The 276,970-nt window shown below is 46.9% G+C and overlaps 6 protein-coding genes across 20 annotated transcripts; 3 read left to right on the top strand and 3 right to left on the bottom strand.

Moving 5' to 3' along the window:
• The first annotated feature begins 6,536 nt into the window (after nucleotides 1-6,536).
• On the top strand, nucleotides 6,537-17,482 carry LOC117060526 (selenide, water dikinase 2-like). The gene is made up of 8 exons (XM_033172815.1): nucleotides 6,537-6,846; nucleotides 8,012-8,115; nucleotides 8,248-8,355; nucleotides 9,167-9,321; nucleotides 10,354-10,444; nucleotides 12,013-12,112; nucleotides 16,418-16,630; nucleotides 16,722-17,482. Exons 1-8 carry the CDS (start codon nucleotides 6,552-6,554, stop codon nucleotides 16,949-16,951), a joined length of 1,296 nt encoding a protein of 431 aa, XP_033028706.1. The 5' UTR covers nucleotides 6,537-6,551; the 3' UTR covers nucleotides 16,952-17,482.
• Nucleotides 17,483-17,838: 356 nt separating this feature from the next.
• Nucleotides 17,839-34,221, bottom strand: IKBKG (inhibitor of nuclear factor kappa B kinase regulatory subunit gamma). 5 transcript variants are annotated; one of them, XM_033172806.1, is made up of 15 exons: nucleotides 34,163-34,221; nucleotides 33,119-33,313; nucleotides 31,892-32,100; nucleotides 31,597-31,695; nucleotides 31,215-31,388; nucleotides 27,677-27,738; nucleotides 23,341-23,403; nucleotides 21,996-22,107; nucleotides 21,764-21,882; nucleotides 20,755-20,907; nucleotides 20,567-20,663; nucleotides 19,261-19,410; nucleotides 18,981-19,123; nucleotides 18,702-18,760; nucleotides 17,839-18,322 (listed from the first exon to the last, which is right to left on the bottom strand). In XM_033172806.1, exons 2-15 carry the CDS (start codon nucleotides 33,300-33,302, stop codon nucleotides 18,171-18,173), a joined length of 1,776 nt encoding a protein of 591 aa, XP_033028697.1. In that variant the 5' UTR covers nucleotides 33,303-33,313; nucleotides 34,163-34,221; the 3' UTR covers nucleotides 17,839-18,170. The 5 variants fall into 5 exon arrangements, with proteins under 5 accessions (XP_033028697.1, XP_033028699.1, XP_033028696.1 ...); XM_033172808.1 differs by lacking the exon at nucleotides 34,163-34,221 and having other exon boundaries at nucleotides 31,892-32,097; nucleotides 33,119-33,366; XM_033172805.1 differs by lacking the exon at nucleotides 34,163-34,221 and having other exon boundaries at nucleotides 33,119-33,365.
• A 2,174-nt stretch (nucleotides 34,222-36,395) lies between these two features.
• On the top strand, nucleotides 36,396-61,019 carry G6PD (glucose-6-phosphate dehydrogenase). 2 transcript variants are annotated; one of them, XM_033172814.1, is made up of 13 exons: nucleotides 36,396-36,453; nucleotides 37,484-37,629; nucleotides 50,500-50,537; nucleotides 50,838-50,946; nucleotides 51,187-51,404; nucleotides 54,356-54,514; nucleotides 54,834-54,959; nucleotides 55,712-55,805; nucleotides 56,665-56,851; nucleotides 56,956-57,191; nucleotides 57,777-57,853; nucleotides 58,377-58,469; nucleotides 60,468-60,558. In XM_033172814.1, the coding sequence occupies exons 2-13, from the start codon at nucleotides 37,501-37,503 to the stop codon at nucleotides 60,556-60,558; spliced, it is 1,557 nt and encodes a 518-aa protein (XP_033028705.1). In that variant the 5' UTR covers nucleotides 36,396-36,453; nucleotides 37,484-37,500. The 2 variants fall into 2 exon arrangements, with proteins under 2 accessions (XP_033028705.1, XP_033028704.1); XM_033172813.1 differs by lacking the exon at nucleotides 36,396-36,453 and adding an exon at nucleotides 36,574-36,648 and having other exon boundaries at nucleotides 60,468-61,019.
• Nucleotides 61,020-61,372: 353 nt separating this feature from the next.
• On the bottom strand, nucleotides 61,373-79,490 carry LOC117060524 (ceramide kinase-like). Of its 2 annotated transcripts, none has more exons than XM_033172811.1 (13): nucleotides 79,338-79,490; nucleotides 72,534-72,635; nucleotides 71,522-71,647; nucleotides 70,844-70,972; nucleotides 70,675-70,738; nucleotides 68,773-68,918; nucleotides 67,993-68,067; nucleotides 67,465-67,617; nucleotides 66,429-66,534; nucleotides 66,268-66,350; nucleotides 63,681-63,880; nucleotides 61,937-62,130; nucleotides 61,373-61,600 (listed from the first exon to the last, which is right to left on the bottom strand). In XM_033172811.1, exons 1-13 carry the CDS (start codon nucleotides 79,453-79,455, stop codon nucleotides 61,456-61,458), a joined length of 1,641 nt encoding a protein of 546 aa, XP_033028702.1. In that variant the 5' UTR covers nucleotides 79,456-79,490; the 3' UTR covers nucleotides 61,373-61,455. The 2 variants fall into 2 exon arrangements, with proteins under 2 accessions (XP_033028702.1, XP_033028703.1); XM_033172812.1 differs by lacking the exon at nucleotides 79,338-79,490 and adding an exon at nucleotides 77,775-77,970 and having other exon boundaries at nucleotides 61,374-61,600.
• A 7,488-nt stretch (nucleotides 79,491-86,978) lies between these two features.
• Nucleotides 86,979-105,304, top strand: LOC117060472 (dynamin-1-like protein). Of its 2 annotated transcripts, XM_033172712.1 has the most exons (17): nucleotides 86,979-87,134; nucleotides 88,867-89,017; nucleotides 90,071-90,117; nucleotides 93,176-93,247; nucleotides 93,350-93,436; nucleotides 95,877-96,039; nucleotides 96,318-96,438; nucleotides 96,654-96,785; nucleotides 97,086-97,292; nucleotides 97,404-97,524; nucleotides 99,424-99,579; nucleotides 102,266-102,355; nucleotides 102,439-102,537; nucleotides 102,630-102,773; nucleotides 103,275-103,384; nucleotides 103,933-104,092; nucleotides 104,402-105,304. In XM_033172712.1, the coding sequence occupies exons 1-17, from the start codon at nucleotides 87,033-87,035 to the stop codon at nucleotides 104,456-104,458; spliced, it is 2,019 nt and encodes a 672-aa protein (XP_033028603.1). In that variant the 5' UTR covers nucleotides 86,979-87,032; the 3' UTR covers nucleotides 104,459-105,304. The 2 variants fall into 2 exon arrangements, 1 of the variants encoding a protein (XP_033028603.1); XR_004428002.1 differs by lacking the exon at nucleotides 104,402-105,304 and having other exon boundaries at nucleotides 102,630-102,820; nucleotides 103,933-104,068.
• A 3,828-nt stretch (nucleotides 105,305-109,132) lies between these two features.
• IQSEC2 (IQ motif and Sec7 domain ArfGEF 2) lies at nucleotides 109,133-267,351 on the bottom strand. Of its 8 annotated transcripts, none has more exons than XM_033172704.1 (16): nucleotides 266,633-267,351; nucleotides 240,622-240,651; nucleotides 138,075-138,369; nucleotides 137,062-137,460; nucleotides 135,043-135,917; nucleotides 129,973-130,134; nucleotides 129,550-129,672; nucleotides 121,777-121,943; nucleotides 118,105-118,244; nucleotides 117,872-117,997; nucleotides 117,120-117,219; nucleotides 116,601-116,762; nucleotides 112,868-113,041; nucleotides 111,245-111,294; nucleotides 109,705-110,802; nucleotides 109,133-109,556 (listed from the first exon to the last, which is right to left on the bottom strand). In XM_033172704.1, the coding sequence occupies exons 1-15, from the start codon at nucleotides 267,313-267,315 to the stop codon at nucleotides 109,732-109,734; spliced, it is 4,557 nt and encodes a 1,518-aa protein (XP_033028595.1). In that variant the 5' UTR covers nucleotides 267,316-267,351; the 3' UTR covers nucleotides 109,133-109,556; nucleotides 109,705-109,731. The 8 variants fall into 8 exon arrangements, with proteins under 8 accessions (XP_033028595.1, XP_033028597.1, XP_033028594.1 ...); XM_033172706.1 differs by having other exon boundaries at nucleotides 109,134-110,802; nucleotides 266,633-266,964; nucleotides 267,034-267,350; XM_033172703.1 differs by having other exon boundaries at nucleotides 109,134-110,802; nucleotides 266,633-267,350.
• Nucleotides 267,352-276,970: the final 9,619 nt, after the last annotated feature.

Here is a 276,970-nt window from a genome sequence, read left to right as displayed (position 1 = left end):
AGGTTTGATCTTCTTGCAGTCCACGGGACTCTCAAGAGTCTCCTCCAGCACCATAATTCAAAAGCATCAATTCTACGGCGATCAGCCTTCTTTATGGTCCAGCTCTCACTTCCGTACATTACTACTGGGAAAACCATAGCTTTAACTATACGGACCTTTGTCGGCAAGGTGATGTCTTTGCTTTTTAAGATGCTGTCTAGGTTTGTCATTGCTTTTCTTCCAAGAAGCAGGCGTCTTCTGATTTCGTGACTGCTGTCACCATCTGCAGTGATCATGGAACCCAAGAAAGTGAAATCTCTCACTGCCTCCATTTCTTCCCCTTCTATTTGCCAGGAGGTGATGGGACCAGTGGCCATGATCTTAGTTTTTTTGATGTTGAGCTTCAGACCATATTTTGCGCTCTCTTCTTTCACCCTCATTAAAAGGTTCTTCAATTCTTCCTCACTTTCTGCCATCAAGGTAGTATCATCAGCATATCTGAGGTTGTTGATATTTTTTCCGGCAATCTTAATTCCGGTTGGGGATTCATCCAGTCCAGCCTTTCGCATGATGTATTCTGCATATAAGTTAAATAAGCAGGGAGACAATATACAGCCTTGTCGTACTCCTTTCCCAATTTTGAACCAATCAGTTGTTCCATATCCAGTTCTAACTGTAGCTTCTTGTCCCACATAGAGATTTCTCAGGAGGCAAATGAGGTGATCCGGCACTCCCATTTCTTTAAGAGCTTGCCATAGTTTGCTGTGGTCGACACAGTCAAATGCTTTTGCATAATCAATGAAGCAGAAGTAAATGTTTTTCTGGAACTCTCTGGCTTTCTCCATAATCCAGCACATGTTTGCAATTTGGTCTCTGGTTCCTCTGCCCCTTCGAAATCCAGCTTGCACTTCTGGGAGTTCTCGGTCCACATACTGCTTAAGCCTGCCTTGTAGAATTTTAAGCATAACCTTGCTAGCGTGTGAAATGAGTGCAATTGTGCGGTAGTTGGAGCATTCTTTGGCACTGCCCTTCTTTGGGATTGGGATGTAGACTGATCTTCTCCAATCCTCTGGCCACTGCTGAGTTTTCCAAACTTGCTGGCATATTGAGTGCAGCACCTTAACAGCATCCTCTTTTAAAATTTTAAATAGTTCAGCTGGAATATCATCACTTCAACTGGCCTTGTTGTTAGCAAGGCTTTCTAAGGCCCATTTGACTTCACTCTCCAGGATGTCTGGCTCAAGGTCAGCAACCACATTTCCTGGGGTGTATGAGACCTCCATATCTTTCTGGTATAATTCCTCTGTGTATTCTTGCCACCTCTTCTTGATGTCTTCTGCTTCTGTTAGGTCCTTTCCACTTTTGTCCTTAATTGTGGTAATCTTTGTACGAAATGTTCCTTTCATATCTCCAATTTTCTTGAATAAATCTCTGGTTTTTCCCATTCTGTTATTTTCCTCTATTTCTTTGCATTGCTCGTTTAGAAAGGCCCTCTTGTCTCTCCTTGCAATTCTTTTTGAGGCAGGTAGGCTAGGCTAAGAAACAGCGGTCACTGAGTTTCATGAAGGCTCCAACAGAATTTGAACTTGGGTCTCTCTGGTCCTAACACAACATGCTGTTCACAACAGCATCCTGGGTCTTTACCCTACGCAAAACAAAAGATTAATTGCAATTCAGTCAAAATTCCAAGTTTTATCACACACACAGGAAAAGGAGGAGGTTTAGTCATCCTTCTATTTATTTTTCATTGCCTATTAGAATGCAATCATGCATATCTACTCAAAAGTAAGTCACATTGGTTTCAGTGGACCTTACTCCCATGAAAATGTGTCTAGGATTGCAGTAGGCATTTAAAAACTGATTGGGTGTTTTATCTCGCATTTTGCCTGTTTTTAACTGGCTTATTTTGTTATAGTGTACATGATGCATTGTATATTGTTAGCTGCCTTGGAGAGGCAAGGTAGAATTTTACTAAAACTTTGAAAATAATTTTTATTAGTTTTCAATTACAACAATGCCAAATTATAATATAATTAATAATACCAATCATTGAGATGCCAAATTATACAATTTAGGTGCCCCCTGCCCCCGCGTACTAGAATTAATGGTTTGATGACATTTCTGAGTTCCAAACTCTTATAAATTTCAATTATGCTCCAGTCCAAATACCAATCCTTTGTATGCCAGCTGCAGTTTTCATGACTTCCATTCATATTGACACGTTGAATAATTTCTGCACCTACAGATAAAGCATTCAAACTCTCCTGTGTGTGGCAGTTATAGAATCATAGAATCATAGAGTTGGAAGAGACCACAAGGGCCATCCAGTCCATCCCCTGCCAAGCAGGAAACACCATCAAAGCATTCCTGACAGATGGCTGTCAAGCCTCTGCTTAAAGACCTCCAAAGAAGGAGACTCCACCACACTCCTTGGCAGCAAATTCCACTGTCCAACAGCTCTTACTGTCAGGAAGTTCTTCCTAATGTTTAGGTGGATCTGTTTTATTCCATCCATAGTGTTTCTTCCTGTCTTTATAATATACAGTGGCACCTTGATTCTCAAACTTAATCCGTTCTGGAAGTCCATTCCAAAACCAAAGTGTTCCAAAACCAATGTGTGCTTTCCCATAGAAAGTGATGCAAAATGGATTAATCCGTTCCAGACTTTTAAAAACAACCCCTAAAACAGCAATTTAACATTCATTTTACTATCTAATGAGACCATTGGTCCATAAAATGAAAGCAATAATCAATGTAATGCACTATTACATTGGAGCGCCAGTGTTGTGTAGTGCTTAAGAGCGGTAGACTCGTAATCTGGGGAACCGGGTTCGTGTCTCCGCTCCTCCACATGCAGCTGCTGGGTGACCTTGGGCTAGTAGTCACACTTCTTTGAAGTCTCTCAGCCCCACTCACCTCACAGAGTGTTTGTTGTGGGGGAGGAAGGGAAAGGAGAATGTTAGCCACTTTGAGACTCCTTCGGGTAGTGAAAAGCGGAATATCAAATCCAAACTCTTCTTCTTCTACTATAAATTAAATAAGACAGTATTGTAGATGATAAAAATTAAAAATAGGGTTGTTTTTTTACCTACAGTGGTGATATTCATTGTTTGGATGGGGGACTTTTATCCATTTCCGCAGTCACACGATCGATCAATCAATCAATCAATCAATCAGTAGCTGAACTGGGTTGCACCCAGTCACAAAAACAAATTAATGGAAAAAGCCTCAAAAAGAAAAACGCAAAATAAATAGCAAAAACAAGTGCCAAACTTAATCCATTCCGGAAGTCCACTTGACTTCTGAAATGTTTGAAAATAATAATAATAATAATAATAATAATAATAATAATAATAATAATAATAATAATAATTTATTTGTACCCTGCCCATCTGGCTGGGTTTCCCCAGCCACTCTGGGCAGCTTCCAACAAAGATTAAAATACATTTAAAGGTGATGGAAGTGAGTCCTGGGCAACTTACAATCATCAGGAGTAACACCTCAATGCCTTCTGCATGCACTATGTCAGAAGATTTGGGGTATCTCATGGAAGGACAGAGTTTCAAACAAAGATGTGCTCTCCCAAATCCAGATTCCCAGCCTGTTCACTCCCCCATCTCAGCAACATCTACACTGACTTGGTCATGTTCACAAAATGGAAGATGGCTGGACCCATAGGAGCAAACTCCTAGGGCCGAGGTCCCTTCGCTCCCCCCAATAAAATGTTTAAGAGTGTGCCATGTCGTGTGATCAGTTATGTGGGGTTGGCACCGCTGGCAGACCCCCAAGGACATGCTCCCCAGGGAAAGGTGGCTTCAGGCATCAGGCCCATTGACAGACCAACTCTGTGTTACAAAAATGTCTGCAAACGTGACATGAAGGCTGACAACATCAACCCCGCCTTGTGGGAATCCCTTGCAGATGACCGCAGTGCTTGGAGACAGATGGTCAGGTTGTGTATCTCTAGCAGTGACCAGAGGAAGAATGACCGCTGGGAGGAGTGTAGGGCTGGGCTATAACTGCTTTTGAACATTGTAATATACCACCCTCTTCATGGATCACTGCCTTGTCGTGGTGAAGGGGCTTGAATAACTCAGGGGAGCTATGGACAGGTCAAGATGGACAGGTCATAGTGGAGAGTTTTGACCAAACGTGATCAAAAGATCAGTCTACATCCCAATCCCAAAGAAGGGCAGTGCCAAAGAATGCTCCAACTACCACACAATTGTGCTCATTTCACAGGCTAGCAAGGTTATGCTTAAAATTCTACAAGGCAGGCTTAACCAGTATGTGGACCAAGAACTCCCAGAAGTGCAAGCTGGATTTCGAAGGGGCAGAGGAACCAGAGACCAAATTGCAAACATGCACTGGATTATGGAGAAAGCTAGAGAGTTCCAGAAAAACATTTACTTCTGCTTCATTGACTATGCAAAAGCTTTTGACTGTGTTGACCACAGCAAACTATGGCAAGTTCTTAAAGAAATGGGAGTGCCGGATTACCACATCTGTCTCCTGAGAAATCTCTATGTGGGACAAGAAGCTACAGTTAGAACTGGATATGGAATAACTGATTGGTTCAAAATTGGGAAAGGAGTACAACAAGGCTGTATATTGTCTCCCTGTTTATTTAACTTATATGCAGAATTCATCATGCAAAAGGCTGGACTGGATGGATCCCAAGCCGGAATTAAGATTGCCGGAAGAAATATCAACAACCTCAGATATGCTGATGACACAACCTTGATAGCAGAAAGTGAGGAGGAATTAAAGAACCTTTTAATGAGGGTGAAAGAGAGCGCAAAATATGGTCTGAAGTTCAACATCAAAAAAATAATAATAAGATCATGGCCACTGGTCCCATCATCTCCTGGCAAATAGAAGAGGAAGAAATGGAGGCAGTGAGAGATTTTACTTTCTTGGGTTCCATGATCACTGCAGGTGGTGACAGCAGTCACAAAATTAGAAGACGCCTGCTTCTTGGGAGAAAAGCAATGACAAACCTAGTCAACATCTTAAAAAGCAGAGACATCGCCTTGCCGACAAAGGTCCGTATAGTTAAAGCTATGGTTTTCCGAGTAGTAATGTATGAAAGTGAGAGCTAGACTATAAAGAAGGCTGATCGCCAAAGAATTGATGCTTTTGAATTATGGTGCTGGAGGAGACTCTTGAGAGTCCCATGGACTGCAAAAAGATCAAACCTATCCATTCTTATGGAAATCAGCCCTGAGTGCTCACTGAAAGGACAGATCCTGAAGCTAAGGCTCCAATACTTTGGCCACCTCATGAGAAGAAAAGACTCCCTGGAAAAGACCCTGGTGTTGGGAAAGATGGAGGACACAAGGAGAAGGGGGCGACAGAGGACGAGATGGTTGGAGTGTTCTCGAAGCTACTAACATGAGTTTGGCCAAACTGCGGGAGGCAGTGGAAGACAGGAGTGCCTGGCGTGCTCTGGTCCATGGGGTCACGAAGAGTCAGACACGACTAAACAACAACAGATGCCAATTACTATTATCCTAAAACCCTTCACCTATTCATGCAAAGCAGATGCTCTGCCACTGAGGTATAACTTACCCTTATTTATGTGCTACTCAGTGGCTATGCAATTTATGTACAAAGAAGAGCCGTGTTGGAACAGACCAAAGGCCTTTCACATCCAGCATCCAGTTTCCTATTGTAGCCAACTAAACGTGTTACAGGAGGCCACAAGCAGGACATGAGAACAGTAGCTATCTCCCCACCTAGTGCTTATGGTGAAGTTAGTTGTTGAGCTTTTTTGTAGGGGGGGGCTTTTTTTTTTAGAAAATTCCCCCCAAAAAACAAACCACTACTTCCGATATGTGCTGCTATTTTGACCAATTATAGCAAATTCCGCCCGGACGTATTCCGAATAATAATAATAATAATAATAATAATAATAATAATAATAATAATAATAATAATAATAATAATAATAATTTATTATTTATACCCCGCCCATCTGGCCGAATATGTCCGTGTCTTAATTTTCGGGCACTGGTCGTGAACACCCTCTCCAATACGGGGGGGGGAGGGGCTCTGCTGGATGTCAGGTGAGGCGGCTGGGCTTCAGCTCGGTGCCATCTGTGCAGGTGTGTCTCCCGCTTCCGAGGCATGTGTTGTGTGCCTGAGAGGGGGTTTTAAAAGATGGGTCCCCCCCCCCAAGGGCGGAGCTAGCCGAGTGACACCATTTCAGAATAGGCAGCAACATTATAGAGCAGCAGGTAACGGCAGCACAGGCACGCCATGGAATCCGACAGTCCGATTCAGGCGCCACAGGGTCCGGGGCGGCGCAGCAGAACCCAGCAGCTCCAGCCCTGGATGGCAACTTCCTGCGCTCACCTCGGAAGAGACGCTCCTACGTCACACGCCGCCCGCCCCGCCCCTTATTCGAACGGAGCCGGAAGCACCCAGCAGAGCGCGAGGGGGCGCCTGCGCGTGAGTGCGGCCCTCGCGAGAGCTCCGAGAGGCAGCCCGGCGTTCCCGCCCTTTCTCCTCAGTCCGCCCAACGGCCGCCCCTCTCCCTCCGCTGACTTCGCCCGGCTCTGGAAGGCGTCATGGCGGCGCTCGCAGGCTCCCCCTCGGCCGGCCTTCCTTCTTTGGCCGCGGCGGCGGCGGCGGCGGCCGCCCCAACCCCCCCCGGCCCGCCGGGCTACCGGCCCTTCGAGCCCGAGGCGTTGGGGCTCAGCCCGGACTGGCGGCTCACCAGCTACGGGGAGCTGCGCGGCTGAGGCTGCAAAGTCCCCCAGGAGACGCTGCTCAGGCTCCTGGAGGGACTCGGCGGGGCCCGCGCGGGAGAGGCAGGGGCCGGGGAGGCGGCTGCTGGTGTCGGCGGAGCCTCCCGGACGCTCGGTGAGACTCGAAGCGAGAGGGAGGCTGAGGGAACCCGAGGGGGGGGGGCGCTCTGAAGGCCGCGGAAGGAGGCGGGCGAGCCCCGAAGGGGGAGGCCTACGATGCGCTGCCACCGCCAGGCGGGGGTGGGAGGCGTTTTTCGGATTTTCTCCGTTAAATAAACGCCCCGTATCCTGCAGCGGGGTAGCTTGCTGATCCCGGAGAAAGGCTCTGGCGCTCCGTAGACCTCTCCCTGCTGTTCTGTTTTTCAACTCGAATATGTCGTTTTCTTAACGACATATTAACCTTCACCAGAAGCTCTAGGCTGAATTTGCCTCCCTCACTCCAAAAAAATTACATTAATTATTTCAAAGATTTCAAGAATATAATGTGGAGACGGTGTTAAACACTTAAGACCACTTAATTACAAGTACTGTACTATATCATTCCTTCCTTACTAAAGTCCATTCTAGAGTGGTACCTTGGTTCTCAAAACAGCCTAGTTGACGAACAACTTAGAACCCGAACGTCGCAAACCTGGAAGTGAGTGTTCCGGTTCCGGAAATTTTTTTGGATGTCAGACGTGTCCTGAGATTATGTTTTTAGTGTTGCGCTTCCATTTTTAGAGAGATCGCACTGATTGGGGCAGTGGGGAGAAGCCTCCCAGCAGCGCTCTGAAGCCCAGCTGCTTTGACCTGAGAGAGAGAGAGATCTTGAAAGATCATGCTGATTGGGGCAGTGGGGAGAAGCGTTTTAGGGGTAGTTTTTCAACAGCCTGGAATGGATTAATCTGTCTTGCATTACTTTCTGTTGGGAAGCGTGCCTTGGTTTTGGAATGGACTTCCGGAACAGATTAAGTTCGAGAACCAAGGTACCACTGTACAGTATAATCTTTGGACTCTGGGACATTATTCCTCATTTGGCTGCATTTGTGGACCTGGGCTGAAGATAGGACTGTTCTGACTACCTAAAACAGTGATGGGCAAACTTGGACCTCCAGCTGTTTTGGGACTACAACTCCCATCATCACTAGCTAACAGGACCAGCGGTCAAGGATGATGGGAATTGTAGTCCCAAAACAGCTGGAGGGCCAAAGTTTGGCCATCACTGACATAAAACAAGTAGGTGTTTGGGGTGGGAATACTTCTAAAGGTGCTGATGTGCTTGGGGTCCCTTCTCTCCACAGGCATTGGAATGGACTCCTGTGTGATCCCATTGAGGCATGGGGGTCTCTCCCTTGTACAGACCACAGACTTCTTTTATCCATTAGTGGAGGACCCATATATGATGGTGAGCAGGCTAGACTGGATGAAAAAGAATTAAGCATGTTTGTAATGGAACATGGTAATTTGTGAGGTGAGACAGTTGCCTTGTGTGTCATCTTCCTCATTCTATATATTTTGCTGCATGTGTCTGATCCAGGGCCGCATTGCCTGTGCCAACGTGCTGAGTGACATCTACGCCATGGGCATCACAGAGTGTGACAACATGCTTATGCTCCTGAGTGTAAGCCAGAAAATGACTGAGGAGGTGAGAAGTATAATGGATAATTTTGTCTCTAGAAATACATTTTACTTAAATAGGAAAAATGAATATTTTAATGTACAGTTTTTTGACATAATTATGGTAGGTAATTATGGCACAAGTGGATTTCAGAAAAAGGAACTTGTTTCTCTGGCTTCACCTGCAGAGCTATAGTTTGTTTCAGCCTGGCTACGGCCTGGAAGGAATGATACCTATGAACATTTTGAAGTGAATAATTTATAGAGCACATGCCTCACTTGTCAGAGGTTTATGGTCAATCCCTGGCAGCCCCAGTTAAATAATTGGGTAATAGGTGGTGTGTATTATCCCTGCCTGATACTTAGGAGAGCCACTGCCAGTTAAAGTAAACCCACTAGGATTTAAGTGAATGATTATTTGCAAGGAATAAGATCAGAAACTTAGTTCAGACATGTCAAACTAGTTTGTGTTGACCATAATTCTGGCATCCAGACTAAAAGGCCAAACCATGGTTTAGGTTTTCCATTGGCAGTCTTGTTTCTGTGATGCTCACCAGAGATGGTGATGTGTCGGCTCATTTATCACACCGAACAATGGCTGGCCAGTTGCAAATATTTGCTTGTCAACTTGGGAATCAAAAAAACATATAGTTTAGCTTCCTTAACAATGGCTTGGTTTGATGCTTGAAATGTGATTGCATGACACTTCACAGAGTAAGTGCTTTATAGACCCCGCCTTTCTGTGAAACATACAGGTAGGAAACAGTCTTTAATATCCCTGACACAGCTTTCCACAACAGTCTTGATTTTCTGAATCCTTTATTTTATCCTTCACCCAGGAGCGGGAGAAAATAATGCCACTGATAATCAAGGGCTTTCGGGATGCAGCAGAAGATGGTGGCACCTCAGTAACTGGTGGGCAGACTGTCCTGAATCCTTGGATCATTGTTGGAGGGGTTGCAACAGTTGTATGCCAGCCCAATGAGTTCATCATGTGAGTAAATGCATCTCATTAGAAGACACCTGATTTGAAAATGCATGCCATAGAGGTATTTACAAGAGAGGTAATTGTGTTGCAGTCTTAACAGCTGAAAGGTTTAGAGGATGCTTGCTAGACATTGGGATCACTGAATCACATAATGAAATGGTAGAGTTGGGCTAGGGATTGCCCATGCCACTTTAGAGCAAAAAACAGTAGGGTTGGGTGCTGGCAAATCCTCTTATCTATTCCAGGACTAACAATATTGCTGCTTGTGCTGTCACAGTGATCATAAAGTCATGGGGAAGATGAGACTATAGTAATGTAAATAATGCTCTGAAAACAAATGATCCAGTCTGTGATTCAGATAACCAGGACTGGCTTTGTAATCTGCCTGTATGCGAGTTTATTTTGGGACCATATTAATGCTTCCTCATCCATGATTTGATGGTTGAGGCAGCAGCTGACCTGGCCTTGTATTACTGAGACTTGCTGGAAGAGCTGGGTGGTGTTGTCTCTTTCAGCTGTGTTCAGCAGCATCATAGACTTAACAGGGTTGGAGGTTGCCATGGTCTGCAGCAAGGATGGGGAACCAGAGGTCATATTTGGTCTCCCAGCCCATTTCCCCCCAACTATGGCCACTTGCTGCACACTTGATGTCACATTTGTCATTGTGTTGTTGCAGGAAGAGATGCAGCTATATCCTGTGACAAAAAACAGAATTGAACTCCTGAGTATCAGTTCAATTCAATTCTGCTTAGTCACTGTCTCCTCCCATCCCCGCAGGCTAACTTTGACAGGTTGGCTGGACCATACACCATTCAAAGTTGGCCTGCAAGGCAAAGGGAACTAAAGATTTTGCCTGCTAGGACAAGAAGGTTCCCCACCCCCAATCTACAGGAATGCTGTCTCTTGTTACTGACTTGGGAAGATAAACTTTGGACCCAGGTTTAGACACCACACTAAGAACTCTGTTATGGACAGGCTATAACTACTAAACATAAATAAGTAGGTCTGAATATGAGCTTCTGTTTCTTATGATTTTAGGCCAGACAGTGCTGTTCCAGGGGATGTTCTTGTGCTGACTAAACCACTGGGGACTCAAGTGGCTGTAAATGCTCATCAATGGCTAGATAACGTAAGTGCTCATCTGTGGGGAAACTTGTGCATCCATTTGTATTCCTCTATCTATCTATCTGCAGGGGATCCTCTTGTATGTATAGTTTTAATAAGCTAGGAGCAACAAGGGGCACGTGGTTGGATGCATTTATTGCCCCAGCACCTTGTCCAGATGAGCTGCTTGTGTAAGGTGAAACTGATCCCACAAAACATCCTCAATAGTGGCACTGGGTACTTCCAACAAATGGAGAGTGGAGATCACTCCAAAGTTGAATGACTTCATCCTCAAAGTGCATAGCCAGTTGGTCACAGGGGGTCTTTGGATGCTTCAAAGGTCCCTTCTCCACATTGGAAGTCAATAACCTCCAGACCAGGGATCAGCAAACTTACCATGCCTGGGGCTGGGGTCTCCAGCGCTGATCGCAAGGAAGGCGGGGGAGTGCGCGCCCATACACGTGCGCACACGCTATTTCTGGCATACTTCCAGGTCGGAGGAGCACTGGAAATAGCTTATGTACATGGGCCTCCTCCGACCTGGAAGAGGGCAGCAGCGCAGTGCCGGTAAGAGCAGGCGGCAGGGGTTGCCGCAGGCCAGATAAACAAGTCCTTCGGGCCTTATCCAGCCTGCGGACCTTAGTTTGGGGACCCCTGCTCCAGACCATCTGAAATAACTCCACTGGCTACCTAGAGGAGACAATACGAGCTGCAAAGAGAGCCTTTTTTGCAGCTCACACTGCCACATAGGCACAATTGTGTGTTCTTACCAGTGTTTGGTCAGCTTCAGAGTGAGACGTGCACCACTTGCACTCTAGTCTTTGTCCAGCTTGTTTCATAGTCCGGAGCTCCTCAAGAGTACCAAGGAGCTGATTGGGCTACAAAATGCCAGAGTGGATGTTCAAAAACCACCTGTTTCAAAAGCGAGACCAGGAATTGGACAGGATCACCGGCTTTGTCCACAGAAAATCACAGAGCATTCAGGAATCTGATTTCATCAATCTTTGAGGACAGGCTACCTGAATTGGCCTACCACCCTTGGGGGGGGGGATGCCACTGTGAGTCTAAACTTAACCTGATAATCGTCTGACCATGACATGGGAATGCATTGTACTCCCTCTACCTTCAGTCCATCCCTCATATCACTTGGGGGCAAAGATCACATCGGGTGTGCCTTGCCTGGTGTGTTGGACCGATAACTATCTGAGAGGGATCCATGGTTGTCATGGAGGCCACAAAGTTTCAAGCTCTCCTGATAGTAGCCTCCGTGTGGATCTTGAAGTCACTCAAAATTACCATTTTAGGGTCCTGCAACAGTATCCCCAAGACTACATCCGCCAGCTAGATCAGGGATGCTGCTGGGCAACAGAGCGGCCCTAATCAGCACCCTGAATCTGCCTGTCTCTGGCCCAATATGAAGAGCAGATCCCCTAAGCACACCCCAAGGTCAAGAAGCTTCCTGGTCAAGGAGATGGTGTTAGTATAGACATGTTGCATTGTACTAACTTGATTTAGGAGCTAGAGACCCCTGAATTTGCTAGTGAGAAATACAGCCACAAAACCATTTCTTAACATACTACTTTTCCATTTCAGCCAGAACGGTGGAATAAAATTAAGCTGGTGGTCTCCAGAGAAGATGTTGAACTGGCATATCAGGAAGCCATGTTCAGTATGGCCATGTTGAATAGGACAGGTATGGGGGGATTGTTCTTCATTTACAAGACAAAGGATTGACACCACTGTGGCAGCAAATGCAATTATTATTATTATTATTATTATTATTATTATTATTATTAAAAACCAGGATGCTATACCTATGGTTTTACTGGAGACCTCCTACATGTCATCTAGAACACAAAGGTTTTTGATTGTATTGGAAAACGCATGGTCCACCTAGAGTTCCTCATATTGAGGCAGAAAGTGGGATAGAAATATTCGAAATAAATCTTGACAGTCTGCACATGTATTTCTCACGTTTTTGGGGCATTCGAGTCCCAGGACCTTCTGAATTCTTCTAATCTTCATCTTTTAACCTTCATCTTTAAAGGAGAAAATGTGTTGAAATATGGAATGTTTTGTTTTATGTACAAGCAGAGCCGTCTCATCCATAGAGGCCGGTGGCGCGGCGCGCCAGGGCGCAGGGCACCCCAGGGGCGCCCCCGCGAGCCCACCGGCATACCGGGCTCCCCCTCCCCAACCCGCCCCCGCCCACACGGGCAGGCAGGCACTCGCGCGCCGGCGGGCGGGCGGGCTGTAAGCCGCCCGCCCTCGCCTCCCGGAGCCCCAGCTGGAGCGCTGAAGCGGCGCGGGGCTTTGCGCGACCTTCCAGCCCTCCAGCTGGGGCTCTGGGAGGCAAGGGCGGCCAGCTTGCAGCCCGCCCGCCCTCCCGCCGGTGCACGAGCGCCCGCCTGCCCGCCCGCCCCTCATCCTCCGCCCGCCGGCGCGCGGGCGCCCGCTCCAACGCCACGCCTCTCATCCCTGCTCGCCCACCCCCTCTCCCGAGGGGCGGCCAGCGCGGGAGGGAGGCGGGCGGAGAGGCGGCAGGCTGGGGGCGCCGAGGGATCGCTGCGCCACGGCGGCCGATCCCTCTAAGACGGGCCTGTGTACAAGAATAGTTTTTATTTTTACAGACAGCAGTTGATCAGTATTTCTCATCACAAAAAGCTATCATTGAGATGAAAGTAATAAAGCTCAGGTGATTTAAGGTTCCATCTGCCGATATGTGTGCAGATTAGACCTGAGTGATTTTTCAATATATAGTTCAAAATCGATTAGGAAATCCACATCATGATAACTTTCATAAAATGTTATCTGGCAAACATCATGAATTTGAGAAAACCGTGTGCTTCTTAGTGCTTCTGGTGCCTCCTACAGAAGCAGCAAGTGACTCACAAGAGCAGGAGTAGCAGCTATCACTATGTTTTGATTCTGTAGCGAGCCCCAGCTTGGCTCCACTGCCTCTGCAGGTGACGATTATGAAAGTAGCTGGGAAACCAGCAGCAACTTATAAGACTAGGTTCTGCTTGCTTAAAGTAGACTAGTAGCCGGCATGGCAGGCTGGTAGGTGTGGTTTGCAGAGAAGGCTCGGGGGTTCTTGCTGAAAGAACAAACGGTTGTTTTCTTCAGAGTAAGAACAAAAAAGTTGCCTGTTATTTGAGTCTTTTTCTTGACTCCCGCGTGTGTGCATGAAGCGGCTCTCCCTTCCCTGATGCCTTTACTACCCATCTGAGGCTGGGAGCAGTACCTTTCCCGTGTAAAAGAAAGAACAAAAAAACAAGTTACCCTGTTAAGGCTCTCTTTATTCCCATCTCCCCATCTGCCACTCTGCTTGTGTGCCTGCACATGCCTTTCTCTTCCCTCCTTTTACTACTGTCTGAGGCTTTGATGCAGCCCCTTCTCCCCCGCCCCCATAAAAGAACAAAAATAAAGTTGCTGTGTAAGACATAGTTGGTTCACCCTAAATAGCCTTCCTCAAATAAAAAGGAGGCTTTTTAATTTAAAGGATACTATATCATTGCTTCTTGCCCTTCCTCCTTCCCTTTGATAAAAAGGGAGAGAATGATGGGATGGGGGTTTGGGGGGGGCCTTCTGTGTCACAATAAGAGGTAATGAAGAGGGAGAAGATTTAACAGTTGCTGCCTCGTGCTGAAATGGGTGATTGAGTGTTGTGAGGCAAGAATGATGGGGAAGGTGGGTGCTTGTTGGTAAGCAGTACAAGCAAATGTGTGTCTACTCAGAAGTAAGCCCTACTAAATTCAATGGGGCTTACTCACAGGAAAGTAGAAGTAAAATTAGCTGAACTGGGGGGGGGGCTTACTCATATATAGAATTTCAGTTGACCCTCTTGAGTTGGGAAGGAGTTGCAATTTGACACTCTAAATTACATAAATTACTCTTAAATTAGTAGAAAACAGATTAAATTGTTAATCATATGCAAGTTTAATTTTGTAAATTTTTAATTTGCCCCTAAAACTGCATAGAACATTAATATATTCTCCAGAAATCTTTGTATGAAAATTAACTCAATGATAGCATGCTTCAACTAAACCATTAATTATATGCATCAAATTTCCATTATTATTTTGTTGTTCAATATTTTCCCAGATTATTTGTATTCACTCTGATTCACCACTGTATTTTGGATTGTCCTGGGCCTGAATATCCAAGCCCAAAACCAAAGTCCTGTTTGGATGGATTTTGGCTTGCCTGCTGATGAAAGTGATGATTTAATCAGTGTGTGGTGATTTAGACCCATAAGTTAGCTCAATCTTATTTCAGATATTGTGATGTATCGGTATATTGCAATGTTTAGCTGGGTGATATATCATTATATTGAAAACGAGATATCGCCCAGCCCTAGTGCAGATCACCTTCAAAATTTGATACTTTTAAACAAGGGGAAATTGAGTCCATAACTTTTGCTGGCAGAACTATATACACTAGTGGCCCAAATTGTGGAAACATTTTGGGGAAAGTGTATTTCCAAGGTTTGATGGCTCATAACACTTTTTTTTTAGTAATACCATAAAATTATATATCAATGAAAAGATAATTTAATGAAGAATGTAATGCAACAAAGTTTGTAATACCATAATTTTCTGAGATTGTGAATTTGGGGTTTTCATCAGCTGTACGCCATAATCATCACCATTATAACAAATAATGACAAATCTCTTGACAAATCTCGCTTTGCATGTCATGAGTCTAATATATATATTAGTTTCACCTTTTAAGTTGAATTACTGAAATAAATGAACTTTTCCACGGTATTCTAATTTTTCGAGTTTCACCTGTATGGTCTAAATGCTAGAATTCCAAGGAAAAAGACATTGTTATATCAAACAAAGGTTGAAAAGATCAAACTGGGCTAAAACCCATGTTAACTGGATAGTGGAACAATGGGACAGTGCTATTTGGAGGGATGAGACCCAAATCTCCTTGCTTTTGGTAGTGATGGCATGAAATATGTGAGAAGAATCGGAGAAGATTTCCATTCTACTTGCATTACAAGTATTGTGAAACACCCAGTTAGTGTTATGATCTGGGGCTGTATGACAGCAAAAGGTGTGGACATAATTTGTGTTACTAATGGGAATGTAAATGCCCAATAATACATAGCCCAGACCTTAACCCAGTCAAAAATCTATGGAGCCAACTAAAGAAACTTGTTAGTCAGAAGCAACCCAGCATGAAAACCCAATTAATGGAGGCAATAATTCAATCTTGGTTTCACATTATTACAGCTGCAGAACTAAAAAAACTTGGTTAACTCCACAGGAAAGTGTTGTAAGGCCGTAATTAAAGCTAAAGGTTACCTAACTATTAATTGACGTGATAATTTTTGTATATCTCGTTTTTTCTATTTTTTCACGCTTCTTCTTTATGACTGCTGTTATTGCATTACATTCTTCATTAAATTATCTTTCCACTGATTTATAATGTTATGGTATTACTCCCAAAAAAGTGTTATGAGCCATCAAACCTCGGAAATACACTTTTTCCAAAAGGTTTCCACAATTTTGGCCACTAATGCAACTTGCAGGCATGTGCACCCCTTCTGAAGGAATGTGAGGACCTTCCATGAATTCAGGGTACACATACAGCCAGTGTGCATCCCTAGTATCCATTACTCTGCCTGTGTCTTAACACTGACCTGGAAAGTGGCTTGCAAGGGAGTGCAGCCCTTGGGCTGAAAAGATTTCCATCCTTTTAGACATGAGGCTGTAGGATCTGAGTGGACCCAATTTCCCAATACCATGATGGGCAGGTATTAATGAAGAATTAATGTACATCGTATATATAAAGCCAAAGGTTACTGCATCCCTGCTGAACACATAATGTTGCTACTACTCTCCAGAAGCTGCCTCCTGGTGAAGTAGTGATTGGTTCTTGCTGTATTAGGTTGCTAGACTGGTTGTTTGGAGATTGCTAGCAGCGATTGTGACTGCTACTTTGCCATTACTTCTGCTTTTAAATGTTCATGCTTTTGGTCTTTCAGCTGCCAGCTTGATGCATACTTTCAATGCCCATGCTGCTACAGATATTACAGGCTTTGGTATTCTGGGTCATGCACAGAATTTGGCCAAACAGCAGCGCAGTGAGGTGTCATTTGTCATCCACAATCTGCCTATCCTTGCCAAAATGGCCGCTATTAGCAAAGCGTGTGGCAACCGGTCACGGCTACTACAAGGAACATCCCCCGAGACATCTGGTAAGATGGATAGCCTGCGCTACAGGAGGTGAAGGTTGGGTTGAAGGGAATTTAAATCTGTAAGTGACCTTAACTTGCTCTTACATGGCAGGTGGGCTGCTGATCTGTTTACCCCGAGAGCAGGCTGCTCGCTTCTGTGCAGAGATCAAATCTCCCAAATATGGAGAAGGACACCAAGCCTGGATCATTGGCATTGTGGAGAAGGGCAACCAGACCGCTCGCATCATTGACAAACCACGTATCATTGAAGTGACACCCCGTGGGGCCAATGCGTCCCCTCAGGATAATAATTCCAGTGCCAGCCCTGAAGCTGCATCATGAGGTGGCAAAATAGTTTTCATTTATCCATTGTAGGTTCTGGGATTGAAAAGGGCAGCACCTGAGCCTTTGTATCAGTGTGCTGTTATCTTCTACAGCAAAATGATCCTCGGAATGCTCCTTATCAGTTGGTAATCTAGTACAATATATGCAACACGGTGGCTGGATCCTTCCTGCCATCTGATGGGATTAATTTTGAAGTACTTTCCTGCAAGCAGGTAAATTGCGGACACTTGATTTTGGAGAAGATGGTAACTTGAATTATTTATTGGAATAGTTCTGCTTGTTATTGAGCTCTCCCAGCTTTTGGTCAGACTGAGCAGCTGGTCCAAAAGGAGGGTGGGCGACTTAAAAAGCCATTTGGTTGGGCCAGAGGTCTCTCCTCTCATTATGAAGCACCTCCGTTAAAACCCAATCATGGGCTTGGAGGAGCAGAGGAAACCTGGAGGAGCAGCACCAAGCTCAGCTTCATGGATTGTTCCTTGGGTTGTAAATTATTGGTGATTGAGTTAATAAAGTTGATTTCTACAACTATTGTATTTGGAAGGGTGAAGTACTTACACACTGTTAACAGAGGAGGGAATATGCCTGGTAGAAGTAGAAAAGTCATTGCTGATCTTGAACTTTAATTGACTTTAAAGAAAGTAGGAGTCATATAGTGACTCTTCATACTGTAGGAATACTGGTAACTAACCCCAATAAGCAGTTTCAACCGGGCATGCCTCTTTGAAAACAAAAGAAATAACCTATTCTCTTTTTCTGTTGCATGGTCTTACCTCACCACAGCTTGGCTGAGGAATGTGTAAGGCACAGTTAGGGTATGTAGCTTGCAGGATTCTTCCTGTATCTTGGTAGGCACATAGAGGAAGCAAGAACTAGCAGTCTTCATGGAGAAGCACCCTTAAAAGAGCTACTGGGATATGTATTGTTTGTTATATTAAAGGGGTGGCTGAATCCTCTTGACATACAGTAGATCAAACACATTATTTCACACAAACCTAAAACAGTGAAACCCCCATGGCTATGGTAGCCAGGCTCTGAAGGAGGACAGCAGCAGGTTTAACCATTTTCATAGAAGGAAAAAAGTTAATGACATACAGGTAGGGAGGAAACAGTCAATGATCTTTGCTCCAAGGTAAACTCTTAGCTGTACTGCTGGTTTGGCTTAAGGCAACAAAATGATAGCACAAAATGGAATACTCATTCCCTTCCTCAATCAGTGTCACTGGATACAGTCCATGACATGGATTTGTAGAGTGTCCATGTCTGGAGCCCTGTACTGGCACTTGGGACAAGAGAATTCAATCGGTTCTTCAGCAAGGCTTTGTCTTCTCGGAAGCTGGGGGTGGAATGGGGCAGGACCCCTCAGGAAACCTGGAAGGACAAGAAAAGTACAGTTAATCTGCACGCAATGGTATATTTACTCCCTCATGCTAGCAGTGACAACAACACTTCACATTTGCTCTGATAGCTGTAAGTTCCTTCAAGAAAGCAGAAGAGGGAATCAAGAGGGATGCTTGGAGTATATTTAAAAACCACAATACTAGATGCTTAGGAGGAATATATGCCACACTTGTGGAAATATGACAGCAGGTTCAAGATGCCAGAATGGTTAACCAGCAATAAATAAAGGCAGGCATTTTTTTTTAGGAATTCTTAAAACAAGCCAAATAGAATAGAAATTTTAAAAAAATCAGTTCACACACAAGCACATGCTGCTTATATTAAGGGTAAGCAACACTAAAACACACACCTGACTGAGGTTGTGGGCGCATTTCTGAATGGCGATTCCTCATCTCTTCCATCAGAGAACTGTTTCGGGAGAGATAACCACAATTCAGTTTATTTGTAATACTAACCCTTTCCCAGGAAAAGTGAAAGACGTATAAGGTTCGTTGCCTTTGGCTACAGACCACTTTCACACCTTACCCAAAATGAAAAGAAGCTCAACACAAGATACCAACACCACAGCTGATGTGGACAAACTGCTACATTCTAGGTGTGTCACTGCTTGCATCCATCCCCTACTCACCGTCTGACTCCCTCAGATTCCGCTTGCAGCTTCTCATAATCTCTCTGCAGTTGTGCAACTTGCTCCAGGAGGGCCTCTCGCTGTTCATGTAGTTTTTCACGAGCGTGACGCTCTGCCAAGAAGTCTGTCTTGTAGATATCAGCCTGAATAAAAAGAGTAGGGTGACAACTACTTTACCTCTTACACTGCACTACTCACATTCCCCAGGTTGCCACAAACACACACCGATCCCTTTTCCAGCATGGCTACTTCCCCATGGCAAACTTGATTCCCTACTCACCTGTGCCTTGAGCACAGGCACAGTCTCCATGATAGCCTTGTGCTGTTCAGCCTCCTCCTTCAGCTTGTCAATCAGTTCCTGCTTGGCCACCAGAGCCTCTTCAGCTTGCTGTAATTGCTCAGACAATTCAGCAGCCCGCACATCCAAACCCTGAGGATGGGACAGAGTTCAATAATGCTACAGCGCTGTAGGCAACTTTTTCTTTTGGGCATGCCAGTGGTTCTAAATTAATTAAATCAGAATAAGAAGACTGCCCTTTTTTCATTTTTAACATGGCTAAAGTCCATTAAGAGTTTGTTGGGATTGCTCTTAAAAAAGGTATACAAAGGGTATGCATTTATATTTAGCACAACAGACCACTATAATTACTTTGCAAATAAATTTCTTTCTGACCTTAGTGTGACTGATATATAAACACGATATATACACACGTACCTTTTTGTTTTTGTAACAGGAGAACCCACTCCGCCACAAGCCATACAACTAGGAAATTATTACTATTTTATCAAATAAAATACTGCTCCTTTCAAACATTTTGAAACTATATAGAACAAGGGTGGCTAAAGTTTTTCAGGCACACAATGACCAACCCTCTAGGAGCCGAGGCTGAAGTGCAAAGTTGTCGCAAAAGAAGGTAAGCCTTCCAAAAGGCACCTCAATAAACAACACCCATTTTAAACCATTTTTGTCACTCATTATTACTAAATTTAATAAGTACAGGCGATGATCATTTGACATGGGGCTTGCCACCTGTTTTCTTTTTCAAGTTTAAGAAAGCAATTGGGGCACTTTTGTCATCAGAGCATAGGAATTGTCAGTATTTTTTAAGAAATAAAACCTTTTAAGCCAACTTTGGGCACAAATTTCTTTATTGCAAATGATAAACAGGAATTATTAGTATAGTATTATTTTTTAATGGACAGATTTGGGGGGCTGGAGGCCATAAAGCAACTTTTGGCATCGTGGGACACATGGGAACAGTCACTTTATTATAATAATAATAAAATAACAACAATAACAACTTATTTTAAGGGACTAGATATGGTCTGTGGTCATGTATTAGCCACCCCAACACACGAATGGGGGGCAAAAGCTTTACAAATGCCAGGAAAAATGAGAAAACCGGAACTCTGATGGGTTGGAAGAAATGGGGCAGCTCTAAATAGTATCAGGTGCTGCATGTTGCTAGAGGAAAAATGAAGCATGACATCTCAATCTACCTCCCCGCCCCCACCAAGACAAATAAAGTGGAAAAGGGACCCTTTATAGAATTAAGGTTTTCATTACAAATCATCATTTCTCCCACCTGGCTCCACTTCTCATTTTCTAGACTGGCTTTGATATGAGAGTCATATTCCTGGAAGAGTTGGTGATAGGCCACCTGCAGCTGAGCTAATTTTCTCCTATAGAGGAGAGAGGGAATAGATCAGTTTATAGGTATTTGCCACATGGTTAAATCCCCCAGGCTCTTGGCTCTCCCATCCTCTCACTCACTTTTCCTCTGTGGCGCTCTGCCGCTCCACTCGCAAGGCACTTTCTAGATTTTGCACCTGCAGGCGCAACTGATCCACTTGCACACTGTGCTGTTTGGTGCGGGCTTCAGCCTCCTTTTCAAGATGTTGGAGTCTTTCGCCTGCTGCACGGACCCTGCAGAAAAGACAAATCTAGCTCTCTACCTGCTAGCCAAGATTTCCTAGGTAGACCGAATTACCCTTGCCTTTTCACCCCAGAAAATATGTACCATGACAGCACTAGATCCAGCATTGTTTGATTCAATAGGTTTTCTACGCAACTCCTTGAATCTTCTTCATCGTAACACTCGGTGCTGTCATCCTCTTCTGTGGCTTCACATGGAAAGTGAGCTACTGTTGAGGATGTACATGAAACTGGGGGTGGGGGTCTCTCTGACCTTTCCATCATAGCTGCTTGCATTCCTGAAGAAGCAACCTGCCGACCTCTTCACCAAGGCAAGTGACAGAGGTGAAAATATCAAAGAAGCATCCCCAGCTCTTCAACATTTTTTGTCATTATTTTTGTGATCGCACACACTGTGAGAAAGCACATGGAAGGCCAGCAGCAGTTCCCAACTCGCTTTTTGGTTTGACACCTAACCACTGGAAGAAAAAAAAAAGCCTTGCCCTCCGTTACAGCTGCCAGTTCTAATGGATCAAAGCAGTCTCCTATATTTTTCTAAGATTTTGGTATTCAAAACACCTAGCGTTTTTCACAAAGCCATAAGCTAATCAGGCAAATGTGGCTGTTCCAGATTTAGGGCGCCAGGTACAGGACACATCCAGACCCCTGCCGTGCAAAGGACATCACATGATCTCTTCCAGTTTGAGGTAAGTATGCTTGGAGGGGTAAGACAGTGGAGCCAATTTCCCTGCCCCACAGAGCAGGCCCAGCTCATTGTTTCATAATGTCTGCATCACTGCAGGCAAAAAGGCCTCCAGCCAGTTGCCAACCACACTGCCTGGCCACACAAGTCTCCTGCGTGACTCACCTCTCCTCCAGCTCTTTCTTTTCCTGTGTGCAGGTTTCCAGGCGACTTTGGCTCTCCTGCAACTCCCCCAACAAGGAGGTCACCTGAGCCTTTACTGAGGCCTTGTCCTCCCCAGCCTGCTGTAATGAGAGAGGGAGACAGATCACAGGTCAGTCAGTACCTGTGAAGTGCGACGGACAGGAACCTCTCAAGCTTGTGGGAACAAGATTTTCATACTAGAGTGACAATTCACCTCCAACTGCTTGCTCAGTGTTTGTAGCTGCTGCTGGGTCTCACGCTCCCATGCTGCCAGATGCACAAGCTCCTCTCTGGCTGATGCCAGCTGTTGACGAAGGGCTGAACTCCTGGGGGTTGGAATGATAAAACGTGTGGCTGTTGAACTTCACAAGATACTCTAATTCAGTGCTAGCCACTACAGGTTCCATCACTCAGTAGCAAACCCTTGAAGTCCTGTCCAAAATATACTAGTTATGATCTACCAAAGCTACACTGGGGGAGGAGGGGTTGTTTGTGGGTAGGACATTCATCCTGGGATTTACCCAATAACGCTCATTATTCTGAGGGATAATAGCATCCACCTCAACACTCCATACTCCAAAACTTTCCATTGCTTTGGGTGTTGCAAATTTGCCACCCTTTCGCCTGGCATTCTTCAGCCCCCAAGGTTTAAATTGCTATTGTCCTTCACGCTTCCACTGACAGTCCTTACACAAGGTTGGGGAGGAGGGGGAAAGTATGGTTCTGTTAATGCACACACACTCTGAAGCACGGATGGGAAACCTTTATCCCTCGAGAGTATTGTTTGACTCCCCACAGCTCCAGCCAGCAAAGCCAATGACCAGGGATGATGGGAACTGTAATCCAACAATCCCTGGAAGGCCAGAAATTCCAGCAGCCCTGCTCTAAAATATTTTCCTCGCTGAGGTAACAATCCTAGGTCTCGGTTGCACCACCTCACACTATAGGTGGGGGCTCAAGAATGCACACTCCTCCATAAATGAACAGCACATAGAAAATCATGTATCACAAAGAGAAATTCTAGCCAAGTCCTCTTCCTGGCGGTAGGTTTAAAAAACAACTGAATGAGCATTTCATTCTATGAAATCCATACAGGCAGTGTGAGCCGGTGGAGCTCAAATGCAGGTTTACCACCTCTATGCATTTCTTTGCAGTGGCTTCTGGCTCAGAAGTGACCATTTTGCCATCCCATCCTCAATTTCCTGGCCACATGAATTGTGGCCATTCTCCTTAAATGGCAGGGATTAACCAATATTGAGTTACTCCTCCCACCTGCTTCAGGGACCAGGCCATATAAATGGCTGGTGCTTGGCCTCATTTAGTGGAAGGAGGCTTCCCTGGATCAAATCCTGCCAAATGATTTTTGCAAAGCCCCAGCTGTGACTTCCTCTCATTGTACTAACAGCTGGATTCATGGACATCTCCTTTATGGGCTCTCGCCTCCTCAAGACACACTACCTGCCAACATCTGTAAGTTTCACTCCCCAGATGTCTTCCAACATTCTGCCTGCCTGGCTGGACATACCTGAGAAAGTATAAGCATATTATCATGAACTTACTCATCCTCTACCTCCTTCAGCCTCTTGCATAGCTCTTCAGCCTGGTCCTGCCCAGAACTATTTCTGTAAAGAAACAAAGGTGATGCACTGTGAGTTGGGGGGGGGGGGAACCAACCCACACAACCTAATTTGCAGCATCAACTCTCAGCCAGTTGCAAACACTCCCAAATCAGTCTCCAGCCACAGAATACCAGCCCACAAAGTCTTGCCAAGCTGGGCTTTGGTAATTCCAGAATTTTTTCCAGAATGAGATTTCTGAGACAGACTGGCAATCACATTTGGCTGTGATCACTGTCGGCTGCAGTTGAGTGTCACACAAACATTCCCCATGCTCCTCCCGGGGCTGGAAAGGGGTTAGTTCTTTCTGTTCCAAGATGGCGGCGTGTTCATACACTGCGGCTTTGAGCTCCCAATACTTCACCTACTCATGCACAGAACTGGTAAACATCGGGCTCACAAGGAAAATAGAGATAACTAGAGAGTTTCAAAGGTCCCACTGTATACCAAACTGCATAGTAAGACCTCCAGGATCTCTATGGATTGTCACCGGGAGGGGGAAATGGCAAAAGAAGTGAAAAAGAAAAGAGCGAAAGGAAAAGCGTGGTTGCAGAGCTGGTCTGTTAACCCGGCTTCGGAAAAGACCCATCAGACCAGCACTGCCAAGCGTCTTCCTGACCAACATCAGATCTCTCATCCATAAAATTGACGAATTACAGTTGCTGATGGCGGCAAGCAAGCTTCTTCATGAGAGCTGTGTGGTAATTATTACAGAAACTTGGCTACATTCAGCAGTACTGGATGCGGCAGTAGAGCTGATAAATCAAGTAATTTATTACTCTGATAGGAACAGTGATTCTGGTAAAGCTGGGGCGGCGGAGTCTGTATTTACATACACAATGGTTGGTGCGTTAACAGCCAAGTAGCTGATGCGTATTGCTCCCCAGGTGTAGAACTGATGGCAGTTACATGTCGGCCATTTTATCTGCCTGGAGAACTAACTGTCATAATCATTATAGCCGTTTATATTCCACCTGATGCTAATGTCAGTGCAACAATTCCTAAGTTATATGGCGTCATCTCTAGGCAACAGCAAATCCACCCAGAGGGTGCCCTTGTTGTGTGGCAGGGGACTTCAATCAAGCCTGCCTGAAGAAAGTATTTCCTAAATTTGAACAGTTTGTAAAATTTTCCACTAGAGAACAGAATATTCTAGATCGTGCATATTCCAATTTGAAACAGGCATACAGGGCAATCCCCTCCCCCCACTTAGGCTCATCAGACCATTCTTCTGTTTTTCTATGTCCCTCTCAGGAGAAGAATTCAGCCAGTTATAAAAACAGTTAGAATCTGGCCAGAGGGTGCTCTTAGTCAGCTCCAGGATTGTTTTGAGAGCACTGATTGGAGTGTGTTGGAACATCAAGATCTGCATAAATACACAGACGCTGTACTTTCCTATAATAAAGTGTGTGCCGATAATGTAACGTGGAAAAGATGCATTAGAGTCTATGGGAACTGTAAACCTTGGGTGACTGATGAGATAAGGACACTTCTGAAAGCACGGGATTCTGCCTTTAAGACAGGGAATATAGACACATACAGAGAGGCAAGAACAAATCTCAAAAATGGCATTAAGACAGCAAAACAACAATATAAGGTGGAAAATTACTTAGCCGAAAACAACACGAAACAAGTGTGGCAAGGAGTGCAGCACCTAACCAACTACAAGGGCAATACAAGGAATATGGTTAAGGCTGATGATTCATTGGCAGAGGAGCTGAACAACTTCTTTGCTCACTACGAGGTTAAAAGATTGAACCCTTTAGCTCCTGCCTGCCAGCCCTCAAACTCTCAGCCACTCATTCTATATGACCATCAAGTAAAAGCTGCATTGAGGGCAGTGAATCCCAGTAAAGCGGCTGGCCCAGATGGGGTGCTCGGAATAGAGGTAAAAAAATTGCACTGATCAATTAGCAGGGGTCTTGACAAGGATTTTTAGCATCTCTCTGCAAACCGCTTGTGTTCCATCATGTTTGAAAGCAGCCACCATTATTCCAGTCCCAAAGAAAACAGCAATTAACTGCCTAAATGACTATAGACCCATTGCATTAACATCTGTAGTGATGAAGTGCTTCGAGTGATTGGTCCTTCAACACCTTAGAACATGTTTTCCACCAGACTTTGATAAACATCAGTTTGCCTACAGGAGAAATAGGTCAACAGATGATGCCATTGCTACAGCTTTTCACCTTGCAGCGAGTCATCTGGAGAGACCAGGGAATTATGTCAGGATGCTGTTTATTGATTATAGCTCAGCTTTCAATACCATCCTTCCAGATATTCTCATTGGAAAGTTAAGAGACGTGGACCTTTCTTCTAACATCTGTGATTGGATTAAAGACTTTCTGAGAGACCGGAAACAAACAGTGAGGATCGGGCCTGTTGCATCTACCTCGCTGAAGCTCAGCACTGGCACTCCACAGGGATGCGTGCTAAGTCCATACCTGTATTCATTGTACACATATGATTGCATTTCATCTGACCCATCTACTGCAATTATTAAGTTTGCTGATGACACCACCATAATGGGTTTAATTACAGGTGGAGACGAATCTGCGTATGGGGGGAGGTTCAAAAGGTAACCACATGGTGCTCAGAGAACAATCTGCACCTAAACATTGGCAAGACAAAGGAGATGGTGTTGGACTTTCGGAGGAAGAGAGGGGAGCTAGCCCCATTGTATATCGGGGGGGGGGGGCTGTGTGGAGAGAGTCTCTTCTTTTAAATTCCTGGGAGTCCATCTTAGTGAAGGCCGTCATTTGGAAGGTCAATACAGCCCAGGTGGTCAGGAAGGCCCAACAGAGACTTCATTTCCTTAGGGTCTTGTGAAAGAACAATGTTAGACAACAACTAACGATTTCCTTCTATCGGTCCACAATAGAAAGTGTCCTTTCATACTGTATCATGGTGTGGTACGCTGGTTTGACAGCCATGGACAGAAAGTCCTTACAGAGGGTGGTGAAGACAGCACAAGACATTATGGGCTGTCCCCTGAGTCCGCTAGATATTATCGCAGAAGACCGTTGCCTCAGAAGAGCGAGGAACATTCTCAGGGATGACTCACACCCTGGCCAGCACCTTTTTAATCTCCTCGGGCAGGGGATATAGCAGCATGATAAGCCGAACCAACAGGTTAAAGAACAGTTTCTACCTGTGGGCCGTGAGGCTGCTGAATGGAAGACAGCAACATTGCAGCTGGCGTTCGGAGTCTGTGGTTGTACGACAGCACATAGAGTGTAACAAGGACTGAGAGATTGGGGGGGAGGGGCGCGTTTAATCTCACTGTAAACATGTGGTACATTAACAATAAAGTATTCTAGTTTAACTAGTAAAACTCTAGTTTGCTAGTAAAACTGAATTACTGCATGTCTAAAAAGTGTGTCACCAGCATGAAAAGTTTGGAAAGCTCTGCAATAGGTTATTGGTAGAAGAGTGCAACTATGCTGGGATTCAGTCTGAACTGCCTAGGTGACTTAATTCTATGGTGGAACCTCGGTTGCCGAATGCTTCGGAAGCTGAACAATTCGGAACTCGAACACCGACAACCTGGAAGTGAATGCTTCGCTTTCGACCGTTTTTCTCCATTTTTAAAAACGAATTTGCTGACCAGTAATTGCGCCTCGGTTGTTGAAAATTTCGGAAGTCAAACAATCTTTCAGAATGGATTACGTTCGACAACTGAGGTTCCACTGCACCTGTTGAAAAGCTGAGCTTGCTTCTTTCATTTTTTCTTATTTAACAGTCAGTAATGGGTACTGTGTACCACTAGACAAAAGCCTGCAACCTGGAAGCATCCTGAAATGAACTCCAGGCATATAAACAGGAGCATCCTTTGAGATCACCAGATGCCCCTCTCCAGGTTCCCCCAACCACCTAAGACATTACAGATGTTTACTGGGGGAAAGACCCTGGGCTGGCAGCCTGCTTTGGAGGCGCTATCCCAAGAAAGGCTTGCCTGGCAGGCATTATCTTGATGTCTTAGCCTAGTGCCAGAAACACCTTTTTATTTTCCCAGACTTTTAAATGTTTGTTGATCTGTTTTATTCAGGTTCATATGAGATTATGCTGCTTTTACAAATGTGCTCCTTTAGCTTATTTTCCGGTATTAGTTATTTTGTAATGTTTTTAATATTTTATTGTAACTACCTGGGCCACTTGACTAAAAGGCAGTGTATAAGTCTGTTATTATAAATCTGATAACATAAAATAAATAGGAGCACATATGGTCTGGCTTCCCAAGGACCATTCTCTTGGTTTCTCCATGCTAGGGGGCTCTTACCTGGCCCCTGAGCCCTGCAAGGATTCCAACTCCACAGGTTGTTCTTCTGCAACTCCATTCTCCTGGAAAGGTAACCAGATGAGTTAAACTTTACCATATTCAGTATGTTACGAAACACCCCCAAAATCCAGATTTTGCTATAAGAATGATAGCCTGTATCTGAGAAGGAATTTTTTGTTTTGGCTGGGAGAGACAAGAACAGAGATTCCTTTATTGTAACTCACACAAGGCATATTTAAGCAAGCAGGGCTGCAATGTGTCCTGCTACTGCACTGATTGCCACCCCCTTCACTGTAAATCCTTGCCTTCCTCCCTTATCAGTTGTACTTTTCACCAGACTCCTGTTAGTGTTAAGCCAAGAAATGATCACCTAAAATGCCAATTCTTCCTTTTCTCTCACCCCACAAATAGCTAATCAAACTGAAGCTCAATCCAGATAAGACTGCAACACTGTTAGTGGGCATTTCCCTAGACCAGATGGGTGGGAGGTGCCTGCTCCTGATGGGGTTACACTTCTTCTGAAGGAGCAGGTATGCAGCTTGGGGGTACTTCTGGATCCTTTGCTGTCGCCTGAGGCTCAGGTGGGCTTAGTGGTGCAGAGTGCTTTCCATCAGCCTCAGCTCAGTGCTGGTGGAAGGAGAGGGTGTGCCTAACTGACATCTGTTTGATTGCTAACAGGCTGCCCCCGAGTTCTTACACTGTGGGTGGTCCTGGAGCTTCTCTGCTGCTGTATCCATTGTGCCAGGACGTTCCTATACCTCACGTGGACTTACGATCATGGGTAGGCAAACTAAGGCCTGGGGGCTGGATCAGTCCAGGAATCAGTGTGTTTTTACATGAGTAGAATGTGTACTTTTATTTAAAATGCATCTCTGCATTATTTGTGGGGCCTGCCTGGTGTTTTTACATGAGTAGAATGTGTGCTTTTATTTAAAATGTATCTTGGGGGCATAGGAATTAGTTCATTTCCCCCCTAAAAGTACAGTCCGCCCCCCCACAAGCTTCGAGGGACAGTGGACTGGCCCCCTGCTGAAAAAGTTTGCTGACCCCCGACTTAGAGCTTGGTTATTGTCAATTCCCACTGGGGCACCAGATGTTTCTGCCACAATTGGACTTACTGTTTGGCAGCAAACACTGATTCTTATGACTGCTGGATCTGCATGCAGATGTGAGTGCAGGGACATGGATGTTTTCCAGTATATTTCCCTCCATCAAATCACTCACTCAGACCCTCATTTGGGCCTGTGTTTCAGGTCACTCGGCTGTGTCCTATCCTAAGTTTGGTTGTCTATGCTCTAGTAAACTAGATTATTAGAGTTTATAATAATCTGCAGACAATTTGGAAACTTCAAGTGGTATAGAATTCAGCAGCCAGGTTGCCCACTGGGGCAAGATGGTTTGAGTATATACCGTATTGGCCCGAATATAAGCCACACTTTATTTTCAAATTCCAACCAAGTTAAAGTGCGGTTTAAATTCGCGACCTTACGAAAATTGGCTTTTATAATATGGCTGCTGAAAAAGACATACGGTAAAACGGAATGGATGTGAGCGCCTGCAGAATTTTAAGAGGGCGGCTTATATTTGGGTATTGTCTTTTCCCACTTTTTCCCTTGAATTTTAAAGGTGCGGCTTATTTGCGGGTGCAGCTTATATTTGTGCCAATACAGTAACACCAATCATGCCCCAACTGCACTGGCTGCCAATTAGTTTCCAGGCGCAATTCAAACTGCTGTTTTTGACCTATAGAGCCTTAAATGGCTTAGGACCCCAATACCCCAAGGACTGACTCTCCCCATATGAACTTACCCAGACCCTGAGGCCCTTCTTCGTGTGCCTCCTCCACGAGGGGTCCTGAGGGTAGCTACACAAGAATGGGCCTTTTCTGTGGTGGCTCCTGCTTGTGGGATGCTCTCGCTAGGGAGGCTCACCTGACACTTGTTACTTATCTTTAGGCACCAGGCAAAAACATTTGCCTTCTCCTTTTGGAAAATTAAAAATCTATGGTCTTTTAACCTGGGGGGGGGGCGGTTATTTGTTACTATTGTAGGAATTTCTGTGTTCTTATATTGCAAACTGCCCAGTGATAGTCAGATGAAGGGTGGTATGGAAAATTAATTAATATTTAAAATCAAGAGGTCTCAATAGCCCGAGGCTTCTGCCAGAAGAGCCCAAGAGCTATGCTACCCATCTCTCCTTCCCTTGGCACAGCAGAAGAACAATGCATGTTTGGAAGCCAATTCTCAAAAATTTAAGAAGACTGCTTCCTGGTTAGCAGCATTTAAAAACTCTTCACTCCCAATCACTGCCACTCTACATTTTTTTAAAGGCCAACTTGAGTTTTAAAAGGCAATGCATTTCACATTAGCAACAAGGAATCTTTTGGATCCCAGGAACTCTCCTGTCGACTTTCCTTTGCCCTTCTCCTTCCTCAACTCCAATACATCAAGCAGCCACCTCACAGAACTAAGGACAAATACTATCCCCATTCCTCTCAGAAAGCCCATCAGCTGACCAAACCTTTACTCTTTACTCTTCTCCTATTTCCTGCTTTTGAGCCCAATCAGATCCCTGTTTCTTGGAGAGATCTACAGTGGTACCTCGGTTTAAGAACAGTCCAGTTTAAGAACGCTTTGGTTTACAAACTCCGCAAAACCGGAAATAGTGTCTTGGTTTGAGAACTTTACCTCGGTCTAAGAATGAAAGGCGAACGGTGGAAGGGCACTGGTGGCGGGAGGTCTCATTAGGGAAACTGATTAAGTTCGTAAACCGAGGTACCACTGTACTTTCCTTCATCCCCTTGCGCTGCTCTTTTCTTCTTCTGTTGCTGTTTCTCCTCAGAATTTCATATTCTCCTTCCCATAGCCACCCACTGCAAGAATGGAATCTTTACTCTCAACCATTGCCCCAAAGTCCCCCCACCCACTTTCAATTCATACTTTAAAAACTTTCCCAGAGCGTCACTTAATCACGGTCCAAACTCATTTCCTCCTCTTGACAACCTCCCCTTCCCTTTCTAAAAGCTCTCACCAGTATCCATTTTCCTTCTGCTATCACCTTCACCCCTTGAGCCAGATCGTCCCCTTCCCTTCATTCAGCCAAACATCTTTCTCCCTCCACTGGTAGGCTGACCAGCTGCGCTGCATTCTGGTTTATAATGTGTTCCAAGGCATGCTTTTTGAACACAAATAGTTCTTACTATTTGTAGTGGCTTTAAACTTACCCTACCATCAATATATTGTTTATTGATTCTGTTCACCAATATTAATGAGCCAATTTTCTTTTTATACAATAAAATTTATTTTTGACTTGTCTTTGTTAAGCCTCAACGGCCCAAATTCTGGAGTGCATTCAGTTCTCAATGTCGAAAGACCCTAAGAAGGGGGTGCCAGGGTTGCAGGTGAGATCAGAAGGATTGCAGGCAAACTGCACGCTTCATAACAGTTACACTCCTTTTCTAAACTCCAATGGAGCTTTGTCTCCATTGCCTACCCTTGACCCTTTCACATGTTCTGTTGTTTCCCCCACCAACTCTCACCTTAATCTTTACTGCAGGCTTTTCTGTGGGTGAGGTGCCCTTCACTGCTTGCTGCAGTGCACAGATCTCAGCCTGCAGTGCCAGCTTGTCTTTCTGCAAGACCTGGTTGGCTTCCTGGAGCTCCTTCAAATCCTCCTCCAGCCTCTCCTTTTTCTGCTGTGGCATCTCAGGGACCTGGAAAAGGGAGAGGAAAGTGCATAATCATGACTGAAAATTTACAACACATCAACCATTGTGATCCTATGTCCAACCCTCCTCACACAATCTACAAGATAAGAACATGTGTGTGTGTGTAGCTTTGATAGCTGTGACTTGTATTATTTCTTCGGGGCAAGCTCAGACTTTACACCCACTCACCTAGCTACACAATGCTTCTCCTTACCAGAGCAAGTAGAGCTTCTCCTTGAGTAAGGGTTACAGTGTCTGGCTCCTCTTGTGCTCCAGAGGTCTCTTTCTCTATGGGAAATGGCTGAGATGCTGTCTGTGAGCAGGAAAGCAAAAAATCTGATACACATAAAATGACTGAAATTGTTTCACTGCTTTTCCCCGATTCTCCTCTGTCCATGATGTCAACACACACAGCTTCTTTGTCAGAGGAGCTGCCCTTAAACAGAAGCAAGGGATAGAGGAGTTGAAGGGAGCCTGCCCCCACCTCAACACTTCAGGCCCCCCCTTACCAGTTGCTCCTTCAGTTGCTCCAGTTCCTGGACAGCCTGCTCCAACTGCTTTTTCAGCCCTGTGCGTTCTAAGTGCAGCTTTTCCACCACAAGTCGAGCTTCCTGGAACTTGAGCATGAGGAACTCCTTCTCCTCCTTGTGGGAAGCCTGGAATTGCAGGAACTCCTTGTAGCGCTCCCGCAGCATGTGGTTACTTTGTCGGATAGCTTCTACCAGCAGAACAGAGACAAGGGATGTTTGTGGGATCAATGTGCCTGCTTCTCCACGAGGAAAGGATTCATTACATTCCATCTGCTTATGGGACTGAATGAAGATGAATAAGGAAGGGTGGGCCTTTCTGTCAAAGCCCTTGTTCACGTGTAACGCTGAGCCACACCATGGCTTTGTGCTGGGGGCACTGTTATATAGTGGTTCCGCTCCTTCCTCCTGGGCCGTGTTCAGAAAGAGTTGGTGGGGGATGAGCGTTCAGACCCCTAGGCTCTCACTTGTGGGGTGCCTCAGGGTTCCGTCCTCTCCCCCATGCTTTTTAATATCTATATGAAGCCGCTGGGAGAGATCATCGGGGTTTTGGGCTGGGTGTTCTTCAGTATGCGGATGATACCCAGCTCTACCTCTCTTTCAAATCAGAACCAGTGAAGGCAGTGAAGGTCCTGTGTGAGTGCCTGGAGGCGGTTGGAGGAGACCCTTGAGAAGTTGGATTACAACTCCCATTAGCCCTTGCTAGCATGGCCAATGGTTAAGAATGATGGGTGTTCGGGTCCAAAGCATCTGGAGGACACTAAGTTGCAGAATTCTGATTTAAATCTAGTGAGCCACCCACATTCTAGTGAGCCACCCACTCTGACACCAACCAGTCACAGAAACCCTCATGGTGGAAATCATGTACAGTGGTGCCCCGCTAGACGAATGCCTCGCTAGACTAAAAACTCGCTAGACGAATGGCATTCATCTAGCGGAAGCTGCCCCGCAAGACGAAAAAGTCAATGGGGCTGCTTCGCAAGACGTTTTTTTTTTTTAGCGCGAAAACCTCCGCGCTCCATTGCCGCTTCGCTAGACGAATAATTCGCTCTACGAAAAAACTCGTAGAACGAATTATTTTCGTCTAGCAGGGCACCACTGTACTGAGTTCAAACTGAGTGCTGGAATTAAAAAGTGAACATTTCAACAATCCAATTGATTATTTTCTATGCAGAGCTGCATGCCAAACTCAGTTCACCAGGTCCTCACCTTTGAGATCTCTGTTCTCAGCCAGAAAGTGCTGCACAACCTCATGTCCTGCCAGCTCAGCTGGAAGGTGAATGGTGGCAGCTTTGCCCAGAGAGGAATCATCGCCCATCATGCCGCAGTCATTACCCGGGCATCCGCCTGGTTGTACCATGTCACAACTCCAGCCCCCTTGGGCTGTACTCATTCAGATAGGTTCTGGGGAGTGCAGAGAATGGTCAAGACTGAAACCTTTAAAAAAGCAAATACAGAAATCTATTGAGCTACAGGTTATCAACTGGAGATAAAAGAACTGATGGGATAAGCTGCCTATACCTGGGCTGTACCACTTTACATTGTAGGTGGAGGCACATACAACTGAATGCTTCTCCATATATACAAACAAACAAAAGCATTCCCTGCACGCAGAAAATCAGTATGCCAGGGAAAAGGCTAAGACAGAACACTTCTTTCTTGACATCATGGCATTCTATATGGAAAGATTTGTTTTATTTTCATTTTGCAATGGAGCAGCATTTAATCAAACAAACCCACTTATTGCGGGGAAAATGTTGCTGCCCAGGCACGGGCTTACCATAGTTAGAAATAGGGCAAAATCTCCTGTCGTAGAGAGAAGCAGCCCTTCAGTGCCTAACCAAGAGGCGGAGAGCGGGGGCGAGGAGGTGGGGGGGAGAGAAAATCGGATTCCTGAGTTTCAAAGAGAGTAAGCTCGAATGTTTCAAGCCCAGCTTCCTGGAAAGTTCTGCTGAGTGTGGTGGGCTTGGATGCAGGAGACCTGGGTTCAAATCTCCACCTCCTCCCCAAAATCCTTCCTGGCAGATCAGCCAGCCTAGTCTACGGGGGCGGGACAGGAGAGACAGGCGCCGCGAGGGGCTCTGCGGGCGAGCCGTCTGCTCCAGGGGCCACCGGACGCCTCGGGCCACTTACTGGGGGGCCGGATTTACCCTCCAGGGCGGATGGAGGCGGCAAGGAGCCGCTTGAGCAGCGGAGCGGCGGAGGAAGGGACCACGGGGGGGGGGCGCCCCGCGCGGCGGAGAAGAGCCGCACCTCAGTTTCGGACCCCGGATTATTCCGCCTCCTGCGCCGCTTCCTCCTTCCGGGTTTGCCGTTCGCTTTGCTTATTCGAAAGTGATGTCGGGAGAAGAGGGGCGGGGCGGAAGTGACGTTGGAGGAGCGGCCTCAGAGACGGGAAGTGCCGCCCACGTGACGGCGAGACTACCTTGCCGGGGTGTTGGGCTCTCGTCGGTCGCGAGTGTGGTGCGCGGGGCCAAAGCAAGAATGTGAAAAGGCAGAGCGTGAAATATGTTCATAAGTTGTTGTTTCTCCCTGGAAAAGACCCTGATGTTGGGAAAGATGGAGGGCACAAGGAGAAGGTGACGACAGAGGAAGAGATGGTTGGAAGTGTTCTCGAAGCGACTAGCATGAGTTTGGCCAAACTGCAGGAGGCAGTGGAAGACAGGAGTGCCTGGCGTGCTCTGGTCCATGGGGTCACGAAGTCGGACACGACTGAACGACTGAACAACAAAAGTAGAACAGAGCTTTCCAAACTGTGTTGTGACACGTTAGTGTGTCTTCTGCAGTGTGTATCTGTGTCCCATGAATGCTCCCTGTTCTCCTTGGACTGTAAACCTCCAGTAAAACTGAATCACTGTGCCACAAAATGATGCATGTCTAAAAAGTGTATCACCAACATTAAAAGCTTGGAAAGCTCTGTACAGTATTAGGTGATTAACAAAGCAGTTACTCTGAGCTTTACAGCAGAGGATTGGGAGCCCCTCCTCCCATGAGGGGATAGTGATAGAACAAAGGCAAAGGGTACAGGTAGCTTGGAGGAAATGGTTTTCACTGGAGAGAAATGAAACTGAAAGTGTTTATGTCTCTCTCCATTTTTTCTTGTTACACAATCTTTTTTATGCAAACTTTTCTACACTACAGTGAGGGGGGAAAGTATTTGATCCCCTGCTAAATTTGCCTGTTTGCCCTCTGACGAAGAAATGACCAGTCCATAATTTTAATAGTAGGTTTATTGTAGCTGTGAGAGACAAAATAACAACAGGAAAACCCCCAGAAACCCAGAAGACAAAAGTCAGAGATGGATGTGCATTATAATGAGTGAAATAAGTATTTGCTCCCCTATCAACCTGCCAGATGTCAGGCTACCTGGTATCTTCACTGTATGTGAAGAGCTGAGATTAGAAGCACCTGCTGTAAGGGAGAGGTCTTACCTGTAATCGCAGCTCGTTACAGTACCTGTACGAAAGACACATGTCGACAGAAGCAATCAATCCAGCAGATTCCAAACTAGCCACCATGACCAAGACCAAAGAGCTGTCCAAGGGTATCGGGGGTGTCAGGGTCAAGACTGCACGTTATTTAGGTGCCAGGGCCATGCATGGCACCCATGGCCCCAGGCACCCACAGTCACAGGTGAAGTTGGCACTCCTGATCTCTCAACCTAATGTACCTCACGGCGTTGTTGGAGGAGGGAAAGCCATGTGTGCCACCTTGAACTCTATGGCGAAAAGGTGGGACATAAAAGAGAACAATAAATTAACAAGCAGCTGTACTATGGGTGCCATGTGCATTTCAACTCATAGGTACATATCAGCAGGAAGTATGTCAAAATACCAGCCTGTACCTCCCGGAAAGAGGCCAGGGTGCTTTCAAAAGATAAGGCTGCACCGTTTCCTTCTGTCCCAGCTCCTATGCTTTGAATTGTGGCAGGTTTTTTTTCCAGGGGAAACTTGCTAGAACTCACTTCTGGCACTTCTCAGGTGGCTTCTGGAATCTCTCAGGTGGGTTCCATTGCTATTCTAAGAGAAAGAGGGAGGCGATCCTGGTATGTTCCAGCATCTCTTTTTCTACAAAAATAGCACTGATTAGTGCTATCACAGATAGGTGCAACTCTTGCTGCAAGGGTGAAATAAAACCTGTAGAATTTCTGCCTGCTGCAAAACAACTTGTAGGGTTAGGGAATTTCTGGCTGCGAAGCAACCGGTATAGAGATGCATGGGCGTAGCAGGTGGGGGCGAGGGCAGCTGCTCCCCATAATCAATAAAAACCAATACAGATCTGAGGTTCTGTCCCCCCCTCCCCCCCATCCTGGCTACGCCCATGTAGAGATGCAGCGTTTCCGACGGGAGCTTGGCCCGATCTCCGATCTCCCCTTTCTCGCCAGCGGCGGCGGATTCTACCTTCCGGAGAGGCGGCCGCGCTGTTTGCATGCGCCCTGCTGCGTAGCTGTGATCCAGAAAGCCCGCCGCCGCCTGGGCGGAGGGCGCGAGGAGGAGAGCCAGCCGGACGCGGGGTCCGCGGAAGGTCGTCTCCGGCCAAGCAAGGCGAGGGAGGGCAGGGGGCGGCGGCGGCGGCTCGGGGCTCCTCCTGCAGCGGCGCTCGCGGGCAGGGCAGCGCCGGGAGGAGCGAGGGCGGGCCGGCCGGCCGGCCGGGTGTGGGCTCGCTGGGCGGGCGGGCCATGGGAAGCCGCGCGAGCGTGAGCAAGGAGCGCCTCGGGGGTTCGCCGGCACTGCGAGCAGGTAGCGGGCGCGGGGGTGTCGCGGGGAGGGGGCGCCGGCTGGGCCGCGATGGAGGAGCGTGGAGGTGGCGGGTGGGAAGCGGAGCGAGGGAAGAAGGGCAGCATCCCGGGTGCGGGGAGGAGGCCGCGGGGCGCGGAGGAACAAGGCAAGGGGCAGGCAGCCCCCGGGGACGCTGCGGGAAGGCAGGCAGGCAGCCCCCTCTTCCCCGACCTTCGAGGGGACTCCCGCCCGACCACGGCGCGGCTCCCCCGGGCAGCCTCGGTCTTGTAGCCCCTTCGCCCCCTTCGCTCGCTTTCTCGGGGGAAGCACTGCGCGCTGTAATCGAAACACCCTCGTCCCCGCCCGTGTGAATGTGTTTGGCCTCTTATTCCCGGGTTCAAGGCGTTGACAGACCGTGAGATCCAACGCACGTGTTTTCCTTGCAAAACTTTTTGGGTCTTCTTCCCTTTGGCCCCACTTATTTTTCTCTCCCGAGTCCCGCCCGCTGCTCTGGTCTTCAGCTCATCGTTTTGGACCTGAGTAGCAGGAGAGAATCCGAGTTGATATTCAGGAAGTACATTGTCAGTACAGTATTTGTATTTGAATTCATCCTGGGGAAGCAAAGAACGCTTGAAGACAGTGCCCCAGAGCCACCTATGCAAAGCAGCCCTGCTTGGCTCAAGTTGAGACTAGTGCTTTGGCAAGCCACCCAGCATGTAGGCTGCTGGCATAACTTGTGCCAGGAAGGAAGGAAAGAGGTGGAAAGACTGCTCACCTGAGCAACACCTGCCGGGAGGGGAGGGGATCAGGAAGAAGGTGGGAGGAGCCGCATTTGACGGACACCTTTTCTCCTCAGGAGACAACGCTGCCACCATGAGCCATCATCAGCCACTGGAGAAGCTGTCTCGGACAGACATCTGTGGGATGCTTCGGGAAGAGCTGTGCAAAGGGAATGACTTCCAAGAGTCAGACACCCACATCTTCATCATCTTGGGGGCTTCGGTGAGTTTTTTCCCTTTGGACCACTGCGGACCTGATATATACTGTAGGCATCTTTATATTTTGTGGTCTTTTCTTGTCATCTAGCAGTATATGTTTTATGAAATAAATGAAACCAAAACTGGGACAAAAATTTCCAGCATGGCCAGCCTGATCTCCAGGGAGGGAGAATCTAGATGGCTATATGGCTGTGCAATGGGCATGGGAAATGGCAAAGGTACACACAGGTATGGAACAGGTGAGTGGTGCTGGCCCTCCATTTCCGTTGGCCATATGCCCAGGGCAAGTGGGTGGGTTTCCCAAATCTGTCATGTGACTGGTATTAATAAGGGGAGGGGGGAGCCATGTGCACTACCTTGCACTTCTTGGAGGAAAGGTGGGATACCAACATAATGATAAAGAAACAATGTATTGTTATAATTGTATTTGAGAGGCTTTTTTGTTTATAGCACTCTAAGCTATTCATTCATTCATTAAATTTGTATCTCACCTTTCCTTCTAAAGGAGCCTGAGGTAGCTCAATATAACTTTGAGGTTAAACAATAGGAATAAATCAGTAGAACAGTAAAAACAACAGGGATGGGGGGTACTCAAGTGCTGAGAAAAAGTTGCCACAGAATGTAACCGAGCTTTTATTCTAACTAGTGTTTAAAAGCAGGATGCAAGTGTTTGTGCCACAATAAACTACACACAGGCATCTGTTTCTTCATCCCCTCTTCTTCTTTCTTCCTTCTTCCTCAAAACTTTCAGGTTGGGGAGAAATTTTGTGTGACCTAAAAATGTCTTCTGTTCTGACATCATAATGTTGCATATTTTCTTGCTGGCACCACCCAATTGTTGTTGTTGTTGTTGTTCAGTCGTTCAGTCGTGTCCGACTCTTCGTGACCCCATGGACCAGAGCACGCCGGGCACGCCTATCCTTCACTGCCTCCCGCAGTTTGGCCAAATTCATGTTAGTAGCTTCGAGAACACTGTCCAACCATCTCATCCTCTGTCGTCCCCTTCTCCTTGTGCCCTCCATCTTTCCCAACACCAGGGTCTTTTCTAGGGAGTCTTCTCTTCTCATGAGGTGGCCAAAGTACTGGAGCCTCAACTTCAGGATCTGTCCTTCCAGTGAGCACTCAGGGCTGATTACTTTGAGAATGGATAGGTTTGATCTTCTTGCAGTCCATGGGACTCTCAAGAGTCTCCTCCAGCGCCATAATTCAAAAGCATCAATTCTTCGGCGATCAGCCTTCTTGATGGTCCACCCAATTAAATAGGTAATTGATCCCACATATTATGGGGGCAGAATTTGACACAGATGGTTTTTTTCAGTGGGTGGGAATCCCATATCCCATGCCGTGTGTTACTATGCCTCAGTAGAAGCTTTCTGTTAACTGAAAAGGGAACTGGATTTTGTTAGGAACATTCTCTTTTCCTTTTCATAGTCTGTTGGATCAGCCTGGAACTCCGGAGGGTCATCTCTTGCATTTTTCATTACTCCACCACTGAGCTCCCAGCTGTTTTCCATCACGGCAGTAGCTCTGCTGTGACCCCACTTTGCTCTGCTCCCACATCCCCTTTTGACCCAGTCTAGCATCTTCCCTTCCAGAGCTGTGACTCACAGCCACACAAGGTTTGTGCCTGGTGACAGGATGCTGGTGTGGCCCAAATACCAAAAACAGGTGCTTCAGTCACGCTGCCCTGAAGCAGCCACTGGCTTCTCTTCCTGCCCCTTGTATAAGTGCCTTCTTGCGCTGGGAAGCGGTTGTATAACTCTGCACAGCAATTACCGCGTGGTGTGTAATCAGCATCCCTTCTGGTGTTTGTGAGCATGCTTGAAGGGGTAGGTGGCTAATCCTGGCATTGCATGGATTTAGCAATGTGTTGGCAATCCACTGCTTGGAAATATCGGCCTAAAGTGGCTTGCCTCCTCACCATTGGCTTGTTCACCATTCTGCCCCCTTGCTATAATTGCAAAATATTCCCTGCCTATGCAGTTGATTGTTTGGCTGGGGAGCAATTTCAGTGAGAATCCAACCTACTGCACTCACAAAACCTAATCCTTGTAAATACACTTGGTAGTGTGACCACATTTGAAATACTGTGTATTGTTCTGGTTGCTTCAGCAAAAAAGGGATATAGTGGAGCTGGAAAAGGTTCAGAAAAGAGCAATCAAAATGATCAAAGAGCTGGAGCAACTCCTCTATGAGGAAAGGTTACAACAGTTCGCCTGATTCTTCAGATGGTTCTTATGTTGTTACTCCTGAGTCATATCCTACCTTGTATCTTTGTTTCCTTTCATGCTCAAGATGACACACACACACTATGCGGTAAACCACTTTGACATTTTTCTTAAAAATATAAAGCGGTATAGAAATAAAATAAATAAATATTAAAAAGAGTGGGTGCAGCAAGATAATGGGGTGCTGTCATAAGGGTACTGTCAACAGTGTTTCAGGAATACCAACATAAGCTATACTTGTTAGTTGTTAAAGGTCTTTTGTTCTGGGAATAGTGGCAAGGGAGATGTTGACCCCTTCAATTTAAAAAGAGAGACACAGAGGTTTAAAGGAGCCCTCTGTCTACCCTGGAGCTCACCCCGTCATGGGAAATTGAACCGCCAACCTTCTGATCGGCAAGCTCTGTGGTTGAGACCCCAGCACCACCCGCATTAAATGCCCATGGTTAAGGGCATTTAATTCACAAAGGTGTTATATCATATCTGTTTGATGAAGAGGACTGTCCACAGATGAGAGGGAGTGATGCTAAATGGGAATGGTTCGAGGATGAGAGATGCCATTGTAAGACCCACAGTAGCTGCCATATCTCTTTTGTATTTCTTCCTCTGGTCAAAATAAAGGTGCATGCCTGTGCTTTTTCTGGCCTTAGGCACATTCATGGCATTTTGGAGCCTTCCTCCTTAAATACAAATCCTGCCAGTAGTTTGGTGAACTTCATGGTGCTGCCAAAATGATTTCCTTCTGCTTTTTTCTCTGATCTCTGTTCTTTGTGTCTCTTTCCTGTTTTCCTTTCTGGGGTGGGTTGGCCTAAGACTGCTTGGGCCGCCTTCTGCATGGTTGCAGTTCATCGCACAGGAGAGAGAACAGGGAGCACAGCTTTAGCAAAAGGAGAAGCACCAGCTTTTGCTGAGTCACTGGGGAAGAAGGTGTGGTGCTCTCTGTAGGTAAAAGAGGGAAGTGAGCCTTCTGGTATGTGGGGAAGTACCAGTCTTCCTTTGTTGCTTATTCTCAGTGAATGAAAACGCTACCAGTTTGGAGCCATAATATATAATTGAAAGGACAGACAGCGTCCTTGGGAAAAACAGAAAGTTTCTACCAGGATACCTCTGTTGTTAGCCTTGTGGATTGTAGACACAACGTGGCCAGTCTAGCCTGTTCCTGTCAGACGTGGTTGAGCAGCGAGCCGATGTTTGGTCTGAAAGCACAGAATTGTCACACTCACTCCCCAAGACTGAACCATCTGGATGCACCTGAGTGTGTTTTAGGGTAGTTCCAGATGCCAGCTTTTCCCCAGTGGTGTTAAGGCTATTGCGGGCAACTAGCTAGCTGATTCAAAGGAATGATTGCCAACAAACAACAGATGTTTTGGAGAAATGAGGCCTTGTCTTTTAGTCACTACCAATTTGTAAGGACTAGCAGGATTGGGAGGTTAGAATTGCATCTAAACGGCAACTGCCGCTCAGAATCTTAGTCACAGAAAATGACAGTGTGATAAAGCACTTTGTGTTTTTAAGGGCTCTTGTCCTGCTGCTGCCATTCATAACAAGGATTTTGGCTTAGTTCCCATTGAGGTAGTAAACATACAGCTGGTTGAGGGGGTGGCATATACTCTGCAAACTGTACACACATACTCACGTACAGTCCCTACATAGAGAAAATTAGTGCTTCCGGGAGAAGACAAGACTATGATGTTTTCCCCTGACATAGTTTTCTAAATGCCGGTTTGTGGAGCTCAGTTCTTCCTGGTGTTCTGCCGCCTGAAGCGCTACTTGAGTCAAAGTGGGGTGTCCTGCCCCACAATGCTCCTTATCTCCGTTGCCCAGTGGTGGTGGCCATGGGTTCTGACAAGGGCTTGTGAGACTTCAGCGAGACTGCCTTGGCTGTAAGTCTGGGACAGGGGTCTGCAACCTTTAAGACAAAAAGAGCCACTTGGACCCGTTTCCGAAGAGAGAAAAAAACTGGGAGCCGCAAAACCATTGCGGCCCACAAAAATATAAACACCCAGAAGCGCATAGCACAATTAGACAGGTAATGAAGAGCAGGTAATGAAGGCAAAATGGCAAAATGTAGGGGGCAGCGCCCCCTACATTTTGGCGCTAAATGCACCGGCCCTGCCTGGAGCCGCAGCAAAGGTGCAAAAGAGCCGCATGCGGCTCTGGAGCCGCGGGTTGCAGACCCCCGGTCTGGGAAGACCTGCCCTCTGCCTCGCAGGCCTTTTCCCATGTGGCCCAGACGGACTTCGCCACAAAAGAGGCCAGAGACCATATTGGCTGCCTCTTAGAGCAGACCCAGGGCATCCAGCCTGAGCTTCCACAGCTGACAAGATGGGCAGCGACAGCAGCAGATATGTTCTGTGCTTAATATACTATTTTATTTTCTTGATAATTATGCTGTTTTAAATGTGCACTTTGTATTTGACTTCCTTTAGTAATGTTTTGTTTTGAAATCTTACAATAATATTTTAGTTTTCTGTTAATTGCTGTGCTTTTAATGTGTTCCGGACTTTCTTCAGTGATGTTTTATTATGGATTGTTTTATTTGATGCTTTAATGTAGGTTGTAAACCACTTGGATATCCCCCCCCCCAAAAAAAAAACACAAAAGTGCTGTAGAAATGAAAGATAACAATGATCTCATAGGATCTCACTGGAAATCAGTGCCAATGGCAGTAGCAGAGGCGGCAGGGGGCGTGGGTGGGGTCACCTGCAGGGGTCCCGTGTCAGGGCTTCTGCCTCCTGAGGTGGCTGCTTCACCTTGCCTCATGAAGTGGTGTACTGTAGACACAGGTATATATCACCTCAAGAAGAACTAGATCATTGGGAGCTGCTGTGAATGACTGAGATCTTTTAGGCAATCCATTGTGCAAGGCAGTGCCCATGAAATTAAACGAGGGAGATTACCAGGCAAATAGGAGGCTGCCCTGTCTGAATCACATCATTGGTTCATTCTGACTCATCATTGTCTATCTCAACACTAACTCGCAGCAACTCTGCAGGGTTGAAGGTAGGGGCCTCTGCCAACCTTGCCTGGAGATGCCAGGGCTTGAACTGGACCTTCCAATGCAGAGCAGAAGCCCTGAACTGTCATAGCTGTCAACCTTTTCCTTTTTTTGCGGGAAATTCCCTTATTATAGCATTGGGGAAAAGCAGGGAGGGTTGACAGCTATGCAACTGTGGGTCTTCCCTGCCAGGGAAGAATAAAATGTACAAGGAAGTATTGCTTTTTACTACCTTTCCTCATTGGAATTGCTGTGTTCTGGTAGCTTACACTTCCTGCGTCTGTTCAAAAGCAAAAGCTCAACATCAAAAAAACTAAGATCATGGCCACTGGTCCCATCACCTCCTGGCAAATAGAAGGGGAAGAAATGGAGGCAGTGAGAAATTTTACTTTCTTGGGCTCCATGATCACTGCAGATGGTGACAGCAGCCACGAAATTAAAAGACTCCTTCTTGGGAGGAAAGCAGTGACAAACCTAGACAGCATCTTAAAAAGCAGAGACATCACCTTGCCGACAAAGGTCTGTATAGTTAAAGCTGTGGTTTTCCCAGTAGTGATGTATGGAAGTGAGAGCTGAACCATAAAGAAGGCTGATCGCCGAAGAATTGATGCTTTTGAATTATGGTGCTGGAGGAGACTCTTGAGAGTCCCATGGACTGCAAGAAGATCAAACCAATCCATTCTCAAGGAAATCAGCCCTGAGTGCTCACTGGAAGGACAGATCCTGAAGCTGAGGCTCCAATACTTTGGCCACCTCATGAGAAGAGAAGACTCCCTGGAAAAGACCCTGATGTTGGGAAAGATGGGGGGCACAAGGAGAAGGGGACGACAGAGGATGAGATGGTTGGACAGTGTTCTCGAAGCGACTAGCATGAGTTTGGCCAAACTACGGGAGTCAGTGGAGGATGGGCGTGCCTGGCGTGCTCTGGTCCATTGGGTCACGAAGAGTCGGAAATGACTGAACAACAACAAATTGAATTAAATGGGGGTTGCTCTGTGGAAAGTGTGGTTAGGATTGCAGCCAAAGTTAAACTGTGTATTCGTTTGAATACCAAGCCAATTCTAAATGCATGTGACAGGATCAGGTTTTGTGGCACAAAAGTGAGGGTTTCACACCATGCACAACCTCTACAGTAAGTAGCTTGTCTAAATACTCACCAAGATTAGTGCTTATTCTTTCCCTGTAGACCAGGCATCCCCAAACTGCGGCCCTCCAGATGTTTTGGCCTACAACACCCATGATCCCTAGCTAACAGGACCAGTGGTCAGGGATGATGGGAATTGTAGTCCAAAACATCTGGAGGGCCCAAGGTTTGGGGATGCCTGCTCTAGACTTTAAAGCAGAGATGGGTCCCCGACTCCCACTAGTCTCTGCCAGCACAGCTGAAAGCCAAGGAAATGAGTATTGCAGTCCAGCAACACTGGTGGAGGAGGGGTGTCAAACGGTAGCTACCCTTTGCTTTAAGGTTAAGGACAGGGAAAGAATGGTGAACAAGGTTTTTATAAGTGCTTCAGGTGAGAAAGCTGAGGCCTGGAAACGGAATTAGATGAGAATTGCAGATTTGATGTCTGTAACTTGTAACCACTAAGCCTGTTAGCAGCTTTAACAAAATATTAGTTGATCAAGTGTCTCTTTGTTTAGTCAATTAAATAATAATTAGATTTGCATATTACCTAAAGCATAACATAGCTGTCTATTAAGAAATATTGATGTATGAGACAGGCACTTACAATCTAATCATCCAAAGCTAAGACCCATTGTTAGAGGGAGAAATCCTTCTGTGTTGATTTCTTGTACTATTTCTTTATTAAATTTTTATATTGCCCTTCATGAGGCAATCACAGGACTGTTTACAACATAAAATACTGAACACACTGCATAACAACAACTACGTAAACAAAAAGCCCAATAACCCCCCTCCCCAAAAAATCATTTAAGAGGCCTTAGATTAGCCAAAGGTCTGGGAGAAGAGGAATGTTTTCGCCTTGGCGCCTAAAGATACGCAACAAAGGTGGGCCTCCTTAGGGAGAGCATCCCACAAGTGGGGAGCCACCGCAGAAAAGGCCTGTTCTCACGTTGCCACCCCCCAGACTTTTCATGGAGGAGCCGCACAAAGAAGGGCCTCAATTGACGATTGCTGGGTCTGGGTCAGATCATAGGGGGAGAGGCAGTTCTTGAGGTACTGTGGTCCTGAGCTGTTGAAGGGTTTTTAATGGTCAAAACCAGCACTTTGAAATAGTCCCAGAAACTAATGGGCAGCCAGTGCAGTTGGGCCAGGATTGGTGTCATATGCTTGAACTGCCTTGCAATTCTGCACCAGCTGAAGTTTCTGGACTGTCTTCAGAGGAAGCCCCATGTATAACAAATTGCAGTAATCTAACCTAGAGTTTACCAGAGCATAGACAACACAACACAAGCTATCCCTGTCCAGAAAGGTGTGCATCTGGGCCACTAGCCAAAGCTGATGGCAGAATATTAGGGTATTCTCAACCCTGGTAAGAAATGAGAACCAGATAGTAAATAAATAATGAAATAAGCAAGTGTGCATTCAATTTGCAGAGCTGCACATTAGAATCAGCTCCACCTCTTAGTTAGAAATTAAGCTGATTAGAGCTTGCAGCCCTAGTAGCTAGCTGCTGAACTCCTCTCGCAAGGGAGAAACAGGAAGACTTGCAGGCTAAGCTGCTGGCGCCTGCTCAGGAGGTTCTTAGCGAAGGTAATAAAAGGATCACCTGACCTGTGTAGGCAACAAATACACCTGGAAAGAAAGTTGTGTGCCCACACTCCATCCAGCTGCAAACCTCATGTGTCCTGGATGTTTCACACCTTTTTGGCCCAGGTCACAGCAGGTAGTTGACTTAGTAGTGTTTGCATTAGATAAGGAGCTTCTAGCCCTGGATGGACACAAGAGGGCTTCTGTAGGTCACTGGCACTTGTAGCAGCAGCGGTAGGGCATTGTACTTTGTGGCCAAAAAAGAAGAAGAAGCCATGTGAATCTGAAATGCCTTGCGGCTCAAGAAGGGTCTGGGGATAGATGTTTGGAGATTTACAGCAGGGGAGGGGGGAGAGGAGTCTATATTGTACCATTGATGGGGCAGTCTGTTACTTACTATTCACTGCTAAGCACTGCTAACCTACATCAGTGGTTTCTAACCAGTGCACCATGGCACCCAGGGGAGACTTGAATGGTGGTCAGGTGTGTTGTGGCAGCACAGCCTCTGTCCCCCCCCCCACCTCTGATGCCCCCCTCTCATGTCCACAGTGTTACAAACTGAGGTATAAAAGCTAGGAGCCAAATTGCTCCTGGAGCCTGGCTAATTGCCATCCCCCCCTCCCCAATGCAGCAGCGCTTTCTTTCTTCTTTTTCAAAAAGCATGAACAGTTAGTTGGGCTGCTGCAGGGAACCACGGCGCACCCTCCACCACTGTGGGGAGGTGCAGCGGTTCCCTCTGCCGTCACGGGTAGGCGCAGCAAGGCCCTCCGCTGCCACAGATATATATTGTGATCTATTGAGATATATTTAGCTGGTGATATATCATGTTGTTGAAAACCAGATATTGCCCAGCCCTAACTGCAAAACCAGGACGTGAGTGGCGCTGTGGGTTAAACCACAGAGCCTAGGGCTTGCTGATCAGAAGGTCGGTGGTTCGAATCCCCGCAATGGGGTGAGCTCCTGTTGTTCGGTCCTAGCTCCTGCCCACCTAGCAGTTCGAAAGCACGTCAAAGTGCAAGTAGATAAATAGGTACCGCTCCAGCGGGAAGATAAACAGCGTTTCCATGAGCTGCTCTGGTTTGCCAGAAGCAGCTTTGTCATGCTGGCCACATACTGTACGCCGGCTCCCTTGGCCAATAAAGCGAGATGAGCATCGCAACCCCAGAGTCGTCCATGACTGGACCTAACAGTCAGGCGTCTCTTTACCTATCTGCAAAACCAAACAGGAAGGGACTGTTGCTGTTGGCTTCTGTGCGTGCTCTCTCTCTCTCTCTCACCCCCCCCCCCCAAGCAAAGCAGACGCACAGTTGCTGCTCATGCTGCTTATTTCTAATCTTCTTCTCCCCTCCTTTCAGGGTCTCCCCCTTCCCTACAAAATCTGCTCCAGCAGCAAAGCCCATTGGGAAAAGGTGGTGGCATTCCTGGTCCTGCATGGCAGCGGGGCTTGCTCTTCCTGGCCACCTCCTCTTGCCTGCCCTAATAACCATAAGCACACAGCTCCTCTTTGCTCCCACCAGGCAGCTCACCAAGAGGCTGGCCAGGCAGGGAGGAGGCAGCTCCCTCAGAGTTTCACACCCACCTCCTTTGCTTGTCATCCAACACCCAAGCAGCCAATCTGTCTTTCTGAAGCAAGCTCTGCAGGGCTCAGGCCAGGAAAAGAGAGAAGTTTCTTCACTTCTCACAGACCAGCTCAGGCACAAAGCTTGGCTTGGTCATGTTTGAGCAGTTCCCAGGTGTGGAACGTGCCTGGTGAATGGTGAATTTTGAAGACCGCTTCTCCATCTCCAGAGGCTTGCACAGCTGTTTGTTGCAGCAGCCCTGGCTACAAGTTCTTCAGGCAAATGGTCCTCTGGAGTTGGCCAGGGGGTGCTGGCTGCCAGGAGCTGAGGTGGCCTCAGACTAAGTAAGCAAGCGGGCACAAGGTCATCCGGTTCTTTATTCTAAACCATTCTCCTGGGCCTGGTGATATGGCAGGCGTTGCCCAGTGCTGCAGAGCTTTCTACATCCAGATCTTTGTAAGCTGCTTTCACCTCTGGGATTGGAAACCCTTTTGGGTTGAGCAGAGATGTGCCTTATTCTGTGCCACCTGGCAATTTCATTGAGGAACCTTTCTTTTCTCACATACTTCTGCTTGTGCTTATTGAGCTGAAGAACAGAGAAGCCAGGAATGCTGCTTTTATGCCTGGAGGCAGGGCTGGGTGCCCAGACCTTTGCTGACATGTCCAACATGCCCAGGGCTCCTCACAAAGGTTTTGTGTTTTGCAACAGGCAAACCTCTTCTCAGTATAGCAATACTGTACTGGGGAGGGCAGGAGAAAGCCATAGTCCTCTTGCTGAAAGATTAGGGCGGGCTTGAACTCCTGCATAGTGAGAGATTAAATGTTGTGCACACAAATGAACAAAAAGAGCTTGGGGGGGCGGCTGGCCCTGCCTTGCAGCTTGTTGAAACAACATTTCAACATTCCCCTCACCTCTGAATAAGGACATCTGGGTTTAGGAGGGGAGTTTCCAGGTCAGAAGGCACCTGGATTTATAAAAATCAATCTCAGGAGAACCCTTGAAAATCTCTTAGGAGGGCAAATAATGGGCAACAGACCTATTTGATTGTTTTTATTCGGTATATATTCATTCCTAATGCTTATCAGGCTAATACCAATCTCTCAAAGTGATTCACATTTAAAAAATCAATAAAAGCATTAATAAAATATTAGCAGGGTTTTTTTTAAAAAAAAAAAGCCTAGCATTTATGTTAGCCACCAGCAAAATCAAATAGTACAGCAGCAGAAATTCGAACCATCTTGGAGGACAAAAGCCTTCCTGAGTGCGAATTCTTAGCAGTCAGGTAAGTTTTACTCAGAGTAGGCCCATTGAAATTAATAAATTTTACTAAGTTAGGGTCATTAATTTTAATAGATCAACTCTGAGTAAAACTTAGTTGAATACCACCGAGTTTTTAAAATTTGATCTTTAAAGGCCGCCGCCGCCACCAAGAATTCCCTAAATCTTCACACCCCAGACAGTGGCCCACCTCAGAGATCCTCCTGGGCAGATTGGAGGAGGAGCCAGGGAAAGATGTTCCCTCCTTAGGCCACGTGCAGGCCACAGTCTCTGACGCTCAACACCAGGTTTTATTTCTTTCTCTTTCTCAGAAACATTATGATCCTGGTAATCTGAGGTTACATTTTGGTTTGTTCCAGGGGATTTTGTTTTGTGGGGGGGGGGGGGCTTTGCTGGGATATGTCACAGAACCTTTCACTATTTTCTGACCTGGAAAACAGAATTGCTTCCTCCTTCTAGCACATTGGGATAAATATTCTGAAGGGTGGCATATAAAACCCCTGAAACAAATAAATCATCTGTGATATTTTAACAGTAGAATGAAGAAAAGGGGGGAGGGGAGGAGTTGCAAGATTCACAGTGGATGAATGTGAGCAAGTGTTAGTCTCTTGTAGCAGGAAAAAAACCAAGTTTCTCTTGTGGCCCCTTAAAGACTGACAAATTTACTCTGGCATAGCCTTTGATGGACTACAGTTCCCTTCATTGGACACGTTTTACCTGATTGATGTACAGGGTGAGTCTTTTGAAAGAGGCCCCGTGGAACATGTCTTCTCTGTATCCACGGGGCCTCTGAAAGGACTCGCCCTGTATAAATGTTACAGTTACAGGTAGGTAGCTGTGTTGGTCTGCCATAGTCAAAACAAAATAAAAAATTAAAAAAAAATCCCTTCCAGTAGCCCCTTAGAGACCAACTAAGTTTGTTCTTGGTATGAGCTTTCGTGTGCATGCACACTTCTTCAGATACTGTATAAATGTGTTAGTCTTTGAGGTGGCGCACAGGGTGTTCTGCTGCTTAGCAACCAGATAACTGATTGGCTGCTGACTCAAACATGAGGGGCTGCACCGATCGCCCACAGGTGTGGGCACCAGTTGGGCTAACGCTGCATGACTAGGCATGTTTGCAGCCGGGCTTTCTGCCAGTGGTAACAAAGCTCGCTGGCTGCCCTGGGATGAAAGGACAAAGGCGACTGCCAGGGGTGTTTCATGCAGCGTGGCACTGCCAGGCACAGGGAGGAGCTCAGGCTGGAGGGAGGAAGCACCCGTGTCAGGGAGGGGATTTGCAGTAGAATGCCAAGCTGTAGCTTTTGGGTGCAAACTTCCTATACTTCCTGAATGTCCCCCAAATCTGGTTCTATAAAGTATGGCCGGGTCTTCAGAAAAGATGTGAGGGCAGAGGTGGGCTGCCTTTTGTCCTTCCCCTTAGCAACCCCAGTGCCGATGCTTTGGGAGCAGGGAACTATGGGAGATTGCAGTGTGGAAGGGGCAGTGCAAGACTGGAGTCGTCTCCTTCCTGTGATTTATTTAGGAAAGGCAGGAGGAACCTCCATCTTACGCCTGGTCAACTCTTCTTTCCTCAGTTATTGACTGATGACCACAGATATACCAGCAGGAATTAATTGGTGATTATTATCAGTGTGTTTACATCAGTGTTTTTCAACCTTTTTTGGGCAAAGGCACACTTGTTTCATGAAAAAAATCACGAGGCACACCACCATTAGAAAATGTTAAAAAAAATTAACTCTGTGCCTATATTGACTATATATAAAGTAATTTTTCAATTTTTCCCACGGCACACCAGGCAACATCTCGCGGCACACTAGTGTGCCGTGGAACAGTGGTTGAAAAACACTGGTTTACATGACCATATGCTTCAGTTAGGCCAGTGGGGATTTAGAAGGAAGGCTGTTACTCTCTCAGCCCAGCTGAAAAGACTAGGCTGGCTCTTTGGAAGCAGGGATTTAGACAGGGACTTTTCTGTTCTGGGTCACTTGAGTTCTAGCCCCATACATGCCACCCCTCAGCCTTTGCCTCAGCACACATTCTTCATCTTATGCTTTCTGTGATAATGATGACCCCCCCCCCCCCGTTTCATAATTGCAGGGTGATCTAGCTAAGAAGAAGATCTATCCAACCGTCTGGTAAGTTAACTGCCCCTGAGGCTTTGCCTTCCTTGTGCCATGGGGCTGCCCATTTGAATTCGCTGGCGGAGGAAGAGGAGTGGGGGGGGGAGTGCACCGCCCCCAACAGCGCAATCCCGGTGGGGTGCCATCGCGGCTGCCCCCCACCCACCCGCGCTGGGTGCCACGCCCCCAGGACGCCTTGCCCCTGGGACACGCTCCAGCCCCGCCCTGCCCCGCCCCGCCTGCTCTCCGCCCCCCAGTGCTGAGCATGAAGCTCCGCCACTGTTTGAATTGGGCCTGTTCTGATTTCCTACGCAGGTGGCTGTACCGCGATGGGCTGCTTCCGGATGACACTTACGTGGTGGGTTACGCTCGGTCCCAGCTCACTGTTGCCGACATCCGCAAACAGAGCCAGCCATACCTCAAGGTGAGACTTTCCTCCTCACCTGCTGCCTCCTCAGCCCACAGGGCTTCGTTTACATGCTTAAGTTTGTTGCATTTGCCACTAGGAGTGATTGCTAATAAGCTGATCTCTTCTGCCTGGCTGGCTGGCTGGTGGCAAACGGCTCCTGCCCTAGGCAGTTGGATACATTATTAGGATGTAAAGATTGGGGAAGTACAGGCAGCCCTCCTCTTTGCAGCATAACAGATCTATATATCATTCCAGGCCACCCCTGAAGAAGAACAGAAATTAAACGACTTCTTTGCCCGCAACTCCTATGTCTCAGGAAAGTATGACGACCGGGCCTCTTTCCAAGGCCTGAATGCTCACCTGAATAGCCTTCACAATGGCCAGAAGGCAAACCGCCTCTTCTACCTGGCCCTACCACCAAGTGTCTATGCAGACGTCACTGGCAACATCCGGGAGAGCTGCATGAGCACTGTGTAAGACTTGGGGCCTGGCAGGGGAATCAGGTTGGGGGCAGGGTTAGCAGGAGGGCACTGTGGCAGGTTTGCTCAGGCAGAGGAGTTCTCCCTCCCTTGGTGGCAGTCGGAGGAGCTGCAGGTGGCCCCTTCCAGTAATGTGGGAAAAGCGTCTGCAGGCTCTCCTGATCCTGTTATATGGGGTGGCAGGTGGGCAGGTAGGGAGAGCAGAGTGACATGCCACCAGGTTATGCAGATGGAAAAACCCAGAATGGAGGTGTCAAAGAAAAACGTTGGACAGTTTGAGTAGGGTCATTTCCTTAGTGGACAGGTATAATGCAGTTACAGGTAGGTAGCCGTGTTGGTCTGCCATAGTCAAAACAAAATAAAAAATAAAAAAAAAATCCTTCCAGTAGCACCTTAGAGACCAACTAAGTTTGTTCTTGGTATGAGCTTTTGTGTGCATGCACACTTCTTCAGATATGATGCAGTTCCTCAGCTTAGCAGTTACATACACTTGTAGCGTAAAGTAATCCGACTATGCTGTTAATTCCCAACAGACAGCCTATGGCAAAAGTAAAAAAAGGTATTTCCAGCAACACTTGCTCCCTGCAGCAATCCAACATGCATTAGGTTCTAGCCAAAGGGTGGGGGCTAACTTTCTAGAAACACAAGGGTGTTTTTACTTCATTTTCTGCTTGATCACTCTCTGACTCACTCACACAAGTTTGCTCACACAGGACCAGCTGAAGATGCAGAACAAACACACCTAAATTAACCCTTTTTTGTCCTTTTTCTTTGCATGCATAAACTCACATACACTAATAGCAAGAACAGATAATTAAAAGAGCAGGGAGTGAGCACAGCAGTGATCTTTCTCCATGGCACAGGTGGTGGCAGTGGGATGAAGAGAGTGCTTCAGGAACCTGCTACCTCTGCCACTGGTTTACTAGCACAGGTAGTCCCCAGGAAACAGCAACTGGCTGTGGTTTGTTCCCTCTTGATCACACAGTCAGTGGCGAGTTCCAAGTTTGCTATCACGTGAGGCATGTAAAAATAGCCCTAAATGTCAGTCCAGCTTTGATGAAGACGAGGCAAGAGTTGCTGTCATGGAAGGTGTGAGCCATTCCTGGCCTCAGTAGGTACATCCAGGGCAGGAGATAACACCCAAGCCTGCCACCTCCATCCCTTCGTTCAGTGTAGTGTAGAGAGTGCTAGTCCCCTGCCTCTGATTCATTGGCATCCCTGCCCGAAGGATGCCATTGTCTTCTATGACTCTTTCTTCTTTTGATATGCTTGGCTTACTCCCTTGAGCAAGAGCCACAACTTCCAGCCTGTCCTTTGTTTTGAACCAGTTCATTCTTCTTCTTTTTAAAAAAAAACAACAAATAAAAATAGTTTTCTTTATTTCCATTATATAACAATTACAGAAGGGGAGAAATGGCTACAAAGCAAAACCCCAACTCACTCCTCTCCCTTCCAGGATGGATCAGTTTGTCAAAGTCCAGTCTGTGATTTCAGTAGTTGCCATTCTTCAGGGTTATCAGTAAAGTATTTTATAAAAGGGTGTCATATTTCAACAAAACGTCTATATCATTTCTTTATTATTCCATGCATGTAATATCTTTGTTAAGTTTTCTCATACAGCAACAATCAATCATAAAACTTGACTTAAAGCTAATTAGAAGATTAGCCCTATATCCATTCTCACTGCCTTCTACACTGTATCTAAAACAAGAGTTCAAATATAATTAATTGCTTTAAAATCCCCTATGGAGATTCACAGTCTTCTTTTGAGGAGTAAGATGACTTTGAAGCCATTCTAGAAGCTTGTTTCTCTTCCTCTGTAGGTAGATTTATAGCTCTGTCTTTCACTTCAAAGTAGTAGCTTATCAGCATTTTCTTTTGCTCTTATGCTTTTAATTATTGGGGTAATTAATTGCTCATGAGTGGCTTAAAGTTGCTAAAATGGGGAGGAAGGAGGTCAGAGCCATCTTAGCTGGAGCTGGAGCTGGAGCTGGAGCCCCCAAACCAGTTCATTCTCGAGCAGGTGGTTCATTCTCTTCCGGACGGAGGGCAGCTCAGAGCTGATTTTTACCTGATCTGTGTGGATGCAGATCCCTCCCATGCAGTGAGCAGCTTGTGTAACGTGGAGGAAGTGCACTCTGGAAAGAAACAGAGGGGCACGTCTTGGAGCTGCAGAAATCCCAGCTTATGGTACTGGCCAGCATACTTTCCAGAAGTCGGCTTCTGTGCACGGCTCACACAAGGAGGCCACTCCTGGGAGCTGATATTCACGTGCCTCAAAACCAATTTGTAAAACATCTCAAAGTGGCAGTTTGAGAATTGGTGGTGGAAGGAAGGCACCTGCTAAAGGCAGAACAGTTGAACACATCACTGACACAGGGGCTGAGATATCTGGAGATTCTGTGCTTTTAACGTTTATTTTTAAATAAACTGGAGGGGTACTGTAAAATGTACATACATTCCTTACCCATTGGTTATACAAGTTGTGTTGGTTGAATCTGTATTTTGCTATATTGAAAACTAATGAAAACATTTGGCAGGAGGAAATAAGCTGGTGGGGGGAAATGGATTGAAAATGTATGGCTGAAAATGCACCAGCTGTGACTGGTGACCTTGGAAACTGGAGAAGAGCTGAGCAAGACTTGTGGTTATCCTAGTGTAGGATTTCAGAGCTCTGCAAAACACCTTGAACCTCATGAAGGCCAGTAAAAATGGAATAAATATTGCAAAGGAAAATAAAGCACACCTACGAAAATCTGCTTGATTCACATAGCTTTTCAGGGGTGGGTATGTGTGTGTGAACGTGCAGTATGAGGAGAGGGCTCTAGGACTCACTTAGATATTCTCTCTCTCTCTCTCTCTCACACACACACACACACACACACGCTTGTAACACCCCACACTTAAAACTGGCCTTTGCCATCTCCTGCTTCCCAATTTTCCAGGGGCTGGAATCGTGTCATTGTGGAGAAGCCTTTTGGCAAGGACTTGGAAAGCTCTGACAAGTTGTCGAATCACATCTCCACACTTTTCAGTGAAGACCAGATCTACCGCATTGACCACTACCTGGGCAAGGAGATGGTGCAAAACCTGATGGTGCTCAGGTAAAACAAGGGGTTGGGGGGCAGCATCCAGAGGCTGTGGTAGTGGGTGTACATGGGACCTCGGCAGCAACTGCCTGGGCTCAAGCATTGTTCAGTCCTCTGACAAATGCCTTCAGGCTTGGTTCTACCTATGTGCTTCAAAGGTCTTTTCAAATTTGTTCTCAACTGGATTAGGGGCAGGGTATGGTCTCCATTGGAGTGTTGTTTGGTGGGGCTCAACCAGTAAAAATAGGAGCCCTTCTGTTCTGCTGCTCAGCTGGGGCATCTCTGCCCTGTAGCCTCAGCCTGAGTCTCAGGTCATTTCCCCCTTCATTTGCAGATTTGGAAACCGGATCTTCAGCCCCATCTGGAACCGTGACAACATTGCCTGTGTCATTCTGACCTTCAAAGAGCCATTTGGCACTGAGGGACGGGGTGGCTACTTTGATGAGTTTGGTATTATCCGGTGAGAGAGTGGGGGGGGCAGGGCGAGGGAGCGTGTGGAATCATTTTCTTGGTGTGTTGGAGGTGTGCAAACCACTACAGTGATCAACAGACGTAGCATTAAAATTCCACAGAGTTGTAATTCACTCAGATGACAGATGAAGCAGAAACCCCATATCTGCCCAGATCAAACATAGTTTGGCTTCGAAATTCTCCACCTAACCCGATTTTCTGTGGTTTTTGTGCTGCCTGTCAAATTTATTGTGCACAGACTGCCTTGCAGCAGGGGACAGCCACACGGGTTTTCCTGCTGATCCTCATGCTGGTCAGGGCCCCAGTTCGTCACCCCATTTGCTTTCAAGACGCTGCTTGTGTGCAGATCTGCAAGGAAACCTCGCAGTTAGGCTGCATCAGGCCACCAGAAACAGAAGTAGGAAGCACATCTGGATGGTGATGATTGAAAGAGGGGCGTGACTGGTGATTGAAGTACTGTTCCTGTGTTGTTGTTGTTCAGTCGTTCAGTCGTGTCCGACTCTTTGTGGACCAGAGCACGCCAGGCACGCCTATCTTTCACTGCCTCCCGCAGTTTGGCCAGACTCATGCCAGTCGCTTCAAGAACACTGTCCAACCATCTCATCCTCTGTCTTCCCCTTCTCCTTGTGCCCTCCGTGTTTCCCCACATCAGGGTCTTTTCCAGGGAGTCTTCTCTTCTCATGAGGTGGCCAAAAGTACTGTTCCTGTAGCTAATACTGATTCCTTCTGCCACCTCTGCAGGGATGTAATGCAGAATCATTTGCTCCAGATGCTTTGCCTGGTTGCCATGGAGAAACCAACCTCTACCAACTCCAATGATGTGCGTGATGAGAAGGTAGGAGCATGTCTAGGACTGAGTATCAGATGGTAACTAGAATTTGGACCCAGCACTTCTGATCTGAATGTCCTTAAGCAAGTTACTGTTTCTGTGTGTGTCTGCCTTCCTTCGCTTCAAGTTGGAAATGAATTGCCTGCTTTCCTTGGGAAGGTCCACTCTCTTCAAAATTAACATTAGGCAGGCATTTTGGTTGTACTGTTTGTGACACCTACTATAAACTACTCTGCTTAGGCAAGCCTACTCAGACATGTATACTGTATTGGTTTTTAAACTGTTTATTTTATCTCTGCTTTGGGTCATTGATGATGATGAAGTGGAATATAAATCCTCTGAGATCACAAGAAGAAAATAAAAATAGAAAAGGTGTTGCTCACAAGCCCCGAGTGGAGACGCTGGTGCCCCATAGTGGCTGAGCACCCTTGGCTGTCAGAACTAGGCTCGTTATTTTGGGGCACAGGGTTTCTATCCTTTCCTAGTACTCTTAAGAGCGTTTTCAGCCAAGATTAATTTTCTGTGTGGTTGTCACTTCTAGGTGGGAAATGGTGCTCAGGCAGGGGACTCAGTCATGAATGGTTGGTGCACGTGTGTCTTGCCATGTGCACATGCCACAGGAACCCAGCACCCACTGGAGAAATGTGTGTGGCACATATTTCCTTAACAGCTGCCATTTCCACATAGGAGATTAATTCTGAAACTTGCAATCTTGAAATTGCCCAGAAGTAAGCAGTTTATGTTAATACTGAGTTCTTAGCTTTGAGACCCCACAGCCACACACAGCCACACACACACACACCTTTTTCAGATCACTTTTGCTAGTTTGTGAGGATCTCAGACGGTGTTCTTGTCTTTCTTCCAGGTGAAGGTTTTAAAGTGTATCTCAGAGGTGAAGCCTGAGAACGTGGTGCTTGGTCAATATGTGGGAGATCCCTCTGGCAAAGGGGAGGCTCAGAAGGGCTACCTGGATGACCCCACAGTCCCAGCTGGCTCCACCACCCCTACCTTTGCTGCCGCTGTGCTCTACGTGGACAACGAAAGGTGGGATGGTAAGTACAGTAGGAGGGAGGGAAAGAGGGAGGGGTAAAAGACCAACGCCTAGAATCCCAACTAGAGTCTCTGTCTCTTTCCCTCTTGAACCTGCTTCTCCCAGGAGTACCATTTGTCTTGCGCTGCGGCAAGGCACTGAATGAGCGCAAGGCTGAGGTGCGGCTGCAATTCCGGGAGGTGCCGGGCGACATCTTCCAACGCCAGTGCAAGCGCAATGAATTGGTGATTCGTGTTCAGCCCAACGAGGCCGTCTATACCAAGATGATGACCAAGAAGCCAGGCATGTTCTTCAGCCCAGAAGAATCTGAGCTGGACCTCACCTATGGCAACCGCTACAAGGTACCATTACCAAGCGTTTCTCTCTTTATAGGCTAAGGAGACTCCCAAATTCTGTGCTTGAGTAATAACAACTTTGCATAGGTAAAAGAGGCTTCCTCTCCACATGGTTGTTAAAGGTGCATGGCAGACCTATTGGAGACCTTGCAGAATTTTTGTTTCTTTATTTTGAGTAGAAGCATGACAGTGTGCGGATTGGTAGCAGGAGGAGATGAGCAGTAGTGGCGGTGGAGGGGTAGAAATGCTCAGCTTGACCGGGCCCACAAGGGTCTGGAGGCTTGAGGGGTGCGGTTGTCATTCACCCTCTCCACCTTCTGGAAAGTGAAACTATTGCTGGCACATTTTCAGACATGCAAGTGTATTGCTTTGTGTGGCAGCCACTATGTTGAGACAGACACATGGGATCAGCACTTTAGATTCCCAGGCTTCTTAGCACTGCAGTGTTCTGCTCAGAAGGTGTCCTGCCTGCTTCTCAAATTCTTTCCTTCCAGTGACAGTTACAAGGAATAGAAGGCACCCTCTCAAAAAATGGAGGTACATCGTGGTACACAGCACATTCAACCTCTTACTCCTGTCTCCTTTCTACAGGATGTGAAGCTCCCAGATGCTTATGAGCGCCTCATCTTGGATGTTTTCTGTGGGAGTCAGATGCATTTTGTGCGCAGGTACATGCTGGCACCCAGGGGTACCAACTTGAATAAAATATTGGGGGGATCCAGGTGACCTCTGCTTTGTCTGCTGGCAGGCACGGTTTGCATTCGATCCACACGAGCAAACGGGCATTTCCTCTCTTTGTTGTCCATTTGTAGGCACAGTTTGAATTCAATTGTGCCTGCAAACAGGCAAAGTGGGGCTTGCTGTCAGCACCAGTGATTGGTGCTGTCTGCAGGCGCAAGTGGCTAAGGAATCAGCAGGAGTCCACTGAGCTCTGTTTCCAGCTGCGCTTTTATCTGCCTCACAGCTGACATTACATATGTGGGACAAGTGAGTATGGTTTGAGTAAGAGGACCTCATGTGCCAAATGAGGACCCCTGTCAGATCTAATGAGGCCTATGGACCAGGTTTCCCATCTCTGGCATAAGACATGATGACTAAAAAATATTTGAACTACTTCTGCACTTTAAGGTACCGGTAGATAACTTCTTCAGAGTTCAGTAACCCAACCCAGCACTTTCCTCCTCCCCACAGTGATGAGCTGCGTGAGGCCTGGCGAATTTTCACTCCGCTGCTCCATAAGACCGAGGCAGAGAAAACCAAACCAATTCCCTATTGCTACGGCAGGTGAGTTTGGAAGAGATAGTGGGGTGAGCTCAAATACGTATGGCAGTCGTTTCTTTTAAAAGCAGGCTCTATGGTTGGCCCATCTCTCTGAGGTTTCAAGGGGAGATTTTGGCGATGGCTGTCAACATGTGAAGAAGGGCAGTGTTAGAAACGGAGACATGAAGGCTAGGAGCTAAATGGCACCGTAAACCTCCGTAAGGGGCGCAACAACTGAATGTCTAGGCACATTTCCTTTTTTATAACAAGAATTCAAAGCTGAAAATGAATAAACTGCAGTTAAAATACTGTGTTCATGTTTCACATGGTCTAGTCCTTCCCCTGTCCCCCCCCCCCGATATTCTTAAGAGGGTCTCTTCTCTAGTCTTCAGAGAGTAGCTGGAAGTGGGGAGCAGAAAAAGGTCCTCCTTTCCTTCCACTCTGCAGTTTTTATCTGTAATCTGTACTGTTTATCTGTACTGTGCCCAGAGCTTAGAAACTGCTCACGCTAATGAAATTCCCTGTTGCAAAATGTGCCTAGAACAGTGGGTCTTTCAAACACTGCATATGGGCCCCCTAAACCCCTTTCCTGCCCTCTCCTCCTTAATGGGCTTGGCCATGGCCCTCAGTCTTTCTCTCTTTAAAAAAAAAACAAAAAACCTTTGTCATATATATATATATATATAAAAACAGACAGAACAATTGTAACAACATGTGAAAATTAAAACATGGAAAACAAAACTATATAATAAGAAGAATGAGGACAGTTGCACATTCTGGGTTAAGATAGTCTAAGTGGAAACTATTAGTGTTATCAATCTAGTTCCAGATTTGCCAGGTTTATGACGAGGGTCATCCTGCATTAAGGGTCTCAGAGCTTGTGTTTTTAATCTGCTCTTTTATTATATATGAACTTGATTAAAATTAATCCCAGTTTGTGTTAAGATTGGACCAAATTAATTTTATTTGGTTAATAGAAACAGTGGGCCTGCAACTTACATTCGCTTTACTTACACTACCACAACTTTACACGTTGCTTTCTTTGCTTACTGGGCTTTGGGTAGCGGGGTGGGGGCTCTGGGAATGGCCTTGTGGTACTGCCCACCCTACAAATTGAGCAGAACTGAGCGGAAAATACTGTATATTCTCCAATGTGATTATTGTAGCGTAGGGTGAACTTTCTTGGATCCGCAGCGATACCCAGATGGTGGGAACTGCACAGTGGCTGGGGAGGAGAGCTGGTCCAGTGGTAGAGACAATGGCAGAATTCCAGGCAACCTGGCTCAGTTAATTAGTACATTGGGAAAGGGCGCTGCCATCTGCACTTCCACACTTACCTGTTTTTTGAGTGCATGTTTATAGTTGATGTGGGGTGCTAATCTAAGTTAGTATGATACCCAGAAATCAGCAAAGGGGGATAGTATTTAGTACTTATATACAATACATAAATGGCTGAAAATGGAAAACAAACAATCAGGATTCTGGTCAACTTTTGATCATAATCAATGCTGCTGCTATGCTGTTTCAGGGATGGAGACAATTGCATTTGGCCTTGAGTAGGAAACAACTGCATCCAGCATTACTTTTTTTAAAACCAACTTTATTGAAAATTGTAAAAACAATTAGCAAACACAAAAGTGTCTTCCAAGACAAATACCTGTATACAGTCGTACCTCCGCTTATGTATCCCTCCAGTTATGTAAACTTTGGGAAACGTAAGTGGCAAACCCGGAAGTATATTTCTGGGTTTTTCCCCACGCGCAGAAGCGGTCTCTCCAGGTGCGAAAAACCTCAGGATCCGGCCAGACCTCTGGAACGGATCCCGTCCGCAACCGGAGGTACCACTGTATATGTTAAGTCTTGTATGCATTCATCCACACGGCATCAAAAACCAACTTAGAAAAACCTTTACATTACCAATTCAGCTCATACCCAGAGAGTATACTTCAATCTAAAGCATTAAGATGGTTTTGCTATTGGCTGCAACCAGAATTACTAATGGGGAGCCTTTTTCCTTTCTAGCCGTGGCCCTGCAGAGGCAGATGAGCTGATGAAGAAGGTGGGGTTCCAGTACGAAGGCACCTACCGCTGGGTCAATCCTCACAAGCTGTGACCACCAACTGGGTAGCTTGTATGAAGGGGTGACAGCTGCTCTTCACTGCAGAAGCCAAGCTGGGCAAAGGGATCTCTGCCCCAACTCCTGCCTGCACCTGAAAAACAGTGGTTTTTGTCCTAGGACCACCTGCTGGCCCTGGGCACCAGTGCACTCCTCCAGCACCCACTGCGCTTGGGTGTGGGCCTAGTCATCTTCTCTACTGTGGGCCCTGCCTCTTTAGTTTCGCTCCTTCTTGGACTGCTGGCTGCAGCTGGGCCAGATGCCCCATTTCAGCTTCCTTTCTGTGGGGGGAAGTCTCTTGGGGGCCTTCTTAAACCCTTGCCCTCTTTTCCATCTACACAAGCTGCTCTTTCAATTGCACTAGCTCTGCTTTGCTGCATTACTTGTTACATTCCTGTTCGGTGTGCATCTCAGTTTTATATATGATGCTGGTATGTAAATGGAAGTTGTTACAAGGAGACCCGTGGTCCTTGCATTTATTTCAAGCAGCTTTAGTCTTGAGGGGGAGTCAAAAACTACTTCTGTCTATGAACAAATGGGCAGGGAGGGGTGGTTTGGGGGAAGTGGCCTGGCAGACTAAATTTGGCCCACAAGTCAGAGGTTCTGCACTGCCGAGGTAGATATTCATTTATTCTGCCTACTGATTTCCAGTGCATATGGGATGAGGACCAGGAGGACACTGGGGTTTGGTATCTGCACAGTAGGCAGAGCACCATGTGCTGTTCCTCTCTAGGGCCAGCACCCTAAAATGGTAGGTGTGAGGTGGCACTTCAGCAAATCTGAATGTGGAGCAGCAGCATCTAGTGACAGTTTCTCTGGAGCTGCCCTATTACTCATAGGTTCTGAGACACCAGTCTGGAATTTATTCCCCAACAATGGTTAGGCAGTGGCTCCTCAGTGTTCATGGCCTTGTAGATTCTTAGCAGCAGTCACAGGCTGTGCTGTCATTGAGCTTTGACCCTCTCTTGGGTCAGCAGGAAGCCTACAGGGTGCCTGTTCGATGCCCCGGGCAAAGAGATGGATGAGCCTCCCATGGACTCTGTGGAGAGAAAGGCAGAGAGGGTCGTTAGCAGCACTACCTGATAGAAGGAAGACTGCTGTATAACAGCTGTCCAGCTCACTTAGCAATGTAACACTCTCTAAGCATCTTTGGCAGCTTCCATGCCTGTGCTTGCCCTGGGCTACACTTTGTGGAAGGGCCGCAGTAAGCTTTTTACTGGTTCTGATCACATGCTGTTGCTCTGATACTTCTGGCTGTGTCTGTGTGGCATTGAAGTCTCTTTCACAAGAGATTTCACTGTAGATTGCTCCACCAACACCTGTGCCCCTGAAGTACAGCAGAAGAATATTTGCCACAACTATCCAGACAACCTACCTGACACTGATGTCGGTATGTTGCAGGGTCTCACCGTCGCAGGTCCAGCAGCTGCTGGGTGGTTCTTCCTGACACAGCCCCACACACAGCCCCTTGCGTTGTCGTACAACTGGTTCTCCATCCGTGTGGTCTTCCACTTTTGAGGTGAAACGAATAGCCCGGACCCGGTACACACTCACAAAAGGCAGGTCAAACTGAAAAGCACATTCAAGGGTTGTTGTTGTTTTTTAACCCTCTGATCTCTGAAGCTCTTGGCATTACCAGAAGTCGTCTTAACCGCTCCAGCTCTAACTCAAGCGGTTGCAGGTTTAAGCAAGAGCTCTGTATGAAGCTGCTTTCTACTGTCAGAGCAGTGGCCCATTTAGCTGTCTGGACAGACTAGCAGTAGGAGCCTCTCCAAGAACTTAGGCAGGTGGCATTTTGCAACTCTGAATACCCAATAGGCTTTTTGCATTTCCTCCGCTGCTCTTCATGCAAAAGCACATGCTCTGAAGGAGAACTGTGGCTCTTCCCCTTATTTAAAATACTGCCTTTTGACCTGGGAGCCCCCAAAGTTACATGAAGAATATGTAAGAAAACACAATAGTGTCAATTCAAGTCGCTGCAGTGGAATAAAATACCTATAGAAGGAACACCGGTATCATGACTGGAACAATTCAGCCACTTTTAGAAGCCCAGAAGAAAACTGGCTTTCACCAACCCCCTAGCAAAAGATGTAAAGGGGCCAAGCATACCTTTTGGATGAAGATGATCCAAAGCCTTTGTGCCACTATGGAAAAGGCCCGATTCTGTGTGTTTACCAACCTAACTTGGGCAGTGGTGCCACTAGAGCACAGCCTTTATGGCCTCACCATTTAAATGCAGGGAGGGTGCTCTTTGTTCACTAAAGAGAGTGGGGCCCAGGGGCCCAAGATGAAAGAAGTCGTCGGAGGGGCTGTTAATGAAAGGTGTCCCCTGCATCTGATGGCATAAAGGTAAAGGTACCCCTGACTGTTAGGTCCAATCGCGGACGACCCTGGGGTTGCACACTCATCTTGCTCTACAGGCCGAGGCAGCTGGCGTTTGCAGACAGCTTCTGGGTCATGTGGCCAGCATTACTAAGCCGCTTCTGGTGAACCAGAGCAGTGCACGGAAACGCCATTTACCTTCCCACCAGAGCAGTACCGATTGATCTACTTGCACTTTGACGTGCTAGGTTGGCAGGAGCAGGGACTGAGCAATGGGAGCTCACCCCATTGCAGGGATTCGAACTGCCGACCTTCCGACCTGCAAGCCCTAGGCTCAGTGGTTTAGACCACAGCACCACCCGCATCCCTATCTGATGGCATAGTTCTACTCATTTTGCTTAAGACAGGACAATGTAGTTGCCTAGAAAAGTCTCCTGTGTTCAGGTTATATTCCGAAAGGATTTTGAACTGCTCGTCTAATGTCTTCAAGCCCCTTTCTGTACTCCCCTAACACTTCAACCCTCCACCAGGGGCTTCAAACTTTGCCTCAAAAGATGTTCAAATTCTAAAATAAGAGTTGACCACCAGTGTCAAATAGCAGGCCTTAGTTCTGGAGCAGGAATGAATATATGCCTGTTGTACAGGGTGCTCAGTTTCACACATATCTGAGTTTTCATAGTTGTAACTGCAGATGCATGGGCAGAATTGCAGTTGTCAGAAAGAGGCTTGGCCTTTTAGGTTTTGCCCCCCGCTCTGTGGGGAGACAAGTGCAGGGAAGGCAGAGGCTTTCTCCATACCTGGTCTGAGCAATTGGTGTGCCGAGTCAAGTGTCGCAAGAAGGAGAGCGTCGAGCATTCATGTACCAGGATGAGGTCTGCCGTACCGTCGGCCAGATGAGCACAGGGTGAGAGTCCCTCAGGGCTCTTGGGGCAGGCACTGCTCATGCAGGTCAAGTTGACGGCTAGGAAACGACCCTGAACCTGCTGCCATTCGCCATCTGGTGGGGGGGGGTGGAAGAAGAGAGAGCTTTTATCCTGGGCAGCTTTAACTGGGACAAAGCAGCTGCTTAGACAGCCTATTTGAAAAAAATGTTTTTTCTAGGGTGCAAGACTCCTGACAGCCCCGTGGCAGCAGCAGGTTGTTATGTGGAAGTGAAGGTGAGGGACTCCCTCCTTCAACGCAGCTTCCCATGTGCTGCAGCCAAGCACTGGCATTTAAAAGCTATTTCCAGGGCTAAGCCCTGGCTCAGTAAACCCTGATGGTGGGAGATTAAAGACAATGCCCATTAGCCTAGAGCAGGCAATTAATTCCTGTTTGAGGTTGCAAACTTTGCTCAGACCTAGGGATTCCTGTCAGTGTTTCTCTACCACATTCTGCCCCAAACAAAGGCGAGCATCTCAAACCAGTTTAATTCACTGCCACTGCATTTGCAGGAACAGGGAGGTGACAGTCTGGGTGGGAGACAGTCTGGTTTGCTTTTGAGGTTTCCCAATGAAATGGAACACATGTTTTTGGTTTCATAAAGTTTATATACTGCTTGATTGTAGAGAAAACCTCTAAGTGGTTGTTGCAAGCAAGGTGGCCAGTGCTGGGTCTATATAGTCGATCCTGATGTTAGGGACTGGCTGGATTCTGATGAGTGCACACCAGAGAAGGGGGTGTTGGAGACTGACTTGGAAGAAGGGATCTGAGTGAGGCAGAGGCAGAGGCAGCAGGAGCTGCAGGAACGGAGAACGTAGAACAGTTGCAAGAGGAGGGGGAGAACAGGCTAGTGTAGAGTCCAGGCAGGACTTCCACACCTCCTCCTCCTGCTGCTCCACTGACTCCCAGAGAGAGGAGCAGAAACAGGTTGCCTGCAAGTGGAGTCTTCACCTGCCTATGTGCAGCTCAGGTGGGGAAGATCCATAAACCTGAGGTTGGGGGCGGAGCTTCTCTGTTATGCCAACTGCCTCATTGGGTGCACACCTAGGAATAGCTGAGAGACGCAGGACTGATAGACTTGCCTTTTCCTAAATTGTAAGTGTACTTTTGACAATAAATAGTTAATTCCTCACTCTGGCCATTCCTTGCCTCACAGTGCTGTGACACCTGAGCCTGGAAATTAACAGGGTGGCTGCACAGCCCTAGAAGGCTATTCTGTGTGCAATAATAACACCTATATAGTACTTTAGGATCCACAGTGCTTTAAACATTCATTAGCTTAGTAATTTTTACAATCTTGTAAAGTAGGCCAGAACTAGTCTTCTCAGCTGTAAGTAGGATGCCTGAATGCAAGAGATGGCATCTTACTTAAGGCCACCCAACAAATTTGTGGTTGAGAATGAGATATGAATCAGGGATAGAATGCCATAGGCATTTTGCCATGACATTCCTTTTATGAGAAAAATGCTTTGGGTTTTTAACAGTGGCATGGCAGACAGTTCCTGGGCATGCACAGCTTCTGGCTTAGAAGTGGGAAATGTAGCTCAGATAAATGCAAAGAGCTGGCATAGCTTAGTGTATCGTTCTTTATTTATCTGGATGCTGAGAACTAGGAACCTTTCCGGATAAAAAGTAGGTATAGATATTTTGCATATGTGCACCTGCAACTGATATACTGGCAGCCCCTGAATACACTGTTCGTAGGCCATCCCTGGCACCTGCAGGGTCTCTCTCCCCCCCCCCCCCCGCCAAAAAATAGGTATCCAATAGAATAGTTTGCTGTGTGTGCTTATTAGTGGTGTGTGTGTGGTTTCTCTATTTTCAAATGTGCCCACAAGCCCAAAAGGGCTGGCAACACATTTAAAAGCACTATGTAAATTATTTTATATACTTTGCAGTTATAAGGAGAAGAAACCTGTTTTTAAAAAATCTTTTTAAAAGATAAGTGGATATTCTCAGGAAAATTCCAAAGCCGGCTCCAGCTGCATACAACGAGCGGCAGCCATGGATGTGTCTCGAGATGCACAGAGCCAGTTCCAATAGAGGCAACATATACATTCACACATGGAAGCGTGCTGGATCAGGGCAAATGTCTCTCTTGTTTCTGAGGCCTCTGTAGATGCTGTTCATACATTTAAAATGGGGGACGGTGACACAAAGGAAGGACAGAATTCTGCTTAAAAATATGTGACAGTAAAGTTAGAATTTCTAATCTGTTCAATCATATGGAATTCATGCATATAATCAGATCATTGTCTGACATTTGCATGTCATACCCATATATGGTTCTGATACAAGAGGGGTGCAGCTGAATTTTAAAAATAAAGTAGGATCCAGGGCACCTGGCTTCTATGCCCAGACCATAGAGCAGCTTCAGCTTACAGGAAAGCATATGAAGGAACTGAACCATATCTAGCCCCAGCCAGTCAGCTGAGTATCAGTCTCAATGTCTAGTTCTCTCACCTATGTGCTGCTCCAGTTCTGAAAGGTTTTCTTCCTCTGTCCCATCCGGTAGCTGTTTGCTAGACTCTGAACAGACCACACACCTGAAAGAGAGGGGTGGTGTCACTTCTGATCCCAGCCTTTGTCTTTATTGTAAATCCAACTGTCAAACTTCCACCTACCCAGAGCGGCAGCGTGTTTGGTCCCTTGGGTTTGCCTCCTCTGTTCTGGCCACTTGGAATTCCACTGTGCCTTCATAGCTGCAGTTCCTCAGCAGTGCCTTGGCTCCTGGAGAGAACAGGGAGAGAGTTGTTTTCAACTGGCTGGCAGCCTGCAGCACTTCAGAGTAGATTTTAATAACTGATACATAATCCTAACAATGTCAGCTTTTATTTAAATACCAAGGACTCGGCTCTGGCTTGCTTTGCTTCCCAACCCTGCCTTCCCCCACCTCCTTGGTTGTCACCAATCCTCCCACCCTCACTCCCCCTAGACCTTGCCAAACCCCACATCCTCCTCCCCAAACGAACCCCTTACCTTCCCACTTCATGCTGCCACCGCAGCTGAGTGGGAGGAAGAGTTGGTCTGGCAGGAGGAGGAGGAGGAGGAGGAGGAGCACAGGAAGGAGGCCGGAAGTGCTGGCTGGCCAGCCTGAGATCTTCTGGTGCTGACACCACTGCCTTATCTGGACCAGGGGCAGATTACCAGGTTAGCTGGCTGCCACTTCTGGCTGCCTTCCTCCTTCCCACGCTGCTCCTCTGGCTAGGCCAGTTCTTCACTGTAAATTATGAGGCTGCCGCTTCTGGGCAGCTTCCTTGTCCCAGCAATGGTTATCCTGCCACTCTTCATGCCAACTGGAGGCTGTGCAAACTACTATGGGAAAACCAGTAAGTATAACTATAAAGAGAAAATGTACCTCAAAAAAGGGGCCAAACTTATATCATGCAAATTATCCATCAAGTTTACAGTTAACACTATTTCATGAACGGAGACACTCACTCGTAATTCAAAGGTACCACATTCCCTGGTTATAAGGCAATAAGGTTCATCTTACTGCTGGCCAGTCCTATCCTTGTCCCCTGCCCCAAGCCAGAGAGCCCTGTCAAGCCCAGGAAAGAAGATTTCAGTGAGCTGGTCCAGATATTCAGTGTACATGCTCCCTCTGTCAGTTGGGCATCGTTGTCCAACTTATCACAGTGGATTCCTTCCCCTGCCTACCGGCATAGGTGTAGCGCAGCGGGCCCATCCAGCGGTACTTCTCACTGGTGCTCACTACATCCCCATAGAAGCCATAGCCAACCAGTGAGACTGAATAACGGAGAAGCTTTCCATTGTGCCAAATGCTGCAGACATCCATAGGTTGGCTGTCCCCTAGAAAACAGAAAAAGGCCACTAAGGTTCCAGGTATGTATATTTTTTAAAAGTTCCATTACCCAGTACTGTGTTCTGCTACACATTTCCCATCAGAAAAGAGGTAGCATCTGTATTTAACAAGGTACTGAGCTCTGTTTGCATTCCTTAGCAATTACTGGAACACAGTAGCCAAGATCTATCATTTGCAAAGGATAAGGACCTCCAAAAGGATGTCCTTGTCTTCTGTGCTAACCCTGCTCATCTATCAGAGAGGATTGCTTCCCCAACCCAGCTTTGCAAAGTTCCCAGCCAAGATATGTCAATACTCCATTCTCGCAAGAGTTGAATGCCATGAGCCATGGAATAAATGGGTAGGAAAGGGAAAATCAGTACCTATAACAATGTGCAGAGCAGAGGTGATGGGGTCATTTGTTCCCACAGTTGCAAAACAGATGCAGTCTGTAGAACCTGGCGTAGAAATGAAGAGCAACAGATTACCACTCATACTGGCTGGGGCAACCCAGTCAGATGGGCGGGGTACAAATAATAAATTATTATTATTTAAATAAAAATTATGACATTAAAGATAAAGGGACCCCTGACCATTAGGTCCAGTCGTGTCCAACTCTGAGGTTGCGGTGCTCATCTCGCTTTATTGGCCGAGGGAGCCGGCGTACAGCTTCCGGCTCATGTGGCCAGCATGACAAAGCTGCTTCTGGTGAACCAGAGCAGTGCACAGAAACGCCATTTACCTTCCCGCCAGCACTTTTGACATGCTTTCGAACTGCTAGGTGGGCAGGAGCTGAGACCGAGCAACGGGAGCTCACCCCATCGCGGGGATTCGAACCGCCGACCTTCTGATCAGCAAGCCCTAGGCTCTGTGGTTTAACCGACAGCGCCACCAGCGTCCCTATGACATTACCTGGCTGGAAAATACCCCTGGAAATGCACCTTACGTTTTCCTGCATCTTCAGATGGGCAGGGCTAAATCTCAAGAACATAAGAGGCCTGCTGGATCAGACCCAAGGCCTGTTGTATTAAAGTATCCTGTTCTCACAGTGGCCTGGCAGGCACTAAGAGGACCACCTGAAAGCACTGGGTGCCCACAGGTGCTTGCTACCTTGCAGGCCCTCAACACACTCTCTCTCAAGCGCCCAGGGCCCATATACTCACCTGCGGGTATGATGCCAATACGAAGCCTTGGGGACAAGAGTTCTGTGTCAATGTCATTCTCTGATCCTCCTGCTTTTTGCTGTGTCCGGTCAATCAAGGCGTGCATGAGCTCATTAAAGGTTCCATCGCCCCCCACGCTCACCAGTCTGTGGAGAAATGAGGTAGATTACATCAGGCACTGAGACAACCTTCCTTGTGGTTCCCAAGTGGAAAAGGTCCAGGATGGGATTAAATATGAGAAAAAATTGGAAAGGGTGGTATCAAGTTTTTGTTTTTGTTTTTTTAAAGATTATATCCGGGAATGGGTATTTGGCTGTTTTAAATATTACCAAGTGAACGAACTACTTGTAAAGGACTTGGTGAATGGGTTTTCTTACTGTAGATCAGAGTTTGAAAGGAATTTGTTAGACAAAGATGAGAAGTTAATTTTGAAAATGTATAGAATACTTCTGGAATGGAAAACAAAGGATGAAATGGTTAAAGCAGTTATGATACAATAGGCAAGAGACCAGGGCTATAATATGGAGAATTTGCCACTTGGGAGAAGCTCTGGAAAGTTAATTTAAAATTTACAGTCTGTTATACATTTTTTTTAAAAAAGGACCCAGGTGGCACTGTGGGTTAAACCACAGAGCCTAGGGCTTGCTGATCAGAAGGTCAGCGGTTCAAATCCCTGCCACGGGGTAAGCTCCCGTTGCTCGGTCCCAGCTCCTGCCCACCTAGCAGTTCGAAAGCACGTCAAAGTGCAAGTAGATAAATAGGGACCGCTCCAGCGGGAAGGTAAACGGCGTTTCCGTGCGCTGCTCTGGTTCGCCAGAAGCGGCTTTGTCATGCTGGCCACATGACCCGGAAGCTGTCTGCGCACAAACACCAGCTCCCTCGGCCTATAGAGCGAGATGAGCGCCGCAACCCCAGAGTCGGACACGACTGGACCTGATGGTCAGGGGTCCCTTTACCTTTACCTTTATACATTAAAAAAGAATTATATGAAGATGATGTATAGATGGTACTTAGCACTGTATAAGATTGCAAAAATGTATAAAGTGCCAGCAGACTGGAGGAGGGCAAATGTTGTCCCTATTTTCAAAAAGGGGGAAAGAGAGGACCCAAACAATTACCGCCCAGGCAGCCTGACAAACTGCGGGAGGCAGTGAAGGATAGGCGTGCCTGGCGTGCTCTGGTCCATGGGGTCACGAAGAGTCGGACACGACTGAACGACTGAACAACAACAACAACAACAACAGCCTGACATCAATACCAGGAAAGATTCTAGAGCAGATCATTAAGCAAACGGTCTGTGAGCACCTAGAAAGGAATGCTGTGATAACTAAAAGTCAGCATGGGTTTCTGAAAAATAAGTCATGTCAGACTAACCTGATCTCATTTTTTGACAGAATTACAAGCCTGGTAGATGAAGGGAATGCTGTGGATGTAGCCTATCTTGATTTCAGCAAGGCCTTTGACAAGGTGCCCCATGATATTCTTGTAAAGAAGCTGGTAAAATGCGGGCTAGACAATGCTACCATTCAATGCTGAACCCAAAGGGTGCTCATTAACGGCTCCTCTTCATCCTGGAGAGAAGTGACTAGTGGGGTGCCACAGGGTTCTGTCTTGGGCCCAGTCTTATTCAACATCTTTATCAATGACTTGGATGATGGGCTTGAGGGCATCCTGATCAAGTTTGCAGATGGCACCAAACGCTAATGGGGGGGGGGCATTTAGTATGTAGACAGCAGATTGAACAGGCAAACAGATCACCAGGTCACAGTCTTCCCTATTTGATATTTCTATTTAAGCTATAAGTATTTCTAAATAAATATGTATAAATTAACACATATTTTCTCTTTTGTCCTCTTTTTTGGTGATGCAAAAGTGGCCATCCTAGATGCTGGCCGTCCTTACCCATCAAAGTCACTGAGGTCTTGCTGCAGGATGTAGTCACGAGCCTCGTTGGCATGGCAGGTCTCTGGGAAGGTGCAGAGAAGGTCAGAGGTCATATCACTGGGAATGGGGAAGAGGCCCGTGTCACAGAGAAAGCAGGAGAGTGATGGTCAAGGGAAATGGGACTTACCCAGAACTTGAACATGGATCCCAGCAAGGGTGAAGAGTGGAGCCACCTGACCCTGGTAGATTTCCACTGCTCGCCCGCGTCCCCCAACCGGGTTGATGAAGACAAGGAGGCTCTTGGGTCGTGTAACTCCTGAAGCAGAGGGAGGGAAAACATCAGAACTTTCTTGGATGAGGCCAAAGGCCCATCTAGCCAAGCCTCAATCAGCTTCCTCTGTGAAGCACACATTCAAGACATGAAAAATTGTCCTCCCCAATGTTGCCTCCAACCCCCCCAAAAAGTGGTATTCAGAGGTACATCGCTTCTGAGCATGGGGTCCCATTTAGCTATCATTTTGCTCAGTGCCCATACATGGGAGGGGTGGAGACTTGATTTAAAGCCACTGTCAAAACTCCAAAACTTGATAATCCAAACCAGGGCTCAGCCTTGAACTAGCTGAAATAGCAATCATGAGTGCCTTCAAGCTCATGAAGAAAGCCCACCTTCCCTTACTACTTACTTACCACAGTCCCCACCAAACACACACACTGGGAGGGCCTTGCTGTCCCCCTCCCTCCTCTTGAAAACTAAGCCCTGCTCTCAGGGCTTTGTCATGGCAACCGTGGCCTGTCTCTGAAGGCTTCCGTCCAAAAGGAAAGCGCCATCTTTACCAGCCCTTTCCACTGCCACCTGAGAACTGACCGTGGTGATGTATCCAGCTCTGTAGGGCACTGACCCAGCGTCCTGCCAGCTGAGAGTTGGGAGGGGCAGTGAACTCCAGCACCCCCAGGCTCCAACACTCTTGCTTCTCCCGTTGAACAAAGAAAACTGGAAGAGGGGGAAAGAGGAAGTGAGAAAGGCTGGTGGACAAGAGGGCTGGTGTGGGATCTTGAGAAGTCTACTGTGGCCCAACCCTTAAAAGGTGTGGAGCATACAGGAGATTGCCTGGGGCATTAATTACACATTTTTCATTGGAAATAGTATATACATTTACTTCCATATGTATACTGTTATGAGAAAAAACAACTGCTCCTTTTCCCAATACACAGTTGTATAACTCCTGCTCACAGCCTGAAGAGGGTGGATATTGAGATTACCTCTCAAACCTCCTCCCTGACAGGATTGAGAGTCAAGGACTGGAAACAGTAGAACCAGGAAGATGCCTAGAGGAAAGAAGTTCTATTTCTATGGTTAATCAAGGCTCCACCCTCTTGTATGTGGCAGAAATATAACTTTTTCTTTTCTTTACTACCGTAAAGACTAGAAACTTAAATTTAAATCAATGATCAGGTGGTCAGGAGTTCATAATAATAATAATTTAATAATAATTTATTATTTATACCCCGCTCATCTGTACCATGTACCATGGAACTAGGAAGAGAGCAACGGGGCATTTAGCAAGGAACTAAGCACAGTGCTGAAAACCCAGTGAGCTAATTTGGGGAGCACACAGGGGGAGGAAAGGTGGCAAAAGGCCCACCTTAGTCCAAAGCTCTTCACCAGAAATAGCATGTCCCTGACTGATGTCCAACCAACCTTATTCCAAATGCCACCAAAGGTATTGTACCCCCAGAAGTGAGCTCTACTGTTTGGACCTTCCGCCCAAGATTTAACTTTCATATTTGACTTTTGAGGCTGCATGCCATGTTCTGTAGCATAATAGCTGCCCATACAGGTTCCTATGAAGCTTCCTGCTTTGCTCTATCCTGCTCACCTGTGAAACAGCTTTCAGCCTCTGGAGGGTCCTTCTCTCCATCCCTGGTAGCACCAAGCCTTACAGCAACCATTTCCTTGACTGGAATGCAGAATCCCTGACCTGGGGGAGAGGGGAGATCCATTATTCAGAGGGCACAAGTTGAGCTGAGCAAGTGCCAGACCACAAGCAAAGGGCTCTTGACTGCAGACATGCTGTATAACTCAACTGCCCACTTACTCTCCTGGGTCTTGGCTGGCCATTGCAAGTCACTTCACAGGAATCCCTTGTTGTCCTCCTTCACACTGGGGGAGAGGTGGTTAGAACACCCTTGTCAGGAGGAATGCCAGGACTGTGTGCTGGCTCCTGTATGCTGGGGTCAATGGGCAAGATGGGCTCCCCTGCTCACCATCTCTGCTCATTTATTTGCCCTTTCCCTCTGAGAGTCCAATCCACACACCATGCGGAGGGAGAGGAGAGGAGGAAGATGCTGCTTCTTGTTGCTCTTGGCAGCTGCGTCAGGCAGAAGGAGCTGCACAACTGAGTGTGCCCTGCACCCACTAGGCCAATCTAGGCAGACAGTGGGGAATTAGCTCAGCATTTATTGATAGCTGACAGAAACATTCTATGTTCTACTGGTAATTCAGGCTTCCTCAACCTCAGCCCTCCAGATGTTTTTGGCCTATAACTCCCATGATCCCTAGCTAGCAGGACCTAGCTAGCCATCAGGGATGATGGGAATTGTAGTTTCAAAACATCTGGAGGGCCAAGGCTGAGGAAGCATGTTCTAATTGGAAGAAAATGACTGAGAATGGATAATTAACATCTGGGATATTGTTCCAGAGAAGCGGACACTGAGCAATGGATTCAAACTACAAGAAAGAAGATTCCACCTAAACATTAGGAAGAACTTCCTGACAGTAAGAGCTGTTGGACAGTGGAATTTGCTGCCAAGGAGTGTGGTGGAGTCTCCTTCTTTGGAGGTCTTTAAGCAGAGGCTTGACAGCCATCTGTCAGGAATGCTTTCATGGTATTTCCTGCTTGGCAGGGGGTTGGACTGGATGGCCCTTGGGGTCTCTTCCAACTCTAGGATTCTATGTGAATGGTGAGAAGGCAGTTGGCCAGCTAACATTTTGTGTGTAAAAAATGGAGTGTGTTTATAATTTATTGGAGCAAAAACATTCAAGATAATGTAACCCAGTTGTGTTACTTGAAACTTTATGACTTCAATTTGTTCTGTTTTAAATATGTTCTTGTTTTTAGGCCTGTTTTGTAGCTTTATCTATTTTGTATTACTCCTTTTTTCTTCTATATATGAAACTGAACATAAAATAAATTAGTAGTAGTAGTAGTAGTAGTGGTAGTAATGCCAGTCTGTTGCCCTAATGAGGATGCTGTCCCTGCTAGGGGCCAAGGTGAGGTCCCTCCCCCCCAATAAAATATTTGAAGCCCCCCAGTTGATGGGCATTGCTATTCAAATGGTGCGTGTGTGCTGCGTCTTGTGATTGATTATGCGGGGCAGGGCTTACCTGGCCTCCCCAATATTTTATTCAAGTGACACCCCTGAAATAACCTTGAACCCTCAGTCCAATCTGCTTCTGTACTTGGAATATTAGAGGCCATCCTGTCCTTCACTTCAGGCCAGCCTTGACACTTGAAGGCAGGTAAAAAATCAGCAACAGCGGGAGGGAGAGCAGCCAAGCCACAGGGCCACAAGTGTCTGTTTTTTTCTGGCTTTTAATAACTTCCAGTTCAGCTGGCCAGGAAATTTAAAACCCTGGTCAGGCCTGTAAAATTCTGGTCAAAGACCCACGAAGCACTGAACAAACCGGACCTTTTCAGACCATATACAGTCACTAGGGGGTCAACTAGAATAACCAGTTTTGGCACTGATGACGTCTTTGCTGCAGAGGAAGCTGGTGTGACAGAGACAGCCACATATATATGAACTGTCAGGGCACACATCCTCTGAGCACCAATTCTCACCCATAATGCCAAACATCCAAACCCAGCCCCTCAGTTTCCTACACTTCTGCACCAGGGCATGTGCACCAGCCTCAAGGGAAGGGAAGTGCATGCACAAACAACATGCTTTCAGGTCAACCCAGGTCCACACTTACCTTAAGTGCCCACAGCAGCACTTTCCCCATAGTAGTAGAAAGAAGGCCTGCCTCTTCCTAGCATCAGCTTAGTGCACTCCTTCTTCTGATAAAAGGAACAGAAGAGAGCTGAATGCTAAGAAGAGGCCCAGACAGCCAAAACAGCTGGCAGGCAGAAGCCCTGCAGCTAAGGCAAGGGCAGATGGGCAAACAATGGGCCACCTCTTAGGAACACCCCTGAGGCCAGGGGTAGTTAGCAGACATGAGAATAGACAACCATAGCAGACAGTTGACCCAACACCTGATCCGCATCGTCTGCTCAACTTTTAAAGGAGCAAGGCACAGCCTGTCACTCACATGGTTCTTGTGCCAAATGAAAAGAAGATTGACTCTGCAACTTAGCACTTCTAAGGGACTGGTGGGAGGGAAGCTGGCTATAGGACTCACGTCCATCCCTCTGACTCCTCCTCCACCCCAGACCGAGATTGCTCCACTGATTAGCTGGCTGAGTCTTTGGCTCCTGCGGGAACCTCACTCTGTGGAGGCAAAGGAGAGATGGGCCCAGTGGACTTCCCTCCTCTTCTGGGACATCCGGCAACTCTGGGATATGGCCCTCATTCTGATCCCTGCCCACACCCCCTTGCTCTGAATCCTCCTCCTCTGATTCCTGCTACCCTTGCCCCATCCTGCCTGGCTCCACAGGACTCATGGCAAGCACTCACTCAGAGAGTCATGATAGTAGTGACTACTAGCACAGGTAACTTTTTAAGAGGATTTTACAGGTTCATGGAGGATTGGCTTACTGAGGGCTGTTATTCTTGATGAATAAAAATAGATTTTTCATTTTCACTGGCATGTATGTATCTTTGAACTGTAAGTACGTATAACTCAAAATACTGTGAGATTATCATAAATGTCATAATGCAGTATACAAGTATGTGAGATTCAGTACCCACATAAATCTGGGAGCACTTTATTACTGATTCAAGACTAACAAAATATCAGGGACAGGTTGAGAGAATGCGGGGGCCCATAGGAACCACACAGTGTCACTGAGTACTTCCAAGAAGACCTGGTCCCTTCAATGAAACGGCTGACACATGCAGCATTTCATTTTCCCACAGGAGTCAATGGGAGCATATAGGGGTCCTTCAGGAAGCCACCAGCCCTGGTCCCATCACTTGCAGCACTGAGCTAACCCCAATTCCACCTCACTTGGCTCTTTCACAATGTTCCTCGTCAGTTCAATCTTCTAATCAGATGCCACTTGCTTAAGAAGAATGGAGGGACAGGGGAAATGTTAAGATCAAAGGATGCCATCAGTCCTGATTTCTTGCTGGACAGCAAGACCAGCAACAGTGAGAGGAACTAGCTATTCCAACTTCCAAGCCTTGTTAGGTCAGTTGAATGACCTTTGTATGTTAGTAAACTGACCTGTTCCACTCAGATGTGAATAAAAATTCCTGCCAGGAGGCTAGCGTGACCTTTAGTGAAAGTCATGCTGCAGTAATCCGACCCAGCAATTCCTGCAGTGAACCCCCACAGCTTGTTCTTCAGCCACCCTAGAGCAAGGCTTCCGCAGGGGTGGGAAGCAGCGGACAAACAAAATTGCAACACAGGACAGAAAACGTTTTCTTATTCTGCAAGAGCTTCCAATTGCATGCATTGTTCTGATTCTGAAACTAGTTTAGGATCATAGACCAAAAGCAAAATGCCACTAAGGAGGAACAGGCAGTTTATACATGGCTTAGATAGATGTTTCACCTCCTGGAAGCCTTCTATCCATCTTCCCCTTCCAAATATATAACAACTATATAATACAGATCAAACTAAAGGGTTGATCTATTCCAGCACTCTAACAGTGCCCACCAGCCTTGGAAGTTCACAAACAGACTGCAGAGCAAGATAGAAACAACTTACCCTCTATTGTGGCCTTCTCCCCCAACCTGGCATCCTCCAGATGTTGGCCCCATTCTGCCTGACCAAGGGTCAAGGATGATGGGAGTTGTAGTACAACAACAACTAGAGGCATCAGGACAGGGAAGGCTGCCTACCCGCCTGCTACACTCTGTACAAGGGGACTGTATTCAGCTATCATGACAGCTGTCCATAAGCCTACCCTCCATAATTAAAGCTAAATAATCTTTACATCTTCTGAGAAAGTTCATGAGCTATAGTAGATACTTTTTATATAGACCAAGATCTGCTACACAAATTCTCTAGATAGCACTAAGTAAACTGAATTTTTCTCAGTTTCCTTTCCCAATCTGTAAAATGAGTAAAATTAACTGGTATAATGGATAAGGACTTGAGCTAGAAAGCTTCCCCAGTTCAGTTATCACCCTTTTCAATAAATGTACTGGGTGATCTTAGACAATCTATTCTTTTCACAGCCTCAGCCACCTCTACATCTGCAAGGTGGGAATAATATCGACCTGCCTTACAGGGCTGGTGAAAGGATTACAGATAAAACAAATGCACTTTGAAATCTTAAAATGTTCTCTATAAAATTCTCAGTATTACTACTACTATCCTGCCCTAGAGGATAGTTGCGAGAAAGAATGAGAATCACACCAGGATCTATTGACAAAAATAATAAGCAATGAAATACAATATGCATGCAGGTGACAACTAGATTTACTCCTTTATAAAACAAAACCACCAGGATCTACTCCTGCTCAAGCCCCTCTGAAATGAAATTTCACTCCTCAATACAAAAGGGCTTCTAACTAGTTACTTTTCACTCTCACGTTGTAAACACACACATACAAGACTTTTCAAAAACAATCAGGGAAGTATGAGTGAGACCTAAAACAAAATGTTGGGGGGGGTGGGGTGGAGTGCTCCCTGTTCAGGATTCCATCCCTTCCATTCAACGTCCTCTTGATTTCCCACACACTTGCACATACTGTATACACTTGCAAGTTGGACTGCAATCCATGGCCACTAAGGAGCTCAGTTCTCACTGGGCTGTTGGAGGTCCCTACTGCTTTTTTCTATTTATTTCTTATTGTTTTGGTACTTCTATAAACTTCACATTGTCCCATCCTCCCCATGTCTACTGACACCTGTCTCGTGCATGGTTTGTGCTGTTTTGGCTATAAAATCAAACAGCACTCTCAACATGAACACTGGAAATAGGAGTTACAGTACTCACAAACACCTCTGGCCCTGTGTTCCTTTTAGTGATTTTCTAAGTCTGCATGCATTCTTTCCACATCCACCTGCTGTGTTAAATGATTAACCTCAGTGAGGAAACTATTCTGGTCCTAAGAGTGGAGAGATAATTTGTCTTGTTTACTCGGAAAGGTAGGGCAAATATTAACCAAGACTAACTACATTCAGAGGATGGAACAGCATCACCTTTAATAAAACATTAAAATAATTACTGCATTAAAAAAATACAGTGGGACCTCTACTTACAAGCATCTCTGGTTACGTATCCTTCGGGATACGCACACGGCAAACCCTAAAGTTATTGCCATGCAACTGGGGGAAGAGGGAGAAGCAAAGTCTGCAGGTGGAAGAGAGTGCAGTCCAGGGACAGAGTACAAGCAGAAGGTCCCAGGCTTCCTTCCCTGCAGTTTAAGTGGGATCAGGTAGCAAATGATGGGAAATACCTTTCTGTCTGAGACCCCAGAGAGCCACTGCCAGTCAGAGGAGGCACAAGTGGGCTGAAGAGTCTGACATGATACAAGGCGGGCTCCTCTGTTCCTAAAAAGGGGCAGCCTTGTCAACAATGTCACACCTTTCTCTGCAAAACCTAGGCAGGAGTGGGAAAGGTTCCTGCCAGACTTTGGCTGCAGAACCACCAGGGCCGGATTTAGGTTTGATGAGGCCCTAAGCTACTGAAGGTAATGGGGCCCTTTATATGTCCAGCTGTCCTTTGTCAACAACAAATTGTTGCTGGTTTTTGTGTTGAATATATGCTATATGGTAATTTATGGACCCAATAGGTATCCAAAGCCAATTGGTATCTAAAGGCATTATGTTTTGGAAATGTACATCGTTGTTTTTCCTTTAAATTTTTTGGGGGCCCTAAGTTATAGCTTGTATAGCTTACAGTAAATCCGGCACTGCTCCCCCCCCCCCCACTCAGCTATCACACAGTGGAGTTCCTACCCGTTTTTTTTTCCAGCATTGCAAGTGATTTAAAAGCAAACAAGAGTCCCCGGAAAGGCCATAATTATGGAATACTGCCAACGTTCACCTTTACAAAGTGGCAAGTACACTGGATAGAGCAAGCCTGTGTAAATCTACTCAGAAGTAAATCCCATAAATGCAGTGATTACTCCCTCCAAAGAGTATACAAGATTGCAGCCTTAGGCTGCGTACACAGCATATAGTTAAAGCACATACACCTCCCCACCCACCCGAATTGTGGGAACTGTAGCTTTGTGAGGAGTAAACCACTGTTTCATAATTTTGGGGTGAGTGTCTGTGTTCTGCTTCAAATATATGGTGTTAATGAAGAGAGACCTGGCGCCTCTCAAATCCTGATGGAAACCTGAAGAATGAAGACACCACACCCGACAACCGGCACCAATCTTCTAAGAAGGCATCCGCGCAAAAGCCACACCGCAAGGGGTTGGGCTAGATGACCCTCGGGATCCCTTCCAACTCTACCAACCATGCTATGATTCTGCGAAGCAGGCCCATGGCTCTGTTCTGAGCCGCATCTCTGCCCCGCTCCGCCTCCTTCAGCCCGGCCGGCCGGGGGACTCACCGCTCGTCCGGCCCACGAGCTCCGGCGTGCCCAGCAGGAACTCACCGCCCGGCGGCAGAGACACCAGAACCCGCCCGGCCGCCGTGCGCAAAGGGCAGCGCAGGAAAGTCTCCCGCATGGCGCGCTTGCAGCGGATCGCAGGACGCTCCGCTCGCTCTCGTCGGGGCAAGATCCTGCCCTCCTTTGTGGCCGCCGCCCTCCCAGCGAGTGCTTTTACCTGTCGCAGGCCGGCTACTGCGCCTCCCCGGGGCGGGGGAGCCCGGCCGCAGGAGCCCGCCCAGCCTCCGCCTGCCCAGGTCGAGCGCAGCGCAGCCAGGCCCGTCCCTTCGCCAGGGGACCCTCGGCAAGCCGGGAAGGCGAAGACGCCGCGCAGACCCGAAAAGAGCGCACTTGGCTGGCGCAGTAGAACCAGAAAAAGGCACTCCCCGTCCCGTGGGAAAAGTCTCTCCGCGGGCCCCCCCCCCTCAACAACATAAGAGGCCCCGTGATTGCAGGACGTTTATTCACTCGGGTGACTCTGGGTGCCCTTTTCGAGAGGGAGCCACCAGAATTACACACAGTAAGCACCACCTGGCCAGAGGTAAACCCACGGATTAACACGGGAGGGCAGAGAGCAGAGCACTTCCCCGTGGAACGTTTTGACTGGCATCCTGGCTTCATGGACAATTGCCCACACTAAGGGCACGCAGCAGACCTTTGCAGCTAGACGGCAGGCAACTTGGCTATCTGCTGGGGATGTTTGCATCTCAACTTGAACTTCCTGCAGTTTCCTTCTCAGGTAGTACAGGGAGTTGGTCCCTGGCCTGAAGGGCTTCCTTGGTTGAGGCCCAGGTTGCAAACTGGCCTGAGGATGTTGGAAAGCAACTGTGGGACAGGGGTGCCAACTTGAATAAAATATTGGGGGGCCAAGGTAAGCCCCGTCCTGCATAAGCAACTACTGTACATGACATGGTGCGCACACACTATTTGAATGGCAATGCCCATCAACTTTTGGGGGACAGCCCCCTCCAATATTTTATTGCGGGGGTGGGGGGATGAAGCCCCTTTGGCCCTAGGAGTTGGTTCCTGTGCTGCGGGAAGCATATGGCTGCAACAGTCCTTTCTTCTCTGGGATATTGCCAGCAACCCCAGCTGCTTTCACTGGTATTCCGGAATGATTGCTACCAATCGCAACTGCTTGGGTTCCTTTGTATAGTTGAACTGATATTGATTCTGATTATAATCTGTAGTGTAGATAAAGATCCTGGATTGGACAAAGAGGATAGCTTACTTTGGTGACTGCAAGGCAGATACAACCAGTGCTATCTTCCTATAAAAAGAGGTGCCGGAACTCACCATGAACACATCCTTCATTCTCTTAGGCAATGGTGCTCTCCTGAGAGGTGCCAGAACTGAGTTCCTTCGAGTTCCAGCTGGAAAAAAGCCCTGGATACTACAACCATGGTCAGAGATCCTCAATCCAGCTGCTTGAGAACAAATAGATAGGTTTCAGCCATATACAGTCCTTAACAGATACAAGTTGCCCATCCCTGATGTAAAGGATGTACTGTACTGTGTGCACTGACCTCTTACTAACTATAAGGCAAAGTATTTTCAGTGCCAGGAAGGAATCTATCTCTTCATAAGCAGCTCTCCTCCTCCTACGTCCTCTCTCTTTTCTGGGGTGACTGTGTCTGTGTACCCACTATACTTTCAAAGCACGTTTGAAGCACATTATTTCCCCCCAAGAATAATGTGCACTGTAGTGTATTAATGGTTGCTGAGATTTGCAACTAGAGTGCCCAGAATTCTTTGAAGAAAGGAATGTGCTTCAAATCTGGATTTTTTTATTTCTTTTAGAACCGTTCCTTTCATTGGTTAAACAAAGGATAAAGGTTTAAGAGATTTGTTCATTGCTGGGTTTTTTGCTGGGGAAGTAGGAGAGAAGAAGGCTGGATTTGAGAACTGATCCTCCTAACAACAATGGCTGATAAGAAGTCAATAAACCTGGCCAATTGTAGATTAAGTATGGATTTAAGGCAGGAACCTTCAAGGAAACCATCAGAGGGCAAGACTGCTAGGCATGAGGTACTGGGACCCCTGCTTTGATGGGGTGCTAGTGGGCAGAGGAAAGGCCAGGTTTGGGGTTTCAACTTTGAATGACATAGGCTGGAGGGGTGTCCTTGGACCTTGGAGTTAGCAGCAAGAAGAGAAGGAGGGGCACAACTCCAGGTGAGCTGGGAATGGCAGACTGGATCTAAGAGACACAGATTATGGCTTTTTGCTGTCCTTTGCATCCAATGCTACCCTTAAGGTTGTGAATGTTCTGCAATCCCTCCATCTAGGTGCAGGTTGTATTTATGTGTAAATAGAGTGGTACCTTGGTTCTCAGACTTAATCCGTTCTGGAAGTCAGTTCCAAAACCAAGGTATGCTTTCCCATAGCATAGAAAGTAATACAAAACAGATTAATCAGTTCTAGGCTTTTAAAAACAACCCCTAAAACAGCAATTAAACATGAATTTTACTATCTAACAAGACCATTGATCCATAAAATGAAATCAATAATCAATGAATGTACTGTATTGTACTATAAAACAAACAAGACAGTATTGTAGATAAAGATTTTTTTTAAAAAAAAAAAATCTTACCTGCACTGATGATAGCCATTGTTTGCATGGGGGCCTTTTATCCATTTCCGCAGTCACAAAATCAATCAATCAGTAGCTGAACTGGGTTCCACACAGTCACAAAAACAAATTAACCGAAAAAGCCTCAGAAACAAAAACGCAAAATAAATAGCAAAAACAAAAGTGCCAAACTTAACCCGTTCCGGAAGTCCGTTTGACTTCTGAAATGTTTGAAAACAAAGGCGCAGCTTCTGATTGGTGCAGGCGCCCCAGAAACAATTGCTGACAGCCGCATCGGATGTTCAGCTTCCAAAAAATGTTCGAAAACTGGAACAACTTACTTCCAGGTTTTTGGTGTTTGGAAACAAAGGTACCACTGTAAAGCTATGTATCATAAAGACACCACAGTCTCTGCTGTGCCTCATTGTCCCAAAAGGGAACGCAGACCCTGGGAAGCACATCTGCAACGTCTAGAATCTTACACCACTTGTGGAGCTTGGGCTGGCATGGAACACTAGTATGGGACTGTTTTGGCTACAAATCAACAAGGCGGCTGGGAAATGGGGCCTTAGCCTTCTGCTCCCCAGTGGCTAGACTCTTGTGCAAATCTTACAACTAAACTATTGAAAGGAATGGGTAAGCCACCTTGAGTCTAGTGATGTGAGGTGAGAATATGAAAATATTCTCTGCTAGAAAATTTTCCGGAGAATATTCTCCACAAATTGTAAATTCTAATGTAAGAACCAGTTTTACAACCCACATTAAAAAAATATAGAAAATAATAAGTCAAGCTGTGATATTGCCAGTGTAAGTAATGAATCATGATTTTTTTTTGATCCAGTTACATTACTGGATTATGTCATTCACCATTGGCTATTCTGAAATGTAAGCTACAGAAAACTTTTTTTCATTTAATTTGATGAACATTTGAATTCGTATGTATTTCAACTATATGTAATAGCCTATTTTTTCTATTTTGGTGTCACCTTATTAATAGCAATTCTATACCCTTGGCCACTGGCGTAGGGGGCGGGGCGCCCCGGGCAGCGGGATCCTGATAGGGTTCCATCTCGGCATGCCCCGCCCCCAGAACACGCGCCCTGCCCCTGTGGGCAGGGCGCCCTGTCCCCAGAACGCCCACCCACCCAGAACGTACGCCAGCCCCGCCCCCGCCTTCTTCCCACCCCCGGTGCCGGAGCATGAAGCTCCGCCACTACCCTTCGCCATACAGTGTGACCACCCCTGAAAGTAGCTTAAATGCATTATACAGTGGTACCTCGGGTTACAAACACCTTGGGTTACAGACTCCGCAAACCCAGAAGTAGTACCTCGCGTTAAGAACTTTGCCCCAGGATGAGAACAGAAATTGTGTGCTGGCGGAGCGGCAGCAGCGGGAGGCCCCATTAGCTAAAGTGGTACCTCAGGTTAAGAACAGTTTCAGGTTAAGATCGGATCTCTGGAACGAATTAAGTTCGTAACCAGAGGCACCACTGTATACTTAAAGTACCTAGGCCTATACAATTATGTGTAACAGCATGTGAGGTGGCCTTGATTTAAACAGTTGACATTTCTATATCTTTATTTAGTGCCACTAACTGGTTTTTGCATTGCCATTCAATGGTAAAGGTAAAGGGACCCCTGACCATTAGGTCCAGTCGTGGATGCCTCTGGGGTTGCGGCGCTCATCTCACTTTATTGGCCAAGGGAGCCGGCGTACAGCTTCCGGGTCGTTTACCTTCCTGCCAGATCGGTACCTATTTATCTACTTGCACTTTGATGTGCTTTTGAACTGCTAGGTGGGCAGGAGCTGGGACCGAGCAATGGGAGCTCACCCCGTTGCGGGGATTCGAACCGCCGACCTTCTGATCAGCAAGCCCTAGGCTCTGTGGTTTAACCCACAGCGCTACCCGCGTCCAACAGCGCCACCCGCATCCAGTAATATATTTAATGTTAATGGCTTCTTTTTTATATGTATGCATATAGTTTTGTTTCTCAAGCTGTGTTTTAGTCACCAAAACAGTTATTAAATGTTAGAGCTATTAGAAGCACAAAATAGCCCATTACAGTCATACCTCGGGTTGCGTTCGCTACGGGTTACAAATGTGCCAAACCCGGAAGTACCGGAATGGGTTACTTCCGGGTTTTGGCATACGCGCATGTGCAGAAGTGCAAAATCTCGCTTTGCGTATGTGCAGAAGTACTGAATCGCGCCGCACACATGTGCAGACGCAGAACTTCAGGTTGCACTCTGTTTATGTTGTGAATGGGCCTCTGGAACGGATCCTGTTCACAACCAGAGATACCACTGTACTGAATTTACTTGTATGAGACCTTAACATGCCAATGGTATTTTTTTGACTTGTCCTATAACATGTACATGTTCTAATGGAAGAATAAAATATGATTTAACTACTGAGTTTCCTTATACCAAACCTTAACATGACAATTACTGGTGCCATCACCTTAGAATGGTGAGTTCTATTTTATATGAAAATTCTATTATATTCTCATTAATCAAGATTATTCTCTAGAATTTAACATCATTACTTGAGTCCCTGTCAGGGAAAACATGGGGGATGAACAAATGAATGAATGAAAGGTAGAGGAATTGTTTTGTAAGTGTATGAGCACTGGAGTGCCTGACATGCGTGAGGCTTCATAGTTTTGAAACCAAAATTGTCAAATGCAAAAACAAGGAAATCCACAGTAAATACCTTCCTTGCCTTTGAAGGGTCACTTCTTTGTGCCTCCAAGCACTCTCTGAATGCCTCACTTATCTGCTTGGCAATTACGTTTTCCTCCTTGGGAGTCTCAGGTATAATTAAAAAAAAAAAAAAACACCTTCCAGATTCCCTGTTTCCACATCATAGCCTCTGCTTACATCAGGGTCAAGCCCCAAGGTATACATCACCCTGTGCAACTGATTACCACTCAATAATTCCATTTACAAAGGTCATACTTAATCCTGGTTTTCCCATTTACTCCCACAGCTCTAATGTGCATACTTTTCTCTTCCCAAATGATTAGTGGGGAAAACACACCCCATAATTCCTCAGGTACCTCTTCTGGATTAACAAGTCTTCAGACTTTCAGATAAAGTTTCCTGACATGCCAAGTAGTGGTTATAGGAGGTGACATTACTGCAGGAATAATAAGGGTTTCATCCACCCTCTACCAATACATTTTAGAAGGTAATGAAAGGGAGTACCAGAAAACTATAGCAGAGTACTCAGCTGCTGTTTTCTTTTCTTTTTATTCAGCAAGCTAACAGTAATAATAATCAAAGCAGTCACATGTGCAGGAAGAATAAAATTACAATCATACAAAGCATAAAAAGTTTGAGTGATGTAAAATATATTCCAAAATGGAATACAAAATTCATTTTGATACCAAACATATCAAATAATCTGGAAAGTTGTCAAATAAACTCAAATTTAGTGGGAATGTGCCAAAAATGATTGTTTTGTCAAATAAATCAGTAACTGCTCCCAAGCAGAAGCAAGTCGGAGGGGTCGCCATCATCCCAAGCAGCATGCATTTTTCAGAAATGGCTGAATAACTGTTTAAAACCATAGAATCCATAGAATAACAAGATGATTCCTTCCACCCTTGAGAGATCACTAGATGAGCAGCAACCAACATATATAGAATTAATTGTTGAGAAGTTCAGCATAGGGATCCATCAAAAATTGATAACTTAAGTTGACTTGTTTGCCAACAACAATAATACCAGTCTCCATGACAACCCGCTTCCAGAACCTATGTCCATAGTTACATCCTCACATGTATGTTCCTTGAAAATTACAGCCCTGCCAGTATGAGGGAACCAGATCTTACAATATGAACTAGCTGGACTGGGGTTAAAAACCAGCGGTAGACCACCTTAAAGAACTCTCCCTAATGTTAGCAGACACAGACCTAAAGGGACAAGTGGATCAGGACTGGGAAGCAGTCGATGGAACACCGGCTTTTTAAAAGTGCGGAAAGGGAAACGAAAAGGATCAAGGGGCTGAAACACATCTATAATGCAGGCTTAAAACATGTTGGGACTTTTCAGTTCAGAAATGAGGTGCGAACAGATGGTAGCAGGCGTGAGAGCTGTATAAAATAATGTGTGGTTGGTAGAGAAAGGATTCCCCCCCCCCCACATAATTACAACTCGGGACCATCTAATGAAGCTGAATGTTGTAAGATTCATAACAAGCTACACGTTCTTGAGATCTTTCGGAACTGTTTGGCGGATCATGCCATTTGTCCAGCACAGGCAGCTTCCCTTGAGCTTCTGGGGGAAGAGAGGGGAGTTGGTGACACGCCTCGCCTTCTTCTGCAGCGGGCGGGCTCGGAACCCAACAGCCAAGCAGCTTCCTTCCTTGTTGTGCTGCTTGGCCAGGAGGAAACCCTCGCTCGCTCGCTCGCTCGCCCCTCGCTGCTCTGGCGGAGGGAAATCGCCCCGGGACCGCCCGCAGCGCCACAGAAGCAGCTTGGCGGGTCTCCCGGCGATGCTTTGCGCGTCAGCGCGGGCAGGCGCGCGGGCGGAACCGAGGAGGACCCGCTTTCGAGAAGGTCCTTCTCCTTCGGTCGCTTGAGGCTCGTCTGCCCCGCTGAAGCTTTCTCTATGGTCGGGTTTTTGAAAAACCTTTTCAGTGGATTGGTGCTCAAGCCGGCCAATGAAGCTGCAGTCCCGCCCCGCCGTCAATCTCGTCGCCAATGGAGCTGACCTTTCCTTTGATAGACACGTAGATAGCCTGTAGAGATAAGCGGTGCTAAAAATGCCGGCCAATAGAGGCAAAGGTCGGGGCGGGCGAAGCGTGGGCAGCGCTTCCTGGTGGAAGAGGGAATGGGGCTGCCGCCGCCGCCGCCGCCGCCGCCAGGTGCAGACTAGTGACTCCCCGCGGGGCGAGCGAGCGAGCGAGGCGCCCGGGACGCCGCTGCTTCGGGGCAGGGAAGGAGAGAGCGCCGAGAGCGGAGCTGACCCGGGTCGGGAGCGGGTGGCGGGGAGTTCCGCCGCCGGCTCCTCACATTCTGCCGGGTCCCCGTTTTCTTTGCTCCGTAGGGAGGAGCACCTTTCCCTCTGCGCCTGCGTCGCCATGGAGACGCTCATCCCCGTCATCAACAAACTGCAAGAGATCTTCAACACGGTGGGAGCCGAAGTCATCCAGCTGCCCCAGATCGTGGTGGTTGGTTCCCAGGTGAGAATCCGCCTGCTGCTGCCTCTTCTTCACACTTCTCTGAAGTCTCTCAGCCCCACTCACCTCACAGAGTGTTTGTTGTGGGGGAGGAAGGGAAAGGAGAATGTGAGCCGCTTTGAGACTCCTTCGGGTAGTGAAAAGCGGGATGTCAAATCCAAACTCTTCCTCTTCTTCTTCTTCTCCCCGCTCGCCTTTGACCCGCGCAGCTCAGCCGCCTCCTGACCCCGCTGTGGCTGCTGCTCGGAAATACCTGCCGCAAACAAGGCCACTAATGGGTGGGGCAGCGAAAAGGGTTATGCAATTATACATGAAAAGTATAGAGAGATAATAATAATTAATAATTGATTTATACCCCGCCCACCTGGCTGGGTTTCCCCAGTGAAATCAATCGGCTGTAGGAACAGTTAAAAGAAAGCATTGCTTCATGGAATGCATAATTAGCACTGTTACAAGGCTATGGTGATTGCTCATTGTCATGATAGTCAAGCTGAACTTCCAGGCTCTGAGGCATTCTATCTTTGAGTACCAGGTGAACTGGACAAACCCTGGGGGGGATGGATGGGTATTGCATGTGTGACAAGCTAGTGGACTTGCTAGAAACACAGTTGACTGTGTTGGAAATCAAGCTACTACATTATATGGATTTTTGGCAGGGCCGTTTCATTCTTGGTACAGTGGCTCTCCCAGTGTAGTGTGGAAGCCCCCAGTTCTACTGACAGGAAATTAATCCCTAGGAATTTTTGTAGAGGTATTAGTGCCTGTCTGATGAAAATGGAAGGATCTGCTAATGATACCATTCCACGTTTAACTCACTTGTGGGGCTTTCTTAAAACAGGTGGCTCCGCCATGGCCAGCCCAAGGCGGAGAAATCTATTTGGCAAATTCCACCCCTTCAACTCTCAGTAACAAAATGATAAGAATAACTAACTGATCATTTATTAATGCTTCCCAAACTGCCAACTCACTGTTTCTAATGGTAAGGCTTGCCTTGCCTATCCTGCGAGAGAGGGATGGATAGATACAGAAAAGTACAGTCATGCCTCATGTTGCGAACGCTGCAGGTTACGTTTTTTCGGGTTGCGCTAGCACCGAACCCGGAAGTACCGGAACGGGTTACTTCCGGGTTTCGACGCATGCGCAGAAGCGCTAAATCACACTTTGTGCATGCGCAGAGGACCAAATCGCGACACACGCGTGCGCAGAAGCAGCGCTGTGGGTTGCAAATGCTGTGGGTTGCAAACGTGCCTCCCGCACGGATCATGTTCGCAACCCGAGCGTCCAGGGGTTTTCAGGGGTCCCAAGATAAGTGTTAATTAAGGTTGCCATCTAACCTTAAAAAGTGGTCTGACCTGTTCATGTTCCTTTTACAGAATAAGTTGTTTAAACTAGTAGGCTGGTGTTTTCAAGGGATGGAAACAAACATTCTTACCTGCTAATGTCTGTAGTTCAAGCTGCCATTTGGTACAAGAGCAAGAACTGAAGAAAATGTTGATTGGAACTGTGTCCCCTCCACCTGTTCTATTCATATAAGATGGATAAGGTACCTTGAGGTGATCTATGTGGTAGCTTTCAAGAACACCAGGGATGCTTTATGTTATGCAGTACAGTCTTCTTTCTCTGAACCAGTACACAGGCTAGAACTCCCTAGAGTGAAACTGCTTTCTTCTTAGGACGACATTGCATCTTATTGCTGCTTTGCCTCCTCTACTTCTAACACTGCCTGTCTCCACAGAGCAGTGGGAAGAGCTCTGTGCTGGAGAGCATTGTAGGCCGGGACTTCTTGCCTCGTGGCTCTGGCATTGTCACACGCCGGCCTCTCATCCTGCAACTGGTGCATGTCCCAACACTAGAGGAGAGAAGGCGGACAGCCAGTGGAGAAAGCGGTGAGACAAGAGCTGGGGATTTGGGTCCTCATCCTGGGGCTTGGCTTTGGTTCTGAGAGGGGAGTGTTGGATCATGCATGTGGCTAGTAGGTCCAGTCCTACTGAAAGTTATCCAAACTGTTATTTTCCACCAAACTGTTATTTTCCTTCAGTCTAGAGGACAACTAGTTCTTTTTCCTTGAAAACTATTGAAACTTAGGGATTTCATTAAAGGGTTGATGAGGTCAGCTCCTGGCTATGCTGCATTGCTTGTCACTGCTTACACTTTATAGACTGTTTTCTGGGGATAGCTGCTGGAGATGCTGGTTTTTGCTAAAGGCAGGATGCCTAAGATGTGTTGATTGGGGGTGCCCTTGACAGAGACCCAAACAAAGGCTTAATTTGAGCCATAGCTCAACTCTGTTGTGACTATTAGGAGTTGACCATGGCAAAAAATTAGTGGAAATTAAACAAAGCACATAACTGAGAAAGAGCAGGTTGCTATCCCCTCCCTGAGTAGCCACAACCATCAAGTACACACCTGGGAGTTAGGGGTAAGGCCTTCTAAGTGGAGAGTTTTAGGCCAGAATGTACTGAGTGAGAGAGAAGATGGCTGCAAGAGGAACTGGGGATGAGTGCCCTATGTTTGAGACAACCATTTGCAAGATTGATCATTGGAATGGGAATTGGGAGAACTAGGGTTGGTTTGGATTTGTTTCTTCTAGAAGTCAATGGCTTGTCTGTTTCACAAAAACTAGCATGGTGGGTGGAGTAGCCTGCCTTTGGCTGTTGGGAAGCATCTTTGCAGTGTAGTATTATTCCATCTCATGAGCATAGGAGCCAATTCCTAGGGGCTGAGGTCCCTTCGCACCTCCCCAAGAAAATATTTGAGCCCCCCCTCGTTAATAGGCATTGCCATTCAAATGGTGTGTGTTTTCTCTGTCTTGTGATTGATTATGCGGGGTGGGGCTTATATGCCCCCCATATTTTATTTCAGTTGGCATCCTTCCATAAGAGGGATGGATACCAAAGAGGTTCCTTGACATATTTTTTTCTGGTTTTCTTTGTTTGCAGGTGTCCAGGCTGATGAGTGGGCCACCTTCCTGCACTGCAAACACAAGGTACAGCATGAGTGGGGTAAAGGGCTGCAGCGGTGGTCAGAGCAGGTCCAGTCCCCTAGGCAGGACAGACATCTGCCTCGTGACAAAAGTGCAAACGCTTCAGGCTAACAGAGGACTCTCCTCCCAGGGGCTATCTCAGTTGTTTCTCCCCTCCCCCAAATCACAGGGGAACAGGGTTTGAGGCATGGGGGCAATCGCTGTGAAAAAGACACAGGTGCTTTCTAATGGCAGGTCCTCTTCTCTCATGCTCTGCAAGTGAATGACACAAGACTCCATTCCATGAAGTGCAGACAAGATGCAGCAATTGGGACAACTCTCAAGGAGGAAGAGCAGTTCCTCTTGCAGCATGCCACAAGGAAAATTAACTTCCATCTGGAATGAAACATAGGATGGGGAAGGAAGAGAGGGTGTTGCAGCCCTTCAGACAGACTTGCCTTGCTCCACCACCTTGTTTGCTGCCTGTTTCCTCCTTATTTTAAACCAGAGATGGGGAGTTCCTGGCACTCCAGGTAGATCTTTATTGGAGTGCAACTCCCGCCATCCCTGACCATTGGCCATGTGGACTGGGACTGATGGGTGGTGGAGTCCAGAAACACCTGGAGGGACATAGGTTCCTCATTCATGTTTTTAATGGAGCTGTAATGTCCCTGTTGAGGGAAAGAGGCAGCTATTCCCTACTTTGCCTACCAGCCTGTCAACTTTACTCAGCCAGTGTTTCCTTCTCTGTTTTTTTTGTCCAAAGAGTTCAGGACCTCAGAGTGCCTCAAAAGGGAAAGGACTGGAGGCTGTTAAGCTAGAGACAGCTTGCAGCTAGTCAACCTCTCTTATGGATGGGAGAATTTAACACACACACACACACACACACACACCCAACAGATATGTATTTTTTGTTTTAGTTTGAAGCAGTAAGGAATGGCAGGATCTTTTAATTTCTGACCTAGTTTAAAATGTTGTTTATTTGTATTGGCTTCCCTTGTTGCATGAAGTTCTTGAATGACTCTTCTACATATTGCATCCTATTTTTTTTTAAAAAAAAACCTCACTGTTTTTTTTGCTATGCTTTCTCTTCCAGAGTATGTGTTTTGTAAATAATAAACCACAATAAAGAATTCTAGAAATGATCGTAAGAAGGGCCATTTTCCGAAAGTTGTGATTTTCTGCTCAGTGAAGTATTGAGCAAAGAGCCCAATTTCTTCTTTTTCTTCTTCCTCTCCATTCTCACTTCCTTTCTGTTTTTTATATTTATTTGCTTTTCTGTTTTACTCATCAATGCATAGTATGTTACAGTCAAACACATGATAGTAAGATGATAATTATTCTGCCCCATATATCTAAATCTTTTTTTAATTTTTTCCAAGGTTTCATTCTTATAGATGTCATGATGGTTTGTTGATACTCACACTCCTAAATCATAGCTGTCAACTTTTCCCTTTTCTTGCGAGGAATCCTATTCAGAATAAGGGAATTTCCCTTAAGAAAAGGGAAAAGTTGACAGCTATGTCCTAAATATTTCACTTTTTTATCTATTTTCCAGCCAGTAATTTCCCCTAATTTCATTTTAAACATATCCATGATCATGAACAGTATAAACTTCTAAAATATCCCTTGCATTCCAAGTGTTGTGCCAAAGAGCACGTGGTGTTTCCTGTGCCTTAAGCCAAACAGCAGTGCTCTTATGCCTTATGAAGAATTCTGCTATATTACATTATTAATTACAGTGGAACCTTGGTTGTCGAATGCTTCGGAAGCTGAACAATTTGGAACCTGAATGATTTGCAAAAGTCAAATGGCTTCCAGGGAGTCCCCCTCCCCCTTGACTTTGCAGCTATCCCATTGATGCTGAGTTTTCAAATGTTTCGGAAGCTGAACAGTCTTCCAGAATGGATTACATTAGAAAACTGAGGTTCCAATGTATTTTGGTAACCCTGTTCAGTATAGAAACTGCTGTGTTTTCTTCCTTTTTAAAAATTCACTTCTTTTCTAGAATGCCATCACTTGACACACCAATCCTAACCATGGTTACCTGGAAATAGGCCTATTGGTTTTCTCAAGCTTCTGAATAATTGCACATGATAGAAGCCAAGTTTCTATCTGGCTTTCTAGATAATCCCCTTCCTTTTTTCCTATATCCTTCCTTTCATTCTTGACCTCCGCATCCCTACTACTCTGGGAAGCAGGTTCTTTTTTTCTCAGAGAAGTTTAGAAGGAGGACAGGGTTTTCCTCTTAATTGAGGTTGTTGGGTAGCAAACTAGAGATGAGTGTTTGTTTGATTTATTTTGTAGAATATTTATATTCCACCTAAGGCAGCTTACAATGTGGATGGAAAGCATACATTAAAATTGCAGAAATATTTCAAGAAGAGTTAACAGAGCATTGATCAACCAATTAAAGTGGTTGAGTGCAAAGTTAAAACCATCTAGAACAGTGCTAAGTACAGTGGATCAAATTTTTCAAAAGTCAAGCTGTGGACCCCTTACTTTTGAAAATTTCGATACCTCTGTGGTAGTTTTTGTTATGTGACAAATATTAACAACAACAATAGTACCTTGCCCATCTGACTGGGTTGCCCCAAGCACTCTGGGCAGCTTCCAGCAAAATACAAAAACACAGTAATGGTGCCATGGTCCCCCTGGGGTCCGCAGACCACCACTTGGGAACCACTAACCTAGAAGCCTCTTGATCATTCACCTACAGACTAAAAGGGAGCCAACCAAACTTCTTGAGGGAAGGCATGCTGCCTTCAGGTTTCGTACTGCAGCTGGGAAGTATTTTGAAATCAATTTTTCTTTAAAAAGAAACTTTGGGTGATGATGCAGTTGAACTATGTCCTCTTCTGCCCTGTTCTCTACACTCCCCACTCCCCCATATGTTCTCCCTACTGTAGTGAGCAGGGCTCTGATTCTGCCCAGGAGCAGGTGAGAGGGTGGGAGAGGATGAATCAAAGAACTTTAGCTGCATCCTTTCCTGCAACCCTCTTGACTTCTAAACGGAAATGCAATCCCTCTGGGTTTGAGACTGGCAACAGCTAGCTCTCTTGTTCCCTGTCTTTTCCCCCAGACTTTCACTGACTTCAGCGAGATTCGGCAGGAGATTGAAATCGAGACAGAGCGGACCACTGGGACCAATAAGGTACTGGCATTTCAGAGCTCCTCCCCACTCTGGTGAGAATCCTGTTCTTTGAGCTCCCATATGATCTTTCTTTAACTGATTTTCTTTTTTTAATGCATGCAGGGAATCAGCCCAGAGCCCCTGTACTTGAAGATCTACTCCCCACATGTACTCAACTTGACACTAGTTGACCTTCCAGGAATCACCAAGGTGAGAGGCATTGGAGAAAGTGGGCAATTGGCTTTCAGAGAAAGCGAGGAGATGCTGGTCTCTTCCTATGTGACGCTAACGGTGGAAATTGCAATTGGCAACAAGTATGGCGTTTCTAGCCTTAGAATCAAGTGTGCAGACTTGATGAGGCGGTCGCATCTGCAGGGAGAAATTTTGATGGGGTGCTTCTCCTTTACACCAGCCACTCCCTTCCCTTGCAACCCCTCTGCCCAGCCACTTGGTCCCAGTTGACTGACAAACAGCTGCGAATGGGAGGGGAGAAGAGTGAGGGCAGGCCTGGGGCATTTTTACATCTGATACGAATTAGACAATTTTATCTTGAGAATTGTGTACACACACACACACACACACACACGGAAGAGTCATCCCTATTTCTTATAGCAAAGACTACTGCAGAAACTGCATTGCTGTTGTATATGGTATACAGTTCAAAACAATAAACAGGTCAGGAAGGGAAAAAGAAGTGATGCTGACTTCCCCTACCACCTTAGTTTTCTGTGTTTTGAGCAGTAGTGGCAGCCTGCAGAGGGGCTTTCTGCTCTCTGTACAAGCTGCCACTTCTGTGCAAAACACAGAAAATTAAGGTGGTTGGGGAAAGGGGAGCAGCCAGTTCCAGCCATTGGCAAAGTGAGCTGTGAATGCTCCACGTCTGGGAAAGAAATACCTGCTGCACTTGAAAGTTAACTCAGTTGAAATGCAGGAGGTTTATTTACAAGTGAGAGGGGATCATGAGCAGGAGAGAAGGGGGAAGCAGAGGACCAGTGCAAGGAAACAGGTGAAAAGGAAGGCTACAGTGGGTGCACACACTTACTTCATAGAAACCACTGTTGAACAGCTCTGTCAGAAAGTTCTTCCTGATGTTTAGTCGGAATATTTCTTCATAAGGCTTGGTTTCCAGGCCCTTGATCATCTTGGTTGCCCTCCTCCACACTAGTTCCTGCTTGTCAATATCCTTAAATTGCAGTGTCCAGAACTGGATATAGGACTCCAGGTGTGGTCTGACCAAGGCAGAATAGAGCAAGAATATGACTTCCCTTGAGCTGGACACTATACTTCTGTTGATGCAGCCCAGAATAGCATTCACTTTTCTTGCTACTGCATCACTCTGTTGACTCATGTATGGTCTACTAAGACCCCTAGATCCTTTTCACATGTACCACTGGCAAGCTAGGTGCCCCCCAATCTTATATCTGTGCAGCTGGTTCTTCTTGTCTAGGTGCAGAACATGACAGTTGTATCTTCTGAAATTCATTGTGTTAGTTTGGGCCTAATTCTCCAACCTGTTAAGCTCATCTCAAATCCCAATTCTGTCTTCTGTGGCATTAGCTACTCCTCCCAGTTAGGTGTCATCTACAAATTTGATTAGCATCCCCTCAATTCTTTCGTCCAAGTCATTTAAAAAATGGGCCCCAGGACAGAATGCTGTGGCAGCACCGCACTTGTCCATGTTTTCCAGGATGATAAAGGAACCATGAGCACTACTTAATGGTTATCTCATCCAGTCTACATTTCACCAGCTTCTGTGCAAGAATATAATGGGGGTCTTTGTCAAAAGCCTTACTGAAATCAAGACACACTAAGTTAGGGCTGCCATACGTCTGGATTTTCCTGGACATTACTGGGATTTCTAAGGTGGAATTGATGTCTGGAGAGAATTTCCAAAATGTCATGCTTTGTCCTGGATCTTAGGCAAGTCTATAAAAAACCATGGTTTTTTTTGCTTTTTTGGGGGGGGGGAGCTCAACAACTTTGGGGGTTTGTCTAAAAAAAGCTCTTTCGAGGTGTCCTGGCTTTTACTTTTTGAAATATGGCAACCTTACACTAAGTCCACAGCATTCCTCGATCCACCAAGCTTGTAATGCTTATCAAAAAATGAAATGAGATTTCTCTGGCATGTTGGACCATCTTTCTTGTTGGAATTGTTTGCATTTGGACCTTCAATATTTCACGTTTAAGAAACTCTCGTCCATCTTGGACTCCCTTCTCTTTGAGTATATTTGACCATGGGTTCTCATTCAGTGGCTTTTTAAATTGGCTTTCTTAAAGTCAGGAGTACATGCCCAACTACATTCAGTTTTATGTTGCCTCTGTATCATCATTTGTGTGTAACTGTGAATGTAATGGGCTAGCTTCATGGGGCCATGGGTAGGTGAATCCAGGCCTTCTTTCTCTGATTTCTTTCTTCATATGAGGCTCTTCTGTTAGCTTGGTTTCCCTTCTTCCAGTAAGAAATCTTTGATCTGGCTTTTCCTCTCTCAGGGTGGAAACAGAATGGGAAATTGGAGGCAACTGTGTAAACTTCACTCCAGTGCTTGGTGCATTATGATACCAAGCTGGAAAGAGAACCTGGAGTGTGACATTTTGTGGATGTCTTCTTTAGTCTTGTAGCAATTTCTAGTCTTTCCTTTGTATACTGCAGGTGCCCGTTGGGGATCAGCCCCACGATATTGAGGTTCAAGTACGGGACATGATCCTGTCCTACATCTCCAACCCAAACTGCTTGATCCTGGCTGTGACAGCTGCCAATACAGACATGGCCACATCAGAGGCACTAAAGCTGGCACGTGATGTTGACCCTGACGGTATGGCATGTGTTGTCGTGTGCCTCAATTTAATAGGAGCATGTGTTGGTGGTCAGGAGGTCAGTGCTTGGTCCCCATGAAGAGCAACAGGATGATGGAGCTAAGTTGCTGCATGTGTTGGAATGGGGTGAGAGAACTGGGGCAGACCAATAGTGATGAAACTGAGAGAATGCATGTGTAGGTAAAGGAGGGGGATGGAGCAAGGAATGTGCAGACTAGGGTGGGGCAGAGGGAATAAAGGAAGGAGCAGGCTTTCATCCTGTGCTGATCCTGTGCAGGGCGAAGGACACTGGCTGTGATCACCAAGCTGGACCTGATGGATGCTGGGACAGATGCCATGGATGTGCTAATGGGTCGGGTTATTCCCGTCAAGCTGGGCATCATTGGGGTGGTCAACAGGTCAGTAGTGCTGGATAACAGGGAATATGGGATCTGGCTCAGATTCGGAGTGTCTAATGGCGGAACCCCACTTCCAGTAGGGCAGGACGTTCTTGAAGGATGCATTATCTATTGTCTTGGGTGGCATGGTTGGGGGAATAGACGCTTGCTGCAAGACATCACTCCAACTTGTGTAGGTTAGTTTGTTGCTTTGAACTCCCTGCTTCCTCTACTAGGAGCCAACATGATATCAACAGCAACAAGAGCATCAGTGAGTCCCTCCAAGATGAGCAGGGCTTCTTGCAGAAGAAGTACCCATCGCTTGCCAACCGAAATGGCACACGTCACCTGGCTAAGACTCTCAATAGGTGAGGGGGTGCCACGGCACAGCGGTTATTGATGAATAAAGGAGCTGGATGTTGGGAGGGACTGAGTGAGCAGGAAGGGGCTGGCCAGGATCCGGTGCAGGTGTCTGGCTTACCTGTTGTGAGTACAGAAGGCTCCATGCTCTGAACACTGGAACCTTTTGTTGATGTATGTGGTGCTTCAGAAAGTCAGTTTCTACAACCTTGAGGACTAGAAACCTTGAAAGTCTAGGCCGGACTGGTCATCCATGTCAGCAATTACTGAGCATGCTGCTTTATTTCCTTCTCCTTCCTGCCTTCAAGGCTGCTGATGCACCATATTCGTGACTGCCTGCCTGAATTAAAGACCCGGGTGAATGTGCTGACAGCCCAGTACCAGTCTGTGCTCCAGAGCTACGGGCAGCCCATTGAGGACAAGAATGCCACCTTGCTTCAGATCATCACCAAATTTGCCACCGAGTACTGCAACACAATTGAGGGCACGGCACGCAACATTGAGACATCTGAGTTGTGAGTGATCTCTCTTGGCAGGGCTGGGACTGGGGAGGAGCCTCACAAGGTGGATCGATCGATAAGGGGGATTGTGCTCTCTGAAGCTGACCTACTCTCCCTCCCTGTCAGGTGTGGAGGGGCCCGGATGTGCTACATTTTCCATGAGACGTTTGGTCGCACCCTGGAGTCCATTGATCCTCTGGCTGGACTTACAATGCTGGATATCTTGACAGCCATCCGAAATGCCACCGTAAGCCACCATTGTGGAGCCGGGATGCCTTTGAGGCCATTCACCCATTGGTCTCTGCTTTCAGCTTGTTCTACTCTCCCATCATCCTATGCCATCTAGAACTCAGTTCACCCCAAATAAATTGTGCAGGCACATTGCCTAAGAGAGCTTGCATAGCATAGTGGCCCAACAACAAACTGTGGGTCGGGAGAGGGCAATCATGGTCATACCCCGCTTGTGGGACTCCCAGCACAGGAATCTGGTTGGTCACTTTGAGAACAGGGTGCTGGAAAAGATGGGCCTTTACCCCAGGGCTGTTCTTATGTTCTTGAGTTCAATTCAAATCTCACCTCTGCAGCCACTCTCTCAGCCTCGCTACGCACATGCCCTCTGGCAGCCTCTAAGGTGGAGGGATGATGATATCGGCCCAGACTGCAGCCTTCTAAGGAGGAGTGAGACACAGGAACACTTCACCCTAAGCGCTACTTGTCCGTGATTTGGGATGACTCCCCATTCATGTGTAGAGGGGAAGGCAAAGAGACCCCCAGGCTCTCTTGCTAGTTTCATTTTGGGTGGGGGCAGTCTTGAACCAGCAAAAATGTGTTGTCCAAGTATGCTGAGTGGGTATCCTATGGTAGATGTTCATGATATTCCAGAGGTAAATGATGAGGTGTCTCAATTTGACACTTCTGATCCAAGCTGGAAAACCACACCGAAATCTGGAAAGAAGAACTAATTAAAATACCACACATGCCATTATTGAATATATATACTAAGCTTTATTTGATCTGTTTGCAGGGTTGTAAAGGGGCAGCTGATAGAAAATATTATTGGCAATTATGGAGTGATGTCAACTAGAGATTGAGAATTAACACAGCAATGGGGGTCTATCTTGGACATATCTTGTAAGGAGAGCAGGAAACTGGTTTTGGAAGTAGTATTAGATTGAATCAAATTGGTAATGGTTTGTAATAATTTGGAAAACCAATAAAAATAACCCCCCCCAAAAAAGATTAGTGGAACAGTTGGTAGTTAACAGCCTGTGTGTTTGTGGCCTGGGATAGGGCCTTCTCTGTGGCAGCCCCTAAGTTGTGGAACTCCCTACCCCACAGAGGAGCATCTGGCATCTTCATTATACAGCTTCTGTCAAATGCTCAAGATGGAGCTCTTTGCCCTGGCATTTGACACCTGAGCTGTATATTTTCAGAACCCACCCTTTTGTGATTGCATTTGTTTTGTTGTTGTTGTTGTTTTTTGTAACTGTTAAGCTTTTAAACTGTTTTCAGTGTTGTATTTTAAATGGTTACAACACACCCTGGGACATTAGGGCGAAGCTTTATTAGTCCCAACCAGCTTTATTAGTCCCAACCAAAAATCTTGAAGCAATGTGTAAACTGTTAAGTTGACCAGAGCTCTCTTCAGGCTGGATGTTAAGTACTTTAAGAAGAGGGAGGAAGAGAGGCCAATGTTGCTGTGGAGGCTAGAAGTCCCGTCTGCCATTTGTAATGTCTCGAAATGAAGGGGAGTTTTTGCAGAACTGAGCTGCGATTCCTGTGCAAATTTATTTGGGGCTGAGCCGACTTGAATGCAGTGAGAGTCGTTTCTGAGTAAAAGTTCTTGGTGCAAAAAAAGGTTTCTGGTTGCAGCAAAGCAGGCTGGGACAAAGAAGCCAGTGATTACAATTCCTTTGGAAAATATAAATGCCAGTAGTTATTCATATCTTGTCTCTGGTACGAACTGCAACTAGCAGGGCCCTTCTAAGGCAGAAAGCTGAAATCAGGAAGTGCCCTTCAGCTGAAAATGACAAGGCATTGGTGGGCTCAAATCATGGCCCCTTCTAGCCTCTCATGCCTTAGTTGGTCATCTTCCTGCCCAACCCTGGGTAGCAGTTTATACTGATGGGGTTTCTCCACCCTGCAGGGACCCCGTCCAGCCCTCTTTGTCCCTGAAGTCTCCTTTGAGCTACTTGTGAAACGTCAGATCAAGCGCCTGGAGGAACCAAGCCTTCGCTGTGTGGAGCTGGTGCACGAGGAGCTGCAGCGCATCATCCAGCACTGTTCCACCTACAACACGCAGGTATGGCCTTCCTGACACCAGGGCCATTCCCAGTAGCATGGGTGGTTAGAAGGTTTTCAGAACTCCATTTGTTTGGCCTTTTGAGCCATCAGAGGTGTGTTGCAGGCATTTGTGATTCTACAGATTAAAACAGGGCCTGTGCATGCATTACATGAAAGCAAACACCATTAGACTCCATGGGGCGTCTGTGTAAAACATTTGCTTAACAAAGGCTCTCCTGCCAACTGTAAGGCAACCTTTCCATTTCCAAAGAGCTCAATGATCTCACAAAGAACTGTGCTCATTTCCAAATACTTTTGGCCTTCGAAAGCAGCACTGAGAAATTTCTAGCCAGCAGGTCCTAATTTTCCATAGGCTGTTTTCCCCTAAACGACAGCCACCTTCCCCACACCTCATGTGTGAGGCAGGTGGCTGTGGAACAACTGAGAACTCTATAAAGGGCACTCCCCATTGCTGCTTGGCAAGCAGTCATCTGACTGGCACTTGCAGAAAGCCCTACTGGGATCAACTTTTAAGTTGGGTCACCTGGTGTCCTGGTGATATCGGGTGATAGACAGGTAGCAGCCCCACCAGTCAAGATGTCCTACTGTGTAATAGTGGAGCAGCTCATGAGCAGCCCTGTTGGCTAAATCTTGCTCTACAGCTTTAAATTGCTGCCCTTCAAACAGAAGAGACAGAGCCTTGCCCTACATGGCTCTTGTTAGAATTGGAAGTACCGTATTTTGCTCAAGCCCATTCTGTAACTGCATTCTGCAAAGAAAGAGAAAATTGCAGCCTGCATCTCTTTTCTCCACACCCTCCCTTACTCTGGAAGCCCTGCTGAGCTTCAGTTCAGAAAGATCATTGGTTGAGCCCACTCCCAGGTGCCCCTTTTGAGTAACTTGCCCCAATTTCCTTCCTCTACCTCCACACCTTAGGATTCCTGCTTTGTCTTTTATCACCCGGCTGACTGAGCCAGGCCAGTTGCTATGGCAATCATTGCTTTTTTGTAGATTGCTGCCTGGGTGGTAGTGCCTAAGGCCTAAGCCGCCTTCAGGAGTTGCCTCCCAGGAGAGGCCTCCATGGCCTGCTCTTTGTAGGCTTTTAGAAAGGCCCTGATGACCTTATTTCTACTGGTCAATTGTAGACAAATGCAGTGGTACCTCTACTTACATTCACCTCTGGTTACATATCCTTCAGGATACGTACGCGGCAAACCTGGAAGTATTTTTCCGGGTTTTGTCGTGCGCATGTGCGCATAAGCGCTCTACCAAGCCGTGTGCTAATGCTATTCTAGAATGTGTCATAGAATCATAGAATAATAGAACTGTAGAGTTGGAAGGGACCCTTAGGGGCAATGCAGTTGTCCCTTATGGGGCTCAAACCTGCAACCTTGACATTATCAGCACCATGCTCTAACCAACTCCAGGCAGTATAGTGTCAATATCAAGGGAAGTAATAGTACCACTCTATTCTGCCTTGGTCAGACCACACCTGGAATTCTGTGTCAAATTCTGGGCACCACAATTTAAGAAGGATGTTGACAAGCTGGAACATGTGCAGAGGAGGGCAACCAAGATGACCAAGAGTGGAAACCAAGCCTTACGAGGAACAGTTGAAGGAGTGGGTATGTTTATCCTGGAAAAGAACAGACTGAGAGGAAATATGATAGCCATCTTCAAATATCTTAAGGGCTGTCACATGGAAGAGGGAACAAGCTTGTTTTTTCCTGGTCTGGAGGGTAGGACCCGAACTGCTGGCTTCAAGTTACTAGAAAGGAGATTCCGGCTGAACATAAGGAAGAACTTTCTGACAGCAAGAGCTGTTTGACAGTGGAACAGTCTCCTTTGGGAGGTTGTGGACTCTCCTTCCTTGGTGGGTTTTAAGCAGAGGTTGGATGGCCGTATGTCATGGATGCTTTAGCTGAGATTCCTGCATTGCAGGGGGTTGGACTAGATCAGTGTTTTTCAACCACTGTTCCGCGGCACACTAGTGTGCCGCGAGATGTTGCCTGGTGTGCCGTGGGAAAAATTGAAAAATTACTTTATATATAGTCAATATAGGCACAGAGTTAAATTTTTTAACATTTTCTAATGGTGGTGTGCCTCGTGATTTTTTTCATGAAACAAGTGTGCCTTTGCCCAAAAAAGGTTGAAAAACACTGGACTAGATGACCCTTGGGTCCCTTCCAGCTCTATGATTCTGGATCATGCTGGAAATACTGAAATAAGTGAGAAGCTGGCCTCATAACAAACATTGTCTTTCTTCCCATATTGTTGATGGTTTTGCCATAAAATCATTCTTTCAGGATACAATGATGCAAATAAGTAATGCAGTTTTCTGAAACTTCTCCTGCAATAAGTTGTTGTTGATTCATGTTGCTTCGCATAAGCTGATGGTGCAAAATAAACAAAAGAAGTCACGTTCCTGCTTTCCATAAGCTTATAGTCTGAATTCCAACGGCTGGGGAGCGAACAAAGTTTGACTGTTTATGCATAATGCTTTTTATAAAGATTTTTCCATTATAATATCCTGTGCTGTTCTTGTTTTTTTTTAATGTATCTTTTGTGTGTATTAGCAGTACAATGGTATTTCAATTGTTGTTTTTGTAAGCTTTATTGACAAACAAATTGTAGAGCCAAAAGGTAGCAGGTCTTTAAAAAATGTCCAAATTGCTTCTCTCAATTCCTCCTCACCCCTTTTTCAGGAGCTGTTGCGTTTCCCTAAGTTGCATGAGGCGATTGTGGAGGTGGTGACGGGAGTCCTTCGCAGGAGGCTGCCCATCACAAATGAGATGGTAATGATGGTTGTTTCTTCAGAGAATGGAGGACTCAAGTGGAAGCTGGTTCTTGTTCCAACAGTCATTGCCTTTTCTCCTAGGTGCACAATCTGGTTGCAATTGAACTGGCCTACATTAACACCAAGCACCCAGACTTCATTGACACAGCTCTCGTTTCTGCCTCAGTGAGCAGTTCTAAGGTATGACCCAACCACCACCACCCTTTCTACTGCCTTGAGGCCTGCCCTAAGAATAACCCCACAGCCCACTCTCACATTTATTCCCTTCTCAGACTGAATCTGTTCCAGATGGTGCCCGGCGATGGAAAAGTGAAAAAGTGGAAGAACCTAGTGCAGATGACAGACCCAAGGGGTCCTCACAGACCTCAGTCTATTCCAGCCCTAGTCGGTCCCATGCAGTCAACCTGCTAGACACGGTCAGCTGTGCGGGAACCTGGAAGTACAGGGTTGGTGAGGTGGAGAGGTGGGTTGGTGACCTAGAGGCAAGAACATTCATTGAAAAGAGGACATTACTGGCTTGAGGACATCCTCTTGAGTTCTGGGGAGGGTCCAGTGGGGCCTTCTGGCCTAACAGCTGATGTGTGGGGTAGCACAGCAGCTGCTTACTTGCATGTCAGCTAAGCAAGCCCCGCTGCCCCCCGCAAGCTCTTGTGAACTGGAGGGACAGTGGGGCTTGTTGAGCAGCTCAGCTGCCTCCACTTCTCCTCCAGGGTGTTCCCAATATACACAGTTTCGGTTACATGCAGGGAGGCCTGTAATGTAACCCCCACATAATTTGGGAGTTGCCTGTACAGATTACCTGTTATATCTTGTCTCGCTGCTCTTGGCCAAGAGTATAGAAACTGTTCCACCAGCTCTGCTATCACCACCACCTCTGGCAATTTCCTCTCACAGTAGTCTTCCCTGACTTTCCCTAGCCCATGCCTGCTACACGCAAACTGAGCCAACGTGAACAGCGAGACTGCGAGGTCATCCGCCGGCTTATCAAGTCCTATTTCCTCATTGTGCGCAAAAGCATACAAGACAGGTGACTTCCAAGTTGGCAAAGGATTTAGCATGGGCACATATGGGCCAGATGTGTCCAGTTGTGAGAGCATCTGGGTTTGGGATTCTTTTATACAAAGTGAATGTTCCCTACTTGGGGGAGGGGGAGGATGCCTTAGGAGTTGAGAAAGGAGCATGCCAAGTACTGGGTGATAGCACAAGGTGTCTTGTGTCCTTCATATGTGCACTGTAGATATGGATTTCTTCATGATCTTTGTGTATGTGGGTAAAGTAAAGATTCCCATCCTCTTCGTTACTCAGAATTACTAAAATATTCCGACTTCTACAGAAGTGAATATTGCAGCCAGTTCATAGCTCAATACTTTTTGAATAAGAAATAATATAATTGGGTAAGTAGCAGCTGTTGGTCCACGGTGTCACCTAAAGAGGTGATGGATCTACCTGTAGGGCCAAGCAGGGGAGGTAAGGTTGGGGCAAGAAGGGAATTGTGGCCTAGCAAGGTAGGCCTCGGATGTCTGCAAGATCTCACAAGCTTTATAAGAAAAGATCTCTCTGCTTTCCACCCTGTAGTGTCCCCAAAACAGTGATGCACTTCCTGGTGAACTATGTCAAAGACCACCTTCAGAGTGAACTCGTGGGCCAGTTGTACAAGCCACAGCTCCTCGACACGTTGCTGACAGAGTCTGAGGACATGGCTCAGCAACGCAATGAGGCTGCCAATATGCTCAAGGTGAGGGGAGGAGGGCAAGGCTCCTTGGACAGACTTGAGGAACTACTGACAGGAGATGGGGAAAGTTCTCTCTGTCTCAGCAGCAGTTTCTTACTTTTAGGTTTCCCAAATACTGAAAGAACTGCACTGCTTCTCTGACTTTTGAAAAAATTTAAAACAGCCTATATCCAGGAGAACTGACTCTTCACAAATGAAACCCTGTGGCAAGTCCCCTTGGCTTCAGAGTCAGACTAGTGCCCATGCTCTGGCATCACTACCTTGAAAGCCCAGCCTGCTTGGGTTGAAAGATGGTCTTTTCTTCTCTTACAGGCATTGCAAAAAGCCAGCCAAACTATCTCAGAAATCCGTGAGACTCAGCTCTGGTGAGGGGAACCCACTGCTTCTGATGGCTCCAACCCACTGAGTACCATTCACCCAGAGCCATGCCAGCATTCATTTCTGAGCCTTCTGGTGCTGTTTCCCAATTGGAGCGGAGAGGTCTTGAGCCCTCTTTGGTTCTGGCCCAGAGCAAGAGCCTGTCTAGTTAAGCATTTGGCTGGTAACACTGTGGAGCCAGCATCTCTGTGCTGAACTGAAGCTGGTCCTCACCCACTGCCTCGTTGGTCATTCATGCATTTCCAGCCTTGCTAGTCCAGTCAGTATTAAATTACTGTTTTTGTCCACATTTTGAATTCCTTCTCTCCACAGCTGTATCCTTAAGTCATTGCTGGTTTGGGCCAGTCTTCATTCTTGGCAGCTTACGTGCAGGAGAGCTTACTTCCATCCCCAAATGTTGGTGCATTTGCTAAAAATATGAAGTGAAGCAATTTGTTTATGTGTGTCTGCCTGAGCACTAAGCAGACAGTGGTGTGTATGTGGATCTGCTGCTGAATGTCTTTAATCTTCATTACTGCCCTAAAAGTGATTGATGCTGGCTAGGTAGAGAAATAGTCACAGGTAACTTTGAAGATGGTCAAAACTATAGAGGTGTGACATCAACTGTTGCAGAGCAGATGATAAGAGAGTTGCTTTAGAGGGAGATCTAGCCTTATCTTTTTCCAGGAGTTGTGTGCAATAGTGCCACATATTTGGGGGCACTACCCAGTCCTAGTTGGCAGGAAAGGGGAGACACAACTTCTACACAACCCCAAGTTTGCATGCACCTCTGAGCCATGCAGGACCCAGGCTTGGCCTGCTAGTTTCCTGGAATAAACTTGTGTACTGTTACAAATGTGCGGGTGGCTTTTATTTGTATGTATGGTGTACAAAGAGGCTGAGAAGATAGAGCTTGATTAAAAATGAATTCTAAATTAAGTCAAAAGACTGAATGTCTCAACACTCACATAGCTTATTTCAAGTCACAAGGATTAAAAAGGTTAAACAAAAGGTGACTTGCCCTCTAGCAGTAGTCAGTACTCTATGGCTACCTGTCATACTGTATCTATGGTAAATGTACAGCTTTGGAGAAAGCCTGCTGTTTCTGTGGTGCTCCTGCTGCCCTGCCAGGCTCTTGTGAATTATGCACATCTCCTCTACACTCTGAAACGGTTTGCACCAGGTGGGAAAATACTACCAGCTCCAGAGAACACAAGGCTGGTTTATGGAACAAGGAGGAACTCTGCTGCAGGACCACTGCTCTGTTTCCCATCCCTCCCCACAAAATGCCCAGTAATCTTAAAATAACACACAAGACATCCTCCTTCACACAGCAAGGACATTTGGTCAATTTATGAAGCATCAAATATACAGTTTCTTATGTACAAAGTGGACCAGAGGTGAGGGGGTGGGAGACAGCAAGAAACAAAAAAATAAATAAAATGCAGTCAGTTTGGAGTCTTCCAGCCATGAACTCTGGGAGAAAGGGCAGGGAGTGGCCCATGCTGCAGAAAATGCATGGGCTGGAGCCCACACACCCCCTCCTCTCTTAAGAGGTTGCTATTTATAATATATAGTATATACACAGGAATCTGTACAGCAACAAACCCAACACAGGAAGTGCAGTGCAGGGTACGGATAAAGTGCATGCTGGGGGGAGGGCAAAGGGTGGGAAGATCTGATATGGAGTATGGGGGGAGGGAAGGAAGAAGGGAGCCCAGACCCTGCAGGATGGAACTGGGAGCAACTACAGCAGGGCAAAAACCACCACCACCTACTCGCAGGACAGGCAGGACTCCTGAGTTCCTTCAAGGCTGTGGAGTCAATTAGCGGAGGATGGAGAAGATGAGGAATGGAGGCTGAGAGTCAGTGAGCCTCCTAAAACCCTTCATTAACTGGTCCTCTGTGATTATTTTTCCCCATCCTCCAAAAAGCTAGAGGCCAGAAATCCTGCCTGCTCTTGTTGAGCAGTTATTCCTAAAACTGGTTGATGTGACACACTGGCATGACTTGAGGAAACTCATGTGTAGTGTGCAGCAGCAATTAGATTTATTAAATAATTCTGGTTCCTATAAGGTTGCCCCTGAAGTCGGTCCTTCTGCTCACACACTGCAGAAAGAAGAGCCTGCCTTCAGAGGGCCATCCATTGCCCATCACTATTCTGGCTGGGCCTCCCACTTTTCTACTTAGAAAAATAGTGTGCTTCCACTACCAGAAGCACCACTTTAAAATGTAAAATAATTTCTTCCACCAACATTCATAGCATCTCCTTAAAAATATACAGACGAGGCACTGTAACTCTTATGTTTTGAAATCATCCTCTGGCACCCTTGAGCCTACCTCCATATCCCTTTGCCCAGTGTCAGCACCCACACCTAGGAGTCCTGTCTCCACACGGACTAGACTGGGGAAGGTGGTGGCTCAAGGTCATGTCTTTAGGGAAGGGAGAGTGAGAGGAAAGGTTAGACCTGGATGGGCTCCATTAGCTTGGTTTAAACGGGACAGGAAAAACTGGATCCCATCTTTTTCTAGAAGCAAAGGAATGAGGAAGTAGGGGGTTAAAGTGCATCTAAGCTCCCAAGGAACCAGTGTGTGTGGCAGGCGGTAGTGTCTCCCCCCTTTTGGTAGGCAGAGAAACACTCTAGGATAAAAGAACAAACTGGGTGGGAGGAGACAATTACACCCCACCCTCCACTCCTATATTCCTCTCTATGCAGTTCAGTGAGGGAATATATAACCTTTTAAAATGTTTTCAGTGCAAACCCCATGATAGGGGTGGGAAGGGAGTAAGAATAGCCCTTTGTGAATAAGAACTGAGAGGGCAAGACAGATTCCTTCCCAAGTTTCCCCAAAATACTGATGATCTGCCCTGCTCTACATATTTCCTTCCTTCCTTCCTTCCTTCCTTCCTTCCTTCCTTCCTTCCTTCCTTCCTTCCTTCCTTGTAAACAGCAGAAACTCATAAACTCTGTGCAAACTAAAAAGGAGAGCCTCCTTTCTGCAAAATACCAAGGAGCACCAAAGCCCCCCGTCTCCATTCCCTCCTACAGAACAAGCCAACAGGCAGAGAAGTGGAAAAAGCTACTTTATAAAACTATGAAAAACTATCCTTCAGAAAGATAAAACCCCTGGTGACCACCACAGATGCCACCAAGCAGGGGTGGGGAGAAAGCATGCTGGAAGCATCCAGGCAGCAAAACATTAAAAGGCTTGGGGAGGAGAGGAGAGAAGCAATCTGCAGCCCTGTTCCAGGACACACTGGGCCAGAGCTCAACGAGGCGTTTGCAGTGCCTTTCACTGTGAAGCAAGGGATCTGCCTGCAGCTGCCTTGCCTTGTTGACTCTTCTCTCCACCCTCCACCCCTGCCACTTGGTAGGCAAGGTGGAAACAAACAGGAGCACCTGGGCAAGGGAGGCATTGCTCCCACCTGCAAAAAAAGAAAAAGGTGCCAGACTCTGTTGGCACAGAGCAAGGCTTCTCTTCCATGCAACTACTACATGCTTAAGTCAAGCCCAGGAGCCCACACGGCTTAAAAGAGAGAGAGACTGGTAACTACTGGTATTTTTGCCCCTCTCTGTATAGCTGAGAGTTACTACATTCTCATCTTCAATTGACTGGGGATGTTCAGGGCTGAGCCCTGAGAAACTAATGGAAATAGTGCTTTAGATGGACTGAACATTGCTTTTTAAAAAATAAATCATGCTAGAGACAGCTTTAAGAACTGCTGTTGTTGGGGTGGAAGAGCCACTGGCCTGGCTGCGTGTGTATGGCCCACCTAACAGTAGCAGTAGCAGCTTCTCCAGCAGACTCATCATCACAATGCCTATCAGGGCAGTCTGAAAGAATTGACACAGAAGCGGTTCTTAGGTTGTGTGAACTGGGCCTCAGCCAGTTCCTTTAGACACTCAATCGAGAGTTCAATACAGTAACAAGGCTTGCTTAGCCTTTTGTGGCATCAAATCCCGTGGGAAATTGGCTGCAAACAGAACTGTTGGCTTGCCAGCCATTGTTGGACTACAACTCCCATCATCCCTAACCTCTGGGCCTGCTAGCCAGGAATGATGGAAGTTGTAGTCCAACAATAGCTGGAGACCCAAGTTTGGGAAACCCTGCTCTGGAACATACCCACCTTTAATTTGCTGCTCTGTTTTCAACATTCGCCTTGGCCATTTGCTACCGACCGTTCATTCACAGCTGCTATTAAAAACTGGAGCAGTCAGATATTTTAAGTTAGGCGGGGAGTGGGGAGCAAGAGGCTCTCCTTCGGTCATCCTTCTGAGCTGAAAACAATGCTCTTTGGGCAGGTCTGATAAATGGCCACCTGCTATGTAAACAAGACACATGGAAGGCAGCCATGGGGGACTGCCTGCTACACGGCTAACATTTCACGGAGACATGGTGTAGGTGGGCAAATGCTGGTGCACAAACGCCAGGAGCAAAAGAAGTATCAGTCTTTGGAGAGAGTGGGATCGTGCAAAAGTGCAAGTTCCACTCTACAGCTTATTCTTATGCCTTCAAAACTGCCACACTGCACAAGTTGTCCCTGGCACTAGCATGTCTGACTTGCTTTGCACAAAAACAGCAGATGGTGCAATTAAACTGTTCCTGGACTGTTCCACTTTGAACTGCAGGGGGGAACTGCGCTGCCAAATGCCCCCCCCCCCCGCACACACACAGCTAGCGTATCAGGGAAGAGGTCAGAATCCTCCCTGGCATCTGGTTTTTTAGACCACCCGGAAACAGTTTTGCTGCTTCGCATGCTGTTTGCATGAATGAGGTATACATACATCATACCATCTCCACCTGCAGCACATTTAGGGAAGAGTCCAAGCGGAAACACTCTGTGTGACAACAGACCACAATGGCTGCGCAAATGCGGAAGAGTTTTCCCCTCTCTTGCACCTCACGTTTTCAACACGTCTCTGAAAAGTTGCCGCATAGTCCTCAGACACCCCATTTTCTGACCAGAAAGGGGGAGGGGTGACACGAAGGGAACAGAAAAGCCCAAGTGCTAAGTGGCGCCACCCTCAGGCCACGAGTGGGGTTGCAGATCCCGATTTCTTCCTTTCCGAGGCATTGGTTGGAAGGATGCCCTCTCTCAGTTCTGATCCTAGGAAAAAGAGGGATGGGGTATGGAGTGGGGAGGAAGAAGGGGAACGGCCAAAAAGGTCTAGACACCCACTGGCCCCCACCCCTCCTGACCACCTCACAGCTGTGATGGGAGAAGCCCCGAGCTCTGATATTTATATATTTATAACCTATCAACTCCGTGGTGGCGGTGTTCCTCACACGACGGTGCTGATTCTGTTCACCGGCTTCTGTTTTGGGTTGGGAGGCCCTTGGGAGGGCATGGCTTGGGAGCCCCCCTGGTGCATGGTGATGTGCTGGGGCAGTGGGGAGGTAGGGGCAGCTGGAGAGTGGGGACTGAGGGGAGTGTGAGGTGACGGAGGGGGGAGGGGTGGGTAGGAAGGGTGCGGGGGAATGGGGGAGTGGGGAGGGGGCATCGGAGGCTGGCCATGGTGCTGCTGAGCAGGATGCAGAGGGTGGCCATGGTGTCCAGGGTAGGGCCCCATGCCAGGAGGCGGAGGCGGCCGCTGCATGAGCTGGGCAGGGTGGTGGCTGAAGATAAAGTGCTTTGGGGCCTGGGGCCTATGCAGGGTGTGCTGCCCGCTGACCCCAGACTGATGCAGCTGCTGAGGGTAAGTGTGCGCCAGGGCATGCTGGGGGGCAGGGCTGTAAAGGGGCAGCGGTGAGGTGGGCTGGCGCCCATGGAGGAAAGGGGGGTGCTGGGAGGCAGCAGCAGCAGCAGCAGCAGCCGCCATCTGGTGGGCGCGTTTCTGCTGGACGGGCCGGCCGAGGGTGTAGTGGTGGTGAGGCTGTGGGGTGGGGAAAGCCGGGACCGCCTGCTTCTGTGGTGGGGCGGAGAGCGGGGGCTGCTGGGAGTGGTGGTAGCGCTGGACCTGGGGAGGCAGGGGGTTGGAGGGCAGGGCTAGTGGTGGCGGGGGTGGGGCTGGCTGCTGGGGAGGAGGGGGCTGCTGGGGGTAGGGAGGAGGGGGCTGGGCAGAGGGGCCGTGGCAGTACTGGGCATGGAGAGCCTGCAGCTTGGACTGGCTGCCATCCGGGAGGGACGGGTGGCTGTGATGAGGGTGGTGGTGGTGAGAGGAAGAGGCTGAGGAGGAGGAGGCTGAGGCCTGGCCAGGGGGCGTCTGAAAGGGGCCCTTCCCACGCTTGCTGCCAAAAAGGGAGCCCAGGAAAGACGATGAGTTTGAGGGGGGCCGAGGCTGGGGCTTGTACTCCTCGGGAGGGGGAGGCGGTGGTACTCTCTGGTGAGGGCGTGGGCTGCTAATAATAGACCCCTGAAGGGACGCAGGAGGGTGGAGAAACAGAACAAAAGAGGGAGAGGAAGCAGAAAGGAGAAAGAGAGACACACACACAGAGAGAAAGATGGGGTATTAGACAACTGGCTCCTATAATTCCCCCACACCTTTGGGGCTAGGAATTTATACTCAAAGATGGCCATGCTTTTCTGCCTGTCTGAAGAAGGGTTGGCTTTAACTAAAAGTAATTCAGACTGGGACGAGCCAGCCAATCTTCTGCACCAAAGAAATCACTTCCCACATCCCTTAAACCTCTGTGTCTTCCTCTGCTAAGAGTGGAAGAAAACGCGAGAGAGAGAAAGAGAGAGAGAACAGAGAGGCTGCAAGGCAGAGAGTGGGAAGGCTTGGGGAAACTCCACCTGTATCCCTCCCCACCCTCAATATCTGGCTCCCTTTCCTCCTCCTCCTCCTCTCCACTTACTTCAATTGTGCTGTCCAAGGATCCCACGCTGTTACGGCGGCCCCGCTTGCCTGCAACAGAGCAGGGGTTAGCAAGACCTCAACTCCACCCTCCCCCTCCCTTACAGCCAACACTCCCACTTCGGAGGGGAGGAAAAATGGGAGCCCAGGCCAAGAGCCCCCAGCCATCCCACAACCCAATCCCACAAAGCACAGCAACAGAGCAGAGGAAGAATTAGCAGAAGATAAGAGCTAAAATAGAGAGAGTCTCCTGCCCCTGTTCCACTTCAGTCCGATGCAGGGTGGCTATGGGCCTATAGGAAGCAGGGGGCCTCTTCTGCTGTTGTGTCATTATCTGCGTCAAAGTATGCCCTTGACTGTGTCCTGCCCCCCTTTTCACACACACACACACACACACACACACACACGTTGGGTTTCTTCAGGCAGATTCCAAGCTGTTATTTTAGGTGGGATTCAATCACATTAGGGCTGCGCAATTATAGCTGAGTGAGAGGTCTTGTGCAACAAACCCATTTCCTGAAAAGTTCAGACTTTAGCAGTAAGGGAAGTGATAGGAAAATGTGTGGGGTAGCACTTGCTTTGATGCAATGCCATCTAACCTCTCAGGATGGGAAAGGCAGCATTAGGCAATAATCTCCCTGTGAACAAATCAGAATGCTCAATAAGCAGGGTGTCTGGAAGCACCCTTCCTCACAATCAGGTTGGCTCCAAAAGGCAAGACAGACACCCATCCATCCACCAAAAGCACTGAGTCACCAGCAAACAGCAGCCACCCCTGCCCCACCCAATTAACACTACGAATCCCAAATCCTGGGGCTCAATGTTTTTTAGTCAGATGTGTGGATTAGAATTAAAATGACGGTGGATGAAACATTATCCATATGTTACATGTTCTTTTTAGCCAGTAGAGGGAGCCATAATAATTACATTCTAGAGATGGTTTGATTTCTGGAGTGGAACCAAAATTAAGCAAAGTTTGAGAAGAACTGAGCTTTTTTTAAAAAATCTGGATGCTGCCAAAACATCCATGTGAAAGACAGCGAGTGTTCAGTGGAATCAAGCGTCAAAGGCTTTTCTGGTAAACCCCTGCTCCAGCATATTGCAAGTGGCACTGCGTGGTCGACATCAGCAAATAAAAACTAGCATGCCAAGGAGAAGGTTCAGCCTAGAGTCTTCCATGGCATGCCATTTCCCTACACCTAGGGATTTTACTTCTTCATTCAAATAAGCAGCCTCAACATCTAAACCCTGAAGTGGTAGTCTAGAAAAATGCCCTACCAGGTAACTGGTATGAAGTGGCCCAAAGTCTGGAATCTACAAAAAAGGAACCTGAAATGGCTCACGAAGCTTTACTAGAGGCATGCAAAGGCCTCTAACACACTGAGGGGGGGGGCAGTGAGTGATGTCATGTGAGGTCCTCAAGGGTGCCTGGCAAAGCCTGGCATGCTAGAAAGACCTGTCACAAATTTTAGTTCCTGTGGAATCTAGTGATGTTTCTTTTAAAGTTCTCATCAGCATAAACCCAGAAATTCCTTCCTTATCTTCATCCCAGCCTGGAGCCTACTGGGCTCTGCCCTCCTGGAGCCATGGAAAGATCCCAGAGTCCTGACCCCCAGCCCCTCACCAGCATCAGAGAGGTCACGAAGGGAGCTGCTGAGGGCACTACGCTTCAGCCCTTCTCCCACAGTGTAGGCATCCTCCAGGCTACTGCGAGTCAGGGTCCCATTCACAGCATCCTTGGGCCCAGATGAGGGGGAGGCATTGGGGCGCATCACTCCTTTTTGCTTCTCTAGCTCCGCTGCGTGTAGAAGAAAAAGAGAGAGGCAGTGAGATTTAGGAGCCATTCTGTTTGATGCTTCTCAGCCCTCCCCAACAAACAGGACTTGCTTCCAGTTTACACCAAAGGAGTCTGCAAGTGATGTTTGGAAATAATTAACAAAAATCATGAAACATTTGCAGGGTTTTATCTGAAACAGGGAAAGAGAACCAGCGGCCCTTGAGATGTTGTTGAACAGTGGGAGGCATCTAAAGAAACTGGTGTGGCTGCAGAAGCAGCTTACAGATGGGCTGAGGTGTAAGAAGGGCATGTATAAGAAATGGAAGAAAGGGGAAATCACAAAGGTGGCGCCTTCCCTGTGGAACACCCTCCCTTCAGATGTCAAGGAGATAAAGAACTATACAACTTTTAGAAGGCATCTGATGGCAGCCCTGTATTGGGAAGTTTTTAATGTTTGATGCTTTTTATGTTTTATATATTCTGTAAGCTGCCCAGAGTGGCTGGGGAAAGCCAGCCAGATGGGTGGGGTACAAATAGAAATTATTATTATTATTATTACCCATTTCCATATCCATAGCAAGAGGACTAGAATCACTTAAGTATTGTGTAATGCACACAGTTCTGCTCTCAAACCCTCTTCTCATCCCCCTTGGCTTATTACAAACCTCAATTCAGGCTAGCTTAGCAGCCCCACAATTATTTGAGTCAGGGTTTCTTTTCAAAAAGTGGAAAGTGGTGTTTCCCATGAATTTCTGTTTGAAGAGTGGATTGGAGGATATTCAGTGAGTAAGATGACTCTTCCCAAATCTTTTGCCTCCTCATCCAAGGAAGGAGCCATCCTGCCCCCCAGAACTAACTGGCAGAGCTGATAATGTCAACCCCCCCACAAGATAAGCACAGCCATGGTGACTATGCCCAGCACACAAAAAAGCTATGCCAAAACAGACATAGTTTGCATTTGGAAATTACATAGCACAACACTTATGCTCTCGTTCAAACCAAGACAACAAAAATATGTGAATTCACACTCCAAAAGACTAAGGGGACATAAGGAATGAAGCACCACTTCTTGGTTTCTCTGAAAAACTGAATTAAATTTGGATATGGAAGAAGAGTCTGGACATAACACAAATTACTGCGATGAAAAATGCAGAGCTGTGGATCAGAGGACAAGGCCCCCAACTCTGAAACCCAATGAGCCAAAGTAATGGCTACCAGGAAAACAATTTTCAACGTTAAAAAAATTGGATTAGGAACTAAGGGATCAAAAGGCAGACTCCTGAAAGCTGTGGGAACCCAATTTAAATTCCAAGAAAGGAATCTATATATGACCATGGTGCAGGACAAATAACCCCCCTGAGGAAACACAACAGATCCCCATCCAGACAAGAAAAAAACACTGCTAAGGGAGGCCACTTGTCTTTTGATGGTTATGGTGCCAAGTCCCTTATTTATCCCTTCCTGAAGAAATGGAAGAAAATCATGAATGTCATGTGAGAGAGGATCCACCCCAGACCAGGAACACCAAGACAAGTAAGACTTCCAGGTAGTGCTGCAAATACATTTGGTTGATGCCCTTCTGGAAGCCAGTAAAATCTAGTGAGGTCAACCAGATCCTTTCAGCTTTTTTGTTCTTCCAATCAAGTGACACATAAATTTTACAAAACAAACAAGTTACTTGGGGTGGGGTGGGGGGAACCTTTTGAATCTCATTAAAAAAACCCTGAGGGAATTAGTGATGAAGGGAATAATGAAAAGGAAAGCTAGAACAACTTACTGGGAAAATCCCACTCAGTCTTGCAAACACAACTGAAGACTTATAGAAAAAGCACTGTAGCTGTTTTGGCAGAAGGAAAAAACCTTTAGCACCCGTAGCCAGGGAGCAGGCTGAGGGTTCCACACAGAGCCGTCTCATCCATAGAAGCCGGTGGCGCGGTGCGCCAGGGCGCTGGGCGCCCCAGGGGCGCCCCCGCGAGCCCGCCGGCATACCGGGCTCCTCCTCCCCAACCCGCCCCCGCCCCCACGGGCAGGCGGGCACTCGCGCGCCGGCGGGCGGGCTGTAAGCCGCCCGCCCTCGCCTCCCAGAGCCCCAGCTGGAGCGCTGGAGCGGCGCGGGGCTCTGCGCGCCCTTCCAGCGCTTCCGGGATGGGAGGCGAGGGCGGCCGGCTCGCGCTCCCGCGCGCAGCCGGCCGCCCGCCCGATGCAGCGCGAGCTGCCCAGCAGCGCCGCGCCGTCCAGCTGCGCGCGGAGCGCGAGCCGGCCGCCCTCGCCTCCCATCCCGGAAGCGCTGGAAGGGCGCGCAGAGCCCCGCGCCGCTCCAGCGCCACGCCCCTCACCCCCCGCTCGCCCACCCCCCTCCCAAGGGGCGGCAAGCGCGGGAGGGAGGCGGCGGAGAGGCGGCATGGCGGGGGCGCCGGAGGGATAGCCGCGCCAGGGCGGCAGATCCCCTTAAGACGGCTCTGGTTCCACAGGCTGTTCCTCAGTAAGCTGAAAAATCTGGCTGGCTTTTGCCAAGAAAGGGCGGGGGGGGGGGAATTCAGGTGCAGATTCAAACTCCTTCTTTGACACTTTTGGCAGAAGCAGCCTGGAGGAAAACTCCTGGAGGAGCTTAAGAGATAGGCTATTTGAAGGAAATCTGTTGGATTCTCCTCATTTTATGACTTTTAGATCTCCCTTCTGTGTTTACTATGAGCAAGGGAGTCTTTAATCTCTTTGTCAATGCATGAGTGTACCCATGAGAGGAAAAACCCCATGGCAGAAAACATGGGCTTTGAGACCTGTGAGATCTGCCCCCTTCCTGTCTCTTAGGTAGGTGCTTGCATTTGTACTTATGTGTAGACCGGGATCTGGTTCTCTTATGACCCCTAGACCTGTGGATACAGCCTTTAATTTCCTTAGAAATATATATTATGCCTGACATAAATTTAGGAAATTCCCTTTTCCTGGGGAAAACCTCAGAAAGGTGTATGGACTGAGCACTGCTGAGGACCCCACTCATGACACTTGGAGAAGTCAATATGAAATATTCCCTGTGTCTGGGGACTTTCAAAAGAGAATCCCCAGGATCCTGCCCCTCACCCATAGGTGGCTGCAGCGGGGGTGGCAGGATATCAATTAAACATGGCTCAGCAGCCATGACACCAAAAACAAAACAAAACAAAACCTGGCCTCAGCCAACTCCTACAGACAATAAACAACACAGAAGAAGCAAGAATTAAGGCAAAAGAGAAACCACAAAGGAATTGTTTTCCTCACAGAGAAAAAAAGAACCTGCTAACTTGACCAGAAGTAGGGCAGAACAGGAGGGTGGGTAGTTCCTGCCCCTGGAAGAGGAGGCTAAAGACTCAAAAGGCCCTGCCTATCTAGCCCAGTGGGAGAAGTCATCCTGTTCCCTGAATGTCTTCCAGTCCACTCCGGCAAACTTAGCTGCCTACTACCTGCTTACCACCTGGGCTGCTGGATGCTGCCCCAAGGATGCCACCAGCGACCCTCATCCATTATCCCACCTGCTGCCTCCCTTCCTATCCATGCCCCCCTCTTAACGCCTCCTATCCTTTAACAATCCCCACCCATCACTCACATTCCACACGGTACTTCTCCATCTCTTGCACTTCAGCAATGGATTCCCGCAAGTCACTGGTGAAGCGCAACCGATCCTGCAGGCTGGGGGCATTGAAGATGATCAGGACTTTCCTCTCCCCACCAGGAACAGCTGAGAGCAGTTTAATCCCGAACTGGTAATCTGGGTGGCAGAGAGTGAGATGCTGGGTGACTGTGGGCCCCACTACACACCCTCCCCTTCAATGCAGGTAACTGGCAACACAGAGCTGGGCCCGGGCAAAGGGTTTGCTCTGAGATGGGGAACCAGGACGTCTCCAGCTACAGACAAAGGCATGAGCAGTAATGAGGTCCACAATAGGTATGGGGCTGAAGGCACAACATCAGTGTGGATCATTGAGAAGAGCTCAGGGGTCTAATCATGGGAAGAATGGAGAAAAGATGCTAATTTGGGAGACCTGGTAGTATGTTGTGCTGGTTGAGCCCTGGGTTGGTGCAACAACCAGGCTTCTAGGCTCCTGTATGGCTAAGAGAAACTCACATGAATTCTGGAAGAGTTGCAACTGCATCTCAACAAGAGGGAAGCTCTGGCGGAAACTGTAGGTCACAAGGATCTTCTTCTTCTGGAATATCTTTGTCACCTAAATGTTGTGAGGAGATGCAGTGGGAAAGCAAAGGATGAATGAGGAGTAGAGAGAGCAGTGAGCTAACTGTTCACTAACCCAAGCACAGTGCTCAGAATTACAGCCACCCAATTCACTGAAACCTGCTTCTTTCCTGAGTTGCAACAGTCTAACCTACAAGTTAAGAACTTATTTGCTATTATTGTCTGTTCAACCCATAAGATATTTTCTTATGGATGTTTTCAGAGCAGAGTGGGAGCTCAGAAGACGCTTGGGTGGAATGCGGCATGGATGTTTAAAATAGATTCATTAATTTTATTTATCCACAGAGTCCTTTTCTTTACTATGTGGTGCTACTGACAAAAACGTTTTTTTTTTAATTAGTCAGTCTACTGCATTGAGACAGCCTATTACCACATGGCAATGGCCATGTGGCATCACAAAAGCACCGTGGGAGAGAACCAGGAGGCAGCAGGCAGACAGGCAAGCATAAAGCACAGCTTAGCAGTCATAGCTTCTTCCAAGAAATCTTGAAGAGGTCTACCTTCACCCAGGCATGTCCAAGCAGGTGCATGTTGAGGCAGCCAAATCTGCTCAAAACAAGCAACTCCATCTTGCAACCCTCCCTCCACCACCAAAACCTAGTCTTAGCTCCCTGCCCTGACCTTACCACTAACAAATCATTGAACAGGAAGACCTCCCTCTGGTGTAGCCCAAGCCTCTGGGGCCGGTTGGGGTCAGGGACCTCATACAGCTGGCAGCAGCAAACCAGGCGCCTGTGGGGCAAAGAGAGAACCTGGGTGGGACAGACAGACAGAAAATGTTAGGAGTGGAGCCAGAAAGAGGGGCAGAAACCTTCAGTAAGCCCAAATCCACCTCCTCAGATAGCCTCTTCCCACTCACCGGCTTTTTGCCCACAATCATTCGCTCCACTGCTTGGACCTGAGACACGTGGTCATCACTGGTGCGCAGCTCCCGACTCTGAATTCTCTGGTAAATCCCTACCAGTAGGTCACGGGGAATGTCCTCGCCGTTATCTACCCCTGTTGAAGCAACAACAAAAGAGCAAGTCCATAGGTTGCAGGGAAAGACTCTCAAAAGCAGCTCTTTGAAGTGCTTTCCATAGGTTATTCCCATGAGTTTTTGCAACAGCCCTACAAAGTAGGGTAATAATATTATCCCATTACTGAAGACAGAGGTTGGAGGAATGAATGACTTATCTGATGCTACTACTCTGCCGGTGCACACAGCCTTGTCACTTCTGCTTTGGTCTTTTCATTTGCACAAGGGGCGTAAAGCATTATGACTGAATAAAGGACTGTGGTTTATTTCACCCTAACATGCCAGGTTTAATAAGCCAACAGCAAACCTTGGATCTCTTTTTAGTAAAAGCAATATGGAATATTTGTGAAACACTGTAAAAGCATGTTTCCCGGGGTGAAGGTGGGATGACTACCGTGCAATGATTAATTGCCTGATTGAATGTATATCCCACCCTTCCTTCCAAAAGCAGCCCAGGGTGGCAAACACATTCATAATTTTTTAAAAAGGCATTCTAAAACTCTTGAAATTCTCTAAAAACAGTTACAACTAAAAACATTATTTCATACAATGATCTCAGGGATCCTGGGAAACTGGACAGTATTTTGCAGCCACCAAATGCTTGGGTAAACAGGAGTGTTCTCAAATTCCTCCTGTAAGTTAAAAACACAGCTCACTAGGAAACCACCATTAAAAAGGCCCCATCACAGGGTCACCACCAATTGGACCAATTCAGGACCAGGCAGTTCCCCACACCCACCTGCTCCCTGTCACCCCCCCCCAAAAAACAGTACTTCTGTCTTGTCAGGATTCAGCCTCAATACATTAACCCCCACCCATCCTCCAACCGCCTCCAGACGCTCACATAGGACATTCACCGCCTTCACTGGTTCTGATTTAACAAGAGGAAGAGCTGGGTATCATCTGCATACTGGTGAACACCCAGCCCAAACCTGCAGATGATCTCTCCCAGAGGCTTCATATAGATGTTGAAAAGCATGAGGGTGAGGATGGAGCCCTGAGGCACCTCGCAAGTGAGAGTCCAACTCATCCCCTAACACCACTTTCTGGACATGGCCCAGGAGGATGGAGTGGAACTACTGCATAATTGTGCCCCCAGCTCCCAACCCCCCCAGATGGTCGAGAAGGATACCATGGTCACTGGTATCAAAAGCTGCTAAGAGATCCAACAGAACCAGGAAACAGTTTTAAACTCTGACCCTAGGCCACTGGAGGTCATCGACCAGCAGGACCAAGGCGGTTTCATTTCCATGATGGGGCCTGTTACTATTACTGATTTATTAATCATTTTCTAAACCTTATCATGGTAATGTACACTAAATGAAATTAAGAACAATTAAAAACACAAAACAGCAAATACATTTAAAATGAAAACAAAACCATAGAAAGCTGACATTCATGGTAAAGACCCAATTATCCAGCTAAGGAAAGCATGTTAGAACAAAAATGTCTTCAGTTGTCTTCAGAAAGTGCAGCTAACTGGGCATTTGTTGTCTCTCAACAGGAATGCTCTTCCACAGAACAGGACCAGCCACACTAAAAACCCTGCTTTGAGTTACTGGGCACAATCACTTTTAGCCATAGAAACCACTTGAGACTTCAGTGACAAGGGCTGGATTCAATTCAATTAAGTTGTTGCACTAGCAGAAGCCAGCACAAGGACTCCCGCTAGTGCAATGGCACTTCCTCCCTCTCCTTCCACCCCAAATCTGCTCAGGAGGGTTGGGAGAACCCCCAGAACAGTGTGCAGGGGGAGTAGAGGAGAGACACTTTGTCTGGCAATCAAACATCCTTGTGCTGATGGAATGATCTCCTTAACATGCTGCTGAATTCTACCTGACGAGTACTCCCAGACTACGAATGTGTTCCCTTGTGGGAAGTGCAAGACCTCCCAGTACAGATCATATACCTAATTCCTGGACATCTGCATCACAAGTAGCAATCCTTTCCAATTGCTTTCAGGACTCTGAAAAAACAATTATCTGTCTTCAGCCTTAATTAACGATCTTCCAGATGCTGGGTCCTTTCTGATATACTAATGAAGGCTTCTTGTTAGAATTATGAAGCTGATGAGTGGACTCAAGTGTGGGAACTGGGTTTACCTGAGACTGACATATTAATAAAGAGTTTTCACTCATGAGGAAATCAATTTCTTACCCACATAACCAACATAGTTAGGTCAGTATTGGCTTAGAAAATCTCAGGGCTTGTGAGGCTGCCCACTTGTCCAAGCATGGCCTGCTCTACTGAAAATGAAGGGAGGGTAGAAATGGAATTTTATGTGGTTTTATGTGATTCTATCTCCTGCTGAGATAGAAAACTATGCCAAGACACAACATGTGGATTTACAGGGTCAGAAGTTGAGTGAGCTAAATCCGGAGGATTATTAGATCTGTGGTGCTGCAAAAAAGTAAGACTGCACCAACAATAAAGAATAAAGCATGCTTCCTTCCCTCCATCCATTCCTGGCCCTCCTGTACAATCTGTAAGTGCATGTCACAGTTTTCCTTTGATCTGAAAGACTGCCTGTGAGGGAGGTTAAGTTCACCCTCATTTTCTATGCCTTAAAAATACCACAAGGCACACTAGCAAGATGCACTTTAACTTAGGTTGTGCTTTCTTCTCGTTTCTATAGGAGGCTGGTGGCGGTCATCCCCACCATCCTTATTTCTGTAGCCCATCACTGTCAGTCTAAAGAGAGAGGAGTCAGGAACAGCAGGTGCAGCAGATTGCAGTGTTGCCCTCCTGACGGTAGCATGAGGGGATGAGGGGCTGCCGATGGATGGAGTCTGAAAGACAAGGAGAGGGGTCAGCCCTCCTTCTCTTCTCCGGTGCATCTGGCCAGATGGTTCCCAGCCCCGTTGGAGCCATGGCTGCTCTCCTGAGGCCCTTCTCCTGCTGCTGCCCCTGCTGAAGGGGCCCTGAGGGCCTGTGGCAGGCGGAGGGAGGCTGTGGGGCTGCAGGGAAGCCCAGAGTCTGTCCCAGAGAAGCCAGCCCTTCAAGAGCAAACAAGGGCCATCCTGCAAGGGGTCCCCTTTCCCTTTCCTGGGAGCGCTGGAACTGGCCTTTCAGGGGCCCCACGCCTGTGGAGCTGAGGGACTGCACCAGGTATAGTCTCCAAAGAGTTCGCTTCCTGCCAGTGGTGAAATGAAACTGGGATGGCTTCTGTAGTCCCAGGCCTGTCCCTGGAAAATCGGGACACTTGGAATGTATGCTACAGATCTCTCTCTGGCTTCTGAGATTTTAGCAGGTGTTGTCCATGCACCTGCAAGCTGCCTTTTTAGCCACAATGGCAAGAAACCTGTTGGGTTTAAAACACACACACACACACACACACACACACACACACACACGGCTCTTGGGAAGCTGCATTTTATCTTTGACACATTTTGTGCTTTCCCTGAACTCCCAGGGAAGTATGGGGCTCCTTTGGGATTCCAACCATGTTATCATGAGGAGCCAAATGAAAGAGACAACACCAGAAAGGAGCGTTTGAGTGCTGTTCTTGCTTACCTCGCAAATTTTTGATGAAGTCATCTAGCTTCATCTTCCTCTCTGCCTTGACACTGGGGCTGTACATGTCGGTATTAAGAAGGATGATGGCAAAAGCCAAGATGAAGATAGTGTCTGGATTCCGGAACTGGCGCACCAAGGGGGCATTGCACACACAGTAGCGCTGGCTGAAACGAAATGCAGTGGAAGTCAAGGTGAAAAGAAAGTCACTATCAGCCCAAAAGGCCAGAGGAAGAGAAGTGTCAGAAGCAGCTCAAGAGATTTTGCTGCCGAAGGTGAGTAGTTTCCTCAGGGTCCAACCGCCAGTCCCTCTTCCCAGTGAACTCTGGAAACTGAGCTCTGTGAGGGATATGGGGGTCACCTAAGCGTATCCTTAACAAACTACAGTTCCCAGGATACTACAAGTGGGATACTACTTCACATGTATGGTGTTTGTGGGGGGGGTTAGAAGAGTGAAAGTAAAAGCCATTACAGTATCTAACCTCCCCCCCCCCCACACCAAAAAATGTATAATTCATACTGAGGCAGGAAGTTCTAAAATTAAAGGGGTTCATTGGCTCTCTTATTCTGTTTTCAAATTATAAATATGTATGAAAATTCCACATCCCATTATCTATATATATATAAATGTTCCCACTGTGTGCGCAGCGGACACCGATGTTCTCCGTAACCGCTGGACCAAAGCGCATCAAATTTAGGACACAGCGTAACATGACCATCAAGGAAGGATCTGGCATAATAAAAATTTAAAAAAACCACACCTCTCATGCCTAAAATATAGAATAAAGGCAAAAAAATTGGTGCACACATTACGTGTCACCAGCAACAGAACCGAAGACTTTGAACAACCACCAATAGAAAGGCTCATCGCAGGGCAGCGTCACAGACTGTGCGCCGACCAAAAAACCTCCTTAACCTCAGTCCTCCGTTTTCCTGTGTGCAACCACCGGAGGAGCCGACAGCAGGGACAGCCCCCATTAAGCTCCCCAGCCTCTGCACTCTTACCGCACTCAGAAAAGATCGCCAAAAAAACAGTTAAGAGGAAGGCCTAAACTCTTCTTAGTAGTTTCAGCTCCAGGCAGGAAAAGGTTTTTAGGCCCGGGCCATACCATTCCTTATGGCGGCGGCGGGGGGGTGTAGGATGAGAAAGCTCAGCAACTATGCTTTGCTCCCTATCCTGTCTTCACACACAATCCTTTCTGCACTGCTGTATCGCTTCACAAACAAAACTCCAGTTATCAGAAGAGGAAAAAGCTGCACACAAATGTATAAGGACCCCACCAGTTCCCCATCACCCCTCCTTGCATTGTTATGGTCCCTTCTGAGCCCAGGCTCCATGCCAGAGCGGACTGTACCATGTATCAGGTTTCCGGAGGAGGGGAGATTTTAAATCTAGGGCAAGGGTTTAATTCTATTAAAGGGGCAGGCACGCATTTAAGAGAGAGACCAGGGTTCGAATTTGGGACTAGGGTGGGGGAGAATGCTCTTTAAGGTCCCCAGTGCCCTCACTTAAAATGTGAGTAGAATGTGTTCTTTTATGTAATGGGAATCGGTATGTTTTTACATGAGTAGAATGTGTTCTTTTATGTAAAATGCATCTCTGGGTTATTTGTGGGGCATAGGAATTAGTTCATCCCCCCCCCAAATATAGTCCAGCCCACCACATGGTCTGAAGGACAGTGGACCAGCCCATGGGTGAAAAAGGTTGCTGACCCCTGCTCCAAAGGGACAGGGGGAAATGAAAACAGGAGCTTCCAGAATACTCTCGGGGTCAGGAGAATTTTAAAAAGCAAAAAAACAAAAACAAAAACAAAAACCACACCACAGCAACGCGTGGCCGGGCCAGCTAGTGGAAGAATACAACTCACAGCTACTACATTCATTTACATGCAGCCTTCTAGTCATATAAATAGCAGGGTTGCACACTCTAAGATGGATTAATCAACAGATTCATTACCAAAGGATTAAGCTGATTTACTGGTAGAGCCCAATTTTAAAATCAATGAAGCTGAAAATTAAAAGACATACTTTCTTTATTTTTTGAGGTTGTTTTGGTGATGGTGCATTACTATAATATGGAACAAAAAAAGAAAGATATGGCCTTTTCTTCTAACAATTAATAGTAGCTTTTGTTTATTAAAACACACGTTATCTCACATTCTCTTCAATATCACAGTTCAAAAACTCATATTACAAATGTTTTGTAATAGGCTAATATATGTAACTATAAGCAGGTAATTCACTGATTAATCTATTTAGAGACATAGGTCGAATCCAGATTGAGTTATTTGCACTTGGTTTCTAATGAAATAAATGGGACTTAAGTCACAACTAATTTGTCCCATTTTTCAATGGGTACCAAATTCAATTACTTAGGGCTTATCCACATTTCAGTTTGTGTTGTGATTACTAGGGACAGGTCCGTGATTTGCAAAGATGCTATTTCTATTTCAGACAGCCCTATAGTCAATGATACATGAAACTTCAAGGAATGGCAGAAAGATCTATCTAAGTTTATTTGGCAGGGGAGAAACCCCAGGATAAAACATAAGATTATGATTGATAGGAAAGAGAGAGGTGGTTTCATCCTCCCTGACTTACAATTATATTTTGAGTTACAGGTAGGTAGCCGTGTTGGTCTGCCATAGTCAAAACAAAATAAAAAAATTCCTTCCAGTAGCACCTTAGAGACCAACTAAGTTTGTTCTTGGTATGAGCTTTCGTGTGCATGCACACTTCTTCAAATACCAAAATTATATTTTGACACATCATGTTTATGTTGGTTGAAATAATGGATTTTACTAAAGGACAGTTATTTGCTGGATCTGGAAGGGCATGACCTAAAATTTGGATAGCATGTGTGCCTGTGGTACGGGAAGGCTAGAATATATAAGAGCTTCTCTAATCATATAATCAGAAAAAATCTTTATAGGGTATGGGGAAAATACAAAAACCCATTAGAAAGAAAAACACAGATGTGGTTGTCACCAATGGACGCTCTGGCAAGGAAAAAAATTAACACAGAGACAAATTGAAGTACATATAGAGACTTGCTAACTGTTACCAGGGAGGAATATAAACTGAAACAGTTAGGAGAGGTAAAAAATCAAGTGACAGATTGGTTAAGTTGCCATCAATTCCATGCAACTTTTAAGTTAGACAAAAAATATGGATTTGCGGGACAGAGTTCACAGTTTGAAAAGGTGGTATTAGGATCCAGGGTCAAAATATTATAAAAAATGTGTAACTTACTACTTGAGTGGGATACAATGGAGGAAATAAATGGTTAGATCTTCAATGATAAATTGGGCTAGGGACATGGGACTAAATATTGATTTTGCACTATGGGAACAAATGTGGAAAGTAAATGTAATGTTTGCAGCATGTTACACACACACTAAGAGAAAACTTTATGAAGATGCTACATAGGTGGTACCTGACACCAAACAGACTAGCAAAAATGTCAAAATCAATAAAGGACAATTGCTGGAAATCCAAGACAGCAGAGGGATCCTTTTACCACATGTGGTGGTCAGGTAGCATAATTAAAAACTACTGGGAAATGATCTATAATGAACTAAAAGAATGTTTTAAAAAATCCTTCTCTAAAAACCCAGAAGCATTGTTGCTGGGGTTAATAACAACAGAAGTGACTAAAAAATAGAGAAAAAGCTGCACATGTATTAAAGGTAAAGGGACCCCTGACCATTAGGTCCAGTCGTGTCCGACTCTGGGGTTGCGGCGCTCATCTCGCTCTATAGGCCCAGGGAGCCGGCGTTTGTCCGTAGACAGCTTCCGGGTCATGTGGCCAGCATGACAAAGCCGCTTTCTGGTGAACCAGAGCAGCACACGGAAACGCCGTTTACCTTCCCGCCGGAGCGGTCCCTATTTATCTACTTACACTTTGACGTGCTTTTGAACTGCTAGGTGGGCAGGAGCTGGGACCGAACAACGGGAGCTCACCCCATTGCAGGGATTCGAACCGCTGACCTTCTGATCAGCAAGCCCTAGACTCTGTGGTTTAACCCACAGCGCCACCTGGGTCCCTTGCACATGTATTACTAGTCCAAAAAAAGGAAAACAGATAAGGTACCAACAAAAGAAGAATGGCATATGAAACAGTTAGAATACGTGGAGTTAGCAGGGATGACCACTAGAATAAGAAATCAAAATGATGAAAGATATAAGGAGGACTGGATATTTTTTATTGAATATATGAAAAAGTATGCTAAACACACAATTGACCTAGCAGGATGGTAAGATTTTCAGCAGGGTAAGAAAAAACTAAAGTGTAGATAAATAGTTGTGATAGACGGGGTGAACCAAGAAAACGTGAGAAAAAGAGGAGACAAAAGGAACCATGGAAAAAGAAGGATGGGAAGTTGGTGGAAGAATGCTTTCTGGTTTACTGTTTATTTTTCGATATTCTAAAATTGTTATTTCTTTTCTATTTCAGAATTTTTGTGTGTGACCTTTGCATTATTTCCATTCATTTCTTTGATTTGGATTTGTATCAGAAATGCAATTTTAAAAATAAACACTGAAGGAAATCAAATATTAAATATACATTCAAAGCAACATAATTAACAGGAAACTAAAATATTAGTTAAATATGTCAAAATAAAACACTACAAAGGAGGTCAACTACAGAATACACATGAGTTACAAAAAATAGCTTAGAAATTTCAAAAGCAAACATTACTAAAGGAAGTCAAATATAAAATGCACATTTAAAACAGTGTAATTATCAAGAGAATAAAATATTATCCTAAGCATAGAACATATCTGCTGCTGCCAATCCTGCCAATGGTGGGTGGAGGCTGTGGAAGCTCAGGCTCAGGGAGCTGCATCTGCACTAAGAGACAGTCAAGATGGCCTCTGGTCTCTTTAGCAGCCACAGCTTTCGTAGTGGGAGTCAATCAGGGCCCCCCCCTCCCAGGCCATGTGGACAAGGTCCTGCAAGGCAGGGAGCAGGTCTTCCAGGGCTCACATCCAAGATGTTTACTGCTGAAACGGAAGAAATATGGCTACATATCATGGGCCTGTGCCTAAATATCATGGCACAAATGAAAGTGTGGATGAGCACTTAGTCTACATCCAACCCAAAGTGATCAATTAACTATACATTCTTAATATATTATATACATATTGAATTTTTATCTCACCCTTCCTCCTGAAGGAGCCCAGGATTCTGATCAATATTAAGTAAGAGCTCTGCTGGATCAAACTAAAGGCTCATCTAGTTGAGTAGCCCATTTCCACAGTAGCCTGACAGATGCCTTTGGAGAGCCCACAAGCACCATCTCCTGCTCTCCCTTCCAGGCAACTACAGTATTCAGCAGCATGCTGATCCACGGTCCATTTGACTAACATGGACCAAAGCCCAGCCTCAAACTGCAGGGAAAGGGAAAGGCAACCTCACCACCGCCCCCTCCCGGCCTGGCACTGTCAGAATGAAGGCTGTTTAGCCAATTTACCTCAGGGGGATTTACCTTCCCATCCTCCAAATGTGGATGATCATCAAGAAATGGCTATCAACTGAGACATTATTCCAAACCACCATTAGTACAAACTATAGTCTGTCACCCCAATCAAACCAGTTTCTTGTTCTGGTTTACCCAGTGCTTTTTCTGGGGGGCCGCATTCCCCTAAACATTTTGTGAATCTAAGTTTGGCCTCATTGAGGGTCAGTATTTCATTCAATATGAGTAAGAAAATTAGAGTACCCCTAAACATTTTTTAAGAAAAAAAGCACTGGGTTTACCAACTAATTGCTAACCAATGTTTGTCAATTCAGATATTGCACCAAACTGTAGTTAAACTGGATTGAGCTGGAAATCAATAACATATCTTGGGATAGGGAAAGTGGGATCCTTTTTAACACCAATGAGCCACCAGTCACAGGCACCAAAAGTCACAGGATAGTCTGCCTAAACTTAACTGAATTATGGCCTTGAAACCAACAAAACTCTTAACTCTTTTTTAGAGAGGAGAAATAAATTTTTCAAAATCTGGAATCAAAACTACTTCCCTGTTTCTAGCTAAATTTTTGCAAAAGACCAGTTTGTAAGCTGTTAAGAGTTTCTATCTAGTCTTTTATCGGGTAAAACAATTCTTCCCTGCCCTCACCACAAAGACCATTCTAATCCACTGCAGATGTGAACACTGGATCCCTGCAAAGCAGAGTTTGCCAATGAGTCATCTTTGGGAAGGAATGATCCTTCCTTCTCCTTCCTCCCCACTCTGCCACATATTCCCCTCCCTCCCTCACCTTGTTTGACTTAACCATGACTTAGGCTGCAATCCTTACACACTTACCCAGGAGTTTGCCCCCCTGAAGTCAATGGGATCTACTTCCAAACAAGACACATAGTAAGAGTGCACTACATTTTGTACATTTAGCATAACTTTTGTAATATCTAAAATATTGGTTACTGCTAACCATGGATTTCAACCATTGTATCTGAAGAAGTGTGCATGCACACGAAAGCTCATACCAAGAACAAACTTAGTTGGTCTCTAAGGCGCTACTGGAAGGAATTTATTTATTTTATTTTGTTTTGAGCATGGATTTCAAAGTTGCTTCAAACCCTGGTTTCAAACTAGTTAAGGAAGAACTGTTAAATTAATAGTTTGCATTTGTGAAGACATAGCATTAAACCACGGTTAAAGCAAGGCAATCAAGGGAGGGAAGAATTTGGAATGCAGAATTTCCACCGGAGATGGAAGGCAGTACACTTTCTCAAAGCTGCTCCTAGTCTGCAAGAGGCTAGTGTTATTTCTACACTAGCCCTGTGATGTATTTTGGCAAGTGTGTATTCTCAACTTTGTAAGCGAGACAGCCAGCTCTCCATCTAAAATTCTTTCATGGTTATTCTGTAATCATTTTTTAAAGGGACAGCTGTGCAGTAGCAAAAACAACAGAGTCCTGTGGCAGCAGAACTAACAACCACACCATAAGCTTTATTATCATTTTACTTCTTTACAGTGGATGGGCACAAGTCCTTAAATACTACTCAGTCAGATTTACAGCCTACCCACTTTGGCCAATGCTCTGCAGTCTTAACAGACAATGGGGTGAAAGAGTGCATCTCTTGCTTGTGCCTGCCCACTACGTACTGCTTCGTCAGGCTCATATACGCATATACAGCCACACACATGTTCCCTGCCCGCTCTTTCTTGCAGCAGATGGATGGAGTGGGCAGGATACATGCAAACGGAGATATATGAGCATATATGACCAATCAAAACAACAGCTTTTAAACGCTGTAGAAAGGGATCTAATTAAGCTAGAAACTTACTCCAGCTCCTCATAAGTCAAAATTTATACACCAGAGTCAGCACATAAACCTGCCCATTTAAGAGTCTTCCTTCAAACTCCATGTTTTTCCTCTTGCTCATAGTTTATTTCAACAAAAACAAATTCAGTGTTCCCTCTAAATATATACAGGAATCGTTACTAACAGTGAAAAAATTATTGACATGCCCCTTGGTCCAGGATAATTTAGGCCCCAAATGTTGTAGCATCATAATACAACCTCACTCTTACTGCAGTGATTAACCAAAGATATTCTGGGACAGAACCACATGCTCCTCATTGCCCAATGCCCATGGCTCGATCTCTAGACCAGGCTTCCTCAACCTGGTGCTCACCAGGTGGTGTTGGACTCCCAGTAGCCAACATGGTGAGAGCCAACGGATGATAGGGAGTTGTACTGCTCTAGACTAAGTCTAGAAGGAAACCTTGGAAAGATGGCAGCACCTCCAACTTACCTGAAGGCCTCAACAAGGCGCTCCACTTTCTGTGCCTCGCCTTGCACCCGAATATGAGACTGGAACTTTCGCAAAGCATCATCCAAGTCCATGTTGGAGAAGTCCATCTCGTCTACCACACAACTGTAAGGCAAGAGAAGACACGACAGTGACACACAGCAGCAAGGGGGGTAAGGGAAAGATATGTTGGCCTGACGTGTCAATCCCCAGCATCTAGGGGATTCCTGTCCCAAGCCCTGGAGCACCGTTGCTAGTTAGATGGCTTATGACTTTGTGTAAGGTAGCTTATGGTGTTTCTACCACTTCTCTCTCTTTTAAAAATGTAACAACAGTAAGTACTGTGAGCCTTGGGGAAGAGGATGAGCTACAAAAGTTAAAACCATGGTGAGGGGGAGGGGAAAGGAATCAAGCAGAACTCCTTACTCCAGTACGTCCCGGTTGAACTGCTTTTGCCGGTTACCAAGAAATTCACCAATCATCTGCCGGCTCAGCCCTTTCCGCTCCAGGATAAAGCGTGCCACGCCAACCGGTGTGTCTGACAGGAAGCCTCTCTCAATCAAATACTGGATTCCCTTCTCTGGTTTCCTGCCGGTGGGATGAGAAGGAGCCTTTATGCACACCTGAAACCATTTTCACCTGGAGCCCACTTCCCCCAGCTCAGTTATACAGGGCAGAACACCTATTTCAAAATAAAATAAAATAAAATAGTTTATATACTGCCCTATACCTGGAGGTCTCAGGGCAGTTCACAGAAAAGATCACAACATATATAATCAGAATAAAAACAATAACCCAATAACACCCCCCCCCCCGAAAAGAGCCACATTTTTAAAGGGTATAGGATGTCAAACAGATCAACCAGAGGCCTGGTTAAAAAGGAACATTTTTGCCTGGTGCCTAAAGGTGTGTAACTTCCCTGGGGAGAGCATTCCACAGACGAGGAACCGCTGCAGAGAAGGCATATTCTCCTGCTGCCACCCTCCGGACCTCTTGAGGAGGAGGCACACGAAGGAGGGCCTCAGAAGATGATCTCAGGGGTGAGGTAACTTTGCCATGGGACCTAAACCCACATGTTCCAGGCAGAGGACAGGACTGCAGAAAGGACCCGGCCTGGTATGGTTTCTATATTCACTTATCTGGAGTGGGGTGAGGATGGAAACAGGTGAGGGAAGAGGACTAAATTACCTAATGTGTCTTGTATTTACTGCTTTCAGTCAAAGGCCTTTGCAGACTACTTAACGGCTCTTTTCTCGATTTGATTCCACCTCAGCCTTCACATTTGCATTTGGTCATGTGCACAAGCCCAAGGCTGGTGTAAGTTAAATGATGGCTATTATAAATGACCCAGTAAATACACCTGCAAACTAGGCTGGCACAAGCTATTTCCTTATCCCAAGAGACAGCACCACAAAATCTGAGAGATGCAGTCCAGGGTCCTTACTGATGTTGCAAAAAATCATGGGAAGCAACTCTCAGGTGGTGTTCTGCTTCACAAGCACCCTTAAATACATAGCTGGTGCAGTCGGCTCCCCCTGCTCCCAAGGATAAGGACAGAATGCATGGTGTTAACGAGGTATTATTCAGAGTAGACGTATGGACATTGACAGACCTAAATGAGTTATCTTCTTTAATTTCAATGCGTCTACGCTGAATGAAACTTAGCTGAACACCAGGAAATGTGTTCTCGCTTAATTCAACAGCTGATACGCAAGTATCAAGGAAACCACATTGTGAATACAATGGTTACATTTGTACTTCCTAGACAGGAGCTGTTTGTCCCAGGGTCAATGCAGGTAAGAAACATTTGCAGCAGCAGACACCCCAGACTGCTGGAAGAGGCTAACATCACATTCCTACAGCAAGTTGCCCCATGGCCAAGACATGGGAATGGATAATCACCATGCGGACCACTTAACTCAAATGGTGGAGCATGCAGCTTTGAACATAAATAAACTTTATGAACACCACTTGGCTTGGTGGAAAACCATGCCCCTTTTCCTTCCACCTTGCATAGACCAAGAGACTCTGAGTTTGAGTCCTTGCTGATCTTGACAGCTGGGCTGCCATTTCTACAGACCATGGCTAACTCCTACCATGGAGTCAAATAATGCTCCCCTTTTCCTTAAAGAAAATGTTCAACCCAATCCCCCACAGTGGAGGAAGGAGACTGAATGCAATTTAGTTAATTTGGGGCACTAACTTTGCCTCTGGCAGTAAAAGGGCGAAAAGGCTAAGGCCAACTTTGGTGTAGGGGTGGGTGAGAATTAATCAAGTCACAAAGTCAAAGTTGGTCTTAAAAACACTCTCAACTGGCTGGGACTTGGTCTACACATGCAGCAGAATGAGGCGATAGACTAGACTACATACAGTCTTTAGGAGGTACATATAGGAGGTACCATTTTTTAATGTTCCCTCATGAAACACACACACATAATTTCTCTTTAAGTAAAGAAGAACCATTTTCAGGGAGTTTTAACAGATAATTGGTTTTTAAAAATCAAAATTTCCTCTCCTGCAGCCTGAAATGGCACTGTCAACTCTCCCACCTCAAGACTCTACCATCTTTTTCTGTCACATGCTTAGGCTGAAGTTTCAGTACTGAATTCTTCCAGTGGCCACAAGATGTAAGCAATACTGTTCCCCATCATCCATGTCTCCCCACACCCCAATAGATAAGGAAAAGAGGCAAAAAGAGGTAATGGGGGCTGTTTGTGTGTGTGTTGGGATAGAACTTAACATCTGGGTCCCAAAGAGGAAAGTTTTTCTCAGCCTCACTTTCGTTTACCAGTATTTCCCAAATAGCATAAGCAATGAGGGAAGGTATTGATATGGCACAAAAGTTGCTCTAGATGTGCTGGAGAGCAGATGCCCCCACAGCGCAGATCTCTCCAGAAATGAGCACATGCAGTGGCAAGTCCCGCGAAGCAAGGTCTGGCACTCATGCCAAGTGGGGGGAGGCAACTGGATTTGACTTGACAGTGCCGTCACGTGAGAAGTTCGGGCTCATTACACTGGGGCTCCCAGCAGAGAACGCCCTGGTGGACAGCAATCTACCTCCACTAATGGGGGAGGGGGGGTTACCATTCTGGGTTCTGTTTTCAGTACCAAAACATATTGAATGGGCCTCATTCTAATCCCTCTTCTGCCAGGCAAACAATCTGCAAATGAGCAGGGTTTGTCTCCCAGGGGGGGAAGGGTACGCAGCTCCCTCAGCTTGGCACTTTGCCCCAAGGATTCAATGTGAGTCATGACTCCAGCTGGTTAATATGTTGTGATGGCTGCCTCCCAGCCCTCAAGAGCCTGCCTCCTGCCAGTGAAACAGATGCTGTCTTGCTCAGTAGCAATTAGATTACCAAGAGCCACAGGAAGCCAAGACCCGAGCCTTCCCCGCCCCCTTCCTTGGCCCAGAAGACCAGTGTGCACTGCAGGGAGTTATCAACCAGTTGGGACAGGTGGAAGGGAAGTATGTTAGGACCAAAAGGGGCACAGGCAGGCTATTAGGCTGCCCGCTTTCTACTGGCTGTGTTACAAGTGCCTTTAATAACAGCCTGACATGCAGAAATTTAAGCAAGTGGAAGTTTTCCCCATCACTTACTGGTAGTTCCATGACAAGAGATGGGGAAAGTTTCACCTGCTTACTTTTCTGCATGTCAGCCTGTTATCTGGTGGAGCACCTCTGCCCAGCACCCTGAGATCAACAGGAGGGGTCCTGCTTGCAGCTCCACCACGGAGTGCAGTTCAGTGTGGAGACCTGCAGCAAGGCCTTCTCTATGGTGGCACCTCAGTTATGGAACTCCCTTCCAACCTTAGAAGCAACAATGGCTCCAGCCTTTCTTGTGCCTTTAAAGGCAGTCTTTACTTTGATTCTTTCTTTCACATTGCTTGTCATCATTTAATTGTTTAAATTGCATTATTATGATGGGGTATTTTAAAAATACAGTATTGTTTTGTTAATAAATGGAAAGCAATTTGTGAGGAAAACCAGTATATAAAACTTTAAGGTGAATAAATAAAGGCACAGAAACATGGCCAATAAAAGGGAGGGTAATGCTAGGCAGAAATAGACAAAATGGAGCAAAAGCTGTAACCTTCCTGAGGAATGAGGTGTCATGGGGACGTGGCTCATAGTTATAACATAGATTTTTGCAAAACTGGAATTTCAACCAGAATTCAGCACCTGAACTGCCCAGTCTCTAAACTGACCCCAAATTTTCTGCCTGGGCCTCTCTACCAATATTCAAGCACCTGGCCTGGCAGTCTAAAAGTTAGCAGCAACTAATCAGTCTCTCTCCTCCTTCAACTGCCTGTTTCTGCCAAATATTGTTTGGGTTCAGCCTGTTAGCTGAGCCTGGAAGGAGAGGAGACAACACACAAAGAGAAACCATCCTCGGTTAGAGGAACTGTGCCATCTTGATGCTTGTACATTGTGATTGCCCAGCAATTTCATCGAAGTTATTATTGTCAAGTCCATGCATACTGTTCCCCTCAAACATCCAAATGCTGCAAGCAGGAAACCCTAAACCACATGATCAATACGAGTTATTCAGTGTAAGCCTATCTGTTCACATTTGCATCTTAAGTTTCTTCCGATTATTATTTTGGCAAAACACAAAAAGGGGAAGCCAGAGGGGAAGGGGTGGAACAAAAACCATGGCAACTACTGAGAAATTGTTGATGCCCCATAGTAAATGATGTGCTTGAGCAACCCCACAACACCCTCCCCCCTCAGGGTGAAACAGAATATCCAGAGATCTGGTTATTTCCCATACTGTCTGACTGTATGCCCTGCTTGCTCAGTGTGTGGGTCAACTCAGGGGAAGAGCTGCTCATGAAGGAAAGGGCTATCAATGGCTACTAGTCATGATGGCTTTGTTCTTCCTCTACTGTCAGAGGCAACAAGCCTCTGAATTGCTGGGAATCACAAGTGGGGGGGAAAGCACTGTTGCACGCAGGTCCTGCTTGCAAGCTGCTCACAGGCCACTTTGAGTACAGGCACCGTCCCTCCACTTGCATGCATTCTACTCATGTGTGACTGCATATCCCTGCAGCACCGGGGGGCGGGGGGGATAAATAGAATAATACCAGGAATGGCGGGAAAGAGTCCTCGTGGCTCATGAGGAGACCCTCCCCGGAGCCTGAAGAGGATGTCTACGAAGGCAGAGGAAGCCCTAAAGAGACCGGAGGCACAGCAGGGTTTTGTTTAGGCTGCTCCGCCTGCCCGCCTAACAGCAGATGTGTGGGGTAGTACTGCCACCGCCACCACTTTCCCTCATGCTTTCTCTCACGTCCTCCAGCTGGCCTCAGAGCTTCAACTCTAGCTGAAGAGAGAGTTGTGTGGAAAGAGTGTGGGAGACAGAGCTGTAGAGCAGGGGGAAATAGGCCCAACAGAGCCTTCTCTGAAACAAACCCAACGCTTCCCTCCAAAATGGCTATCCTTCTACTACTGAAACTTCCATGGGCACCTCCCCATGACTCTGCCCAAGCATCTCATACTTGTTGAAGAGATTGAGGCCGATGCGGTATTGGCGACGCTGCACAACATCGTTGTTGAAGGCAGGAGAGTCCCAGCTGTGCCGTGTCTCCCGCTGGTAGGTCTGTTTGCAGGGGGCCCCGGGAGCTGAGGAGGCAGCTGGGGCGGGCGGGGGAGGGTCGCGCAGGCTGTCGCGGGAGGAGGAGCCCGAGCTGCAGTTGATGGTCTCGTTGGAGTTGGTGGTGCTGTTGAGGCTGTCGTTGTCCCCATCAGAGTTGTCCGGCGGTGGAGGTGGGGGCAAGCGCCCAGGGACTTGAGGGGGCGGTACAGGCAGAGGTGGGGGTGGCTGGTTTTGTTCAGGGTGATAATGCCGGTGTGGGTGTGGGGAACGGGCGGGTCCACCAGGGTGCTTGAGGGTGCCGTGGGGACTGCAACCATCTTGCTCAAATATGAGACCCCTATTGAGGGAACCTCGATCGGAGCGGTCGCTTAGATCCACGGAGCTGTCACTGGGAGGCTCGATGGTGAGCAGCGGGAGGTGGGCCCCGCGCAGTCGGTAGTCCCTGCATTCCATACAAGGCGTGCTGCGCCGGCTGCCACCGTTCTCGCGGCTGTCCTCTCGCTGTGGCCCACCCCAGTACTCTGGCCGCGGTGGTGGTGGGATTGGCACTGCGGTGGGCTCAGGTGGTTCAGTGCTGGGTGGGCGCTCCAGAGAGATGGGCGACGTGGGAGCTCCTTCATCCAGGTACAGCGTTACATCACTGAACGAAGTGGCAGCACTGTCGCCCTGCTGCTCCTTGGACTCACTCTTTTCCAAGGAAGGTCCGCCAGCCCCTCCCTCCTGTCCCAGTGGGTGGCAGTTCAAGGCTTCATCAATCGACTCTGCCAAAGACTTCACCTGTTGGAAGGCACAGAAGGAAGTTAGCCAGGAGGGATTATACTCGGGGCTTTGTAAGAAGAAAATGGGGGGAAATGGAACCAAAAAGTGCTGCATCAAGGAAACCCACCTTCTGTGCACTATACAAATTAAGCATTTATTTGAAAATCAAATCACACTTTTAATAATCTTTTACAAAGCATGCTACAACTGCAGGAGGCCAAATGCAGTATTCTATCATAGCCCAGGACATGTAGTATTGTAGAAAAGTAGAAGTTTACCCATTTATCAAAATCAGTTAAAGACAACAAAGGAAACACAATACACAATTTCATATGCAGGCTGCAGTTTGGGGCTCTACCACGCTAGAACCTTTGAGCACTGCTGAGGGACTGCTATTTTTGCCATGGGAGGGGAAAGGAATTAAAATGTGAGTTCTACAGAAGGAATTCACTCCTTACAAAGCAAGTGCTTTCAGACCCAGAATCCTCTTCTACCCCAAACATGCATTTGGGGACCCATTTCTTAATCTTTGCAGGGTGGTAGTTGTGACCAACCTTAGATCAGGCCACAACACATTAGTTGTGTTGTAACCCATTAACCCAACAGTATGCCTTTCCTTGTATCTCTCTACACATAAGAGCTAGAGGCTCTCTTTTTCCTTTCAACAAAATCTGAGAAGAGCTTTGGTTACGCCCTGATTAAAAACAGGTGCCCCCAGTGCTGGCACTCAGTGCGTTTGGAATTGTAGAGTTGGAAGGGACCCCAAGGGCCATCTAGTCCAACCTCCTGCAATGCAGGAAACTGAACTAAAGAATCAACGGCAACCTGTGCATAAAAACCTCCAGTGAAGGAGAACCTACCACCTTCCAAGGGAGTCTGTCTCACTGTCGAACAGAAAGTTCTTCCTGATGTTTAGTTAGAATCACCTTTCACATAAATGGAAGCCATCAGCATTGTTTAAAACTTGTTATTATTGGATCCCGGCAAGCTGAATTCACAATGGTGGTAGGGCAACAGAGGGGATTTGGGAAGGGCTGAAGAAAGTCCAGGGGGGTCATGACAAAGCAAAGGAACCAAGAGAACAGCCAAAGGGGTTGTTGAAAGGTCTTTGCTGGGCAAAGGAGAAGGCAAGGGTGGCGTACAGTTGTTTGGCATAGCCTACCTGCTTGGAGAAGGAGTCCTCTAGCTCAGTGATGTCATTGCAAAAGCCTCCCGAAGAGGAATGCAGGGAGCTGCCATCCAAGCCAGCCCGACAGGAGCCACCATAGGGTAGGCCATGGTCCAGCAGATGAGGTCGAGCACCGGCCATGGTCCCCTCATCCAGTGAGGCTGGCTTGCCTTCAAAGTAAGGGGCATTCTGGGCCTTGTCGTACTCCTCAAAGGAGTACTGCATTCGCATATTGGAGAGGATAATGCGCCGTGACATGCGGCTCTCAGACGCCGAGCTTCGCAGACGCTCAAACTTCTTGTTCATGCGATACTGGCGAAAGGCTGTTTGGATGGTGCGAGCTGCTCGTCGGCTCAGGAAATAGCCCCCATACTTCCGCTCCAGCATCTCCACCTGCAGTAGGCAACAGAGGAACAGTAGTGGTGGGGAGGGCAGGGATTTAGGCAAGGGAGTGGGGGAAATAATTTGGATTCAACAATGGGTTCTATGGAAAAGAGAGATGGGCAGCTTGGGAGAGACCTCATCAGCAAAGGAGGGGGCAGGATTGTAGAGGACCATGGGCAAGATGCCACAGCAAAGGACAGCGCTTTCACTTTCATCTCCTAGAACATATGAATCAGCCTCCTGCTGAGTCAGACCGCAGGGCCATCTCTTGTCTAGGGATGGGGAACCTGTGGCCCTCTAGATATTGTTGGACTCCAAATCCAGTTGGCCGCAGCCAGCATGCCAATGGCCAGGGATAATGGGCGATATATCCCAGCAACACCTGGAGGCCTAGGAGAAGAGCAAAGGCTTGCAATGGCCTCAACTTTCCTGACTGCACTGTGCCAAGTGAGAATGGCAGTCGAAGCTGGTCTAGTTGGCCTCAGTAGGCCTCTGGCTCTCATTTCTGAAATCATATGGCCCTAATCACGGAGACAAGTGGCACACATTAGATTAACTTGGGCCTCTTGCTATATATGGGGTTCCTGGCCTTATAAAATGTGCAAGCTGAAGACACCAATTACCTTTTTGTCCTGGAGGTCTGTCGAGAGCTCATAGCTGTCTGACAGTGCCTTGGAACGCTTGCTCTCCTCCTCTTCCTGCTTTCTCAGCGCCACACTGGCCGGCTGCAGCCGAGCACGCTGAGCCCACGGTATGCCTGGTGATGGAGTGTGACAGACAGAGGAGGACGATGAAGAGGGTGCCAAATCGTAGTGCTCAATCTTGGTCACCTCAGGGGCACAACGATATGGAGGTTGACTGCCCAGGCTGTCCACTATAATAGTGCCTGCCTCACTTCCAGGCGGGTCTCCTTCCACACTGAAGAAAAAAGGAAGAGAGATTCAACAAACATTGTGGAAGACTGGGAAAGAAAAGAGGCCATGCTAGGTTTAAGAAGAGCCTAAGCGGGTTTCATCTGGGGGCCTCTGGGGGCCTCGCTTTCTTCCTATACCCAAGGCTGACCTTAGCATGAGGCAGAGAAGGAAGGCATCTGCCTCAGGCGGCAAATGCTGAGCCACCTAAGCTAGCTTGCTGCCTCCAGGTGCAGGGGAGAATGCTGCCCCATTGCCAGTATCAAAGTCAGATACAATTGCTAGTCTGGTTTTCTTTATATGCAGTGTTGTTAGAGGGCAGGCAGGGCAAGGATGCCACCTTGTCTTTTGCCTCAGGCAGCCACATTTATCTGGATGGCCCTGACCCACCTCTGAAATGGCGACCTCTGTGGTGCCAGCGTACAGCTCCAGCACTGAGAGAGAGAGAGAGAGAGAGAGAGAGAGAGAGAGAAGGTGGCAGCCTGGCTGGTAGCTGGCTGCCCATTTAAAATGGGAGCAGAGGAAGCAGAAAGGGAACTATGCCATGGAATGGTGTAATATAGGTAGTTCCTTTCCTATTTTGCCTCAGATCCTTTTTTAAAATGGCATTATTTAAATGCTGTTGGCTGATCTGGTCTCTTATCAAAACCACCAAGTTGGATTTTAAAATGCATTTCCTCCCCTTTGGTTGCCCTTTAAAATCTGAACAGAGAGAGAGAACCAGCAGCTCCAGTAGCCAACCGAGGCTCAACCCTGATCTGCAAGGGTGGAGGGGCCTGACACACCAAGGTCAAGACTTGGCAGCTCCACTGACAAAGATTGGGGGGGGGACACACCATAGTCACCGCACCATTTGTGGTTCTTTTGACCCATTATCATAAACTAGCCAATTCAACCAGCTGCCAATATTATCACCACTGTAGAAGTGCTGGTGGTGAAAGGGACGAACCTTTGCCTGCCAGCCACACAGTCATATAATTTCCCTGATTGACAGAAAACATGCACCATGAAGCTGCTATTATCTCTGCTGGGGCATCAGGCCTATATCGTTTTCCTAGTGGGGCTAACAGCAGCTTCAGGGTGATTTAGATCCGGGAAGCAACATAAGGGGAAAGGGTTAAACACCCGCAGAGTCACAGATCCAATCAAAGCCAGAGCTCCTCTACTACCCCAGGCTGCTTCTGACCTAAAAGGCAGGGTGGGGAGGAGAAGAATCGCCAGGAGATGCAATGTCTGATCTCCCATGTTGCATCAGTTTTTGTTTTGAGAAGCAAAACTTGGCCATTTGGCTCCCAAGCAGTCTTCTTAAATGTTGGGAGCCTGATATATTTCCCATTCTGAATTCTCCTGACACCGACCTTCTGTAGGAACTTAATCATAGGCACTACCCACTAGGTGCCCATAATGACATTTGTACAATCACAATCTAATAAATTTTTAAAATAGTATTGTCGCGTTGCAATAATCAAGATGAGATGCTAACTCTAGTTCTGGGGAAGCTCATGGACCCCATCCAGCTCACAATATAATCTTAGCTATACGCAAATGCTCAAATGTGCTGCACCATGTGTTGCCTTGCCTGCTATTTGGATGAAGGAGCTGAAGTTTCCATAGGCGCCTGCATATGTCTATTCCATGCAGCATAGGCTGCCTTGAGTGTGCCATGTCTGGATGGCACGAAGCAGATCCAGGAGTGTGAAGCTCTACATGCGAAGGGCCAAGTGCTAACGTTACCTCTAATATACAACTGGCAAGGCCAGGAAAGGGTGAGCACACCAAGAGTGCCTAGCTCAATTCTGATCTCCCATCACAGGGTGATTTTGATAAGGCCACCTGCAGTGTGTGTGTGTGTGTGTGTGTGTGTGTGTACACACACACACACACACACACACAGTATATCTGTCTAGCCACAATGAGAAAACAAGTACAAATGCTTTGAGTACTTTAAAAATAAAAATAGTACTTTGAGCACTACTGCTTTGTTGGGTTCTTTGTTTGTTTTACATTGCAGAGCTTAATCACATATTCTGTTTTAGAAGCAGACATCAATCTGGTGAAATTGCTCCTGTTCTAACACTGCATCTTCATTTTTAATTAACGAAGCCTTGGGTGGTAAAGCACACACATATGCATCCTGTTTAAGAAGCCACGCCTGAGCTAATAAAAAGCACACTTACAATTCTAAAACTCATGAGCCACCAAACTGAGCACAGCCCATCAGCCACAAACAGTGACTTGTGAGGTTCTTATCAACTCCCTGCTTCTGCAGTCCCAGCAGGCAAACTAGAAGTTTTTTTAGTCTCTGGTGCACTGCCATATAAGGCAAAGGGTTGTGTAGACCTCTCGGACACAGAGAAGATGCAAGAAGCATACTTTGCTCTTAGAAGATGCAGGAACATGTCACAGTATCCTAGATGTGGCATCCTCTTCTGTGTGTAAGAAAGAAGGGGGAATGCCTCTTAACTTCGGCAAATGCAGAACACTGTCGTGCTCTACAATGATTTCAAAATTTTCACTGTTCAGGAACCCTGGAATCCTACTCCAGAATTCCAGCACACAGCAAAGGATTCTGGGAACACCTTTTTGCTTCTGGTGCCAGCCTAGGGGCTTGGGCCCAGCTGTTGCCCAGACCACATGCAACCCTCCACGCATCTCCATTTGACCCTTGAGACTCTCCCAATACCACAACCTCTCCCAAGGCCACCTCCATCACTAACCCTGCTATGCACTCTCCTAGGGCAGGATTCAACTAAGTTGTTGTGGGGGACTTTCCAAATTTGTTCTGAAGGGTTGGGAAACCCCAAGAACAGGTGGCACATTGGGGGGAGTCCCATTGCATGAGCGGACCTTGCTCCCCAAGCACATATACCACTCAGCACAACACTGAATTCTACCCTTGAGCATGGGCGTAGCCAGGGGGGCAGCTGCCCCCCTAAATCAAGTAAATAATTAAAAATACTTAACAAATTGTGTCGCAGATAACTCAGTTCTGTCCCCCAACATAAAGCCTGCCCCCCCTAAAATAGATCCTGGCTGAGTGCTTTTATTTGGCATGAATGGGTATTTAAACTGTGATTAACTCCACTTGCTTGCTTGGATGGGGAGATGAAAGTGGGTGGGGGTATATGGAAACCTCTGACCTTTCCATGACTGTACAAAGCCACAAGTCACACCTATTGTTTCAACCACTTTTGCTTCTGGCCCCTGAAAGTTCCCCATGGGGGACTATGACCCTCAGTCTGAAAAAGGTTCTCTAGCAATGCCCTAGAATGTGCCCAACACTCTTTACTTGGAAAAGAGGATTAATGGTGAGCAAGCTGTTTGCAGGCATCTTATGGATCTTCTAGTCAAAGAGCCCAGAGAAGTTCCTCAAGGAGTTCATCCAGGAGTGGAATACAAACACTTCATGGTCCACAAACCAGATTGTCCCCTTCCACAAAAGAACATGGGGGCTCTGCAGTGAAGCTCTTTTCTGCAAGCTAACCAGAAAAGAACAGAGCTGCACAAGAATAATCCTGTGCTCTTCCCCAGGTTGAGATTAATGCAGAGGCTTGTACAGAAGGTCATCATCTGTGACCTGGATCACAACTGTGTGTCCCTGTTCCTCCCGACTCCAGTCTGTTGCTCTCAATAACATCCAAAATGTGCTGTCCAAAATCACTGCCTGCCCTGACTTCATGGCAGTGCCACCTCTGGTAAATCCTCTATCCAAATGGATCCTGCCCTGGTGGTCTAACATGAATCCTAAGCAATGATATGCCAGATACCTGGCATTAACCCCACATCCTTTTTGCAGTCCCAGACAGACAGCAAAAAAGTAAGTTTTATTGAGCCCCTGATAGGCCACCATGCTTGGTTGCATTCTAATTGGTGGGTCACAAATTGTTCGAGTCTGCTGTATGCTGTCCTGGTAGCTAACTCAGCAGGTCTGGACTTATGTAGGAATCAACTTTATTTAAAAATATTTCTACACTGTTATTGATCAAAAATTTTCAAGGTTTGCAAAATAAAAACAAAATTGTCAATAAAATAATACAATATAACATATATTTTTTTAACCATCAGCAGCAAAACACAGCAAAGCAATGCAGCTCAAGAACACGGCGGAGTTGGTTCTAAACTATCAGCTCTCAAAAGTCACATGAATAAAAAAGGCATTTACATGCCTTACTTAAGTCATGCCAGCATGGAACAGGCTGGATGAACCTGTTTGTGAAGAGAGTCCCTTAGCATCCATGCCACACGACCACTGCAGGTGTGCAGAGATGGTTACCACTCTTGACTTCTGAAATGAACCCAAGACTAGCAAGCAGTTTGCAGCCTTTGGGTTAGTGAGGCCTGACATAAATCCTCAGAAATCAGCCGTCTGCTACTGTCTGGTCCACAGAATGGTTATTCTGACAACTACAGTACACTTATTTTATATCAGGGCTCTTTCACAAGATTAGTTTTCTACATGTGTATATAAGTTTATCTATATTACCTTGTGGAAACTGTTCCAGCTCAAAAAAGTTTGGATGTTATTGGTCTACAAGCCACATGGCTATACCAATACCCACACAAAGAAAGATGATAAGCATATCTCAGAAATCAAGCAATTAAAAATCCCCTATAAGCTTATTTACATTAAAAATAACACTCCTTCAGCTAAAATCTGTATTAAAATCATTACTCATTCGCAGGTCATGACTGACATCGCAACTTGTCTTGTCCTCGTTGCCATAAAACAGAATTTCACAACAGGCCTAATGATATCCAGATCTTTATCGACAAGAAGGTATTTAACTTGTTTCCTCTGAGCAGCCAGGTAAAATTAGCTCTCTACAGGTATCACAGTACAATGGGCCGTATATAAGAACGTGCCCAATGGATTCAATCTCATTAGAGTTGCAAGGGCATAATCTTTGTACAACTGGGATGTCATGATATCTGCCCTCAAGTAGTACTGAAGGGAGAACATTAAAATGGGCTCTGGAAAACCCCAATGATGTTTAGGGTTATCCAGCGCACTTAAGTAATTTGTGGGAGAAAGGCTGTAAAAGGACAGTTTTCTTGTAATGCCCTTCCACTATTTTGTTTGATAGTCATCAGCCAGTATCAAGGGGAGAAGCCCAGTTGGGGTCCTATTGCGTCTTAGCCATAAAGGGTGGTCAGCCCACAGCCGCTATGATAACTACACTGGGAACTGAGGGGCCTCAAACTGGCACACACTCACTAAGGGCCCCTTTTGCCCACCATTGCTCTCTGCCACACACAGGCATTATTCTATCTGCCAGGTCTCCAGCTCGTATAAGAATAATGGGTTAGCTGATCCACAGAGAGAGGGAGAGAGAAAATACACAAGAAGAGGCCAAATTGCTCCCTGAGGTCTTCTTAAGTCTTGAGAGGCTAGAAAGCATAAAGAACATAAGTGCCAGATGGGGGATGGAGAAAAGCAGAGACCGAGAGATTACCAGAGAATGAATTTAGTCCAGATTTTGCATTCACTAACTGAACTGAACCCTGGTGAATGAGGTGTGGATTGAGGAGAGAGAGAGATCACAGCAAATACAGGTATGCACAACTGTCATTGTGAGGAAAAAGGACAATGAACATGCAGCACACTGTAGAAAATCACAAGAGTGTGGGCTAACAGTCCAACGTTGCTCCGAAGGGGGGGGGAGTGTTCCTGTGTTAGGTGTGCTACATACAGTGGTACCTTGGTTCTCAAACAGCTCCTGAACACCGAAAACCCAGAAGGAACAGCAGCTTCCTTCCGCTTGAGTGCAGGAAGCTTTTGCTGTGCCTTGGTTTTCAAATAGTTTTGGGAGTTGAACGAACTTCTGGAATGGATTAAGTTCAAGAACTAAGGTTCCACTGTACATCATTTTGATAAACACACACAGAGAGAGAATGCTTTTAAAAACAAAATGATTTAAGTTTTGCAATATGAACAATATTGCTTTGTTTCATAAAAATAACGCACACATACCCCCCCCCAAAAGCCCCACAAACTCCCAAGAAATCTAGAGGAATGATAGTGAGTGTCCAAATATACTACAGAGAATGTAAAAAAAAAAAAACCACATACCATTGTGGAAACCAAAGAGAATGTACCACGTGCCAGCAGGCAATGTAACATCACAGCCTCCATCCTGACCCTCAAACAATGGTGAGCTTGGACACTGCCAGAGACCAAGGAACAGAACAGAAAGCAATAGAGGCAAGTGCTCCTCTTTCCCTCCTTGTTAAGCCTTTGTCACCAGCTGAAACAGAAGCTTGGAACTCTGGTATGCTGGGCAGCTGCAAGTTCAAATCTCAGCAGAGCCCTTTTCTGTCTTCTCTTGGTCAATGCCGGAGAAAGAAAAGACACTTCCCTCTCATTAGCACATCCTGCCTCAATACACCTTCACATTTCAACAAAACATATTTCTACCAGATTTCTGGGCTGCATCCCAGCTAAAGGGATTTCCATTCTCTGGTCCTTTAAATATGCTTCCTTTTCTTCCCCACCCCACAAAGGTTCCCAACCAGAAACAGAATGTTCCTTTACTTCCTTGTCTTCAAATGTTATGGGGCTGAGAGACATCAGCTGCTGCAGCCCACCCTAGAAGCAGCTGCATCTTGCTGAGAGTTGAAATTCCATATGGCTGGGCTCCAGGCATGACAATTTCCCTTGGAGATGAGATGTAATGCCATTTGTCAGGTCGACTTCCTTGTCCTATTGCTAAGGGATGCAGCAGAGGGGGGAGTGGCATCCTGGCTCCCCTTGCTGCCCCTCCTTGAGCTTCCGATCACAACTGCTAATAGGGTGCCATGCTGGAATTTATAAACTCTTGCCAGTGCTGCCCTTCCTTCCCAAATCACATTGTGTCTCTTAGAGCTTTTCCAGACAGCAATAAAACCCCTATTTTATTTTCCAGCCTAGATCCAGAACCAACTTTACCCCAAATAGTTTTTTGGGGGGGCATACTTTGATCAGTGGGACAACTGAATGTTTGGTGCTATTTGAAAAAATGTTAACAAAGAAGTGTACCAAAAGATGGGCCTCTCTGCTACATGGGCATAGTCAAAAAAATTGGGGGGGGGCAGGACTTTTGTTGGAGGAGGTGGGACTTTTGCTAGGGGGGCAGAACCGATGAGATTGGTCAGTTAGTTAAGTACTGGTATTTCTATTATTTTACTTGATCTAGGGGGGCAGCTGCTCACTCACCCCCCCCCCCCGGCTATGCCCATGCTCTGCTACAAGGCAGCCTCGTGGGGTTCACCTTTTTCGTTATATTGCTCAATACTTTTAAAAATGATGTTGAGAAACAAAACGATGCAATAGGACATTGGGTCTTTAAGCAAAGTAGTAAGAAATGCAAGGTGACATTTAAGCAATCAAATTCCATGTTGTATTCTACACCTGCTACAGGTGCATTTGCTAGGGATAGGTAAAATTGCATTTCCCCAGAATTGTGGCTTGCATGCTGGGAAAAGGAGATCTTCTTGGAACAGGTGTCTTGTCAGTGGATGATGTCTGGATTGCATTCTATAACTGTGAAACAGCTGCCTCAGACAAACAGAGTGAAAAACAAATGATCACAAAGACAACCTCCTCTCCTCTCCTCTGAAGTTAGGCACAACTGCTCAAGAGGGGCAGAAGCAGAGCTAGCTTAAAACTGCTCAGAGGCTTTGCCAAAACAATTCCTCACTAGAGTTTTTATTTATTTTGCATATATAATCTCAATTTCCAATATTTTATTTGAATTTCTTGTAGAACACCAGGTTTATTTTTCATTTATTTAAAAATATAATTAAAAGAAACAAGCAAAGTTTGTTTTGAAGAAAGAAAGAAAGAAAGAAAGAAAGAAAGAAAGAGTTTGTCTTCCATCAGCTTTGGACAGGGATAGCCTAACTTTTGTTGTTTATGCTCTGGTAACCTCTAGGCTGAATTACTGCAATGAATTAGACATAGGTCAGTACCCTGAAGATTTGGAAGCTTCAGCTGGTGCAGAATTCGGAGGTTAGGTTGCTCCTGGGGCAAAATGGTTTGAGCATATTACACCAATCCTGGCCCAACTGCACTGGCTATCAATTAGCTTGTGGGCCCAATTCAAAGTGCTGGTTATGACCTATAACTCCTTCAACAGCTTAGGGCTGCTATACCTCAAAGACGGCCTCTCTCCATATGAACTGACCTGGACCCTGTGACCATCTCCTGAGGCCTTTCTTCATGTTCCTCCGCCATGAGAGGTCCAGACTAGGGTGGCAACATGAGAACGGGCCTTTTCTGCAGTGGAGCCCCACTTGTGGAAGGCTCTCCCCAGGGAGGTTCACCTGGGGCCTTCATTACATATCTTTAGGCACCAGGCAAAAACGTTCCTCTATAACCAGGCCTTTAGCTGATTAACATTCTGGCTTTTAAAATTTGTTTCTAAGAGGGCGGTTATTTGGTTTGTTTTTGTTTGATTACATATTATGTATTTTATGTTCTCATTTTGTATTTTTATCTTGAGATCTTAGGATGAAGGACAGTATACAAATTTAATAAATAATAATAATACTTATGACAAGGGCTACACATATTCTTTGCCAATGTAACTCCTGAACATCAAGAGCTGAATTCTGTAATTTTACTGCTGTGTCTGAATTTATACTGTTTTTGCTAGGGGAGGGGCATCTAGATTAATAGGAGTCCTTGAGCAGGTCAGAGAGCAGGCTTGACAGTGGACAGCGGAAATGGCAGTGCAACCAGTATTTTATAGCGGTAGTCCAGGCCTAGTATTCCATTGTTTGTATGCCTAATTCTACACACACAGTTTCATATTTAATAACATTTGGGAGTCTAAGGATTTATATTCAACCACGCTTCTGGTTTCCGATTTCAGCAAGCACTGCCAACACACTTCAAGGATGCTATTATTATTATTATTATTATTATTATTATTATTATTATTATTATTAAAATTTATATACCGCCCTACATCCACAGGTCTCAGGGCGGATCAAAAGATAAAATTTCAATATAAAAACAAAAAATACATAGTCAAAATATAAACAGAAACTGCCAAATCTTCCCAAACATGAGGACTAGATTTCCCCACCCCCTTATGAAGGTTAGGATTTTTAGGAAGCCACACCCAAACCCACATCCTGATTTTTTCCACTGTATTTCTGCTGAATTTTGGCATACTTGTACATACACTCTTCTTACAAGTATGACAACCACGTTTGTCACCACATTTGTCACCAGATTAAGGGTGAGGGATTACACTGCAACCATAAGGAAAGTCTGTAGTCGGCAAAGTTCAGCCATGTGGACAGGGAAATTTTTTAATGTCCCCACTACTCAGTGTTTTCTACACAAAAAGGTGCTGGAACGCACCTTCCTCAGAAGACCCACTCCAGAGCCCCAAGAGGGTACCTTTGGGCTGGGGGGGTGTCTGCTCATGAACCAGAGGCCACCTCTGTCAGGGGGGCTGATGGCACACAGCTGCCCCGCACTTCAGCTGAGCAGTTTGCCCCCCTCACGCCTCTCTGGCTCAGGTGACCTGGAGCAACAAGGGGGCTTCCTCAGCTGAGGTGAGGCTCTCATGCATGTCAGCTGTTAGCTGGGAGGCTGAAGAGCCTCAGCAAAGCCCTGTTGCACCTCCAACTCACCTGCCCCTCTCTGGAGCCCCTAGAGGGTATCCCCTTCAGGCTGGGGGGGGTCTCCTCGTGTGCGGGAGGGGCAGCGGGGCTTTGCTCAAGCTGGTCAGGTCCCTCCCCCCAGTTCCAGGGCCCAGCAGAGAGATGCCAGAACGCAGTCCTGGCGAGTTCCAGCTGAAATAAGCGCTGCCACTACTGACTGCAATGTAAGGATCCACACCACCACACGGCCAGGCGCCATGTTGAGTTTAGAAGTGGAAAGTTGTCTACAAGCAGAGACATGCCAAAGTGTTATCCCTGTAAAGTAAGGGACCCAAATCCATGTTGGCGATTGTGCGTACAGAGGAAGGTACAGCCGTCATTCCAGATTAATTAATGCATAGTAAGAGGTTGTGATGGTAGGTGGTACCACAGCTGTGAAGGTGGGGTGGGGGAACTCAACTGGGACAAAGACGAAACCTATTTCATGGCTGCTGTAGTGCTTTAGAATTTCACTTCTCCACCCAAATCTGTTTCTCCCTTCACGGTCCAAGGTGGGATCTCATCCAGGTGTGAGGTCTTCAAAAATTATTCCTTAATTATCTTGGAACCCAGAGTGAGGACCAATTCACTCATACAATTAATACCAGCTAACTAAAAGGAGGGAGGCCCATATCACAACCTAGCCTGAGCACAAGCCCTGAAGGCCAAAGGGAGGCCAAGCCCAGCGGTGGAGCTAAAAAGAAATGGAAAAGGGGGCCTGTGGATATTTGCAAAAGGCATTCAAGGACCTGACCTGTGGAGAGTTGAGGGACTGGCTGATGTTTTCGCCATTCCTTTTACATCCCACCTTTCCTCCAAGGAGCTCAAGGTGTCACAAATGGTTCTCGCCCTCTTCATTTTATCTTGTGAGGCAGGCTAGACTGAGAGACAGTGTCTTGGCTCAAGACACACCCAATGAACTTCATGCCTGGGTAAGGATTTGAACCCTGGTCCCCCAGGTTGTAGTCCAACACGTTAACCACTACTACACTACAACACCTTACTTCTCATGAGACACTAAACCACACCTTGGCTTAGCAAAAGGCCCCAGGTTCAACCCTTAGCATCTCCAGGAAGGGCTGGGAAAGATCCTAGGTTGTTTGAAACTCTAGAGAGTCACTACAAGTCAACTGAGCAAGGTGGGGCCATGGTTTGATTCAGTACTGTATAAGGTAACTGTTCCCGCTGGGATTGCCAAGGCAGAAGGCAAGGAGATGGATCCAGAGCCAGCAACAGGAGGAGCCTATTCAGTGTAGGTTTGTCCCCATCCACCTTCCTGCAGAGTTCTACCAGGGTGGCACGGAGACAAAGGAAGAGGGTGATGACAACCAGGCCACCGCCTAGACGTGATGGCAGATAGGCAGGCAGGTGGGGGCTGGCCAAGGGCAGGCCGAGGTGGCTGGGGCAGCAACCCAGCAACAGTCTCAATGTTTATTTGTCTGCTGAGAAACCCAAGGAAAATCTGGAGAAAAGAAGGAAGGCTGTCCCAAACAGATGATGCAGCCACTGAGTTGGGAGGGGAGTAAGCGCAGGGGAGAAGGGGACATTCCTGTCCAAGGGGAGTCTTTGGGGTGTGTGGCTCCTACGACTGGTAAGGAAGGCAGGAGGTGATCAGGGGATTCCTGCAGAACAAATGGGGGGGGGTGGGATGGTAAGAAAACTACTCAGGAGATATTATTTGGGAGACCCCTGTGAGGAAAGACAGAGATGAAACATCAGAAAGGTTTCCTTCTAAGATAATTTAAGAAATTTTAAAATCTGACAAATTGTGAGGGGGGGGTATTTCCTGGGCATTACTCAATGGGGTACCTGAGAAAACTCCCCCCCCCAAGGCAATATTTAATCCGCTGAAGGAAAAAGCAGATGGGGAGCGGGGAGTTCCCTGAAGAGGGTTGGTATTTGTGGGGAGGGGGGAGGCAGCGGCATTTCTCTGCTGGCTGCAACATTCCCTGCGCTAGTTCAGCACCCGCGCAGCCTGGGCGAGGCAGAGGCCGTGGGGGGGGGGGGCTCGGCGAAAGGGAAGCGGCGGCGGCGGTGGGGGGGGGGCTGCCAAGGGGGGTGCACTCACCCGCGCAGGAGCTTGTGCTGCAGCTGCCCCGGGCGGCGCTCGGACGAGCATTGCAGGCACCACATGGCCGAGAGCGAGCCGGGGAGACGGACAGGGGTGCGGGGAATCGCCGCGGCGTCTCAGCCGCCGCCGCCGCGGTTCCTCGGAGCCCCCGAGCAGCAGCAGCGCCGCCGCCGCCGCCGCTCCTCCATCCGTGCGTGCGCCGCGCGAAGCGGAGGAGGAGCCCGCGGCCGCGAGTGACCGCCCTCGCCCCACCGCCGCCCGCCCCCCAAGTGGCGCCCCGCCTCCCAGCAGCATCTCCGCGGCCAGGGCGCCCCCCCCTCCCGCTCCCTCTTGATCCTCGGATAAGGACACCGAGGCGGGGGGGGGGGGTGCTGCTTTCACGAGTCTCTTCGGCTCAGGGCTTGGGGGTTCGAGCCCCACGGGGGGCGAAATAACCCTGCACTGCTGGGGGTTGGACTAGATGGGATTCCCTTCAACTCTACAGTTCCACGGCAGGTCCCTCCCAAGGGTCCAAGGCTGCTTCGATGTCAGCTGCCAGGGAGGAGCCAGTCTTCTGGATTTTGTGACCCCCACCCCTTCTTTGGTTCGTTCTCTCTCTCTTTCCTTGGGAGGAGGATTTCGGCTGGGCATTAAAACCCCTGTTTTCTTTTTATGCTCAGCTAGGACGAAGTTTCTAAAAAAGAATAAATGCCCACCTGTCTAGCTGGTGGCTGCCAGGTCCTGCTATGCCACCCCTGCAATGCTGGAGAGCTCTGGCTGGGTGATTATTATTATTAATTAAGTAAATTTATATACCATCCTTCATCCATAGATGTCAGGGCGGTTCACAGCATAAAAATACAAGATTAAAAAAGCACAAAATATATAATAAAAGCAAGGACAAAAACAAACCAACAACCCCACCCCCTCCTACAACACATTTAAAGGGTACTGGATGTTAATCAACACAAGGCCTGGTGGTTTAAAAATTCACTTTGCACATCCACAGGGACATATTCCAGAAATATAGGCTTCTCCACTGTAATAACTTAAGGAAAGCTGCACTGGATCAGACCAATCAATGGCCTTTCTAGTATAGATAGCATCCTGCTTACCACAATGGCTAACCAGTACCACAAGCCAGGCAAGAGCGCATAGCACCCTGCTGCTTCCCACTTCACCAGCAACTGGTACCCAGAGGCATACTGCCTCTGTTACCAGAAAGAATACATCATGCCTAGTAGCCATTGAGAGCCTTCTCTATCAAGAATGTGTCTAAATTCCTTCATGGTCCTCACTACATCTTCTAGTAGCCAATTGCACAGTTGACCAATGGACGATGAGAAGAAGCACATCCTTTGGTCTCCTTAAATCTGGCAACAGCCAGCTCCACCAGATGACTCCGGTCTGTACTTTCTCCGCACCATGCTAAATTTAATACACCTCTATCATGCTTCCCTTTGCTCAGCTTTCAAACTAAAATGCCCCTGAACCCCTTCCTTTGTAGGAGAGGTGCTCCAGCCCCTTTGATGCTCTTTTCTGCACCTTTCCCAGCTTGAAAACAGCCTGTATGAGGTGAAGTGCCCAGAACTGACCACAGACCACTGATTGTATACTGACATTTTCATATCAGCAGTTTTATTTCTGATGCCTTTCCAAATTATCCCCAGTATGGAGATAGCTCAGTCTTAGAGCATTTACACCCATTCTGGTGAATTTGGGGCGTGTGATCTAATGGTTAAAGTGTGGCTGCCAGCCACCAAACCTCCAGACTGGTTAGTTCTGTGGTTTTATTTTATGATTTGTACTCATTTTCATTGTGATATTTTTGTACCCCACCCTGGGAACATTTGGTGAAGCACAAAGGATACATAATAAAGAAGAGGCTCCATTTCCTGGTCTAAAATGGAATAAGGCAGTGAACCAGGAAGAGCAGCAGGTGTGCTGCTGAGGTCCAAGACGCCAGAGCTCTGAAGGAAGAGAGTCTCTGGCAACATCACTGAGACAGAACAGGCGCCCACATTATTAAGGAAGTCAATATGTGTCTTTGACATGCATGTCTAATTTATTGATCTAGTCAGCTGTTTGTTACAATTGTCACTCAGCCCACCCTCTCTTCTCAGACCTGGAAATGGGTTGCCCCATCTTTTCATTTTATGGAAGGCCCCTCTGTTGACAGCAGCTCAAAGCACAGAAAAGTACGTAGCAGATTGATGTTTTTCCTGGTGCAGGAAAACCTCTGCGTGCTAAATATTTACCTGTCAGGCTGCTACAAAAGGGAGAGGCACAAAAAAGATGGCAATCTTACCAAGGAAAAGTATAGCCCAAGCAACCTGAACTATGGCTCTCTTTAGCAGTCTTAAACTTTGTTTCGTTACATCTTGTTTACATTGGGAGACACTGCACCTGCCGGATTTCTGCCTGTCATACAGCTCTGTAGTTTTCAGGCCTTAAACTGGGGTCCTATTGCCAACTGTAGAAAGAAAGTGGTGATGGGAGGGGGAAGATACACGAGCAGCTAAGTAGGAGGGAGATATGGTCTACAGCGGTCTCAGGTGGCAAATTTTGAGAGCCAAAAAAAGCAGCAGGCAGACAGATCTGACCCATGGGGCACATCCCCTGCAGGAAGCCCCTGACAGTACATTTGCACAATTGTTCTTTTCAGTTAGGCTTGTGAGAGATTACTTCCCCAGAAGGGAAAAAATGGAGAATGCACTCCCTGTTAGTGTGTGTGTGTGTGTGTGTGGAGGGGAAGTTGCCATTTACATTGTCTTCCTCAAGCACCAAAATGTCTGGGTTGAGGGAGCACCCTCAGATAGGGCCCTGTTTAATTCTCAAATCATGCCAACATTTTTGGCAAAATGGTAAGTTGGAGGTCATAGGTCATACACTTCAACAGGTAACCTTCCAAGCCAAGAGCTCATTTGTTGAGCTCATTTTCCCTTCCTCATTCATTTAAAACAAAATAAAAAATAAAAAAAATCCTTCCAGTAGCACCTTAGAGACCAGCTAAGTTTCTTCTTGGTATGAGCTTTTGTGTGCATGCACACTTCTTCAGATACACTGAAATGGAAGTCACCAGACCCTTATATATAGTGAGAGTGGGGAGGGGTATTACTCAGAAGGGTGGTGGGAATGGGTGATTGGCTGATAGGTGTGGAAAACCTGGTGACGACTGTTAACGACTGCAATTGGTCTTACAGGAAAAGTCAAGGGGTGAGATGGCTAAAGATAGCTTTGTCATGTACAATGAGATAAGAATCCAATGTCTTTGTTCAGACCAGGTCTCTCCATGGTTTTAACTTTGGTAAAGGTAAAGGGACCCCTGACCATCAGGTCCAGTCGGGTTCAACTCTGGGGTTGCGGTGCTCATCTCGCTCTATAGGCTGAGGGAGCCAGCGTTTGTTCACAGACAGCTTCCGGGTCATGTGGCCAGCATGACTAAGCCACTTCTGGCGAACCAGAGCAGCGCATGGAAATGCCGTTTACCTTCCCGCTGGAGCAGTCCCTATTTATCTACTTGCACTTTGATGTGCTTTCGAACTGCTAGGTGGGCAGGAGCTGGGACCGAGCAACGGGAGCTCACCCCGTGGCGGGGATTCAAACCACCGACCTTCTGATCAGCAAGCCCTAGACTCTGTGGTTTAACCCACAGTGCCACCTTGGCCCCTTAAGTTTGGTTATTAGTTGCAATTCAGCAACTTCTCTTTCCAGTCTATTTCTGAAATTCATTTGTAGTAAGACAGCTACTTTGAGATCTTGTATAGAATGTCCTGGGAGATTGAAGTGTTCTCCTACTGGTTTCTCTGTCTTGTGATTCCTGATATCAGATTTATGTCCATTTATCCTTTGGTGTAGGGTTTGGCCTGTTTGTCCAATATAGAGAGCTGAAGGGCACTGTTGGCATTTGATGGCATACACAATGTTAGAAGATGAGCAACTAAATAGTCCTGAAATGGTATGTTTGATGTTGTTGGGGCCAGTAATGGTGTTAGCTGGGTATATGTGGCAGCAAAGTTGGCATCTGGGTTGAGTCCTGTTGTTGTATTATTGTGGGTGAGGAGTTGTTTAAGATTGGGTGGCTGTCTGTAGGTGATGAAAGGTCTTCCTCCCAGAGCTTGAGCTCATTCATTTAATGCCACCTTATTCTCACCAGGGAGATGATGGGGAGAGGGTTGAAAAGGTAGCCTGACAAGCTTCAATTTGGGGGCGTATGGGTGGGGGAAATAATCTGGAATACTATACCAAGGAAACCATCCTGCTGAGAAGAGTCTAGTCCAATTCAGACCATGGAGCCAACTAGACCAGCATCCTTGCTTTCAATAGCAGCCAGCCCATTTGCCTCTGCAGAAAGCCCACAAGCATGGTTTCCAGCTGCTGAAATCAAACCTTCTGCTAACTGTGGTGGGGCTTGAGGAAGGAGTCCTTTATGTCAGGGAGGGTTGAGTAGTGGAAAAAGGAGGCAGAGCCCTACACACTGTAGTCATCTACAGTGCACAAATTTTATTATTTTTATTTTCAAGGCTTAGATGAAGAAAAAGAAAATGGCCATGCTCCTTGCTTCTTCAGCAACTGGCTCAAAAGCAAAATAAAATAAAAGTAAAATGTTCCATGACTAAATGTTCCCACCCACCCACCCGGTCAGGCGGCAACTACACTTCATTTGTTTAACTCAACATGTTATATTAAATATACCAGGATATTGGAGGTTCCATGTACCCTTCATGGCTTATGGTCATTGACAGATCTAATCTCCATATATTCCCAAAACAGGCTGATAACTCCTAGTGCTGCTCAATCATCACTCTTCTGCTGTAAGTTACACGAGGAATTGCAATCTCACATTTTATGGGGGGTATAGCATTTTTTACATTTCTGCATACTGTTGTTGTCAATCCACCTAAGTAGACATGACATAGCTGCATAAGCAGGGAAGGGTCAAATCACCTGAACACACGTATTTTAGGATCTTAAAAAAAAAATCCATTAAAATATGCATACACAGAGGACAACAATTTGATGACAATGTTGCCCCATAAGTGAACGAACAAAGCATAGCTATTACAGTGGGGAAGAAACATAAGCTACTAACCATCACCATGTCTTGTGACAATAATTTCCACAAGCTGGTTAAGTGTCACATGAAAAATACTGCCCTCTGTTTGCCCTGAATAAACTGCCTAATTTCATTTGCTGACCCTCACATGCAAGAGAGAAGACAAAACAATCTCATTTATACACTGCCACACCATTCATACTTTTAATTATTAATTTTAGTCAAGCACACTGGCACTCACACAGTTAACATGCACTTATTTATGTGGTTACATGAGATGAACTCAAAAGACTGGAAAAAAATTAACAAACCTGTTCGCCTACACATGCAGAAGCGTGCATCTATATCTGATGACACATGTAACACACACACACACAGAGACAGGGAGAGAGAGGGAGAGAAGACACAAATATATTCACTGACCAACAGTCATGTCTAGGTGCACATACACCTATGATACTCTATGTATGTACTCTTTTCAGCTGTGTGGGTGCTACTATAAAAGACACTCATATAGGTCCACTCCTGACCCAAATCTTGTGTGCCTTTGTGAGCATGGAACCTTACCTACCTACATACACAATGAGGAAGCAGCACTAAAACAACTCAGAATACTCTCTAAGACTCACAAGCCTTCAATCATTTCCACGCACACACAGAGAAGCATGAACATAAGCAAGACTGCATACTGTTCATACATGAAAGCAAAGAAATACTGACAGGCAGTTACAGGTATGGGGGGGTCAAATAGTCATGCCTATATAATTGTTTATGTACATACATATACAAAGTGATAAAAACATTCAGATCAATATTGCATTTACTCATGTTTGTAACACAAACACCTAAGCTATCACTCCTACAACCCTCAGACCATATTATTAATCATTGACAATATACAGTTTATCAGGTGGAAGCTGCAATCCTATACATACTTACTTGGGAGCAAGCCCCACTGAGCTCAGTGGGACTTACTTCTGAGAAGACATAGATAGGATTGGGTTGTTGAAAAACATATTTTCCTGTTGTGAGCACCTTTAGAGCATTGCCCCATCTATCCAGTATTACAACACACAATCCTTAAACAAATTTCAAAAACATAAACTGTAAAATAACTTGCAAAAATAAAATGTTCATGTACAAGCAATGCTCTCTCCAGCTTATGCAAATATGTAAACAGTGGGCAGAGTGAACCCTCAAACTACTGCAATCTCCTCTGTCTTCACACACCCCTTGCACCCCACTTGCATGTAATGCAGACAGACTATATTTTTCCTTCTTTTCTGTGGCTGAACTGCAACTGCCCTCCCACTTTGTTCCCCACCCTCAAACAACTGACAACAATAGCAACACAGCTAGGAAATTATTGATGAAGCAGAGCAGGCCTTGGATGTGGTTGCCATGGGGATGAGCAGAGGGGGTGAGATGCTAGGTTGCTATGGCTGCTGCAAGGAAGAGGATGGGTACCATCATCACCATAGTGATGTTATGGGAGTCGAGATGCTCAAAAGCTTTAAGAGGGAGGGTGTGCAGCCTGGATTTGTGGAAAGAGTGGCCCAGAGGTACAGAGACACCCCTCCCACTTGGCGCTGGACTATGGGAGGATAAGCACGTTTCTGTGAGCAGGGAGAGAGAATTCTCTCTGTACAAATGGAATTCTTCATTTATTTCTGCAATACAGATGAGGCTGTAGCTTGTCCATGAAGTAGACACACACACACCATTCCTGCACACACAAAGCAGCTGACATATTAGAGGGGAGGTTGGGAAACCCTGGATTTGTGGCCAGTGTAAGGGCTGCAGATTCAACGGCCTCTTGAGAAAAGCAGGAGGCGAAGGGAACTTCAACTCCCAGCTACAGTTTCCCAGCATGTGTAGAGGAGAAAGCAACTGAGTGGAAACTGGGAGGCAGGCCTCCTGCTTTTTATGCCTAAGCTCAAGGTCAACCACACTGAGAAGGGGATCCTGAAGTCAAAACACAGGGTGGTGGTTTTTTATTTCTCTGTTTTAGCAGATGTTACCTGGCTGTAGAGCCCCCTCCCAAATGTCACCCCTAAATAGAACAGCAATTTGGAGTCGCCATAATTGTTGCATGCCTGCCCATTGTCATGGCAACAGCTCCAAAATAGCTATCTCACAGAAAGGCTCCAGAAAAGACAGGGGGGGTGTTATGCTGCTCAATAAATAACATTTCAATGCCAATTAACTCTTCTTGCCATTCCAATTGCTGCTGGAGTCAAGATTATAATCACTACTCCTCTCAAGTCACATTGACTATGGGAGTGAGCACATGTTGGGGATAGTCAGCTATGACATGTTGGTGTCTCTAGGGATATTATCCTCACCCCCCCATACCGGTGCCAATACAAACACTGACACATGTTCACGAGCATAGGCAGACACATGCCTTCTGACAGACACATAGTGACATCAAAAAATATATGCACACATTGACTCAACCATCAGCAGAGTCTTACTAACAAAACCACACACACAAATATCTAAGGCTGCATATTTCACTGATGCATCAACAATATGTGCAACAAAATATATAAGGCACAAATTGTGCTATTGTCAGGAGAGTAAATGCAAAGACACCTCACTGAATGTACTCCACTGTATATTCCAATAAAGCACCAAAATCTATTATCAGTGGTTCTCAAAGGATGTGGCACATCACATTGGTGTGGTAGGAGAGGATGACAAGTGTGGCAGGAAGATTCAAGGACAATCAAATGTTTGTTTGTTTGTTTGTTGTCACCCATCTGACTGAGTTGCCTCAGCCATTCTGGGCAGCTTCCAACAAATTAAAACATTGAACACATAGTATCTATCTATCTATCTATCATCTATCTATTTAGAATATGGATTGAGGTTTTTTTTCAAAATGAGAGCAAAAGCATCAAGTGATACTGAGAACAATCCTACTTGTGATCCAGAACCGCCGTTTGAAGATAGCATTGTCTATTCTTCTACAGTTCACCATGACATATTGTTGTGAACAGGAATTTTCAACTCTGACAAATATGAAAGATCAGAAAAGAAAAAGGCTTATTTGTGTTGATGAGGAGATGAGCGTTTGTCTCAAATTAGACCTAATATACGTAAATATATTTACCCAGCAAAAGCAAGCTCACACCTCTCATTGAGTTTTTATAAGATTTAAGGTCAGTGATATATCTATATCTATATCTAGGGGAAAAAGGTGCCGGTACACACCACAAAGTTGTTACTGTAAGTTTTTTTTGGGGGGGGAGGTGCTGGTATTGCATACCCTAGAGTACCTCCAGAAAAAAGCACTGCTTAAGTAAGTGGCTCCTTTATAATTCTATATACCTTTACCTTTACCTTATTATGTGAATGATTCATGTTCTTATGTAGCTGCATTGGTTTATACTTTCTAGATGTCCCATGATCATATAACAAAGTACGGTAGTTGTGCTCTATGTTATAAATCAAGCACTGCCAGGAGTTTCCCAATGTATTTCCCTTATCAATTAAAAAAATGGTGTAATGCAAGCAAATTTTTATCCTGAAAGTGTGGCCCACAGAAAACAGTTTGAGAACCACAAGACCTATATTCAAGAACCAGAAACATAACCACTTGCAATTTATTAAATAATGCACAGATCTGTCAGAAGCATGGGATACATTTATGGCAGTTGAGCATATCAACCTCTATTAAATACAGAACACCCAATGCTTAAGACAGTGCACCTCCAGGTTGCTGGGTGACAAACAATGAGAGAGATCCCTCCCTCATGTCCTGTTTATGGACTTCCTAAAGGGATTGGGCTGGACATGTTAGAAAAAGGATGCTGTACTAGATGGACTTCTGGTTTGATCCAACAAGGGGTTTATGCTCTTCCATGGTGAGCTCTGTGACTTACCATTAATAATATTTCACTCTGATCAAATACTTTGAGAATTCAAAATGCTTTGTGTATGCAGTACTGACCTGGTTCTCTCATCACATTAACCATAGTTTAATGGTTTGGTGTGCTCAAAATACTGCTCAAAAGTTATTCCGATTTCCGCCATGCCACAAATGAAACAAGACAGAGTCTGGCTTGTTGTGTCACTGAACCTCAACTCATGCTTTGTTTTCTCTGTAAAGTCACAGAGCTAAACCACAAGCAATAACTAATGTTTTCATACACCAATAATCCTAGGGGACACCCTTACACAGAACTGAGACAGGTCAGAGAAGGACATTAATAAGAATCAAGCTGCAGGTCAACTGAAATCCCATAAAACCTTGGGATTAAGCGAAGTTGTTAAAGTCAATATAAACATGTGAAAAGAGAGATACTCACAAGAGATATAAGAAACCCCCACACAAGGTAGGACCTCACTTTAGACCACTTTTGGTTGCAACTCTTAATTTACACCTCTCTTCCTGCCACATTCAGCTTGGTGTATTCAAAAGGAACTCCTTTTGCTTACCCAACAGAATCCTTGTGTTATAATCCACATAAGGCAGCAGCTGCAGATCAGGTCACAAGGCGCAGAGGGTGGTCCTTTCCCTCCTTGCTGATCAGGAAACGGAACAGGAAGGGCTATTGGTCACTAGCTGTAGGACATTCCTGCTTGAGCGGTTTGTGCTGGAGAAGGTTTGCTTCAGTCTGGCATCTTATTAGTTGGGTGAGCACTTGCTAAACTCATCTGACATGATTGAATAGGCTTAACCACTGGCCAAGGAGAACAGCCCCTCAAGAGTCACCCACAATCAGGGGTGTCTTACCCATAGATGCTAGAGGTGCGGGGCGCCAGGGCACCAAGTTCTGGAGGGCACCATGGAAGAGGCGTAGGCATCAGTTCACTGCCCTCGCCCGACTCCGCCATACCACACTGAAGCAGGACTAAGACGCTTCTGGCAAACCAGAGCAGCGCACAGAAACGCCGTTTACTTTCCCGCCGGACCGGTACCTATTTACCTATTTGCGCTTTGTGCTTTCAAACTGCTAGGTTGGCAGGAGCAGGTACTGAGCAACGGAAGCTCACCCCATCACGGGGATTCGAACTGCCGACCTTCTGATCAGCAAGCCCCAGGTTCTGTGGTTTAACCCACAGCTCCACCCACGTCCCTAGTATCTGTCTTAACTATGGAACAAACCCACGAGTTCTGGTCCCAAACCCCCTCCTTTGCTCCAAACTACTAGACCCTGTTCTTCTCCCACAAGAATGAATAGTGTTCATTTGTTTTCACTACTGAAGTGACGATATGTTCTACTTTATAGAGAACAGTCCTTAATTGGAAGGCATCCTCTTTTTGAAGGGCTGTCTATTTTAAAGATAAAGACCCATGCAACAGAGAGCACATGGGCGGCAGCAACCTTAGCAGGCAGAGAGGTTACCTGGTCGCAGTGGCCACAGTCTTCTCCAGCAGGGAGGGATGCCTTGTAGGATTGTAGTTCTGTGAGAACAGAGGGCTGCACTAGATGGACCTTTGGTCTTATCCCACACTGCTTCTCTTATATTCTGATAGTAATTATTTTTTACATTTGCATCTATACATAAATATTAGCATATTCATATTTTATTCACATCTGCACTCAATGCTGAAGTGGCTGCCCTATTCACCATAAACTATGACAGAAACAGCAAGCAACAGAAACCAGAGACCTGGTTCAGACTCTGCTGGTAAACCTGGCCTGCCCCACTTTCGCTTGCAGGTGGGGGCTCACATGACTGAGTGCTCCCACATACCAAAACTCTCCCTCTACCAGCAGTGCTGACTTGGGCCCCAGACTGTGGGAGCCCAGTGTGCACGTGCCATGCTGCAATGTCATGACGTCATGACGCCCCATCACATTGTGCAGAGCAGCCTTTAACCTGGAGCCTTTTCCTGGAGTTGGGACAGCTGCCCAGGTACTAAAACCAGGTGTGCTCAGAGCAGAGCAGGCCAGCTACAGCTCACAATAATTGCTTGATGTTTGTTGTGATTACAGACTTCAAGCCCCCCTTTACTGTCAGGTGGTCCACTGGAAAGAAGATAAAGGTTCTGTATCTTGATCTTCAACAGTTCTGTCTCCAGCTCTGAGAGCAGAAATAATGTATTATGGCTTAAAGGGAGTTGAGTTGCTATCTCTCTCTCTCTCCCCCCCCCCCCGTCAGAGCACCTCTGCCTTTAATGGTTGCAGGAGAGACAAATTTAGCATGTGAAATGCTTCCCAATATGCAGCTGTTGAAGACATAATATGGGGGGCCTGCATACAAAAATTTACCAGGAGAAGCTTTTCCCTGCCAGCAAAAACATCAAGCTGCTATATTTTTGGGTTTTAGGCTACTGTTAAAAAGCTGCAGAAACAAAGTCATTCTTTTAAAAAGTGGGAACCCACCCCCAGGTCTGGAAAAGGAATGGCGACTAAGAGGGATGGGGCAGCAGTTGAGCCTCTGCTTGGATGGGAGGCAACACAGTTCAGGAGCTAGCACCTCAGACTTGGAATTCCTAAATTCAAATCCCAGTTCAGTATGGTAGCCTTGGGTACATAGAGGCCGAGGTCCCTTCACCCCCTAATAAAATATTTGAGGGAGCCAGACCCCCCCCCCAAAAAAAGTTGATAGGCAGTGCCGTTCAAATGTTGCGTGTGCACCACATCATGTGATCAATTATGTGGGGCGGGACTTACCTGGGTCCCCCCCCCCAATATTTTATTCAAGTTGGCATCGCTGCTTGGGCAAGTGGCCCCCTTTCTACCTCAGTTCCTCAAACTGTAAAATGGGAATAAGGATGACCTCTCATGTTGGGAAAGTTGATGTTATCCACCCTGAACCCTCATGATAAGGCTGGCTACAGGGCTAGATAAGCACCCCTCCATGCTAGCTGTGACCAATTTACAGGTTGTGCACTCTGAGTGACCACTGTTATACACAATTAAATAGTCCTGTGTATTTGGTAAGCATTTGCTTTAAAAATGCTTGTTTTGTCTTGATGATATTGTTATAGTTAAGAGATAAACAGAAGTACCGGTAACCTCAACTAATGCTCTTAAAATTCACTGTGCCGCACACCCTTAGCCTAAACATACCTTGGAACTTTGCCCCTCCCAATGGAATCAAATACAGCCAAATTGCTGGGCCAGTTTTGGCAAAAGTGAAACCCCCACCCCCACCTGAAATTCACTGGGAAGTCCTCTGGCACAAGCCCTGTTGAAACTTCCTTTCCTTACCAACTGACTGCATCTCATGGATCACAGCTGGCTACCTCTCACTCCGCTATCTTCAGGTATAACCTGAATCTACTGCCAAAGGTCTCATGGCAAGGCTACCTTGGATCTGAGCAGCTGCAGCAAGAGGCCCCACTTGACACCATACCACACCTTCCCCAACATCTGTTTCACTCATTTGATTAATTAAATCTTCTTCCCACTGAAGCCAGGGCTGCTATCTCAGTGTTGACTTCATAAGAAGCAATCAAACAAATAGATAGAGACACTCCATTTTTGAGAACAGTCACAGTGCAAAAAGATAAAACGTGAGGGACTCCGATTTTCAGCTTCCTGCAGCCCTAGCCTGCTGCACTGGAAACCTGTGGACATAAAACAGGCAGCAACCACCATCACAATCTTAGACCCAGCCATCCATCCATCACTTGTAGCTGTTATCTTTGCCAACTGAAACTACCAAGCCCTGGGCTGCCACAGCTGCAATCCTAAACACCTACAGCCAGGGTCCTGCTAGGCAGGAGCTTGAAATTACACAAGCTACTGTGTGTCTTCTTTAAAGGGGAATGGTTGCCAAAGGGAGTGGGGGTGAATGGGGGGGGCATGCAGGATGGGTGTGTGTGTGTGCAGATGGGAAGCAGCACAAGCCTGGACATTGGTTGCAACCCACCCAGTGCACACCCTCCAACATTTCTCCGACGAAAATAGTGACGTCCCATCCCATCATGATTATTTTACTATTTATACTCCACACATCTTACTAGGTTGCCCCAGTCACTCTGGGCAGCTTCCAACATATATAAAAACATAACAAAACATTAAACATTAAAAAAACACATTCCCTATACAGGTGTGCCTTCAGACGGCTTGCGGGTTGGATAACTCCATACCCTCCGACATTTCTCCAATGCAAATAGGGACACCCTAAGGAACAGGGACGCTTGGAGGGTCTGGGGGGGGGGGCAGATGGGAAGCAGCACAAGCCTGTCTTTCATTGCTTCCAACCCACCCAGTGCCCCCACCCCCATGATAAGCAGCATAACCCAGAAGTAACTGTGCTCAGGACCTGGGTGTGCAGGTGCTCCTCTCGCTCATTATTCATAGGGAATGGCACCCGTCCAGTTGAAAGGTGTGCACCAAAGTCTCACATCCCACTTCCAGCCTGGCAGGCACCTCTTCTTCCCCAGGCTTTAGTCCCTTGCTATAGCAGCCTCTCAGCCTGGGCCTGATCTTCAGGCCTGGAACAGCTGCTGTTGTAACTTCCCCCTGCTCTTGCTGGTCCTGGAAACTGCAGCTGCTTCCCGAACTTCTTTGTCTAACACCAACCAACACAGATATAGCAGGAAGTTACTTGCTAATCATTCATGGAGACTCATCCCAGCATGGCTGCTCCTCACTCTAATTTCACTGCCTTCGTCTCCCCTGCACCAAGGACATGGCTTTGTTGCAGTCTTCAGTTCAGCACGTCCATTGGAGGGGGGGGGGAGGGAGAGGGGTTTCCAATTGAGTCTCCCCACCCAAGTATTCTGTTCCCATCTGGCTGCTTCCTCTTTCAATTTCCTCTTCAGTTCCCCCCCCCTGCCACCCAATTCCCTTGACTACAAAGTTGTTACACAGCCTAGTTCCTTATACATTCTCCCCAATCATCACCAGGAGTGTCATGCAACAGCTGGCTCATTTGACCAGCATCATGAGCCTCCAGCGCCAGCCCAGGACATTTTGGTACTGAGGCCTAAAATCTAAATGGCATCCCCTCTCATGAACCTCAAGTCAAGCTGTCATGAAGTTCTCATGCATGGTTCCCATTCATTTCATTGGGGAACCTGCGGGATCAGCTCTGCCTTGTCTACTAGTCCTTAATGACACCCCAAATCATCACCTCGCCTGGCCTCATGATGGGGCCACCTCTGCTTTAAGGAGGCCAAGACATCTGAGAGGCACCCTAGGAGTGCCCCCTGCAGGGACTGGAGTAGCCTGTTGAACCAGTAAACACCAAGCGCTCTGCCTTGCCAGTGTGCATTCCTGTCATAGCTGAAGAAGAAACAACACATCCCCCAGGCAGTTCTTCTTTTCCTGAGTCACTGTTTCCTCCTTGGCAGGACCTGTTCTCAGTGTTTGGCTTGGCCTCCTTTCACACCCTTCAACCATAGGGGCCATAGTCACTACCTCTTGTCACAGAAAGATGAGAGCCAGTGGCTTTCTCCATCAGTGCGAGCACCACCATCCCCTTGTCACTGCCAGCTTAAGGATACCCTTTTCTTTTCCAGCTCTGAAGCTTGCAGAAGAACATTTCCTGGTGGGTTGTGCCTTCCAGAGGTCACACCTGCCTGTCTCTCTCTCTAACACCTTTAATACCATCCAGAATCTGCACCCTGACAGACCTAGATTTGAATTAATGGTAAGGCTGCCTTAGCCCAAGCAGAATCAAATGTGGAAGGGCAGCTGCCTCTGGAATGGGATGGGTGAGCAGCAGACACACAACATAAACTTTGAGTGGCCCCAGAGACCACTGTTCTGGTTGGGCCATGACCCAGCCTCTAGCTCTCTAGTGCCAGCCCCTAATCTGCAAAACAGGAACAAGAGCAACCTCTTTCCTGGTGACACTGGGAAGATGAATGGGATGCCAAGTGCTATTTCCTAGTCCCAGGAACAGAACAAGCTAGATAGGCAACGAACCAAATAATGCATTTTAGGTTCCATCTGTGGGCAAAGCAGACAGAATGCAATGTGTCCCCATATCTTCCAAACTAATCACAGTGCCTGTTGCAGAGTCCCATTATGCTCACTCCCGCCCCCTCCTGATCGCATCTAAGTTAAGACCCGCTTCGTTTCTTCTAACCTGGTGCTGCCCTCTTTCCCCATGACTCATGCCAATATGGTGGGAAGGATAGATACCTCAGGGTCCGCACCGAGATGCAGTACCGCCACATCCAGAGTCCAGGACGGGGGGCAGATGCCAGGTCACAAGGAGCAAACTACTTGTGGTGGCATGAGAGGAGTGAAGGTTGTCTTTCCTTGGCTGTGCCAGCATGAATCATTTGCATGCAGCCCACCCTATTAATGTCCCAGCAGGCGCAATGCAACCAAGTTCCAGCCGTTCAGTCCACACAAACGCTCAGAGTCCTTGGCAGTAGAAATCCCCCCCTCAAATTCACTGTGCAGAGCTGAGCTCCCAGAGCCCTTTGCTGCCGTGTTTGAGCTCTCTGGAGCCTCAGCTGTTCCCCCGATTTCCAGCCCTGTTTGAGTGAGTGACGTCCAGAGACACCCCACAGCACCTGCTGTCCTGAATGGCGACTCCGCCAGCTGAGGGAGGGAGCTGTGTGCCCCCCCCACCTCCCGCGCCAACACGTACACTCAATGTACGCTCACGCTGCAGCCAAACTCCCCAGGGTTCTGCAACACAGAGCAGACAGCCGGATTCCAACTGGCTTTTCCTGAATTCCATCCTTCTTGCAGCAGTTAACAGCATCCATCTCGTGTACACCTCATACTGAAGCAGAGCAAGAAGCCCAGCAAGACTCAACTCTGTAATGCCAACCCTTTTCTTCAGTCAGTCAGTGGATTTAAAAAAAACAACTCAATTTAAATTTTACTGATTTGTGAACATATGATAGCATATGAACATATGATAGATAACATAAACCAAGCTTTCTCCAACCCCGCTGCCACCCCTTTCCTTGATCTTCTCTCCTCTCAATAATTGGCCCCCATGTTGAGAAAAGGACATGGAGGGGGCCCCTCAGTATACAAATCTCACAGAAATTATCTCCTGTATTGAAAGTGGGCTCAGCTAGGAGAAAAGTAATTGGGGGTGTAGGGTGCTATACTGCTTCTAGACTCAGGGGCATTATAACTCTCTTGGGGGGGGCTCTTTATTTGTGTGAGCCACAAGCCATAGCAAAGGAATCATGCTGCTGAACATCAGTTGCTGGAGAACAAGTGCAGAAGAGGGGTATTGGCTGTGGACTTTCAATGGGCATCTGGCTAGCGCTGTGAGAAACAAGATACTGTATGCTGGATTAGATCTGCCTTTGGTCCAATTCAGCAGGGCTCTTATGTCTCTACTACAAAGTCACTACCTGCAAGATGGAGATGGCAATACAGATTGCTAAAGTGGTGCTCAAAGTTTATTAAGGTAAGTATGTGAAACATTTTGTGTGGTTGATTTTTTTTTTTACTATGAGGGGTGGGAAACCCCTGGCTCATGGAACAATCTTGCCTCACCAAGGACATTTGTTAAATGTCCCATCAGCTGACATGACTCCAATGCGGGGCTGTTATAAGAATGCTAAGATCTCAAATATAGAATAAATGTTCATATATGTACAATGCAATATATTATTATTATTATTATTATTATTATTATTATTATTATTATTATTTTGCCATGCCCCCCACACCTATCTTTCATGCCTGATAGACCTGATTGCCTACATATGAACCTCTGATGGTTTTGTTTCTCTCCCTCTTTTCTGGCTGTGAGCAATTTTGGTCTGAATGCAAATAGGTCTGAAATGTGGGTGGTGACTGGTTTAGTGGTTTTCAGATGTCAAAGAAAGTGCTGCTGCCTCTCTAAAAAGGGGAATAGCTATTGCTATTTCCCCATGCAAAGAAAATGGGCACTTGGTAGGGCGGCCTTGTATCAGGTTCAAAGATACTCTTAAGAAGTGAGAGCCAAGGCCTTGAAGTTGACTACTAATAGTTTTATCACCTGGACACGAGACTGAGCAAGCAAATAAGCCACCCAGTCACAGTCTTCCCCACTAAGATGTATTGTATTTCTATTTAAATTAAAATAGTTATATTATAGTAATTATAGTTGTGATATTTCAATGTGGCAGCACCTGTACTTTGAAACAACTCCCTGCTTTTTGACACCAGGCAGGTGCCTCCCCTGTTCTCTTTTCGGTGCCTGCTTTAAACATACAATCATGCACCATATACATTTTGTTAAACAAAAGAATCTTTTTACTATAATTTAAATGGAAAATAGAGATAGATATGTAGACAGGCAGGCAGAAATAATTACTACAATTTAAATAGAACTGCAATGAATCTCCAGGCTGGGGAAGACTAGGACCAGGTGGCCTGTTGTCTGGGGCGTTGAGTGTTGATGGGCAACTTCCATGGCCCATGCTCTCCCTTCACATGGATCTTTTTCTTTAAATTGCACAATGCTTCAAAAAGAAGATGTCTTCAGCTACAGGACCACACTGCCAACGTGCGTCTTCCCCATCCTGAGACCCACCTGACTGTGGTGTAGAGACAGTGCAATACCGTATATCCATACAAATACCTTATTTACTCCTGAAGTTGTCCTTTGTCATTTGGAAGAAAACAGCTGAGGAATAAACTCTCAGCAAAGCTGGATACAAAACAGCACCTCTGGTTTACTGATCTGAACTGAATTAATGGTGATTATTTCACCTCAGGAACTCCTGGAAAGTGTAGTTTGGTGAAGGTTGTTAGAGGTCTCACATGCAGAATTCTCAGCAACCTCCAGTTCCCAGGATTCCTTGGAGGAAGTTGTGTCAGTTAAACTGTAGAAGACAGATACCATACATATTTGTGGTGTAGTTAATATGCCAACCATACACTCTTTCCCGCAGAGCTGAGAGTTTATGCTTTCCCTGCTTCCTTGTAAATGTTCAACTCTTTCAGCCTGGGTGAAAGTGAGCGTGGTGTGGGAAATAGTCAGGCTGGAGACTTGGGTTCAAGTCCCACTTGTGTCATGGATGTGTGGTGGCAAGTCATTATCCCTGCCACTTGGAAAATGGGAATTGAGATAGCTCAGTTGATAGAGCATGAGGCTCTTAATCTCAGGGTCGTGGGTTTGATCCCCACATTGGGTGAGATTCCTGCATTGCAGAGGGTTGGACTAGATGACCCTTATGCCCCCTTCCAACTCTACAATTCTATTAATCTTTGAATCCCCGCTGCTAAAGCAATATGAATCAGGCCCTGTAAAATACTTAAAGATCCTTATACTAGTCCTTGTACTTCAACTTAACTAAAGTCCACATAATATAAATCCCCACATATTTCCCCACTACTCATCCTTGCCTCCATTTCCTTCCTATGTCTGTTTTTTCCTGGGAAATATTTTAGAGTGCAACCCTCTTGTCACACCTGTTCTTTGTAAACTTCCATTTACATAGATATGATATAATGGTAGTAGTAGTAGTAATCATAAAGATAGAAGCAAGCTGCTCTTGAGCTCCTTGGAGTAAGTGCAAAGCCCAATCCCCCTGGCCTTTGACCCCTGAGACCTACTCTCTTCCTGTGACTGTTATTTAACTTTTTTAACTCTGGGTTTTAATTTTTTTTAAAAAAGTTATTACCTGCCCTGGGATCCATTGGTGAAGGGCAGGTAATAAATTTAGCAACAAATAACAATGATAAAAGTATCCACTCAATTAGTCAATCAATCAAACATGGGCAACTGATTGGGCTTCTGTATTAAGCACATGCGTATCAAAACTGTAGCTGAATATGTAGACGTGGAAGTCAGTGTATGAACTGACTTTCTATTGCCTTTAGAGCTGGACTGAAAGAGATGGTGGTGACCTCTAGAGGCCTACAAAGAACCAGTGTGCTGAGGGTGATGGACTGGGACCTGGGAGGCCAGGGTTCAAATCCCCACTCAGCCATTAAGCCCACTGGGTGACCTTGGCCAGCCACTGCCTCTCAGATTAACTTACCTCACAGGGTTGCTGTGAGGGGGAAATGGGGGTAGGTGGGAGAAGCACTTATGCCATCTTGAGCTCTTTGGAGGAAAGGCGGGATATAGAAGTAGTAACAACAGAGCAACAAACAAAGAAATCAATCAGTCAGTCAGTCAGTCAATAATTGTGTGTGTCCAACATAAGAAATTACCTCCACCACTATGAAATAATTGTCTGGATTGTTTTAAACAGAATAATTTTATTTGACTTTAATTTTAGATTTAATGTTTGGATTGATTGATTTTATTACATATGCTGATGTTTTAATTGTGCAGATCTGCAGAATCACCCTGGGATCCCTTTGGCAAAGGGCAGTTCAGAAATCATAGAAATTAATTAAATTAATTAATACATAATACCATCAATACATCTAAACTAAATCGGGAGTATCCCCTTAAGCTTGCCCAGTCAAATCCATAAGGGTGCACATTTTAAAATATTATTATCTACACACCCCAAGCTATTGGGTCTGGGAAGGCTACAAATGTAAACAATTAAATTAAGGTGCAATTTAGACTGGACACGTCTTTCATTTGGACCCAATTACAAAATAACTACCTCAATTCAGCTGCAAATGGCATGTATGTGTTTAAATACCCACTTTTCTCAGCAAAAGACACTGAAGCTGAGGCTTAATTCTTTGCAAAATGCCAAGTGTTTGGTCAAGAAAAGCAATTATTTAATTGTATGGGTATTGTTGGCAGGTGCTACCAGGCAAGCATAATTTTGTACCTGGTTTCTGTATCCAAGTATAAAATGCCAAGTGAGAAGCAGCCCTCAAAGCAGTGCAGGGGCAGCTGCCTACGTATGTGCTGGCAAAGACCGGGCATCTGTGTAGGCAAGTCTAGCATTGCAAACCCACCTTCAAGTGGTATGGCTGCCCATGGATGTGCAATATCACACACAGAAAGAAAGCATCGACATGCAGGGGTCCTGTGCAGCGCCCCGCTCCCTCCAACCTCGGCAGGGCAGTCACAGGATCCCTGCATAGGCACAGGGCCGGCACGAGGAAGCAGGCCTGCTGTTCCCTTCTGCAGTCACAGGGCAGGGTTGCTTGGCAACAGCAGAGCTGCACCACCACCACCCCCGATCTTTTTATAACCAGGGCTGTGGGAAGTGGGTCAAAATGGGAGAGCCGAAGGGCAGCCCCTTAAATGCCAGCTGAGGAGTGGGGCTAAATCAAGGCGATCAACCTCACCCTTCCACCCTGCCATGCTTCTGCCCACCTGCAGCATGGCATTTAAGAGCGTGACACAGAAGCTGCAAACCTTCCCCGGCTCCATTCAGATCTTCACTGGGGTTAATGTTGCATTGTTACAGTATATTGTAACCTGTCATGGGAAGGCAAACTATAAATCCATTAAAAATAAAAATAATAACAGAATGATCACCGTCTCACTGAGGGGTGACGAGAATTGATGGTGCCACACACCTTGGTAGAGTACCTGTGTCTGCTGGTGCCTCCTTTAAACATCACAAACATGAGGATAGCCCTCCTGGTGTCCCCAGATAGCACATGTGGATTATTTCCTTCAAAGTAACCAGTGTTTGCTCTTTGACTCACTTCTCATGTTTTGCTTTAAGAAAACAAATCATGAGCCCAGGTTTAGATGACACAACAAGCCAGGTCACGGAGCACTGGGGGAACCTGTTGAGCTATGTGCAACAGCGGCTGCCCATTCGCATATAAGCCACTGCTTATTTCAAACTGAAATATGATGCGATAGACAAATTGGGTGCCCACTAATGGTTCCTAATCTTCCTGGGAAAAGTGACAAGTGGGGTCTGGGGCCATGGTTGTTAGTCTTTAAAAATGACTTGGATGCAGGAATTGAGGGGATGGTCATCAAATTTGCTAATGACACCACACTGGGAGGGGTAGCTAATGCTACAAAATGCAGAATCAGGATTCCAGAACTGATTGAAGAACTGGGCCCAAACTAACACAATGAATTTCAATAGGGGCAAATGTAAGGTTCTTCATGTAGGCAGGAATAACCAGCTGCACAAATATAAGATGGGGGGCACCTGGCTTGCCGGTAGTACATGTGAAAAGTATCTAGGGGTCTTGGTGGACCACAAGCTTAACATGAATCGAAAGTGTGATGCAGCAACAAAAAAGATAATGCTATTTTAGGCTTCATCAAGAGAAGCCTAGTGTCCAGATCAAGGGAATTAATAGTCCTGCTCTATCAGTGGCGTGCTGTGAAATTTTTCATAGGGGAACAGTTAGGATCTGAGGCACCAGCTTGTAAGGTGATGAGGGGCATGGCACAGGTGTGATGTCACAACGTCCTGATGTTGCATGTGTGAGCATCATGCCGCCCTCCTCAAGCCGGGCAGAAGCTTTCCAGGCTTTGGGAAGGAGGTGCCACACGCCACTGCACTCTCTTTTGCCTTGGTCAGAACACACCTGGAGTCCCGTGTCCAGTTCTGGGCACTGCAATTTAAGAAGGATATTGACAAGATAGAACATGTGCAGAGGAGGGCAACCAGGATAATCAAGGGTCTGTAAACCAAGCCTTATGAGGAATGGTTGAGGGAGTTGGGAATGTTTAACCTAGAAAAGAGGAGACTAGGAGGATATGATAGCCATCTTCAAATATCTTAGAGGGAGCAAGCTTGTTTTCTCCTGCTCTGGAGGGTAGGACTCAAGGCAATGGCTTCAAGTTACAAGAAAGGAGATTGTGACTAAACATCAGGAAGAACTTTCCAGCAGTAAGAGCTGTTTGACAGTGGAACAGACTCCCACAGGAGGTTGTTGACTCCCCTTCCTTGGAGGCTGGGTGGCCACCTGTCATGGATGCTTTAGTTGAGATTCCTGCATTGCAAGGGGTAGGACTAGATGACCCTTGGGGTCCCTTCCAACTCTACAGTTCTATGATTCTATGATAATCACAGTTTATTTTAAACAGATTTCATGTGATGTGTGAACTGGGTCTGTGTTTAAGGATGAAGAACACTAGAGCTGAAATCAATTGGCTCCCAACATTCTTCTAAATATTATCCTCTGTGCATATTCAATCCTGCATATTCAAAGGATAGTCTCTGAATATTTTATTTGAGGACTTGGCTGTCTATGCTATTTTATTTCAATATTTAATATGTGACAGTTGATATTTTAATAAAATTTGTTAGTTGACATATAATAGTACTTTGTATCTGAGAAACGACAGCTGAAGAGATTTCATATTTGATGGCTACTGAAAACAAAACAATGTCAAGTGATGCCAAAAAGTATAAAGCACTTGATTTCAAATATTCTCAATTGAAATCAGAATGGCAAATTATGAATACCTGTGTATATTTGTATTTCAGCTGTGTGTGTGTGTGTGTGTGTGTGTGTGTACCTATTTTGGAGTCCAAAGTTCTGGGTTGCACAATTATTTAAATACAGTGATTTCCAACTCTGAGAACAGCATAAGGGAGCACAGACACAACCTCCTCCCTCAACTCTCTCTTCCAATTTTCTAGAATCCAGAATTAGAGGGGCCAAACCTGCCACTTCTTTAGAATCAGTAACCCTCTGGGTGATGCACTTCAACTTTGTAGAAAAGGCAGGGGTTCAACTAGATGACCCACTGAGCAACTCATGCATTACTTTGAACTTAATAAGAGCAAAATCCAACAGAGTGAATACAGTGAATACTGGGGCAGAGAGAAGAAGTCCTGACTCTGTGTCTCCGTGATTTAACCACAAGCTCACTGCCAAACATTGTGAACTGGATTCAAAACGCCAGGATTCAAAAGTCCCAATTTCCAGCCCCATCCCACCCCACCAGAGAAAAAGCTCAGTCTCTGCTCACCCCAACCCCACCCCTTAGCGTCCGCATTTGCCCATCTCTCCCTGAAACCGCACTGGCAGGGCGGGGGACAACCTGCAATTCCCAAAGTGCCCCCAAGTAGGAGGAAGGCAAATCAGAACTCAAATTTTGCTGCCATCTAGTGTTAAGCCTGCAAAGATGCAACCTGAATGCTGGGTAAGTTTAAGATATGTACAATTAAACAATAATACCGGTAACTACGAACAGGCAGCTTGGTGATCTCATTCAGATGCAGCAGTGAGCAAATCTAAAGAAGAGAACACATTCAGGTGTTAACACAGAATTTCCAGTGAGTTAAGTTCCCAAACTGTTGTGAGGAAATATTTACAAGAACGGGAGCAAAGCTGCCAGTTTTCATTTTCCCAGCAGGGCATCGTGTGCTGTTGCCAAGAGCTGCTCAACAGACAGGCAACTAATAGGTACAGCTTTGCCAGGCATATCGATACAGTGGTGCAGAAAGTTGCAACTTTTAGAATTCTGGGCGTCAAGCAGCTCTTACTGGCACAGAAGCCTGGCCATAGAAAGAAATATTGCAACCCCAGCTGCAGGCTTCACAAAGTCAGGAAAGAGGATGGCACCCTGTCCCCTGACACACAAGAAGCGGAGCTGGAGTGGGTTGGGGTTGCCTGCTTCTCCAAGGGAACAGTTGCATGTGTATGTGGTGCTGTATGCCGCTTTAAACCTGGGGAGAGGTTTAAGAAAAAGAGATGCTGGAGGGTGTGTGTGTAGAATTCCTGCACCTTCCAACTTTCTGTAGAATCTCAGCTGGGGGAGGTTTTCTGCTGGCAAGCTGCATCTACCCAAATTCTGGTTCTGCACCATTCTTGAAGCAATACAGGAGCCCTGTCCTTACTGACATCTCTTCATGGCTGGGACTCTTAAGGAGCCTAGGCCTGGGGGTGGGGGCTGCAAGCATTTAAACATGCACAAGTGGCAATCAAAATGCAAAGAACAATGGTGTGGGAGAGGAGTGTTTCTCCACTGGAACTGGGTTGAGAGGCATGATGGAGGGCTACCTGGCTGCAGCCCAATGACCACAGATGCTTCTGCGTAGGGTGGATTGCTAGGGAAGCCATGAATCCCATCTCCCCAATTTACTTCATCTCCTTCCAACCAATGCAAAATTGACTGATGGGCAGTGAATGTCAAGTGCAAGACACCCCTTTCTCAAACCTGCTTACCTCTCCCTTTGAGATCTGATCCCAGGAGATTTCTGCCAGCCAAACAATCCACCATCCAGACTTGCTTGGACAAAGTCTGAAAAATGTCTCAGCTCCAAAAACTTACCATGTGCTTACCTAAACTGTGGAAGTGGCTCAGCAGCAAAGGTCCCCTGGGTGGGAGTTATTTCACTTTGCAAGCTCAGGGCAAAAATGGTTCTCTTCCACCTCACACACTGCCTCCTACAGAGCAAAGTGTATTTCAGGGCTCAACTGCTGGGAGAACAAAAGCAACACAGGAACATACCCAAGGTGTGGGGCAAACTAGCTCCACCTTTGCCTGCCTAATCTCAGCCTCACAGTAAAACCCAATTTCATAAAAAAGTGTTTTGTGGCATGAAATCCTAGCCAGCCCTGGGACTGAACTCATATTTGGCTCTATGGCATAAGCCTGTCATTCTTCTTCCAGAATGCTCCAATCTAAAATTCAGACAGATATGAATCCACCAATGATGTTTGTCTGGAGGAGCAAGGGTTCAGTCTCTAACTGAGTTCAGGACACGCTCTGAGGATTCAGAGCTGGTTCAGATGGGGATCCCATTTGCTCACTTGCTCATCCAAGTGGCCTATCTGAATGAGTGGAGTACAGCACAGCAGCCCATTGAGGATGCTCCCAGCTGCAGCTTCAGTGAGCAGGGGTTTCCGTGTCCCTTGAGCACCCCACTCTCAAAACCTGCTTCTGCTGTGTCCCTAAGGTAGCCCCAACCTGGTGCCCTATGGATGTTCCTAGATAGGGGTCTGCCGAGACTGCAAACAATGCTAATTATAACTGTACAGCATGCAATCGATGAGATCCAGCAACAGCCAGCTGAGGGAAGCCACCATAAGTAAGCAAGCTGTACTAAACTTACACCTACCTTAGACCAATCTTTGGTGTATAGAGGTTTAATCTGCATTTAACATTCTGATATGACACATTCATCTTTGTATCTCCCTGTCACATGCTATAGGCTGAGGATATGATAAGGATTGCTATGAAATGGGCGGGGGGGGCCAGCACCCCCTGAGCATATTTGGCTGTGTCCTGCTGTCAGCAGAATTTGCCACTGAAAAAGCTATTTTACTGAATTACGGGTTTTAGATGGAACTGAAGTTCATTGGATATGAGCTAGATAAGTCAACAGTTATTGGCCACTTGTCTTGATTGAAAGTTGCTCACCGTTGCATGCTTTTTCTTATACTGAAATGGTGCGATATTTTTGGCCATTTCTGAGTCTTCTCTCTTGTGGAAAAGCCAACTCATCTTCCCACATGCCCACAACAAATGAGAAATGAAAGTCACATTTATGTGGCAAAAAACTTATTGTGCAGAAAAGCTGTAAGGAAATATTTTTGAATCCCCCGTCTAAATGAATGCAATGACTGTACCTTCCCAAAATGTATTGGGCATATAAAGATAACCCTCACCCAGCCCTCAAATGCTACCTCTAGAATAAAGCAGAAGTTTTTATTGCCATCTGTCTCTCTCTGTCTACTGAGATCATGGGGTTAGATGGACACGCTGTGGTTACCAGTTTATATTTTATACACCTATAGTTCTGTGACGAAGTGGTCCAGGAGATGCCCAACAAATGCAGGCAAAGAGATCTGTTCAAAGCCCCAAAAGTGGCACTGGGGAGGGGAGAGAAATATGAAGAAGCTAACATTTGGACAGGAAGCTGCTACCCACTCCCTAATAAGGGCAAAAATAAAAGCCTGTGGAAAAGTAGCTTTAGGACAGCAAAACAGAGGGAAGCCACCTGTTCCATTTTCCTCCTTCAGTACAGTCCCTACACACACACACCTTCCTTCTGATCCTCCAGCTCCCCACCCACCAAATGTCTCAGAAGCAGCAGCAGCAGCCCAGCTCCTGCTCAGCCTTGCAGAGAATGCGAGATTGGAGAGAAGAAGGGAGGAGAGGCAACAGGAGTCTGGAGGATCCTTTTAATTGTTCTTTTCTTTATTGTTTGGTTCAGAGAAGACAGAAGCCTTAGATTTATTGACTGAAATCATTTTTATACACAAGAGTATTTGTTATAAAGCCTCTTTTGTTTCTTATTTACAGAAACAAGTTGGGGTGGGAAGACATGGAGCACACATCAATATGGTACAGCCTATACCTGGCATGGAAACTGAGGAGCTGAGCAAAGAGGGGACCAAAACAGGTGGTGGGAGGGAATCGCCCCAGAGATGGATCAGCATGTATCCCTGACATGCTCCACAGGTAGGTGGGGGCAGGGGCAGGAGAGGAGCTTTCCTCCCCAGTCTCTCCCCCAGCAGCACCTGTTTGCACAATATGTCCAAGCACATTTTCATAACTGGCTGGCAAATGGCTATTCAGCTAGTGTGGGACCAAGCAACCGGTCAGTGTGTTAAAGTATTTATGGCCGCTTCATAAGACACAGCCTTCCCTTGGTGTGCAAGGCACGCTTGTTTTGCATGTAGGGGCAGTGCAAAGTCTCATACTGCGCACCCAAGATCCAACAGGGAGTAGGAAAACCCTCAGGGCCACGGGAGGGGAATGAGGACAAAGGCAGGTTAACATGAAGAAACCTCATTGCAGTGCACACCCATTTTGCATACTTGTAAACTGGTGCGGCACACACTGCACCTGAAATGCGCAACTCATCAAGTTTGCTCCTGTCTTGCACAGCTGCTGCATGGCACGTAGTGCCAGCTACATTCCTTATTCACACCAATGGTACAGGAGGGTGGGGAGGCGTTCAGTGCCGCTTCAACAACTTGCAGAAGAATGCCAGTTTTGTGGAAGGGGAAAGCGGTTTTAGAAATCTGCCAAGGCCCACAGTTGCACAGCAGAACGCGCTTTATGGCTTACCAGAATCCAGTACTGGTGGAATCCTGAGAATATGAACTTTCTTTTAAAAAATAAACAAACAAGCATCTAGCCCTCATGGTTGTGGGCAGTGTGTGTGTGTGTGTGTGTGTGTGTGTGTGTGTGTGTAAAAACATATTGGTCAAGTGTGTAGAAATAAGGAGCATTTGAATGGGACTGCTTATTCGCCTAGCACAGAGCCCAATGCTTTTTTCTACTGCCCCACCTCATTAACTATTTTGTATGAGCAAGCAAACCTCTTTTTTATGAAATTTTATTGTGGAGATGTAGGATTGCAGAAGCCATACAATCCTTGTAACATGTAGTTTTGAGTGTCAGTATGTGACAGAGAGCAGGGACAGGGATATCATGACTATTGGGAGATCAAGACTGGGCTCACACCCTTATCACAGCAGCATTAACCATGGATAATGCAAACCTGAGTTCCCATCTTAATCAGCATTTGAAACTAGTTGGCAAACTCTGTTTAAGGCAGAAACCCTAGTTAGGGACAGCCATTTTTAAAGTCAATGCAGAAATAACTATGAATAAGACCACCAGATGAGGGGGATCAAGAAGTGCAGGGTCCCATGACCTGCTCTCGTTTACTGTACTTAACCATAGTTAATAGATTGGGGTTTTAGGGCAGCAAGAAAAAAGTAGATCTTGTTTTTTGTTTTGTTTTGTTTTACAAAACCCAGCTAGGAAAAGGCACAAACACTGTACAGTCAACGTATAGTAAAGCAAGCCAATTAAGATGCAAATGTACAGACTCTGTGTAGGGTCAGGAGAGCTTCAAACATGATGAATTCCAGAAAACAGAAATCAAGTCCATGCAGGAAATAACATGCAAGCCACATGTAAGAATATCCCATATGACCACAGCACACATGTATTTTGCCATAGCACACAGCAAAATACAGACATGTGTTATCATCACACATTATTTCCTACACAGAACTGTTGTGTTCTGTGGATGCTCAGCTGTGTCCGTAGCAGTTCTCTGGAGTCCAAAAGCATAATCTGAGCTTTCTGGTCACCTGATTCATATATTACGATGGTGACACAGTCGTCATCAAATAACATGCTTCCATGTGGTTAAACTACCAAGATGGAGGTAAAGTGCTGGCATGGGAACTAACCATGATTGTATTTTCCCGGCTGTGCAGAAATGTGGATCCCTCCCCCCCCCCCCACCCGCCACACAACTTAGGTAGCACAATGGTAAGCATGTTGCCATGGTAACACAGGAATCAGCACCTACTTTTGCAAACAGCAGCTGTAATTCACACTGCCACACCAATGAGGATTAAACTACTACCGCTTACCTCTTTGCGTTGCCCCAGCGGCAGAAGTCGTGGCTTTCCCAGAGTCCTTTGCAGTAAAGGAGAGGTGGCTGCTGCCTTTGAAAAAGCTGCTCTGCCCAACCGTTGATGTGTAGAACAGATGTATGCATGAACCTGGTTTGGTCAAGCCAGTGGTCCATTACAGCTCCCATTAACCCTGACCATTGGCCATGCTGGCTGGAGCTGATGGGAGCAACGTCCAGCAGCACCAGGAGGCTCAAAGGCTCATCACTCATGGTCCACTCTGCCTGCCTGCCTGCCTAAGGCCTCAGGCAAAGGTATTTCATAGCCCTGCCACTCAGGGGCTAGTGTGGGACCCCCGGGGGGGGGCACAGCCCCAGACACACAATTTCAAGGGGGTGCGAGCCAGGTGCCCCCATGCAGGGATCCCCATCCTGCCCAGCCTGACGCCCCAGAGCCCGCCGCGTCCCCAGTCCCTTTGCTGAATCGGGGGGCATTTGCTCACCAAGGGCTGTGTCGGCCAATCAGGCTCCTCCTCCTGCAGTAGCCAGGGCCGAGCTGGTGTGTGAGCTGTCCGTGAACCCTCTGTGCCCTGTGCATGCATGCCTGGCACCGCTGGCGGCAAGAGCCCTGCTTGCCCTGCCCATGCACACCCGTGCGCACGTACCCCGGGCACCAAAAAAGGACGCAATGCCACAGTTGCCACCCAAATCCATTTAAGTGGAAAGAACCTGGGACCTTTGACCAGCAAAGCCTGGGACTTGTCACTGACTTTCCCCAGATGTCTGCACCAGAGGCCATCCCTTTAAGACTCTCTCCCCCCGGAAAAGCATACAGGGATTATTACCGGGCAGAATTCCGTGTGTCCCACCACCTCAGCCACCAGCTTGTCTAACCCGCTGAACTGGAGAATGCACGTGCCATTAATGCAGCTTTCTCTTGTGGCCTCTCCAGGAACCACGAGTGGAACTTGCACACACATGGCCCTGGCTCAGCCAACGCTGCGCCACTCGCACACTCTTTTTTCACACTGACAAGATGGGGAAAGTCAGAAACATTTCTCACACTGATTATCAAAATCCCAGCAGTAGTAGAGCAGATTTGGCAAAACGTCTTTGTAGATAATACCCCGTGAGCTTTCTTCGCCCACCCTGCCTCCACCTGGCCACCTTTTTCTTCCAATGAAATCCACAGGTGGCCCAGAAGGGAATACAAGATCCTATGCATGGTGCCAACCCAGGAGACAGCACAGCAAAACAGAGAGTGCCCCCCCCTCCACAACACAAGAACGCAGAGTCTGCACGCTTCACAGCCTGCAAAATCCTCCATTGTCCAGGATTCCCGGCCCACACTCAGTGTCTGTGACGCCGGAACAGTTTGCTTGATTAAGCAGAGAGCTGCTGCATCCAAGGTGCCTCCCTGGGGGGTGGGGGTGGCTAGCAGATCCTGAAGCCCGGAAGGAGAAACAGAGAGAAAGGAAAAGAGAGATGGTCCCAAGGGCATATAGTCTTGCAGGGTAGATGCTGGTGCCCAGTTTGGACAGAGTCCCACAGGGAACAAACAATCGAAGCTGATTCCAAAGAGGGTTTTCTTTTTGGTTGGTTTCCATGTTCTTTCGGGTAGCATCCTGAAATGGCAAGGGAGGCTGAGACGGAGCAGCGACAGGCAGGAAAAGTGCATGTAGGGGGACCCCTAGAGGCCAGTGCAAGAACTGCATTTAGAGTTGAGGGGCGCAGCAAAGGTTGTTTGGAAATGCTCTTCCCCGTGGGGGTGGTGAAAAAGCAGAAAAGGGGGGGTAATATTTAAGGCTTATGCGTCTGCATAGAAAAATGTGTAAACTGAGATTGGAGCAAAAGGTTAGGGGAGGTTAGGGATATTTGGCAGAGTCCGTTCCAGAGACAAGACCGGGGGGGGGGAACAGTCTCCCCATTATGTGGCAGTAAAAGTGTACAGTGTAGGCTCAGCAGGAAACCAGAGCCAACCCCAGTAAGTGTGCCTACCTGATGCAGCGGTTGTAACATTTGCTTTTTAAAATTTTAAAAGGTAATGTGTGAAGAGATTGGAAGACCACCACAGCCATGATGCAAGGACACACTGCAGAAAGTGAAATTATGAGTTCAGAACCTGTCCCATCCCCCAAGTAAATCAGCACTTCCTTGAGTGAAGTGTGGTCAGGATTGGTGCCTGAACCATGCTTCTTATAGACCATACAACCAACAACAAGTACTGAACATCAGAATACAGGTGAGCTGTTACAAAGGTCATCTAAAATGACACAGGAGCAGAAAGGTCAACTCAAGATTTAGTTACAGGTTAAAGGTCAAATAAAATTCTATCCAGCTTCATTTTCAAAGCAAGACTCTGTCCCTCAAGTGCCAGCCTCCTGTGCAGCACCTTAAGTAGGATTTGCATCCTCTGAACCTGCAGACTGGCTTGAGAAGACTGCTCCTAGGACTGTGAAGGGCACCCTTCCACACCAATGGCTCGTCTAGTCCTGCATCCTGTTCTCACACTGGCCAACTAGATGCATGTGGGAAACGAGCCCAAGGGCAACTCCCCCTTCCTGTGGTTTCCAGCAACTGATATTCAGAAGCATCTCTGCCTCCAGCTGTGGATGCAGAGCAAAGCCACAGAGGCTGGTAGCCACTGACAGCCTTATCCATGCCTTTGCCCAATCCTCTTCTAAAGCCTCCTCTGGGGGCAAGCCCCTTATCACAGCCAACTCCCTCCCTCACAAATCAGTAGGGCTGCCAGCTTTCTGAAACAGCCCTGCTCCAGTGCCTTTTATGCCAGCCAGCCAGCCATAAATAGTAAGTGAAGCTTTTCCCGTCTCCTGACCCCCACCAAGAAAAGGCTCACCAGCTTAACTTCTGCCTGCCAGCTGCTGCTAGAGGCAGAGGAGAAGGGGCACTGTAGAAATTGGCAATTCAACCATGTCTGGATTTAGGAAGCAAAGCAAGCATGGCCACTGGGAAGTGTTGGCAGTAGGCAGCATATCCTCTTTTCTTTCTTTGTTTTTTTAGCAATGTTACAACAAAAAATGGCAGAAGCAAGTTTGAGTGATAAAAGGAGATCTAAAGTCAAGATATGGACAGTAGAGATTAGCTAAACCAAAACTTAAGAGGCTTAAAGATGACCAGAAAGAGGGGTGGGGAGCTAGAGTGAAACTGGGTTGCCACCTTTGTATCAGCCAGGCTCCTGTGCCTTTAACCAGCAAGCAGCCCACCAGAGAGAAATGTAGGAGTCCCCTGGTATGTTTCTGCCTAACAGGCAGCTGTTTAAGACAGGGCCAGTTGCAGAAATGTTGGCAATCTGGGGTTTCAAAAAGCCAATTCAAAGCTCAAAACCAAAGTCTGGAAAGGTGAGGAAGTGTCGCTGACACAAAAGCAGAGGTCAAAGAAACCCCCCCTCTTGTGGGGGAAGGTGGTTGATGGTCACGTTCAAATGGAGAAGTACTTTTGCTGCTGTTGTTTACGGCCCCTGCTCTTGTTGCAAATAACTTTTAAAAAGGGACATTTCCCCCCATCGCTTTTCCCCCGCCCTTTGTCATGGAGATGACAAATACTTCCCCTGCTAAATTTCTGTATGCTGGGCTGATTATTAAGGGCACAGGAGCTAGTAAGAAAGCTCGCACAAGCCAAGAACCAAAATATCAAAATACAAAAGGATGCAAAGAGCAAGAGAACAGAGGCTGCGAAAGACCAAACTGAGAGATGACAAATGAGATGAACCTGCCTGGTTCAAAGCTGAGTAAAGGCAGGAACTCTTTGCCATGAACGCCCTCCTTTGATCTATGCAGGAGGGAAAGGGTGTCTCTGGAACGGCCTCTGAGCCCATCCCCAGGGTGCCGAGGGGGGCAGGGATTGAAGCTGGTGTAGTGAGGTCTCAGGGTCCAGGTTAGAAGTGCAAGACGTGGAGGGGGGATGGTGGCACCCCCTCCAGGTTACCTAGAGGAGGGGCTGCTGCACTCAGAGGCAGGGCAACAAAACTGGTGGACGTCCTCAGCCTCGTCATCATCCCTAGAAAATGGGGAGGGGACAGACAGACAGACAGACAGAGAAGGGTTATAATCCTGCAGACAAACCCTCCATTGCCAGGGAGGGGGACGGCAGGGTGATGACTGGAGTGGAGATGGCGATGGGATGCATCTTTCAAGATGGAAGGCAAGCAGGGAAGCTTAACAAACCTTTGGCTTCTCATTTCTCCCCAAAACCCATTTCAAGATTGCTAAGCCAAAACCTGGGGGGGGGGGGAACCAATTTCTTTAACAGAATTCTCCAAATCACAAAAGAGAATGCACCTACAAATTTTCCACCATTCTTCATCCACCAAATACTACAACTGTCACCATCCCTGGCCACTGACCAAGCTGGCTGCTGACTGACTCCAGGTCACATCCTGGAACTTTGCATTGTACCTTTAATGCAACAGAGGAATTGGGGGGTGGGGTGGACACAGCTGTGTTTTCTCCTGCAACTTCCCCCCTCAGTTCTCTCCCCCCCCCCCCAATACTGTAATGAACCTAGACTCCAAGTGTGTGACACAAGGCAGGGCACAGGACAGGGAGAGGAACCGGTTGCCTTGCTTAAGGGTACAGCATGGATTTCTGGGTTGCAGCCTGAAATAACTCCCAAAATAAGTCCTCATTTAACTATCCTGCCTGCCAACTACTACTGCACCATCACACTTTGTTTACAGAATAGATCGCTGTCTTATTAATATTCATCATCATCCATCCACCCATCCATCCATCCATCCATTTATTCATTCTCTCCTCTCCCCAATCCTCTCATTCTGTTCACAAGAGCAAAGGCAAGCGGTCCTGAGTACTTCCACGGGGTTATTTCTGGGCATCACTGCACATAGATCAGGCTGCCATTTATTTTTTTCCTCCTAGCAGCACAAGAAACAGAAATTCAGCAGGTGAATTTTTTATTGGCAGGCAGATGCGATGATGGGGAAAAGCTTCACCTAATGAATGTCAGACAACTGTTAAATACACAGGAGCCCCTGCCAGAAAAATAAAGCTGGTGACTCTGTTCTGCACTATTCTTTTGGTACTGTTCTTTTTCAATTTTGTGTAAGACATTCTACTCAGAAAGTGAGCGAGGAAGAATCATATTCAAAACTCCACTACACAGCCTTGTATGGTCATGTCAAGGCCAATGATATCCCTGAGTTACCATGCCCAGCATTTCCCTCATAATTTCTTTGCAATTTTTGTTCCAAAATAGTAGCTGGAGCCAAATCAAGACAAAAGTTTGTGAATGCTCATAATGCTTGACTGTTACTTGGATACACGAACTCTGTGGAAACATCCCATGATTCTGTCTGCACCAAATATTACCATGTCCAACATGTCATCTTATACAAATTGGTTATGGCTTAGGGACAAAAAATGGGCAGAAGTCTCAACCTTTTCTCCACAATCCTGTGACAGACAAGACATTCAATAGCACCCCAGTCTCCCTGCACTGCAGCTCCCATAATCCCCTGTGTTATATATAAGTGTCTGTTCATAAAAGGAAGGCTAAATGAATGGTAATTTAACTTGAAGGTTAAGATGAGAAAAGAGCTTTACAAAGCTGGATCAGCCCAAGCCACGTTGGCGTTGGAGCTGCCCCCACTCGCCCCTGGGCATTCTCGTCCATATACTGACATGGGAACCATCTCTGGACACTTTCCTGCCCAAGGGCTCTGCAGCCTTTAATGGAATTCATATAAGCATACACAGCTGCCATACCAAGTCAGACCACTGGGTCCATCCAGCTCTGTGTGATCTTTTCCAATTCAAGGTGGCTTGCCTTGCAACTTGAGATTGTTCAACTGGAGATGACAGGGTCTGAACTTCTGCACGTGGTCTTACTGCTGAGCTAGTGGCCCCTTCCACCTGAAGCAAACAACTCACTTTGCCTCTCAGCAGGTCTGGTTCAATTCTCTATTCCTAAACCAAGGATGGGGGAACCTGTGGCCCTCCAGGTATACTTGGACTCCATCAGTCCCAGCCAGCCTGGCTAGCTAATGGTCAAGGAGTTGTAGTCCAAGAACATCTGGAGACCCACAGGTTCGCCTATGAGAATGCTATCCTCTGTCCACCATAAATGATTATTTCCTCTCTAGAAAGTAAAGACGTCTGGGATACCTTCTGTGTAGCAGAAACGGAATACATAAAGCCATATACATATCTGAACTGCACATGATTAAGCCAACTGCTTAAAAAATGCAGAAGCAATTAGCACTGCCTTGTCCACGTGAACACAAGCGAAATGAATTGTACAGTTGTGTTTGGCAATTGTAATTCATGTCCAGTACTGAATTTTTTACTTACTTTCCTGTACACCTGGAGTGGTTAACCTGTGGCCTTCTAGAAGTTGTCGAACTCGAGCTCCCATCAGTCTCAGATAGCATAGCCAGTGAACAGAAATGATGGGAGCGTAGCCTAGCAACATCTAGAGGACCACAGGTTCTCCATCACAAAACTTACAATCATGACCATATTTACACATGACGTTAGGGTAGTTTTCACAAAACATTTTTGGTCCCAAAACAAGCACCGCTCCCTTTCCTGAGGTAGACTATCTTGCAAAGAAACATGAAAAGTTGCTGAAATGATGGGAATTGATACTAGTCATCTGTGCTGGTTCAGTCATTAAGTTTCTCTGTCTTAGCTCATACTGGGGAGGTGAAGCACTATGAACAAGGACCATAATTTATGTATTATGTCCAAACCAGCCTACAGTTTGGACCAGCTCTGCACAAAGTATGACTGAATGTGGAACACTTGGCATACATTGGGGACCAAAAGACATTGTTTAGAGTCTCATAAGGATTATGAGCCATAGTGGGATATATTATATGTAATAATAATAATAAAATAATAAAATTTGTACCCTGCCCATCTAACTGGGCTGCCCCAGCCACTTTGGGCGGTTTCCAACATATATAAAAACATAATAAAACATTAAATATTAAAGAAGAAGAAGAAGAAGTTATTATTTATACTCCACCCATCTGGCTGGGCTTCCCAGCCACTCTGGGCAGCTTCCAACAAAATATTAAAATACAATAATCCATCAAATATTAAAAGCTTCCCTAAACAGGGCTGCCTTCAGATGTCTTCTAAAAGTCTGGTAGTTGTTGTTCTCTTTGACATCTGGTGGGAGGGCATTCCACAGGGCAGGTGCCATTACCGAGAACGCCCTCTGCCTGGTTCCCTGTAACTTGGCTTCTCACAATGAGGGAACTGCCAGAAGGCCCTCGGGCACTGGAACTCAGTGTCTAGGTAGAACGATGGGGGTGGAGACGCTCCTTCAGATAAAAAGCTTCCCTATACAGGGCTGCCTTCAGATGTCTTGTAAAGGTTGTATAATTAATTATCTCCTTGACATCTGATGGGAGGTTGTTCCACAGGCAGGCACCACTACTGAGAAGGCCCTTTGCCTGGTTCCCTGTAACTTCACTTCTTGCAGAGCAGGCACCGCCAGAAGGTCCTCGGAGCTGGATCTCAGTGTCTGGGTTGAACAAAGGGGGTGGAGATGCTCCTTCAAGTATATAACACTGAGGCCATTTAGGGCTTAAAGGTCAGCAACAACACTTTGAATTGTGCTTGGAAAAGTACTGTAGGTCTTTCAGACTGGTGTGATATGGTCCTAGAGCCAGTGTGGTGTAGTGGTTAAGAGCGGTAGACTCGTTATCTGGGGAACCGGGTTCGCGTCTCCACTCCTCCACATGCAGCTGCTGGGTGACCTTGGGCTAGTCACACTTCTTTGAAGTCTCTCAGCCCCACTCACCTCACAGAGTGTTTGTTGTGGGGGAGGAAGGGAAAGGAGAATGTTAGCCGCTTTGAGACTCCTTCGGGTAGTGAAAAGCGGGATATCAAATCCAAACTCTTCTTCTTCTTCTTCTTCTAGTGGCTGCTACTGGTCACCAGTCTAGCAGCCACATTCCGGATTAGTTGTAGTTTCTGAGTCACCTTCAAAGGTAGCCCCACGTAGAGCGCATTACAGTAGTCCAAGTGGGAGATAACCAGGACATGTAGAAGCGGACACGGGGCAATGGATTAAAACTACAAGAAAGAAGATGCCACCTAAACATTAGGAAGAACTTCCTGACAGTAAGAGCTGTTGGACAGTGGAATTTGCTGCCAAGGAGTGTGGTGGAGTCTTCTTCTTTGGAGGTCTTGAAGCGGAGGCTTGACAGCCATCTGTCAGGAATGCTTTGATGGTGTTTCCTGCTTGGCAGGGGGTTGGACTGGATGGCCCTTGGGGTCTCTTCCAACTCTATGATTCTATGATTCTATGTACTGCTCTGGCAAGACAGTCTGCGGGCAGGTAGGGTCTCAGCCAGAGTACCAGATGGAGCTAGTAGACAACTGCCCTAGACACAGAATTGACCTGCACCTCCATGACAGCTGTGAGTCCAAAATGACTCCCAGGCTGCGCACCTGGTCCTTCAGGGGCACAGTTACCCCATTCAGGACCAGGGAGTCCTCCATAACTGCCCGCTCCGTCCCCCCAAAACAGTACTTCTGTCTTGTCAGGATTCAACCTCAATCTGTTAGCCGCCATCCATCCTCCAACCGCCTCCAGGCACTCACACAGGTCCTTCACTGCCTTCACTGGTTCCGATTTAAAAGAGAGGTAGAACTCTCATGAAAGGCTGTGATGGGCCACAAACTCTGCAGGTCTGGCAGATGTATGCACAGTCTGTCACAACCACTTGTTATGCACATGAGCTGTCTGCTTATATTCCTCTATTAATTTCGCTTGCCCAACTATTGTATAATAACCAGTTGTATGATAAACAGAAATTCAGCAGGTGAAGAAAGCTGAATCTCTCCTTTGTCACACAGCTGTTAAAAGCACGGGGGGGGGGGGGGTTAGCAACCAGGAAAGCTCTGCTAGCTGTGATGTGTAAAAAGGAGGACATGGATCTTCTTCACCCTTAAAGTTACGTGGAAAAGGCAGCTTTCCTATCAGCATGGCCAAAGAGAAGAGGAGACCCTTGCATCCATCACAGTTGTGTAGAAAAGGCAATTTCAGCACCTGCTGAAATCCCGTCTTCTAAACAACTGTGATAGCTGTAGAAGCGCTGTCCTCTTTCGCATTTGGCTATGGCTATTTGCTACAGAGAGAGATTGTTGCAAATGTAGGAAGTAGACTTGTTCGAGAGTTACACATGCCCCCACTGCACACGCATAAACAAAAAGTCATAATGCTGCCAATTTCTTTTCTGGCAGGGAACCTCTGCTTTTCACAGCAGTCTAACAGGTAGACATTTAGTAGGTGAAACATTCCCTTATCTACCCAGCCCCCTACTTATCTCTTTGCGGTTGCAGTTTGAACTCCAGGATTTAGCAGGTAACATTTCTCATGGCATGGCACAGAGATCAGTGTTCCCACCTGCCATGCTAATTGCTGCAGATCAAGCCACGGTTAAAGGTACAGCAAGAAGGGGGACAGTCCAAAAGCTGGCCGTCTCTTCTTATCTCCATACAAGGAAAAGTTACATCTACTTAATGTCTGTATATCAAACTGCTGTTGAAGATCAGCAAAAGAAAAAAAGACAGAGAGGGAGACAGCAGCTCTGGGCAGGCTCCTCAACACACTCCCTAAGGACCCTGTCATTTTATGATCACTCATTTGCACATTCAGTCTTGCTCACACAGCTTGTCTGACACACTTGCTCTAGGCTCTTGCAAGCCAGTGGCGTGCAAATACTTGCATGCGTCCACACACACAGTCTCTGCATGAGCTGAAGCCCCCTTGTCAAAACTAGCACAAAATGGGCCCACACCCCCAGCTTCTTTATCTCCGTGGCATAAACAGAGATGAGAGTGTCCTTATTTTGTAACCTTAGGCTGCAGTGCAGTGTGAGGGAGAAGGTAGTTTGTGTTAAAATGTTAACAGAGATCAGCAGGGTCTAGGGTGGAGTGAGCTGCGGCAGGGGTTAAGGCAGTGTTTCTCGAACTTGGGTCATCAGCTGTTGTTGAACTGCAACTTCCACCATCCCTGACCACTGGTCCTGCTTGCTAGGCATGATGGGAGTTGTAGTCCAACAACAGCTGGGGACCCAAGTTTGAGAAACACGGGTAAGGCAAATGCAAAGGAATGTTGCAAGCATGGAGGAAATGAAATCCAGTATTCCCTTTTATGGGGACAAAAGCCCCACGGGTTCACAAGGCCAACACCAGTGGTCTTGTTGGGTGCCTGCTAACTCCCTATGGGCCTAAGGCCAACCTCCAGAGCCCCCTGGCAGCAGTGACAGCAGTGCAGAAGAGGGGAACTACCAAAGACATCTCACCCGAACCCTTTGCCACAGCTGAAGTAATTATCTACAGCTGACAGCTGTACCCCCAGAATCTTGGCTATTTTCCCACTTGGTGACCAGAACATTCTGCTATTGCTAGGGAAAGACCCTAGAAATCCAGCCTAGCCCATTCCCCCTGATGTTAAGAACAAAGGAAGCTGCCTTGCACTGAGCAACAGCATTGGTCCATCAAGCTTAGGATTGTCTAAAGTGGCCAGGAGTGACCCTTCAGGGGGTTGGGATTTCCAGCCCTACCTGGAGCTGCTGCATACCAAGCAGGTGCTCCACCACTGTGCTATGACACCCCCCTCCAGCCTTCTACATCCTAGGGAGCTACAGGCAACCCAACCCTCCGGGCTGTCATGGGAACCAGGAAGTCTAGGGGATGCTGGATTTTGTGGATAAGCGTAGCATGTTGAGACATGGGAATGAATGGCTTGGAGTGAGCAAGTTGCGGGTAGTGGGTGTGAGTGGCTTACCTGCAGCCTGTGTGCCTGGCAGGGGAAGCTAGCTGCGAGTGGAGAAGCGACTGAGCAGAACAGCAGTACTGGTGCAGAGTGGGACACGTGGACGACCTATAGAAGGCAGCAGAGAGACGGAGCAACAGAGAGAGAGAGAGAGAGAGAGAGGAAGAGAGAGAGGAAGAGAGAGAGAGAGAGAGGAAGAGAGAGAGAGAGAGAGAGGAAGGAAGGGAGATGCGTGTAGGGAAATAAATGAAGGAAGAGATATGTGTGGACACAGATGGAAGGAATGTGCCAGAAGGAGCGGGTGGATGGATGGGCAGAGAGAGGGGAAGGAAGAGAAGAAAAAACACAAAGTCAAGAAAAAGAAGGACAGCACTGAACAAACAGAAAAAAACATAGCAACACCCCCTGGCCAAACGAAGAGACTCAGCCACACACTGGGCCATGGAAAGGGGGGGGGAGGGAAAGAGAAAGAGAAACAGAGAGCAGCAGTTCCCTGGGGACAAAGACTAGAGGCCACAGGAACTACAGGAGCAGGAAGAGATAGGCAGCAGAACACTTGGCGGGTCACAGAATTGAGGGCCGCCTGGCATGAAAGAGCAAGAAAGCACTTGGGTGGGGAGGTATTCAGGGACCAAGGACACAAAAGCTACAGGAGGTGAGACAGAAAAAGCAGGGAACTAGCCTAGAGAGAGCCAACAAAGCTGACAACGAGCTGAGGTACTCCTTCCTCAGGTGGAGTGGAGCCAAGGGATCCTGGCCAGAAGTGCAGGGCACCAGGGCTGAGGGTGAAATATTTAAAATCAGCTGTGAAGCTAGGCTGCAACACACACGGAGTGATGTTTCGAAGGGGTCCTTCACCCTCCAGGAAAACTGATGTGCAGGTCTTTGGCTGACTACAGCTGCATGTGCAACATGGCATGGAACTCTCTTGGCAGCCTTGTGGGTCTCTGCCAATCCCACGCCTCTCTTAGCCAGCAGATTGCCCCTTCCTCTGAGATGACAGCTGAAGAAGGCGAAGCTTCTGGGGCAAAAGAAAGTCTCACCTGAAAGGCTCCAAAGGTGAGCACTTGGGGGTGTGTACCTGATGGAAGGGAGGGAAGACTGGAGAGTATGCCTGGGTCACGTAAGGTCAGAAGGAAGGATCTGCGAGGGAAACTGCACAGGAGGAGTAGGACGACTGCATTGGGACTGCAGAGCTCAGAGCAAAGAGAGGCAACCCAGAGGGATCAGGAGGAAAGCAGCAGGTCTCTGCCTATCCCAGCCACCCTACCCTTTGCGACTCAAGAGAGGATGAGAAACCCGGGTCCACATTTCTTCCTATAATAACCCCTTCCCCCTCCCCTCAAAAGCCCTGTTGTTTTCTCATCAAAACATGAAGGAGGCAACCAACTTGGAGAAAGGGGTGAAGATTAACACCCCCACCCTACCCCATATGAGGAAGCAGATAAAGGAGAAACCTGGGAAAGGAAGGGAAGGGAAGCTGCCACCAGAGCTCAAGGCGGGTCCATTTCAACATGTTTTGTGCTGTTTCATCCTAAGCAAGACTTTGCCTCATATCCTGCTTTCAGCCCCCGATTTCAGTCCTGGAATATCTGCCTAATTGTCTAAAAGCCGCTTCCTGGGCTCTCTACTGCATTCCAGTGCAACCCCTCCCCTCCAAAACTTGGAATTCCAGAGTGGGTATGCTTAAGCATGTAAAAGGGTGGGTGATCAGGATAGCTTTGATTCTCAGTGGCTCCCACTAAAGTCCCCAGATACAAAATAAAAGGGTATGCAACTGGCAAAGGCTGTGAGCAGAAGGCGCAGCTAACCCTTTCCCCCAACACACCTTTACTTTCTCCCAAATAAGAAATGGCTGCTCTTGACGCCTATAGGAAATGCTGCAACAGGATGCAAAAGTTACCCCACCCTGATACTGCAGGGAAGATGCAGTCCAACTTCCACGCCTCCCTCTTTGGAGCAGGCAGGCTTTGACCCCCTATTGAGTCATCTCAATGAGTGGCTTGCCACGGCAAAATTAACATATGTGCCATTGAGCATGTCCAGACTGTCTTTGCCTCAACACTCAGTAACCCCAACCAGTGCAGATTACAAATCAAAGCCCGAGGGCAAGGGATGTGAGACTTCAAGGCAGGCCTGAGTGTCCACTCACGGAGAGGAGAAGTAAAGGGACTTAGAAGTCCTAAGCGCTTTCTTTCTGAACAAGGCCCGGGCCTGTCCTAGGCTTGTCCTCTTTTTCCAGGACACGTCCTCTTTTTCAGGGGTAAAATTTGAGACAAGTTGCATTTATTTGCTTTGAATAGCCGTCATAGCATCCTCTTTTCTGCTCTTCAAAATATGGCAACCCTATGACTAACCTGATGGGGATGTGGGTGGTGCTGTGGTCTAAACCACAGAGTCTAGGGCTTGCTGATCGGAAGGTCGGCGGTTCGAATCCCTGTGACGGGGTGAGCTCCCGGTGCTCGGTCCCTGCTCCTGCCAACCTAGCAGTTCAAAAGCACATCAAAGTGCAAGTAGATAAATAGGTACCACTCCGGTGGGAAGGTAAATGGCATTTCCGTGCGCTGCTCTGGTTCGCCAGAAGCGGCTTAGTCATGCTGGCCACATGACCCAGAAGCTGTCTGTGGACAAATGCCAGCTCCCTCGGCCTATAGAGCGAGATGAGCGCCGCAACTCCAGAGTCGTCCGCGACTTAACGGCCAGGGGTACCTTTACCTTTACCTTTTATGACTAATCTGCTGCTCTTGATTCCAACTGTGGCCAGCCAGGTGCCTCCTGCTCAGTGGTGCAGTGGGAGGGGGGGTGGGGGTGGCCCCAGGCACAAAATTATGAGATGGGTGCAATCAGGCACCCCCACAGCAGGCTCCCTGCTGAGCTCCTGCCGTCTTCCGGGGCCACCCCAGCTGCCCAGTCCACCAGGAGGGCACAACATTTGCCCTGCCCCAGACACCAGCAACCCATGCTATGCCACTGCTCCTGCTGCTTGCAAACAAAAACTCGAAAGGATGGGTCTTCAGTTCTTTGTCCCCAGCTGCTGCTGTCCAGAGTCATGCTGCTTCTGCACAAAACCAGTGCCTGCTCCTGCTCAAGTCACTTTCTTTCCCAACCAGTCTTCTCATTTCCCTTTCTACCACTACTTCCTCCACAGGCACAGAGTTAAGAACACCCGGGACAAAAACATAAATAAGTTTTGCTTCCTGTGTACATATTTTACTGCACATTATAAAACATTGAAGAACTCAAGTTACAGTTAGGTAGTTACAGGTAGGTAGCTGTGTTGGTCTGCTATAGTCAGAAGAACTCAAGTGAGGGAATGAGAAGGATGGGGAAATAGGAGGTGGAGTAGTTCTGTACATGGCTCTCAACAGGAATTTAAGAATGCTGTGCTTGAGACCTGTTGTTGTTGGTTTTTTTAAGCCCTGCCATGGGACACTTGAATCAGCCATGAATAAGAAAGAGGGAGGGGTTGCGATTTCCATCTTGATGAAAACTTAGCACGCAGCCCCAGAAGAGAAAGCTTAGCAGAATTCCCCCGCTAGACGGCTGCAATATGTGTGACCCTCCCCAGAGGAGGTTTAGAAGTTGATTAAAAAAGTAATTTTATTATTATTATTATTATTATTATTATTATTCCTGCCTTGCTTTCCTGTTTTCTGTTTGGAGTTTGAAAGAGTTCCATGGATCCGCCCTTTCCCCGCTCCCAGGTTCTCCATTGCGGCGGGGGGGGGGGAGGGAAGGGAGTGGTTCCTGGGGGTAAGAAGCGCCACGACTCCTGGCCTAGAGATAAGCCACGCATTTCTGGGAAATGCACCAAGCCACCACATCATGCATGCTTGGGAGCTGTCCTCTCTCTGGACAGCGGGGGGGGGGGGCACTACCCCCTGCCAGCCCCCCGGAAAGTGACCGGCCCCCAAGCAGCCTCGCCCTTCTTCTGCCTCCCCGCCCCCGCTCCTTTCTCTTGGCAGTCGCGTCCCCATTTTGCAGGTATTCCGTGGCAGAATCCCAAACCCAGGCGCCTTCTCCACGCCCCTTGGCCCCACGACACCCGCGGCACCCGCCCCACGAGAGCTCCACTCACAGATCGCACTCCATCTCCGCCTCTTTCTCTCCTCTTCCTGCAAACGTCTCTCCTTCCACGCGCAACACACCCACTTATTCCAGCAGGTGGGGGCCGTGATCTCCCCCCCCCCTTGAAGCAAGGCGTCGCTCTTCCTTTTCCCCCCTCCGTCAGCTGATCACCTTCAACGGAAATCCAGGGCTGGGCATGGGGGAGGGAGAAGGGAGAGCGTTTGAGTTAACATGTTAAATGCTGGTTTTTTGTTCGCAAGATCTTTGAGAGCCGATGTTGAGCTGGTGAGGGGGGAGGGGGGCCGTTGATGAGAGTGGGAAGAGATGCAAAGGGATCCAGGCGGCGCTTCCCTCTGGAGGAACCATTCAATCTCATTAGACCATTTTAGAAAGTCATTTTTCAGCCTATATCAAATTTGTTTTAGATGGACAGACATATCAAGAGAGCAAAGTACATAAAATAATACAGGAAGTGTAATGCTTGACCCAGCAGCAAATCGCTACAAAACAGCAGGAGAAAACAAACAAGAATGAAAGGACTTAGAACCTGCTATTTCCCTGCCCCCATTGCAATGGGCATAGGAGCCAACTCCTGGGGGCCAAGGGGTCTTTGCCCCCCCCCATAAAATATATGAGGGGGCTGGGCCCTCCCAAAGTTGATGACCGCATCATGAGATCAATTATGCAGGGCTGGGCTTACCTGCCCCCCCCCCAAATATTTTGTTCAAGTTGGCACCCTGGCAATGGGTGTTAATGAATGCAGCCATAGCTCGTCAAACAGTCCAAACATTCCTGTACATTCCCAGCTTACAATAATTCATACTGTGGCCATTTGTATATAAAAAAACACCCCAAACACATCAACTGACACAGTTTCTCTTACTAGGTTCTATCACTGTTTGAACTTGCTCAGAAAACCTATCCACAACCTGTGGTGGGAAGGGAACCAAGAAAGGCACAGAAATACCGGTAAGAACTTCTGTCTTCTCCAGCTCAGCACTGCCAACACAAAAATCTGGCTTGCCTGATCCGCAGAAATCAACAAGAGAACTTTTTTGCAGTATGCAGTATGCAGATGCGCAAATTTAGTGTGCAATTTTAGTGACTAGATTTAGTGACTGTTAAAGGTACAGGAGCAGAGGGATGTTGAAAAGCTGGCAACCCTAGCCCTCATCAGTTAAAACTGATTCCTATTCCAGAAAGTGGGGGGAGAGGGGGAGTATAGGACAGTGGGGTAGTGGAATCAGAATGGGGAACAGAGTGCAGCTCCATGACTTCTAAGAGTAGGAAGATGGTCTGCCTGAGCGCCAAAGTATCAAAACCTTCTTTTCCGGCAAGTGAATGAGGTGATAAAGGAGGCTTTCAAGTGTGTTTGTTTTTGGATTTAACAGGTAAGAATAGAGGAAGTCAACACTCTTCAGAAACTGGGTTTTGCCCCTCAAGCCCTTCTAAGTCTGGGCTTGGGCCAAGCAAAAGCTATGGTTAGGCAAGGAGAAGGGGACGACAGAGGATGAGATGGTTGGACAGTGTTCTCGAAGCTACTAACATGAGTTTGACCAAACTGTGAGCAGGGCCGGCGCGTCCATTAAGGCGAACTAGGCAACTGCCTAGGGCGCCAAAATGGAGGGGGCGCTGGCCAGGCTTGGGCGGGACAGGCGGGAGGGCTAGCAGCAGCTTCTCCATTGTAGCGGAAAGGTGCTGCTTGCCCCCTATACCACCCCCCGGCTCCCGCTAAAGCAGGCTTTGGCAGGGGACGGGATGGGCGAGCAGCAGCTTCTCTGCTACAGCGGAGAAACTGCTGCTTGCCTCTCCACCACCCCCACCTCCCGCTAAAGCAGGCTTTGACGGGGGGTGGGGGGCACCAGAAGGTGGTCTCGCCTAGGGCGCAAGAAGCCCTAGCACTGGTCCTGACTGTGAGAGGCAGTGAAGGATACGCGTGCCTGGCGTGCTCTGGTCCATGGGGTCACGAAGAGTCGGACACGACTGATCGACTGAACAACAACAAGGCAAAGAATTATAGACACCGAGAGACAACAGGACTGCTTAAGGTGCCCTGACTACAAAATTGTAGAAATCGAGAGAGATATAGCTGCACCGGCAGCATATCTCTTTTTTTTCTTGTATCCAAAAATGCAAGAAGGCTTTTACACTTGCCAGAAGCTCGGCTGTGCCCTTGCCGGTCTTGGAAGGATCCATTAAGAAAGTCCCATATGACCAGAGACTTTGTGCCTGCCCATTGGGGGATATAGGAAGCTCCAAACACATATTTTTTAGATGTCCCTTTTATGATGAGGCACGTAGAGATACCATTGATCCCCTGCTGGTGAGGCTTGCAGACCTCCCAGAAAAGCAAAAAATTGATTTTCTCCTGTTAGGCAAAGATCACAAGACGACCCAGATGATCGCCAGATTCTGCGCACAGATCTGTAGGCCCAGACCATCCCCGATTCAAACTAGTTTGTTAAGAAAATTCCCGAACTCGGATCCACGGCCGATTCTGGATCATTTCTCTATGGAAGTTTATCTTAAAGTTTATGTGTTTAAACTTTAAATCCATTGTTGTATATTGTTTTAAATGTTTGTTTTGCTTTTGGGATTGTAGTCCCATTCGTGTTTCACAATCTGGTCTCCGACCGTAATAATAAATTATTATTATTATAGAGGAAGTCAAAGAATGAGGGAGGAAATCTTGCAGAGGCTGATACTACTTTCATTTCCTTTTATAATTAAAAGCTAAAGATTGCATTTCATCTGGCTGAAGAATTTTTCCTAATGCCCAATATGTTTTGCAAGCTGAACCTCAGCTGCCTGCACCTTTTGCCTCTTCTTGGAGGCATGGCTATGGGGGCTGCCATATTGAGTTCCTACACTTAGTAATTTACCATCATACCTCTCATCCTAGCTCTCCACTATTACCCAATCTAGATAAACTTAAGAACAGGATTCACCTTTGCTGGATTCTTTGCAAGTATTGACAACATTAATTGCTTAGTGCACATGGCATAACTAATGACAAGTAACATACTCCTTCCCCCCCCCCCCCGCCCATGTGATCTGAGAGTTATATCATTCCCTCCCACTTAACTGTTATTTTCACCTGATGCATCTACTCTGTTGTTTTGTTTACAAGGACCAAAGTCGTAAATAGGCAAATCTATGTGCGCGCATGCACACATACACAGTATACAACCATCCCACCCACTCAGTAATAATAAGGTTTCCCAATCCTATCCATTGTGAGAGGCTGGGGTTTTCAGCTGGAAAGATCCCAAATACATGCTTCAAAATGTTTTAATGTCCACCAGTTATTCAGTTCCAAATATTTTAACACCTAGGGCAGTGGTTCTCCAAGGGTGCATCATATTATTCTGGCAGGAGCGGATGGTAAGTGTGGGGGGAAGATTCAAGGACAATCATTATTATATTTTGGGAATGATTCATGTTCTTATGTAGCTGCATTTTTTAACACTTTCTGGATGTCCCATGATCATATTATAAAGTAGTTGTGTTCTAGGCTATATATCAAGCACTGCTAGGAGTTGTTTCTTTTTGTTTTGCAATGTACTTCTTATCAAAAAAAAAAAAATCAGTGTGGCACAAGCAAATTTTTAATCTGGCCCAGAGAAAAAAGTTTGAGAACTACTGACCTAGGGGGTGAGATGGCATGCAATTAGAAAGTATGTGTATTTGTTGTATGTACATGTACAAAGCTGCTTCCTGGCTCATAGGGAAGAATTTGTGTCTTGATTGCTATCATTTTCAATCTCTTTTGTCAGGGTGTAACACACCACAGAGCAATGACAGTTCATTTGGCATTTTCATACCATGAATTCACTAAGCACTGAGCACAACTTGAACATACCTGGTGTTTTCTTTGCCTCTACATTGGAGGTTAGGGGATGGAAGGAGGATGTTTGAGAAATTCAGTCTACATGAATTCCAATACAAACTAATCTGATTTGCATGTCCCAAATAAATGCACAGATCAGGACATATCATATTGGCTTGAATATAAGCCACACCAGTAAAATTCAAGGGGGGGGGGGGAGAATAAAGGACAATACCTGAATACAAGCCACTCCTTTAAAATTGGGTTGGTAGTATTGTAACTCTGAGCCAATTTAAGCCTTTGATCTCGCAAGCCCACAAAAGTTACCGTACAATCGCTAAAATCACAAATTGCTATTCAGTTGCTACAATTCCGCAGGCACTCACACCCATAAATGGCAAGTGAACAGTCTCAAGCTCGCAATTTGGCAATAAAACATTTTTTTGTTCCGTTTTACGGTATGTCTGTTTCAGCAGCAATATCATAAAGGCCAATTTTTGTAAGGTCACAAATTTAAGCTGCACTTTGACTTTTCATGGTCGGAATCTGGGGGAAAGTGAGGCTTATATTCAGGCCAATGCGGTAGATATCTACCAGTTTCCACGATTCCTCAGTCTTCTGACCCAGTTCACAGTTCAAAAACATATACATATATATATATTTAAAAAACTGAGTGAAATGCTGCAAACCACATATATTATTTTGCAAGGAAAAAAGAAAGATATAGCGCAGCCTTTGTCAATCTGGTGCCCTCCTCCTGTTGTTTGTTTGACTACAATTATTGTAGTCCAACAACATCTTGGAGAGCACCTGACTGGTGAGGGCTGGTGTAGAGGTAGTGAGGACCCCAAACTGTATACCCACCTTTGAGAAGGAAGTGGCATCTTGTCCTTTGCACTGGGAGGCAGGATTCTCGGTCTCCCCGTCCCTGTTTAGGAATGCTCTGTGCCCTTTGACACCAAAGGGGAAAAAGCAAATGACCACCTTCCTTCATTCAACAGAGCGTTCACGTCCTTTGAGGGAAATCCTTCGGCTAACAGGAGAATACGCACTAGAGGGCAGTGTTGACTGCACAGAAACACCCACCCACTAGACTCTTCCAGTTCACATTTCCTAGGCAGCTGCAGCTTTGGGCCTCTTCTTCCTCGGAGCTCCTCTACTTCTAACCTCAGCTGATTTTGCTTAGCAGCAACAGGCGCTCTGTACACTCTCGAAAGTACTCCCTACTTTACCTAACCCAGGGCTGAGCATCAACACTGAGGCAAGTCCCAGGGATCAGTCCGCTTTAAGTCTGAACTCTGGTCACTCATCCCACAAGGGGCGGCTCTCTTTATGTCAAAGACAGGGAACCTGTGCCCAGCAGCGTCGTGAGGGGGGGGCAAGGGGGGTGGGCCGCCCCGGGTTCCAGGGGAGGGGGGCGACACTTGGGCCGCCCCCGCCCCGCTGGCAGGCCCCGAGCAAGCCACGGAGCGAGGCAGCCTCACCCCGCAGCCTGCTCGCAAACCTGCTCCGCAGCCTGCAAGCAAGCAGTGGAGTGAGGCCGCTCTGCCCCAGGGCCCGCCCACCGGCGCCACTATGGGGCTGCGGCTCGTGGGGCTGCCCCGCCCCTGCTGCTTTTAGCTCTGCAGCTCAAAAGGTCGCCGTGGAAGCAGCAGCGGCCCGACAACGGAGTGCACGCTTGCAACATTTTGCGCAGGCGCACTCCGTCATGACATCACGGCGCCCCGCCCCCAGAGGGTGCCTCCATTCGCCGCCCAGGTAGCGAGGAGGCTTCCTCCGTCCCTGCCCGTGCCCTTCCGATGTCGTGAGACACCAACTCCCATCAACCCCCGGCAGCATGCCCAATTGTCAGGGGTGATGGGGTGCAGCTGAAGGCCATAGCTTCCCCAGCCCTGAAATAGGTAAACCAAGGGCGCAACCAGGCAGAAGCAGAGCCAGACTAAGTATGCAGGTGGGGAGCACATTCATGCTGGGCAGTGGCGTTGCTAGCCTCTGCGCTGCTGGGGGCGGCGGCAGCGCAGAGGAACCCCCCTGGGGGAGGGGCACGACGCGTGCGTCGTGACGTCATCATGACGTCACGACGCACGTGGGCGCAGAAAGGGGGAATTTCCCCCTTTCCGAGGCTTTTTTTCGGCGGGGGGGGGTCGACTAGCGAGGAGGGCGTGACAAGCGTGACACCCTCCTCGCTAGTCGACCCCCCCCCGCCAAAAAAAAGCGGCGGAAAGGGGAAAAAAGAAGCAGAGCCGGCGCTCTGCATTCAAGCCCCGGCTCTGCTTCCTTTCCCCGCCCCCCCCCCCCGCGGGTTTTTTCGGCGGGGGGGTCGACTAGCGAGGAGGGGTGACAAGCGTGACACCCTCCCTCGCTGGTCGACCCCCCCCCCCCGAAAAAAAGCGGCGGAAAGGGGAAAAAAGAAGCAGAGCCGGCGCTCTGCATTCAAGCCCCGGCTCTGCTTCCTTTCCCCGCCCCCCCCCCCCGCGGGTTTTTTCGGCGGGGGGGGTCGACTAGCGAGGAGGGGTGACAAGCGTGACACCCTCCCTCGCTGGTCGACCCCCCCCCGCCGAAAAAAAGCAGCGGAAAGCACCCCTTCCAGGTGCTGCTGAGTGAGGGAGGGAGCGGCTGGGCGTGGCAAGAGGGGCCGCCGCTTGTCACCCCCACCCGCCGCTTTTCATCCTGTCACTGGGGGCGTACCGCCCCCACCGCCCCTCCCCAGCGACGCCCCTGATGCTGGGAATATAATACTTCAATTCACTTTTCCTCCGCTTCCACACATGCAAGCAATGATTTTCTTCAGAGAGCAAGTCTTTCTACTTGGCATAGCTACAGTCACAAGACACATGCACAGGGATTGCATCACATGTATGCTTTGTGCAGCACCCAGCATGCATCCGGCACCCATAAATGCCTGGCAAATGCTCAATATGAGCAAGGGAAGGTGTTATCTCAATGCTGTTTTATTTACGAAGGTAGTCAGAGTATAGCAACAAGAGATACTGTACATTTACAGAGTAATGCTATGCATATTGCTCAGAAGTAAGGCCTGTTGTGTTCAGTGGGGCCTACCACTCTCAAATAACTGTGCTTAGGGTTAAAGCTTTAAGGCCATTTTGATCAATAGACTGAAGCATAGCTTATTCGGTGTTGGACTCTTGGTGCTTTCAGACAGCTCTTTACTGTGGGATCAGTGCTCCTCTTGCATGCAAGGGTTTTTGTTGTTGTTTTTGCGCACCCACATAATGCTCTTGGCACCAAAATGCCAGCCTGTATTTCTTCCAAGTGTTGCCAACATCCTGTTGCCCTCTGTGTAGCATTAATCTTCGTTTATGTGAGCAGAGGTTACTCTCCAGTTGCCATCACCTCCCCCCCACCCCCGGCCACTGTAACACCACAGATCAGGACCTGCCACCAGCACCAATAGTCCATTCCATTTCCCATGTCTGTCGCATTTTGATACACTTATGCAAAGTATTAAGGTGATACGTTCATTAACATAAGAATGTTAACACAGACACACTATAATTACATTTGCCTCCTAAATTTAGCCTCACAACAATCTCCCAAAGGAGACACATGCTCATTAATACGCCAGAAGCAGGTACAGAAAGATTATCTTTGCCCTGAAGAGACAGACACACCACCCTCCTCGCTGCATCTGCACCTATCCTAAGATGTTGTTATGTGGATCTGAGGCGCTAAAAAAAGAATGCTGTGGAGCATCCTCTGGACTGACTCTGCAATACCAGATCTGGATTTGCAGTCTTCGTTTTTACAAGATGCCTTATGATTATTGATCTGCTTCAGTGTATTATTTATAAATAGAAGCAGAGTTGTCAGCACCTAGTCCTGCAGGATGCTCCCTTTAATAATTGCAGCATCACACAGAGAGATTGGGTAGCTGCTTTGTCTTCTTTTACGGCAGCAGTGTGATGAGAGAATCCACCTCTCCCTGCAATGCAGCTCATAAAAGCATAGGAGCTCAATTTGGAGCAGCATCTGGCAACCTTAATTATGAGAGTCACAGCAACAGAGAGCCAGCTGGCACAGCTTCAGTGCCCTAGCAAGACTTTACAATTGAGTTACAGGTTTCAATATGCTGAAGCCAGCAGAAGCCATATGGCCTGGTCGACTGTGTACCACAGGTTTGTCCTCCGTTATGTTGGAAATGAGCCCAGACCCTTGGAGTGGCTCTTTTTAGGGACTGAGGCAGCACTGGCTCTAAAAGATCCTGAACGACACTAGAGATTGTCACAGAGCCATTGGCTGTAGGAGCATTCAGATGGTTTCAGAGGTGTGTGGGGAGGTTGACAGTAGTCGAGGGCACACAGCCAACCCCTCCTCAAGTTGCTAAGACCAGGAAAGACATATTTTGAAAGTCTACTAGAAGCAGAACACAGTGAAGACTGTTGTACCTTATATTACATCAGCTGACCCCCCAAAAAAATCAAACACAATTGATGTTACTTGTTTGGCAAGAGTGGAGGGTTGCCTGCAATGCTTCTGAATGCTCCACACAAGCAACTACCTATACAGAAAAGTAAAAAACCAAAAGTGAGCTACTGAAATGAACCCCTGCTCTTCCACTGGCCACAAAAATATAGCCTGATATTTAAACATACACACACACACACACACACACACACACACACGAGAAACACCTCTTGAGCTGCTTTTGGTAATTCCCATGCTTGAAAAAACCTCTATAAGAAGGAAGAAATTTCCAGGGTGCCTTTTCTGCATTTCTCGGTGTCCAGGTGCACCAGAGAGTGTTAGGATTCCTGAAACTTCTAGAGTTAGATAGAATGGAGTTAACTCCCACACCACATATGTACAGTTGGGGAATGTGCATCTTCTGCCACCAGCAGCCAAAATTAAAAAGAAAACTCTGGGTTTTTTCCCCAAAAAAGTGTGAAATATTAGTGCAAGCATAGGGTGCAGGAGACTGGTTATTTGTTTATTTATTCACTACACTTATTCCCCACCTTTCTCCAAGGTACTCAGGGTCATGGACAAAGGTCTCTCCCCTCCCATCTAATTTTCATCTCACAACAACCCTGTGAGACAGGCCAAGAGAAAGTGAAAAGTTTGAAGTCACCCAGTGAATGTCATGACTGGAGTAGGTATTTGCAGACCCAGGTCTCTCAGGCCAACCCTCTACCTTGTACACCACAGTTTTCCAACCTTTTTGAGTCCATGGCTCCCTTGACCAACTACATTCTTTCTGCGGCATCCCTGTGGGGCTCAGGAGCCCAGTTATGTCACCCCTTGCCTACAGAGCCAGCAGCCCCTCAACACTTTTTGAATACCCTCCCATGTGGAGTGTTAGCCTCAGCCTCCTCTCCTTGAGAGTCCTCCGGGCAGCTGCTGCTGCTGCTGCTGCCCCTGGTCTTTGAACTTTCTTCCCCCTGCTGCCCAAAGAGAGGTGCCTCCTCACACTGCCCCACAGGGGCCTAGGAAGAGGATGCCCCCCAGTCATAGTGGCCCAATGGAGTGAACATGAGGCCAGCACGTTACATTGGGAGCCAGCAGCGTTTCACAATTTAGGTAAAAATGAGGTACATGTATAAGCAGAAGTGTTCAGAGAAGAAACAGAAAGTGGAGCCACCAGAAAGTGAGGTGATGTTGTTTTGTATACTAACATCAAACTCATTCACAAGAACATAAGAGGAGCCCTCCTGGATCAGGCCAATGGCCCATTATAGGCCAGCATCTGGTTCTCAGTGGCCAAGCAGATGCCTATGGAAAGCCCACAGGGAGGGTCTGAGTGTAACAGTGCTCTCCCAGCAAGTGGCATTCAGAGGAACACTGCTTTCAGCAGTGAGAGTGAAGCACAGCCATCATGGCTAGTATTCTGAGAGAGTGGATCCTCAGGCAGCTTACAAGGGCATCATCTGCACGCAAGAGGGTGGTATCAGCAGAGTGAGGGAACCCAAAAGTTTGTGGAAGTATAAAAAAAGTCTTGTGAGGGCGAGGATTCAGACGGGAGAACCTAAAAACTGCTCAGTGAGGACTAAGTATGCTCAGAGGCATGAATGCTGGATGGTGGTTGGGTTGGGGGGGCAGAAAATGTGTGTGTGTGTGTGATGAAGCAAGTAAAGATGCACAGATATCTCGGAATTTTATTCCAGAGCAACTCAGGTTGGTCAACCCATCGCACAAGTGCTATAAAGCAGGCAAAGTGTAGGCTACCTCCTCAGCAGTAGCTCGCTTTTATTTTCAGAAAGGTAACCAATTTATACCAGCTGCTATTCAAATTTTTCAAGCTAAAGTGTCGTCCCAGCTACTTTTTGGGATCCCAATATGTCTACACACATATAATAGTGATTTAGATAAGATGCACTCAAGTTTCTTGAGACGTATTCCGGGGCTCCCAAGTTCAATCAAGTATGAGACGATGTGTGCAGAACTAGGTATACACACGATGGAATATTGGGTGTGGGCCAGCACTGTAAAATCCTGGTTGCATTGCCATTCTCATTGCCAACTCTCAAGTCTGCTCTCTGACTTACCGGTACTTAAGGACTCTTATAAATCCAAATGGTTCCAACTCTTACATAGCAAAATCAGATCTATTGGTATTGACTTGGAACTCTTGTATAATTCAAGTTAGCAATATATTTATTGTAATATTCGAAGCAGATTAAGGGACATTTGAAAAACAAAACATCAAATCAGCTGTAATTAAAACTTGCTCCCCCAAGTTTAATGGTATAAATACAACAGATAACAGGATCACTTATATTTCAAAATAAATAATTCCAGTCCAACACAAAGCCTTTTTGTTAGCTCGACTGAATGTTTTCGCCTCAGCTTTTGTCAAGGGCAGATATTTAAACATCCCCAGAAACGATAACATTGCGGATGTTTTTTGAATGTGCTGGATACAGTAGAACATATTCTTTTCTACTGTCCACCGCACAAACAGCTACGCAAACGCATGCTATCCCCTTTTTGGCTAGTCTAACATCACGGAACAATGAAAACATCAGGTTCTCTGTCTGACATTAACCCGTGACTGGACCTAACAGTCAGGGGTACCTTTACCTTTAACTGCATATGGGTGGCTGAGTTTTTATCAATAGTAGCTCTCAGGGTGGTGAATGGCACTATTTAGCAGGAAGAAACTCCAATGAATTCCTCACTACTACTACTACTACTACTATTACATATTTTTATATGGCTGTTAATTTGTACCGGTATATATATATTTTTAAAATTATATATAGATGTTTTATGATGGCCTATATTTGTAATGCCTAATAAAGGTTTGGCAAAGTAAGTAAGTGTGGAATGAAATAATCCTGGAAGAGGACATGTCTGACTGGCTGGAATCCTGGACAGCAAGAATACTTCACACTGCAACATTTTGTTGTAGGTCCCACTTATATAATTTTTACAGCATGGCGCCTTCATAAAAATGGACAGTCATTGCAAGCTGATGGCTGATTTCATCTTCTTCTTTTTAAAAAAATATAAAGATGCAAATGGACACTGGGACTGGCTGATGGTTTTAGATGCCAGCCTGTAGTTGTTCCCTATTCGCTTCTGAGCGCAGTCCAGATTCTAGCCTCCTTCTCCCAGGTGAGTGGGCAGGCGGAGCTGCAAGTGGACTCTTCGGTGGTCAGGTGGCAGTCCACAGGAGCAACCCTTCAAATTACAACATTTGGAGCTTTTTTAGCTCTAGAGAAAAGGCGAGTAAGAGGCGTCATGAGAGAAGTGTATAAAAATATGCATGGCATAGAGAAAATGGATAGAGATTTTTCTTATCTCCCTTACTCATAATACTAGAACTCTTGGCTAGCCAAAGAAGCTGAATTTTAGAAGAATCAGGACAGACAAAAGGAAGTCCTTCTTCACACAGTGCAAAGTTAAACTGTGGAATTCACTTCCACAAGAGGAGGCAGTGATGGCCACCAACCTGGATAGATCTGAAAGGGGGTTAGACAAATTCATGGATAGGAAGGCTATCAGTGTTCACTTTCACTAGCCATGATAGCTACAATCTGCCTTCACAATCAGAGGCGATGCGCTTCTGAAGGCCACTTGCTGGAACCCACAGGATGGGAGAGGCCCTTGTGATCAAATGCTGCTTGCAGGCTTACCAGAGGCACCTGGCTGGCCACTGTGAGAACAGGATGCTGGATTACAAAGCCACTGGCCTGATGCAGTGACGCCATTCTTATGTAAGTCAACGGGCACGTCTGGACAAGTAGGCTAGGAAATATTTCTGGGGGAAATTACCAGTAACTTTTGCAAGCTTATTTGCAAGGCTGTCATAAAATTTAAACCTGCTTTGAAATTTAAACCTGCACACCCACTATTGCACAAGTAGAATTTTCATTATATAACCGGAAAACTCACATCATGGAATCCAGAGCTATTTTTGCTCTTGCAGGCAGCCAATTTTAGAACGAACATTGGATAATTAATACTGCTTAAACATAAACATATAGTTTATACTGAGCGTCTCTTAAATACTTTGCTTTATACTGTTTGCTGGTACATATGCTTTCTTTAAAGCACAATATATTGTGCACCATTTATATACCTGTACATTAGTACCTCGGGTTAAGAACTTAATTTGTGCTGGAGGTCTGTTCTTAACCTGAAACTGTTCTTAACCTGAGGCGTGCTTTCACTAGTGGGGCCTCCTGAAGCCGCCACGCCACCAGCATGCAATTTCCGTTCTTATCCTGAGGTAAAGTTCTTAACCTGAGGTACTACTTCCGGGTTAGTGGAGTTTGTAACCCAAAGTGTTTGTAACCCAAAGTGTTTGTAACCCGAGGTACCACTGTATATGTTACATTTGTGCTTTTAATGATTTTAAATGCTTTCCTTACTGTTCTTATTTAAAAAAAAAAGTTACAGCACATGATAGTCTCAGGGTTGCTTTTTTTAAGCTAACATACTGTCATTAATTAATTGACTTAAATATAATTTGAATACCCAGAGGCAATTGATAGAGAAAGTATACAAGCAAACATATTGGACCAGATCCAATGCTTTTGCCCAGAATCCTGTCCTTGAGGGCTGTTTCACATGAGATTAATTTTCCACATGAAATTTACAGCAAATGGCTTCCATGTAGCCCCATATACACACCATCCCTTGTGGAGAAAAACGGGATGCAAGTAAGTTTTTCTCCCTCTCTCAGAATGCTAGAAGTTGGGGCAACCAAAGAAGCTGGGTGGGGGAAGAAGCAGGGCAGACAAAAAGAAGCTGCTCTTTCATACAGCATATAGTTGAACTATGGAATTCATTCTCACAAAATCTAGTGATGGCCACCAATTTGGATTGCTTTAAAGTGGGGATTGGACAAATTAATGAAGGATACCACTATCAATGGTTACCAGCCATGGCACCAAAATGCTGTCTCCAGTAGAAAATGCTTTTGTGTCCTCATAGCCTGCTAGTAGGCTTCCCAAAGAACCTGCCTGGTCACTGTGGGAACAGAATGCTGGGCCAGACAGGCCCTTGGTCAGTTCCTGATGATCACAAAAATGTCTGCTTTGCCATGTGTACACACTACAGGAAGGGTGAATCACAGATTAAAGCAAGTGGAACAACAGTCAGCAACACCCATGTCAGGGGAGCTGATCTTTCCTCTTGAGAAGTGAGTTTGAGGGAAAGGCAACTGGCAGAGCAAAGATTCAGCTGGTTCCCATAAGCAGTGTTGGCTCCAGATTTGGGAGGGTTTTGGGAAGACACCTTCTGTGTGGCCCTCCTTTTCCATGAGTCTACCTCATCAGTGGGGGCTCTTGCCAGTGGGCCCTCAGCAGATGCCCAGCCATGCCAATCTCAATGCCAACCCTTGCTTAGAGCTTTCCAAGTTGGGCCACACTCATTCCCAAAGGACTCCCTCCTTCAGTCAGCTGCTTCAGCAGGGGGGAGGGGACAAAACAAGGCAAATTCTTTTCATTCTCTTCTGCCCTCTTGTGAAATGCAATGTTCTCCTATTTGCTTGTGTTTTGGTGCAGGATCTGCTGAGGTGAGTAATAAAGGAAGGGTTGTTCAAAAGCCTGTGTTGCTTTTTGCAGTGAGTAGGGCAAGCATAGGGCAAGCATCCCTGACCACTGGTCCTGTTAGCTAGGGATGATGGGAATTGTAGTCCCAAGCATCTGGAGGGCCAGAGTTTGCCTATCCCTGGAGTAGAGGGACATGGGAGGTGATTAAAATACTTGTTCATGGTTTAGCTCCCGATATGAGGGGTAGCAGTGGGTGGAGCCCTTGTTCAATTTCAGATACAGCCAAATATTTTCAGACAAGTGTACAGTTCTTATAGCACATGAGTAAAATTGCCCAGTTCCCATGAAAGATCAAATGTGAATGACAGGCTGCAAGAGGTTTATGGCTGAAAAACACAGGAGTTCCATATTTACTTAGGCCAACATCTCACTGTCACCAGACAAACTTGCACATGCACCTTTTCACTTCAGACTGCAGGCAGGGGATTCCCATGACTGACTATTTCTCCATACTAAAATATTACCCACTGATAGAACACTGGTATGCCAGAGAGAAGGCTAGGCTAGAATCTGCCTCTCTGACATCAGGTTTTCTATGTGGAAGGGCGGGGGGGATGCTTATTGGATAGGATACTTCACCTGCTGCCTGCAGTGGTACAATCCAGACACAGGTTTACCACTTCCATGACAACCAGGTCCAAGACAGGAAGTTGTATTTCAAGACTGAAAACCTACCATAACCTCTGAACCTTGACTTCCAAAGCAAGACAGCTCTTCCTTGCTACCACACTCCACTTCCAGTGGACAGGAAATGTAGGAAAGCCTGCCTGCCCTGCCCCATCTTGCTATGTCTCCCCTTCTTCTTTCCCACAGGCTGGTTATGGGAAGACCCTGTATCCAGCTAAAATATTTTAACTGTGCCACTGGTGGCCTGGAGCTGGCTCAGAGCTCAAAGTTCCCTATTCTTTCACAGTGTCCTACTGCTTTGTCTGAAGGAAAAGGAGTAGATAATTAATAGTACGAGATCTGAGTGCCCATGAAGCAATAAATAGGTTCACGTTTCCATTGGAAAACCTGAGTTAGTCCTTACATAATACATACCCTCCAACATTTCTCTGATGAAAATGAGGACATCCTAAGGAAAAGCAGGACATTCTGGGATCAAATCAGAATCCAGGACAGCTTCTCTAAGTCAGAGGCATCCCTGGAAAATAAGGACACTTGGAGAGTTTGTCCTTAAGGCCCAGCTCTCTAACTGTAGATCAGTGCTTTCTGAAACACTTTGATGGTGGTGGTCATGAGTTATGAGACCCTAGGAATGACCTGCCGCTCTAGTAAACAAGCAGTAGCCTGAGGACAGGTGGTCTCTCTCTCTCTCTCTTTCAGGTAGGCTCTGCTGCATTGCAAGACAGTGGGCTTTGAAGGTGCAGAGAAGGGAACAGCAGCTCTTCCACATAAATCATTATCTCATATGCCAAAGCAGTCCAACTTTCCATACCAAGCAGACCACAAGAGTATTTTGACACAGAACCCTCAGGCCACACACTGTCTTGTCACACTTGGGGGGATCTGAGGCCCACACAGTTCTTATGCTGCCTTCCCATAGACAGATAAGTGAGGCACTGGGCTTTGGGAAGGAGGTGCAAGGCTCAGGCCAGGTCCTAGAGCCCCCCCCCCCCCACTTCTTCCCAAAGCAGGGGAAATGCTAACTAGGCTTTAGAAAGGAGGGTGAAGGACTCTAGGACCCTGTTAGAGCTCCCACACACACACCTCCTTCCCAAAGCCCAGCACCTTACTTACCCAGTTTTGGGAAGGCAGCACAGGGGCTTGTGGGGGGGGGGGGTGTCAAATGTTGCCAAGAGCAGTCCTCAGGCTGTGTGTCATATGCTATATTCTGATTACGTTATTTGAGTACTGTCGTTTATGCAGTGAAAACAGCAACAGCCATGCACAAGAGGCAGATACTGGGGTAATCCTGAGGTTTGCAAAATACAGCTTTTCTTTGTAACAGACACATAGATCAAAGAAGTAAAGGGAGAACCATGTCACCACCTGGATAGGTCCTTTCCTGGTTTACACTAAGGGATGGAACTGAGAGTGGTCCAATGGGGACTGAGCATACTCAGTTACTACAGAATGTTGGGGCAGGGAAAACTGAAAACAGTAGGGGAGCAAACACTTTTCCATGAGCAAGTCCTTGGGTTGGCAAAATGCATAAAAGGGATGTCCAAGATTTGCAGAAAGAAAGAAAAATATTTACAAAACTAATTCTAAGTAGGGACCCCAAAAGCAGCCCAATGAGGACTAGGTGCAGGACTCAGCAGACACGGAATGCTGACTGACAAAGGGAAGGGGAAACGGAACCCTGAGCAGCAGCCCTCCACATGCCAACATTTTGTTAACAGTCCCACTTGTCATGTTTATTGTCCATTTGCCCGATACACAGATTCCCATATGCAACAACAGAAGAAGTGCAAGTGCTGCTGTGTCCAGAAATCTATTCATTTGCCCAACAGATGATTAGTGTGAGGTTGGGCATGTGTGTATGTGTATCCCAACACCTTGGGGATGTGTAGAATTGGGGGGCCCAGTCTAAAAAGAAAAGAAAAGTGAAACACTTGTATGGGCAAGAAAAAAGCCACTTCAAAAGCTATGGCACTGTGTATGGTTGGTGACTTCAAAGTCAAATTCAATTCATCTGCAATTTGCTGATATTTTTCACAACTAGATACTGGTTTGTTTTTTCGCAGAAAGCAGTTTATTTACTGACTGACTACATTTATTAGTCACTTCTCCACAAATGATTGAAGCAATGTAGAACCACAATAAAATTACAAATTACAAAACAATCATCATAATAATAAAACAAAGAACCAATTCTATCCCCCGCCCAAGTTAAGAGCAACAACACTCAAACCTTCTCAAGACACATCAAATCCCGGGCGGAACAGGTGAGTTTTATCTAACATTCTCAAAGCAAGGAAAGGACTCAAGATGAAGCTCTCTAAGGAGAGCATTCCCTAGCTGTGATGCCAGCACAGACAGGGCCTCCCTCTGTACTCCCCTTGTCATGACCTCTCTCATAGATAAGACTTGAAGCAAAACCTCATTTGACCATAGTAACAACTAAGAAGGATTATAGAGGAAAAAATATTCCCTAATACAGTGGTTCTCAATTAGGGGTCCAGGGAACCCTGGGGGTCCATGGAACGCACCTAGGGAGTTTGCGGCCTCATCCCTTGCCTTCCCCCAGCTAAATTTTTGTCATTTTCCACGGTAATATCACAAATTTTATGTTCTGTTTTAGCGTTGTGCGATTTTTCAATATATTGGGCAAAACTGGTTTTGAAATCACACCGCAATAACAATTTTGACCCGGCAATACGCAGCAATATATCACTCTTTGCGCAAGGGAGAGCAGGGCAACCAATTCCAAGGCACCGCTGATATCGCGCGATGATCTCAGCCAATAACGCTGCTGATCTGAGCTGCCTTCTCTCACCAGGGCAGCTGATCACCCTCACTTCCCCCACACCGGGGCAGAGCAGCATTTCTCAGTCAGCAGGAAAGCAGCAGCAGCCACAGTAGATGTGCATCTTGGCTGGCTGCCACTGCTGGCTGCCCCACTGATGGTGGGTTGATGCATCCCCACCCCCTCCCACTCAAACCACTCCACTTCTTCTCCTCTCCCCCACCCATCCGATCTCTGTGGCTGCTTCTTCCCGCATCCCCACGCCTGATTTCAGACATTGTGATATATTGCAGTGTTTAAAAGGTCAAGTTAAAGGTAAAGGACCCCTGACCATTAGGTCCAGTCGCGAACAACTCTGGGGTTGCGGCACTCATCTCGTTTACTGGCTGAAGGAGCCGGCCTACAGTTTCCAGGTCATGTGGCCAACATGACTAAGCCGCTTCTGGTGAAACCAGAGCAGCTCACGGAAATGCCGTTTATCTTCCTGCCATAGCAGTACCTATTTATCTACTTGCACTTTGACGTGCTTTCAGACTGCTAGGTTGGCAGGAGCTGGGACCGAGCAACGAGAACTCACCCAGTCGCGGGGATTCAAACCGCCAACCTTCCGATCGGCAAGCCCTAGGCTCAGTGGTTTAGACCACAGTGCCGCCCGCGTCCCTACACTGCAATGTTTAGCTACTGATATATCACAATGATAAAAACCAGATACTGCTCAGCCCTAATCTGTTTTTTAGTATACCTATAATCCTTTGCTTATTAGGGGCTACCCAACATTTTGTTTAAAAAAATGCTTTGCAGAGGTAACTACCATAGAGTTATCAAAATTTTCAAAAGTAGGGGGTCTGTGGCTTGGCTTTTGAAAAATAGGGGGTCCTCAGTAATTAGCTAATTGGGAACCACTGCCCTAATACAGTACATCCTGAAAGTTGTGAGCCTTTTAGAATAGGGTACCTTTCCCTGGTAATTTAACACTTCAAAATAACTAGGGCTACGGGTGGGGAACACATTTTACTAGATTAAAATATCTATTTCTAATGTCTACCAAACCATTTTGAGGCAGGGAACAATATGAAAAGGAGACAAGTATGCTGCATAGCCCAAACCTCACCATCTTGAACATTCATCAGTAAAATCACACACCATTCTGATCAAATATTCCCAATAGAAACAATTAGCTCAACTCATTTTTGCAAAGGTAACTTTAGACCAATGAACAGGAAGGTGCACAAGTCCACAGAATAATACTGAAGCAAAAATTGTATGTATCCAAATCTCAGGAAGTAGCTCAAAGTTGGGCTCAGGTAAGATCTCCTTTGAAGAACAGTGTTCATTTCTCAGCATCACAATTCAAAAGGGATGCTGATCAACTGGAAAGGATTCAGAGAAGAGCTGTGAGGATGACAAATGTCTAGAAGACAAATCGCAGGAGGAAAGGCTGGAGGAAACGGACACGTTTAACCCAGAGGATAGATTAAAGGGGGATCTGTTGAGAGTTTTTGAATATTTGGAAGAACATCAGGCAGAAGAAGAAGGACTGCTCTCACGGGATCCACTAAGAACAGGACACAAAACAAGAGGCTTAAGTGTGCCCAGCGGATGCTGAATCTTGTGAGCCCGACTGCTATGGCCTTTATGTACGGCCTTGGGCAAGTCACTCTCTGCCAGACTCAGTTCCCCATCTGTAAAACGAGAACAGCAATGATCTTGGTGTAAGGGTAAATACAAAGATGGTCAAGTGTTTTGCAAAATAGCTCTATACAACCTCTATAATAGCCAGTTCCCAACATTGTCCCTTTCGTCATACCCTGAGCTGTTATGCACTGAACATTTCAAAGATGAATAGTGCTACTGCACGGAGATGAGGTGGGAGTGAAGACAACAGAATGTGGGTGCTGACAGCGTGAGTGGATGATGGATAGGGAAGGGGCAGAATCAAGGTAGGCAGGAAGGGTTAAGGACAGAAGAATGGCAATGCAAGAGCTGAACCCCTCCCCCAGCCTGCTCCAGGCACCTTGCCCCTCTGTGAAGTTTCTCAAGCCTGTTGTAATGGGGAATCCGCAGCCCTCCAAATGTTGTTGGACTCAATTCACACAAGCCCTGGCCAGGGCTCAGGGTGATGGGAATTGTAGTCCAGCCACATCTGGAAAACCACAGTTTCCCTGTCACAAAATGAACATGTGTGTAGAGTACACACACACACACACACACACACACACACACTAGTTAGGTGCCTTTGAAATTAAGAAAAATGTTCTAAGTATAAAAATGCCCCAAATGAAAGAATACAATTAATTTAGCAATGGAGCAAGCTACCAAGTCAATGCTGTGGTGAAAAAACAATCATGGATAGATTCAGATGGTTGAGGGCCATGCAATAGCAGCTTTAATGATTAAGACAGGGCATGAGGGTTGCACCCATTAGCTCAGATACTGGACCCTGCCCTTTATATCTTCAGCTGAAAGCAGGCAGCCATGGCTTCTCCCACCCATTCCCTCTGCAGTCATGACTTCTGCACCCTCCCTGCACACCTGCTGGGGTGAGCAGGTTTCCAGGCAAGCTACACAACACACATGAAGGATTTGGGGAGACCAGAGAGCGGGAATGGGCAGCAGAATCCACTGCTGTCTGAGGCAAGAAGTGGCAACCTCATGTGGAGTCGGTATCTGCTTGGCAAGGTCAGCCATCTATAGCAGTGTCCTTCAGCCTCAAATCCCCTTATGGACTGCAATTCCTATCATTCCTGACCATTAGCTAAGACTGGGGCTGAGGGAGTTGTTGTTCAACAGTACCAGAGGACCCAAAGTCCTCACTGATCTCTCAGACAATGTGACTAAGCCCAAAGTTGTCTCCTCTTCACAACCACTCTTTGGTATGCATGTAACAATTGCCATTGTCAGATACTGTACATGTATAGTTGCTTTTAAAGAATAGTCAGATGTAGTAAGAAACTCAGGCCTGCTCCTGGCTCTTTCTAAATGTATATTTCTTGTACAAAATGGCCATCCAGGCAAAGAATTCGCTATGTTGGAATGTTGTGCTTCCCTGCTTTGGAAGAGGGTTTTTTAAAACGTGTTTTTAAGATAGGCAACGCAAGGTTTAGAATGTCCTCAGCTATTAATTCCCTCACTTTTAAAGTACATGAAGCTTTGTAAGCGAGCAGCAAACTATAACATTGTTACTAAGCAACCTGAGCTGACTTTTGAAAAGGAGCTGTTGGTGAATAAATAGCTGGGCATTCAAATGCATGTCTGCACATGTGTGTACAAAAATAAGCATGTGTAGATTCCACGAGAGGGGCTTCTAGGCATGTCTTGGAGACCCTGTTGGATACAGTCTACTGGGACGTTCTCATGCATAAAACTGCATTGCAAATGAACAAGTGCTACACAGAAAGATGTCCATGATGGATGCACCCATTATGCAAGAACATAAAGTATGCGTTTTGGAGATGGAGAAATGAGTGAAGCATGGCATTTATAGTCTATTATGCAGATGATGTCTGTGGGCGTAAAACTGAATACAGTGAAAGTGGCATGATAATGTTACTAGTCTTGAAAATTAAGCCCACAAAAAGTTGCTAGCCTATGGACATTTTTTACTAGCCTGCCTAGCCAAACATACCTGTGCAAATTATATTTGATGGCCAGAAAGAAAAAGACAAGAGATAAGCAGAACCACTTTTCTTACAAGTATCAAAATCTTTTCTAACAGGTCACCTGCAGGTAACTCTAATTTGCCACAAGGATCATAGAATCATAGAGTTGGAAGAGACCACAAGGGCCATCCAGTCCAACCCAGTCAGTCTTCTGACAAGATTGACTTTGCAAATGTATTGCAAACACTGAGCCCAGGCAATTGTTTTAGTTCCCTTTTTGCACTTCAGAAGTCAACCTTTCTTTCTTTCTTAATTCTCATGATTTAGGTGATTGATACAGATGACACTTGGAGGCAGCTTGGTTGTCTGACTTGGCTTTTTGTAGTGGAGCAGCACAAGCCACCTAAAGGAGCCATTTGCAGAACAGCAGCTTTTCTGGGCAGTGTGCCATTAAAAAATGATGAAGGACCTGGTACAATCCCATGATCCCAGACCCCATGATCTGTCAATGTTTACCACACTGACTCAGTCTTCCCCATGCACAAAAGCTTGCACCTTGTTAAAGAGGTTTTGGTCTTTCAGTAATTGTTCTCAATATCCCACTTTCTCCTTTGTTGGAACCTTTCATTCCTGTTTTGCTTAGCTATTTTCAACAGTCATTTTACACCATTGCACTAACAAACTTATTTGCATGGACACAATAACAGGAGGTCCCCAAAAGTCCCTCAACTGAGCCTTCTCTGCCAGCCCCAGCTAGGTGTGCTGCAGTGTACCCAGCCACTACTGATAATGTGGAATGCTCTCTTAATAACCCTGCTCCATGTTACTAAAGAAATCCTTATTTTCACAATTGCTCCCCTAAGAAAATAAAAATTCTCTAGCGCAAAAGGCATGAGGTTGCACTACAAGAAGTTTCAGATTATGCTACTGAGTAGTGTACAGGCTCAGTTACAAACAGACATTGTTAAAGCTACCAATTTGTGTGCATGTTTTTTCAGGAAATATGCATACCCTCCAACATTTCTCCAAGGAAAATAGGGACATCCTATTCAATAATAATATAACAACAGCAATAATTTTATTATTTCCACTATATACATTTTTATACATTTATTTTGCAGGAACTAATCCAGAGCACATCAGCCCATCTTATAGCTTCTCCCTACGATTTTGCATTTTGCATTCAGAATCAGTATTATTAGGCCATTTGTACGGGAGCAATTAAAGAAAATTCAGAGCCTTACCTGTGGCTCAAGTGTTGCCAATGTATTATTATATGAATGCATGAACAAGGAGAATTCATGTGCATGATATTAATCTTCCCCCTCTTCCTTTTCAGCATAGTTCAAAGCTTGATATCTAGCTGTGCAGTAGTTTAGGTCAGAGAGACCCAGATGCGTCAACTGCTCTGGGATGGTGTCCAACATTGCAATCAACATAGATCAAGAACAAAACAGACATCACCAGTAAGAATGTCTTTGGAGTTTCCATTGCATAGTTTGTTCAGCAAACCCATTGCCATCCGGCATTTTTAGCATATTTTAAGAAAAGTTTAGGAAATTTAGCAATAAAGAGGTTAGCAATAAAGTTATGTTTTGGAGCATGAGTAGACAAACTAAGGCCTGGGGGTCGGATCTGGCCCAATCGCCTTCTCATTCCGGCTCGCGGACGGTCCGGGAATCAGCATGTTTTTACATGAGTAGAATGTGTCCTTTTATTTAAAATGCATCTCTGGGTTATTTGTGGGGCATAGGAATTTGTTCATTATTATTTTTCCCAAAATATAGTCCACCCCCCCACAAGGTCTAAGGGACGGTGGACCGGCCCCCTGCTGAAAAAGTTTGCTGACCCCAGTTTTGGAGTCTACAAGTGAATTGCATGGAAATTTTTCTCTATGATGCATCATATGCAGCCATCAATGGGGCATTCCATTCGATAGGCTGCATGCTCCTGGACAGGTCCAAGTTCTTGTGTTACTATGCAAAGCCCTGAACAACTTGGGTCCAAGTTATCTAAGGACTGCTTGAGCCCTTTGATGCCAGCTCAGTCACCGAGATCTTCCGGGCTGTTAGTTGCCCCCCATGTTTCAGAAGCCCAACCGACCTCAACTACCCACTGGCACCATGCAGTAGAATGCTTTTCCAGCAGAGGCATCAGGCACCCTCACTTCTAACCTTCGGGAGACTCCTGAAGCCTTCTTCATATTGACAGGCCTATTCACTGGCTTCAGATTTTAGGACATGCCAATCATTTTTATGATCACTCTGTATTGTTTCTAATGGTATTTTATCTCTTTTGTAAATTTTGTTGCATGCCACCCTGATATTTTGTATAAGGGGTGGTCTATTCATATTTTTTATATAAATGAAGAAAAAAATTATTAACCACCATCCATGCATTTATATGTCAGAATATTTTTGTTCCCTATTATATCATAGGTGCAAAAGCCAAAATCTCTCTCTCTCTTCCCAAGGATGGATCTTAAGGAATTATTAAATGGGTCCTGTATGTGGTAGAGATTTTCACTCAACTCTGTATCGTGTAAGTTATTTTAATGTAAATAACATGGCTGTTATACCTGTGTCTCATTCATTGGGTGATGGCACAGTACTGTATTGGGGGGGGGGGACCTAAACCAGTAACAGCTTTTGACAGCAGCCGGGGCCAACATCTTTGCTATCGCAACTAACCATTTGGCTGTTGGTAACAAAACTTGAGTTTCTACAGCCTAGAAATAGGAACCTCTTTTTCATGAGACATGCACAAAGATTATTATACCTGAACAATGAGCGATAAAAGTGAAAAATGAAAAAAGAGCTGATTTAGATGCAACTTGAGAGAGAAATGCCTAGTACTTCAACTTGCCCCAGCTATTTGTATCTTATTTGCAAAGTTTGTCCATGTGCAGATGATTGAGGGGAGTGAGGCACAAACTTTGGGAAGAGGCAAGAAAGGAAAGGGTCATCTTCAGTAGAGAGACCCCTGCCCTTACCTAAAAATAGTGAAGAATCAAATCTCTCTCAATCTCTCTCTCTCTCTCTCTCTCTCTCTCTCTCTCTCTCTCTCACACACACACACACACACACACACACAGAGAGAGAGAGAGAGAGAGAGAGAGAGAGAGAGAGAGAGAAGCCAAGAAGGCAGCACATGCAATTTCCTGAAATGTGTAGGATATCCCTCGCAGCAGAGGTCTGTACACAAGTGCTTTTCAGCCCCACCGTGCAGCAAAGCAAAGTGAGCACCATGGAGGGGATGGATCCATAAAGTGAGGTATTGGTGAGTTTCAATTATTCAGGGAGACTTGGCCCTACTGGCGGGGGGCGGGGTGTCACCATTTGGGCTCCAAATCAGGTAGCAAAATTTCCTTTGCTGCCAGTGGCCATGAGTTTGCTGAGGAAGGGAGATTTAGCTGTGTTAAATGAGTGAGAAGCACGCAGCCTCCATTCACTTTCTTTCAGCCTAACAAGTACCCACAACCATCACTTCAGGGGCCAAAGCTCAGTAAGCATGGCCAGCAGAATGTAACCCCAAAGCTATCCTTGCAGGCTCAGTTCTGACATGACCCCAGGAGAAGTGTCCCGCAAGAACCCTATTGGCTGTGCTCAGCCCCCTATTAAGCAATCATTTGTTTTAGTTCAATTTGCCACCAGGGAATGGACCTGGCCCAGGTTGATTTATAAGATTTATAATCCTCTTTTCTCAATTGCATTCATGTTACTGGAGCAACTTGAGTGGCAACTTCTGTAAACTGGACACATTGAACAGTCATTCCTCCCATCCCCCTTGAAGTCACTGCTGCTATTTTTCTTAAGCAGCTCCTCTCATATTGATGCTTAGTATGCAAGCATGCTGCTCATTGTCCACAACCATTTATGTAGGCAAGCCCTGAAAAGTAAGGTCTCAACTGACTCACATACTGGAATGCTCAGATTTTCACAAACCCCAGGATTAGAGACTGGAATTAGGATAGCAGAGAAAACATGTGGAGATGGGAGAAACCTCTCTTAATGTTAAAGGGAAAATCTGCCATTAGCACATGCTTTCTTGTGTTTGTCAACTACAGCAGTCCCCCTTCCTCTCCTGCCACCACAAGGGTCCATTAATCCACTCAAGTTTCCCCAATGGAGTTGGGTTTCATTATTTGCTCTTGCTCAATATAATACTGCAGACCATTAGTTAGTGTAGAGCCAGGCGGAAGCTTGTGCACAGCTATGCCTCAATCCAGACCAGAGAGTGTGTCCTCCAACCCAGGGCCCTGATGTCAACAGCTGGAATTGGGTTGAAATGCAGCAGGTAAAATATGCTACTCTTGACTGGGCAAGGGCAAAAGACCAGGCTTCCTGCACTTGTACCATGCCTGGCTGATCAAGAATCTTTATGTACTGCCTGCCAATCATGGGTTCTGGTGTTGTGCATCCCTCTGTATCTAAAGCAGGCTCTGAGCAAACAAAAGTTCCAGATCAGTCCATGAAGTCCCAGGCTCAAGCCCTTGTGTAGTGGACAGGAGCAAGCTAATGCAGCTATCCCTGATGATTCCTTCCAAGGCGTGAGGTTAAAGGTAAAGGGACCCCTGACCATTAGGTCCAGTTGCAGATGACTCTGGGGTTGTGGCACTCATCTCACGTTACTGGCTGTGGGAGCCGGCGTACAGCTTCTGGGTCATGACTAAGCCGTTTCTGGCGAACCAGAGCAGCGCACAGAAACGCCATTTACCTTCCCACCAGAGTGGTACCTATTTATCTACTTGCACTTTGCCGTGCTTTTGAACTGCTAGGTGGGCAGGAGCTGGGACCGAGCAATGGGAGCTCACCCCGTCACGGGGATTCAAACCACCAACCTTCTGATCGGCAAGCCCTAGGCTCTGTGGTTTAACCCACTGTACCACCTGCATGAGGTTATGCATGGGCATATTTGCATGAAATCTTGAAGTGTCAGAAATGACATAGTTTTACCATAACTGGCAGTCCTTCTGCAAACAGAGGCATAGAGCCAGTTCATAGGATTTAACCTGATGACCTGGTACTTGTTTAAAATGTACATCAGCTTCTCTCCAGGTCCATTTTGCCATCCCTACAGAGAAACCTGATCCACCCATTTCCCCAGAGATGCTGTAGCGATGAGGTTCACTGGTGAATTCTGAACATGCCTGCACAAAAACACCCACCTCAGGCAAGCAAGCCAATACAGAATATGACACATTTAAAAATACACAAAATATGTCATAACACATACACATATAATATAATCAAAGATACACACTTTCACACACGCCAACAGCCACATTCTTACACAAGTCTAGGCAAAATCATGCTCACTTAAGACTGCTGCAAATATTGTGAAGCTACACAACTTAAGATACATATATAAACACCACTTAAGAAAGATTATATGTGCATCAGATTTACTAGGAAGATGCACATTTAATTTATCTGGCATTTGCAAAATGCACATCTTCATACTGAGTCAATTACCCAGCTCAGTATTATCTTCTTCGACAGGTGGCCAACCCTTTGGGGTTTCCAGCACAAGGACTAAGACTCTGCCCTGCTCACTAAAATCCTTCAAGACAGGGATGTCAAGGATTGAACCGGGCCTGTTGGCATGCACAGCCTGTGCTCAACTACTGAACTATGTACCTTCAGAGTGAAATGTGGTCCTCACATGAAGGACAACAGCCATGACAAGCTGGACAGAGCTTCCACAACATGTAGCAATTATCTCATGTCCCAACTGGAAACTAAGCCAAGGGAAAGCTGAGTGTAGTCAGACATGCACTCTGGACTTTAAGAAGGCTGATCTTAAAGAACTACTGTACTAAGTGAGATCCCATAGTCAAACCTACTCAAAGAGAAGGGAGTCCAAGATGGATGGAAGTTTCATAAAGGTGAAATACTGAAGTCTCAAAGGCAGACAATTTCAACAAGAAAGAAAAGTAAGATAAGGAGTTTACAGATTAACTGAGAGTTAAGAAGGCCATGTGTAATAAATGGAAGAAAGGGGAAATCACAAAGGAGAAGTATACACGAGTAACCAACAGTTGCAGGGTGAAGGTCTGGCAGGCCAAAGGTTCAAAAGAACAAAAAGCTTTCTTTGGCTATGTTCAAAGCAAGAGGAGCAAGCTAGTAACGCAACAGACAGAAGGAGTAGCTGATCAAACCTACTTTGCCTCTGTCTTCATCCAAAAGGAAAGCAGTTCCCAACCTGGTGATAACAGAATAAATGATATAAAGAAGGAGCTACAGCCCAAGATAGGAGAAGAGGTGGAAAAGGAACACCTAGCTACTTTAAATGAATTCAAATCTCCACAGCTTGATGAGCTGCTTCCTAGGGTGCTAAAGGAGCTTGCAAATGTAATCTCAGAGCCTCAGAGAATTTGTGGAGAACAGGTGAGGTCCCTGCAGCCTGGAAGTTGGCAAATATTGTCCTCATATTCAAAAAGGGGGACAAAGACGACCCAGGTAAATACAGACCGGTCAGCTTGCCGTCAATACCACGAAAGGTCCTAGAACAGATAATTCAACAGTTGGCCTGTGAGCACTTAGAAAAGGATTCTGTGACCCAGCATGGGTTTCTTCAGAACAAGTCATGCCAGTCGAATCTCATTTATTTTTTTGATAAGAGTTACAAGCTTGGTGAATCAGTAGAATGCTGTGGACTTAGTGTATCTTGATTTCAGTAAGGCTTTTGACAAACTCTCCCATGATATTTTTGTGGATAAGCTGGTAAAATGTGGACTGGACGAGGTAACTGTTAGATGGATTTGTAGCTAACTCAAAGAGTGCTCACAAACGGTTCCTCATCATCCTGGAAGAAAGAGACAAGTGGGGTGCTGCCTCAAGAGTTCTGTCCTGGAATCATTGTTGTTCAACCTATTTATAAATGAGTTAGATGAATGAATTGAAGGGGATGCTAATCAAATTTGCAGATGACACCAAACTGGGAGTGGTAGCTAATACCGCAGAAGACAAAATCTGGATTCAATATGACCTTAACATGTTGGAGAACTGGGCCCAAGATAACACAATGAATTTCAATAGGGACACATTGAGCAACCAGCTGCACAAATATAAGATGAGGGACACCTCAGGTCAAGGGAAATAATAGTACCACTCTGTTCTGCCTTGATCAGACCACACCTGGAATACTGTGTCCAGTTCTGGGCACCACAATTTAAGAAAGATATTCACAATCTGAGAGATGTATGGAGGACAGCAATCAAGATGATCAAGGGTCTGTAAACCAAGCCTTATAAGGAACAGTTGAGGGAGCTGGGTATGTTTAGCCTAGAAAAGAGGAGACAGAGAGGAGACAGACGAGATATCAAAATATCAAAAGGGCTCTCACAAATGGACCAAGCTTATTTTCTCCTGCTCCAGAGGGTAGGACCTGAAGCAATGGCTTCAAGTTAGAAGAAATTAGATTTTGACTAAACATCAGGAATATTTTTCTGACTGTAAGAGCTGCTGAACAGAGGAACAGACTCCCTTGGGAGGCAGTGAACTCTCCTTCATTGCAGCTTTTAAAGCAGAGGTTGGATAGCCATCTGCCAATGATGTTTCAGTTGAGATTCTTGCATTGCAGGGCTTGGACTAGATGACACTTGGGGTCCCTTCCAACTCTACAATTCTATGAAAGACAATAGCAACCTTTCCTCTCTCACCTGCATGTACTACACTGTCATCCCCCCAGAGGTCCATGCACATGGTGTAGCCAGGAGTTTTGTGGGGGGGGCAGGCTTTTGCTGGGGGGCAGGCTCTCAGATTTGTATTGATTTGTACTGATTTTGATTGATTTAGGGCAGAAACTGTCCCCCTGCTCCCCCCCCTTGGCTATACCCACGTGCGAGCATGCACCACACTCACACACTTCCCATATTCCACCACGACATTGGCTTGATGTCGGATGTCGCACCCACTTGCACACCCCCTCACGTACTCAGGCTATGTGTGAGGAGGGAGCCCCCCAGACCCATTGTCTCCCCTGATTACACCCTTTCCCTCCAGTTCTCTGTGACTCACACACTAGCTACTAATTAAAACCAGGAAACAAGCTGGGGGGAGTGGGGAGCAGGCAGGATTATTTTAGAACCGATGCTGACTTTGGAGGGCACCAGCCTCTCATCTCCATAGAAACCAGGGCTCAAAAAAAAACCAACCCCAACCAATATCCCCTTCTCTTGTCTGCATTTCCCTATCCAGATTTGTTCCTCCCAGGGTACCCCAATCTCACTCTTTAAAAACTCACCTTCTGCTAGTCCTATACAAATATAATATCTTTACTTTTCACTAAAAAGCCCTGCAAGCAGGGGATATGGCAATAGTTATTCCACAACCCTCAAATTATGTAATTTGAATGAATGAATTATGCAAATTTAGACCTTCTCTGGACATTTAACCTGATTTAGCTACTGTGGAACACCCATAGGGTTTCTGATGCACAGAGGGCATTCTGAAGTAATGTTGTGTATGGAGCAATCCCATGCACTCCCAACTGTGTAGTGGATGTGCCTGTGCGCACACACATGTGCACACACAGCTTGTACAAAGATGCTTGTGTGCACTTATTTTATTCTGGAGAGATTTACTCCTGGGTGTTTAATATACAACTCTCAAATATTCAGTTGAATTATTTAACTGGGTTGCGATGAATCAGATTTTGGAATATTTGAGGGAAAATAGGATACTATCATTAAAAAGATTCTAGGAAGTGGCCATCACCCTGATTTTGGCACACACACAAATTCTGCTGTCCTTCAGAGGCTCCCACAGCCCACCTGGAGACTCCCAATCCTTCTAATGTTGGGAAAAAGCACCCTCCCAACGTCCCATGAAACCCTACATCCTGCAGCCCTGACTGCCCACTTCATCAGCTGTTGCTGCACAGTGAACCCAGAGGATCTCAGCAAGATGCTTCGGACAATGGGCCTACTACATGCTCCCACCCACATCCTATTTCAATTTCAAGCAGCTAGGAGAAAGGAGGCGAGGGTGACCAGGTGCAGATGGGGCAGGGCCTTATGCCTTGAAAGACAAGTGAGAGTGCACACTCCTCAGGAAACCCACATGGGACCCAGAGGTTTTAAGCAACTACCAGCCCAATGCTAACATCCTCTTTGCGGGGAAGGTGGCTGTTTGTGGTGTTCACTGAGCTTTAGACGCTCTTGGAAGAAACTTGATTACAAAGTCCATGCCAGTCTAGGTTCAGGTCTGGGTTTGGGACCAAATTAGCCTTGGTTGCCATGACTGAAGATCTTTACTGAGAAAGAGACCAGGGGAGTACAACTCTGTTGATCCTCTTTGAACTCTCAGCAGCTTTCGGCACCATTGACCACAGCATCACTCTTGACTGACTCCATGGTTTGGGAGTTGGAGGGCACAGTAATTTTGTGGTACTGTTCCCACGTGCAGGATCATGTCAAGGCAATAGCACTGAGTCACCATAGCTTGGCCTTATGTCAGAAAAACTTGGGCTGCACAGGTTTATATTCTGCCCCCAATGCTGTTTGAAATCTACATGAAGCCATGGGGTGGGGTGGACATTAAGAGATTTGGAGTAAAATATTTTCTGAGTCAAGAGTGACTCCGTGTGTTACTACAGTTCTGTGGAAACCAAGGGCCTTCTTGGTCCTAAGCAGCTCAATGGCTCCTTAGTTGGTTCTATTCCTCACCTCATCCAATTTGAAACCATACTAGACCCTACTTAGGTTTGCAAATATGCTAGCAGTTTTATTGCTGCACCACTATATGTTCCACTATACAATCAATCAATCAACCAACCAACCAAACAACCACTCAGTCCGCTTAACAGAGAAAACCAGCGTGTCACATGCAGGGTACATTGTTCCGCAGAGAAGAATTCCATCATGTTAGCCTCCTCCACCTGCAGTCTTTAATGGTACAGTCCAGAAATAGCTTTTATTACCTCAGTGAAAACTAGGCTTCTGTTCAATGAAGACACACACACACTTCATTGCTCATGCCTCTTCCATCTTTTTCTGCTATATGCTTCCTCTGAGTTTGGTCCCACTTGTACCCACTTCTGTTAGCTTACCCACCTTGCCTTTCCCAGTTGCCTTGCTAACCAGTTTGCCCCCCACCTTTGGATGATTTTATGCTTCTGCTGAACCCTATGCAAAGGGCGCACAGGACTCTTCCACCAGGTGACCATTGGAGTGGATGGCTTCCTGCAGCTCATCTTTTCTCATCTGGACCACTACACTGCAATACTCCTTGAATGGAACAGGCACCTTTGGCACGGGACACCGCTCTCTGACCGTGGCTTACTAGAATTTGCTTAACGTGGGATATTCTGTGGCAAAATATCAGTTTGCCTGCCTTCCACCTTAAGAGAATTCCCTGCTGCCAGCTCCATTTGCATCTAAGAATCCATTACTGTAGGGTCTCCATGGCTTTACTCAGCTTGGCACCCATTCAAACACCTGCTTCCTACCTGTCCTTTTTAGGAAACATCACTGCTGCTGCTGCTGCTATCTCTTGATGTACAAGCAGGCAGGTGAAAGTTTGAGAGCGGGGTAGAGAAGAGATGACTGAGCAGCAGCGGGAAGTGAAGCAGAGCTTAGGCAGGAGCCAAGCATCAGAGAGCATGCATCTCCCTAGCAGTCTAGCTCTCCTGGAAGAGCCATGCCCTTTCAGATGCCAGCATGGAGTGTTCTGCCACCCTGCTGGGCAGCTGGCAACCCACAATCAGTGCTAATTGGCCTCTGCACAGGTACCTTAGATTCAGTCTTGCCTTCCTATTTATGGAGCCGGCGGGGGAAGAGAAAGAGGGGGAAGGCCGTAGGATAGGCAGGCTCAGCTGAAAAGCTTGGGGTACAGAGTGGGAACTCCCAGATAGGCTAAGCGACCGGAACAGAGCAAACATGGCAAGCTACCTTCCCCAAGATGGGGCAACTTCTGTTCTGCTTTTTTTTTAAGAACCCAGAGACAATTTCTGTGATATGTGTACTTATTTTAGATCTAACTTAACAGAAGTCGGTCCTTTTGGGGGGGGTGAGCAATGGAGCAGGGAAAAGGCAACACTGAGAGGAAAGGGGTCACCAAGCAAGAGAGGGCAATCTGTCTCCAGGGGGTGGAACACCCTTTGGCCTTCCTCACATCATGTTTATTCAAAAGCTTGCTGTTTCTTTTCCCAACAGCTGTTGAGAGGTAAAAGGTCCCTGCCATAAAACACTGCTCAGGCTTCTCTAAATCTCTTGCATTTCTTGGTCATAATTGCAGGATTAAGTTTGGCATTCCAAATAGTCACATGCAACAGTCATGTGCTCCTCCCCAGAAACAGGTGCATCTCGGCACTGGCTGAGGGCGTCCTGTAACATCAGTTGCCCCCACACCAGGGCGGAGTGGGCTGATCTTTGCCACCGGAGGCAGAAATATGGTCCTTACCATGGAAACAGCTGTTGGGAAGTTGGTGCTGTGTGTGCTTCTGGTTGCTGTGGCAACACTTCCTGGCAGCGGCCCTGCACGCTGTCACTCCCCCTCCTCCGAACTGTCATCTCCCAACACCCCCTCCCATCCACCCTGAATATATCCTAGCAACCTGCCGCTACATTAGCCTTGTGGTTGGCATGCCAAAGAGCTCACTTAGCAACCAACTGCGCTTCTGACTGAGGGTGCAGTCCAGGGAGTCCTGGCTCCCAGCTCTCAATCTCCCCCTAACTATGACAAGATGGGCCCCTGAGTTTGGAGTAATAACATTTTTTAAAAAATGGGGGCGGGAGGAGTTAAGTGCGTGGCTGGTGGCAAGATCCCACTTCTCTCCTAAACAGCCAAGAGCTTCTTGTCTCCCCAGTCAGTCGCAGCCACTAATTCTGCAACTGAGGATAGTGGCATGTGAAGGCGGCTCCTTGGGGCTCTGCATTCCTGACAGCAGGTGGGGGGTGGGGACGGTGATAACAAGGTGCTGGGAACAGCTCCCTCCCCTCCTCCAGCAAGCGTCACAGGAATGTTATGTCCTTGGGAGAAACTTCAGCACTTCCCCACCACCACCTCTCACACACTAATATGTACAAAATATGGGGTGCTGGAGAGAGCAAGGAGCTGAGGGCATGCCAAGGAGGAGGAAGGCAAAAAGAAGAATGAAGGGAGAATGGGGTGGTGGCTGCAGTTTGCTTTAGTACCTAGAGCTTTGCCCTCCTCCGTCAGGAGCAACACCCTGGGTGTTGGCTCTGCACGTCAAAACACTGGTCCTGCCCCAAAAGCATGCCACAAATATAGTCCCACGACAGTTAATTCACAGCTAGGAAGGGCTGCAGCTCAAGGGCAGGGCATCTGCTCTGCATGCAGAAGGTCCCAGGCTCAACCCCAGCATCTCCAGGCAGGGCTGGGAATGTCCCCGGCCAGAAACCCTAGGGACCTGCTGCTAGTTAGTGTGGACAGTACTAAGATACCGGTAGGTGACAGTCTCTGTGATCCAATGCCCCACTTCTCCTTGCTCATCTTCCGGAGGGATGGGAAAGCAGTCAGTATGGGCAGGTGAGGGTATCCAGTAAGCCCTAAGGCCTTACCACTAGGCTGGAGCAGTTTATTGGCCTTGCTGGATTTTGCCACCATCCGTGCACCATTGGGAAGCTCCAACTCTGGTCCTAGCTATCCGGAGACACTGCCTCCGACCCCTGCAGGGACGTGGTCTGCCAAACTCCTGCTAAACTTTGGCAACGCTCCCAGCAAGGACAGGCTTTTAGCTAATAAAGCCGGCCTGGGTGTGTTGGCAGCCCATTAAACTGCTGTTCAAACATGTTCTGCTGGCGCTCAGTGGGTGCTGGTGCAGCAACAGCCAAGACAAACTGATTCCTTTCTCCTCCTGCCGCAATGTACTGGGCTCAATCCTTTGAGCACCAACACCAGGAATCACCCCAGAGCTTCCTGTTCTGCAGTAAAGTCACATTGTACAGCAGTGTTCTCACCAAACGCCATCACATGCTTTCCCCGGCTTTCCCACAAATTCATCGGAAAGAACATCAGGCCAAACAAGTCATATCACACACCGTTCCAGAGTAGTCACCATATTACCCTACTGCTGCCATGATACAACAGCCATATAGAAAAGCTTGCCTGCCATCACACTTCCACTGTGCTGTTGGAGAGATCAGAAGGGTTGTTCTTGCTTAGCAGCGATGCCCAGTCATAATCAAAAGCAGGTCTGTTATGAGCCAAAGGTGAGGCAGCAGACTGTGTATTCCGCCAAGGGTGGCAGTATAGGAAACATAAGGAACACTTCACCCATAAGGGGAGTTCATCAGCAGAAACCCTTTTGTACTAGAGCTGTGGGTTGTGAACAGGAGCTGTGCAGAGGCTTTGCAGTGCTCTGTGGTTTCTCAATGGAGAATTTTGGGCTGTGGGGTGGCTGTTGCTCCTTTAGAGTAACATTTCAATTTGTGGAATTGCTCCCATAAAATACCTAGCAAAACAGACTAAGTACAGAAATAATAGAATCATAGAATGTTTTTCATTTCTTTAATGAGGTACGATCTGCATAAGATTTACCTTTTTAGAAAGCAGCATGCCAAACAATGGCACATTATGGGATGTGGTGTGGACAGCACAGCATTCTCACACAATTTTCTGCAGCAGATAAGCATAAAAAATCTGCCTTTTCTTTAGCACACCCTATGAAAATATGGTCCTGCCACATTGCAGTTTCCACACAATGCTCTGCCACATCACCTGAACTTTTCTTCCAGTGAGATGCAGCAATGTGTCAATCCATTCATGCTCGCCTGCTGTCGCATTGGGACATGGGCTGACTGCAGCATTGCAATAAAGCAACCAGAGATGGAAACAGCTCAGTGGAACAATGCAGCACGAGGGGAGCAATTTGTTATCCTGCTGTCAACAAAACATTACAGAGCAAGATGTGAAGGGAAACCTCCCCTGCCATAACTGCAGTCCCAACACTTTTTGCCACATTCCCCACAAACAAAGGAGACAGAGATGGAAAAGAGGGTTAGATGGTATTTTAATGGTATGTTTGAATCTTTTGCTTGGGAACTCCCCACGTCTTTTTCTATGCAAAAAGTAGCCATAAGGTATCCAGATTAGAAGAATGGCCTCCACCGTTTTCCCTGATGAAAATCACTAGAGACAGACTGACAGTGTTTGGTTGTCGCCGGTCATGTGACAAACAGAAGACCGTGCATAGTGGCAACCCATTCACCAAGTTGCATGATGGGCACAGTAGTGACTAGTGGAAGGTGGGTTAAGCGGGGGATGGACAAAGTACTCATTACATATTTACTTTCTTTTACATCCTCTGCATTTTTCGTGGGTTGCCTGAAATCCTTTGGCGGGCCGCAAGTGGCCCACAGGCCAAATGTTGTGCAGACCTGTTCTAGACCATCTGCTGCTTTGCCCATTTAAAAAATGTTCTTCAATCCTCGCACCTTATTGACTCCACACTGGCCCCCTTTGACACTTCCAGTTTCCATCCCCCCCCCCCCGGCTGCCCTCAACCCCCCACCCTTTTAAATCAGCAGAAGTTAGTTGCACTATGACTCCAGGGCATCTGGCTCTCCCTGTATAACTCTGCTTATGTGTAAACATGTTGTTTAAGGAAGAAAAAGAGACACACAAATATAAAAAGCAAGAGGTGGAGACTCCAGAGAGATCTAGACTTTTAGGGCAGGGAATGCAATCAGGAATCGGGTCGCCTACTCACCACTAACAGCTGCCAACAAAAACTTAAGGCGACTGCGGGTGTCTCTCTTTACTCCTGATGCCACTGGCGCTTCCTCTTGCTCCTTCAGGAGTCACCCTCCCCTTCCTTGCTAGTCCTCTTCCCTCCCTTTACCCCACAGTTGGGCAAAGATGTAGTTGCAGCCCCAAGAGCGAAGGCAGAAGGGGGAAACAATCACTGTCCTCACTTACTCCTTACTCCACTCACACACATGCTTGCATCTACTTCCGCCACCACCTCCAGCCAGCTCCATCAAATGCCAGTAGCAAAAGAGAGCGAGCCAGCTCTCCCAGCAGCACTGTTCCATGGCGCCCAAGTGCAAACTTCTCTCCCCGTTTTTCTAAAGTATAAAGATATGCTAAGCCTTTGCTCATTTCCACCAAAATGCCACCAACAGGAAGTGCATCACCAAGAAGCAGTGCTATTTGCTGTAAAAAGAGGTGCCAGAACTCACCAGGAACACCTCCCTTGTTCTCTCGTAATGGCAATGGCGCCCACCTGAGAGGTGCCGGAACTCAGTTCCGGAAAGTTCCAGCTGAAAAAAAGCCCTGCCAAGAAGTGAATTTAAGTTGGCACACTGCCAGGACACCCTAGCACTGCAGCACAAAGAAAAGGGGATTTAAATAAAACCCTGGAACATTTGGATCCGAAAAGTTACAGGGGGGGTTGGGTGGTGGGGCTACAAATTACACATGGATTGCAACAGTTGCCATGTGACCATCCAGAAAGTTTTAAGGGTGCCTAAAAGACAACAGAGACAGAGCCTGTCTAATGTTCAAGGAGAGGGAATTCCAAAGGGCAGGTGCCACAACACTAAAGGCCTGATTCCCATCAAAATTTATCCCAGTAGGTAACTGGCAACCAGAGCAATTCGTTCAATAGTGGGGCAACATGTTGGCGATATTCTGCCTTTATTAGGAGGCTAGATTTCAACCTGACTTTATTTAGGAGGTTAGCCATGAAACTCTAGGTGTGGCTTTGGGCAAGTTCTCTACTGTTAGGGTTGCATTATCTCTCACCTCCCACATAGAAATTTCGTACCAGCCTTGTATTTAAGCACTTGTCCAGTTGCCACAGGTGATAAAGAACTTCATGCAGGTGACTCCACCGAGTTCCATGGATGTGAGTGAGAATGCTCTGTCCCTCTTCAAGCACAGAAGCCAAGAGGGCTGCCAGAGGAAGGAAGCCTCAACTTCCACACCAGCACAGTATTACAAACAGCAGCTGCGATGGGGACATAGCTCTCCATCTCCTCAGTCAGCCCCCAGCAGGCTAGTAGGTATTTTTGCAGGCTAGTAAATATTGTGGGTGGCACTGTGGGTTAAACCACAGAGACTAGGGCTTGCTGATCAGAAGGTTGGTGGTTTGAATCCCCGCGACAGGGTGAGCTCCCGTTGCTCGGTCCCAACTCCTGCCCACTTAGCAGTTCAAAAGCACGTCAAAGTGCAAGTAGATAAATAGGTACCACTCCAGTGGGAAGGTAAACAGCGTTTCCGTGCACGGCTCTGGTTCGCCAGAAGCGTCTTTGTCATGCTGGCCACATGACCCGGAAGCTGTATGCCGGCTCCCTCGGCCAGTAACGCGAGATGAGCGCCACAACCCCAGCGTCGGACACGACTGGACCTAATGATCAGGGGTCCCTTTACCTTTACCTAAATGTTGTGGAATTGGGGGGGGGGGACTTCTTTACAAGACTCACAGTTGCTAAGAGCCTAGCTGCGCTAAATTGATTTTATACGACTTTTAGCAGTCATGGCCTACTCCCAAAGAATCCTGGGAACTGGAATTTGGTAAAGGAGCTGGGGATTCTGTCTGAGTTGTCTAGCATAGCCCCATCTATCCCTGCCCTCTCTCCCCAGTTGCAATTCCCCCAGTTCCTGGGAATGACTACTAAGCCAGATTTAAAGTATGTGGTGTAGATAAACCCATACAATGTATGTGTATTCCCAGAATATGCTGTGTGTACATATGCACATGCTCTGGTGTATGGGAGATGTGTGTGTGGAGGTACCAGCTTTTGGTGGCCATGTTCACGATTGGCATGGAGCCCCCAGGGCCAAAAAGCTTAGATTTGTTGTTGTTCAGTCGTTCAGTCGTGTCCGACTCTTCGTGACCCCATGGACCAGAGCACGCCAGGCACCCCTATTGTTATGTACTGAGTTGAATAGGATCCAAACTGCAGCAGTCTGATTGGTCCTAGAACAATAGGATTGAGATTGCAGCAGTCTGACTGGTCTCAGAACAATAGGATTGAGATTGCAGCAGTCTGACTGGTCCCAGAACAATAGGATTGAGATTGCAGGAGTCTGATTGGTCTGCAGGAGCCACCCAATCCAGCTCCAGGTGGAAGTGAATCCGCACTCTGATTGGCATACAGGAGTATCCCGGAATTAGCCAATCACGTGGGGCCCATTGTGTAAATAGTGTATATAAAGCAAACAGAGGGGGGAACTACATTCCTCACTACTATGAGCTGAATAAAGAGCATGAAAATCACACTGGACTCCGAGTATCTTTCACTGGCGACGAGGATGGGATCCCGCTGAGCTGACTGCCACACACAGCACCGCAGCAACGCCACCTGCCGCACAGCTGCCTCGCACCGTGTATCCAGGCTTCAGCTCCGGGTCCCAAGGAACTCAAGATGGCAACGGACAGCAGCTTCTCGCCATTCAACACAGCATCAGGAGACTGGGAAGGATACGCCACCCGTTTCACCTTTCTTCTAGAAGCTAAAGGGGTCACCAACAATGCCAAGAAGAGGGCGATATTCTTCAGCATCTGCGGAGAGGAGACATTCGAAATCGCCCGGCCTCTCCTTGCGCCTGATGATGTCGCTACCGTTCCTTACAAAACAATCGTGGAACGGCTGAAGGGGCACTTCTCGCCACAGCCCTCGGTGGTGGCTCGTCGAAATGCCTTCTATGCAAAGCGGCAAGCCCCGGGGGAAACCATAACGGGGTTTGAGACCTCCCTCCGCCAAGCCGCTCGGTTCTGCAACTTCTCAGAGTTGGAGAACATGCTGCGTGACCGTCTCGTCGGTGGCCTGAGGGACGAGAAGCTGCAACGACGCCTCTATGCCAAGAAGGACCTAACGTTCCAGGTCGCTCTGGAGGAGGCCCTGGCAACAGAAGCCGCCGAGAGGTCAATGCAAGAGGCACGGCCGAGCGTGCCGTCCCAACCAAGGGTCCACCACGAGGACCTCATCGACGATTCAGGATCAGACAGGGAGGAGGTGCACAGAGTACAGCGGCGCACTCAAGCCGTGCACACACCACAGCTGCCTCGACCAGAAGGAGGGAACTGCGCAAGCTGCGGAGAGAATCACGAGAGGAGGACCTGCCGTTTCCGCAATGCCGAGTGCAGGCAGTGCAGAAAATCAGGCCACATCGCCCGGGTGTGTCGGGCTCGGCCCATCCGACGCCAGGCATCAGATGACCGCCCCAAGAGCCCCAGGTCCCGGGGCCCAACGCACCAAGGCAACTCGACGGAGACCACGGACTACCAGGTATACCAGTTGCCCCACCCCAACATAGAGAAAATTTATGTAGAGGTACAGATAGAGGGGGCCCCGTGCCGCATGGAGCTGGACACAGGTTCAACCTTATCCATAATCTCGGCACGGACTTTAAGGAAACTGTGCCCTAGTGGGGGTCCCAAACTCAGGCCAGCCCCATTCACCCTCCGGGACTTCCAGAAACGTAAGGTCCCCACAATGGGGGTGGGGACCTTCAGGGTGCAATATCGAGGGCGGACGCGGCAACTGGACTTGCTCGTGGTCAAGGGCTCCTACGTTAGCTTACTGGGATTGGCATGGTTTGGACCACTGGGGCTAGCCGTCACCGGGGTGAACCGCACTAGCTTACAAGTGGATGTGGACGCCATATGCAAGGAGTTTCCGGCAGTTTTCGATGGGAAATTGGGACAGTATACGGGCCCCCCCATTGCCCTACAGCTGGACCCCGCAGTACGACCTGTCCGGCTCAAGGCCCGCCGGGTCCCGTTCGCCCTGAAACCCCGTATAGACGAGGAATTGGACCGGCTCGTGGAGCAAGGAGTGCTGGAGCCTGTGCCTAATGCCACCTGGGAAACCCCGATCGTCACACCCGTCAAGCCTAATGGTTCGGTCCGCATCTGCGCAGACTACAAATGTACCATAAACAAGGCCCTCACGGCCCACGCATACCCAGTGCCAGTGGTCAGCCATGTCCTCGCCACCCTGGCTGGGTCAAAATTGTTTGGCAAGCTGGACTTGGCCCAAGCCTATCAACAGCTGCCAGTAGATGAAGCCACAGCAGAGGCACAGACGATTGTGACACACAGGGGAGCGTTCAAGGTAAAGCGGCTGCAATTCGGTGTCAGCGTGGCACCAGGCATATTCCAGAATCTAATGGACTCTCTCCTTAAAGGGATTCCTGGCGTCACCCCCTTCTTCGATGATGTGTTGATTGCCGGGCCCACGGCAGAGGAGTTTGAGGATCGCCTTCGCACCGTTCTGCACCGTTTCCAGACAGCGGGTCTCAAGGTGAAGCGGGAAAAGTGTCTACTGGGAGTGCCCCAGGTGGACTTTCTGGGATTTATGGTGGATGCAGAAGGGGTCCACCCGACTGGGGACAAGGTACGGGCCATTTGTGATGCCCCAGCGCCCAAGGGCAAGACTGAACTTCAGGCCTTCTTGGGGCTATTGAACTTTTACCATGCCTTCCTTCCCCATAAGGCAGCAGTAGCAGAGCCCCTACACAGACTCCTGGACAAGCGGGCCCCTTGGGTGTGGGGCCAGCGCCAGGAGGCCGCATTCCAGGCAGTCAAGGACTTGCTCGTCTCAAACTCGGTCTTGGCCCACTTCGACGAGAGGCTGCCGGTGGTGTTAGCATGTGACGCCTCACCCTACGGCATCGGTGCTGTCCTTGGACACCAACTCCCAGATGGAAGAGAGGTGCCAGTGGCATACTTTTCCCAGACACTCACCACAGCTGAGCGGAACTACTCGCAAATCGACAAGGAAGGTCTGGCAATCGTGAAGGGAGTAAAAAAATTCCACGATTTCTTGTACGGGCGGCCCTTTACCGTGGTGACTGATCACAAGCCGTTGTTTGGTTTGTTTGCCCCCGAAAAGCAGACCCCCCAAGTGCTGTCTCCTCGCGTCCTCAGGTGGTCAATTTTCCTTGCCGGCTACCAGTATGCACTGATTCACCGCCCTGGGAAAGCGATGGGCCACGCAGACGCCCTCAGCAGGCTACCACTACCAGAAACAGGCCCCGACCCAGCACCCGCACAAGAGGTTATGAGCCTGGAGCTGCTTCCCGACCGCCCTATTCAGGCACAAGAAGTTGCACAGCATTCCAAGAAAGATAGGGTCATCTCCCGGGTCCTGGACTGGGTGTGGAGGGGATGGCCCAGCAGCAGCCCCGGGCCAGAATTCGCTGGCTACGCAACCCGTAAACATGAACTGTCGGCCCACAAGGGGTGCCTGTTATGGGGAAGCAGGGTCGTCGTTCCTGAGCCCCTTCGCAAAAGGGTCCTTGCTGCCCTACACGAGACACACCCAGGGGTAGTGAGAATGAAGGCCCTCGCCAGGAGTTATGTATGGTGGCCAGGGATTGACGGAGAGATAGAGACCTGGGTCAAACACTGCCAGGCCTGCCAAGAATCCCGCCCAGATCCCCCAAGGTCCCCAGTGCAGTCCTGGGAGTCCGCCCGAGCACCATGGTCACGCCTGCACATGGACTTTGCGGGCCCCTTCCAGGGGAAAACATTCTTCATAGTGGTGGACTCCTACACCAAATGGCTGGAAGTCGCACTGGTACCATCCACTTCTACGTCCGCAGCCATCCGGGTACTACGCAGGCTGTTTGCAACCCATGGACTCCCTGACACTCTCGTCTCAGACAACGGAACCGCATTTACGTCAGAAGAATTCCAGACCTTCACAGCGCAGAATGCCATCCGCCACATCCGCTCAGCACCATTCCACCCTGCCACCAATGGCCAAGCAGAGCGCATGGTGCGGACCACCAAGGACACCCTACGCCGCATGACGCAAGGGGACTGGGAGTACCGCCTTGCCACATTCCTTCTAGCACAGCACAGCACCCCCAGCTCAACGACTGGCCGGAGCCCCGCTGAACTACTAATGGGCCGGCGCCTCGCAATCAGACTGGACCGCCTCCACCCTGACAGAGCTCAGGATGAGGTAGTGGTGGGGGAAGGCAGGAACCCCCGGACCTTTGTGGCCCAGGATCCAGTGTACGCAAAGAATTTTGGGGCAGGCCCGGCATGGGTACCCGCCACAGTCACCAGGGTGACGGCCCCCGTGTCATACGAGGTGCTAACAGAGGGGGGGCAATGCTGGCGCCGCCACTGCGACCAGCTACGGTGACGATTCCCAGGAGAAAACCAGGAGGAGGACAGGTCAGAGGAGTCCCAAGGGAACAGTGGGGCATTGAGACCCGTAGAACAGGAGGGGCCGGCAGGGGAGGCAGAATCAGTAAATACTGAGAGGACCCGTGAGGCCGAAAGGGCACCGGAACCAGAGCCACGACAGAGCGAGCTGGTTGCGCCAGACCAAACAGCCCCATCACAACCAGCAGCCTTGGAACACGAGCCTAAACCAGAACCCCTGACCAGGGAACAGCCCAGGCCGCAACGCACACGTAGGCGGCCAGTGTACCTTGAGGACTATGGATGCAACCTCCCAGGCAGGACTGGAACTTAGAGGGGAGGGGTGTTATGTACTGAGTTGAATAGGATCCAAACTGCAGCAGTCTGATTGGTCCTAGAACAATAGGATTGAGATTGCAGCAGTCTGACTGGTCTCAGAACAATAGGATTGAGATTGCAGCAGTCTGACTGGTCCCAGAACAATAGGATTGAGATTGCAGGAGTCTGATTGGTCTGCAGGAGCCACCCAATCCAGCTCCAGGTGGAAGTGAATCCGCACTCTGATTGGCATACAGGAGTATCCCGGAATTAGCCAATCACGTGGGGCCCATTGTGTAAATAGTGTATATAAAGCAAACGTTTGGGGGGAACTACATTCCTCACTACTATGAGCTGAATAAAGAGCATGAAAATCACACTGGACTCCGAGTATCTTTCACCTATCTTTCACAGCCTCCCGCAGTTTGGCCAAACTCATGCCAGTTGCTTTGAGAACACTGTCCAACCATCTCATCCTCTGTCGTCCCCTTCTCCTTGTGCCCTCCATCTTTCCCAACATCAGGGTCTTTTCCAGGGAGTCTTCTCTTCTCTTGAGGTGGCCAAAGTACTGGACGGCTTCTGAAGCCCTCTATTCCTAGCAGCTGCTAGAAAATCTGGAAATCTGGCTTCCTCAATTTACCAGGCACCATTCCCAATGGCCAGAAATTAAAATACATGATCCTAATTCTTACCAGGAGCAAGTAAGCCTCCCCAAGGGAAGAACACTATATTTGAGCGCACCCTAAAGAAAAACCAGGGAGGTTTCCTAGCTGCTAGCTCTTACCCATAAAGTGCTTTAGGATTCTGAAGTGGAGAACCCTGGGGACAGAACAGTCATCATTTTACTCCCTAGTCAGAACTGAAGAAAGCAGTCTCAAGTCATCTTGGCTTTACTTCCCACCCACAACTTTGCCCCATCCCTACCCAGCTGCTCATCCAACTTGATGGAGGAAATAGCACAACTCGGGCACATCCTAAAAGTTGACAACAGAAGCCAAGAGCTCAAGCAGTAACTTCCCTGCCCTTGCTCCAATCCATAGGATTTAATTCCCTTGACTAAGCTTGGAATAGAAAGAAATATTTTCCCTAGTTAAACCAGAAAGTAATTACTGCTCTTATGCATGCATGAACACAACACACACATTTCAGTGTGGATATAGTTGATTTTATCTGTATATACCCACCACCCTTCTGAGTAATACCCCTCCCCACTCCCTCACTATATTTAGGGTCTGGTGACTTCCGTTTCAGTGTATCTGAAGAAGTGTGCATGCACACAAAAGCTCATACCAAGAACAAACTTAGTTGGTCTCTAGGGTGCTACTGGAAGGAATGTTTTGTTTTGTTTTGTTTTGTTTTGTTTTGTTTTGTTTTGTATATACCTTGGCACAGAGCCGTCTTAAGAAGATCGGCCGCCCTGGCGCGGCTATCCCTCCGGTGCCCCCACCATGCCGCCTCTCCGCCGCCTCCCTCCCGCGCTTGCCGCCCCTTGGGAGGGGGGTGGACGAGCGGGGGATGAGGGGCGTGGCGCTGGAGCGGCGCGGGGCTCTGCGCGCCCTTCCAGCGCTTCCGGGAAGGGAGGCGAGGGTGGCCGGCTCGCGCTCCCGCGCTCCGCGGGGCAGCCGGATGGCGCAGCGCAGCCAGGCAGCTCGCGCTGCGCCGGGCAGCTGGAGGGTGCGGCGCGGCTGGCCAGCTCTGCTCCCGCACTCTGCCGCGCTCCTGTGCTCTGCCCTTCCAGCGCTTCCGGGAAGGGAGGCGAGGGTGGCCGGCTCACGTTCCCGCGCTCCGCGGGGCAGCCGAATGGCGCAGCGCAGCCAGGCAGCTCGCGCTGCGCCGGGCAGCTGGAGGGCGTGGCGTGGCCGGCCAGCTCCCTTGCTCCGCTGGGCAGTCAGAGGGCACTGCCGGCAGGCGCTGCCAGCGGGGCTGGAGGGCGGAGGCGCCCTCCAGGCCATTGCGCCCTGGTGCGCCGCGCCACCAGCCCCAATGGATGAGACGGCTCTGCCTTGGCACTAGACTTTCCAGATGTATTTTGCTTTTACAAGAGAACAGTTGAAAGCTTACCAGTTTATTCATTAATACAATTGGTCGTTCAACTACTTGGGAGAGCCTCGCCAATCAGGGACCTCAGATACTGTGGGAGAAGTGACACAAGATACACAACGAAGCACAGTCTTTGCCCCAAAGAAATGACAGTATAGATATATAGAGGCTCCCACACTCCCAAAGCGCAGATATAGACTTAGAATGGTGAAGTTATCTGCATGACTAAGTTAGCAGCAAAGTGAAGATTCAGATCTTGGTGTTTTGAGTACAGGAAGACCATTTTGCTTCCATGCTGGAGGCTCAAAAGGTGTCCACAGTATTTTGAGAGACTCACAACTGAAATTGCCACTGTTGTGCAGAACTCCACCTGTAGCCCTCCCCTCAGGGAATAGTCTCTTTTGTCAGCAAAATAGCCAAAACAAAATAGCTCTTACAAAGCCAATCTGCAGCTGGGAAAATATAGACATAATCTGAAAACCATGGGGATAATGTCACTTTGCCAAGAAAAGCTCAACAACTTTTGTGTCTGGATTTTCACTTTTTGAAATACGTCAACCCTACCTTTATGGGTCTAAACCACAGAGCCTAGGGCTTGCCGATCAGAAGGTCGGCAGTTTGAATCCCCACGATGGGCTGAGCTCCCGATGTTCGGTCCCAACTCCTGCCAACCTAGCAGTTCAAAAGCACATCAAAGTGCAAGCAGATAAATAGGTACCGCTCCGGCGGGAAGGTAAACGGCGATTCTGTACACTGTTCTGGTTTCGCCAGAAGCCGCTTAGTCATGCTGGCCACATGACCTAGAAAAACTGTCTGTGGACAAACGTCGGCTCCCTCGGCCAGTAAAGCAAGATGAGCACTGCAACCCCAGAGTCGTTCACAACTGGACTTAACTGTCAGGGGTCCTTTACCTTTACCTTTTTACCTTTATGATACAAACAAATTCCATGTCACTGGAAGTGCAAACTACAGTGAGACACTGTGGGATGCCTACAGACCACAGCATTCCTATTCTGCAGATTGTGTTTCCCCTCTTCCTCTCCCCTCTGCCATCTTGGTCTCTATTACCTGGGAGTTGGTGTCAGCATTCCTAATATTTTTGCTACAGGAGTTGCCAACACAGATCCCAGGACCAATGCAACTTTCTTGGCACATCCAATTTGCAACTGAATGTGACCATATCAGTGGTGACCAATCCCAGGCAAAAAGGGGTTGCCCGTAACAATGCAAAGGTAAAGTGGCCCAATGTGGCAGAGGGGTGTAGCGACAGTTAGCCACAGAGTTCATGGGGTGGCTTCCCCAATGGCTATTTTTCTGTCTAATTTATTTCATAGGCATGTTGTGAGGACAAAATGATGAAGCTGAAGAGAATCTATGTAGGTCAATTCCAAGTTACTTAGACAGGGTAGAAATGTAATAAATGAAACAAATTAAAAATGATCCTATGACCCAATGGCAGCTTTTGAATGGGAACCAGAGGTAAAGGCTACATGTTGTAATCTTTTCTTAGCTCTGTGGCAGTCACTAACTACTTCCCACTCACCTGTACTACAGCTGGGACTAGAACAGATGAGTACTTTGCACCCCACACATGTCAGAGCCCCAAGTTGCTTCATTCCATGTCATTTTTTTAACTGGACTAGATTGCATTGAATAGAAAATTTCCCACTGTCTATGCCACTCTACCCTCTCTACCCAAGAGATGGTCCAAGCCCACACAACATGTGGCCAACAAAGCTGAACACAGTCCATCCGCCATACAAAGCCCAGCTTCGTTGGTTAGCATAGTGGAGCATCTGGCAGGGCGCATGCACTGACCAGAGGGCCCATGGCCAGCCAGAGCTCCCCAAACAAACCGCTGATACCCTGCATCTCTCAGGGCCCTGTTGATGCCACGCTATCCCTTGGGCATGATTTCCTCTTACACACAGTACATGCCCTGGTGGCCTGGCAGTCACACGGGGGACTGAGCAGCATCCTAAGAAGGAGACAGAGCCTGTGGCAGGAGGCAGGCTAGCAGCGGCAAGGAGGAAGAGCAACAGTTCCTTCTCTACAGAGCTGGGCCAGCCTAGGCCTCCCTTTTATTTTCTGTACTTATTTTCTGCACTCCCCTCCCCAAGATTGTGGCAGCGGCGGCAATCCCTGATAGTGCTAGGAAAGGAGCAGTGAATCCCAGGCTGGCAAGTCCAGCACAGCTGCAACCACCCTCTTGCCGGCCAATACCAGGCTTCTCATGGTGGATATGTGTATTGGGGGGGGGGGGAAGGGGCACTGCAGCTCTCTTGCCCAGGCCTTGCCAAAATCACAGGAGCCTCCCAAGGCCTCACTGAATTTACTGTGCTTCTTGATTTGCCTAGGAAAGTATCAAAACAGCAATTGTCAAGCACCTGATCGAGCACCTAATATATGGGTGGCAGCTTGTGTTTGGCTTGCTGGATTACAAATTGTACCCCCTGCCAGGACTATCCCCTTGATCTCTGTATCGGGAGCATTGCTGTCAACCCTCCCTGCTGTTCCCTACTGCTATAATAAGGGAATTTCCTGCAAAAAAAGGAAAAGGTTGACAGCTATGATCGGGAGGTTTTTAACGCTTGATGTTTTTCCTACGTTTTTAGATATGCTGTAAGCCACCCAGAGTGGCTGGGGAAACCCAGCCAGATGGGTGGGGTATATAATAATAATAATAATAATAATAATAATAATAATAATAATAATAATAATAATAATAATAATAATTCTTATCCCTCCTTCATTTTCCATGCATCATGTCTGCTTTAATTTCTAATCCAGTGGGCAGAGATCAAGGTTATTTACTTGTTCAATGTAAAGCAATAGGTGCTTGATGAGTATTTATATGTTTTACTAATAATGTGTCTTTTATTATTATCACTAGCATTGTTTTCATTATTATTAACCTTACTCAAGTAATACATCCATGCCTGATATTTGAAGACTACAGGAATCTAATTTAAATCAAAGCATGCTTTCTCTGCCATTCCACATCCTGCTGTGTGCCATTCTATCTCTCATCTAAGGAGAAACAACCCATCTCCCATGGGCAAGGACACCTATCTCTGCCCTGTCCATTGGTTACCACAAGTGTGTGTTCAGTCGAAGCCACATCCAGGTATTAACTCTTTCTCCATGGAGGAAAAGATCCAAACTCAGAAATTTATCCAGGGAGACCACACATAAGAAACCACGAAGGTCTCTGGGTGGGATGGGAGCAATAAGGGTGGGTGGGTGGACATAACAGGAAGAGAGGGAAAGGTTGGGGGGGAGAGATAGGGAATGGGTTTTTCTTTTTCTTAAAAGAAACAGTGCAACTGACCTGACAGTTCTTGAATTTTCCCCATCCGACCTGCAAAACAAAGAGACAAAAATGGTCAGTGCAAGATTATGATTCAGGTCACTGTGAAGGTATAGTGTTGTGGTGTGGGTGAGGGTTCAGAAGAGTTTTGTATTAGAAAATGGTCACACTCAGACTTCAAGGGGACACACAGTGACAAAGATGGATTTGCTGGGGGGTGGGGAGTGGGTCTGTTTTTCTTTAGTATTAAAATTGGAGTCCTTCTTGCAAAGAAATTTTGGGGAATGGTTTAGGAGGAATTGTTTACTCACCTTTCCTAAGAAGCCAGAAGCCTTCCTTTTAGCAATAATAGGGGGAAATATTCCAAAGAACGTTTAAAATTTATTTCTTTATGCAACAGTGACCACAAGAATAGTTTATGCAAAGTACTGGACGGAGGAGGCAACTCTGACAAAGGAACAATAGTTGCATAAACTAATAGAATGTGTGGAATTAGCAGGTTTAATGGCCAAAATAAGAAACTGGAGTGAGTGGGATTGTTTTGGAAAATATTTAAAAAGAGACGGTTACTTTCCAGGTGGGATGAACTTAGGACCAGCAATGGACAAGATAAATGAATAGAGAGGAAGAAAAAGGGTGGAAGTGTATTGGGGGTGCAGCAATCCGAAGAGTATGAACTAGAATGTCACTGAAGGATAGATTGGGGAGTCCATACAGACTGGATACATAAATCCATGTATATAAATGTGTGCAACTTTAAATTTGAAAATGCATAAATAAAACTACTATTATTTAAATAATAAAATTGGAGTCCTTTTGGAACAGATTAGGGGTGAATAATGGGGTAACCAACTTCTCCTCAAAGCCCACCAGTAATGAGCTGAAAAAAGTTGGTTGTGGTTTTCTTAGCAGCAGCATAGCATGTGCTACCACAGCCTGGGGCAGGCACACTGGGGGGCAGAGCGCCGGGGCACATTGGTGTGTGGAGGGAGCCCGCTGTAGCCACACCAGCCCAGCCCTCGTCACTGACACCGCGGCTTCAAATCAGTCTGATCGGGCTGATCTGAAAGGCACACTCACTCTGCCCTGGCAGCCCTGCTTGGCTTTGTGAGGCTGGGGTCGGACCAGTGCTGGATTTACGTATAAGCTAAACAACCTATAGCTTAGGGCCCCACTCTCTTGGGGGCCCTCCCAAAAATTCACTATTAATATACTTCTTCTTAATTTCAGTCCAACAATTACTTTGATAAAATACATGTTTGGTTATGTGCAAATGGATTTAGATACCTATTAGGTCCATAAATTACCATATAGCATATATTCAACACAAAAAACAGCGACAATTTGTTGTTGACAAAGGACAGCTGGACATATAAAGGGCCCCATTACCTTCAGGAGCTCCGTAGGGTCTCATCAAACCTAAATCCGGCCCTGGATCAGACTGTCGGATCCCAGCCTCGCAAAGCAGCACACATGAGCCATAGCCTAGCAGAGGAGAGGGGCAGTGATGCTGCCACAGCCTCCCCACCATTTCTGCCCCGGGACATGCCCTCTTCCTCCCTCCTTGGTGGCTAGTGGTGGCGGCAGCCTTCCCCTCCCTCCTGGCCAGCCCAGGGGCGGGGCCCGCACAGGTGTCCCTTCGCTGGCCATATGGAAAGGGAGGCATCACTGCCACCCCATCCCGGAAGGCTGCAACTTCTCTCTCTGTGGCTCCAGCTTCGATGCCGGAGCCTGTTGTGGGGACACCTGGTTGTGCCCCCTCAAAAAAGCATGCCCGGGGGGCATGGCTCCCCCAGCCCTCCCCACGCTATGCCACTGTTTCTGTGAAACCACACACACACAAACATACACAGGGCCCTGTTTTGTACACAGAGGCAAACATTTTGCCTCCTTCAAAAAGGCAACTGCCATGCATCGTTCAGTTTGTCAAGGGTGGGGGAAAGGATAACAATTTCACAATAGAAGGTAATCTCCACACCAAAAAATAATGATATTTTGGAGGGAAATGTTATGTCCTCTCCACACCTCGAGAAACAGTTTTTAAAAATAACCCCATGGAAATTTTGCTGCATAACTGAACTTGAAATTTTGGCACGACCTCATTTTCTACACCCAATCCCAATCCGTAGCTGCTTTAATTCCATGGTTCCTTCACCTCAAAATCCTGATGTGTGATCGCTCTGCTGCCTGGACTTCTGGCCTACCTGATGACTTCAGCAGCCATTAAGAGGTGTAAGAAGAGTATATTTTTACCAGCTAACCAAACACATTTGGGTCAATAGACTATCTTTATAGCACTGCCAAAGTGATAAATGTTATATGGGAATTAGGAGTCAGTGGCACACAAAGGAACCTCCATAGGAGAGGTACCATATTGTGGTGCATAACCTTTTCACTCTCCTCTTGAATGGGCCTGTACCTAGGGCCATGGGTGGCGCTGTGGTCTAAACCACTGAGCCTCTTGGGCTTGCAGATCAGAAGGTCGGCAGTTCAAATCTGTGCAAAGTGGTGAGCTCCTGTTGCTCTGTCCCAGTTTCTGTCAACCTAGCAGTGCAAGTAGATAAATAGGTACAGCTGCAGTGGGAAGGTAAATGGCATTTCCGTGGGCTCTGGCACTTGTCATGGTGTCCTGTTGTGTCAGAAGCAGTTTAGTCCTGCTGGCCACATGACCCAGAAAGCTGTCTGTGGACAAACGCCGGCTCCCTCAGCCTGAAGCAAGATGAGCGCCGCACCCCGTAGTTGCCTTTGACTGGACTTAACCGTCCAGGGGTCCTTTACCTATACCTTAAGGGACTAGGGACTAAAGTTACTCATGTAATGTTAAGAAGTGGGGGTCAGATTTTAGCCAATGTGGAAAGGAAAAGCTAGTGATGTCATTAGTTGGTTCAGCAAATTTGCCCAACATGGAGCAGTGGGCTATATCACCATTTCCAGCTCCAAATTTCTGATTCTGTGTGGTCAACATTCAGCAAAGCAAGCACCCATGGGCAAATTTGCATACTGGTAAGTTCTTTAAGGATATCCTACCACCCATAATGAAACCCTCACCTGGTTGCCTCCAATACTTTGAGCAGGACACACTGAAATTAATGGACATGAATAACAGAAGTTCCTCGATTTCAGTGGCTCTACTCTGGGTTTGACTAGTTGCATACAGCTACTCAAGCTCCAAAGCCAGCTGTTTTGCAGGCACACATGCAGAGTAAATAATAATTATTTAATAATAACTGCTTACTCTCAATGAAACACAAGTTGATTGCTGTGAATTTCATGGCCACAGACTACCCAATCAAGCAGCTTTCCACTTGCTTTCTTCTCTGTTGTGCTCAATCAAGTGTCTTGATTATTTCTTGCAAGCACAGCATATACAGTCAGTGTCTCATCCCGTCCAGATCTCAACCCAGGGAATTTGTGGCCAGTGCTATTTTTCTAGGGAGGGGGAAAGTGTTTGAGCTCACTATGAACTCACCCTTGTTCTCTTATAACGGCAATGGAGGTGCCAGGACTGAGTTCCAGCGAGCTCCAGCTGGAAAAAAGCCTTGCTTGTGGCCCTCCAGATATTGTTGAATTCCAGCTCCCATTAGCCTCAGGCAATGTAGTCAATGTGGTCAGGGTCAGGGATGATGGGAGTTGTAATCCAGCAACATCTAAAGGGCCACAGGTTCCCCACCTATCTCTTGTTCTTGCATGTATTTGGCATTGGGGCAGGACTGGAGCAAGGGGTTGAATTTCCAAGTACTCTTCACAATGGTTGGTACTATGGGCTGGATGCAGGGCAGGTGAAACCAATACCCAGGGGACAAAACAATACATACATCTGCATGTGACAATATTATAATCTGGGAAAGAACTCTCTGAAAAAAGACAAGTGTTTTCAGAATGCTCAAATAAAGCTCACAAATACCAAACAGGTTCCAAATCAAGCTCCGAGAAGTTCAGCTATCATTATTAAAAACCTAAATACAAGTAGCCTTGTACTTTTACATAGTTATAATTTTAACAAAATAAAGAAAAATGCCATATCAGCCCTCTCAGTACATCTGCACTAACGGGTAGAAAACTGAAAGGTGGGAGCAGGTTTACTTCATACTTCAACAGAAGACAGTGCCTGTACATTTCCCCCCAATATTACTGCACCAAAAAGAGCTGGTGACTAATAGACCCTCCAAGTGTCCCTACTTTCCAGGGACAACCCCAGATTTACAGAAGCCGTCCCAGTTTCTAATTTGATCCCAGAATGTCCCATTTTTCCTTAGAACGTCAATCGGAGAAATGTTGAAGTGTAGGGTAGGACATCCCTATTTTCATCTGAGGGTATGGGAGTAATGCGATAATACAACCTTTAGAAGACATCTGAAGGCAACCCTGCATAGGTAAAGGTAAGTTCTAAAATATTTTAATATGTTTGTATATATTTAGGAAGCTGCCTGGGGCAACCCAGTCAGATGGGCATGGTATAAATAAAATTAATAATAATAGAATACGACATCCCTATTTTCATTGGAGAAATGTTAGAGAGTATGGACTAAGGGCCAAACTCGGTAAGATCCAGGAGTGGATCTGTCATCTCTTTTACTTCTTTTAAAGCAGGTTCTAAGGAGGCAGAACGGATCAAGGCTATAATGCTGAGGGGTGGGAGTAGGGGGTATTTAACTCTTTCCACTAACACACCATTTCCCCAGCGTTTCTCCTATGAAGCCAATGGAACCTGGCCATGATTTACACTGGGGAAATAATGTAGTGGAAGACCCTTTCCCTAGTACTGAAGTCCTGATCCAATTCACCTCTCCTCACCTACCTGCTTTTTTTTAAGGGAGATCACAGGCCTTTAACATCTCATCCCATTAGGGTGTTTCTCTTTCTTAATGAAAACTCTGGTAACCTTTAGGTTGGATTACTGCAATGTGTTATACGCGTAGGGTATGGTTACCAGGCGTCCCCATTTCCCAGGGACAGTCCCTGGATTTACAAATCTGTCCCCAGACAAAATCCATCCCCAGAATGTCCCCGGATTTCATTTAATGTCCCTGCATTTATATTTTAAGTGTTGTAGATTTATTAATAGGGAATGAATGTTGTGTGATTGGTTGGCACTAGACACATCACCTGGGGACTTCCAGTGAGGCAAAATGGTGGGTGCCACGGCAGCGAGCAGCTCCTGAAGCCAACCAGAGCCAACTGCGCTACCAGGCTGGCTCCAGGCTGCTGAGACTGCCACTGCCGCCACCACTGCCGATGGGGAACCGGGGATGCCCGGCGTGTCAACTGGGGGAACCGCTGACACACACACACACCGTGACCCAAATCAAGCCGGAAAAACCCCGGAGCCGACTCAGGGAGGAGGAGGAGAGGAGAAGGAGAAGGAAGAGGGGGGGGAAGGAGAAAAAGAGGGGAGCCCCAACCTTGCCATGCCGTTGCTGCCACTCAGGAAAAGAGGTAGGAGAGCACCAGGAGGGCAAGGACACGTGGCCGAGCCCAGGCCTGACCTGAGCCTATTCCATGGCGGATAGCGCTCCAAGAGAGCAGGCCGGGGCCCAGAGGAAGGCCGTGTGACAGAGGAGACCACAGAAGAGAAGATATTACTTCTTTTAAAAAATTAATCACTTTTTAAAATATATTTTTCCTCTTTTTTAAAAAAAAAAATAGTGTCCCCAGATTCTTTGAAAAAAATCTAGTAACGTTAACGTAGGGCTGTCTCTGTAGACAATTTGGAAGCTTCAAGCTAGTGTGGAATTCGATGGCCAGGTTGCTCACTGGGACAAGACTGTTTGGGTGTATTACAGTGATCTGGGTCTGACTGCACTGGCTGCCAGTTAGTTTCCGGGCCCAATTCAAAGTGCTGATTTTGACCTATGAAGCCTTAAATGGCTCAGGACTGCAATACCTCAAGGATGCCTTCCCCCATCTCGGACCCTGCAATCATCATCTGAGGCCCTTCGTCCACGAGAGGTTCAGAGGGTGAAGTTTTTGAATCCCTGCATTGTTAGGGGAAGACATACCGATTTGCCAAAAGCAAGAAACCCAAGTATATTAGAGTTCTTAAAAGGTCAGGGAACATTTGTTTCTAGTTTCATCATTTTTTTATTTAAAAAATCAGCCTCTCAAAAGCCAAGCCATTAAAATTAAAGAGCTAATTATTCCAGCTTTGAACAAAGGTAGGAATTTAAGCTGAGTCAGGACTCACTAGAGCATAGCATTAGAACCTATGTCTAGTGTCTTGGCTCAGTTGTGGAAATGGGAAGTAGTAACCTCTGGCTGTGCACAGAGCATTTATCGCTGTCAGATATCACAATCAGCTTCTATATGCATGCACTTAAGAGACATTTTTACCACAGTGGGGCAGGGCGGGGCGAGAACAAGTGTGATAGTCAGTGTGTCTGATTGAGAGCCTGCAGTTTTCCTTTTAGAAATTCGCTGGCCAAGTCTCCCTCAGAGAGACCCAGAGGTTAACCAGGCAATGCAAGACTAAATTGCAATGCCACCACAGAGAAGTCACAAACTGCCTTGTTGTCGATGGGAAAGAGAACTGCGCCCCTATGCAAGTCTCATGCCACCCCACTCCAACCACGAAAAAATAATCTGAAGAGACACTTTTTTCCCTTTACATAAAAAGTGAAACTCACTGCTGGCTGATATCATCCACCCTCCTCAATTCTCTTATCCCAGTAACATCCATCATATGGAAAATGATCTTAAAACCTTTCCTTCAGAGAGAGGTTACTGAGTAGCTGGTTACTCAGAAGCACCAGACACTCAGCCAGGCTAAGACATCATCTGGAGCGAGGCCACGGGATAACTCAACAAACAACACACAGGGTGGGGATATACTAACACAAGACAAAGAGCCTTTAAGGGTGGAACAATAGCGCCGCACAATATAAACTTTCACTCCTGTCCGCCAAAGGCCTGCCGCAAGCAGCAGTACTAAATCTGTCCTCCAGGCAAGATTATTGAACTTGGGCTTGTTGTTTGTCCCTCCTCCCCAATATAATTCTTTTCAGATGAGAGTGGATTTATATAAACTTATAAGTTTAATAAAGCATAAGGCATATTTTGGGAATGAATCTTCTCACACCGTCAGCCATTTTCAACTGAAGTCCCATTTCACACCACCAGTATTGGACCCCACTATCCAGACTTTTCAAAACACCATTTTGCAGGAGATTTCTCAATTAAAGGACACACCGAAAACAATTCTTAACAATATGTCTAAGACACAGAGAACAGCTTTGAGGAGTTTATCACAGGATGAGATAATCATTAAACCAGCTGATAAATCTACAGGATTTACAAACTGTGGCACCAAGAATGTGATCTATTTGATAAAATGTTTGTCATTTGGTATATATTGGTGCCATGTCTCGCCAGGTGAAAACCCACATCTTATAACATCATTCTCAGATCCAAGGTAAAATTAAAGAAGCCCCATTAGTGGAACATTTTATTCAACATGACATGTGACGATTTTTGGTTTTTTTGTAATAAAACAGATTTGCCAGATGCAGTTGACTGGGAGTAATATCACCAGATGACTTGCCCAAATGGAATCCAAGTATATTTACACATTTACGTTAGCTCCACAGGGTTAGAATTCATTAATAGAGTTTCCAGGATTTGTTTGATTGATTTCAGCTGAGCTTGTGGGCAGTTCCCTACTACACTTTTAAATATGTGAGCCCGGTCAGCATTCCCCAAGGAAGAGTAACAAATACAAGGCTGGAGAATCTCTTTCTGTTCTTCCCTTGGCAGATATACCTATAGGGACAGTTATGTTCTCCTGGTTTTCCATACAAGTGATGGTGGTTGGTATTAGTTCTACATACCTTTTATGATTAAATTAGTAATTTGTCCTATCTTTATAGATTTGCTCATTTTTCTAAACTATTGATTGTATATTGTTTAGATTCATTGTACAGGTAATCTGTTGTTTTTGTTCATGGAGTTTTCTTGGCAGGCATACTGGAGTGGCTTGCCTGTTTCCGCTCCAGGTGGATCACGTGGAACTAAAGAACCTCTTAATGAGGGTGAAAGAGGAGTGTGCAAAATATGGCCTGAAGCTCAACATCAAAAAAACTAAGATCATGGCCACTGGTCCCATCACCTCCTGGCAAATAGAAGGGGAAGAAATGGAGGCAATGAGAGATTTTACTTTCTTGGGCTCCATGATCACTGCAGATGGTGACAGCAGTCACAAAATTAGAAGGTGCCTGCTTCTTGGGAGAAAAGCAATGACAAACCTAGACAGCATCTTAAAAACCAGAGGCATCACCTTGCCGACAAAGGTCCGTATAGTTAAAGCTATGGATTTCCCAGTAGTGATGTATGGAAGTGAGAGCTGGACCATAAAGAAGGCTGGTTGCCGAAGAATTGATGCTTTTGAATTATGGTGCTGGAGGAGACTCAAGAGTCCCATGGACTGCAAGAAGATCAAACCTCTCCATTCTGAAGGAAATCAGGCCTGAGTGCTCACTTGAAAGACAGATCCTGAAGCTGAGGCTCCAATACTTTGGCCACCTCATGAGAAGAGAAGACTCCCTAGAAAAGACCCTGGTGTTGGGAAAGATTGAGGGCACAAGGAGATGGGGACGACAGAGGATAAGATGGTTGGACAGTGTTCTTGAAGCTACTAACAAACCAAACTGCGGGAGGAGTGCCTGGCCTGGCGTGCTCTGATCCATGGGGTCACGAAGTATCCTAAACAACAGCAGCAACAGGTAATCTATAATGAATGCATTCTCACCGAAATTCAACCATTCCATATGGCAATAGATATTGACTGTAATTCTGTTTTATCTTATCAGCTAGATAGAACAGCGTCCAGGTGTTGACTCACAAGTTGATGTTGCTTCTACCAAATACGCGAGAGACTGTAAAGAAAAAGATTACTTCTGGAATTGATTTGTTTGCTTGTTTATATTCCTTATTGTGGAGCAGTTGCCCTTGGTGATAAATTTTTGTGTGACATGGGATAACTTAGGCAGTCTCCTCTTTCTTTGGGAGGCAGCTAGACAATGCCCCCCACTCACTCTGCCCCTGCCAAGTCAGTTCCTCTGAGCAGATGAAGGACAGTTTTCTTTCAGCCCCAGAGGCTGCCTTGACGCTTGCTTCACACAAGAGAAGCAGCAGGAGGAGGAAGAGCTAGCAGGCAGCCCATCAGCAGCTGAGATTCTCACTCGCAGTCCTCGGCTAATGCAAAACAGCTCCACCAAACAAGACTTTGCTGGCACTCGGTTACCACCTAACTTGCTCCTTTCCCTCTGTCTGACTAGAGGTTCGAGTTTGAACTGAAGATTCATTTGAAGAACCAAAACAAGTCACATGACATAGTTGTCTCTCCACCCCCAGTCCTTTGATTGGAGAAGATTCTGCTCTTGGCCTAAGACACAGGAGCTTCTACTGCAAGCAGAAGAACAGCCCTTCCTGCTCCCTTAGGTCTTTCACCACATTCACTATGGAGTTCCTGACAAATTACTTGCACATACAAAAATTGTTTGATTAATCAACTTTCAAGCCACAGAAGTTTAAAACGACACATTTACTATTTTCTTTCTAATTTCTAAGACAACAACCGAATAACAGGGGCTTTCCTCCTGGATTTAGAGCAAATTAATGGACACTCAGAGTCCCAAATCAGGAAATCTGCAAGTGGTACCAAGCCTTCCTCTTGCTCCTTATCCACACACAGAACAGATCTAGTTTATGGAAAGAGCCACTAAGCTGCTCCTGCTGAGTCTCTGGACCCAATTGTTGGGGTTACAGGAGGCTGACTTCCTAGGAACAGGTGCTGGAGTGGCAGGGGAAGAAGCTCTCACTGCACCCCTCAACTACCCAGCAAAGGTTTGCTGTCCTGACACATACCAGCAGCACCATCTGCTTCTGGCTTCCAGCCTCCAAGAGGACGCAAAAAGAACTCGCCAACTTGTTAACCAACGGGAACTCAACTGCAGCTCCTTACTCTGATCTGCCTTGGGAGCAGCTGCGTAGGAAATGTCATCAAGGAACAAGGGGGGGCTGGCAGGGAAGCCAGTGATCCGGCCTGGCACTGCAATGATCTGTTGGATGCTGCAGCAGTGCCAAAAAGGGCACGTGAGGCTACAGCCTGCCTTATCTGTTCCCCAAGGGCCATGTTCACTTCCACTCCACAGACTGATTATGCAGCCAGACACTGATCTCTGCTAGGGACTCTGTCAGGGAGAAAATTGACAAAGTGTGCCCTGTGTAGGAAGCAGGGGAGGAAAACAAAACACAGCATTGCCAGTTATGGGCTCTAAAAATAAAGGCTCACCTGCACCCCCTCCAAATATAGGCTCCTGTTCTTCCTTCCTTTCCCTAGGACTCTGCTGCTTCCTTCATCCTTCCAGCCTCCCTGACCTCCATGCTTAAGCTTCCCAGCTCTAGAACAGGAAGGATTGCAACACCCCAGGTAGACAAAATAAGGCATTAAGACCTGCACCAGCAATTGGTACTTCCAGAAAGCTGGGGAAGAGACTGACCACATTTGCCACCCTCGGCATTTGCCTTTTGCTGCTGTCAGCCTCCTCTGGAGTAAGGATATGGGAGACAGCTGTACATCATCAAGCCTGGTGAGAGGACCCCTCCCCCCTGAACTGTATTTAAGCCAGGCTCCGTGGAATGCAAGAAGAACACTACCGGAAACTTTATTGCCAGTTAACTCTTGTTTAGCTTTGTATTTATGCACTTAAACTTAGATTGTTTTGTGTGTGTGCAATATTGAATTTTTGCTGTGTTTGTTAAATTGCTGCTTTTTGTATTTTTTTTAATTTACCGACATGCTCTGTATATGGTATATTTGTCTGTATATGGTATATGTTTTGCATGTTCGCTGTAAGGCACTTTGGGCACAGCTAATTGTGGGAAAGCAGCATACTGTATAGGTAAACTCAAATCAACCGATCAAAATGTTTTTGCTCCTGAAAGTGCCAGATGAGGGCTCTTGTGTGATAACAGTCCTTTTCTCTCAAGGCTCTCATTGCAGGATGAGGACTATCTCGCAGTTGGGGGCAGGGGGGGGGGAGAGACAAATATAGATGCAATATGCAAGGGCTAAATTAACCCTCTGTGCTAGTTAGAGGCAGCAGGCTTTCTGGCTTTGGCTGCCCGCAAACAACAAATACACACATACATAAACATACAGGCTGTTGGAGCTGCACTCATCAGGCTGGGCAGAGCTGATGACATTTCACAGCCCCAGGGAGCAAGCAGCAGCAGCATCTTGGTGTCAGCAAACTGGGGTTTCCTGGCAACCCTCCAAACTCTGTCACGGAGGGGGACTGGGTGCTTAAAAAAAAAAGCAGTTTAAAAAATAAAAAATAGTGCCCAGAGCCAGTCAACCAGCTGCCCAATCTGGAGCTCTGTTCAATAGTCAAACCCTCCCTAAAGAGCCACAGCCTTATTCACTGTCCCCAAGGTTGCCAGTCTGTGCACCAAATGAGTCAGGGTTGGACCCAGCACCTCCTAAATAAGAAAAGTCACCTGAATAGGTTGCTCCCAATCCAGCTGGCTCCCTAAATCAGGATTAGCACACTGGATCCCAGTAACGCATCCTTAAGAACATGCCCTGTGAAGTGGCTACTCCTTCACACCTTTGACGCTCAAAGTATCTACTTGCAAATAATTTGTAATTCAATACTGTATCTGTTGAGAGATGATATTCCCAAAACTGCTGCAATTGTTTCAGGATATTTAGCCAACATTTTTAAAGTCAAATTTAAAACTACTTAATTTTACTTAATAGTGGCTACTGAGTCTTCTATATGTTTTATGTTACAGATAGGTAGCCATGTTGGTTTACCATAGTCAAAAAAAAATAAAAAAATAAAAAATAAAAAAAATCCTTCCAGTAGCACCTTAGAGACCAACTAAGTTTGTTCTTGGTTGTGCATGCACACGAAAGCTCATACCAAGAACAAACTTAGTTGGTCTCTAAGGTGCTACTGGAAGGATTTTTTTTATTTTTTATTTTGTTTTGAATATGTTTTATGTGTTTAACATGCCTGGATTACCAATGTTTTATGGATGGGTTCCCCCCCCCCCTTTATGATTTCATTGTCTTAGTTATGCCAATAAAGGCTGAATGAATAAGGGTGAACGAAGGGTAGATCTCCAGTGTTCTGAGCAAGAAACTGATCCCAGCAGTGTAAACAGCAAGCTCAGCCCAGGAACAAGTTTGAAAGCTGCAGACCTTATAAGTGCAGCATGACAGTGAGGTTGTGTATATAAATGACAAAGGCGACTCCCATCAGCCACAGCCAGGTTGTCTTCTTCTTGGAAAAGGTGGACTTCCCCCATATTCTCAGTGTGTATTTGGTATGAAAACAGGAGTCTAACTTATATAAGTGATTGCATGTATGGGAGCCAAGGGGTGCCAGTTGATGCTGCTATAAGGTTGCTCGTGTCAGTGTTGGTTGCTCTCTGTATACACCAGGGGCTCCGCCAACCGCATCGCAGTCCCATCTCGCTGTGGCCCAGCGCTCCCCTGCTGCAAATCAAACCTTACCGTCCACATCGCAGCCAGTCATCCAGCTGCAACAGAGATACACTCTGATTGAAAATGACAGGGAGAATTCAAAATCTACCATGTAGCAGCAGCAAGGGAAGGGAATGGGATGCAGCAGTTGAGCAGCAAAAGCTATAAAAGCACACACACACACACACACTCCGTCCTGGATAGTGCAGGAATGGTAAGGATGAGGAACCTGTGGCCCTCCAGATGAAGCTGGACCACAGCTCCCCCCCATCCCTGAGGACTGACCATGCTGGCTGAGGCTGCTGGGAGTTTGAGAGCAACAACCTCTGGAAGGCCACCAGTTCCCCATCCTAGTGGCAGACACAGAGGAAGCCCAAGCAGTCTACCTGCATCATTTCCCATGTAAGGAGTGCCTTCAAACGAGAAGCCACCCTTGGCAATGTCACATATGGCATACAGGAAACTGCCAACAAATCCTACCACATTTTCCCTCAGAAGTCAGGGTTTGGACTGCTATGCTGATAGTATGATAATAATAATAATAATAATAATAAATATGCGCAGCAGTAGTTGAGTAAATCTGTCTACTCCCTGCCACCCCAGTCCCATACACCTGTTGTTTCCATCACCAGCCAGCTCCTTAGTCTTAGTTAACTCATTTCATTACATTACTACATATGGAAATATTTTTTTAAAAAAACACACGCACACTTCAGACATTTCCCACCCGCACAGATGCATACACCCAAAATGTGGCAGGGGGACCATGCTCACTGATCTTGCTGCTGGCATTGGTGCATCTGCTACCTCCAATCCCTGAACTCCACATCTTCAGCATAAAAGGCCCTGCAACACATGTACGCACAATCGGACTTCCTGAGTGTGTGGAAGACCCACCCCAGTGATGGGAAGCCTGTCACCTTCCAGGTGTTCCTGGACCTCAGCTCCCACCATCCCATCAGCACTGGCCACACTGTTTGAAGCTGACAGGCACTGAAGTTCAATGGTGGCTGGAAGGTCACAGGTTTCCCTACACGCAGGCTCTGTACACATACAGTTGTATACACAAATACAGTGGTACCTCTGGTTACGTACTTAATTCGTTCCAGAGGTCTGTTCTTAACCTGAAACCGTTCTTAACCTGAGGTACCACTTTAGCTAATGGTCTGTTCTTAACCTGAAACCGTTCTTAACCTGAGGTACCACTTTAGCTAATGGGGCCTCCTGCTGCCGTTGCACCGCTGGCTCGCAATTTCTGTTCTCATCCTGAGGTAAAGTTCTTAACCCGAGGTACTACTTCCGGGTTAGCAGAGTCTGTAACCCGAAGCGTTTGTAACCCGAGGTACCACTGTAGGCTCTTTTTATACATTTCACAACCCACTTAACACATGGAGATTAGGGAACAGCAGTGGGATCAGCAGCCATGGTCCTGTCCCCTCTTCCAGAGGGGGCGATATCCGGTTTCCAAGATCGTGATATATCACCAGCTAAACATTGTGATAAATCGATATATCACAATGTCTGAAATAAGGATGGAGCTGGCCACATCCATTGCAGGCCAACTCTTCTACAAACAGGAACCCAAACTTTGGCTTTAGCAAAGGCATTTGAGGCTAGATAGGTTTACCACTTACAAATACAATTGAATTTAAGATAAGCTAGCTGTCAGTGAGGTGCAGTGTAGTGGCTTAGGGTGTCGGAATAGGTCTGGAGAGACCAAAGTTTAAATCTTCATTTTGCTGTGATGCTCGCTGGGCGATGTTGGGCCAGTCACTATGGCTGCACATACAACATACATTCAAAGTACATGACTCCCCCCCCCAATCCTGGGAACTATAGTTTATTGAGAGTGCTGGGAATTGTAGCTCTGGGGGTAAACTTCGGTTCCCAGGATTCTTTGGAGCACCGGTAAGTCATGCGCTTTAAATGTTGGTGTATAGGCAGCTAATCCCTCAGCTAACCTACCTCACAAAGTAGTGAGGATGAAATGGGGGGCAGGGAACTATATGCACTGCCTTGGTTTCCTTCAAGGAAAATATAAATGTGATAAATTTGTTGCATATTATTTTCTATGTCTAATTCTATGCCTACTTAACTGGACCATAAAGAAGACTGACTGCCGAAGAATTGATGCCTTTGAATTATGGTGCTGGAGGAGACTCTTGAGAGTCCCATGGACTGCAAGAAGATCAAACCTATCCATTCTCAAAGAAATCAGCCCTGAGTGCTCACTGGAAGGACAGATCCTGAAGCTGAGGCTCCAGTACTTTGGCCACCTCATGAAAAGCGAAGACTCCCTAGAAAAGACCCTGATGTTGGGAAAGATGGAGGGCACAAGGAGAAGGGGACGACAGAGGATGAGATGGTTGGACAGTGTTCTCGAAGCGACTAGCATGAGTTTGGCCAAACTGCGGGAGGCAGTGGAGGATAGGGGTGCCTGGCGTGCTCTGGTCCATCGGGTCACGAAGAGTTGGACACGACTGAACAACAACATAATTTCATGTTTGCCTTTGAAGATGAGACAAAGTATGCGCTTTCCTTGGAGTGTTGTGGGGGGATTCTTCCAAGGGAAGATCCTGTAATCAGAATTGGCAAGTGACCTTGGCCTGGAGAAAGAGCAGCAGGTGTTGTAGAGGCAATTGGCCATCCCACTAAGTGAGCCTCCAGCTGCAGTCTGAAGTGGTCCAGCACAGACACAGATTTACCAGCTCAGTGATAACTAGGCTAGCAAGGTTCCAGCAGCCCAGATTATTCACCCTGTCCATAACTCCAGTAGTCACTCAAATTCTGGCTCAGTGGCAATGCATTATTATTATTATTATTATTATTATTATTATTATTATTATTATCCGCTCTTCATCTTTAGTACTCAGGGCAGTTCACAGCATAAAAACAGAAATCAATTTAGATTACAATTACTCAATGGAATTTAGACCGTGTCAACCTCTTCAAAATTGGGAAAGGAGTACGACAAGGCTGTATATTGTCTCCCTGCTTATTTAACTTATATGCAGAATTCATCATGCGAAAGGCTGGACTGGATGAATCTGAAGCCGGAATTAAGATTGCCAGAAGAAATATCAACAACCTCAGATATGCTGATGACACACCTTGATGGCAGTGAGGAGGAATTAAAGAACCTTTTAATGAGGGTGAAAGAGGAGAGCGCAAAATATGGTCTGAAGCTCAACATAAAAAAAAATAAGATCATGGCCACTGGTCCCATCACCTCCTGGCAAATAGAAGGGGAAGAAATGGAGGCAGTGAGAGATTTCACTTTCTTGGGCTCCATGATCACTGCAGATGGTGACAGCAGTCACAAAATTAGAATATGCCTGCTTCTTGGGAGAAAAGCAATGACAAACCTAGACAGAATCTTAAAAAGCAGAGACATCACCTTGCCGACAAAGGTCCATATAGTTAAAGCTATGGTTTTCCCAGTAGTGATGTATGGAAGTGAGAGCTGGACCATAAAGAAAGCTGATCGCCAAAGAATTGATGCTTTTGAATTCTGGTACTGGAGGAGACTCTTGAGAATCCCATGGACTGCAAAAAGATCAAATTTATCCATCCTTAAAGAAATCAGCCCTGAGTGCTCACTGGAAGGACAGATCCTGAAGCTGAGGCTCCAATACTTTGGTCACCTCATGAGAAGAGAAGACTCCCTGGAAAAGACCCTGATGTTGGGAAAGATTGAGGGCACAAGGAGAAGGGGATGACAGAGGATGAGATGGTTGGACAGTGTTCTCGAAGCTACTAACATGAGTCTGACCAAACTGCGGGAGACAGTGGAAGACAAGAGTGCCTGGTGTGCTCTGGTCCATCGGGTCACGAAGAGTCAGACATGACTAAATGACTAAACAGCAACAACAACAACAGCAACAACAACCTCTTTAGCCTTATTTATAACTAAGGGTTGATACCCAGTTTGTGTATGAGGACTCATCGAGACTTCCTTTTGCACCATGCTTTTCAAGCATAAGTTCGCACTTTAAAGCTCCATGTCCCAGCATGTGGTTTTGTTTTTTGGTTTTTGTCCCAGAGCTTTCCCCCTGGGAAAACTTACCGGTATGTTTTACTGCTGAATCAGAGCAAACAGCAATTGTGTTTTCCATGAATTGCTGTTTGATCCAATTCAGTGGTAAAATACAGGTTTTTCCGGGGAAAGTGCCAGGCCGGGGTGGGGGGTGGGGGGAGCTCCGACATAGAGCTTAAAAAGCCAAACCTGTGCTTAGAAATGTAGCACAAAAGGATGTCTTGATAAGCCCTGAAAGGTGCAGGAAGAGAACTTGTCATAAGCACTGGGATGCTGCCTAGATGAAACACTCTGGGAATGGATTTCAGGGCTGATGGGGTAAAGAAATGAAATCCTTAAAGGGTACTTTTACATACACATATTAACTAACACCAAAACCTATATTGCAAACCTCATCAATGCTAAGGAAATTACCGGTACTCTCGTCCCTTTTAACGGATTGCTCATGAATGAACCTCACCTGATGAGCAGAAAAAATATTGCCAACCCCCCTGGTCTAGTTGTGGACCCTCTTGCAAATGACCCATGTTACAAATTCTGTAAGAAGTGTAAAAATAATTTACACAAGAGTAGTTTTTTCTATTGAATGCATGTATATGTTGTTAAGCTTTCAGTGAAAGCACCTTTCTGAATGTCTGAAGAAAGAAGAGGGCTGTTGCCTGAAATGAAATATGAAAGCTTACAATTTAATGAACATCCTTACTGCTATGTGTTGGAGAAAGTTAAGCTTAGGAGTGGTAAATCAATGTCTGGGCTGTACCACTTTGGACTGCTGAACTGGTCTGATAAAATGCTGCTCCATATTTATTTGTCGTTTTTGAAAAATCCCTCCACATAGAAAACAGGCACGTCAAAGCAAAAGCTAGATTAGAAGCCTTCTCCTTGACAGATTTATTTTATAAATAGAATTTCTGTGTGGGTGGAGGGTCATTCCATCATGCAGGTCCACACCAACAGTCTGAAGTTAGACAGTCCCAATAGGTTCACCACCTCAATGACAACTAGGCCTTGTAATTTACCTCTTATGTCTCCCAGGACGTAATAACTTATAATGCTAGCAGTTGCCCCAACTGGAGAGTACCAAATCTATCCCCTCAAGGGTATTTCCATTAGGGCTGTACAAAGAGAGCCATTAGTTATTGCTGGGATGATGGCAGTTGCCATCCAAAACATCTGAAGAGCACCAGATTTGCAAAGGCTGCCCTGTTGCTGAAAACAGTTTGGCTGCGTGCCCCCAAGTCAAATGAAGATCCTGTGTACAACTTAAAAGCCCCAAAGCCTCATCATCACAGTGTAATCCTCCTCTTTGTCTGCCACACAGCTTCAATCTCAGACTTTTCCTGTCCCCGCTTCCCCCTCTTATAATAATTTCAAGTGTTAAAAAAGAGGCCCAAATTTGAGACAACCCACTTTTCTTTTCCAGTCTCCCTAAACCTTAGGGCTGGTTTTCTCTTTCCAATGATTTCCAATGCATGCTTCGCTTCCTTACTCAGGAGTAAACCAGTAGGAATTATTTCCAGGTAAACCTACAGACAAGTTTTTTAAAAGAAACAGGCACTCTCTCCAAGTGGTTTGGGAAAGGGTGGGGCTGTTTGCAAAGAGATGTATTGTTTTATTAAGATGCAGAAAGCAGCTGCTTGCTGGAGAGACAGCTGGGGGAACAGCTGCTGAGCAAGCTCCCCAGAGTCTGCAACACTGCTTTCATGCACAGAGCTGCAACACAGGGTGAAATGACCTACACTGCAACCCGACACTAATGCCCCAGAGGAAGCTTTGATGTGCAGCTACTGGAGTCTGTGTTTGTGAGGCAAGTGGCAGTAAGCACTTTGGGGAAATGTATGTGAAGCACTATCTTGCCACAGTTCTGCAACGAGCGAAGGCAATGATAATTCCCTGAGAACCAAAGAGAAAAGTTCCTACACCCCAGCAAGATCCTACCAACTAAAAGGCCGGTATGTACACTCATATCTGCAAGTATGAGCCAGCCAGCAGGCACCAGAGACAAGCACCATGCTTAAGGTAATTGCAAGGTGAGAGGATAGCTCTTTCTGTGGGTCTGGTCTGTGCTTACTCATTCATGCGAAGCATCACTTGATGCTCCAGTCATCCCTGGATGAACATGCATGTGTGAAATAGCCTCTAGGTCTGCTGCTACCGTAATTAGGACCCTTGTGCAGCTAACTAAGAAAAGCCACAGAATTTACATGTTGAGGAGTATAGTCATGGGGACATTCAGCAACATTCATCTGTTTTCTTCCTCCTTGATCCAGGAAACTGAACTGGCACAGAGCTTTTAAAAATTAATTATTGAGAGCCAGGGTGGTATAGTGGTTAGAACTAGGACCTAGGAAAGACCAGGGTTCAAATCCCCCCTCAACCATGAAGTTCACTGGGTGACCTTGGGCCAGTCACTGTATCTCAGCCTAACCTACCTCACAGGGTTGTTGGGATTAAATGAGGAGGAGGAGAACCATCTATACCACTTTGAGCTCCTTGGAGAAAAAAGTGGGATATAAATGCAAATAATGATGATGATAGCTGGAGAAGTGGGACAGAGGAGGGCGGAAAGGGGGCATTCTGTAAGGTCTTCTTGGCCTGGCAAACAGTGCTAAAGCCACTACCTGGATCCCTCAGAAAAGTGCTGCTAAGCCTGGGAGGGTTGTTAATGTTACCTGTGGCATATTTCCATGGAAGCAGACAGGGCTGAGTCTACCACTCAGGAGGAACAGACAGAACATCATTCTGGCAGAGTACACTAGCGCAGTAGCGTTCAAGCAGTGCTTACCTCTCCGGAAGCTGCACAAAAGTGCAGTTTCTCACACTGCTTCTGACATATGTGGCTCCCTGCATGAAGCAAGAGTACAATCTAGATTCCTCCCTAATGTTACAATTGGTTTCTGGGACATGATCTCACCTAAGATCATATTAGATGTTACACTACATGTGTGACTGCTGCCAAAAGCAGCCACTACACACCCACTTTTTCTATGATATAGCACAGGGGTCAACAACCTTTTCAGCCATGGACCAGTCCACCGTCCCTCAGACCAGGTGGTGGGCCGGACTATATTTTGCAAATAATAATAATAATAATAATAATAAATGAACGGATTCCTATGCCCCACAAATAACCCAGAAATGCATTTTAAATAAAAGCACACATTCTACTCATGTAAAAACACCAGGCAGGCCCCACAAATAACCCAGAGATGCATTTTAAATAAAAGGACACATTCTACTCATGTAAAAACATGCTGATTCCTGGACCGTCCGCGGGTTGGATTGAGAAGGCGATTGGGCCGCATCCGGCCCATGGGCCTTAGATTTCCTACCCCTGATATACCACTTACTCATGTCTATGATATCCCTGTTTCTTCCTCCCTTCAGTGTCATAGTTTGCTAATGGCAAGGGCTAGGGAAATACAGAGCATAATGTTGTCAGGAGACGGGCAAGTTCCCCAGATGCAGTACAGAGGGGTTTCTGGTTCCTGTCTGCCTTAATGGAGGCAGCCCCCACAACACCGCAGGGATCAAAGGCGAAGGAAAACAAGAATGATAGAGGGTAAATTGTTCTTGGACATTCCTCCCAGGGAAGGGTGGAGCAGGCTTCACTCACAGTTAGTCTCAGTACCTGGCTCTCGCTCTGGCATGTAACGCCGGCAGGGAGGCACTGAGAGCAAAAAGCACTTTGCCTGGTGAAACCCTCCTACGCTGGCATTAAGAAGCAGAGGCTCTCCTCCTGTTGATTGCATTTCTAATTGGCTTTAAAGTCAGGCACACTGCAAGAGAAGATGTTGTCATCAGAACTGCAGAAGCATCCAGCTGCATTGATCTGAGGTTTGGAACTGAAGAAAAGGTTTTATTTGGTGTGGGTGGTGGATGGTGGAGAGGGGAGCCTCTGGTTTCCTGTTTACTTTGAGCTTCTTTATTAATTATTCGGCAAACCTCTCCAGACGCAAAAAATTTAAATGTAAAATAGGGTTGGTTTGCTGTATGGAATAAAACTTGTGCTTAAAAGAACAGTTAGGTGCGTGTGGTTTAAAGAGATGGAAGGAAGGGAGAACTCTAATGCTGGAATGGATTATCTTGGGAAATTAGAGTGGATACCTTCTCCACCGTCCCCCCTTAAAAACAACAGAGAAACAGAGAAGAGATATAACTCAAGTGAACTTTGGCCAAAATGCAGTTGTAAAGAAGAAAGGAATTTGGGGCTGCAAACAAGTGAGGCACAGAGACGTTGATGGTTATTAATTAAAATGAAGTACTCCAAGATCCCCTGCGGCAGAAGTTGGATCCCTCTTTCTCAGGCTGTAGAAACTTCGAGACTGAGTAGTGAGAAAGGTGGACAGTTGGGATATGTTGTTGTCCGAAAACACCAAGCAAGATGAGAGCATGATGGGAGGGAGCAAGTGAAATATTTTGAGAATTCTCCAGGATTATAGCCACATCCCAGTTACGCTGAGAGACAACAGCATTTGGAGGGCAGCAGACAAAGGCCAAGGACTTCATAACTGGACATATTGAGACTGACACATGCAGAGAAAAGGAAAATAATTAGAGCACCTCAGCTGAAATCCTATGAAAAGTTTGATAATGCAATAACACAAATAGTAATCGCTAAAAATGCAGCTGTTATCTTAATGATTAATATACCAACTGAAATGTAATTAGAAGTTAATGAAAAATATGAAGCGCATCAATATAAGAACTGGACAAAAACATTGATCAAGGAGCACGGGAAACCACTTTGATTAAATTGTATAAATTTAGAATTAATTTGAATTATTTTGATTCAAATCTGTATAATTGGCAAAAGTGTGGTAATATTGGGTAAATATTGGAAAACTATTAAAAATTATTAAATAAAAAAAAGATGCAGTACAATGGAGAGGGGGCATTAGATGCATGGCTGCCACTCTTGGCAACAGGCATACATTTAGTGCAATATGAAACTTGTCCTTTTTCTTAGCAACCTGCAGCTGGTCCTACACACCAGCCTGTTGTTGAGACTTAAGTATATCTGGCTGGCCACATGGTAGTCCTCACAGGAGCGGCAATCATGTGACAACCCAGTTCCTAACCTTGATTTGTAGGAATGCTGCGAGTCAGGGTGCCACCTTGATTATATTAGTTGTAATCCTATCTGGATTTAATATCAATGAATGATCTTGTCTGCATCACAACACTGTCTTCCAACCTAGAGGGACAGAATAAAGGGAGCAAGGGAGATGTGCAAGGAAGAGCATCAACCTGCTACCAACATCCACTTCTGGCTATAAGCCCATTGCACCTGTGGTTGGGAGTGCAGAGCAGATCCCACAGACTGACACAGATCAACATAGCTACAACACTAGCCAGAACTGTAGGCTCCTTGCCTGAGATCTGGCCAGGGTCTCCCAGAAAATCTGGCCTTAAATCATTCCTAACTCTCCCTGCCTCTCTCACAGCACTGACTCTGGGGCTAGTGGTTCTGCGGCTCACCAGAATTACGTAATGCAAACATACTCTTCAGCATTCCCCAGAAATATCTGATGAGCCATGCACACAATTGGGAGGGGCCATTGGGCAGGCTAGCTATTGCTCCCTTCTTGCTTTTACTCACATGCCTAGACATTTTTGTCTCACAGTATGAGACAAATGGCTTTTGTAGCTCTGCTTATGCACCTATGCTAAGAAACAAGCAGGGTATACTTTATATCAAGGACAGTTAGTTCCCTGGCTTCCCAAGCACAGACTTACAATTGCCTCCAGAGTGGACCACAACCGTTTTTCCAATTGATGGCTGGCAATGGAGTGAGACAAATCAATCCCAGAGAAGCTTTCAACAACCACATGTTTTCATCCCACGCAGCAAACCGCGATGGACTGATGGGAAAATGCATTCCCTTCCAATCTCCCTCAGGTGGAAGTGGTGAAAAAATTAGCTGGACTGCCACCATCCTCTGGGGCTGACAAATGGGCAGTATTGGAAGACCTCTGCTCTCTTCCAAGTGCCAGGAAAGAAGTGAGATCCATACTATTCCTATCCTGCTTTGTTGAGTGATCAAAGCATTTGCACACCATTTCTCACTGCTCTGTACAACAATCTTGTTAAGGTAGGCCAGTATTAATATCATCCCCATATTATAGATGGAGGGGCTGAGGTATGACAGTTTACTTAAGACCACTCAGTGATGAGAACTGAATCAAAGGTTTTTGGATACACAAATCACACATCTTACTCAGCCACTATGCTGCCCCAGCTCCAGCTACTAGCTACCTTAGGGTCAGGGGCGTGAAGGGAGCGGTGCTCAGTTTCCAGCTCAGTAGGAAATGCAAAAAATAGAGTAAAGGCTATAGGCCAGAGCAGGGGTGAGGCCTCTAGCCACTTCTGGCTTTTTTACCAGCAGGGAGAAGAGGCTCAGAGAACCCACCCACCTCTTCAGTCTCTCAAAAACCGCCTCCCTGGTGTCGGTAGCGAGTGGGCGGGAATGGCAAGACACATTTGTGCTGGTTTTAAGTCATTTGCAGCATCAAACCACTTTGCTAATTTCTATCCAGGAGAAGGAGGCGGGATGAGGAGAGAGAGAGAAAGAACACACGGCTGGATTCGTCAATTCCCACCCCACACAGCCTCCCCTGCTGCCATTTCCAAAGCAGATCCCAAAGCTTTCAGGGCTAACTGCATCCCAATCTCTTCAGCCAAAACTCGTGGGCAACTAGAACATATCCTGTCCTGGAGATCAAGTTCCCAGGTACAATGATTTAGTTCAAACACCCCCATATTATCCCCCCAAACAGAAGGTATCAGCATCAAAGCAGGGAGTGCTGTTGGAGGAGATCAGATGCCCTAGTAACAATGTGGGGAGGGGAGAGAGAGGAGGGGGAGCCTTAGCAAAGAGGACATGGGCCCAAGGGCTGAAATAAACAGGTGTGTCTCTTCAAACAGTATGCTTCAGAACAACTCCTGTACCAATGTTAAAAGGGTGGGGAAATGCCTTGCTTCAAATCTTGCCTGTTTTGCATGCACCTTAGGAAAGTCAGTTCTCTCAATCTCCCCTCCTCCCAAGTCATGAAAAATACAGGGCAATTGTAAGGACTGCTGACAAGAAAGAGTCTTATAACACCATGCAGAGTATCAAATATATTACAACATGCATTTTCATAAGCTAACATAGGAAACTGCCATTGGTCCATCCAGCTCAAACCCCGACCAGCTGCAGCTCCCTGGAGGTTTCAGCCAAGGGGTCTTTCCCAGCCTGACCTGGACCTGCCAAAGGTTGTACCTGGGGTCCTCTGACTGCACACAGAGCATGTGCTTTACCACTGAGGAGCAGGTGGAAACTTTTAAGGCTCAGGTGCCAAGTGTGTAATTATTTTAACATGGTTCTTACCAAGTGCATCTGGAACAGGGATGGGCAATCTGTGGCTCGCCATAGGTTTTTTTTTTTTACTGTGGCTCCCATCATCGCTGACAATTGGCCTTGCTGGCTAGGGAGGGGAGTTGAACTCCAATAACACAGAGCGAACCACCAGCTCCCTATTCTTGGAGCAAGAAGGTGAGCCAAGGGGGCGGGGGGACACGAATCCTGTTCTCTTCCAGAGTTGATGTACCAGGAACCCAGCGATCCTGCTTCCTATATTTGTCACTCTAAGTCACTTAATCCTATTCTTTCTCCCCTAGGCAATTAGAAGGCATGGTTCCTACACACACCACAAATCAGCAGGTACCTCATCCCCGCATATTCTTTTCTGTCCCTGAACTCAATACTCAGTACATAACACCAGACAACCCGTGCGAAATCATTTCACACCCGCACATGCACATCCCTCAAGCATCAGTTCATCATAGCAATGGTACACTCGGCAGCAACACTACTTTTGGGATGTAACTCTTAAGCCACATTTCAGCAAGATCTGGGGGCCGGGGGGATCCAGCCCCTGTCCTAAGCAGTAGCTCTTTCCTGTCAACCACCCCATTAGTGAAAAATATGCCAATGGGCTGATTCTGGGGGATTACTCAGAGGGAAGGGGGCTTTTATATATGTGTGCATGTGTATGTCAGGGATGGGGAAACCTATACCCCCCAGATGTTGCTGGATTCCAACGTCCCCCAATTCTGAACTATGGCATGGTGGCTGGGCAACTCAAGGGTTACAAGTTCCCCATCCCTAGTGTGTGTACACCACATACACATCCCTATTAAGCAGAAGCAGAAGGCCCTGCCTAACATCACTCCAAACCAAATAGCTGGAAGGAAAAACTAAGGGGACCCTCTGTTAGAGACTGGCTATTGGGTTTAACAGAAAAATCTTATCACTTTCAGAGGCAGCTCTTTTCCCTTACACAGGACAGAGAAAATTCACCTTAGGATTCAAAAGGCTGGGGGGTGGCATTTACGCAAATAAATTTAAGGACTTTAGCCCTGGATTTGTGTTTGCAATGGTGGGAGTCCTTAAATACGTGGAGGGAATCATCTAGGAGCACTAATACAAAAGAACCAGTTTTTCAAGGAGATTAAGTTAGGATCCACTGCACAGTTAATCCCCAAAAAGTGGAGTGGGGAGAGCCATTTGGTATATTAAAGAGTGAGAAAGATGCGGGGCTGGCAGGAGAGCACATCCAGCAGTCCATTGCAGTTATAAGACCGCCCCCCCCCTCTTTCTCCCTCTGTGCAGAGCAACTCGAAAGCAATTCTCCTAAAGGATGGTGGAAGGAAAAGGATCCAGGGTGGCAGGTGAGAGTAACACAGCATATATACTGGCAGTAGCACAGAGCAGTATTGCTCTGTACAGAGAGGTGAATTCTGGAATAAGGAAAAGCTGGCAAGGAGCAAAGAAATTGAGGCTGAAGTGTAAAACAGGAAGGGAAGAAACTCAACTCAAGTATAGGGTCAGCAGGTTCTAGTCATGGGCGTAGCCAGGATTTTTCTTAGGGGGCAGGCTTTGGGGGGCAGAACCCCCAGCCCCCTTGGCTACACCCATGGTTCTGGCTGGAATGCATTGATGGGTACTCCAGACAAGCTAAGCAGGGGTCTGCAGGGGGGAGCGATCCCAGACAGGGTCCAGTGCACACAATAGGGAAGGAGGGTTCAAGAACGAGGATTAATGAGACCTGACTATAAGGATGGACACTGCCAGGCTAGCAAGGGATGGGTGCAGATTGGGATGCTTGTGGTGGTGTTGGGAAATAACTGTGACTGCAACAAGACTCAGGAGGCCTAGATCAGAGGCAGCAGAGAAATGCAGAGAGGTTTCAGGATGGCAGACCCAGAACATATCTATGCTCCCCAAACCACCACACTTCACAATCCTAAAAAGCAAAAATGCACCCCAGGATCCCCTGCAACGCAATAAAGGGTACCGGGCCACCATGACTCTTAGCCTGCACGCTGCTTGCCTGGCATCCACCAATTACTATGGCCTCCCCAAGCGACGGCTTGTGAAATGAGAGTGGCCCCGGGTGGGCGGGCAAGGAGGGCAGGGCGCTAATGCCTCCGGGGCTGCCAGGGGCCTGGAGCAGCTCCTTACTTTCTCTGCAGGGTCGTGGCTGGGCTGGTGCTGGCGTTGGTGCTGTGGCCCCCTCCGGCTCCCGGGCTGGAACTCCGGGACGCTCCCCGGCTCAGCTGCCCCCTCTCCCTTTCCCGGGGGGCCCGAGGGTACTCGTGCTCCTTCTCCCGAGCGGGGTGGCACTGCGGGGGCCGCTCTCGATGCAGCTGGCAAGCTTCCCTGTAGTGGCTCTCCCGGTTCTGGTACTGCCCGTCCCGGTTTCCATAGTGCTGCAGCTCTCGCTCCTTGTCCCGGTTCGGATACGGGTTCTGCCCTTCCCGGTCCGCTCTGCTTTGGTACTGGCTCTCGCGGTCTGCACGGTTCGGGTACTGAACATCACGGTCCGTTCGGTTCTCCCGGTTCTGATACTGCCCGTCCCGGTCGGCGCGGTTCTGGTAGTGGCTCTCTCTCTCCTTGTGGTGGTACTGCCCGTCGCGGTCGCGCTCCCGGTGCCGCTCTCTATCTCTCTCGCCGTCGCGCAGGTCCCGGTTCTCCTGGCTCAGCTGCTCCAGCTGCCCCTCCAGCTCCTCGATCCGGCGCCGCTGCGTCTCCAGCAGCTTCTGCTGGTTCTCGATGATGTTGTTGAGCTCCAGCAGGTACTCCACGGCCCGGTTGGGGCTCTCCGAGCCGGGCACCCCGGGGCCGCCCCCCGCTCCCCCGTCCATGGAGAGCGAGAGGAAGAGGGGCGCGCGGGCGCTTGGCGCGGCGCCCGGCGCCCGTCGCCTCCGGCTCCCGATCGCGGCAAAGGGCACCACCCCGCACCAGCTACGGACCCGCCCCGCGGCCCGCCGAGGGCTGCCGGGCTACGGCCACCATCCTGCCTGCGGGAGCCCCGGGGAAAGAGCGCGAGGAGGAGCCGCCGCCGCTGCCGTTGCCGCCACCGCCACCGCCACCGCCACCGCCGCTGCAGAGGCACTGCGCACTGCGAGCGCGCCGCCCGGCGAGCCCAGGGCGAGCTCCAGCCCCGCGGGAGGGGCCGGGCGCCGAGCGAAGGCAGAAGGGGCGAAGCCGGAGGGTGGCCGCCACGAGTCCGGCCTGGCGGGCCAGCTCCCGGCGGACCCGAGCACAGCCCGCCGCTGAAAGAGGCGCCCGGCGAGAGTCCTCGAGGCCGAAGCGCCGGGGAAGGGCTCCCGCTTCCCCTTCTCCCTCCCTACCCCCGGCGCGCGCGCCCCTGGAGAGGGGGAAGGGGTCAGGGGTGCTCAGATCACGGGTCTGGCGAGAAAGGGGCGTCAGGGGGCGGGGGGGGGGAAGGTTGCACAGAGTTTGGTTGGGGCGCTCCCTGGGCAACCAAGTTTCCCGAGGCCCCTTCCGCCCCAGCGGACTCCCCACCCTGCGCGCAGTGCCTTCAGCCGGGAGCCAAGCGCAGGACCCGGGTGAGAAAGCAGCGCAGGGATGTTATTCTTCGCAACTGTGCTCGTTGCATGTGAGGCTTCGCTTCGCATTATTAGATGATCGTGCAATTTTAGACATGCCCCTATAAATGGACACCCCAAGTGTTGAAACGCAGCCCTGATGCAATAGCAGCTCCCTTGCTTCCAGCAGGACGTAAGTTGCAAAGGCAAAGCTATATACTGTACCCCCTTTATTGGGGAAGAAGCCCCACTGAAAGCAACGGCGCTTACTCACGAATAGACATACAATATATAGGTTTGCATTGCCCGTCGCAATGCACTTAAGCTGGAACAGGGCCGTAATCCGTGAAGGCATTTTCAGCACCAGTTTATGTGTGCAGTAGGTAAAAAGGTAAAGGGCCTCTGGACGGCTAAGTCCAGTCAAAGGCGACTGTGGCGCTTGGCCACCATTTCAATACGGTACTGAACACAGTTAAGTATGGAGGAAAGGAGGCAGTCTGTAAAAATGGGGCGGCGGGCATGGATATGAGCGACATTAGTCCATTTCACACAAGGCAGGGCAGTGGCCTTGTTCTGAGTATGTTTAGTGTGTTGTGCTCCATCCATTTTCACAGCAATACCCATATGATAGATGCAGAACTAAAGGCCAATATATAATTTTCAGACAATGCTGAGATTTATAACACCTTTATTGCAGACTTAAAGGAATAGGCAGATAATAAATTCATAACTTAGCATTTATACAGCAACTTTTAGGTGTCCAAAGTTCTTCACATACATTTGTCACAGTCATCCTCTCCAACATACCTGTAACACAGGCCAGTAACAAAGATGGAAACTCAAGTCTGAGAGAATCATTGTTTACCTCACAGCACTTCAGGTTGCAGCTGAAGTGAGATTTGACTTTCCCTGCACCAACTCATAGGCTTAACTGTCCTGTGTGCATGCACACTGATCAGATGTATGATATGTTAGGAAGGACAGTGCTGTTTTATGTCTTTGGGCCAATGCAAAATAGACACAAGAATTGTCAATTAGGGTTTTTGTCACTCAAGAGAGCAGGCTTCCCTTGGTCATAGCTTAGTGGTAGTGCATGCACAATGCCCCAGGTTCAACCTGGGACATCTTCAGGTATGGCTGGGAAAGACTTCCATCTGGACCTCTGGAGAACTACGACCAGTCGGTGTAGAGGTTCTCAGGCTGGTCCACAGACCATTGGTGGCCCATGAGTTTCATTCAGCTGGTCTGTGGTGTGCCTGTAAAAATACAATCAAAATACATTTGCTGCTGCAGCAGGAAGAAAAATAATAAAGTGGTTTGTCAGAATCCTCATAAATTTTCAAGTGGTTTGTGGGGGGTAAGAGTTTAGGAATCTGCTATAATATAAGACAGTGATCTGCTATAATATAAGACAGCTCCCTATTAACTTCTAATATAATAATATTGTGCACACACACACACACACACACACACAGAGAGAGAGATTATATTTATGTAGCTTTTATAGCATAAGAAAAATATAGACTCCTGTCCCATGAAGCCTTCAAAACTAAAATTCAATGCAAGGAAGGTTAAAGAGGGGAGCAATATAAATAGGATCAGCAATGGCCGCCCCCTTCCCATATTAACATTTAAATGAATGGAGGTTTGCATATACCAAGTTCTACTTTGGAAATAATTCAATAGCAGGATAACAGAATAAGCCAGCTAACACATGAATTCTGCAAGGATGCCAACTAACACAGGAAAATAATGGTTTTCGAAATGCATGTGGGATTGGGGGGGGGGCTGGCAGCCTTTGTCTCATCCACAGGGAAGCCCCCCCCCCCCGGTGAGCTGATCTGATGAAGTACACAAACACAGTGGAACCAGGTTAGTATTGCAATCTTTATTACAACTAACATGGTTTTGCTAGAATCAAAGACTTCTGGTTCCTTTGCTATCAAATAAGGAAGGCAAGAAGAGGAACATTTGAAGCTCCCTGTTTGATCCCCCAGATTTGTCAATGCAGCCAGACAGATATTCCCCTCCATCCCCAAGGGAGACAACAGGATCAAAGCCCACTCAGTGTTACCTGCTTTCGTGCAGCAGCACCAAGAAGCATCAGGAAAAAAGTAATCTCCCAGTCAAATGCAGACCTGAATGACAAGCTGAACCGGCTTTTTTTAGTGCATCACTAAGGAAGAGCATGCTAAGAGAGCCCATGAGAGTCTTCTGCCTTTGTGGTTCAAACTACTGGAAGAACTGGAAAATTTATCCAGCTCCTTCATACAGTTTGCACTACACCCCCAAAGGGATGTGCACATCGGACAGGAGCTTCACCAACAGAGATAACTGAAGCAAGACTAGCATTCTGCAGAGCCTGTTGGCAAAGAGAAGGTGGCTTTGCTATGCTGAGGCTTCCCTGGGCATGCTTAATTAATGAGCTCAGCTTAAAAATAATAATTTAAAAGATCTATAGTTTATTTTTGCACAGCATTTGACATCACTGGATTCTCTGCAGAATACAGTGTGGTTTTGGAGAGTCACTGAAAATGAACACACAGCTCTAAATTGCAAGTGATTCTGGCTATGGCACAGGAGGCTGCAGGTGGACCAGACATTTTGTTGCTCGAGATGGGAAATCCAAAGGGCAACTCTATTTCACTAATTCACATAGATCACCATCACCCAGGGGTGGTGTGGGGGTACAATTGCCCAGCTCCAATTCACTTAAACACAATAACCAATAACTCTCCTGTTCTTAGTGGTGCCTGCAAGCTTAGGGCCACTTATCTTAGGGCCACTTCTCAGAGGCATGCGTGCGCAAACCATTGGCAGCACACTAACTGAACTGGCCTCACAGCCTGCAACTCAGAGCAAGCAAAATGCAGCTAGTCACACCAATTCACCTCAGGGTTTTGTTTTGTTTGGTTTTTTTAAATCCTGCAAATCAGTTTTCCTGTTACAAATAATCCTCTAAGAATCATGAAAGTGTAGAGTTGGAAGGGACCCCGAGGGTCATCTAGTCCAACCCCCTGCAATTCAGGAATCTTAACTGAAGCATCCACAACAGATGGCCATCCAATCTCTGCTTAAAAACCTCCAAGTTCTTCTCCTTTCTTGTAACTCAAATCCATTGGTTTGGGTCCCACCGTCCAGAGCAGGAGAAAACATCTTCTGTGTGATAGCCCTTTTGATATTTGAAGATGGCTATCATATCTTTTCCAGGCTAAACATACCCAACTCCTTCAACCATTCCACATAAGGCTTCGTTTCCAGACCCTTGATCATCTTGTAACACACTGTAATAATAATAATAATAATAATAATAATAATAATAATAATAATAATAATAATAATAATAATAATAATAAAAACTCTGTCTCACAGTATTTTGAAGATCCATGGGCCCAATAATCACTATGGCTTGGTTTTCACCATGTACTTTGGCGTGGAGTGCAGCAATCCAGATTGCAGGTGGTCATGTATTTACTATATAATTTTTTTTTATTTATGGTAGGGATGTGAGTGGTGCTGTGGTCTAAACCACTGAGCCTCTTGGGCTTGCTGATCAGAAGGTTGGCGGTTCGAATCCCTGTGATGGGGTGAGCTCCCGTTGCTCTGTCCCAGCTCCTGCCAACCCAGCATTTCAAAAGCATGCCAGTGAAGGAACTAGGTACCGCTGCGGCGGGAAGGTAAATGGTGTTTCCGTGCGCTCTGGCACTTGTCACTGTGTCCTGTTGCACCAGAAGCGGTTTAGTTCTGCTGGCCACATGACCTGGAAAGCTGTCTGTGGACAAACACCAGCTCCCTCAGCCTGAAAATGAGATGAGTGCCACAACCCCATAGTCGCCTTTGACTGGACTTAACTGTCCACGGGTCATTTACCTTTTCTTTTTTTGTTGTTCAGTCATTCAGTCGTGTCCGACTCTTCGTGACCCCATGGACCAGAGCACGCCAGGCACGCCATTTACCTTTTTACCTTACCCCTTTATCCATCCAGATTCCTTCTACATAGAAAACTAGAATGTTTTCGCCTTCTCCCCAACATTCTAGTTTTCTCTGTCCTGGCACCCCCCTTCTCCGTCATCCATCCAGAAGGATTCGGCCATGTGATTGAGGGAGGGAGCCTGGGGGAGCTGGTCTTTCCGCAGAAACAAGAAGATTGCCCAGGTTGCAATCCCATACAGTGGTACCTCGGGATACATACGCTTCAGGTTACATACTCCGCTAACCCAGAAATAACGCTTCAGGTTAAGAACTTTCCTTCAGGATAAGAACAGAAATCATGCTCTGGTGGCACAGCGGCAGCGGGAGACCCCATTAGCTAAAGTGGTGCTTCAGGTTAAGAACAGTTTCAGGTTAAGAATGGACCTCCACAACGTATTAAGTATGTAACCAGAGGTACCACTGTACACACTTAGCTGGGGTTCTCATTTAACTCAGTGGCACTGACTTCTGAGTGAACATGCATAGTATTGCACCGTTAAGGCAGTAATACCCAGCTCCATGCTACACAACTCAACAGCCTCTCACTGTTTTGCAAAAGAAGAAGAAGGAAAGTTTGGATTTGATATCCCGCTTTTCACTACCCGAAGGAGTCTCAAAGCGGCTCACATTCTCCTTTCCCTTCCTCCCCCACAACAAACACTCTGTGAGGTGAGTGGGGCTGAGAGACTTCAGAGAAGTGTGACTAGCCCAAGGTCACCCAGCAGCTGCATGTGGAGGAGCGGAGACGTGAACCTGGTTCACCAGATTATGAGTCTACCGCTCTTAACCACTACACCACACTTTTGAACAGCTGCTACAGGAGTTAACAACTTCCCCCATAGCTTTCTCTCAGTGGTAGCTCAGGCACAACCTCTGCATAAGTTTATATATTTCCAGAAACAAAATAGGAAACAAAATAGGAAATTCTTTCCAGTAGCACCTTAGAGACCAACTGAGTTTGTTCTTGGTATGAGCTTTCGTGTGCATGCACACTTCTTCAGATACCACACACGAAAGCTCATACCAAGAACAAACTCAGTTGGTCTCTAAGGTGCTACTGGAAAGAATTTCCTATTTTGTTTCCTATATTTCCAGAGTTTCTTTAGCAAGACTGCATTTCTTCCTAGCAAGAGAGGAGAAGATAAAAAATTAGATGTTCCAGAATATGTGGGGTTCTAAAGTCAACATGCAAATGACACTGACAGCCTGCATATTATACATTCAAAGCATACCCCCCCCCGCCAAAAAACAAAGAAAAATCTGGTGAACAATCGTTTCTTAAGGGTGCTGGGAATTGTAGCTCTGTGATGGGTAAACAACAGTTCCCAGGATTCAGGGTGTTTGTGTGCTTTAAATGGGTACACAGCAACATGTGGAGTAATCTATCAGAAAGTTCTCACAACAAAACTGAGTTTAGCTACCTGTTGGACTTTGCCCCAGGAGTCAGATGTAGCTGCATTCCACTGCCATTTTTAATGAAGCCCAAGATCCGCCTCTCCCGACCCTTCTTTTAAACAATGTGCACACACACACATACACACAAACCAATCATGGTTAAACAGCAAAAAAGAAGAAGAAAAAGGCAAGAGAGGAAAACAGAGCTGAGAGGGAGCCAAATTCTCAGGCTAGGGAGGTGGGTCGGGTTTTGCAATGACTCGGGGCCTAGCTAACCCATAATCAGTACCAGGAGGCACACTCTTTTTTTTTTTTAATAAGAATTTATTGACGTTTTTTCTTATAACAACATATACCCACACCCACACCTACATTTATACAAATACAAAACAAATACACTCATAAAACAAATACAAACATTGCCAAGTTTTCTTATTTAAATCTTTCCTATAAAAAAAAAAATCTATTTCTAAATCTTGACCATTGACTTCCCCTGCCTTTTCACCTTCGGTTTTATATCCTTAATCTATTTTTTAACCACTTCTTCTAAAAGTTAAACACAGTTATATATATAAAATACAGCAATCATCTTACTCAACTTAGTCTATATTTCATCTTATACTAGTTTTGCTAGTAATACATCATCATAATAATACATCATCATAAATCTTCATGAATTATTCTTATCAAATTCTATACTTACTCCTCTATCCTTTAACCTGCTGCTAGTAACATAAAACTTTAAATATCTCCTTTCTTATTTAAAAACAAAAAAGCTAAATAGAACTAACGGTCTTCACCCTCTGATTTCAGAATACCATAGCAAACCATTTTAAATTTTACTTAATACTTCACCCCACTCCCCCTCTGTCCATTGTCTTTCTCCTAGTGACCCCAGAGCCAGATTCCCAATTACTGTCTTTTCCCAAATAACCACAGATCCAGGCACAGTTCAGAACACTCCTTGCAACGAGCTTCAGGGTATCCAACTCATCTTCTTTCGGCTGCTCCGTTTCTTTGAACCATTCTTCTTCTTCTTCTTGTACATATCTTAATTCTTTGTCCCTTGCCCCCGAGCTCACACCTCGGGGTCTGGATATAACAAATCTTGTCATCGTCTTGGGGCTGCCACCCCCAAAAAACGAATCCTTTTCCCGGAGTCGCCCTGTCATTTCTCTCCATCCTTCAAGCAACCCTCTCAGCTCCTTGCCAAGGTTTCCTTCCAGAATGTCAAAACTTTTAAAAGCCTCCTCTGTGGGTAGTATATTTCTTTTCAAATCCCCACACAAGACTTTCACTTTCTGATAAAGAAGTTCCAGTCTCAGCTCAGTGAGCCTTTGTTCATCCGTTAATCCAGAATTCAAAACAAGTTCGAAGACAAAGTTCAACATAGTGGAGGAGGGGGAGGGAGTGAGTGTCAAATTGCAGTTCCTGTCTCTATGTTCTTCCTTTTGTGAGAGTTGTTTTTCGCCTCGGTTTAAACATTTCATCGCCATTTTTCTTGAGGCCAGAGTGCAAAGACCGACACTTCAAACGGAGATATCTTTCGCAAATTTACTCCCCAAAGGGAAATTGTAACAGTCTCACTCATCAAAGTTCAGATACTTTATAACCAGTTCTGTAGCAGCAGTCACTCAGACTGGTTAGCTTTTTTCATCCGAAGGGAGGGAGGCAGGCTGCCTTTCTCCTTACCCCGGGTCGTCTAAAAAACATAATAACTAGTCCAATCAAGTACTCACAACCACCGGGTTCTTCAAATCCATGCATCACAGGTAGAACTTCAACGCTCATTTCGGGATTTGTCGCCGCATTTACATCCCGGTTGGGGCATGTCCCCTATAGCCCGGCTCCGTAGTCCCTTCACCCCCACTCCCCCTTTACAGGGGAAGCGAGGGAAGGGTTCGGAGCCACAACGGGCACAGCCGGGGAGCCCAGGGTGCGGGACGCTCTTCCCGCACCCCATCGGAGCCCCGCTTTGCGGTAGCGGGGCTCCAACCCCCGGGATGGACTGGGCGCTTCGCAGCTGAAGCAGCCCACGACCACCCGGAATGGCGTCGCCGCCGGAAGTAGGAGGCACACTCACTGTGTGTGTGTGTGTGTGTGTGTGCACGCGCGCACACACACACATTGCACCAAGATTGGAGCCCCTTGGATGAGTAATGGAGACAGAGTCCGGTGGAGGATTCTGGTGGGCTTTGATGCCAAATGCCCTTAAAGAGAAGGTGTTTTTGTTTTTTTTAATTAATGTATGTGTTGCTTAATGCCAAAAAGGCAGACAAGCCATTTACAAAGCGTAAAAACCCATTACACAGACATTAAAAGATGGTGTCTATGATGAGCCAAGGCAGCATGTTAGGTGACATGAAGTCTAGCTGGCTGACCAAAAGACCGCCTTGAGTCTTGGGGCCTAATCCACCAAAAACTCTTGCTTGCACCAAATCTTGTGAAACCTTAAATATGAACAAGTATTATTATGGCATAGCTTTACTGAACTGGAGTCCACTTCAAGAAACTTATGCTATAATAAATTTGTTAATCTTTAAGGTGACACACTCCTTCATGGATCACTGCCTTGTCGTGGCGAAGGGGCTTGAATAACTCAGGGAAGCTATGAGCTATGCCATGCAGGGCCACCCAAGATGGACAGGTCATAGCAGAGAGTTTATGGGCTCCATGATCACTGCAGATGGTGACAGCAGTCACGAAATTAAAAGATGCCTGCTTCTTGGGAGGAAAGCAATGACAAACCTAGACAGCATCTTAAAAAGCAGAGACATCAGCTTGCTGACAAAGGTCCGTATAGTTCAAGCTATGGTTTTTCCCAGTAGTGATGTATGGAAGTGAGAGCAGGACCATAAAGAAGACTGATCGCTGAAGAATTGATGCTTTTGAATTATGGTGCTGGAGGAGACTCTTGAGAATCCCATGGACTGCAAAAAGATCAAACTTATCCATCCTTAAAGAAATCAGCCCTGAGTGCTCACTGGAAGGACAGATCCAGAAGTTGAGGCTCCAATACTTTGGCCACCTCATGAGAAGAGAAGACTCCCTGGAAAAGACCCTGATTTTGGGAAAGATGGAGGGCACAAGGAGAAGGGGATGACAGAGGATGAGATGGTTGTACAGTGTTCTCGAAGTCACTGGTATGAGTTTGGCCAAACTGCAGGAGGCAGTGGAGGATAGGCGTGCCTGGCATGCTCTGGTCCATGGGGTCACGAAGAGTCAGACACGACTGAACGAATGAACAACAAAAAGGTGACACAAGACTGAAGTTATTTTTGCTGCAACAGACTCACACAGCTATTTCCCCCTCCCCCCGTACTAGAAGCTCTCCTGAAAAGGCCCCAAGACTGAAATTAATTGAGCTGCAGGAAGAGTTCTCATTCACTTCAATTGAGTTTTTGCAGTAGAATTCGCTGGTGACTTGGGCCCGTGCTAACTTACTGAAGAGGACGTTGCTCTTTGGCTCATCTACCTTAGTTACCAAAATGCCTTGACCGATTGTACCAGAACTACTTTGTGCCTTGCCTCTGGTTGTGTCAAAAGGTCAAATTCCCTCACACACCCCATCCCCCTTCTTTGGGGAATGAGCCCACTTAGT

The sequence above is a fragment of the Lacerta agilis genome, chromosome 16, assembly GCF_009819535.1.
Source record: "Lacerta agilis isolate rLacAgi1 chromosome 16, rLacAgi1.pri, whole genome shotgun sequence".
NCBI lineage: Eukaryota > Metazoa > Chordata > Lepidosauria > Squamata > Lacertidae > Lacerta > Lacerta agilis.
Note: the sequence above shows the minus strand (reverse complement) of the source record. Positions and strands in the feature narration are given on the sequence as shown.

Excerpts from the sequence above, each read along its gene's own strand:
- LOC117060524 (XM_033172811.1), bottom strand. The coding sequence starts at position 79,455 with ATGCGGGAGACTTTCCTGCGCTGCCCTTTGCGCACGGCGGCCGGGCGG. Across the intron at positions 72,636-79,337 it reads GCTCGTGGGCCGGACGAGCG|GTCAGGGATTCTGCATTCCA; the intron begins GTGAGTCCCCCG and ends CCTCTCCCCCAG. Across the intron at positions 66,535-67,464 it reads GCTGCGCTACACCTATGCCG|GAGCCAAGGCACTGCTGAGG; the intron begins GTAGGCAGGGGA and ends TGTTCTCTCCAG.
- IKBKG (XM_033172806.1), bottom strand. The coding sequence starts at position 33,302 with ATGAGTACAGCCCAAGGGGGCTGGAGTTGTGACATGGTACAACCAGGC. Across the intron at positions 31,389-31,596 it reads GAGAAGCTCTACTTGCTCTG|GTCCCTGAGATGCCACAGCA; the intron begins GTAAGGAGAAGC and ends TCCCTTTTCCAG. Across the intron at positions 19,124-19,260 it reads TGCCTGTGCTCAAGGCACAG|GCTGATATCTACAAGACAGA; the intron begins GTGAGTAGGGAA and ends CTTTTTATTCAG.
- G6PD (XM_033172813.1), top strand. The coding sequence starts at position 36,588 with ATGGGAAGCCGCGCGAGCGTGAGCAAGGAGCGCCTCGGGGGTTCGCCG. Across the intron at positions 55,806-56,664 it reads ATGATGTGCGTGATGAGAAG|GTGAAGGTTTTAAAGTGTAT; the intron begins GTAGGAGCATGT and ends TCTTTCTTCCAG. Across the intron at positions 57,192-57,776 it reads CCTATGGCAACCGCTACAAG|GATGTGAAGCTCCCAGATGC; the intron begins GTACCATTACCA and ends TCCTTTCTACAG.
- LOC117060472 (XM_033172712.1), top strand. The coding sequence starts at position 87,033 with ATGGAGACGCTCATCCCCGTCATCAACAAACTGCAAGAGATCTTCAAC. Across the intron at positions 97,293-97,403 it reads AACATTGAGACATCTGAGTT|GTGTGGAGGGGCCCGGATGT; the intron begins GTGAGTGATCTC and ends CCTCCCTGTCAG. Across the intron at positions 99,580-102,265 it reads GTTCCACCTACAACACGCAG|GAGCTGTTGCGTTTCCCTAA; the intron begins GTATGGCCTTCC and ends CCCCTTTTTCAG.
- IQSEC2 (XM_033172704.1), bottom strand. The coding sequence starts at position 267,315 with ATGGACGGGGGAGCGGGGGGCGGCCCCGGGGTGCCCGGCTCGGAGAGC. Across the intron at positions 240,652-266,632 it reads GCCACGACCCTGCAGAGAAA|GTCGGATGGGGAAAATTCAA; the intron begins GTAAGGAGCTGC and ends TTTGTTTTGCAG. Across the intron at positions 129,673-129,972 it reads TTCAACCGGGACGTACTGGA|TTGTGTGGTAGACGAGATGG; the intron begins GTAAGGAGTTCT and ends CTTGCCTTACAG.